Here is a 263,601-nt window from a genome sequence, read left to right as displayed (position 1 = left end):
CATAAATAACATGTGGCAAAACATAACAAGATGCAATGCAATATGAAACATATAATGTATGTATGCTGGTCTCTATTGGCAGACATGGCGTAAGTCGTAACACCATACTTCTTTGGGTAGGTCACCCACCGACGGCTCCGGTTGGTAGTGGGTATTTCATCCCTCAGGACAATCCACGGCTGGGTAAGTTTAGTCACCGCTCTCTCACATCACCATTTTGTCTAAGTACTCGCACAGTCAGGTAAAGCTTAGCCCAATGCAAGTCTCCTAGTCAGCTTACATAAACTCAAGTCCAGATACTTCCATTCCTCGCCCTGCGATCCTTTCCGGTATCCTTTCCACTAGAGTCCCAATAGTCCCGAACCTATGGACTCATCAACCCTACTGGTTATCCATATATGGTAAACAGGAAGCTCTCATGTCCTTTCCACGAGTTGGTTAACCGGTCTTAGCGCCCACGAGCCCAAGTCTAGTCATATGCAACCCTCCAATAAATGGCCCCCACAATGATGATTCCCGTCCTCTCAAGGGTTGGTTACCGGTCTTGAGCGCCGTGAATCACATCATACCACGGGTCATTCGGTCACAATACCCTTCCGATTTGGGTCCGATATAACGGGACATCCTAGCCAAACACTATTAGATAGACCTAGGTATGACAACCAATGATTCGAGAAAGCGCCGATGGGCATCTTCGGAGAACATCCCATACTATTCCCTCCGATGTCCAAGGACGTAAGCGTCAAAAAGGACACTTCCCAATCCCAAACCATACTTAATCAAACACATTGTCACATCGGTCATGACATACACAACCAACAATTCATTATATAAAAGAGAATGTAAAAGCATAAGCTAATCGTTAAGCAATATAGTAATAAACAATGCATATAAGCTTGAATAATAAAAAGAAACATAAGTGAAGTGCTACCTACTTGGCGGATAGTATATCAGAAGTATAAAGTACAAGAACAAGAAGCAAACTCATAGTTTCAAAAAGTAGAAACCAGAGAGTATACGATCTATGTTATTATGAAATAACTGTCCCTTACCTTATATAACTCGCAAAGGAATCTTAGGGAATCAAGTAAGACCTTGACTAAACTCGAGAAGAAAGTCCTAAACAAGTGTATACAACATATTAGGAAAGATACCTAGAAGGAAAGATATCAAAACAATCAAAGCAGACCAAAAATGAGGTTACTGACTCATTGGTCGATTGGATTGGTCTCCTCGCCCCGACCAACCGAGATAGTAGCCTTCAAGAATCAGAATTTTGGGAAAATAGAACCGAATTTGGTGGTTCAAAAGGGTACAAAATCAGAGGGAAACTACAATGGCAGCATGCTAGTAAATAGAGGACATCAAAACACTAATCGAATCAAGTTTTCAAGTTACAAATTAGGAACCAAAAAGTTACCCTAATTAGGTTAATCATGGATTATGATGAAAGCATAGTATGATCAAGGATAAAGAACTAGAGGCTGATAGGTTACAAATCTTGTAAAGAAAACACATTGATTGGCTATTAACATGATCAAAATATGGGTTCTTGATTGGACCCAAGAAACTAGGGTTTCAACCTTTATGGCTCTCACGAAAAGGTTGTGATCATAGGATGAAAGGGAATAAATTGTTTGGTCAAAAACAACAAGAAAATCATTCAATGATCAAGTTTAGATTAACATAAATGTTGCCCATGAGGTTTCCCTCGCATGGGAGGTTACAAAAGGTTTCCAGAAGATCATACAAGGGTTAGGGTTTCAAGATAATCTTCGGCTAGGGTTAAGATCATGACAATGATCATAGATCTCAAAGAATAGAATGTGATCATGGAATAGATGGCTGCAAGAATGCAGCATCTCCTTCCTGATCTCAATCAAGGACAAGATTAAAGAAAAGAAATTCAGAGATGGAGAAGAAAAAGAGAGCGTAGACATACCTTTGATGCAGGAGGAAGGAGATTACCTGAGTTCTTGCGAGATATCAACCAAGGATGCAAGGAAATTGATTAGAATGGAGTTCTAACTCATTCCAAAGGCTTAGGAGGCAGAGGAGGCGGAGTAATCCAGAGATTTAGACTTAAATAGAGTAGCCACGACCTAATTAGAAAAATAGAACCAATTGGTCGATTGGATTGGTCGACTGGTCCAGTCGACCAATCAAGACAGCAAGTTCAAACAGTGGTTTTGAAGGTTCAGATCAAGTCCAAACATAACGGGGTTTTGCACACACCTAAAGTGACTTACCTAGTAGGTAAAAATGCCTTTGAACCAACACAGAGAGCAATCCAAGTCCATCAACTAATCCGATCTTCAACAGGATGCAGTTTCCATAAATGGAACATTGACATCAACACTCGTGGATTTCAATCCAGCCACCAAGTCTTCTACTGAAATGGCCCAAAGCTGACTTCTTGCCTTACTTTGGGTTGTCGGACCTAGAAACAACAGGGTTTTTGGGTCAAGGTTAGGGCTAGGTTTCACATTCTCCCCCCCTTAAAGAAATTTTGTCCCTGAAATTGAAAGCATACCTGTGCTTCCAAAAAGGCGAGGAAACTTCTCCTTCATATCTTCTTCCTTCTCCCAAGAAGCTTCTTTAGGGGTATGGTTTTTCCACCGAATCTTTACCAAAGGGTGGTATGATTCCGTAGCTGCTTGTCCTTCTTATCCAAGATTTCGGCTGGTTCTTCATCATAGGTAAGATCAGCACTAAGTCCTTCAGGTGCTTGTTGTAAAATGTGTTCCGGATTCTCTATATATTTCTGGAGCATCGAAACATGAAGCACATTATGCACAGCAGCAATAGACGGAGGTAATGCTAAATGATACGCAACAGGTCCAACCTTCTCCAAAATCTCAAAAGGTCCAATGAAACGAGGGCTAAGCTTTCCTTTAACATTGAATATCATCACACCCTTCATTGGTGAGACCTTCAAGAAAACTTTCTCTCCAACTTGGAATTCTAGACCAGTCCTTCTCTTATCAGCATAAGATTTCTGTCTTGACTGGGCAGACTTAATCCTTTCTCTAATCATATCAACCATCGCACTTGTAGCTATAATCATCTTGGGTCCTAAGACTTTTCTTTCACCCGTCTCGAGGCCCAGGACAATGGTGTCCCACAAGTATTACCATACAAAGCCTTACACGGAGCCATGCCTATCGTTGCTTGATAACTGTTGTTATAGGCAAACTCAACCAAAGCTAAGTGTTCATCCCAATTTCCACCCATATCCACCACACATGATTTGAGCATGTCTTCCAAGGTTTGAATTGTTCGCTCACATTGTCCATCCGATTGTGGGTGATGAGCTGTACTCAAATTCAATTGGGTTCCCAAGGCCTTCTGCAAACTGTTCCAAAACCTTGAGGTAAACCTAGGATCACGATCGGAAACAATACTCATTGGCACTCCGTGTAGACGAACCACATTATCCACATATAGTTGAGCTAGCTATCCAAAGTATGAGTGATCTTCATAGGAATGAAATGGGCTGATTTGGTCAACCTATCCACAATCACCCACACAGTGTCATTGCCTTTACCTGTTCGAGGTAAGCTAGTCACGAAGTCCATAGAGATATCTTCCCACTTCCAACTAGGAACAGGAAGTGGCTGAAGTAATCTAGATGGAGGTTGATTAACGGCCTTCACACGCTGGTAAGTCTCACACTTGGCAACAAAATCATCAACATCGGCCTTCAAACCAATCCACCAAAAATGTTCCTTCAAGTCCTTGTACATCTTGGTGCTTCCAGGGTGTACTTGTAAAGATTGATCGGTGTGCTTCCTTCAATATTTCCTTCTTCATTTCTTCATTTGCTGGCACACACAGTCTATCTCTAAACAATAAAGCACCATCCATGGATATACCAAAGTCGGGGTCCGACTCAGGATTCGAAGAAATCTTCCCAACGTTGTCCTTAACTTCTTGATCCGAACTCTGCAGGGCAACAATCTTATCTTTGAGGTTAGGTCTTGCCGTCATGGCAAAAAGGACAACATCAGAATTCTCAGGGACAACTTCCAAATCAAAACTCTCAATAGAAGACAACAAGGGTAGACTCAAAGTATTCAAATCCAAAGTCTTCTTCTGAATCTTCCTACTAAGAGCATCAAGCAACAACGTTTGCCTTACCGGGGTGATATTGAATATCACAATCATAATCGTGAGACTAGTTCCAACCATCTTCTATGCCTCATGTTCAACTCCTTTTGGGTAAAGAAGTATTTCAAACTCTTATGATCCATGAAAATGGCAATCTTCTCATCGTAGAGGTAATGTCTCCAAATCTTCAAAGCAAAAATCACCACGACAAGCTCTAGATCGTGAGTGGGGTAACTCCGCTCATAATCTTTCAATTGCCGAGAAGCATAGGCTACGACCTTACCATGTTGCATCAGTACACAACCCAAACCAATCTTTGACGCATCAATATAGACTGTCATACCGCCGGAACTATCAGGTATAGTCAAAACCGAGACACTTGTCAATCTATCCTTCAACTCTTGGAAATTCTTCTCACAAGCGTCAGACCAAACAAACTTCTCTTCTTTCCTGGTTAACTTAGTCATAGGAGCAGCCAACCTAGAAAAGTTCCCAATAAACCTTCTGTAGTAACCCGCCAATCCAAGGAAACTTCTTATTTCCGTAACCATCTTCGGTCTTTCCCAATCAGCCACAGCTTGGACTTTTTCAGGATCAACACGAATACCTTCAGCTGAAACCACATGGCCGAGAAATACTACACTCTTGAGCCAGAAATCACACTTGCTAAACTTGGCATAAAGCTTCTATTCTCGGAGTCTTTGCAAGGTGAAATCTAGATGCCTTGCATGCTCTTCTTCACTCTTCGAATAAATCAGGATATCGTCAATGAAGATGATCACAAACTTATCGAGCACATCATGAAAGACTGAGTTCATGAGGTCCATGAACACAGCAGGAGCATTAGTCAAACCGAAAGGCATGACTTTGAACTCATAATGGTCGTACCTTGTTCGGAAAGCTGTCTTGAAGATATCACTTGGCTTCACTTTCAATTGGTGATATCCAGATCTCAAATCAATCTTTGAGAACACAGCTGCACCCTTCAACTAATCGAAAAGATCATCAATTCTGGGCAGCGGGTATCTATTCTTGATGGTCAACTTATTCAACTCATGGTAGTCGATGCACAGGCGCATGCTACCATCCTTCTTCTTGACGAACAAAACCGGAGCTCCCCAAGGTGACACACTAGGTTGTATGAAACCTCTATCAATGAGCTTATTCAACTGGTTTTGTAATTCCTTCAGCTCAATAGGAGCAATCCTATACGGAGCCTTAGATACTTGGAGCGGCACCAGGGATGAGATCAATAGAAAACTCAACATCCCTATCTAGAGGATCTCCCGATAGATCATCAGGGAAGACATCAACAAAGTCACAGACAATCTTGAATTCGTCAACTCTATTCTCCACTTTACTCTTGCCTTCAGATGAAGCATCATCTACTAGGGCATAGATTTGCATCAGTGCAGACAGTATCTTCCTACAAACCCTTCTTTTCTCACCTTGAAATTCAAAAACCGGACTTCCACAAACATGGAACTGAATCTTCCTTGAGGAACAAGAAAACACAGCTTAGTGGGCTGTCAACCAGTCAATTCCCAAAATGACATCAATGTCCTTCATATCAAGAAGTACCAGATTGGCTTCCAAGTTCTTCTCACCAATCAACACAGGACATTTAACTAACCCTTTATCTAGTTTCACAACAGGACCAGTAGGTGTACTAATCAATAAACAACTAGACAATTTCTTAGGGATTAGGTCAGTCTTCTTGATGAATGCAGATGATGATATGAACGAATGAGATGCAACCGTATCAAATAAAACAAATGCGGGAATAGAAGCGACTAACAATGTACCTGTAATCACATCATGGCTTGCATCTTGCTTAGTACTAGAGATACTGAACACTCTATCAGAGGGAGGAGCATGAGCATTCTTCACCACAGGGGCAGGCTACTGAGCAGGCTTCTTCGGACAATCACGAGCAAAATGACCAGGCTGCTTACGAGAGAAGCAACCAGGATTGCTAGGTCCTATCGAAGTAGATGCAACCGGGGGCTTCCGAACCAATGGCCTAGGATTCGCATTCACAGAGCCTAGCATTTGCATTCACTCGGTTGTCGATTCCCGCCATACTTGTCTAAACTGTCCGGCGGCTGAAAACCGGGGGCTCGACCTACACTCCTAGGCTAAAAAGCAGGAGTGGGGTAGGGTGTAGGTCTCACAAAACGCCGATCATTACGATCCACCAATCCAGAGTTCCTAGGCTGCCAGGGCCTTTGCACACGTGCATTCTCCTTCTCAGTTTCTTCCAACTTCTTCGAGTTCTACACCACTTGAGCATAGCTCACTATAGGCTAGACAGTGAGGTATGCTTTAATGGCACAACGGCATCCTTTAAAGAATTTCTTCGCTTTGGCGAGATCAAGCTTCAGAGAATGAGGAGCAAAGAAATGAAGCTCCTCGAACTTTTGTTGGTACTCCAACACAGACAAAGATCCTTGTGTGAGAACCATAAACTCAGGTTCCTTCGCATCCTTCACTGCCTCAGGGAAGTAATTCATACAGAAAGCTTCCTTGAAAAACTTCCAAGTTACAACACCCGCATGCAAACCTTCCAAAACAGGTCGAGTGGAGGTCCACGAAGCGTCAGCTTCATGTTGCAATTTCTGTTCAGCAAACAGAATCTTTGAGCTTCCGAACATTGCAGATGTCGAAAAGCCTTCTCTAACTCATGAAGCCACTTGTTAGGAAACAAGAGGTCCTTGGTAACTCCAAGTGAAAGTGGGCACTTGCATCTTCAGAAACTCTCCATCGACGAGTATAAGGAGTTCCAGCTAAACCTCCCGCATTCAGGACTACAGTATAAAGATTTCCATTAACATCTGCACGAGTCTCATTATGCAAAGTCATGAAACCCGTTAGCATCTGGTTGAACTGAGCTACTTGCTGCTGCATCATATTGCCCATGATATTGGCAATATCACGAAAGCTTCCAACATTCAGGGCATTGGGTATGTCATGGGTACCCTGATCACCAGTATTGATCTGCTGATCATGACCCTCTTCAGGTATCTCATCACGACCATGACCACTGGATTCCCCATGTCCACTTCTCGGAGTAACCATTCCGCAAAAAACCGAAAACATCAAAATACCGAATTTCGAAGTTTCAACACATTCCACATGTCCAAATGATTTGAAATTTTATATCATGCTTAAATACATCCATTTAGTCATCCAACAATAATCCATAGGACAAAAATCACATTTTCCAAAAATTCAACAGAAAATGAGGTCACTGAGTCCATTGGCCGATTGATTGGTTGACTGGCCCAGTCGACCAATGAGTCGACCAATGCTCACAGAATACGAAAATTTGCATTATAAGCCTCATTTCCTCATTCTAACTTCATTCTATCTTCTTCAAAACGTGAGAGAGCTCTGGGGAAAGACTTCTAAGGTTCTTCCAAGTGTTCTAGGAGTGATTTAGTGCTTCAACAACAACACCACATCATACATTCATCTCATACAAGGTAAATCCATCATTCCTTCTTCCATTTCCATCTTCTCATGCTTGCATTTCAACAAAATCCATGTTTTACTTGTATCCAATGTTAGAAATCATGTTTAGGAATACTTAGAAACATATTCCCTAGGTTTTAAACACAATGCCATGCATAGACAACAAGTTCTAACACATTCCAACACTTTCACAACTTTAGAAAAATTTCATTTTCTCACAGACCGCTTGGAGTTTTCGCACGAAATCAAATGCTACATGCTCAAGATGATATTTTAGATATGTCCATATAGTTTGATTGGACCAATTTCAACTTTTCAAAAATCCAATTTTGACCTAGAATGCAAAAATCCCCAAATTCTTCTTGCTGAATTTTCCACTTTAAAACAAGTTTTCGGTCGATTTTCTTTATATAAACTTCATGATCATGCAATTCCAAGTATTGTGCACATGCTAGTATCTTTAAATCAAATTTTCCCCAAATTTGAAATTTTCCAAAAATTACGAAAATACCCTTTTGGTTAAAATCTTGAAATAGCACTAACAAACAATGTCTTTTGTCTCTTCCACAAACATACACTATGCCGAGGGGAGGACGAAGATGAGGTCGAGGTCGCATTGTAGGTGCACTCGGGAGGTAGAGGTCGGGTATCTTCGTAGCCTAGACAGGAGGTTCGGAGACCGACAGATTCGACATTCCACAGGCCGAGTTCTTGTACAAGGCCTACTTCAGTTACTGCAGTATCGAGCTGGGACGTCTACTTAACCTTCGTCAGCTCAGAGTTTTCAGGATTCGGCATAGATTTGACACTATGCAATGGACACATCTCTTCACCGAGGATTTTTCGGTATATCCGGAGCTAGTGAGGTTGTTCTTTAGAAACCTTACATCTACGGAGGAGTCTAGAGGTCCAGGACATCCTCTTCAGCTAGTCCTTAGGAGCAGTGGTCTTTCGGACTCGGATCCGCCACTCCACGAGATCATTGGCTGAGATCTTGTAGGTTCCTTACTATCCACGACAGTGCGTGTGGATACCTGCGGGAGCAGGGATAGACAACTACTTGATGATGTATGAGCTGCACGAGATTTGCACTACATTGTGGGATGATCGCCGATGCCACACTCCGTAGAACAGCGAGCGGATGACAGATTCAGCACGGATTATCGGTCGCATTGTCGGCCGAAACATTATGCCGAAGGCTGGACATCACCATTGGGTCACAGTGATAGAGGCCTTAGTCATCTACCGCATCTACATGGGCTTCGAGATAGACCTTTCTTACATCATTCAACAGGTCATGCTGGATTTGGTTTTGTGGCCTAGTATGCAAAACCTTTGCTATGGGAGGCTTCTAACTTTGATCTTCAGGCACTTCGGAGTGAGTTCCGAGGATACACCAGTGGACACTGGTTCACTGGGATACACGATCAAGACTAGGACCATTCGTCAGATGAGGCTTACACAGACAGAGAGATCTCCTGGTCCAGAGGGTGAGGATGATGAGGAGACAGAGGAGGAGGAGCAGGAGTCAGAGGATGGAGGAGAGGATGTCGGTCCTGATAGTGATGATTAGGCCGGAGATGATACGAGAGATGCACGAGGCAGAGCCGGAGCATCACAAATTTCCTCCTTCATCACACTTCGAGACAGGTGGCCCGTCTCATGCGGTTTCCAGAGACTTCGGATCTTGGTGCACGAGATGAGATCGATGACTTCCATGCTAGTGAGGATGGAGGTCGACAGAGCAGATGTATGAGAGGATGGAGTCACGACAGGATAGGATAGAGAATCAGGTGACTCAGCTAGCAGAGGACTTCAGAGCTTTCAGAGATCAGAGGAGATCACCAAGATAGACTGTACTTAGGATTTCCATTTATGCATTGACTAATGTAATCGTTGTAAAAACTTTTGAAATTAATGAAGTTCACTTTGTTTCACTTTATTATTGTGTATTATGCACTTTTCTTTTATTGCATTAAGTGACAACTGTTTAAGTATAATTATGATATGTTATTCAGAAATATTCAGTTATGCTTCATTGGTTAAATTTATAATCCAAGTGTTCTATTATTCACTTCTAAGAGTAGATGAGTCACTTCTGGATCTATGACTCAAGAATGTTCCGTTATTGTTTTCTCGTGGTTAGGATTTCCTTGAACTTGGGCTCGATACCACTCTGTCACATCCCCCAGCCGGTACCCTAACCGGCATACCCGAGAGTGTGATCCACAGCCCCGAAGATCAAGTATCGAGGAAATCATCCTCCCACATATACAATAACATAATCATAAACAGGAAATAATCAAGGTTTAAATATTGTAAACAAAAATTCAAATCAAGAAATCAATAAACAATATAATCAAAGTGTAGAAAATGATACCAGATATCCGAAGATATCAAAATAGAGTAGAGAGAGAGGCAGAAACTCACTCCACAAATACAGCGGAACGCAGTATGTAAGTCTAAAAGGAATTACAACTTAAACAATAGAATTAAGAAAATAACTAAACTTAAGAGTCTTCTATCCTATAGATGACATCTTCAAAATAGTGGACTTCATCAATCCAACAGAGATGATCCAATTCCACATTGTCTCTAATCGTAGTACGAAATGTGATCGCCTGAGGGATCATCAGAGTAATCTTGATTGTCGCCAACACCTTGCGTGTAGTATGCTTCATCGGCTTGCGCTTCATTGTACTGTTCTTCATAGTAGTCAGTACCTATAGAATAGTCTAACGAAAGATTGTACAAAAACGAATGAGTTTCGGAGAAACTCAGTAAGGTAGTTAATCCATAACAACATAAATAACATGTGGCAAAACATAAGAAGATGCAATGCAATATGAAACAGATAATGTATGTATGCCTCTAAACTCTATGTATGTTGGTCTCTATTGTCAAACATGCTTTAAGTCGTAACACCATACTTCTTTGGGTAGGTCACACGTACGGCTCCGGTTGGTAGTGGGTCTTTCATCCCTCGGGACAATCCATGGCTGGGGGTTAAGTCACCGCTCTCTCACAACACCATTTGGTCTAAGTACTAGCACATGTCAGGGTAAAGCCTAGCCCAATGCAAGTCTCCTACTCAGTTACATCAACTCAGGTCCAAATACTTCCATTCCTTGCCCCGGGCGATCCTTTCCAGTATCCTTTCCACTAGAGTCCTAATAGTCCCGGACTACGGACTCATCAACCCTATTTTTTATCCATATATGGTAAACGGGAAGCTCTCATGTCCTCTCACGGGTTGGTTACCGGTCTTAAGCCCACGAGCCCAAGTCTAGCCATATGCAACCCTCCAATAAATGGCCCCCACAATATGATTCCCGTCCTCTCAAGGGTTGGTTATCGATCTTGAGCACCTATGAATCACACTGCTACCACGGGTCGTTCGGTCACAATACCCTTCCGATTTGGGTCTGATATAACGGGGACATCCTAGCCAAACACTGCTAGACAGCCCTAGGTATGACAACCAATGATTTGGTAAAGCGTCGATGGGCATCTTCGGAGAGCATCCCATACTATTCCCTCTGATATCCAAGGACAGAAGCGTCAAAAGGACACTTCCCAATCCCAAACCATACTTAATCAAACACATTGTCACATCAGTCATGACATACACAACCAACAATTCATTATATAAAAGAGAATGTAAAAGCATAAGCTAATCATTAAGCAATATAGTAATAAACAATGCATATAAGCTTGAATAATAAAAAGAAACATAAGTGAAGTGCTACTGTACTTACAGTAGTATATCAGAAGTATAAAGTACAAGAACAGTAAGCAAACTCATAGTTTCAAAAAGTAGAAACCAGAGAGTATACGATCTATGTTATTATGAAATAACTGTCCTTACCTTATATAACTCGCAAAGGAATCTTAGGGAATCAAGTAAGACCTTGACTAAACCTGAGAAGAAAGTCCTAAACAAGTGTATACAACATATTAGGAAAGATACCTAGAAGGAAAGATATCAAAACAATCAAAACAGACCAAAAATGAGGTTACTGTACTCATTGGTCGATTGGATTGGTCTACTGCCCCAGTCGACCAATGAATCGACCAACCGAGACAGTAGCCTTCAAGAATCAGAATTTTGGGAAAATAGAACCGAATTTGGTGGTTCAAAAGGGTACAAAATCAAGGGGAAACTACAATGCCAGCATACTAGTATATAGAAGACATCAAAACACTAATCGAATCAAGTTTTCAAGTTACAAATTAGGAACCAAAAAGTTACCCTAATTAGGTTAATCATGGATTATGAAGAAAGCATAGTATGATCAAGGATAAAGAACTAGAGGATGATATGTTACAAATCTTGTAAAGAAAACACATTGGTTGGCTATGAACATGATCAAAATATGGGTTCTTGATTTGACCCAAGAAACTAGGGTTTCAACCTTTATGGCTCTCATGAAAAGGTTGTGATCACATGATGAAAGGGAATAAATTGTTTGGTCAAAAACAACAAGAAAATCATTCAATGATCAAGTTTAGATTAACATAAATATTGCCCATGAGGTTTCCCTCGCATGGGAGGTTACCAAAGTTTCCAGAAGATCATACAAGGGTTAGGGTTTCAAGAAAATCTTCGGCTAGGGTTAAGATCATGACGATGATCATAGATCTCAAAGAATAGAATGAGATCATGGAATAGATGGTTGCAAGAATGCAGCATCTCCTTTCTGATCTCAATCAAGGACAAGATTAAAGAAAAGAAATTCAGAGATGGAGAAGAAAAAGAGAGCGTAGACATACCTTTGATGCAGGAGGAAGGAGATTACCTGAGTTCTTGCGAGATATCAACCAAGGATGCAAGGAAATTGATTAGAATAGAGTTCTAACTCATTCCAAAGGCTTAGGAGGCAGAGGAGGCGGAGTAATCCCGAGATTTAGACTTAAATAGAGTAGCCACTACTTGATTAGCAAAACAGAACCAATTGGTCGATTGGATTGGTCGACTGGTCCAGTCGACCAATCAAGACAGCAAGTTCAAACAGTGTATTTGAAGGTTCAGATCAAGTCCAAACATAACGGGGTTTTGCACACACCTAAAGTGACTTACCTAGTAGGTAGAAATGCCTTCGAACCAACACAGAGAGCACTCCAAGTCCATCAACTAATCCAATCTTCAACAGGATGCAGTTTCCATAAATGGAACACAGACATTAACACTCATGGATTTCAATCCAGCCACCAAGTCTTCTACTGAAATGGCCCAAAGCTGACTTCTTGCCTTACTTCGGGTTGTCGGACCTACAAACAACAGGGTTTCCGGGTCAAGGTTAGGGCTGGGTTTCACATTTAGTCATTAAACAATTATTTATAGGACAAAAATCACAATTTCTGAATTCCATCAGAAATTGGAGCTACTGGGTCCATTGGTCAATTGCTTGGTCAATTGACCCAATCGACCAATGCTCACACCACGAAAAAATAGGTTTTTAAGTGTCAAAACCTCATTCAAACTCATTCCAAACCTTGCAAACTTGAGAGGGGGCTCTGGGGAAGAAGTTCTAGAGCATTTCTAAGTGTTTCAAGAGTAGATTGGTGCTTCGACAACAACTCTACAACACTCACTCATCCTCATACGAAGTAAACTATCATTTTCTCTCTCAAATGCATCTTCTCATGTTAGCATTTCATCGAAATCCATGTTTTACTTGTGTCTATAGTTATAAATCATGCATAGGAACACTTAGAAACATGTTCCATGAGTTTTTAACACAATACTAAGCTTAGACAACAAGTTCTAACACAATCTTGCATTTTCACATTGTTAACGCAACCGAAAACGCCAATCTTTAGAAAAATCTTGATTTCTCACAAACCGTTTGGAATTTTCGCACGGAATCAAATGCTCCATGCTTAAAATGATATTGTGGATGTATACATGTAGTTTGATTCCACAAATTTCAGAATTTTCAAAAATCCAATTTTAACCTAAAATGCAAAATCCCTAAATTCTTCTTGCTGAATTTTTGACTTTAAACCAAGATTTCGATCGATTTTCTTCAAATAAACATCATAGTCATGCTATTCTAAGTATTGCGCACATGCTATATATTCAATTTGCATTTCCTCAAATTTTCAATTTTGGTGAAAATTTACGAAAATGCCCTTCTAGCTGAATTTTCGAAACAACTCTAACAAGCAAAGTATTTTGTCTTTTCCACAGACATTCATCATGAAAAGAGGTGGACGAGGTCGAGGCCGTATAGTAGGTGCTAGGCGAGGCAGAGGTCGAGTTCTAGCTCAGCCGAGAGCGGAGGTACTTCGGCTTGATCGATTCAATATGCCGCAGGCAGAGTTCCTATATGAAGCGTTCTTCGCGTACTACCATATTGAGTACGGGAGACTTCTTCACTTACGAGAGCTAAGGGTGTTCAGGATCCAATAGAGGTTTGACACCTTAGGGTGGACTCATCTCTTCACGGCGGACTTGCCCGTCTACCCAGAGCTAGTGAGGTTGTTCTTCAGTAACCTCACATCTATCGAGGAGGCTAGAGGACAGGGCTGCCCTTTCAAACTGATCCTTGAGAGCAGGGTCATGGAGACACAGATCCAATTCTCTACTAGGACACTGGCACAGATTCTCCAAGTGTCTTACTATCCACATTAGTGCTTATGGATACCCTTAGGAGTTGAGGTGGACCGTTACTTGTTGCCCTACGAGCTTCATGAGATATGTGACACTCTTTGGGATGACTTAGAGTGTTACCTTCCACGGAACAGTGGGCAGATGACGGATTCGACTCGGATTATCAGTCACATTGTGGGCCGAAACATCATGTCGAAGGCTGGACATCATCACAGGGTCATAGTGATGGAGGCCGTAGTCATCTACCGTATCTACACGAGATTTCAAATCGACTTGTCCTACATCATATAGAACGTCATGATAGTATGAGGAACCTTTGCTTTGGGAGATTACTGACATTATTCTTCCAGCACTTCAGGGTGGATCTAGAGGGCGCAGATGTAGTCACTAGAGCACTGGGGTATACGATCAGGACAAGGACCATCAGGCAGAAGCGGCTTACCCAAACTGTGAGATCTCCAAGTCACCTAGATAGATTGTACGGATTTTCCATTATGCTTTATCAGATGTAACCGTTTTAAACTTTTCTTAAAATTAATGAATTTCATTTTGTTTCTCTTTATTATTGTGTATTATGCACTTTTCTTTATTGCATTATATGTCATTTGTTAAGTATAATTATTGTGGATTATTCAAAAGATTCAGTTATGCTTCATTAAGTAAGTTTCTAATCCAAGTGTTCTATTATTCACTTCTAAGAATAGTTTGAGTCATTTCTAGATCTGTGACTCAGGAATGTTCCGTTATTGTTTTCTGTGGTTAGGATTTTGTGGTTAGGATTTCCTTGAACCTTGGGCTCTGATACCACTCTGTCACATCCCCCCAGCTGGTACCCTAACTGGCATACCCGGGTGTGTGATCCACAGTCCCAAGGAACAAGTATCGAGGTAATCATCCTCCCACAAAAGCAATAACATAATCATGAACATAAATAATCAATGTGCCAATATAAATGAGAGATCCAAATAAGGAAGGAAAAGATCATATATCATCAGAGTGCGAAAAGATAATAGAAAATGTCAAGTCAAGGAGCAAAGTGAGGCGGAAATTCACTATACCAAAACAACAGAAAAGTAGCTCAAAAAGGAAAGAAAAGAGATTACAACTAATCCCAAAAAGAAGTAACAGAAGTAACTAAATTGTTTTCAACTTTGTAAAAAACGTCCTTGTAAGTATAGATTTCTGATATAAGGCAAGGACGCTTCCACTTCACAGATGGACTAATCATGGTATGAAGCATGATCACCCGAGGGATCTTCATAGTAATCATCGTAATAGCTATCACCTTGCGGGAAATATGTCTCTTCACCTTGTGCTTCCTCGTACGTATCGTCATGGTATTCCAAACCTGTAGAGAAGTCTAACAAAAGACATGGTACTAAAGGAGTGAGTTTCGAAAGAAACCCAGTAAGTCAGGTTAAATCCATAATAACATAAATGGCAAGATTATAAAGCAAAGCATAATGCAATATGATATAAAACAGACAATGTATGTATGAATCTAACTCTATGTATGCTGGTCTCTATTGGCAGACATGCTTTAAGTTATAGAACCATACTTCTTTAGGAATGTCTCATCTCATAACGCCGGTTGGTAGTGGGTCCTCCATCCCTCGAGACAATCCATGGCTGGGGTTATAGGTCACCACTCTCTCACATCACCATTGGTCTAAGTATTGGCGCATGTCAAGGTTAAGCCTAGCCAAATGCAAGTCTTCTACTTAGTTATATCAAGTCATATCCAAATACGTCCATTCCTCCCCTCTCGGGATCCTTTCTGGTATCCTTCACACTAGAGTCCTCATAGTCCTTGACTACGGACTCATCAACCCTATTGGTTATCCGCATATGGTAAACGGGAAGCTCTCACGTCCCCTCATGGGTTGGTTACCGGTCTTGAGCGCCTATGAGCCATGTCTATCCATATGCAACCCTCCCAATAAATGGCCCCCACAATGTGATTCCTGTACTCTCACGGGTTGTTTACCGGTCTTGAGAACCCATGAATCGCCATTGCTACCACGGGTCATTCAGTTTCAATACCCTTCTGATTCAGGTCTGATATAACGGGGTATTCCTAACCAAACACTACTAGACAGTCCTAGGTATGAAAATCACTAATTCAGGAAAGTGTCAATGGGCAACCCCGGAAACATCCCATAATATTTCTATTGATGTCCAAGGACAGAAGTGTCAAAAGGACACCTCTCCATCCTGAACCATACCTAATCAGTCACAATCACCAGTCAATCATGTCATACACAATTCTAGTAACTCCTCATATAGAAAGTATACAATAACATGATCCATATCATATACAATTGACAATAAAAGACAATTATAAACTAAAGCATGCAAGTAAATAATGCTACTGTAATTGAAGTAAGTGCATCAGTAGTGTATCAATAAAAGAATCTATTTATGGTAACAAATCCGAATGATTCTAATATAGAAACTAAGATCACACAATCTATGTAATTATAGAAGTAACCATCCTTACCTTATATAACTTTGAAGAGAATCCCAAGAGTTAAGGAGAATCTTTCTAAACTTGGCAAGAAGATACTAAACAAGTATACATACCTTATTAGGAAAGAAGTCTAAAAGGCAGAAGATAAAACGAATCAGAACAGACCAAGAAAAGAGCTATTGTCTTCATTGGTCGATTGATTGGTCTACTAACCCAGTCGACCAACTAAGTCAGTAACAGACAAAAAATAGGTTTCTGATCCGAAAATAGAATTTTGCGATCCAAAACACCACCATACAAAAAGGGAATCACAATGACAGTGTACTAGTACTAAAGAACAAGTCTAATACTATCATTGATCAAAACCTAAAGATACAAATAAGGAAACAAAACTTACCATAAATGTAACAGTCAGGGTTTTTGAAGAAAACATGGTATGATCATGAAGGGAATACCAGAGATTGATAGATTACTAATCTTGTAAAGAAAACATAGAGATTGTACACTAATCTAATCAAGAAAACAGATCTAAGAATATAAGAATTCAAATCAGAAGATGAATCAAAGAAGAAAATCAAAGAGAAGATCATGGTTCCTTCAAAAGCTTGCAATGGTCATGATTAAGATCATTATATTAGCCATCAATTATTAGCCATCAATCCTTAGGAAACCATGAGAGATGAGTGGAGAGGTGTTTGCAACAGAGGATGCAGCATGTACTCTACTATCTCAGTCCACAAAGAAAAGAAAAACAGAGATGGGAAAGAAGAAGAGAGTGTAGACATACCTTTTGATGCAAGAAGAAAAGAAATGTAAGTGTTCTTGCAAGAATCCAACCTAGGATGCAAAGAAAATGATTGGGATGGAGCTCTAACTCGTTCCAAAGGCTTAGGAGTCAGAGGAGACGAATAAACTGAAGTTTGGACTTAAATATAGCAACCACGACCTAATTAGCAAAAACAGATCTCATTGGTCGATTGGTTGGTCGACTGGCCCAATCGACCAAGCAGGACAACAAGGCCAAGACAGGGAATTGAAGATCCAGATCAAATCCAAACTTAAAGAGTTTTTACACACACATCAAGTGACTTACCTAGGGTGTAGAAATGCTTTCGAACCAAGTCAAATAATACTCCAAGTCTTTCAACTAATCTCATCTTCAATCAGGTGCAGTTTCCTTTTAGTTCCGAGCAAGCTTCCATAATTGGAACACCAACATCAACATCCATGGGTTTAGGTTCAAACTTCATATCTTCCACTGAGATAGCCCATAGTTGACTTCTTCCTTTACTTCGGGTCATCGAACCTACAACCAACAGGGTTTTCGGGTCAAGGTTAGGGCTGGGTTTCACAATATGTGGATGACCAATAGGGTTAAGAGTCCATAGTCCGAGTTGGTTGGAGCTATAGGATACAATTACTCCGGGGAGGAAGGTACGGGAACGGACTGCCTAGGAATGGAATGGAGGCTATCATACCGGAATGGATTATCTAGTGCACGAAAGGGAGGTATCCAAGTTCGATTTGATGTTATAGTAGAGGACTATGCATTGGGCTAGGTATAACCCTAACACGCGCTAATACTCATACCAATGGTGGAGTGTGAGAGTGGTGACCTAAACCCTAGCCATGGAATATTTGAGATGGATGCCCTAACCCAATTACTTTGAAGAACCCAAGATACTAAGATGGTTGAGGGAAGAGTGACTGAGACTACCCAGAGAACTATGGTGTTTTATCATAATGTGTGTCTGCCACTAGAGACTAGCATATATAGAGTTAGAAGCATACTTGCATCAATGTCTCATATGATTTGCATCATGCTTGTTCTAAACTGTTTGCAATTGTTTATTGTGATTGAACTACTTGCTGAGTTCTGTTGAGCTCACCTTTCGGGGAATATGTTTTCTTTAGATTGTGTTATGAGAACAAATGACTGTGAGATCCAGGACTACGAGACCACAGCAGGTGACTCATATTGCTTGCAGGATTTTGGCTATTACGAACATAACGGTGAAGATTTCCAGTGTGACGATGGTGCGTACCAAGATTAGTCCTATTTTGGAGCTAGAGTGCCCGTATTTGGATATTGAAGTCTTCAATTGGCCAATCAACTACCCCAAGCGACCGCCAGGTATGCTTGTTGGAGTTTTACCCTAATTTGTCCCCAACTCCATATACATATAGCAAACCCCGACCTTTTACTCATTATTACTCTCGGGATTGCTGTTGTTGACGGTTAGGAGATAGAGAAAATGTGCTAGAAGGTGAGAGAAGCATGGTTTGCGAAGTAGAACCAATCCTTCGTCCATTTTGTGAATCTTGAAGAGGTAAGTGATCCCCACACTCTCCATTCTCTTTCCTCATCTTTTGGAGTGGTGTGGATATATTCCCCTTAAGTTGGTGGTGACTAAATCGTATTGGTTCTATTCCCCCATCAGTTAATTTGATTAGATTATGTCCAAGAACAGATCTTTGCATTTGAATAAAGGATAGATCTAATTGAAGGAGTTGAGTTGAATATTGAATCTTTAGAATTTTGGGTTGCTGCTTCATGCTTGTGTTGTATACTTCTTAAGGATGAAATTCGGATATAAATCTTCCCAAAATCGGATTAAAATTGGGAGATCAAATGTCAGAATTTTGGCATTGGAAATTGTCTGTAACAAGGGCAATTGCTTGACCCAACCAACCGCCCAAGTGACCGGCTGGGTCATAGTAGCTCTATGAAGTTGGTCCTTGCTCTGATTTGACTCATGTATTCTATATGTTTTTGCAACTCTATGTTTAGGTGTTCTCTGAGTTTTCTGAAACTGTTGTGAGTGAAGTTTTCTTACACTTTAGTAAGATTTTTACATAATTATAGGTAAGGACACACATTCTTATTTATATGCGATGATATGCTATATGATGAATTGTTTAATTCTTATATTATTCATTGCTCATGTAACTTGATGTAGTTGTATAAGTCATTGAATTGTAATTGAATGTATGTTGTAAATGATGTTTTTATATACTTTATCACTTTGTGATATAGATTGATTGATTGATTATGTTATAATGGTTGATGATGTGATGTAGATGTGATGAAAGGGTATCCAATTGGGTATCCATTGCTTGGGATATCAGAGGGTTGTGGTATGGGACACATGCTCACTGATGCCCCCAGCACTATCATGATTGCTAGATGACATACCTAGGGTGTCACATCCACCCAGCCGGTACCCTATCTGGTATACCCGAGTGTGTGATCCACAGCCCCGAAGAACAAGTATTGAGGAAATCATCCTCCCACATATGCAATAACATAATCATGAACATAATATAATCAATGTATAATGAAACAAACAAGAGATCCAAATAAGGAAAGAAATGACAATGAAATTAGAGTGCGGAAATGATACCAAATGTAGATATAATCAAAAAGGAGTAGAGTGATTCGGAATCTCACTCCACAGTTCAAATGAATGTAGCTCATAAATCAAAGAGAAATACAATTGTTCTCAAAGGAAAGGAAGGAAATGATAGTCAAACTAAACTAAATGTTTTCTACTTTATAAAGAACATCTTCATAAATATAGACTTCATCAACCACGCACAGACGTTCCCACTCCACAGTAGAGCTAATCATGGTATGTAACATGATCACACGAGGAATCATCAACTTGATCTTCATAGTTTCCAGCACCTTGCGTGTAGTACTTTCTTCAGCTTGCACTTCCTTATATTGGCCATCATAGTATTCAGTACTTGTAGAGTAATCTAACAAAAATATTGCACAAAAAGGAGTGGGTTCAAAACTACTCAGCAAGGCAAGTTAATCCACAACAACATAAATAACATGATTGCAGAACATAGCATGATGCAATGTGATATGAAAAAAACAATGAATGTATGAATCTAACTCTATCTATGATGCTCTCTATAGGCAGACATACTATAAGTCATACCACCATACTTCTTTAGGAAGGTCTCAATCACACAACGTCGTTTGGTAATGGGTCAGGCATCCCTCGGGACAATCCATGGCTGGGGTATAAGTCACCGCTCTCTCACATCACCATTGGTCTATGTACTGGTGCATGTCAGGGTAAAACCTAGCCCAATGCAAGTCATCTACTTAGTCATATCAACTCAGATCCAGATACCTCCATTCCTCGCCCCTGGCGATCCTTTCTTGTATCCTTCACACTGGAGTCAGCATAATACCAAACTACGGACTCATCAACCCTATTGGTCATCCACAAATAACAGACAGGAAGCTCTCATGTCCCCTCATGGATTGGTTACCGGTCTAGAGCGCCCATGAGCCCAAGTCTACTATTTGCAACCATACCAATAAATGGCCTCTCATTAGTAACAACAATGTGATTCATGTCCTCTCATGGATTGGTTACCGGTATTGAGCGCCCACGAATCCCCATTGCTACCACGGGTCGTTCGGTCTCAATACCCTTCCGAATCGGGTCTGATATAACGGGGACATACTAGCCAAACACTGGTAGACAAGCCCTAGGTATGACAATAAATAATTCGGGAAAGTGTAAAAGGGCACCATTGGAAACATCCCATACTCTTCCCACTAATATCCAAGGACAGAAATGTCGGAAGGACACTTCCCAATCCCAAATCATACCTATTCAATCACATTCTCAAATCAGTCACAACATACATAACTGATATCTCATCATATAGAAAGATACGCATAAACATGATCAATTGCATATGTAACTGATAAGAATAAGTATTTATAATCAAAAGAATACATGAACATTGACTACTTGCATCAGTAATAGAATAATAAGAAAATTCATTTATGGTAGTGAATCTAAGAGAATCCAAACATAGAAACTTAGATTCACGCAACCTATGTAATTATGGAAATAATTGCCCTTACCTTAAATAGCTTTGATGAATATCCAAAGATCAAAGAGAGAGATTCCAAACTTAGAAAATAAACCCTAAACAATCATAGATACATCATTAGGAAAGAGGCCTAAAAGATCGAAGATCAAACGAATCAAATCGAGCAAAAAACAGAGCTACTGACTTGCTTTGTCGGTTGGGTGGTAGCTTGGTCCAATCGACCAAGCAATTGACCACCTGAAACAATACGAAGCAAAAATGTGATTTTTGATCCGAAACTCAATGAAACTTGGAGGAAACCTCTAGAAAAGTAATCTAACACTAAAGTAGTATAGATTAGCCACTAATAATGATCAAAAACACTACTTACTAATTTGGAATCATGACTTTCTAATTTGGTAGAATCCCTAGTTTTCGATGAAAACATGCCATGAATCCAAAAGAAAACTAAAGATGATCAGATCTCATTCTAGTAGATGATAAGCAAGAGATCATACATGAAAACATCATGCAAAACAAATCTAATATGCTTAAGAAATCAAATCTAGAGAATGATCATAGTTTCATAAGGGTTTTACAAGGATCACGGCGAAGATCACTGTAAATGTCATAAAACCTTAATAGTCGAAGAAGATGGTTGCAAGGATGCAGCATCTTCTTCATTGTCTCAATCATAAAGAAGAAACACGGTAGGAGTAGATCAATACAACATAAGAGCGATTACTAACCTTAGATTGAAGAATCGAAGATGAGAAGCTTGAGATCTTGCAAAGTTCTTCAAAATCCCCAAGGAGAGGCTTTGAGAGAGTCTTCCAAGGTTCTCTGAGGATTTTAGAAACAGGAGGCTTTGAAACTCATACTCACATTAAATAGAGCATCAACAGACCTAACAGAAGATTCTGCTAGATTCTAACCCTGTTGGTCGATTGGCCCAATCGACCACCCAGTCGACCAAGCCAGTCAGCAAGGCCAAGATAGGGAATTGAAGGCCCAACTCAAGTCCAAACCTAATGAGCTTCTCCCAACACAACATATGACTTACCTAGTATAGAGAATTGCCTTCGAATCATGTCTAACTATACTTCAAGTCCATCAACTAGACTCATCTTCAACAAGGTGCAGTTTCCTTTCCAGTTCTGAACAAGCTTCCAAGTATGGAACACCATCATTAACTTCCATGGGTTCTGGATAAAACACCATGTCTTCCACTGAGATGGCCCATAGTTGGCTTCTTCCTTTACTTCGGGTCTTCGGACCTACAAACAACAGGGTTTCTGAGTCAAGGTTAGGGTTAGGATAGGGCTGGATTTCACATTCTCCCTCCCCCCTTAAAAGAAATTTCGTCCTCGAAATTGAGAGCATACCTGTACTTCCAAAAAGATGAGGAAACTTCTCCTCATGTCTTCTTCCTTCTCCCAAGAAGCTTCTTCCAGGGTATGGTTCTTCCACCGAATCTTCACCAAGGGAAGGTGGGATTCCGCAATTGTTTGTCCTTCTTATCTAGGATTTCGACTGGCTCTTCATCATAGGTAAGATCAGCACTAAGTCCTTCGGGTGCTTGTTGTAGTATGTGTTCCGGATTCTCTATGTACTTTCGAAGCATTGAAACATGAAACACATTGTGAACTCCAGCAAAAGATGGAGGCAAGGCCAAACGATATGCGACAGGTCCAACCTTTTCAAGAATCTCGAAAGGTTCGATGAAACGAGGGCTAAGCTTTCCCTTAACATTGAATCTCATCACACCTTTCATAGTTGAAACCTTTAAGAAAACTTTCTCCTCAACTAGAAATTCCAAATCGGTCCTTCTCTTATCAGCATAGGATTTCTGTCTTGACTGAGCAGACTTAATCCTTTCTCTAATCATATCAACCATCGCGCTTGTAGCTTCAATCATTTTCGGACCTAAGACTTTTCTTTCACCGGTCTTAGTCCAGTACAAGGGTGTTCTACAAGTGTTACCATACAACCCTTGAATGGAGCCATGCGTATTGTTGATTGATAACTATTGTTACAGGCAAACTCAACCAAAGCTAAGTGTTCATCCCAATTACCACCCATATCAACAACACAAGATCTAAGCATATCTTCCAAACTCTTAATTGTTCGCTCAGATTGTCCATCAGATTGTGGGTGATGAGCAGTACTCAAATTCAATTGGGTTCCCAAGGCTTTTTGCAAACTGTTCCAAATCCTTGAGGTGAACCTAGGATCAGATAAAAAACAATACTCACTGGCACTCCGTCCAGACGAACTACATTGTCCACATAAAGCCTAGCTAGCTTTTCCAAAGTATGAGTGATTTTCATAGGAATGAAATGGGCTGATTTGGTCAACCTATCAACAATTACCCATACAGTGTCATTGCCATTACTTGTCCGAGGAAAGCTAGTCAAGAAGTCCATAGAGATATCTTCCCACTTCCAGCTAGGAATAGGAAGGGGTTGAAGTAACCCAGATGGGGGTTGATGAATGGCTTTCACACGCTGGCAAGTCTCACACTTGGCCACAAAATCTTTTACATCAACCATCAAACCAATCCATCAAAAATGTTCTCTTAAGTCTTTGTACATCTTGGTGCTTCCAAGGTGTACTATGAAAATAGATTGGTGTGCTTCCTTCAAAATCTCCTTCTTGATTTCAGCATCCGAAGGCACACAAAGTCTTCCTTTAAACAGTAAGGCATCGTCCATAGATATACTAAAGTTAGGATCCGAATCAGGATTTGAAGAAATCTTCTCAATCTTCTCTTTCAATTCCTGATCAAGAGTTTGCAGAGCAACAATTCTATCTCTAAGGATGGATCTTGCCGACATAGCAAAATGAACTAAATCCAAACCTTCAGGGACAATTTCCAAACCAAGATTTGAAATTGAAAACAACAATGGTTGACTCAAAGCATTCAAATCAAATTCTTTTCTTTTACTTTTCCTGCTAAGAGCATTAGAAACCACGTTCGCCTTACCAGGGTGATACTGAATGTCACAGTCATAATCAGAGACCAATTCCAACCATCTTCTTTGTCTCATATTTAACTCCTTTTGGGTAAAGAAGTACTTCAAACTTTTATGATCCGTGAAAATAGAAATTTTCTCACCATAGAGGTAATGTCTCCAAATCTTCAATGCAAAGACAACTGCGGCAAGCTCCAAATCATGATTGGGGTAATTCCCCTCATAATCCTTCAATTGCCGAGAAGCATAGGCTATGACTTTACCATGTTGCATCAACACGCAACCAAAACCAATCTTTGATGCATCGGTATAGACTGTCAAACCGCCGGAGTCATCAAGTATAGTCAAAACCGGGGCACTTGTCAATCTATTTTTCAACTCTTGAAAATTCTTCTCAAAAACGTCATACCAAACAAACTTCTCTTCTTTTCTAGTTAGCTTAGTCATAGGGGCAGCCAACCTAGAAAAGTTCTCAATAAACCTTCTGTAGTATCCCGCCTATCCAAGAAAACTTCTTATTTTGTAACAGTCTTCGGTCTTTCCTAATCGGCAACTGCTTGTACCTTTTCGAGATCAACACGAATACCTTCAGCTGAAACCACATGGCTGAGAAATACTACCCTTTGGAGCCAAAAATCACACTTTCTAAACATAGCATAAAGCTTCTTTTCTCGCAGTCTTTGCAAAGTGAAATTTAGATGCCTTACATGCTCTTCTTCATTCTTCGAATAAATCAAGATATCTTCGATGAAGACTATCACAAACTTATCAAGCACATCATGAAATACTCAGTTCATGAGGTCCATGAACACAGCAGAAGCATTAGTTAAACCGAAAGGCATGACTCTAAATTCATAATGACCATACCTTGTTCTAAAAGATGTCTTGAAAATATCACTTGACTTCACTTTTAACTGGTGATATCCAAATCTCAAGTCAATCTTTGAGAACACTGCTACACCTTTCAACTGATCGAAGAGGTCATCAATCCTGGGCAGCGGATATCTATTCTTGATGGTCAACTTGTTCAACTCACGGTAATCAATGCATAGACGCATACTACCATCCTTCTTCTTAACAAACAAAACCGGAGCTCCCCAAGGTGATACACTAGGTTGTATAAAACCTCTATCTAAGAGCTCATTCAGCTGGTTTTGTAGTTCTTTCAGTTCGGTAGGAGCCATTCTATACGGAGCTTTAGATACCAGAGCAGCTCCAGGGATTAGATCAATAGAAAATTCAACATCCCTATCGGGGGCAGCCACTGACAGATCATCAGGAAAGACATCAATGAAATCACAAACAACCTTGTCTTCTTCTATCTTCTTTCCTTCCTTAACCTTGCTTTTAGATGAAGCATCTTCCACTAATGCATAGACTTGCATCAATGCAGTCAAGATCTTCTTACCAATTCTTCCTCTTTCACCTTGAAATTCAAAAACTGAACTTCCACAAATCTGAAACTGAATTTTCTTTGAAGAACAAAGAATTACACCTTTATGGGGTTTCAACCAATCAATTCCCAAAATGATATCAAAACCTTTCATATTGAGAAGTACTAAATTGGCTTCCAAGTTCTTCTCACCAACCAAAACAGGACATTTAACTAACACTTTTATCTAGTTTCACAACAGATCCAATAGGAGTACTAATCAATAGACAACTAGATAGATTCTCAGGTGTTAGGTCAGTCTTCTTAATGAATGCAGATGATATGAACGAATGTGATGCACCCGTATCAAATAAAACAAATGCAGGTATAGAAGCGACTAACAATGTACCTGTTACCACATCATGACTTGCATCTTGTTCAGTACCGGAAATACTGAAGACTCTACCGGGGAGGGGCAGGAGCACTCTTTGCTAGAGGAGCAGAATGCTGAACTGGCCTCTTCTGACAAGCATGAGCGAAGTGACCGGTCTACTTACAGAAAAAGCAAACAGAGTCATTATGTCCAACTGGGATAGCTGCAACAGGGGGATTTTCAACCAAAGGTCTAGAATTTCCATTCACAGTCCTAGCATTAGGAATATTCAGAGCTTGTCTATTCCCACCATACTGACTATGCTGGCCGGCTTGCTGAAATCCAGAACTCTGACCTACACTCCTAGGCTGGAAAGCAGGAGTAGGGTATGGTGTAGGTCTAATAAAGTGCCGCTCCGTACGGTCAACTAAACCAGGGTTCCTTGACTGCCAAGGTCTTTGAACACGAGCGTTCTCCTTCTCAGTCTCTTCCAACTTTTTTCGAATTCTGAACCACTTGAGCATAGCTCTCAATAGGTTGAACCATGAGATATGCTCGATTACAGTTGCAATCCTTTAAAGAATTTATTTGCCTTTTCACGGTCAAGCTTCAAAGAGTCAGGAGCAAAGAAGAAGAGCTCTTCGAACTTTTGTTGGTATTCCAACATAGACAGGGATCCTTGCATAAGAGCCATAAACTCGGCTTCCTTAGAATCCTTCACGGCTTCAAGGAAGTAATTCTTGCAAAAGCCTCTTTGAAAACTTCCCAAGACACAACACCCGCATGCAGCTCTTCTAAAATAGGCGAGTAGAGGTCCACCAAGCGTCAGCTTCATGCTAAAGCTTCTGCTCAGCAAACAAAATCTTCTGAGCTTCAGAACACTGCAGATGACGGAAGGCTTTTTCTAACTCTTGCAGCCACTTGTTCAAAAACAAGACATCTTTGGACACTCCGGTGAAGGTGGGCACTTGCAACTTCAAAAAACTCTCCATCAGACAAGTATGAGGAGTTCCAGCCAACCTTTCTGCATTCAGAACTGTGGCATGAGGGTTCCCATTAGCACCAGCACGAGTCTCATTATGCAGAGTCATGAAACCCGTTAGCATCTGATTAAACTGATTTGCTTGCTGCTGCATCATATTGCCCATGATGTTGGCAATATCATGGAAACTTCCGATGTTCGGGGCACCGGGTATGTCATGAGTACCTTGATCACCAGGTGTGGGTTTGTCGATCGAACCACCAAGGGGTATCTCAGAACCACCAAGAGGTATCTCACCATTCCCGTGGCTACTGGATCCACCACGACCACTTCTCAACAGAACCATTCTGCAAAACCGAAAACATCAAAAACACCAAAATTTGAAGATTCAACATAATCCATAAGTCCAAATGATTGAGAATCTTAAATCATACTCATATACATCCATTTAGTCATCAAATAAACAATCATAGGACAAAAATCAAAATTTTCCAATATACATCATAAATTGAAGCTACTGTGATTGTTGGTTGACTGCTTGGTCGATTGGCCCAGTCAACCAACCAATCGACCGTGCTCACAAAGAGCGGGAAAAACTAGGTTTTAAGTGCCAAAACCTCATTCCAAACTCGCTTCTAACCTTGCAAACTTGAGAGGGAGCTCTGGAGAAGAGGTGCTAAGGTCTTCCTAAGTGTTTTCCAAGTAGTTTGGTGCTTCAAAAACAACACTCCATCTCACTTAGATCATCATACAAGGTAAACACTCATTCTCATCTCAAATGCATCTTCTCATGCTAGCATTTCAACAAAAATCATGTTTTGCTTATGTCTAATGCTAGAAATCATGTTTAGGAGAACTTAGCAACATGTTCTATGAGTTTTTAACACAATGCCATGCTTAGACAACAAGTTCTAACACAATCTTGCACTTTTCATTGCTTTCGCAACCGAAAATGCCAAACTTTAGAAAAACTTTGATTTCTCACAAACCACTTGGAGTTTTCGCACGAAATCAAATGCTACATGCTTGAAATGATATTGTGGATGTGTATATGTAGTTTGATTCAAACAATTTAAGAAATTTCAAAAATCCAATTTTGACCTAATTTGCAAAAATCCCCAATTTTCCTTCTTGCTGAATTTTTGACTTTAGACCATAATTTCGACGGATTTTCTTCAAATAAAACATCTTAACATGTTATTCCAAGTATTATGCACATGCTAGTATGTTCAATTTGCATTTTCCCCAAATTTGGAAATTTTCAAAAAATTACGATAATGCCCTTCTAGCTGAAATTTTTTAAACAACACTGACAAGCAATGTTCTTTGTCTTTTCCACAGACATTCACACCATGCAGAGAGGAGCACGAGGTCGCCTAGTGGGTGCTCGGAGAGGTAGAGGTCGGGTTCCATCTCAACCGAGAGAAGAGGTTCTACGGTTTGACCGGTTTGATACGCCGCAGCCAGAGTTCCTGTATGAGGCGTTCTTTGAGTACTATCGCATCGAGTTGCGGCAACTACTACACTTACGACAGCTGAGGGTGTTCAAGATCTGATAGAGGTTCGAGGGGACCCATCTTTTCATGGCGGACTTGCCCATATACCCAGAGCTTCTGAGGTTGTTCTTCAGTAACCTCACATCTATTGAGGAGGCCAGAGGTCAAGGCCGTCCTTTTCGACTGATCATTGAGAGCAGGGTTATGGAGACACATATTTGGTTCTCCATGAGGACACTGGCATAGATTCTCCAGGTGCCTCATTATCCACGACAATGTGTATGGATACCCTCAGGAGCTGAGGTGGACAACTACCTGTTGCCCTATGAGCTTCACGAGATATGTTCCACTCTTTGAAACGACCGAGAGTGTTACGCTCCATGTAACAACAGATAGATGACGGATTCGGCTCGGATTATCGGTCGCATTGTGGGCCGAAACATCATACTGAAGGCCGGACATCATCATCGGGTCACAGTGACGGAGGCCCTACTCATATATCGCATCTACTTGGGATTTCAGATCGACTTGTCCTACATAATCCAGAATATCATGATAGATCTGGTGGCGCATCTGAGTACGAGGAACCTTTGTTTTGGGAGATTACTGACATTAGTATTCCGACACTTTGGGGTGAGTCTAGAGGATATAGATGTAGTCACTAGAGCACTGGGGTATGTGATCGGGAAAAGGACCATTCAACAGATGCGGCTCACCCAGACTGTGAGATCTGAGGGTGAGGTTGATGATGATTCAGAGGAGGAGCATGACGAGTCGGATGGTGGAGGAGAGGATGTCGGTCCTGATAGTGATGATCAAGTCAGAGATGATACTGAGATGCATGAGGCTGATCCGGAGCATCATGAGATCCCCACATCATCGCATTTTCAGTTGGAGATCCATCACTCACAGTTCCAGAGACTTCGGATCTGAGTGCACAAATGAGATATATGACTTCCATGCTAAAGAGGATGGAGGTTAGATAGGAGCAGATGTACAGTACTATGGAGTCATGGCAGGAGCAGATAGAGTTGAGAAAGGGACGGATAGAGTCTCAGCTTACTTAGATTGCAGAGGACTTCAGAGTATTTAGAGATCAGAGTAGCTCAACTAGATAGACTGTACTTGGGATTTTCTCTTTATGCTTTATCAGATGTAATCATTGTAAACCTTTCTTAAAATTAATGAAGTTCACTTTATTATTGTGTATTGTGCACTTTCCTTTTATTGCTTTATGTCATGTTTTTTAAATCATAATTATTGTGTATTATTCAAGTCACCAATTATGCTTCATTAATTAAGTTTCTAGTCCAAGTATTTTATTATTCAATTCTAAGAATAATTGAGTCAATTTTGGATCTATGACTTAGGAATGTTCCATTATTGTTTTCTATGGTTAGGATTTCCTTGAACTTTGGGCTCTGATACAACTCTGTCACATCCACCCAGCCGGTACCCTATCTAGCATACCCAACTGTGTGATCCACAACCCCGAAGAACAATTATCGAGGAAATCATCCTCCCACATATGCAATAACCTAATCATGAACAGAATATAATCAACGTATAATGAAATAAACAAAAAAGCCAAATAAGGAAAGAAATGACAATGAAATCAGAGTGCGGAAATGATACCAAATGTAGATATAATAAAAAAGGAGTAGAGTGATGCGGAATCTCACTCCACTGTTATAGCAGAATGTAGCTCATAAATCAAAGAGAAATACAATTGTTCTCAAAGGAAAGGAAGGAAATGATAATCAAACTAAACTAAATGTTTTCTACCTTACAAAGAATGTATTCATAAATATAGACTCCATCAACCACGCATAGACGTTCCCACTCCATAGTAGAGCTAATCATGGTACGTAACATGATCACATGAGGAATCATCAACGTGATCTTCATAGTTGCCAGCACCTTACATGTAGTACACTTCTTCAGCTTGCACTTCCTCATATTGGCCTTCATAGTATTCAGTACCTGTAGAATAATCTAACAAAAATATTGCACAAAAAGGAGTGAGTTCAAAAGAACTCAGCAAGGCAAGTTAACCCACAACAACATAAATAACATGATTGCAGAACATAGCATGATGCAATGTGATATGAAACAAACAATGAATTTATGAATCTAACTCTATGTATGCTAGTCTCTATAGGCAGACATGCTTCAAGTCATAGCACCATACTTCTGTAGGAAGGTCTCAATCACACAACATCGTTTGGTAATGGGTCCGGCATCCCTCGGGACAATCCATGGCTGGGGTATAAGTCACTTCTCTCTCACATCACCATTGATCTAAGTATTGGCGCATGTCAAGGTAAAACCTAGCCCAATGCAAATCATCTACTTAGTCATATCAACTCAGATCCAGATATGTCCATTCCTCGCCCCTGACGATCCTTTTCGGTATCCTTCACACTAGAGTCAGCATAGTCCCTGACTACGGACTCATCAACCCTATTGGCCATCCACAAATAACAGACATGAAGCTCTCATGTCCCCTGAAGGATTGGTTACCGGTCTTGAGAGCCCAAGAGCCCAAGTCTACTATTTGCAACCCTACCAATAAATGGCCTCTCACGAGTAACCACAATGTGATTCATGTCCTGTCACGAATTGGTTACCGGTCTTGAGCGCCCACGAATCCCCATTGCTACCACGGGTCGTTCGGTCTCAATACCCTTCCGAATCGGGTCTGATATAACAGGGACATCCTAGCCAAACACTGATAGACAAGCCCTAGGTATGACAATAAATAATTCGGGAAAGTGTCAAAGGGCACCATTGGAAAAATCCCATACTATTCCCACTGATGTCCAAGGACATAAATGTCAGAAGGACATTTCCCAATCCCAAATCATACCTATTCAATCACATTCTCAAATCAGTCGCAACATACATAACCGATATCTCATCATATAGAAAGATACGCATAAACATGATCAATCGCATATGTAACTGATAAGAATAAGTATTTATAATCAAAAGAATACATGAACATTGACTACTTGCATCAGTAATAGAATAATAAGAAAATTCATTTATGGCAGTGAATCTAAGAGAATCCAAAAATAGAAACTTAGATTCACGCAATCTATGTAATTATGGAAATAACTGTCATTACCTTAAATAGCTTTGATGATTATCCAAAGATCAAAGAGAGAGGTTCCAAACTTAGCAAATAAACCCTAAACAATCATAGATGCATCATTAGGAAAGAGGCCTAAAAGATCGAAGATCAAACGAATCAAATCAAGCGAAAAACAGAGCTACTGACTTGCTTGGTCAATTGGGTGGTAGCTTGGTCCAATCGACCAAGCAATCGACCACCTGAAACAAGACGAGGCAAAAATGTGTTTTTTGATCCGAAACTCAATGAAACTTGGAGGAAACCTCTAGAACAGTAATCTAACACTAAAGTAGTATAGATTAGCCACTAATAATGATCAAAAACACTACTTACTAATTTGGAATCATGACTTTCTAATTTGGTAAAATCCCTAGTTTTCGATGAAAACATGCCATGAATCCAAAAGAAAACTAAAGATGATCAGATCTCATTCTAGTAGATGAGAAGCAAGAGATCATACATGAAAAAATCATGCAAAAGAGATCTAATATGCTTAAGAAATCGAATCTAGAGAATGATCATAGTTTCATGAGGGTTTTACAAGGATCACGGCGAAGATCAATGTAAATGTCATAAACCATAATAATCGAAGAAGATGGTTGCAAGGATGCAGCATCTTCTTCATTGTCTCAATCATAAAGAAGAAACACGGTAGGAGTAGATCAATACAACATAAGAGCGATTACTAACCTTAGATTGAAGAATCAAAGATGAGACGCTTGAGATCTTGAAAAGTTCTTCAAAATCCCCAAGGAGACGCTTTGAGAGAGTCTTCCCACGTTCTCTAAGGGTTTTAGAACCAAAAAAGGCTATGAAACTCGTACTCATAATAAATAGATCATCAACAGACCTAACAGAAGATTCTGCCAGATTCTAACCCTGTTGGTCGATTGGTTGGTCGATTGGCCCTACCGACCACCCAGTCGACAAAGCCAGTCAACAAGGCCAAGATAGGGATTGAAGGCCCAACTCAAGTCCAAACCTAATGAGCTTCTCCCAACACAACATATGACTTACCTAGTATAGAGAATTTCCTTCGAATCATGTCTAACTATACTTCAAGTTCATCAACTAGACTCATCTTCAACAAGGTGCAGTTTCCTTTCCAGTTGTGAACAAGCTTCCAAGTATGGAACACCATCATTAACTTCCATGGGTTCTGGGCCAAACACCATGTCTTCCACTGAGATGGCCCATAGATTGCTTCTTCCTTTACTTCGGGTCTTCGGACCGACAAACAACAGGGTTTCCGGGTCAAGGATAGGGTTAGGATAGGGCTGGATTTCACATAGGGAGTTTAGATTGCATGGCTAGGTACCCTTACATGCTACTACCCTTTCGGTAGGGGAGTTGAAGCCCAATGACCCGTGATAATAGTGACGTGACTTTGTTTCATCCTATAGCAGTAACTAGTTCGTGTAAAGATTCAGTGGTCCATTGTTGATCATACAGTGGTAGGGTTGCATATGTTAGGGTTTGGGCTCATGGACATCCAAGGAGATGCCATGGAGTCACAAGGGGTCATGACAGCATCCGTCCCAACAATATGTGGATGATCATAGGGTTAGGGAATGGAGTCCAATAGGGTAGTTGGTCCATGAGGGTTCTCATTCCTAGTAGAGAAGGATACGGAACCGAGTTGGTTGGTGCCATAGGGGAAGTATCTGGACTTCATGTAGTATGTTACCGTATGACCTTGCATTGGATTATAAACTCCGACATGCGCCAGTACTCATGCCAATGGTCATGGTAAGAGAGAGTTGACCTAACCCCAACCATGGTTGATTGACGAGGACTGAACCCCTTTAACCGAGATCCCAACAGAGGTAACCAGTCTATGAGGGATCAGAGTGACTAGACCCACCCAGAAGAGGGCTAGTGTTATATCTTGAAGCATGTGTAAAACCCAGCCCTAACCTTGACCCGGGAACCTTGTTATTTGTAGGTCCGATGACCTGGAGTAAAGTAAGAAGTCAGCTTTGGGCCATCCCAGTAGAGGACTTGGTGTCTGGCTTTGAATCCATGAAAGTTGATGATGAAGTTCTATTTATGGAAGCTGAATCTTGATGAAGATCGGATTAGTTGATGGACTTGGAGTGCTCTCTATCTTGGTTTGAAGGCATTTCTACCTATTAGGTAAGTCACTTGACTTGTGTGCAAAACCCCTTTAGGATTGGATTTGATCTGGGCCTTCAATTCCCTGTTTTGGTCTTGCTGTCAGCATTGGTCGACTGATTGGTCGACTGGGCCAGTCGACCAATCCACTCGACCAATGAGTGCTGTCTTTGGCAATTAGGTTGTTCTTGCTCTATTTAAGTCCAATCTCGAGTCCACTTCGTATTTGCTGCCTCCAAACTCTCTGGAACGAACCAAAGACCTCTGCAAGTCATCTCCCTTGCATCCTTGGTGTTTTCTTGACGGATCTTCGTCGAAACTCTTCTTTTTGCATCAAAAGGTATGTCTACTCTCTCTTCTTCTCCTCCATCTTTGTTTTTCTTTCCTTTCTGAGTTGAGACAGTAGAAAAGATGATGCATTCTCTGTTGCAAACATCTCTGAACATGTTCTCATGATCATCCTAAGGATTTGAGGCTAGAACAATGATCTTAACCATGATCATTGCAAGCTTTTGAAGGAATCATGATCAAACCATGATCTAATCTTGTTAAACATCTGATTTGAATTCTGATCTCTTTGGATCTTCTATGATTGATCATGTTAGTAGTTAATTATTGTGTTTTCCTTCCATGATCCATAATCTATCAATTTCTAGTTGTTCTCTTCTACCATACTATGTGTTCTTCATGAAGCATGATAGTTACATATATGGTAGGTTTTATTTCCTTATTTAGATTTATGCTTCTAAGCCTTGTTCCTTGAAGATCTATGTATGCTTTCATGATACCATTACCTGAAGCAATGATCCATCCTCCTATTGTTCTTGTCTTTGATTTCTATTTCGAATTCATCAAGATCCATGGTTGATCTAATTATGGTAACTTTTTTGGATCTTGATATCTTGATTTGATTGGTGTGTTGAGGTCCCCTATATGTTAGAATACTGCTGATGTAGTTTACCCCTTGATTAGTACCCTTTTGAACCACCAAATTCGGATTTCATATCTTAAAACTCTGTTTTTTTTAGGCTATCGTCTGCATTGATCGATCGATTGGTCGATCGGGCGATCGACCAATCCACTCGACCAATGAGTACAAAGCAACTCCTGAATTGGTCCGTGTTGGATGTTTTGGTATCTTTTCTGTTAGGGATCTTTCCTAATATGTTGTATATACTTGTTTAGGACCTTCTTCTCAAGTTTGCCAAGATCTTACTTGATTTCTTAGGATTCCTTTGCGAGTTATAAAGGTAAGGATGGTTATTTCCTTAATTACATAGATAGCATGAATCTAGTTTCTATATTTGAATATCATAGATATGATTCCTAAATTAGATTCTTACAATGATATACTACTGTTGCATAACTTTGATTACGTAGCGTTACTTATTCATATTGAATTGATTCATGTATGATTTACTTACCAATGTTATACAAGTGATTGTAATTATTGATTTCTTTCCATATATGAAGTTACCATATATGTGATGATATGAATTGATGCATGTGTATGCTTAAGTATGGTTTGGAAAGGAGAGGTGTCCTTTTGACACTTCTGTCCTTGGACTACTACGGGAATATTATGGGATGTTTCCGGAGATGCCCTCTGGACACCTTCCTAAACCGTTGGATGACATATCTAGGATTGTCTAGTAGTGTTTGGCTAGGATGTCCTGTTATGTCGACCCTAATCGGAGGGGTATTGAGACCGAACGACCCGTGGTAGCAATGGGGATTCATGGGCGCTCAAGACCGGTAACCAACCCGTGAGAGGACAGGAATCACATTGTGGGGGCCATTTATTGGTAGGGTTGCATATGGTTAGACTTGGGCTCACGGGCGCTTAAGACCGGTAACCAACCCGTGAGAGGACGTGAGAGCTTCCCGTTTACCATATGTGGATGATCAATAGGGTTGATGAGTCCGTAGTCGGGGACTATGAGGACTCTAGTGTGAAGGATACCGGAAAGGATCGTCGGGGACGAGGAATGGAAGTATCTGGATCCGACTTGATGTAACTAAGTAGAAGACTTGCATTTGGCTAGGTTTTACCCCGACATGCGCCAGTACTTATACCAAATGGTTGTGAGAGAGTGTGTTGACTTAACCCCCCGCCAAGGTTTGTCCCGAGGGATGAAGGACCCATTACCAATCGGCTGCTCAAGACCGGTGAAATGACCCGTGAGAGAATCCAAGATATCTTAAATGGTTGAGGATGTGAGTGGACTTTCCTAAAGAAGTACGGTGCTATGACTTAAAGCATGTCCGCCAATAGAGACCAGCATACATAGAGTTAGATTCATTCATTCATTGCTTGTCTCATATCATATTGCATTTATGATTGTTCCGGAATCCCGCCATTTATGTTATTATGGATTTTAATCGCCTTACCGAGTTTCTTTGAAACTCATTCCTTTATTGTACAATGTTTGTTAGACTATCCTGCAAGTACCGACTACTATGACGGTCCCTATGAAGAAGCGCAAGGCGAAGAGGCATATCTCCGGGAAGGTGATTGCGGTTACCACAATTACTCGAAGATCCCGCGAGTGGTTATGCTCCGTACGATGCTTAGTCCGACCATTGAGTGGAAGCGTCCTTGTGCCATTTATGAGATTTACACTTATAAGGATGTTGTCTATAAAGTGGAGAACAATTTAGTTACCCAATGTACTTGCTATTGGGATTAGATTTTGTCTAGTTTATTCTTTAAGAGCTACTTTTCCGCTGGTTGTAAAGTGGGATTTTTGCCTCACTTTACTTATCTGTTTGACACTTTGATTATATCTATTATTCTGATTCATTTACGATTCATTCTTTCTTTATTGGATCTATGGTTTATCTTCCGCACTTTTATTATGATTGTTCATGATTATGTTATTGTTTATGTGGGAGGTTGATCACTCGATACCTGATCTTCGGGCTGTGGATCACACTCTCGGGTATGCCGGATAGGGTACCGGCTGGGAGGGCGTGATGATTGGTATCGAGCTCAAGGTTCGAGGAGATCCTAACCACAAAAGACAACAATCGAACATTCCCGAGTCATTGATCTGAAATGACTCTTCTACTCTTAGAAGTGAATGATAGAACACTGAATTAGAAACTTGACCTTTGAAGCATAACAGAACATTTCCGAATAACATACCATAATTATACTTGAACAAATGTCACTAATGCAAGGAAAAGAAAAGTGCATAACATACAATAATTAAAGGGAAACAAAATGAACTTCATTAATTTCAAAAGTTTTTACAATGATTACATCTGAAATGCATAAATGGAAATCCTAAGGTACAGTCTATCTAGGTGATCTTCTCCGATCTCTCGTATGCTCCGAACTCCTCCGCTAGCCGAGTCACCCGATGCTCTATCCTATCCCGTCGTGACTCCATCCTCTCGTACATCTGCTCTCCGTCCGACCTCCATCCTCTCTAACATGGAAGTCATCGATCTCATCCGTGCTCCAAGATCCGAAGTCTCCGGAACCGCATGTGAAGGGCCACCCGCCTCGAAGTGTGATGAAGGAAACAAGTGATGCACAGGCTCAGCCTCGTGCATATCTCGCATCATCTCCGGCCCGATCATCACTATCAGGGACCGATATCCTCTCCTCCATCCCCCCGACCCCCGATCCTCATCCTTTGATTCATCATCATCCTCACCCTCCGGACCAGGAGATCTCTCCGATCGTTGTAGTCTCATCCGACGAATGGTCCGAGTCCCAATAGAGTATCCCCGTGAACCGGTGTCCACCGGTGTATCCTCGAAACTCACCCCGAAATGCCCGAAGATCAAAGTCGGTAGCCTCCCATAGCAAAGGTTCCGCATGCTAGGCCGCAGAATTAAGTCCAAGCATGACCTGCTGAATGATGTAGGAGAGATCGATCTCGAAGCCCATGTAGATGCGGTAGATGACTAAGGCCTCCATCACCGTGACCCGATGGTGATGTCCGGCTTCGGCATAATGTTTTGGCCGACTATGCGACCGATAATCCGTGCAGAATCCGTCATCCGTCCGCTGGTCCACGGAGTGAAGCATCGACGGCTATCCCATAGCGTAGAGCATATCTCGTGTAGCTCGTACGGCATCGGATGGCTGTCCGGATCCGCTCCTGCAGGTATCCACACACACCGCTGTGGATAGTAAGGAACCCGCAAGATCTCAGCCGTTGTCCGAGTAGAGAAGCGAATCTGAGTCCGGAAGACCCCCGCTCCCGAGGACAAGTCTAAGTGGATGTCCTTGGCCTCGAGCCTCCTCTCGTGTAAGTAAGGTTGCTGAAGAACAACCTCACTAGTTCCGGGTATACCGGCAGATCCTCGGTGAAGAGATGAGTCCACTGCAATGTGTCGAACCTCTGCCGAATCCTAAAGGCTCTGAGCTGGCGTAAGTGAAGTAGACGTCCCATCTCGATATTGCAAGAATCGAAGTAGGCCTCATACAGGAACTCGGCCCGAGGTGTGTCAAACATGTCCGGTCTCCTAACCTCCCGTCTAGGCTCGAAGGAACCCGACCTCTGCCCCCTAAGAGCACCTACAATGCGACCACGACCTCTACCTCGTCCTCGCCCTCCCCTCTGCATAGTGTATCTGTGAAAGAGACAAGAGACAATTCCCGTTAGTGCTATCTTAAGATTTGAGCCAAAAGGGTATTTTCGTAATTTTCGGAAAATTTCAAATTTGGGGGAAATTTGATTTGAACATACTAGCATGTGCGCAATACTTGGAATTTCATGTCTATGAAGTTTGTTTGATGAAAATCGATCGAAAACTTGGATTAAAGCGAAAAATTCAGCAAGAAGGAAATTTGGGGATTTTGCAATTTAGGTCAAAATTGGATTTTTTTTGAAAAGTTGAAATTGGTTTAATCAAATTGTGTGGACCTATCTGTAATGTCATCTTGAGCATGTAGCATTTGATCTCGTGCGAAAATTTCAAGCGGTTTGAGAGAAAACGGAATTTTTCTAAAGATATCGATTTCGGTATAAAACTTTGCGAGATGAACACCATTATGTTAAAACTTGTTGTCTATGCATGGCATTGTGTTTAAAACCTAGGGAATATGTTTCTAAGCCTTCCTAAGCATGATTTCTAGCATTGGATACAAGTAAAGCATGGTTTTATTGAAATGCAAGCATGAGAAGATGAAAATGGAAGAAAGAATAAGAGATTTACCTTGTTTGTGAAGATTGTGTGTTGTGGTGTTGTGGTTGAAGCACTAAATCACCTCAAGAACACTTGTGAGAACTCTTGGAGACTTTCCCTAGAGCTCTCTCACCTTTGGAAGAAGTTAGAATGAGGTTGGAATGTGAAAATGAGGCTTATAATGCGAATTTTCGCATTGCTCGCATTGGTCGACTCATTGGTCGACCGGGTCAATCGACCAATCACTCGACCAATGGTCACAGACCTCAATTGCTGTTGAATTTTTGGAAAATGTGATTTTTGCCTTATGGAATATTGTTTGATGACTATATGGATATATTTGAGCATGATTTAAGTTTTCAAATCATTTGGACTTGTGGTTTATGTTGAATCTTCGAAATTCGGTATTTTGATGTTCTCGGTTTTGCAGAATGGTTACTCTGAGAAGTGGGCGTGGTGAATCCAGTGGTCATGGAGGTGGTGAAATACCTCGGGGAGGTGGTGAAGTACCTCATGGAGGTGGTGAGATACCAAATGTTGATCGTGGTACTCATGAGATACCTAGTGCCCCGAATGTTGGAAGTTTTCGAGATATTGCCAATATTATGGGCAATATGATGCAAAGCAGCAAGCAGCTCAGTTCAACCAGATGTTGGTGGGTTTCATGACTCGCATAATGAGACCCGGGCTGGTGCTAATGTGAATCCTCATGCCGCAGTCCCGAATGCGGGAGGTTTAGCTGGAACTCCTCATACTCACTTTGATGGAGAGTTTTCCTCAAGATGCAAGTACCCACTTTCACTTGAGTTACCAAGGACCCCTTGTTTCCTAACAAGTGGCTTCGTGAGTTGGAGAAGGCTTTCCGACATCCGCAATGCTCGGAAGCTCGAAGATTTTGTTTGCCGAGCGTAAGTTGCAACAAGAAGCCGATGCATGGTGGATCTCCACTCGGCCTGTTTTGGAAGGTTTGCATGCAGGAGTTGTAACTTGGGAGTTATTCAAAGAGGCTTTTTGTATGAACTACTTTCCCGAGGCGGTGAAAGATGCGAAGGAAGCCGAGTTCATGATTCCGACTCAAGGAACTCGTCTCGTGTTGGAGTACCAATAGAAGTTCGAGGAGCTTCATTACTTTGCTCCAGATTCTCCCAAGGATGACCTCGCGAAAGCAAAGAAGTTCTTCAAAGGATCTGCGCCCGCCATTAAAGCTTACCTCACAATCCAGCCTATAGTGAGCTATGCTCAAGTGGTGCGAACTCGAAGAAGTTGGAAGAAACGGAGAAGGAAAGTGCTCGTGTGCAAAAGCCCCGGCAATCAAGGAATTCTGGTTTGGTGGATCGTAATGACCATCGTTTTGTGAGACCTACACCCTACCCCACTCCTACCTTTCGTGCTAAGAGTGTAGGTCGAACACGGGTTTTCAGCAGCCCGGCCGGTTTAGGACAAGATGGCGGAAACCGACCACCAGCAAGTGCAAGTGCAAGTGCAAGTGCAAGTGCAAGGCCTTTTGTTCGAAGCCCTCTGTTGCAGCCACCCCCGTTGGATCCAAAGCAATCTCGTTTGCTTCTACCGCAAGCAAGCTGGTCATTTTGCTCATGCCTCGTCCGGCGGCCCGCCCAGCAGCCGCCGCCTCAAGGGTGAAGAGTGCTCCTCGCTCCTCCCTCCGGTAGAGTTTTCGGTATTTCCGGTGTTGAGCAGGATCCAAGCCATGAAGTGATTACAGGTACATTGTTAGTCGCTTCTATTTTTGCATTTGTCTTATTTGATACGGGTGCATCTCATTCGTTCATGTCATCTCGCATTCATCAAGAAGACTAACCTAATCCCCGAGAAGTTGTCTAGTTGTTTATTGATTAGTACACCTACTGGTCTCATTGGTGAAACTAGATAAGGGGTTATCTAAATGTCCCGTGTTGATTGGTGAGAAGAACTTGGAAGCCAATTTTGTGATTCTCGATATGAAGGACTTCGATGTTATTTTGGGAATTGATTGGTTGACAGCCCACAAAGCTGTGTTCCTTTGTTCCTCAAAGAAGATTCAGTTCCATATTTGTGGAAGTCCGGTCTTTGAATTTCAGCTGAAAAGAGAAGGGTTTGTAAGAAGGTGCTGTCTCGCACCGATGCAAGTCTATGCCCTAGTGGATGATGCTTCATCCGAAGGCAAGGGTATAGTGGAGAAAAGAGTCGATGAAGTCGAGTTGTCTGCGACTTTGTTGATGTCTTCCCCGATGATCTATCGGAGTGCCTCCGGACAGGATGTCGAATTTTCTATTGATCTCGTCCCTGGTGCCGCTCCGGTATCTAAAGCTCCGTACAGGATGGCTCCTACTGAGTTGAAAGAGTTGCAAAATCAGTTGAATGAGCTCATTGATAGAGGTTTCGTACAGCCTAGTGTGTCACCTTGGGGAGCTCCGGTCTTGTTCGTCAAGAAGAAAGACGGTAGTATGCGCTTGTGCATCGACTACCGTGAGTTGAATAAGTTGACTATCAAGAATAGATATCCGCTGCCCAGAATTGATGATCTCTTCGATCAGTTGAAGGGTGCAGTTGTGTTCTCAAAGATTGACTTAAGGTCCGGATATCACCAATTGAAAGTGAAGTCTAGTGATATCTTCAAGACAGCTTTCCGAACGCGGTATGGTCACTACGAGTTTAGAGTCATGCCCTTCGGATTGACTAATGCTCCTGCGGTGTTCATGGACCTCATGAACCGAGTATTTCATGATGTGCTTGACAAGTTTGTGATTGTTTTCATTGATGACATCTTGATCTATTCGAAGAGCGAAGAAGAGCATGCGAGTCATCTAAGTTTCACTTTGCAAAGGTTGCGAGAAAAGAAGTTGTTCGCTAAGTTTAGCAAGTGTGATTTCTAGCTTAAGAGAGTGGTATTCCTTGGTCATGTAGTTTCAGCCGAAGGTATTCGTGTCGATCCCGAAAAGGTCCAAGTCGTGGCTGATTGGGAACGACCGAAGTCAGTAACGGAAATAAGAAGTTTCCTTGGATTGGCGGGATACTACCGAAGATTTATTGAGAACTTTTCTCGGTTGGCTGCTCCTATGACTAAGTTGTCCAGGAAAGAAGAAAAGTTTGTTTGGTCTGACGCCTGTGAGAAGAATTTCCAAGAGTTGAAGGATAGATTGACAAGTGCCCCGGTTTTGACTATACCTGATAGTTCCGGTGGTATGACAGTTTATACCGATGCGTCAAAGATTGGTTTGGGTTGTGTACTGATGCAACATGGCAAGGTCGTAGCCTATGCTTCTTGGCAATTGAAGGATTATGAGCGGAATTACCCCACTCACGATCTAGAACTTGCCGCCGTTATCTTTGCTTTGAAGATTTGGAGACATTACCTTTACGGTGAGAAGATTGCCATTTTCACGGATCATAAGAGTTTGAAATACTTCTTTACCCAAAAGGAGTTGAACATGAGACAAAGGAGATGGTTGGAACTAGTCTCCGATTATGATTGTGATATTCAAGATCACCCCCGGGAAAGCAAACGTTGTTGCCGATGCTCTTAGTAGGAAGAACCGGGAAGAAGACTTTGGATTTGAATGCTTTGAGTTTACCATTGTGGTCTTCTATTGAGAGTTTTGTTTTGGAAATCGTCCCCGAGAATTCCGATTTTATTCTTTCTCGCCATGACGGCAAGATCTGGTCTTAGAGAAAAGATTGTTGCTCAGCAGAAGTTCCGATCAAGAGTTTTTGATCAAAGTTGAGAAGATTTCTTCGAATCTCGAGTCGGACCCCGACATTGGTATATCCATGGATGGTGCTTTGTTGTTTAGAGGAAGACTGTGTGTGCCTCGCAAATGAAGAAGTTAAGAAAGAAATATTGAAGGAAGCACACTAGTCACTTTTACTATACACCCGGAAGCACCAAGATGTACAAGGACTTGAAGGAACATTTTTGGTGGATTGGTCTAAAGGCGGATGTTGATGATTTTGTTGCCAAGTGTGAGACTTGCCAACATGTGAAAGCCGTTCGACAACCTCCATCTAGATTACTTCAGCCTCTTCCTATTCCTAGTTGGAAGTGGGAGGATATCTCCATGGACTTTGTGACTAGTTTGCCTCGGACAAGTAAAGGCAATGACACCGTGTGGGTGATTGTTGATAGGTTGACCAAATCAGCCCATTTCATTCCTATGAAGATCACTCATACTCGGATAAGCTAGCAAGGCTTTATGTGGATAATGTGGTTCGCCCGCATGGTGTGCCATTGAGTATTGTTTCGGATCGTGATCCCCGGTTCACCTCAAGGTTTTGGAATAGTTTGCGTAAGGCCTTGGGAACCCAATTGAACTTGAGTACAGGTCATCATCCACAGTCGATGGACAATCCGAGCGGACAATTCAGACATTGGAAGACATGCTCGGATCTTGTGTGGTGGATATGGGTGGTAATTGGGATGAACACCTAGCTTTGGTTGAGTTTGCCTATAACAACAGCTTATCAAGCAACAATAGGCATGGCTCCATTCAAGGCTTTGTATGGCAAGACTTGTAGGACACCTTTGTACTGGACTCGAGACAGTGAAAGAAAAGTCTTAGGTCCCGAAATGATTGAAGCTACGAGTGCTATGGTAGATATGATAAGAGAAAGGATTAAGTCTCGCCTACCAAGACAGAAATCTTATGCTGATAAGAGAAGGACCGATTTGGAATTTCAAGTTGGAGAGAAAGTCTTTCTCAAGGTTTCACCAATGAAGGGTGTGATGAGATTCAATGTTAAGGGAAAGCTTAGCCCTCGTTACATTGGACCTTTCGAGATTTTGGAAAAGGTTGGACCCGTTGCGTATCGATTAGCATTACCTCCGCCTCTTGCTGGTGTTCACAATGTGTTTCATATTTCGATGCTCCGAAAATACATAGAGAATCCGGAACACATTTTGCAGCAAGCACCTCAAGGACTTAGTGCTGATTTGACCTATGATGAAGAACCGGCCGAAATCTTGGATAGGAAGGACAAGCAGCATGAATCGCACCATCCCTTTGGTGAAGATTCGGTGGAAGAACCATACCCTTGATGAAGCTTCTTGGGAGAAGGAAGAAGATATGAAGGAGAAGTTTCCTTACCTCTTTGGAAGCACAGGTACGCTTTCAATTTCGAGGACGAAATTTCTTTAAGGGGGGAGAATGTAAAACCCAGCCCTAACCTTGACCCGGAAACCTTGTTATTTGTAGGTCCGATGACCCGGAGTAAAGTAAAAAGTCAGCTTTGGGCCATCCCAGTAGAGGACTTGGTGTCTGGCTTTGAATCCATGAAAGTTGATGATGAAGTTCTATTTATGGAAGCTGAATCTTGATGAAGATCGGATTAGTTGATGGACTTGGAGTGCTCTCTATCTTGGTTTGAAGGCATTTCTACCTATTAGGTAAGTCACTTGACTTGTGTGCAAAACCCCTTTAGGATTGGATTTGATCTGGGCCTTCAATTCCCTCGTTTTGGTCTTGTTGTCGACATTGGTCGACTGATTGGTCGATCGGGGCCAGTCGACCAATCCACTCGACCAATGAGGGGTGTTTTTTTGGAAATTGGTTTTTTTTTTTTTTTTTTAGGTCAATCCCGGGTCCCCTTCGTATTTGCTGCCTCCAAACTCTCTGGAACGAACCAAAGACCTCTCGCAAGTCATCTCCCTTGCATCCTTGGTGTTTTCTTGACGGATCTTCGTCGAAACTCTTCTTTTTGCATCAAAAGGTATGTCTACTCTCTCTTCTTCTCCTCCATCTTTGTTTTTCTTTCCTTTCTGAGTTGAGACAGTAGAAGAGATGCTGCATTCTCTGTTGCAAACATCTCTGAACATGTTCTCATGATCATCCTAAGGATTTGAGGCTAGAACAATGATCTTAACCATGATCATTGCAAGCTTTTGAAGGAATCATGATCAAACCATGATCTAATCTTGTTAAACATCTGATTTGAATTCCGATCTATTTGGATCTTCTATGATTGATCATGTTAGTAGTTAATTACTGTGTTTTCCTTCCATGATCCATAATCTATCAATTTCTAGTTGTTCTCTTCTACCATACTATGTGTTCTTCATGAAGCATGATAGTTACATATATGGTAGGTTTTATTTCCTTATTTAGATTTATGCTTCTAAGCCTTGTTCCTTGAAGATCTATGTATGTTTTCATGATACCATTACCCGAAGCAATGATCCATCCTCCTATTGTTCTTGTCTTTGATTTCTATTTCGAATTCATCAAGATCCATGGTTGATCTAATTATGGTAACTTTTTGTGGATCTTGATATCTTGATTTGATTGGTGTGTTGAGGTCCCCTATATGTTAGAATACTGCTGATGTAGTTTACCCCTTGATTAGTACCCTTTTGAACCACCAAATTCGGATTTCATATCTTAAAACTCGTTTTTTTTAGGCTATCGTCTCGCATTGGTCGATCGATTGGTCGACTAGGCCATCGACCAATCCACTCGACCAATGAGTACAACGAACTCCGGAATTGGTCCGTGTTGGATGTTTTGGTATCTTTTCTCGTTAGGGATCTTTCCTAATATGTTGTATATACTTGTTTAGGACCTTCTTCTCAAGTTTGCCAAGATCTTACTTGATTTCTTAGGATTCCTTTGCGAGTTATAAAGGTAAGGATGGTTATTTCCTTAATTACATAGATAGCATGAATCTAGTTTCTATATTTGAATATCATAGATATGATTCCTAAATTAGATTCTTACAATGATATACTACTGTTGCATAACTTTGATTACAGTAGCATTACTTATTCATATTGAATTGATTCATGTATGATTTACTTACCAATGTTATACAAGTGATTGTAATTATTGATTTCTTTCCATATATGAAGTTACCATATATGTGATGATATGAATTGATGCATGTGTATGCTTAAGTATGGTTTGGAAAGGAGAGGTGTCCTTTTGACACTTCGTCCTTGGACTACTACGGGAATATTATGGGATGTTTCCGGAGATGCCCTCTCGGACACCTTCCTAAACTGTTGGATGACATATCTAGGATTGTCTAGTAGTGTTTGGCTAGGATGTCCTGTTATGTCGACCCTAATCGGAGGGGTATTGAGACCGAACGACCCGTGGTAGCAATGGGGATTCATGGGCGCTCAAGACCGGTAACCAACCCGTGAGAGGACAGGAATCACATTGTGGGGGCCATTTATTGGTAGGGTTGCATATGGTTAGACTTGGGCTCACGGGGCGCTTAAGACCGGTAACCAACCCGTGAGAGGACGTGAGAGCTTCCCGTTTACCATATGTGGATGATCAATAGGGTTGATGAGTCCGTAGTCGTGGACTATGAGGACTCTAGTGTGAAGGATACCGGAAAGGATCGTCAGGGACGAGGAATGGAAGTATCCGGATCCGACTTGATGTAACTAAGTAGAAGACTTGCATTTGGCTAGGTTTTACCCCGACATGCGCCAGCACTTATACCAAATGGTTGTGAGAGAGTGTGTTGACTTAACCCCCGCCAAGGTTTGTCCCGAGGGATGAAGGACCCATTACCAATCGGCTGCTCAAGACCGGTGAAATGACCCGTGAGAGAATCCAAGATATCTTAAATGGTTGAGGATGTGAGTGGACTTTCCTAAAGAAGTACGGTGCTATGACTTAAAGCATGTCCGCCAATAGAGACCAAGCATACATAGAGTTAGATTCATTCATTCATTGCTTGTCTCATATCATATTGCATTTATGATTGTTCGGAATCCCGCCATTTATGTTATTATGGATTTTAATCGCCTTTACCGAGTTTCTTTGAAACTCATTCCTTTATTGTACAATGTTTGTTAGACTATCCCGCAGTACCGAGTACTATGACGGTCCCTATGAAGAAGCGCAAGGCGAAGAGGCATATCTCCAGGAAGGTGATTGCGGTTACCACAATTACTCCGAAGATCCCGCGAGTGGTTATGCTCCGTACGATGCTTAGTCCGACCATTGAGTGGAAGCGTCCTTGTGCCATTTATGAGATTTACACTTATAAGGATGTTGTCTATAAAGTGGAGAACAATTTAGTTACCCAATGTACTTGCTATTGGGATTAGATTTTGTCTAGTTTATTCTTTTAGAGCTACTTTTCCGCTAGTTGTAAAGTGGGATTTTTGCCTCACTTTACTTATCTGTTTGACACTCTGATTATATCTATTATTCTGATTCATTTACGATTCATTCTTTCTTTATTGGATCTATGGTTTATCTTCCGTACTTTTATTATGATTGTTCATGATTATGTTATTGTTTATGTGGGAGGTTGATCACTCGATACCTGATCTTCGGGCTGTGGATCACACTCTCGGGTATGCCAGATAGGGTACCGGCTGGGAGGGCGTGACAGCATGTCAAATGTTTAGAGACTTTCATAGTTAGATCTTAGTAGCATTCATATACTGCATACCATTCATTACATATATGCTTACTTGGACATATGTCGTCATGTATGTGAGATGTGTTATCCTTACTGAGTTCCTCAAAACTCTTTCTTTGTATACTCTTTCTTTGTATGTTACTATATATTGTACAGATGGTGTTCCGAATTAGGAGAGGTTCCATATGATTGGAACAACTCCTATGAAGAGATTGTGGTACCGTTAGTAGAAGATGGAGATGTTTGCCACGGAGCCTCTTGCGAGTGCTTGGAGTGTGCTTACAACACCCATTGATGGCGAGCGGGGACAGATCATCTGATGTTTTTTATTTTGTTTATTATTTTTGCATCCGCTGAACTCAATAACTTTTGAAACTTGTTTATTTTGATTCCTTTCTCGTGATTTATTCTTGAAGTATTTTGGACTCCTGTAATCCTTTTGATTAATTATTTGAACTTGTTCTTGCTCTTGATTTCTATTTCTTGCATTTATTATTATTGATGATAAGACCTTGGATCCTGTGATGGATCGCACCCACGGGTTATCGAGCGGAACCGATACCGGCGGGTGGGGTGTAATAATAATACTTAGAGTTTTTGTAAAATCCAGCCCTAACCTTAACCCGGGAACCCTGTTGTTTGTAGGTCCAAAGACCCGAAGTGAAGAATGAAGGTAGTTATGGGCCATCTCAATGAAAGACATGGTGTTTGACCTAGAACCCATGGGAATTGATGATGGTGTTCCATACTTGGAACTTTGTTAGAGTTGGAGAAGAAACTGCACCTTTATGAAGAAGAGCTTGGTTGATGGACTTAAAGCCTAGTTGGACATGGTTTGAAGGTACCCCTCTATGCTAGGTGAGTTGTTTGTTGAGTTAGGAGAAGCCCCTTTGAAAATATCGAGGTTTGGACCTTGAATTCCCTTACTTGGGCTTGTTGTCAGCCTGGGTCGATTGGCTGGTCGACTGGGTCAATCGACCCACTGCTGATAGGAAGATCTACTGATTACGGTTTTGATGCTCTATTTAATAGGACTTCATGGTTCTTAGCCTCTTTTGTTTCTAAAACCTCTAGAGAACGTGGAGAACCTCTCTCAATCCCCTCTCTTTGGTGCGTAGAAGATCCGTTGCAAATTCTCAAGTTTTTCATCGATTGCTCCTTATTAAGGTTAGTAAACTCTTAATCTTCTACTGGTTTACTCTTGTATTGATTTATTCTCATTGCTGTGATTATGAAGATGGTATTGCATACTTGCAAATACCTCTTCTTCAATCTATGTTGTTGTGAGTGAATCTCCATTCATGCCAATACTTTTATGATCTACATATTTGATTTTAAGAAGATATCATGTGATATCTTCATGAATGTAGGATCATTCTTATTGTTTTGATTTCTCTAGCATGTTAAATCCATTCTCATGATAGTTCTTATCTATGATCTACTGCTAATTTTCATCTAGAGTGAAACCTTATTTTCTCTAGCCTCTCTGTTGAATCCATGGACTATTTTCTATGAAAACCCTATTTTTTATTCATATAGAATTCAATTCTCATGATCATTGTTGGTGTCTAATCTATGCTAGTTAGTCTTAGATTACTATTCCTAATATTCCTTTGAATTTTTGGAGTGTTTTGAATCCCGGAAGATGAGTTTCGGATCAAAATTCTAATTTCTGTTGCGTACTGTTCATTGGGTCAACTGGACCAATCGACCTAGCCAGGCTGCCCAAGGTTACAGCAGCTGGTTTCTTCATCTGATTTGATCCGTTTGACTTTTAATCTTCTAGGGCTTATTCCTAATGACCGAATTATGTTTGTTTAGGGTTTGTTGCTAACCTTGGACCTAATCTCTTATTCCTCCGAAATATTCTTCAAAGTTATTTATGGTAAGGATGGTTGTTCCCATAATAACCTAGATTGCATGATCTTAGTTTATAATTTGGCAATTTCATGAGTTTATTGCTATTCTTACATTTCATTATGATTCTATTACTGTTGTAAGTGATGTAGGTACAGAAGGTCTTATTCATGTAATCCTTTTATTTAATTGATTATGTATATATGATTGTCTTTCTATATATTGGAACATCAGTTGTATGTTATGACTGAATTGGGAATGTGATTGTTTAGGTATGATTTGGGAATGGGGAATGTCCTTTTGACATTTCTGTCCTTGGACATCAGTGGAAGTGGTATTGGACATTTCCTATGATGCCTTTTGACTCTTTCCCAGATTATTGTTTGTCATACCTAGGGCTTGTCTAGCAATGTTTGGCTAGGATGTCTCTATTATATCAGACCTGAATCGGAAGGTATTGAGACCAAGTAACCCGTGGCAGCAATGGGGGTTTGTGGGTGCTCAAGACCGGTAACCAACCCGTGAGAGGACATGAATCACACTGTGCGGGCCATTCATTGGTAGGGTTGTAGTAATAGACTTGGGCTCATGGGCATTCAAGACCCGTAACCAACCCATGAGAGGACATGAGAGCTTCCCGTTTACTACTTGTGGATGACCAATATGGTTGATGAGTCCGTAGTCCAAGTTGGTTGTAGCCATAGGATACGCTTGTCACATCCACCCAGCCGGTACCCTATCTGGCATACCCGAGTGTGTGATCCACAGTCCACAAGATCCAGTAATTAGTGAAATCATCCTCCCACATTCACAACAATATAATCAAGAACAAGACTAAATCAATGTTAATAATATTATTCAAATGAATCATAGATATGTAACGAGATAATCACCAGAGTGCGGAAAAGATATCAATAGATATATAAATCAAAAGTAGAGTGAGGCGGAATCTCACTCCACGAGTAAAGCGGAATGTAGTTCAAAAATCAAATGGGATTACAACCAATTCTAAAGACAAGAAAGAAAGATATAATCTAACTAATCTAGAGTCTTTTCTACTTTATAAAGGATGTCCTCATAAACGTAGACTTCATCGATGATGCTCAGACGCTCCCACTCCACAGTAGGGCTAATCCTGGAAATAAGAGAGACACTCGAGGGATCCTCACAGTAATCTTCGTAATCGCCAACACTTTGCGTATGGTACGCTTCATCATCTTGCGCTTCCTCGTATTGCGCTTCATAGCCATCAAAACCTGTAGAATAGTCTAACAAAAGATATTGTACAAAAGGAGTGAGTTTCAAAAGAAACTCAGCAAGGCAAGTTATTCCATAATAGCATAAATAACATAGTATCACAACAAAGCAATAAGTGATATGATATGAGACAACAATGCATGTATGAGTCTAACTCTATGTATGCTGGTCTCTATAGGCAAACATGCTTTAAGTCATAGCACCATACTTCTTTGGGTAGGTCTCATCTCACAACGTCGGTTGCCAAAGTGTCCTTCATCCATCTTGGACAATCCATGGTTAGGGGTTAGGTCACCTCTCTCCACATCACCGTTTGGTCTAAGTATTGGCGCATGTCAAGGTAAAGCCTAGCCCAATGCAAGTCTTCTACTTAGTTACATCAACTCAGATCCAGATACGTCCATTCCTCGCCCCTGGCGATCCTTTCCAGTATCCTTCACACTAGAGTCAGCGTATCCGACTCTCTCAAATACGGACTCATCAACCCTATAGGTCATCCACATATAGTAAACAGGAAGCTCTCATGTCCTCTCACAAGTTGGTTACCGGTCTTGAACGCCCATGAGCCCAAGTCTATCCATATGCAACTCTACCCACAAATGGTCCCCACAATGTGATTCATGTCCCCTAAGGGATATAACTCACCGGTCTTGAGCACCCATGAATCCCCATTGCTACCACGGGTCGTTCGGTCTCAATACCCTTCCGATTCGGGTCTGATATAACGAGGGTATAACCTAGCCAAACACTGCTAGACAAGTCCTAGGTATGAAAACCAATAATCCGGAAAAGCGTCAAAGGGCAACATTAGAAATATCCCATACTACTCTCAATGAGGTCCAAGGACAGAAATGTCAAAAGGACATTCCCCAATCCCAAATCATACCTAAGCAATCAGAATCATAATTCAGTCATATCATCCACAACAAATATCTCATCATGTGAAAGAGTATAATAAGACAAGATTAAATAAATAAGGAAACATACATGAGAAAGTATTCATACATAATCAAGTACATAAAGCAAATAAAGAAATAAGATTCTAATGTACTTGCAGCATTCATATAATAATAGAAACTAACATAACAGTAGCAAATATAATTAGTTCCCAAATTAGAAACTAAATCTATGCAAATCTATGTTAATATGGTAACAACTTTCCTTACCTTAAATAGATCCGAGAATATTCCGGACGGACAAGAGGATGAATCTAAAGTTAGCAAATAAACCCTAGAATGGCATCACACAATCATTAGGAAGTAGTCCTAAAAGAATAAGCATGAATCGAATCAAATCGGACGAAGAAAATAGATTCTGTTGTTTCGAGTTGATTGGCTGGGTAGCATTCGCCAGTCGACCCAGGCAGTCTACCCAAGAGCAAATCCGAAAGTAAAAATAGAATCTTGATCCGAAACCTATGCTACACAAACCGGAATGCGACGAAACTTGGAGGGATTGTCTAACACAGTAGTCTAAGACTAAAAAGCGTAATTTAGACATCAAACCACCATTAAAACATTACTTCCTAATTTAGAACCATAGTTTCTATTTTGGTAAAAATCATAGTCTTCATTGGAAACATGCTATGAATGAAAGAGATGAACTAGAGATGATTAGATCTCATTCTAATACAAGAACACAATAGATCAGAGGTATGAATAATCATAGAGAAGCATCTATAATGCTAGAATGAATCAAAATAGGAAATATTATCATAGTTTAAGAAGAAATCATAAGAATCATGTCAAGAATGAAAGAGATGATCATAGTACAAGAGAATGAAAAGAGATTGTAAAGATATGACTACAAGGTTCCAGCATCTTCATCATAATCTCAGTTCAGAGATGAGAGTGATCATAGAAAGAATAAATCATTTACATAAAAGATGGATTACTAACCTTTAATTGAAGAACAAGAGAGAGTTTGCAAGATTGCAAGATTAGGTCTTCTTATTCACTCTTGGAGGCTTGGAGATGGTTTCCCTTCGTTCTCTAAGTGTTATGGAGGCTAAGGATACTAAAATCACGAAGTCATGGGGTATATATAGCAAGATTCTCAAAACAGAAGATTCTATTCGAGTTCAGCAACTCTTGGTCGATTGGCTGGGTAGCATTGGCCAGTCAACCCAAGCACTCGACCCAGTGGACAAAGAAGGCCAAAAATAGGGAATTGGGGGTCTTCCACTACTCAGAATCAAACGAAACTTTAAACACATATTCTACAACATACCTAGCATGGAAAAATGGCTTTAAAACATATCCCACCAAGCTCTAAGGTCATCAACTAATCTTCTATTCATCAAGGTGCAGTCTCTTCTCTATATCCAACACTGTCTTCAAGTATGGGGCATCATCTTCAATGTCCATAGGTTCGGAGTCGAACACTATATCTTCCACCAATATGGCCCATAGTTGACTTTCACTTCTACTTCGGGTCTTTGGACCTACAATCAAAGAGTATTCGGGTTAAGGTTAGGGCCGGGTTTCACATTCCCCCCTCCTAAAAAGAAATTTCGTCCTCGAAATTGAAAGTATACCTGAACTTCCAAAAAGATGAGGAAACTTCTCCTTCATGTCTTCTTCCTTCTCCCAAGACGCTTCTTCAGGGGTATGGCTCTTCCACTGAATCTTCACCAAAGGGATAGTTCGATTCCTTAACTGCTTGTCCTTTCTATCCAAGATTTTAACCGGTTCTTCCTTATAAGATAAATCAGCACAAAGTCCTTCAGGTTCTTGTTGTAGTATGTGATCTGGGTTCTCAACATACTTCCGAAGCATTGAAACATGAAATACATTATGAGTCTCAGCGAGTGACGGAGGCAAAGCCAAACAGTAAGCAACTAATCCAATCCTTTCAAGAATCTCATAAGGTCCAATATATCAGGACTAAGCTTTCCTTTAACATTAAACCTCATTACACCCTTCATAGGCGATACCTTTAGAAAAACGTTCTCACCAACATGAAATTCCAAATCTGATCATCTTCTATCAGCATAAGATTTTTGTCTTGACTGAGCAGTCTTAATCCTTTCTCTTATCATGTCTACCATCGTACTTTTAGCTTCAATCATTTCAGGTCCTAATACTTTCCTTTCTCTAGTTTCGGTCCAATACAGAGGTGTCCTACAAGTGTTTCCATACAAAGCTTTAAAAGGAGCCATGCCTATTGTAGACTGATAACTATTGTTATAGGCAAACTCAACCAAAGCTAAATGTTCATCCCAATTACCACTCATATCAAAAACATACAATCCAAGCATATCTTCCAAAATCTGAATTGTCCGCTCAGTCTGTCCATCAGACCGAGGGTGGTGAGCAGTACTCAAATTCAACTGGGTTCCCAAAGCTTTCTGCAAACTATTCCAAAATCTAGAAGTAAATCTAGGGTCACGATCAGACACAATACTCACAGGCACTCCATGAAGATGAACAACATTGTCCACATAAAGCCTAGCTATCACATCCTCCCAGCCGGTACCCTAACTGGCATACCCGAGAGTGTGATCCACAGCCCGAAGATCAGGTATCGAGTAATCAACCTCCCACATAAACAATAACATAATCATGAACAATTATAATCGATGTGCAACAGATAAACCAAAGATCCAAATAAGGAAAGAATGAATCATATATAAATCAGAGTACTAAATATAATCAGAGTGTCTAAATCAAATAAGTAAAGTGAGGTGAAATCCCACTCTACAACCAACGGAAATGTAGTTCCAAAAGAGAAGAAACAGAATAGAATCTAATCCCAATAGCAGGTACAATAGGTAACTAAATTGTTCTCAATCTTATAGACAATATCACTATAAGTATAAATCTCATAAATGGCACAAGGGCGCTTCCACTCTATGGTCGGACTAAGCATCGTACGGAGCATAACCACTCGTGGAATCTTCAGGGTAATTGTCGTAACCGCAATCACTTTCCTAGAGATATGCCTCTTCTCCTTGCGCTTCTTCATACGAGCAGTCATGATACTCAGAACCTGTAGAGTAGTCTAACAAACATTGTACAAAAGGAATGAGTTTCAAAGAAACTCAGTAAAGCAGTTAAATCCATAATAACATAAATGGTAGGATTACAAAACAAACATAAATGCAATATGGTATGAGACGAACAATGAATGTATGAATCTAACTCTATGTATGCTGGTCTCTAATGGCAGACATGCTTTAAGTCATAGCACCGTACTTCTTTAGGAAAGTCTCATTCACTCATCATCAGTTGGTAATGGGTCCTTCATCCCTCAGGATATTCCATGGCTGGGGTATAGGTCACCACTCTCTCACATCACCATTGGTCTAAGTACCGGCGCATGTCAGGGTTAAAGCCTAGCCAAATGAAAGTCTTCTACTCAGTTACATCAAGTCAGATCCAGATACGTCCATTCCTCGCCCCTGGCAATCCTTTCCGGTATCCTTCACACTAGAGTCCTCATAGTCCCTGACTACGGACTCACCAACCCTATTGGTTATCCACATATGGTAAACGGGAAGCTCTCACGTCCTCTCACGGGTTGGTTACCGGTCTTAAGCGCCCGTGAGCCCAAGTCTAACCATATGCAACCCTACCGATAAATGGCCCCCACAATGTGATTCTGTCCTCTCACCGGGTTGGTTACCGGTCTTGAGCGCCCATGAATCCCCATTGCTACCACGGGTTGTTCGGTCTCAATACCCCTTCGATTAGGGTCTGACATAACAGGACATCCTAGCCAAACACTACTAGACAGTCCTAAATATGACATCCAACAGTTTAGGAAGGTGTCCAAAGGGCATCTCCGGAAACATCCCATAATATTCCCCTAGTAGTCCTAGGACAGAAGTGTCAAAAGGACACCTCTCCTTTCCAAACCATACTTAAGCATACACAAGCATCAATTCATAACATCACATATATGGTAACTTCATATATGGAAAGAAATCAATAATTACAATCAACTTGTGTATAACTGGTAAGTAAATCATACATGAGTCAATTTAATATAAACAAGTAATGTTACTGATATCAAGACAAGACCACGGTAGTATAACATTGTAAGAATCTAATTAAAGAAATAAATTAACAAGATTCAAATATAGAAACTAAGATATGCAATTTATGTTGTTAAGGAAGTAACCATCCTTACCTTTTATAACTTGCAAAGGAATCTTAAGAAATCAAGTAAGATCTTGACAAACTTGAGAAGAAGGTCCTAAACAAGTGTATACAATATATTAGGAAAGATCCCTAACAAAAAAGATATCAAAACATCCAAAACAGACCAAATCTGGAGTTGCTTGTACTCATTGGTCGATTGGATTGGTCTACTGTCCCAGTCGACCAATCAGTCGACCAATGGAGACAGTGGCCTACAAAATCAGAGTTTTAAGAATAAAGAACCGAATTTGGTGGTTCAAAAGGGTACTAAACAAGGGGTAAACTACATTGGTAGTATCCTAACATATAGAGGACCTCAAAACACTAATCGAATCAAGTTTTCAAGTTACAAATTAGGAAACAAAAAGTTACCATAATTAGATCAATCATGGTTCTTGAAGAATTCAAGATACAAATCATAAACAAGAACAATAGGAAAATGAATCATTGATTTTGATAAAGATATCATGGAAGGCATACTTAGATCTTCAAGAAAATAGATCTAAGAACATAAATCTAAATAAGGAAACAAAACCTACCATAGATGTATCAGTCATGATTCTTGAAGAAAGCATGGTATGATAGAGGAGAAACAACTAGAGATTGATAGATCACACCTCATGTAAAGAAAACACAGCGATTGACTACTAATATGATCAATAAAACAGTATTTAAGAAGATCAGAATTTGAATCAAAAGATGAACAAAGACAAGATCATGATTTGATCATGATTCCTTCAAAAGCTTGCAATGATCATGGTTAAGATCATCGCATTAGCCATTAATCCTTAGGAAGATCATGAGAGATAAGTTCAGAGATGTTTGCTACGAGAGAATGCAGCATCTCCTCTCTGTCTCAACTCAAAAAGGAAAGAAAACAAGGATGAAGAAGAAGAGAGTGTAAACATACCTTTTTGTGTAAGAACACGAGTTTTGATGAAGATCCGTCAAGATAAACACCAAGGACGCAAGGGAGATGACTTGTAGAGGTCTTTGGTTCGTTCCAAAGAGTTTGGAGGTAGAAAATACGAAGTAGACTCGAGATTGGACTTAAATAGAGCAAGCAAGACCTAATTACCAAAGACAGAACCCATTGGTCGATTGGATTGGTCTACTGGTCCAGTCGACCAATCAGTTCAGCAACTTCTAAACAGGGAATTGAAGGCCCAGATCAAATTCAAACCTAAAGGGGTTTTGCACACATACCAAGTGACTTACCTAATAGGTAGAAATGCCTTCAAACCATGATAGAGAGCACTCCAAGTCCATCAACTAATCCGATCTTCATCAAGATTCAGTTTCCATAAATAGAACCTCATCATCAACACTCATGGATTCAAAGCCAGACACCAAGTCCTCCACTGGGATGGCCCAAAGCTGACTTCTTGCTTTACTTCGGGTCACTGAACCTACAAATAACAAAGTTTCCGGGTCAAGGTTAGGGCTGGGTTTCACACTAGCTAACTTATCCATAGTGTGAGTGATCTTCATAGGAATAAAATGGGCTGATTTGGTCAATCTATCCTTCAATTCTTGAAAATTCTTCTCACATGCGTCAGACCAAACAAACTTCTCTTCTTCCCTAGTTAGCTTAGTCATAGGAACAACCAACTTAGAAAAGTTCTCAATAAATCTCCTATAATAACCAGCCAAACCTAAGAAACTTCGTATTTCTGACATCGTCTTCGGTCTTTCCCACTCAGCAACTGTCTTAACCTTGTCGGGATCAACACGAATACCTTTGGCTGAAACAACATGACCAAGAAATACCACTCTTGGAAGCTAGGAATCACACTTACTAAACTTGGCATACAACTTCTTCTCTCTTAGTCTTTGCAAAGTAATACCAAGATGCTTCCGATGCTCTTCTTCACTCTTTGAGTAAATCAAAATGTCATCAATAAAGACAATAACGAACTTATCTAACACATCATGAAATACTCGATTCATCAAGTCCATAAACACAGCAGGAGACCGAAAGGCATAACTCTAAACTCAAAATGACCATATCTTGTCCTAAAAGCTGTCTTACAAATGTCACTAGCTTTCACCTTCAACTGATGATATCCAGATCTCAAATCAATCTTTGAGAACACTGCTGCACCTCTTAACTGGTTGAAAAGGGTCAATTTGTTCAACTCACGGTAGTCAATGCACATACGCATACTACCATCCTTCTTCTTAACAAACAAAACCGGGGCTCCCCAAGGCAATACACTAGGCTGTATATAACCTTAATCTGAGAGTTCATTCAGCTGGTCTTGTAGTTCTTTTAACTCGGTAGGCGCCATTCTATATGGAGCATTAGATACCGGAGCGGCTCCTGGAATTAATTCAATCGAAAATTCCAACTCTCTATCCGGAGGTAATCCTAATAAATCATCCGGAAAGACATCCTTGAAATCACAAACAACTTCAACTTCTTCAAGCTTCTTCTTCACTTCCTTAACTTCCCTTTCAGCTGTAGCACTATCCACTAGTGCACAAACTTGCATTAAAGCAGACAAAGTCTTCTTACTAATTCTTCCTTTATCACCTTGAAACTCAAAGGCTGAATTACTACTAATCTGAAATTGGATTTTCCTCGAAGAACAAACAATTACAGCCTTATGGGCTGTCAACCAATCAATTCCAAGAATCACATCAAAATCTTTCATGTCAAGAATCACTAAATCGGCTTTCAATTTCTTGTCACAAATCAAAATGGGACAATCTTCTATCACTTTATCTAGTTTCACAACTGATCTAGTAGGAGTACTAATCATTAAACAACTAGACAGATTCTTAGGTAACAAGTCAGTCTTCCTAATGAATGCAGATGAAATGAACGAATGAGATGCACCCGTATCAAACAATACAAATGCAGGAATAGAAGCGATTAACAAAGTACCTTTCACAACTTCATGACTTGCATCTTGTTCAGTACCAGATATACTAAACACTTTTCCAGGCACGGGGCAGATACACTCTTCGCTACAGGAGCATAGGGCTGATTAGGCTTCTTGGGACAAGTACGAGCAAAATGACCGGGCTTCTTACAAAAGAAACAAACCGGCGGTCCAACTGAAGGTACAACTACTGGAGACTTCGGACCCATAGGTCGAGGATTCACACTCACTGGCTTAGCACTTGGAACATTCGCAATTGGTCTGTTCCCACTGAATTGACGCTGCTGTCCAGCTGGTGCAAAACTAGAATTTTGGCTTACACTTCTAGGCTAGAAACTAGGAGTAGGATACGGTGTAGGCCTAATGAATCTTCTTTCCGAACGGTCAACCAAACCATTGTTCCTTGGCTGCCACGTCCTTTGCACACGTGCACTTTCCTTCTCAGTTTCTTCAATCTTCTTCGAAACTTGAACTACCTGAGCGTAGCTCTTAATCGAAATCACAGTCAGATAAGCCTAGATTGCAGGACACAATCCCTTGAAAAACTTTTTTGCCTTGGCACGATCAGGTCTTAAAGAATCAGGGGCAAAGTAAAATAATTCTTCAAACTTTTGTTGATATTCCAATACAGACAAAAGTCCTTGAGTAAGGGCCATGAACTCAACTTCCTTAGCGTCAGTCACTGCTTCAGGGAAATAGTTTTTACAAAATGCATCCTTGAGAATTTCCCAGGTTAATCCACCAACATGCAAGGTTCCAAAATAGGACAAGTGGAGGTCCACCAAGCATCTACTTCTTGCTGAAGCTTCTATTCGGCAAACAAGATCTTCTGTGCTTCAGAACACTGCAAGTGACGGAATGCTTTCTCTAATTCCCTCAGCCACTTGTTAGGAAAGAAAGTGTCCTTAGTAACACCAGTGAAAGAAGGCACGTGCATCTTCAGAAAACTTTCCATCAGACGAGTATGAGGAGTTCCAGCTAACCTTTCCGCATTAGGGACAGCGGTATGAGAAGTTCCATTCACACCAGTACGAGTCTCAGTATGAAGAGTCATGAAACCCGTCATCATCTGGTTGAACTGATTCAACTGCTGCTGCATGATGTTGGCAATATCACGAAAACCGTTCACTTCCGGAGCATTAGGTATACCGGTCGTATTGTCACCATTCACATTAGTGTGCTGACCAGTGCTACCATTAGGAGTATCTCCATGAAGTACTTCTTCCTCATTTCCAGTACTATTAGAACCAATATTGCGATTCCTTAGTACAACCATTCTGCAAAAATCAAAGTAAGTCAAAAACACCGAAATTCCAATATACCATCAATAACCACTTAACCTTAGTCTTAGCATATCCAAATAAGACTAAAAATCATCACTTTAATCATCGAAAAGTCACCCAAGAATTATATATCAAAATCCCAAAATTATCCAAAAATTCCAAAATTTACACCTTGGGTCGAGTGGCTGGGTCGAGTCTTTAATCCGACCCAAGCAGTCGACCCACGCAAACCGTGCGCGAAAAACACCTTAAAAATCACATTTTTCATTTCATTCTCACTTCAAAACACCAAGCTTCATGGGAGAGCTCTAGGGCAAGGTTCTCTAAGGTCTTCAAGAGTCATTCTAGTCCATCTAACTTCAAGAACAAGTCTTCAATATTCTTGCAACATCATCTAAGGTAAAATTTCTCTTTTCCTTGCTTTACAACTTCAAAACTGAAATGTATTCTTCCAAATATCATGATTTACTTGTTAGGATTGCTAGGAAACATGTCTAGGAACTTATAGGAATGTGTTCTAGGTGATCTTACTACAATGCCATGTCTTTACAACGCTTGCTATCGATTTCATGGTTTCTTGCTAACGGTTTCTCAACTAAAAACCTTCTTTTGAAAATCTTCTCTCATTTTCAAACCACAAAGAGTTTCGCCTTCAAATCAATTCCTACATACTTGCAATGATATGAAGAACTTGCGTATCTAAATCGATTAAGCCAATTCCAAACTTCAAAAATCGCATTTTGACCTAATTTGAGATTTTTCCCCCTTTCTATGCTTGCTGAATTTTTACCTTTAATACATCAAATTGATAAGTTTTTCTCCAATAAAACATGCTAACACACTATTCTAAGTATCATGCACATGCTAGTATGCTCAAACTGAAATTTTTCCAAAATCAAAATTTTTAAAAATTTACAAAAATACCCTTCATGCTAAATTTTGAAATTCTACTAATGTCAATTCTCTTCTTGTCTTCTTACAGTTATATTGACATCATGCCTCCACGTGGACGTCGGGGGTGGAAGGAGAGGCGAGCTAGAGGTCGAGGTTCCACTTTTGGAGCCGAGAGACAAAGTTAACCACAGAGACTTATTCAGTACACCCCGAGCGGAGTACTTATATGAGGCCTTCTTTGAGCGGTGCCGCATTGAGTATGGCAGATTACTCAGGCTACGACAGCTTACCACATTTTGAATCCGTCAGAGATTCGATACGATGGAGTGGACGCATCTTTTCACTGAGGATCTTCCAGTTTATCTGGATTTAGTGAGGTTGTTCTACAGCAACCTTACATCAGTCGAGGAGGGTCGGAGATGAGGTCCATTCGAGTTGATCCTAGAGAGTCGAGTTCGAGAGACACGAATTCGATTTTCTACTAGTACACTGGCAGAGATCTTCAGGGTACCACACTATCCTTATGAGTGTGTATGGATACCGACTGGTGCAGAGATAAATGCTTTCTTACTACCACATGAGCTGCATGAGGTTTGCATCACACTTTGGAGAGATGATAGGTGCTACACACCACGGACTAGTGCACAGATGACAGATTCGGGTAGAATCATCGGTCGCATTGTGGGTCACAATATCATCCCAAAGGTAGGGCATCACGGGAGAGTATCAGTGATGGATGCTCTACTGATTTACCGCATATATCAGGGTTTCGAGATTGATCTTTCCTTCATCATCAAGAACGTCATGCTAGAGGTCGTGACGTAACCGGGCGTACGAAACCTTTGCTTCGGTCGTCTACTCACACTTATCTTCATGCATTTCGGTGTGAGGCTGGAGGATACACCAATGCAGAGACGATTGCTTGACTATGCCATCGGAACCAAGACTATTCGACAGATGCAGATTACTCAGACCGAGAGGTCAGATGATGAGGATCGTCTTAAGACTGATGAGGATGATGATGGTGATCACGATGCGGGTCCAGATACAGATGAACAGGCAAGAGATGACATTGAGATGCGTGAGGCAGATCAGGGTCATCAGGATATTCCTACATCATCACACTTTGAGACCGGAGGCCCTTCACTAACGAGTTCCGAGACTGCAGAGCTTTGTGCATAGATGCGCTCTATGACTTCCATGTTAGGGAGGATAGAGGCAAGACAGGGAGAGGATGGAGTCATAGTTGACTCAGGTTCTTTTCTATACCTGAACTTCCAAAAAGATGAGGAAACTTCTCCTTCATGTCTTCTTCCTTCTCCCAAGACGCTTCTTCAGGGGTATGGTTCTTCCACTGAATCTTCACCAAAGGGATAGTTCGATTCCTTAATTGCTTGTCCTTTCTATCCAAGATTTTAACCGGTTCTTCCTTATAAGATAAATCAGCACAAAGTCCTTCAGGTTCTTGCTGTAGTATGTGATCCAGGTTCTCAACATACTTCCGAAGCATTGAAACATGAAATACATTATGAGTCTCAGCGAGTGACGAAGGCAAAGCTAAACGGTAAGCAACTGATCCAATCCTTTCAAGAATCTCATAAGGTCCAATATATCAGGACTAAGCTTTCCTTTAATATTAAACCTCATTACACCCTTCATAGGAAATACCTTTAGAAAAACGTTCTCACCAACTTGAAATTCCAAATCTGACCTTCTTCTATTAGCATAAGATTTTTGTCTTGACTGAGCAGTCTTAATCCTTCCTCTTATCATATCTACCATTGCACTTGTAGCTTCAATCATTTCTGGGCCTAACACTTTCCTTTCTCTAGTTTCAGTCCAATACAGAGGTGTCCTACTAGTGTTTCCATATAAAGATTTAAAAGGAGCCATGCCTATTGTCAACTGATAACTATTGTTATAGGCAAACTCAACCAAAGCTAAATGTTCATCCCAATTACCACTCATATCAACAACACAAGATCTAAGCATATCTTCCAAAATCTGAATTCTCCGCTCAGACTATCCATCAGACTGAGGGTGGTGAGCAGTACTCAAATTCAACTGGGTTCCCAAAGCTTTCTGCAAACTATTCCAAAATCTTGAAGTAAATCTAGTGTCACGATCAGACACAATACTCACAAGCACTCCATGCAAACTAACAACATTGTCCACATAAAGCCTAGCTAACTTATCCATAGTGTGAGTGATCTTCATAGGAATAAAATGGGCTGATTTGGTCAATCTATCAACAATTACCCACACAGTGTCATTACCTCTACTTGTTCGAGGCAAACTAGTCACAAAGTCCAAAGTAATGTTCTCCCATTTCCAACCAGGTAAGAGTAGGGGCTGCAATAATCCAGACGGAGGTTGTCAAATAGCTTTAACACGTTGACAAGTCTCACACTTAGCTACAAAATCTTCTACATCAGCCTTCAATCCAATCCACCAAAAATGTTCTTTCAAATCCTTATACATCTTTGTACCTCCTGGATGTACGGTAAAGATCGACTGGTATGCTTTGTTCAAAATTTCCTTTTTAACTTCTTCAACTGCAGGCACACAAAGTCTTCCTTTAAACAATAAGGCACCATCCATAGATATACTAAATTCAGGGTCCAAATCAGAATTTAAAGAAATCTTCTCTATCTTCTCTTTCAATTCCGGATCCGAATCTTGCAAGGCAACAATTTGATCCCTAAGGGTGGATCTTGCTGTCATGGCTGAAAGCACAACATCTGAACTTTGTGAAACAACTTCCAATTCAAAATCTGAAATTGACTTCAACAACGACTTGCTCAAAGCATTCAAATCTAGATCCTTCTTGTTACTTTTCCTACTAAGAGCGTCCGCAACAACATTTGCTTTACCAGGATGATACTGGATATCACAATCATAATCAGAGACTAATTCCAACCATCTTCTTTGTCTCATATTTAACTCCTTTTGGGTACAGAAGTACTTTAAGCTCTTATGATCTGTGAAAATCGCAATCTTCTCACCATACAAGTAATGTCTCCAAATCTTTAGGGCAAAAACAACGGCTGCAAGTTCCAAATCATGAGTGGGATAATTCCGCTCATATTCTGTCAATTGTCTTGAAGCATAAGCTATCACCTTCCCATGTTGCATTAAAACACAACCCAAACCAATCTTAGACGCATCAGTATAGACTGTCAGACCACCAGAATTATCGGGTATTGTCAAAACAGGGGCACTTGTCAATCTATCCTTCAATTCTTGAAAATTCTTCTCACATGCGTCAGACCAAACAAACTTCTCCTCTTTCCTAGTTAGCTTAGTCATAGGAGCAGCCAACTTAGAAAAGTTCTCAATAAATCTCCTATAATAACCAGCCAAACCTAAGAAACTTCTTATTTCTGACACCGTCTTCGGTCTTTCCCACTCGGCAACTGTCTTAACCTTGTCGGGATCGACACAAATACCTTCGGCTTAAACAACATGACCAAGAAATACCACTCTTGGAAGCCAGAAATCACACTCACTAAACTTGGCATACAACTTCTTCTCTCTTAGTCTTCGCAAAGTAATACCAAGATGCTTCCGATGCTCTTCTTCGCTCTTTGAGTAAATCAAAATATCATCGATAAAGACAATAACGAACTTATCTAACACATCATAAAATACTCGATTCATCAAGTCCATAAACACAGCATGAGCACTAGTCAAATCGAAAGGCATAACTCTAAACTCAAAATGACCATATCTTGTCCTAAAAGCTGTCTTACAAATGTCACTAGCTTTCACCTTCAACTGATGATATCCGGATCTCAAATCAATCTTCGAGAACACTGCTGCACCTCTTAACTGGTCAAAAAGATCATCAATCCGAGGCAGCGGATACCTATTCTTAATGGTCAATTTGTTCAACTCACGGTAATCAATGCACATATGCATACTACCATCTTTCTTCTTAACAAACAAAACCGGGGCTCCCCAAGGCGATACACTAGGATGTATATAACCTTTATCTGAGAGTTCATTCAGCTGGTCTTGTAGTTCTTTCAACTCGGTAGGCGCCATTCTATATGGAGCTTTAGATACCGGAGCGGCTCCTGGAATTAATTCAATCGAAAATTCCAACTCTCTATCCGGAGGTAATCCTGATAAATCATCCGGAAAGAAATCCTTGAAATCACAAACAACTTCAACTTCTTCAAGTTTCTTCTTCACTTCCTTGACTTCACTTTCAGCTGTAGCACTTTCCACTAATGCACAAACTTGCATCAAAGCAGGCAAAGTCTTCTTACTAACTCTTCCTTTATCACCTTGAAACTCAAAGGCTGAATTACTACTAATCTGAAATTGAATTTTCCTCGAAGAACAAACAATTACAGCCTTATGGGCTGTCAACCAATCAATTCCAAGAATCACATCAAAATCTTTCATGTCAAGAATCACTAAATCGGCTTTCAATTTCTTCTTGCAAATCAAAATGGGACAATCTTCTATCATCTTATCTAGTTTCACAACTGATCTAGTAGGAGTACTAATCATTAAACAACTAGACAAATTCTTAGGTAATAAGTCAATCTTCCTAATGAATACAAACGAAATGAACGAATGAGATGCACCCGTATCAAACAATACAAATGCAGGAATAGAAGCGATTAACAAAGTACCTGTCACAACTTCATGACTTGCATCTTGTTCAGTACCAGATATACTAAACACTTTTCTAGGTACATGGGCAGATACACTCTTCGAACATAGGGCTGATTAGGCTTCTTGGGACAAGTACGAGCAAAATTACCGGGCTACTTACAAAAGAAACGAACCGGCGGTCCAACTGAAGGCACTACTACTGGAGGCTTCGGACCCATAGGTCTAGGGTTCACACTCACTGGCTTAGCATTTGGAACATTCGCAATTGGCTTGTTCCCACTGAATTAACGTTGCTGTCCAGCTGGTGCAAAACTAGAATTTTTGCTTACACTTCTAGGCTGAAAACTAGGAGTAGGATACGGTGTAGGCCTAATGAATCTTCTTTCCGAACAGTCAACCAAACCATTGTTCCTTGGCTGCCATGTCCTTTGCACACGCGCACTTTCCTTTTCAGTTTCTTCAATCTTCTTCGAAAGTTGAACTACCTGAGCGTAGCTCTCAATCGAAATCACAGTCAGATAAGCCTTGATTGCAGGACGCTATTCCTTGAAAAACTTCTTTGCCTTGGCACGATCTAGTCTTACAGAATCAGGGGCAAAGTAAAATAATTCTTCAAACTTCTGTTGATATTCCAATACAGACAAAGGTTCTTGAGTAAGGGCCATGAATTCAGCTTCCTTAGCGTCAGTTACTACTTTAGGGAAATAGTTCTTACAAAATGCATCCTTGAAATTTCCCCAAGTTAATCCACCAACATGCAAGGTTTCCAAAATAGGACTAGTGGAGGTCCACCAAGCATTGGCTTCTTGTTGAAGCTTCTGTTCGGCAAACAAGATCTTCTGTGCTTCAGAACACTGCAAGTGATGGAATGTTTTCTCTAATTCCCTCAGCCACTTGTTAGGGAACAAAGTTTGCTTAGTAACACCAGTGAAAGAAGGCACTTGCATCTTCAGAAAACTTTCCATCAGACGAGTATGAGGAGTTCCAGCTAACCTTTCCGCATTAGGAACTACGGTATGAGCAGTTCCATTCACACCAATACGAGTCTCAGTATGAAGAGTCATGAAACCCGTCATCATCTGGTTGAACTAATTTGACTGCTGCTACATGATGTTGCCCATGATGTTGGCAATATCACGAAAACTATTCACTTCCGGAGCATTAGGTATACCGGTCATATTATCACCATTCACATGGGTTTGCTGACCAGTGCCACCATTAGGAGTATCTCCATGAAGCACTTCTTCCTCATTTCCAGTACTATTAGAACCGATATTGCGATTCCTTAGTACAACCATTTTGCAAAAATCAAAGTAAGTCAAAAACACCGAAAATTTTCAATATACCATCAATAACCACTTAACCTTAGTCTTAGCATATCCAAATAAGGCTAAAAATCATCACTTTAATCATCAAAAAGTCACCCAAGAATTATGTATCAAAATCCCAAAATCATCCCAAAACTTCAAAATTTTACTCCTTGGGTCGAGTGGCTGGGTCGAGTCATCCAGTCGACCCAAGCAATCGACCCACGCAAACAGTGTGCGAAAAACACCTTAAAAATCACATTTTTCATTTCATACTCATTCCAAAACACAAGGCTTCATGGGAGAGCTCTAGGGCAAGGTTCTCTAAGGTCTTCAAGAGTCATTGTAGTCCATCTAACTTCAAGAACAAGTCTCCAACATTCTTGCAACATCATCAAAGGTAAAATTTCTCTTTTCCTTGCTTTACAACTTCAAAACTGAATTGTACTCTTCCAAATATCATGATTTACTTGTTATAAATGCTAGGAAACATGACTAGGAACTTATAGGAATGTGTTCTAGGTAATCTTAATACAATGCCATGTCTTTACAATGCTTGCTATCGATTTCATGGTTTCTTGTTAACGATTTCTCAACCGAAAACCCTCTTTCGAAAATCTTCTCTCACTTTCAAACCACAAAGAGTTTCGCCTTCAAATCAATTCCTACATTCTTGCAATGATATGGTGAACTTGTGTATCTAAATCGATTAAGCCAATTCCAAACTTTAAAAATCACATTTTGACCTAATTTGAGAATTTTCCCCATTTCTATGCTTGCTGAATTTTGTCCTTTAAACCATCAAATTGAGATGTTTTCCTCCAATGAAACATGCTAACACACTATTCTAAGTACCATGCACATGCTAGTATGCCCAAACTGAAATTTCGCCAAAATCGAAAATTTCCGAAAAATTACGAAAATACCCTACATGCTGAATTTTTTTAATTTCTACTAACGTCAAGTCTCTTCTTGTCTTCTTACAGCTATAAAAACATCGTGCCCCCTCGTGGACGACACATGGGTGGTTGGAAAGGTAGAGGCGAGCCCAGAGGTCAGGTTCCACTTTTGGAGCCGAGAGATGTAGTTAACCGTAGAGACCTATTCAGTACACCCCGAGCAGAGTACTTATATGAGGCCTTCTTTGAGCGGTGCCGCATTGAGTATGGTAGATTACTCAGGCTACGACAGCTTACCGCATTTCGGATCCGTCAGAGATTCGATACGATGGAGTGGACGCATCTTTTCACTGAGGATCTTCCAGTTTATCTAGATTTAGTGAGGTTGTTCTACAGCAACCTTACATCAGTCGAGGAGGGTCGGAGACGAGGTCCATTCGAGTTGATCCTAGAGAGTCGAGTTCGAGAGACACGGATTCGATTTTCTACTAGTACACTGGCAGAGATCTTCAGGGTACCACACTATCCTTATGAGTGTGTATGGATACCGACTGGGGCAGAGATAAATGCTTTCTTACTACCACATGAGCTGCATGAGGTTTGCATCACACTTTGGAGAGATGATAGGTGCTACACACCACGGACTAGTGCACAGATGACAAATTCGGCTAGAATCATCGGTCGCATTGTGGGTCGCAACATCGTCCCAAAGGCGGGGGATCACGAGAGAGTATTAGTGATGGATGCTCTACTGATTTACCGCATATACCGGGGTTTCGAGATTGATCTTTCCTTCATCATTCAGAATGTCATGCTAGAGGTCGTGACGTCACCGGGCATACGGAACCTTTGCTTCAGACGTCTACTCACGCTTATCTTTCGGCATTTCGGCGTGAGGCTGGAGGATACACCGATGCAGACACAATTGCTTGGCTATGCCATCTGGACCACACTATTCGGCAGATGCAGATTACTCAGACTAAGAGGTCAGATGATGAGGATGGTCTTGAGACTGATGAGGATGGTCTTAAGACTGATGAGGATGATGATGAGTAAGATGATGGTGATCACGATGTGGGTCCAGATACAGATGACCAGGCAGGAGATGACATTGAGATGTGTGAGGCAGATCAGGGTCATCAGGATATTCCCACATCATCACACTTTTAGACCGGAGGCCCTTCACTAACAGTTCCAGAGACTGCAGAGTTGTGTGCACAGATGCGCTCTATGACTTCCATGTTAGGGAGGATAGAGGCGAGACAGGACAGGATGGAGTCACAGTTGACTCAGGTTGTAGAGGATGTTAGAGTACTTAGAGAGCAGAGATAGTAGTCTAGATAGATTTTACTAGGATTTCCTTTTATGTTTCTCAAATGTAACTTGTTGTAGAACTTTCCTAGAATTAATGAAGTTCGCTTTTGTTTCACCGTCTTATTGTACAATATGCATTTTCTTTTGTTGTGTTAAGTGATGTTTGTTAAATCATAATTATTGTGTATTATTCAGAGTATATTATTCTTCACTTTTCAGTTTCTAATTCAAATGTTCTATTATTCAATTCTAAGAATACTTGAGTCACTTTTGGATTTATGACTCAGAAATGTTCTATCATTGTTTCTATGGTTAGGATTTCACTTGGAACTGTGGGCTCTGATACCAACCACATCCACCCAGCCGGTACCATATCTGGAATACCCGAGTGTGTGATCCACAGTCCACAAGATCCAGTAGTTAGTAAAATCAACCTCCCACATTCACAACAATATAATCAACAACAAGACTAAATCAATGTTAACAATATTATTCAAATGAATCATAGTTAAGTAACGAGATAATCATCAGAGTGCGGAAATGATACCAATAGATATATAAATCTAAAGTAGAGTGAGGCTCCAACTCCACAGTAGGGCTAATCCTGGTAACAAGAGAGACCACTCGAGGGATCCTCAAGGTAATCTTCGTAGTCGCCAACACTTTGCATATGGTACGCTTCTTCATCTTGCGCTTCCCCATATTGCGCTTCATAGCCATCAAAACCTGTAGAATAATCTAACAAAAGATATTGTACAAAAGGAGTGAGTTTCAAAAGAAACTCAGCAAGGCAAGTTATTCCATAATAGCATAAATAACATAGTATCACAAACAAAGCATAAAGTGATATGATATAAGACAGACAATGCATGTATGAATCTAACTCTATATATGATGGTCTCTATAGGCAGACATGCTTTAAGTCATAGCACCATACTTCTTTGGGTAGGTCTCATCTCACAACGCCGGTTGGTAGTGGGTCCTTCATCCATCTCGGACAATCCATGGTTGGGGGTTAAGTCACCTCTCTCTCACATCACCGTTTGGTCTAAGTATTGGCGCATGTCAGGGTAAAGCCTAGCCCAATGCAAGTCTTCTACTTAGTTACATCAACTCAGATCCAGATACGTCCATTCCTCCCCTCTCGGGATTCTTTCCGGTATCCTTCACACTAGAGTCAGCGTATCCGACTCTCTCAAATACGGACTCATCAACCCTATAGGTCATCCACATATAGTAAACGGGAAGCTCTCATGTCCTCTCACGGGTTGGTTACCGGTCTTGAACGCCCATGAGCCCAAGTTTATCCATATGCAACTCTACCCATAAATGGTCCCCACAATGTGATTCATGTCCCCTCACGGATTTAACTCACCGGTCTTGAGCACCCATGAATCCCCATTGCTACCACGGGTCGTTCGGTCTCAATACCCTTCCGAATCGGGTCTGATATAACAGGGGTATAACATAGCCAAACACTGCTAGACAAGTCCTAGGTATGAAAACCAATAATCCGGGAAAGTGTCAAAGGGCAACATTGAAAATATCCCATACTACTCCCAATGAGGTCCAAGGACAGAAATGTCAAAAGGACATTCCCCAATCCCAAATCATACCTAAACAATCACAATCATAATTCATTCATATCATCCACGACAGATATCTCATCATTTGAAAGAGTATAATAAGACAGATTAAATAAATAAGAAACATACATGAGTAAGTATTCATACATAATCAAGTACATAAATAAATAAGGAAATAAGATCCTAATGTACTTGCAGCATTCATATCATAATAGAAACTAACATAACAGTAGCAAATCTAATTAGTTCCCAATTGAGAAACTAAATCTATGCAATCTATGTTAATATGGTAACAACTTTCCTTACCTTAAATAGATTCGAATGTATTCCGTACGGACAAGAGGATGAATCCAAAGTAAGCAAATAAACCCTAGAATAGCATCACACAATCATTAGGAAGTAGTCATAAAAGAATAAGCATGAATCGAATCAAATCGGACGAAGAAAACAGATTCTGTTCTTGCAGGTTGATTGGCTGGGTTGAGTGCTCCAGTCGACCCAGGCAATCTGCCCAAGAGCAAATCCGGAAATAAAAAGAGAATCTTGATCCGAAACCTATGCTACACAAACCGGAATGCGACGAAACTTGGAGGGATTGTCTAACACAGTAGTCTAAGACTAAAAAGCATAATTTAGACATCAAACCACCATTAAAACCATTACTTACTAATTTAGAATCATAGTTTCTATTTTGGTAAAAATCATAGTTTTCATTGTAAACATGCTATGAATGAAAGAGATGAACTAGAGATGATTAGATCTCATTCTAGTACAAGAACACAATAGATCGGAGGTATGAATAATCATAAAGAAGCATCTATAATGCTAGAATGAATCAAAATAGGAATATTATCATAGTTTAAGAAGAAATCATAAGAATCATGTTAAGAATGACTGAGATGATCATAGCACAAGAGAATGAAAAGAGATTGTAAAGATATGACTACAAGGTTGTAGCATCTTCATCATAATCTCAGTTCAAAGATGAGAGTGATCATAGAAAGAATGAATCAATAATACAAAAGATTGAATACTAACCTTTAATTGAAGAACAAGAGAGAGAGCTTGCAAGTTTGCAAGGTTGGATCTTCTTCTTCACTCTTGGAGGCTTGGAGATGGTTTCCCTTCGTTCTCTAAGTGTTATGGAGGCTAGGGATAATAAAATCACGAAGTCATGGGGTATATATAGCAAGAAATTCAAAACAGAAGATTCTGTTCGAGTTCAGCATCTCTTGGTCGATTGGCTGGGTAGCATGGCCCAGTCAACCCAAGCACTCGACCCAGGCTGTCAGCAAAGCCAAAGACAGAGATTTGAGGGTCTTCCACTACTCGGAATCAAACGAAACTTTAAGCACATATTCTATAACATACCTAGCATGAAAAAATGGCTTTAAATCATATCCCACCAAGCTCTAAGGTCATCAACTAATCTTCTATTCATCAAGGTGCAGTCTCTTCCCTATATCCAACATTGTCTTTAAGTATGGGGCATCATCTTCAATCTCCATAGGTTCGGAGTCGAACACTATATCTTCTACCAATATGGCCCATGGTTGACTTTCACTTCTACTTCGGGTCTTCGGACCTACAATCAAAGAGTATCCGGGTTAAGGTTAGGGTCGGGCTTCATAGTATAAGATCCTCTATTTAGGGTTTTGATGTTCTATTTAATAGGACTTCATGCTTCTTAGCCTCTTTTGTTTCTAAAACCTCTAGAGAACGTGGGAAGCCTCTCTCAAAGCCTCTCTATGTATTGTGGAAGATCTACTTGCAAATTCTCAAGTTCTTCATCCTTGGTTCCTCATTCTGGTATTGTAATCTCTTATTATACTCTTTGATCTACTCTTCATTGATTGTTCTTCATCTCTATGACTATGATTGTGAAATCCAGCCCAAACCTAACCTAGACACCCTATATATTTTGGGTGAAGAAGGGCTTGTTTCAAGTTTGACCTTGAAGTTGGACCTTAAGTACAGTGTTGTTATCCTTGGAAGGTCCTAGGAAGTCAAGTCAGACCTCTCCCTTAGTGTAGATCCTAAGACCCAAAGTGAAAGAAGAAGCCTTTATGGGCCATCTCAGTTGAAGACATGGTGTTTAACCCAAAAAACCCATGAAAATTGATGATGGTGCTCTATACTTGGAAACCTTGCTTGATTTGGAGTTGAACTGCACATTGATGAAGGAGAGCCTGGTTGTTGGACCTAAAGCCTAGTTGGACATGGTTTGAAGGCATTCCTCAATGCTAGGTAAGTTGTATGATGTATTGTGAGAAGCCCATTCAAAGTTATTAAGGTTTGGACCATCATTTCCCTAAATTGGAGTTGTTGTTATTGTTGGTCGACTGATTGGTTGACTGGCCAATCGACCAACCAATCGATCAACAGGGTCAGCAAGGTTAAAATTGCAAATCCTGGTGATTTTAGGACTTTTTATGCTATTTAAAGAGGGGAATTCCGTGTTTTTGACTCACATCAGTTCTAAGCCTCGGAGAACGTGGGAAGAACCCTAGAACCTCTTCTCCAAAGCCAAGGAAGATCCTCAAGCATCCGTTAGAGTTTTGTCGTTGATTCTTCTTCTAAAAGGTTAGTAACCGATTCTTTTCTTCTTTGATTCATTCTTTCTTCTATACTCCTAATCTTCGATATGGAGGATTCCTGAAACCGCCCTTTCTACCTGCCCCCCGATCCCGTGTTCGGTCCGGGCCCGCGGTGGAGGGTTTTGGCCTCCGGTTGTGTCTGTTTGGAGCCGGCCCTGGCTTGCATGTCCCCTGTTATGCATTGTCAGTGTTTAAGGAAGGTCTGCGCATCGGAGAAGATTAAAATGGTTGATGTACCAAATGACCTCCTATGCACAATCCGAAGGTATTCCCCGAAACTAGACTTCTTGATTGAATTGTGGAAGAAAACCTCACTCAATTTGACCTTGTATAGCCTTTCAAATCCCTACTTGAAGTTGCTGTTCTAAACCTAAGTTTTCTGCTGAAAACATTTTGGTCGATCATTTTGGTCGATACCATCGACCAAGGACCATCGACCAAAATGTCCCAGTCTTCCAAGTTAATAATTCCATGGAATATTCCTTTTCTATTTAATATGACCTCAAGCCTTGAGCCTTTTGCAATCATTTTTCTCACCTGGGAACGTGGGGAGAGCTTCCCAAAGCAACTCCTTGGTTAGTGTGAAGGGTATCTCATCAAATACACTTAGTTTATCATTGATTCTTGCCTTCATCTTCCACACTAAGGTATGACTCTTCATTCCACTCTCTACCCTACCATTTCCTACTCTTTTCTATTGTCATCTTGCTGATGGGACATTTGGAATGGTGCTGCAACCTTGCAACCACCACTCCAAGTGCCTACTCATGCTCAATCCATGATTCCCTTAGCCATTCATTGATGCTAATGCTTATATCTCATGCCTAGCATATGTATTCCATGATTTACCTATTAACATCATACCATTTGATATCAAACTGAGCTATAGAGTGTATTATGTTCATGTTTAACATTGCCATTATGATTCCAATCGAATTTCTATTAGTTCCTCTAGCTATTGCATGCTATTCCTCATCAATGCAATCAATTCCAACTCATGCCATGATGTTTATCACTTGAACTTGATAACTCAAATTGGGGCTTTTTAATTAGACCATTGGACAAGTTTCAGATTGATCCGAACACCGGAAGACTCATTTCGGACCAAAATCCCCAAAATCCACTATTCTGCCCGAGGACTATTTTGGTCGATCATTTTGGTCGATACCATCGACCAAGACCCTCGACCAAAGTTGTTGCTAACAGCAACCTTGGTCAGTTTTGACTCAAATGACATTCGATCTTCCCGACTTCTTTTCTAACTTATTATTGATGTTTGTTTAGGGCCTTAACACTTCTATTGGACTATTCTTGGTATTCTCAATTCATCATCAACTCATCCAAGGTAAGGATGGTTATATCCATAAACATATAAGTCATCAAATATTCAACTATGCTTTATTCAAAGAATGAAATCCCTAAATTTCTTTCAATCATTATGATACTGTTACATATGTGTTAGAACAGTAACATTTAAATCTTTATACATTTGTTGTGTTACTCTATCATTTTGATTTGCTTATGTTTATAATGATTCGTTTCAATATCATGATTTGATTACTATTGTGAATATGCATTGGATGCATGAGAAATGATGAGATTTGATGTGTGATTTCTTACGTATGACTTGGGATTTGGGGGTGTCCTACTAACACTTCTGTCCTTGGGCATCGGAGGGAATAGTATGGGATGTTCTCCGATGGTGCCTATCGACACTCTCCCGAGTTATTGGATGACATACATAGGATTGTCTAGTTGTGTGGCTAGGTTCATCCTTGTCGTGTCAGACCCGAATCGGAAGGGCATTGAGACCGAACAACCCGTGGTAGTGTATGGTTGGATGGGCGCTCTAGGCCGGTAGCCAATCCGGTAGGGGACATAAACCATGCTACGAATACCTGAAAGGGGCCATTTATTGGTAGAGTTGCATATGGATAGACTTGGGCTCACGGGCGCTCAAGACCGGTAACCAATCCGTGAGAGGACGTGAGAGCTTCCCGTTTACTATATGTGGATGACCAATAGGGTTTATGAGTCCGAAATCCGGGATTTCGCTGACTCTAGTGTGAAGGATACCGGAAAGGATTGCCGGGGGCGAGGAATGGACGTATCTGAATCTGACTTGACCGACTGAGTAGATGACTTGCATTGGGCTAGGCTTTACTGTGACATGTGCCAGTACTTGACCAATTGGTGATGTGAGAGAGCGGTGACCGATCCCCTTACCATGGTTTTTGATGACTTTCTCTTCCTCGGGCATTCCCAAGATATGGAAATGGGAGAGTGACTGACGACTCAGAGAAGTACGGTGCTATGACTTAAAGCATGTCTACCTTAGAGACCAGCATTCATAGAATTAGGCTCATATCTGCATCATATGTTCCATATCACATTGCATTATTATATGTTCTGAATGTGTATGATTTCTAATTATGGAATAACTTCCTTGCTGAGTTCTTCGAACTCATTCCTTTTGTGCAAATGTTTTAGATTACATTCCAGGTACCGAAGATTACGATGGCACCTCCTATGAGGCGGACTATGATTCCACATACTACCCTCCGGGTAGTGGTGTCGGTGAGGATTCGTATATTGAAGCCGAGGAGGATTATTATTCGCACCAGGGTTAGCCCCACAGTTGTGCGGGAGCGGCAGTGCTGGGTTTACTTCATCCGTACTATTGAGGAGACTACCATTAGTATAGAAGAAACCCTAGCATAGTGCCCCATTCCCCTGGTGTATTAGTGGAACCTTGGATTTTGTAATTAACTTGTCTTTGAATTATTCCGGTGATACTTGGATATGTAACTAACTTGATTTAATACTTTTCCGCTGCTCTGAGAGGGTAACTACCATACCTTCTCACCCTTTATGATTTTGATCATACCTTATTTATTATCTATATTCCGCACTCTGATTTAGTTAATCTTGTCTTATTCATGATACTTGATATTAGCTGTTTTACCATTGATTATTATTGTTCATGATTGTGTTACCGTGTATGTGGGAGGCATGGACCTCAGATCATTGATCCTTGGACTGTGGATCACATCCCGGGTATTCCAAATGGGGTACCGGCTGGGTGGATGTGACAACTGTAATGGCCTCTTTTTTGTTTATCCTAGCCATATAGTGAATCCCCCATTCACTCTATATTCTTGAACCATATGGTGATGTTTTTGTTTCTTGATTTTACCTGAATTCTTGATTACTCCCTTGTATTGTTTTTCCTACAAAGTTTATGATTGTGGGAAAGGTCTCATACCATTACCATGACCTTCCCTTGTGTCATGATTGAGGGGTTGATCCCTAATGTTCCTTGGACCATTGGAAACCAAAAGTAGGGAGATTTTGAGAGGAAACCCTTGGGTAACACTCATGAGAGGGTAACCAATTTGGTTAAAACCATTGTTTATGTTAACTTGGTGGATCCTTCCCAATGCCATTCTTGATTTTGAAATACTAATTCTATGTTTCCCTTACCTTCTCTGAACCTACCTTGGGTTATTTTGTGAGAGTTGATTTTGGTAACCCTCATGAGAGGTAACCAAATTAGGAAACCCTAATCCTTTATTAATTGTGGGTTCATCCCCAAAGTTTTTCTTGATGTGATTTCTTATTCTTTATTCCCTAGGGTGAATCTTTAGTATCCCTAGCCTTTCCATGAGAGCCAAGGACTATATATGATGAGACCCTAAATTGTTATGGCTCAATCAAGATCCTATCTTTTGACCATGATTTGATGCTTTGACCTTCTTAGATAGTCCTAATATGTTCTAGGAAGCTCCCCTTTGAATTTCAGAGCAATCGGACTTCAAACGAAGAAGTTATGACCAAATTAGGGTTTGCAGCCCCATGCTGTTCCATTGGTCAACTGGTTGGTCAACTGGGCCAGTAGACCAACCAATCAACCAATAGAGTCAGTAGCCTAAAATCAGCTCTGTTTGCTTCCGTTTGACTTCTAATCTTCTAAGTCTTATTCCTAATTATTATTATATGCTTGTTTAGGGTTTAATTGCTAGTCTTGGACCTCTTCCTCATTATTCTACGGAATTCTTTAAAGATTACTTAAGGTAAGGATGGTTGATCCCTAATAACCTAGTATGCATGTCTTTGAATTAGATTACATGATCATTACTATTGCCATATCATCTTTCTTATATTTGTATTACTGTTGTAGTTTTCAACTACAATAGTACTTGTTCTTATAATTCAATTGTTATTTCAATTAAGTATGAATGGTTACTTACTTATGTTTTATATTATCAGTTGTGCTTGTGAATGACTAATTGGGAATGCGATTGCCTAGGTTGTGATTGGGGATTGGGGACTGCCATTTTGGCATTTCTGTCTTTGGACACCAGTGGAGGTTGGTATGGGACATTTTCCTATGGTGCCCCTTGATGCTTTCACTGATTATTGGTTGACATACCTAGGGCATGCCTAAAAGTGTTTGGCTAGGATGTCCCTATTATATTAGACCCGATCGGAAGGGAATTGAGATTGAGCTACCCATGGTAGCAATGGGGATTTGTGGGCCCTCAGGATACAGGTGAGTTACATCCGTGAGAGGACATGAATCAAATTGTGGATACTCGTGAGAGGCCATTCATTGGTACGGTTGCAAAAGTGGAACAAGGGCCCCTGAAATCAAGACCGGTAACCAACCCGTGAGAGGAAACATGAACTTCCTGTTAGCTTGATGTAACTGACCAATAGGGTTGATGAGTCCGTAGTCCAAGTTGGTTGTAGCCATAGGATACACTGACTCTAGGGAGAAGGATACTGAAAAGGATCGCCCGAGGCGAGGAATGGAAGTATCTAGATCTAAGTTGATATAACTAAGTAGAAGAGTTGCATTTAGCTAGGCTTAACCCTGACAGGCGCTAGTACTCAAACCAAACGAAGGTGTGAGAGAGCGTTGACCTAAACCCCAGCCAAGGTTGTCCGAGAAGGTTTCATTACCCATTGCCAACTGGAGAACCCAAGATGCTGGGAAGGCTGAGGGAGAGTGATTTGAGACCCTACCCATGGGAGTATGGTGCTATGACTTAAAGCATGTCTGCCAACAAAGACCAGCATACATAGAGTTAGAAGCATATCTGCATTGTTTGTTTCATAACATTGTGCATTCTGTATGATTTGCTATCATGTGTTATTATGGTATTATGGATTGAACTACATTGCTGGGTTCTTTTGAACTCACTCCTTTTTGCAACATCTTTTATTAGACTAACCTGCAGGTACTACTGTTTATGATGGTCAATACTATGAAGACCAAGTTGATGATTCATATGGTACTCAAGGTACTAGTTATGGTGACTACGTCGGTGAAGACTACCAGTACTAGACTGATGCTTATTAGGAGTAGTTCGACTCTTGCACCTGTGTGACAGCGATGGGACATTGTCTCATTCTCTTTTTTTATTTTTATTAGATTCGTTGAGACCTTGTTTGTTCCCCTTTTATTTTGGGAACCGGTTGTAATCTATCTTTTTTATCTACTTTTCCGCTGCTACTGTGGAGTGAGTTTCCGCCTCACTCTACATTTTGATTTATTCTATTGGTATCGTTTTCCGCAATGTGATGTTCTTTTGTGATCCTTTCTTGGCTTTTATTATTAAATTATTTGAATACAATGATTTGTTCTTGCTTTTGATTATATTATTGTGCTAAGTGGATATGATCGTTCCTAAACTTGATCTTCGGGGCTATGGATCACTCCTCCGGGTATTGTAGATAGGGTACCGGCTGGCTGGATGTGACAATGATGATGGTATTGCATCCTTGCAAACACAATCTCTATAGTTGTGAGTGAATCCCCATTCACTCCAACACTTCTATGATCTACATGGTTGATTCTAAGAAGAGATCATATGATATCTTCATGAATGTATGATCAATCTTATTGTTTTGATTTCTCTAGCATGTTAGATCCATTCTCATGTTAGTTCTGATCTCTGATCTTCTATTGTTATTCATCTAGAGTGAATCCTTATTCTCTCTAGCCTCTCCATTGAATCTATGGACTACTTGCTATGAAAACCCTGTTTTTGATCAATTTAGAAAGTCATGTTTATGATCATTGTTGGTGTCTAATCTATGCTAGTTAGTCTTAGATTATTATTCCTAATATTCCTTTGAGTTTTCGAAGTGTTTTGAATAGTGGAAGATAAGTTTCGGATCAAAATTTTGATTTCTAATGCGTATTGTTCATTGGGTCGACTGTCTAGTCGACTAAGCCAATTGACCCAACAGGCTGCCCAAGCTGATAGTAATGGTCTTTGCTATCCATCTTGATCTGTTTGACCTCTATTCTTCTAGGGCTTGTTCCTAATGTTGTATTCAAGCTTGTTTAGGGTTTGTTTGCTAACCTTGAACTTATCCTCTTGTTTCTCCGGAATTTTTTCGAAGCTATTTAAGGTAAGGACGATTGTTTCCATAATAACCTAGATTGCATGATCTTAGTTTCTAATTTGGGAATTTCAAGAGATTATTATTGTTCTTACATTTTCTTATTATGATATCACTGTTGTAAGTACTTTAAGTACAGTAGATCTTGTTCATGTAATTCTCTTATTTAATTGATCATGTATATATGGTTATCTACTATATATTGGAATATCAGTTATGTATGTTGTGACTGAATTGGGAATGTGATTGTTTAGGTATGATTTGGGAATGGGGAATGTCCTTTTGACATTTCTGTCCTTGGACATCAGTGGAAGTTATATGGGACATTTCCTATGGTGCCCTTTGACTCTTTCCCAGATTATTGGTTGTCATACCTGGGGCTTGTCTAATAGTGTCTGGCTAGGATGTCCCTGTTATATCAGACCCAATTCGGAAGGGTAACCTGTGGCAGCAATGTGGGTTTGTGGGTGCTCAAGACCAGTAACCAACCCGTGAGAAGACACAAATCATATTGTGGGGGCCATTCATTGGTAGGGTTGTAGTAGTAGACTTGGGCTCATGGGCACTCAAGACCAGTATCCAACCCGTGAGAGGACATGAGAGCTTTCCGTTTACTACTTGTGGATGACCAATAGGGATGATGAGTCCGTAGTTTGAGTTGGTTGTAGCCATAGGATACACCGACTCTTATGGCTACAACCAACTCAAGTGAGAAGGATACCGGAAAGGACCGTGATAGTCGAGGAATGGAAGTATTTGACTCTGAATTGATATAACTAAGTAGAAGACTTGCATTGGGCTAGGCTTAACCTTGACATGCGCCAGTACTTAGACCAATGGTGATGTGAGAGAGCGGTGACCTAAACCCCAGCCAAGGAATGTCTGAGAGGGATGCATGACCCAATTATCACCAGAGAACCCAAGATACCAAGATGGTTGAGGGAGAGTGATTTGAGACCTACCTAGAGGAGTATGGTGCTATGACTTAAAGCCAGCATACATAGAGTTAGAATCATACTTGCATTGTCTATTTCATATCATCTTGCATCTGTTATGTTATGTTATCATGCTTTATTATGTTGTTGTGGAATGAACTGCCTTGCTGAGTTCTTTTGAACTCACTCCTTTTTGCAAATATCTTTGTTAGACTATCCTGTAGGTACTGATGAACATGAAAGCTAGTACTATGAAGCACAAGCGGATGCTGCATACTACACTCAAGGTGGTTGCTACGGTGATTACGACGGTGAAGAATTCTAGGGTGAAGGAGTATCGTTTCAGGATTAGTCGCACCCATGTGCTACTTACACGTTATCTAGATTCTGAGACTTTTACTTTTAGAAGTTGTATTTATAAGATTGACAATTCCTTAGTTTAGTTTTGATTACTTCTTTTCTATCCCATTTATTTGGGCATCGGTTGTAATCTTTCTTTATACATTCAAGCTACTTTTCCACTGAGTACTGTGGAGTGATTTTCCCACCTCACTCTACATTTGATTTATTATATTGGTATCATTTTCTGCACTCTAATTATATTGTTATTCTTTTGAATATTGTCTTGATCTCTCAGTTAATATAGTATAACATTGATTTAGTCTTGTTCTTGATAATATTATTGTAAATGTGAGAGGTTGGTTTCCTCGATATTGATCTTCGAGGTTGTGGATCACACACTCAGGTATGCCAGATAGGGTACCAGCTGGGTGGATGTGACAGTTATTTCTTTGATTGGTATCATTCTATACCGCACTCTGATATTTCTTGAGATTTATTTTGAGATCTTTCTTTGATTGTTTCTTAACATATTTATACAATGATTATTCTTTGCTCTTGATTATATTATTGTGCAATGTGGATATATGATTGCTTTGAACTTGTCTTTGGGACTGTGGATCACACCTTCGGCTGTCATGGTTAGGGTACTGGCTGGGGGGATGTGACGCTAATGATGATAAGTTACCTTGGTTTGCTGACTTTGTAAATTACTTAGCAACTATCCTGCCTCCAGGAACTAACTCGACAACAACGAAAGAAGTTTCTATCTGATGTCAAACATTACTATTGGGATGAGACACTCTAATACAAGCTATGGTCAGATCAGATGTTGAGGCGTTTGTATCCCAGAAGATGAAATTACTAGCATTCTTCATCACTATCATTCTTCAGCATATGGTGGTCATTTTTGAGGGAATAAAACTGCTAGAAAGGTACTTCAATCAGGTTTTTATTGGCCTACTTTATTCAAAGATCCTAAATCTTTTGTTGCAAGTTGTGATCGATGTTAGAGGACTGGAAACATCTCAAATCGCCATGAAATGCCTTTACAAAATATTTTGGAAGTTGAGCTTTTTGATGTGTGGGGCATTGACTTCATGGGACCTTTTCCTTCATCTCATAAAAATCTCTATATTTTGTTTATTGTTGATTACGTATCCAAATGGGTGGAAGCAGTTGCGCTCCCAACTAATGATGCATGGGTTGTGGTGAACATCTTAAAGAAAAATATTTTTATTCATTTTGGCACTCCTAGAGCTATACCAATGATGAAGGGAAGCATTTTTACAACAAACAACTATCTTCTTTATTAGCAAAATATGGGGTTATGCACAAAATTGTTGCTGCATACCACTCTCAAACAAATGGCCAAGCTAAAATTTCCAACAGGGAATTGAACAGGATCTTAGAGAAAATAGTGAACTTGAATAAAAAGGATTGGTCTCGGAAGCTTGATGATGCACTTTGGGCCTATCGGATAGCATTTACTCCTCAGGAAAGACTTGATTAAGAGTAAAGGAATAATAACTGGTGAATCACCTTTCTTTGTCTATGAATAGGTTGCCCAAAGAGGGTCTTCAAACTCCAATAGGTATGTCTCCCTATAAATTGGTGTTTGGAAAGACATGTCATTTACCAATGGAGTTGGAGCATAAAGCATATTGGGCAATGAAATTGCTTAATTTTGATCTTCAAGTGGCTAGAAAGAAATGCCTTTTTACAACTGAATGAACTAGATGAATTTTGTCTTGAAGCTTATGAGAATGCGAAGATCTACAAGGAGAAGACAAAATGATGGCATGACAAAAATATTTTGCAGCGGACATTTAATCCAGGTGACAATGTGTTACTTTTCAACTCAAGACTTTGACTTTTCCCAGGTAAACTTCGATCGAGGTGGTCAGGACCATTCAAAGTTGTTCAAGCCTTTCCACATGGTGTTATGGAAATTGAACAAGACAATGCGTGAAGTCAATGGACAACGGCTCAAAGTGTACCAAGATGAAGTGTTAGACTTCCCAAAGTCTAATATCACTTTGAGAAATCCCAAATGATCTACAGAGACAGTTTGGCTGAAGACTATAAAACAAGGGCTACTTGGGAGGCAACCCAAGGGTTTTTTTTATAGTGTTTTATTTTTTTTATTGCATTTTCTTCGTTAATTTGCATTGAGTTATCAAGTTTTACTGTTTTAAATTTTGATATTTACTATTTATATATATAGGCACCTCCACCTCCCTCCATTAATATGGTAAGTACAGATGGATGATGATGAAGACATAGAAGATGAGAATGAGAACTGTGCTTATTGATCTAGCTATTTTTAGGGGAGTCCCTTTCATCTTACTTCACATCTTATTACTTTTCTTTCCCATTGCATGCATTTGACATTTTAATTTTTTTTCCGTTGCATTGAGGACAATGCTCATTTTAAAGTTGAGGGTGGATGGCTAAGATTCCTGTCTAAGGGATGAGACTCACTATGCTGAAAATTTTTTCAAAACGAGAAATTTTTTGTTCAAAATAAATTTTCAAATCATTTCAAAACTTTTTATCAGTGGTTGAGCTTACTTGTCTAGTTAGTAGAGTAAAATAGAAGGAAGTTATGACATATAAATCTCTAGTCTTATTTAGTATTTCATGTTTTAGTTGCATTCCTCTATAATTCTTTGAATATGATGACTTTGCTAAACATTAGACGAGTATGTGAACCACTTTAACCTTGACTATGTGACCCACCCTTTGAGCACCAAACCTTGCTACTGAGTTATTGTATTTAGGGATTTTCAAATGAGACTGCAATTTTTTTTTTTTGTTCAGTCAACATATTAGAATTCACCTGGATTTCCTCTTGAAGCGAAATTCACAAGAGTACCACTTGTTTAGGGATATGATAGAGGCCATTCTTCTTTAATTTAAATTAAATTAAATTAAAAATATATATATATATATATATATATATATATATATATTCTCTTCTAATCTATTCCACCTCTACTATACCATGTTTCACTTCGTGGAGATGTATATGGTTTATATGTTAGTATCTCATCGATGACTCTTCCAAGTCATGTGATCTCTTGAATAGACCGAAGGTGATATGGATTGTTAAAAGCATGGTGTGAGTTAAAAGCATTGTAAGCAAATCTTCCTTCAATTACGGGCCTCCGTAGTTAATGCCACTGAGTGAACCTTTTGGATTCTCACTGGGTTAACATTGCACAATTGGGGCTTAGGGACAAAGGCCACTACAACGCTTTGATAGATAGTTATTTGAGAGCCATGTTACGTGTGTAGGATATGTCTCGGGCTACTTCTTGGGAGATGTGTTATCGCCTTGAGAATGAAAAAGAAAGAAGAAAAGAAAAAGAAAAAGATATGTATGAAATTACTATATGTTTTTGCAAAAGGAAGAAAAAAGAAGAAAAAAAAAAATTGGAGCTTCAATGTTATCATCTCCATATATGTATTTAATCTATTTTAGCCCTATTCTACATTTCTTTCACCTTCACAAATCCTCTTGACCATGGATAAGTGATTTCTCATCATTAGTGGAGAGAGGAATGACAGGCTGGATATATAAGAATTGACCTGGAAACTAGGGAGTTGTCGGTTGAATTTGGGATCTCAAACATGCATACACTTGATTGGTTAAGGTCTACACACACACGGGTCAAAGTTCTGATTTTGTGATTTATGTATTCATCTCTTATTTAGCTTATTTTATACATTCATTTGAATTATGGTTGAACTTGACTAAGATTGAATATTCAATCAAAATGAGAGTTTTTCTGATCCTGATGTTTACTCGAGGACTAGTAAATGTTAAAGTTGGATGTGATTCGATAAGTTAATTTCATGTACATTGATACGAGAAGTTTGTACCCGACTACACTCGGACCCAACTGGGGCTAAGCCAGCCTTCTAGTTGGGACATTAGCTGACCTACCTAATTAAAGGCTCCACTTACGCTGGACTTATATGGCAACATCACCTTGAATGGAAGGCCAACCACGAAGATGATTAGATGGGGTAACTGACGAGGGAGCCTGGTTAAGGCAAATTAGGCAACCACTGTCGGGGAAGCCTGCCTGCATCCAAAAAGGTAACCTACATGCTATTTAAACAAGGAACTCACCCCTCCAGTAAACAAGGAATTCATTCTGGAGTATACTCTGTGTAGCTCTTGCACGAGATCTTAACCGGATCACCTGTCGACTTAGCCATCGGAGGCAATTACCCAACATCCTAGCCGGCCCATGTCTAACCATTCTTGTAGGACTCATCGTCTCTGGAATCTGGAGTGCACTCAATTATCAGTGCGGCTTAGTTGGAATCACAATCAGAACTAAGACACATCAGTTTGACATCGTCTTAGGAACAATAAACAATCTTTAAGTCATGGCGAGACGAACGATCAACAATGGTCGAACACAGCAAGAGACTGCAGTGGGTGACCAGGATGATCGAACTTTCCAGGATAATGGGGCCGATCACTCAACTCGGGTAGAGGATGACCCTCCCAAGGAAAATCACATACCCCAAGGTCCTCATGGAGAAGGCATGGGTGGAAATGGATCGAGGCAAAATCCACTTCGAAGAAGGGTGGCCGAAGTAGAACAAAAGATGGAGGATCAAAATCCACATACGACCTTTTTTAGATGAAATCATGAACAGGCCTCTCCCCCTTAATTTCATCATGCCAACCTTCACCCCGTTTTAAGGAAAAACAAACGCGAAGGAGCATATTAGTTACTTCAAATCAGTACTGTTCTTGGTCGGGAAGACGAGCTGCTCTGCCGAACGTTCCCAGTTTCCTTGAAAGGACCGGCCATAAAATGGTTCAGTAGCCTGCGGTCAGGATCAATACATAATTTCAGAGAACTTGCCCAGAAGTTCATTGCCTGGTTCCACAGTGTGATTGGGAGCAAGAAAACTTCTGATAGCCTATTTGCTATCCAACAAGGTCGGAATGAGTAAATTCAGGATTATCTAAAAAACTTCGATGAAGTGGCCATCGAGATCAATGAATTAGACGACCAGGTGGCGTACAATGCTTTGTGGAGTGGCATCACACACCAAAGGCTTCTAGAGGTCTTACTGGTCGATAAGCCCAAAACCTACTGGAATTTACTGCGTAAATGCCAAAAGCAAGCCAGTGTGTATGAGGTAATAAATGCTTGGGTGAAAGCTGACCGAGAGCATAGGCCAAAAAATGAAAGAACTCATCCTAATGATCGGGATAGAGGATCAAAAGGCAAGTGGAAATGGGACCAAGGTCGGGAAAACTACACCCTGTTCAATGCAAAGCCATCAAATATCCTAATGCAAATACAGGACAAAAAGTCTTTAAAGTGGCCCAGGAAAATACATTCCCGCCCTGAAGACTGGGACATGAGTAAGTATTTCCACTTCCACAAAGATTATGGCCACAACGCTGACAATTGCCGTAGTCTCAAATCTGAGATAGAAAAATTGATTCAAGATGGCAAGCTTGGTCAATATGTCAGAGGTACGGAACGTCCCCAAGAAAGGTCACCTGAGTCAAAGAAGAGGGCCCGGTCAACCAGCTCGGGAGAGGACACCAAAAAGGCCAACAAAGAAAAAGAACAATGGGAGAGGGAGGAGTCTCCCGTCTATGTGATCATGGGTGGCCCGACCATGGAATCAATCAAAAAAGCAAAGCATAAGGCTCGGTTTGTGGGAGCAGTACACCTGCCCAAGAAGAGAAAAAATTCTGCTTGTCTTGAGCCTATTACATTCACAGATGATGACTTGAACGGGATAGTGGTGCCTCATGATGATGCCATCATCATCAAGGTAAAGATAGCCAATTGGGAGTTTCACCGAGTCTTGGTAGACACGGGTTCCTCGGTCAATCTACTATCATATGAAGCTTTCAAAAGGCTAAAGTTAGCCGACGACATGCTAACCCCCTGTGCGACCCCACTTTATGGCTTTGTGGGATCTTCGGCAATTGCAGAAGGAACTATCCACCTCGATCTGAAGATTAGGACATATTCTTGGGACACCCTCGTTTAGGTAAATTTTATGGTGGTAAAGGACTTATCTGCACATAATGTGATACTTGGCCGACCAACTTTGAATGCTTTAGAGGCATTTGTATCACCCAGACATATGAAACTCAAGTTCCCGAATGACGCAAGAGTAGGCGAATGCAAGTAGGACCAAACAACATCCCAACAGTGCTATGTAAACTACCCAAAGCAAAATCGGAGATCCGAAAGCTCGAGAAGCACTCTGACAATTAAGGTTCATGATGATCAAGACGAAGAGAACATGCAAAGAGCAGAACCGGTCGAGACGCTGGAAAGGATGCAATTAAACCTGGATCATCTCGAGCATGGAACTTTTATAGGATCTGAACAACCTGAGGCTTTCAAATTGGAGCTAACCGAGTTCCTGTGTGACAACGCGGATATCTTTGTGTGGCTGGCAAACGATATGCCCCGGATAGACAGGAGGGTAGCCAAACACAAACTCTGGATTCAAAAAGATGCGATCCCGGTCATCCAAAGAAGAAGAAATTTCTCAATAGAGAAACACGAAGCAATCAAAGTTGAAACAAAGAAACTCAAAAAATCATGTTCCATTGAACCAATTGAATACCCAACTTGGCTTGAAAATGTAGTAATGGTCAAGAAAGCAAACGGGAAATGGAGGATGTGCACCGACTACACAGACCTAAACAAGGCCTACCCAAAGGATTGATATCCTCTTCCAAGAATTGACCTACTCATTGATGCAACGGTCGGGCACGAAGTTCTTAGCTTCATACTCAGGGTACAACCAAATTTTTATGAGCCGAGAAGATGAAAGGCATACCTCATTCATGACGGATCGGGAAAGTTATTTCTACCGAGTAATGCCGTTTGGTTTAAAGAACCCCGGCGCCACCTACCAGAGGGCCGTCAATAAAATTTTCAAATACCAGATCGGGAGAAATATGGAACTGTACGTTGACAATATGCTCGTGAAAAGTTTGGTTTGGGCCCAACACTTGGCAAACTTGGAGGAAGCATTCAATGTATTAAGGAACTACCAGATGCGTCTGAGCCCAAAAAAGTGTGTGTTTCTTGGGTTTATGGTATCACAAAGAGGGATAGAGGCAAATCCTAGCAAGATTCCCACCCTAATTGACATGCAACCCCCAAGAACCATAAAAGATATTCAGTGCCTAACCAGGAGAGTGGCTGCACTAAATTGGTTTATCTCCCGAGCGGGGGGAAAATGTAATTCTTTTTTCAAAGCACTTAAGGCCACACCAAACTCGGGAGAACTAGCGTGGATAGAGGAATGTCAACAAGCATTTGAGGAGATCAAAAATTCACTCAGGACAACTCCCGTCTTAGAACGGCCTATTATCGGAGAGAATCTAACAGTCTATTTGGTTGTATCACCAATCGTAGTAAGTGCGGTACTAGTCAGGGAGAAACCACACAAAATCCAGTCTACTATGTGTGTCACATCCCCCCAACCGGTACCCTAACTGGCATACCCGGCAGTGTGATCCACAGCCCGAAGATAAAGTATCGAGGAAATCATCCTCCCACATATACAATAACATAATCATAAACAGGAAATAATCAAGGTTTAAATATTATAAACAAAAGGTTTAACTCAAGAATGAATAAATAATATAATCAGAGTGCGGAAAATGATACCAGATATCCGAAGATATCAAAAGAAGTAAAGTGAGGCGGAAACTCACTCCACAAACATACCGGAACGCAGTATGAAAGTCAAAAAGGAAATAACAACTGAAACAAATGTACTAAGAAATAAACTAGGAACAAGAGTCTTCTAGTCTATAAAATAACGTCTTCATAAGTGTGGACTTCATCAACCCAATGAATCCTTTCTAATTCTATGTTGTTTTCAAAAGTAGTACGCAGCTTGATCCGCCGGGGGATCATCAGAGTAATCTTGATCGTCGCCAGTACCTTGAGTGTAATACGCTTCATCTGCTTGCGCTTCACTGTACTGCTCGTCATAGTAATTTGTACCTGCAGAATAATCTAACAAGAAAATATACAAAAAGGAATGAGTTTTGAAGAAACTCAGTAAGGCAAGTTAATCCATAACATCATAGATAACATGTGACAAAACATAACATGATGCAATGCAATATGAAACAGATAAAGTATGAATGCATCTAGACTCTATGTATGATGGTCTCTATGGTAGACATGCTTTAAGTCATAGCACCGTACTTCTTTGGGTAGGTCAGTCACTCCCCCTCAGCCATACTGGCATCTTGGGTCTGCCGGGTAATTGGGTAAAGTCCTCATCAAACCATGGTAGGGGATTTAGTCAACACACTCTCTCACAACCATTTGGCATAAGTACCGGCGCATGTCAGGGAAAAGTGTCACATCCACCCAGCCGGTACCCTATCTGGCATACCCGAGTGTGTGATCCATAGTCTACAAGATCCAGTAGTTAGAGAAATCAACCTCCCACATTCACAACAATATAATCAAGAACAAGACTAAATCAATGTTAACAATATTATTCAATGAATCAAGGTAAAGTAACAAGATATTCATCAGAGTGCGGAAAAGATACCAATAGATATATAAATCAAAAGTAGAGTGAGGCGGAATCTCACTCCACGAGTACAGCGGAATGTAGTTCGAAAATCAAAAGGGATTACAATTGATTCTAAAGACAAGAAAGAAAGATATAATCTAAACTAGAGTCTTTTCTACTTTATAAAGGATGTCCTCATAGACATAGACTTCATCGATGATGCTCAAACGCTCCCACTCCACAGTAGGGCTAATCCTGGTAACAAGAGAGACCACTCAAGGGATCCTCACAGTAATCTTCGTAGTCGCCAGTACTTTGCGTATGGTACGCTTCTTCATCTTGCGCTTCCTCATATTGCGCTTCATAGCCATCAAAACCTATAGAATAGTCTAACAAAAGATTTTGTACAAAAAGGAGTGAGTTTCAAAGAAACTCAGCAAGGCAAGTTATTCCATAATAGCATAAATAACATAGTATCACAACAAAGCATAAGATGATATGATATGAGGCAACAATGTATGTATGAGTCTAACTCTATGTATGCTGGTCTCTATAGGCAGACATGCTTTAAGTCATAGCACCATACTTCTTTGGGTAGGTCTCATCACACAACGCCGGTTGGTAGTGGGTCCTTCATCCATCTTGGACAATCCATGGTTAGGGGTTAAGTCACCTCTCTCTCACATCACCGTTTGGTCTAAGTATTGGCGCATGTCAAGGTAAAGCCTAGCCCAATGCAAGTCTTCTACTTAGTCATATCAACTCAGATCCAGATACGTCCATTCCTCCCCTCTCGGGATCCTTTCCGGTATCCTTCACACTAGAGTCAGCGTATCCGACTCTCTCAAATACGGACTCATCAACCCTATAGGTCATCCACATATAGTGTCACGCCCTCCCAGCCGGTACCCTATCTGGCATACCCGAGAGTGTGATCCACAGCCCGAAGATCAGGTATCGAGTGATCAACCTCCCACATAAACAATAACATAATCATGAACAATCATAATAAAAGTGCGGAAGATAAACCATAGATCCAATAAAGAAAGAATGAATCGTAAATGAATCAGAATAATAGATATAATCAGAGTGTCAAACAGATAAGTAAAGTGAGGCAAAAATCCCACTTTACAACCAGCGGAAAAGTAGCTCTAAAAGAATAAACTAGACAAAATCTAATCCCAATAGCAAGTACATTGGGTAACTAAATTGTTCTCCACTTTATAGACAACATCCTTATAAGTGTAAATCTCATAAATGGCACAAGGACGCTTCCACTCAATGGTCGGACTAAGCATCGTACGGAGCATAACCACTCGCGGGATCTTCAGAGTAATTGTGGTAACCGCAATCACCTTCCCGGAGATATGCCTCTTCGCCTTGTGCTTCTTCATAGGGACCGTCATAGTACTCGGTACCTGCGGGATAGTCTAACAAACATTGTACAATAAAGGAATGAGTTTCAAAGAAACTCGGTAAGGCGATTAAAATCCATAATAACATAAATGGCGGGATTCCGGAACAATCATAAATGCAATATGATATGAGACAAGCAATGAATGAATGAATCTAACTCTATGTATGCTGGTCTCTATTGGCGGACATGCTTTAAGTCATAGCACCGTACTTCTTTAGGAAAGTCCACTCACATCCTCAACCATTTAAGATATCTTGGATTCTCTCACGGATCATTTCACCGGTCTTGAGCAGCCGATTGGTAATGGGTCCTTCATCCCTCGGGACAAACCTTGGCGGGGGGTTAAGTCAACACACTCTCTCACAACCATTTGGTATAAGTACTGGCGCATGTCGGGGTAAAACCTAGCCAAATGCAAGTCTTCTACTTAGTTACATCAAGTCGAGATCCGAGATACTTCCATTCCTCGTCCCCCGACGATCCTTTCCGGTATCCTTCACACTAGAGTCCTCATAGTCCCTGACTACGGACTCATCAACCCTATTGATCATCCACATATGGTAAACGGGAAGCTCTCACGTCCTCTCACGGGTTGGTTACCGGTCTTAAGCGCCCGTGAGCCCAAGTCTAACCATATGCAACCCTACCAATAAATGGCCCCCACAATGTGATTCCTGTCCTCTCACGGGTTGGTTACCGGTCTTGAGCGCCCATGAATCCCCATTGCTACCACGGGTCGTTCGGTCTCAATACCCCCTCCGATTAGGGTCTGACATAACAGGACATCCTAGCCAAACACTACTAGACAATCCTAGATATGTCATCCAACAGTTTAGGAAGGTGTCCAGAGGGCATCTCCGGAAACATCCCATAATATTCCCGTAGTAGTCCAAGGACAGAAGTGTCAAAAGGACACCTCTCCTTTCCAAACCATACTTAAGCATACACATGCATCAATTCATATCATCACATATATGGTAACTTCATATATGGAAAGAAATCAATAATTACAATCACTTGTATAACATTGGTAAGTAAATCATACATGAATCAATTCAATATGAATAAGTAACGCTACTGTAATCAAAGTTATGCAACAGTAGTATATCATTGTAAGAATCTAATTTAGGAATCATATCTATGATATTCAAATATAGAAACTAGATTCATGCTATCTATGTAATTAAGGAAATAACCATCCTTACCTTTATAACTCGCAAAGGAATCCTAAGAAATCAAGTAAGATCTTGGCAAACTTGAGAAGAAGGTCCTAAACAAGTATATACAACATATTAGGAAAGATCCCTAATAGAAAAGATACCAAAACATCCAACACAGACCAATTCTGGAGTTGCTGTACTCATTGGTCGAGTGGATTGGTCGACTGGCCCAGTCGACCAATCAGTCGACCAATGCAGACAGTAGCCTAAAAAAAACAGAGTTTTAAGATATGAAATCCGAATTTGGTGGTTCAAAAGGGTACTAATCAAGGGGTAAACTACATCAGCAGTATTCTAACATATAGGGGACCTCAACACACCAATCAAATCAAGATATCAAGATCCAAAAAAGTTACCATAATTAGATCAACCATGGATCTTGATGAATTCGAAATAGAAATCAAAGACAAGAACAATAGGAGGATGGATCATTGCTTCAGGTAATGGTATCATGAAAACATACATAGATCTTCAAGGAACAAGGCTTAGAAGCATAAATCTAAATAAGGAAATAAAACCTACCATATATGTAACTATCATGCTTCATGAAGAACACATAGTATGGTAGAAGAGAACAACTAGAAATTGATAGATTATGGATCATGGAAGGAAAACACAGTAATTAACTACTAACATGATCAATCATAGAAGATCCAAAGAGATCAGAATTCAAATCAGATGTTTAACAAGATTAGATCATGGTTTGATCATGATTCCTTCAAAAGCTTGCAATGATCATGGTTAAGATCATTGTTCTAGCCTCAAATCCTTAGGATGATCATGAGAACATGTTCAGAGATGTTTGCAACAGAGAATGCAGCATCTCTTCTACTGTCTCAACTCAGAAAGGAAAGAAAAACAAAGATGGAGGAGAAGAAGAGAGAGTAGACATACCTTTTGATGCAAAAAGAAGAGTTTCGACGAAGATCCGTCAAGAAAACACCAAGGATGCAAGGGAGATGACTTGCAGAGGTCTTTGGTTCGTTCCAGAGAGTTTGGAGGCAGCAAATACGAAGTGGACTCGAGATTGGACTTAAATAGAGCAAGAACAACCTAATTGCCAAAGACAGCACTCATTGGTCGAGTGGATTGGTCGACTGGCCCAGTCGACCAATGCTGACAGCAAGACCAAAACAGGGAATTGAAGGCCCAGATCAAATCCAATCCTAAAGGGGTTTTGCACACAAGTCAAGTGACTTACCTAATAGGTAGAAATGCCTTCAAACCAAGATAGAGAGCACTCCAAGTCCATCAACTAATCCGATCTTCATCAAGATTCAGCTTCCATAAATAGAACTTCATCATCAACTTTCATGGATTCAAAGCCAGACACCAAGTCCTCTACTGGGATGGCCCAAAGCTGACTTCTTACTTTACTCCGGGTCATCGGACCTACAAATAACAAGGTTCCCGGGTCAAGGTTAGGGCTGGGTTTTACATATAGTAAATGGGAAGCTCTCATGTCCTCTCACGGGTTGGTTACCGGTCTTGAACGCCCATGAGCCCAAGTCTATCCATATGCAACTCTACCCACAAATGGTCCCCACAATGTGATTCATGTCCCCTCACGGATATAACTCACCGGTCTTGAGCACCCATGAATCCCCATTGCTACCACGGGTCGTTCGGTTTCAATACCCTTCCGATTTGGGTCTGATATAACAAGGGTTTAACCTAGCCAAACACTGCTAGACAAGTCCTAGGTATGAAAACCAATAATCCAGGAAAGCGTCAAAGGGCAACATTGGAAATATCCCATACTACTCCCAATGAGGTCCAAGGACAGAAATGTCAAAAGGACATTCCCCAATCCCAAATCATACCTAAGCAATCACAATCATAATTCAGTCATATCATCCACGACAAATATCACATCATATGAAAGAGTATAATAAGACAAGATTAAATAAATAAGGAAACATACATGAGTAAGTATTCATACATAATCAAGTACATAAAGTAAATAAAGAAATAAGATCCTAATGTACTTGCAGCATTCATATCATAATAGAAACTAACATAACAGTAGCAAATCTAAGTAGTTCCCAAATTAGAAACTAAATCTATGCAAATCTATGTTAATATGGTAACAACTTTCCTTACCTTAAATAGATCCAAGAATATTCCGGACCAACAAGAGGATGAATCCAAAGTTAGCAAATAATCCCTAAAATAGCATCACACAATCATTAGGAAGTAGTCCTAAAAGAATAAGCATGATTCGAATCAAATCGGAAGAAGAAAACAGATTCTGCTGTTGCGGGTTCATTGGCTAGGTAGCATTGGCCAGCAACCCCAGGCAGTCTGCCCAAGAGTAAATCCGAAAGTAAAAAGGGAATCTTGATCCAAAACCTATGCTACACAAACCGGAATGCAACGAAACTTGGAGGGATTGTCGAACACAGTAGTCTAAGCCTAGAAAGCATAATTTAGACATCAAACCACCATTAAAACATTACTTCCTAATTTAGAACCATAGTTTCTATTTTGGTAAAAATCATAGTTTTCATTGGAAACATGCTATGAATGAAAGAGATGAACTAGAGATGATTAGATCTCATCCTAGTACAAGAACACAGTAGATCAGAGGTATGAATAATCATAGAGAAGCATCTATAATGCTAGAATGAATCAAAATAGGAAATATTATCATAGTTTAAGAAGAAATCATAAGAATCATGTTAAGAATGAATGAGATGATCATAGTACAAGAGAATGAAAAGAGATTGTAAAGATATGACTACAAGGTTGCAGCATCTTCATCATAATCTCAGTTCAGAGATGAGAGTGATCATAGAAAGAATAAATCATTAACATAAAAGATAGATTACTAACCTTTAATTGAAGAACAAGAGAGAGTGTTTGCAAGATTGCAAGATTAGGTCTTCTTCTTCACTCTTGGAGGCTTGGAGATGGTTTCCGTTCGTTCTCTAGGTGTTATGGAGGCTAGGGATACTAAAATCACGAAGTCATGGGGTATATATAGCAAGATTCTCAAAACAGAAGATTCTGTTCGAGTTCAGCAACTCTTGGTCGATTGGCTGGGTAGCATTGAGCACTCGACCCAGGCTGACAGCAAAGCCAAAAATAGGGATTTGAGGGTCTTCCACTACTCGGAATCAAACGAAACTTTAAACACATATTCTATAACATACCTAGCATGGAAAAATGGCTTTAAATCATATCCCACCGAGCTCTAAGGTCATCAACTAATCTTCTCTTCATCAAGGTGCAGTCTCTTCTCTATATCCAACATTGTCTTCAAGTATGGGGCATCATCTTCTATCTCCATAGGTTCGGAGTCAAACACTATATCATCTACCAATATGGCCCATAGTTGACTTTCACTTCTACTTCGGGTCTTCGGACCTACAATCAAAGAGTATCCGGGTTAAGGTTAGGGCAGGGTTTCACAAAAAGCCTAGCCCAATGCAAGTCATCTAGTCAGTTATATCATCTTAGTTTCAGATACGTCCATTCCTCATCCCTGACGATCCCTTCCGGTATCCTTCGCACTAGAGTCAACGTATCCTATGGCATCGACCAACTCGGAATACGGACTCATCAACCCTATCGGTTATCCACATATGGTAAACGGGAAGCTCTCATGTCCTCTCACGGGTTGGTTACCGGTCTTGAGCGCCCATGATTCCCGTCCTCTCACGGGTTGGTTACCAGTCTTGAGCGGCCGTGAATCACATTGCTACCGCGGGTCGTTCGGTCTCAATACCCTTCCGATTCGGGTCTGATATAACAGGGGTATATCCTAGCCAAACACTGCTAGACATCCCTAGGTATGACAACCAATGATTCGGGAAAGTGTCGATGGGCATCTTCGGAGAACATCCCATACCATTCCCTCCGATGTCCAAGGACAGAAGTGTCAAAGGACACTCCCCAATCCCAAACCAAACTTAAGCAAACACATTTTCAGATCAGTCATGACATATACAACCAACAGTTCATCATATACAAGAGAATGTAAAAGCAAAATCGGATTAGGTAATAATAAGTAATTCATATAACATGAATAATGAAAAAGATAATATAAACAAGTGCTATTGTTCTCACAGTAAGAGATCATAATTAAATTACAATAACAGTAAGTAATCTCATAGTTTCATAAGGTAGAAACTAGAGAACAAGCAATCTATGTAGTTAAGGAAATAACTGTCCTTACCTTGATTATCGAAGAAGATGATCCAAAGATCAAAGTAAGCAACTCCAAACTTAGCAAATAAACTCCTAATAACCATAGATACAACATTAGGAAAGATGCCTAAAAGATCAGAGAGAAAACGAATCAAATCGGGCGAAAAACGAAGCTACTGACTCCTTTCGTCGAGTGCTTGGTAGACTGGCCCAGTCGACCAAGCAAGTCAGTATGGAATTGTACAGACTGCTTTGGCCATAACTTCCTCGTTTGAAGTCGGATTGATCCGAAATTCGAAGGGGAACTTCCTAGGATGTATTAGAATCATATGGGAAGATAAAATCATCAAGTCATGGTAAAAATAAATGTGTTCTTGATTTAACCCAAGAAATTAGGGTTTCAACCTTTATGGCTCCCTAGGAAAGGTTATGATCACAGAATGAAAGGGAATTAATGATTTGCCAATTATAACAAGAAAATCATAGAAATTATAGTTTAGGTTACTAGAAACATTACCCATGTGGTTTCCCTCGCATGGGAGGTCACCAAAGTTTTCCAGAAATCAAGCAAGGGTTAGGGTTTCCAGAAAAATATACGGCCAGGGTTAAGATCATGATGATGATCATAGATCTCAAAGAAACGAAGGAGATCACGAAGGGATGGTTGCAAGGATGCAGCATCTACTTCCTGATCTCAATCAAGAACAAGATCGAAGAAAAGAAATTCGCAATGTTGAAGCGATTACTAACCTTGAATTGTAAGAATAGCGATGAGAGGTTTCAGATCTGTAGAGGAGTTTTCGAAATCACCAGAGAGAGTTTCAGAGAGGTGTTCTCACGTTCACAAAGTGTTTAGGAGGCAGCCGTAACAAAGAAATACGAAGTAGGGTTTAAATAAAAGTGAAAAACCCTAAAATTACAAATTCTCGGATTTCACACCCCTTTGGTCAAGTGCTTGGTCGAGTGGCCCACTCGACCAATGAGTCGACCAAGGTAGACAGTAAGGAATAATCAGGGATTTGGAGGATCAAATGGGCTTTAAACCTTATGGGCTTTTGCATACACATCAAGTGACATGTCAAGTGTAAGGAAATACCTCCAAACCAAGTCAGATAATACTCCAAGTCCTTCAACTAATCTCATCTTCAGACAACTGTAGCTTTCTTTCCAAATCTACACAGTCATCCAAGTATGGAACTCCATCAACAACATCCATGGGTTCAGAGTCAAACACCATGTCTTCTACTGAGATGGCCCATAGTTGGCTTCTTTCTTTACTCCGGGTCTTCGGACCTAAAAACAATCGGGTTACCGGGTCAAGGTCAGGGTTAGGTTAGGGCTGGGTTTCACAATGTGAGTCATGTACTCATTGATGCAGAAACAAGATATCCAAATATTGACAAACAAGTTTTGGCCCTGTTGGTAGCCTCGCAGAAGTTACAACCTTACTTCCAGGCACATCCAATTACCGTCCCGACCAATTTCCCGCTTAAGAAAATCCTACACAGACCAAACGTAGCCGGGAGGATGGTCGGATGAGCGGTCGAGCTTAGTGAATACCAAATTGAGTTTAAACCAAGAACGGCTATCAAAGCTCAGGTTTTGGCTAATTTCATTGTGGAAAATAGCGTCCCACGGGTTGGAAAACCAGATTCTACTCTACCCGACCAGAACAATGACCTATGGATATTGCATGTGGATGGCTTGCACAACAGCTCAGGTTCAAGAGCAGGACTTACTCTTAGAAGTCTGGGAGACTTCACAGTCAACTATGCACTAAGATTCAATTTCCCAGCTTCTAACAATGAGGCCGAGTACGAAACTATACTAGCCAAATTGTGAGTTGCCCAAGCATTGAGAGCACGAGACCTAGAAGTCAGGAGTGACTCCCAGCTAGTTATAGCAATGGGGAGTATAATGCAAAGGATGATCGAATGGCGAAATACCTTGCGAAGGTCGAGCAACTCCATACATTTTTCGATCGGGTAACGTTCAAACAAATACCCAGGAAAGAAATTGAAAAGGCAGATGAACTTTCCCGACTCTCCTTGGTCAACTACAAAAACTTGGATTCAGTAGTCCACATAGAGGAATTGGACTCCCCAAGCACAGAAGAGACTAAAATCATGGAGGTGGGGCAAGAGCCTGATTGGACTTCCCCACTCATGTCTTATTTAAAAGGCGATATCTCTCGATTGATCCAAAGAAGCCCAAAAGATCAGGAACAAGGTAGCACGGTCGAGAATATACTAGCTGACCATGCAACAAGACGCCCTTGAGTATGTCCCTAAGTGTAAACAATGCCAAAAGCATGCCATCGTCTCGAAGGGCCCAGCAGTGCCTCTCTCTCCGATCTTAAGCCCAACTCCTTTTGCTATGTGGAGGATGGACTTAGTTAGGAAGTTACCAAAAGCTTCAAGAATCTGGGTTGAGGCTGAACCTTTAACCTCCATCACAGAGAAGCAAATGGAAAATTTTTTTGAAGAAAAGATCATCCATAGGTTCGGAATCCCCCGAATTCTGGTGACCGATAATGGGAAGCAATTTGAGGGATCAGGATTCAAAACTTTTTGCGAAAGATATCACATTGAACACCGGTGCTCTTCAATTGCTTACCCACAAAGCAATGGGCAAGTTGAGGTCACAAATAGGACTTTGCTACATAGGATGAAGAAAAGGCTGGAAGAGAGCCGAGCACTCTGGGTCGAAGAGCTCCCGAGTGTCTTGTGGTCATACCAAACCACAATCTGGGCTCCTACAGGAGAGACACCTTTCTGCCTAGCATACGGAACTGAAGCTTTAGCCCCAGTAGAAGTTTTGGTTGGGTCCATTCACCACCAAACTTTTGATGAGAAGGAAAATGATCAAGGCCTAAGAACAAACTTAGATTTTCTATAAGAAACTCGGGAAAAGGCTCACTACAAGAACCAGTTGTACAAAAAAACGGTAGCTAAATACTACAACACCCGAGTGAAGACCCGAAGGTATAGATCGGGAGAACTGGTATTAAGGAGAATAGGGGCTTCAGACCCCAAAAACCAAGGAAAGTTATGCCCGACCTAGGAAGGCCCCTATATCATTGACAAAGATACAAAATCAGGAGCATACTGACTGAAGAAGCCAACAACAGGAAAACCGATCGACCAATCATGGAATTCCACCAATTTGAGAAGGTTCTACCAGTAGTTTTGTATCTTTTTCAAAAATAAAGATCTTCTTCCCGAGTTCATCACCAAAATACTTAACTACAAATCTTTTGCGCCTCTATTGGGGACTCAACAATTATAAAGTTCGGGAACAAACCCGGCTTTATCCATAGCACCTTTTTCAAGGACCACAAATAAGAACGGTGACTCGGGAGTCAACCCGGCCACATCATCAGCACCTTTCTTAAGGACTATGTACGAACAAGTACAGTGACACGGGAATAAACTCAGTCACACCCTTAGCACCTCTTTCAAGGACTACGAGTGATTCGCGAAATAACCCGGTCACACCCTCAGCGCCTTTCATCCCTACCACCTCATATTAATGTTTAAATTCTTAGTATGATTTTCGAAGGAGAAAGAAAAAATATATATTTTGATAATAACAAGAAGGAATTGAAATTAACTTTACATATTTCATTACATTTTCTTAACAAACATAGTTTTTCACAATTGCTTCTAATCAAAAGTAAATAACCCACTTAAATTCTTGATGCTCCATTTCTGTCTGTCTTGCTAAACATTTGATTCCTAAATCAATAAGTTCTCGAGGAAGCTTAAAAGTCAAGTGATTTCACATTTAAATACTATTATAACTTTCTCAGATCAAATCATGGATATTCTATAAAGTTTTTTTTAACCTCATTTTGTTTTATAAGTTAGATTTCTATTTTCATATTTGGCAAAGATAAAAATATTATAAGTGAACCTTCTTGATGGATTCAAACTAAATATATAGTTCAACCATGGTTTGCACTCATTAATTTATTAATTTTTTTTTACTGAAATTTTAATACACTACACAATGTATAAAAATATATATTAAATAGATTAATAAGTTTGTTTTTCAAATGTAACTAAATGTTTGAAAAATATATATTTTATTTCATATTGAGCATCACAAATCACGTGCATTTGCACGTGCCTTTTTACTAGTCAACAAAAATGCCAATTCAAACCTCAAGGGGTTAGCTTAGTTGACAAAAACCAATGCCTCCTAACATGAGATCAAGAGTTAGAATCTCTTTGAGGCCAGGGGCAAATCTCTATCTTATGTTAAAATTGTATATAAAACTATCTCCTAAGAATGTAATCGAGGTGTTGGTATATTAGCTCAGACAGATCTGAAAGTTCCAAGAAGGGGAAAAGAAAAAAAAAAGAAGAAGAAGAAGGAAAGGCAGATCCAATAGTCAGCAGCAAACTTCACTTTTGAATGTTAAAATTTGAGTTTTTTACAGGTGGGTCCCTTTAGTGGACCATAAACTAATGTAGAATCCCCTTAATGCAATATATTTCATGTGGGCCCAAGCAAACTAACACCGTTAGCCACCGTTAAATATATTCAAACTTCAAATGTGAAGGGGCCAAAGTGCCCCTCAGGTTATTCAATACATTGTGTTAATAGATGGTTTTAAAAAGAAATAATTCGTCATTAAGAGTTAATTATATGGTTAAATATATAACCAATATAATTTGAGGGATATTTTAGCCTCTCCATGTTTGAAATTTGAATATACTTAACGACAACTAACAGTGTTAGTTTGGTTAGGAACCTCACGTAATATATTGCACTAAAGGGACGCATCATTAGTTTGTGGTCCACTAAGAGGACCCACACGTAAAAAACTCTTAAAATTTTGATTTTAAATTTGAGCTCGGCTTTCAATTTATGAACAAATGGAGCTCCACTTTTTTTTTTTTTTGGGTAAATGGAGCTCGATTAATGATTACCAATTGTTAACCAATAAGAAAGATTAATGATTACCAATAAGTAAAGACAACAATTTTGATTTGAATCATTTGGACAGTTCAGATAAGTTTAGTTATTATTATAGGTTAGTTAAATTATTATTATTATTATTTAGAGTAAATTATGCCAACATAGGCCTTAAAGCATTGACACCCCAATTTATGTTTGAAAAATACAGTCATCCAACAATTGAATTTTTATTGGACACTATTAATCATAGTTGGTGGGTCCCATTACAATTTGCGTCATAGGTGTGAAATCCAGCCCAAACCTTAACCCGGAAATCCATTTGTTTGTAGGTCCAAAGACCCAAAGTGAAGGTAGAAGTCAATTGTGGACCGTCTCAGTGGAAGACATGGTGTTTGACCCAGAACCCATGGATTTGATGATGGAGTTCCCTATATGGAAGCCTTACCTGATTTGGAGAAGAAACTGCAAATTGTTGGAGAAGAGCTTGGTTGATGGACTTGAGCCCTAGATTGACACATTTTGGAAGGTCCCTCAATGTTTGGTAAGTCTCTTGATTGAGTTGGGAGAAGCCCCTTTGGAATTTTGAAATTTGGAGTTAGAAAACCAGATTTTTGGGCCTTACTGCTCAGTGTTGGTCGATCACCTGACCGACCAACACATGAGCGACCAATAGTGACAGGGACTATTTGGTAAATCTTTGAATTTTTAGGTTTTTGAAGTTCCATACATTATAACTTCGTGGTAAACTACCTCATTATGTTCCTAAGCCTCTAGAGAACGTGGGAAGCCTCTCTCAAGCACTCACGTTGGAACTTTGGAAGATCTTCAACCAATTCTCAAAGTTTTTTGACGAATCTTCTTCCTTAAGGTTTTTTAATCACTCTTACTCTCACTAGATCTACTCTTATTATTTTATTCTTATCTCTGTGATTAGGAGGATGCTCTTATGTCATTCCCATGACTGATCCTCCAATCTTTGTAGTTCTAGAATGAATCTCCATTCACTCTATTACTTTGTGAATCAACACATGATGATTTCGAAGGAAAATCAAGTGTGATCTTCATGAATGAATACTCATTCTAAGTTTTTGATTTCTAAAGCATGCTAGATTCATTCCTATGATTATTGTTATCTATGATCTACTGTTCTTTTCTTCCTAGAGTGAATTCTCATTCTCTCTAGTCTTTCTGTAGAAATCATGGATTGATTTCAGAAAAGGCCTAGTTTTGATTAAATTAGAATTCTACTCTAATGATCATTGTTGATGCCTAATATATGCTAGATAATCTTAGTTTACTATTTTAGAATTTTCCTTGAAATTTCGGAGTGTTTCGAATCTCGGAAGTTGAGTTTCGGATAAAAAAAACTAGGGGTTTTGTCTGTACAAAACTAGCTTGGTCGATCAAAGCGACCAAGCCTGACCGACCAACAGAGTCAGGGACAGCAAGGTGACTCTGTTTTGATCCATTTCACTTCCAATCTTCCAGTGTTTGTTCCTAATGCTTAACCTATGCTTGTTTAGGGTCTATTTGGTAACTTTGGACCTATCCTCATCCTTTTCTCCAGAGTTTTTCGAGATTAACTAAGGTAAGGACATTTGTTCTCAAATAACCTAAAATACATGATTGCTTATATTTGATTTGAATTGCATGATCATACTACTATTTTCATGAGTTACTTATAGTTACATTACTGCTATAATTACTATAACTACAATAGGACTTTAATCATGTGATTCACTTGTTATTTTGATTATAAATGATTGGTTATTCTCTCGTGAATGGTTTATCAGTTGTGCTTATGAATGACTGATTTGGAATGTGTTTGCCTAAGTTGCAATTGGGGAATGGGGAATGTCCTTTTGACATTTCTGTCTTTGGATACCAATGGAGGTGGTATGGGACACTTTCCTATGGTGCCCCTTGGCGCTTTCCCTGATTACTGGTTGACATACCTAGGGCTTCTCTCGCAGTGTTTGGCTAGGATTACCCTATTATATCAGACCGATTCATAAGAGAATTGTGACCGATTGACCCATGGCAGCAATGGGGATTTGTGGGTGATCAAGACCGGTAACCAACCAGTGGGAGGACATGAATCACATTGTGGGGGTCATTCATTGGTAGGGTTGCAGTAGTAGACTTGGGCTCATGGGCACTCAAGACCGGTAACCAACCCATGAGAGGACATGAGAGCTTCCCGTTTACAATTTGTGGGTGACCAATAGGGTTAATGAGTCCGTAGTCCGAGTTAGTTGTAGCCATAGGATACGATGACTCTAGTGGGAAGGATACCGGAAAGGATCGCTAGAGGCGAGGAATGGAAGTATCTAACCCTGACTTGATGTAACTAAGTAGATGACCTGCATTGGGCCAAGATTTACCCTGACATGCGCCAATACTCAAACCAATGGTAATGTGAGAGAGTGGTGACCCTAGCCATGGAATGTCTAAGAGGGATGCAGGACCCAATTACCACCGGAGAACCCAAGATACCGAGATGGTTGAGGGAGAGTGATTTGAGACCTACCCAGGGGAGTATGGTTCTATGACTTAAAGCATGTCTTCCACTAGAGACCAACATACATAGAGTTAGAAGCATACTTGCATAACTGCCTCATATCATATTGCATCTTGTATGTTTTGCTATCATGTTATATGTGTTATTGTGGAATAAATTGCCTTGTTAAGTTCTTTTGAACTCATTCCTTTTGGACAATGTTGTTAGATCTTTCTGCAGGTACTAATGACTATAAGAGCCAGTACTATGAAGTCCAAGCGGATGACTCATACTGTTCCCAAAGTTGTCACATCCACCAAGCTAGTACCCTACTAGGCATACCCAGGTATGTGATCCACAGTCTCGAAGATCAAGTATCGAGCAACCATGCCTCCCACATACGCAATAACACAATCGTGAACAATAATAATCAAGGTAAAGTGTATAATAAAAAGAAATCATGGATAAGATAAGAACAAATAATAAGAGTGCGGAAAAAAGATGATACCAATATATAAATATAATCCAAAAGAGAGAGAGAGTGAGCGGAAGTCACTCCCTCAGTGGAGCGGAAAAGTAGTCAATCAAAGTTAATTACAAAACCAACATCTAAGAGTATATCAAAAGAAAGTTAATTTACATATTCGAGTTTCCAAATAATAACAATAAAAGGGCCTAAACTAAGGTCTCCTTAGTCTTGTTCATGATGTCCTCGTAAGTGTACATGAAGGAAACAAAGCAGGGCCTCTCCCACACCAAAGTCCGGCTAATCTTGGTACGGAGGGTAATCACCCTCAGCACCTTCACAGTAACTTTCATAATGGCCAGGACCTTCAGTGTAGTATGTGGAATCCTAGTTCGCCTCAAAGTATGAGCCAACGGCTTCTTCGGTAGCTGTGGAGAAATCTACCAAACAATGCACAAAAAGGAATAAGTTCAAAAGAACTTAGCAAGGCAGTTAATCCATAATACATAAACCATATGATACAAATCATAACATGATGCAAGATGATATGAAACACATGATACAAGTATGATACTAACTCTACATATGCTAGTCTCTATGGTAGACATGCTTTAAGTCATAGCACCATATTTCTTTGGGTAAATCTCAATCACTCAATCACCAGTTGATAATGGGTCCTGCATCCCTCGGGACAAATCCATGGTTGGGGTTTAAGTCACTGCTCTCTCACATCACCATTGATCTAAGTAGTGGAGCATGTCAAGGTGAAGCCTAGCCCAATGCAAGTCATCTACTTAGTCATATCATGTCATATCCAGTATATGTCAATTCCTCCCATCCCGGGATCCTTTCCGATATCCTTCACACTAGAGTCACAGATATTACTCACCGGACTCACCAACCCTATTGGTCATCTACAAATAGTAGACGGGAAGCTCTCACGTCCTCTCACGGATCTAACCCACCGGTCTCGAGTGCCCGTGAGCCCAAGTCTAGCTATTTGCAACCCCACCAATAAATGGCCCCTTTCGGGTATCCATAGTATGATTTATGTCCTCTCACGGGGTGGTTACCGGTCTTGAGTGCCCATCAAACCATACTACTACCACGGGTCGTTCAGTCTTAATGCCCTTCCGATTCAGGTTTGATACAACGGGGATGTCCTAGCCAACACATCTAGACAAGTCCTATGTATGTCACCCAATAATTCGGGAAAGCGTCGATGGGCATCTTCGGAGAACATCCCATACTATTCCCTCCGATGTCCAAGGACAAAAATGCCAAAAGGACATTCCCCAATCCCAAATCATACTTATCTAATCACATTCTCAATTCATCATATCATACATACATGATACATCATCATATTGAAAGATACGTCATAACATCACATGATCAAGTGTATAAGAAATGACAAGAATTAATAGACATGATAAACAAAGTAATTAAACATGGTGCTACTATCATAAGGTAACTACAGTAGTCATATGATGTCTAAAACAACTAATAATATAAGCCTACTAAGTTGCCAACATCAGAGTAACAATCATATAGCCTATGTCACATGGGTATAACCGTCCTTACCTTAAGCCGCGATGATGATAATCCAATGGCCACAAAAGAATGATCCAAATATGGTATTAAGACCCTAGACAAACATAAATGAAAGATTATAAAAGAAATCGGGAAAATCGGAGGTCAAACGGATCAAATCGACGAAGTACACAATTCAGCAGTCCATTGGTTGACTGATTGGTTGACTGGCCCAATCGACCAAGCAGTTGACCAAGTGAATAGGGTCCGATGCCAAATAGTGATTTTTGGCTCAAAATCGATCTTCCGGGGCTTGGATCGATCCGAAACTTGGAGGGATTCATCGTATCAATATAAGAATACTACTAATCAAGTAATTAACACAATCTAAAGGTCTAATTAGAAACCCCCAAATTGAAACCCTATGTTCCAAATGCAATAATCATAGCATGAATTGAAATCAAGTGAATTTGCATTGGAAATGAATGAATTAGCTAGGAGAACTAATAGGAATTGGATTAGAATCATATGCTAGCAATAAACATAGACATAGCACACTATATATCTCAGTTTAGGACAAGAATGCATGAATTAAGAAGAGAATCAAAGGAATGCATATGCAAGGATTGAAATGAGAGCATAGCATCAATGGAAAAGGAATGAGATCAATGATTAGCTAAGAGTGAACACTTGGAGTGATGGTTGCAAGGTTGCAGCATCAACTCCAAGGTTGCAACAGCAAGAAAAGAAAAGAAAAGAGTAGAATAGAGAGTGAGAGTGATGAATCATACCTTGAATGTGCAAATGGAGACAATAGACAATGATTGCAATGATTGGGGGCAAGAATCCTTCACAAACACCAAGAGAGTGCCTTAGGAAGCTCCACTCTCATTCTCAGTAGCCTAAATGAGTATAATAGGGTTCAAAACACGAGAAACACTTTAATAGAGAAAGGAATATCCAAAAAGCATCTTTTTCTCGGATTTGTACAACCATTGGCAGACTGGCTTTGGTCGATTGACTCAGTCGACCAAGCATGTACAACAAGCTTGAATCAAGGAAATGAAAGGCTATACGGCTCCGAATTGAATTGGATTTTCTCCTACAAGTCAATAAACAAGTCTAGAGTAGAGAAATACCTTCGAAACAAGACCGGAAGTGCATCAAGCACTTCAACTAAGCTTACCCTCTTCTAGGTGTAGTTTCTCACTAAACACTAACAATGCATCCAAGTAAGGGGCTTCACTGCCAATATCCATGGGCTCCGAATCATACACCAAGTCTTCAACTATGAGGGCCCACAAGTCTCTTCTTCCACCACTCCAGGTCTTCGGACCTACACACATCAAGGATCCGGGTTAGGGTCAGGGTTAGGATAGGGCTGGGTTTCACATTCTCCCCCCCCCCCTTAAAAGAAATTTTGTTCCTCGAAATTGAAAGAGTACCTGTGCTTCCAAAAAGATGAGGAAACTTCTCCTTCATGTCTTCTTCTTTCTCCCATGAAGCTTCTTCAGCGGTATGGTTCTTCCACCGAATCTTCACCAAAGGGATGGTGCGATTTTACAATTGTTTGTCCTTTTTGTCTAGGATTTCGGCTGGCTCTTCATCGTAGGAAAGATCAGCACTGAGTCCTTCGAGTGCTTGTTGTAGTATGTGTTTTGGGTTCTCTATGTACTTCCGGAGCATAGAAACATGGAACACATTATGAACTCCAGCAAGAGATGGGGGCAAGGCCAAACAGTATGCAACAGGTCCAACCTTCTCCAAAATCTCAAAAGGTCTGATGAAACGATGGCTAAGCTTTCCTTTAACATTGAATCTCATCACTCCCTTCATAGGCGATACTTTGAGGAAAACTTTCTCTCCAATCTGAAATTCTAAATCGGTTCTTCTCTTGTCGGCATAAGATTTCTGTCTAGACTGGGCAGACTTGATCCTTTCTCTAATCATGTCAACCATCGCACTTGTAGCTTCAATCATTTCTAGACCCAAAACTCTTCTTTCACCGGTCTCGGTCCAATACAAAGGCATCCTACAAGTGTTACCATACAAAGCTTTAAATGGAGCCATGCCTATTGTTGCTTGATAATTGTTGTTATAGGCAAACTCAACCAAAGCTAAGTGTTCATCCCAATTGCCACCCATATCCACTACACAAGATCTAAGCATATCTTCCAAGATTTGAATTGTCCACTCAGATTGTCCATCAGGCTGTAGATGATGAGCTGTACTCAGATTCAATTGGGTTCCCAAGGCTTTCTGCAGACTATTCCAAAACCTTGAGGTGAACCTAGGATCATGATCAGAAACAATACTCACAGGCACTCCGTGTAGACGAACCACATTGTCCACATAAAGCCTAGCTAGCTTATCCAAAGTATGAATGATCTTCATAGGAATAAAATGAGCTGATTTAGTCAACATATCAACAATCACCCACACAGTGTCATTACCTTTACTTGTCTGAGGCAAGCTAGTCATGAAGTCCATAGAAATATCTTCCCACTTCCAACTAGGAATAGGAAGGGGCTGAAGTAATCCCGATGGGGGTTGACGAACGGCTTTCACACGTTGGCAAGTCTCACACTTGGCAACAAAATCTTCAATATCAGCTTTCAGACCAATCCACGAAAAATGTTCCCTTAAGTCCTTGTACATCTTGGTACCTCCAAGGTGTACTGTAAAGATTGACTGGTGTGCTTCCTTCAATATTTCCTTCTTGATTTCTTCAACAGCCGGCACACAAAGTCTACCTCTAAACAACAAAGCACCATCCATAGACATACTAAAATCAAAGTCCATTTCGGGAGTCAAGACAATCTTCTCAATCTTCTCTTTCAACTCTTGGTCGGAACCTTGCAAAGCAACAATTCTGTCTCGAAGGGTGGATCTTGCTGTCATAGCAGAGAGAACAAAATCCGAATCTTCGAAAACAACTTCCAAACCAAAACCCGCAATCGAAAACAACAAAGGTTGACTCAAAGCATTCAAGTCCAACACCTTCTTTTGACTTTTCCTGCTAAGTGCATCAGCAACAACATTAGCCTTACCAGGGTGATACTGGATGTCACAGATATAATCAAAGACCAATTCTAACCATCTTCTTTGTCTCATGTTCAATTCCTTCTGGGTAAAAAAGTACTTCAAACTCTAATGATATGTGAAGATAGCGATCTTCTCACCATACAGGTAATGTCTCCAAATCTTCAAAGCAAAGACAACGCGGCAAGCTCTAGATCATGAGTGGGGTAGTTCCGCTCATAATTCTTCAATTGCCGAGAGGCATATGCCACTACTTTACCATGTTGCATCAACACGCAACCAAAACCAATCTTAGAAGCATCAGTGTAGACTGTCAAACCACCATAACTATCAGGTATAGTCAAAACCAAAGCACTTGTCAATCTAACTTTCAGCCCTTCGAAATTCTTCTCACAAGCTTCGGTCCACACAAACTTCTCTTCCTTTCTAGTTAGCTTAGTCATAGGAGCAGCCAACCTAGAAAAGTTCTCAATAAACCTTCTGTAGTATCCTGCCAATCCAAGGAAACTTCTTATCTCAGTCATAGTCTTCGGTCTTTCCCATTCGGCAACGGCTTGCACCTTTTCAGGATCAACAAGAATACCTTTGGCTGAAACAACATGGCCGAGAAATACTACCCTTGAGAGCCAAAAGTCACACTTGCTAAACTTAGCATAGAGCTTCTTTTCTCTCAACCTTTGAAATGTGAAATTAAGGTGTTCCACATGCTCTTCTTCATTCTTCGAATAGATCAAGATGTCATCAATAAAGACGATCACAAACTTATCAAGCCTATCATAAAATACTCGATTCATGAGATCCATGAACACAGAAGGAGCATTAGTTAAACCAAAAGGCATAACTCTAAACTCATAATGTCCATATCTTGTTCTGAACGCTGTCTTAAAGATATCACTTGACTTCACTTTCAACTGATGATATCCAGACCTCAAGTCAATCTTTGAGTACACAGCTGCACCTTTCAACTAATCGAAAAGATCATCAATCCGGGGCAGCGGATATCTATTCTTGAAAGTCAACTTGTTCAACTCCCGGTAATCAATGCATAGACGCATGATATTGTCCTTCTTCTTCACAAACAAGACTGGAGCTTCCCAAGGGGATACACCAGGTTGTACAAAACCTCTCTCTAAGAGCTCATTCATTTGTGTTAGCGACTCTTCTAACTCGGTAGGTGCCATTCTATAGGGAGCTTTAGATACCGGGGCAGCTCTAGGAGTTAAGTCAATGGAAAACTCAACTTCTCTATCAGGGGGTAGTCCTGACAGATCATCTGGAAACACATCGGCAAAATCACACACAACCTTGACTTCATCAAGCTTCTTTCCTTCTTTGACCTTGCTTCCAAGTGAAGCACTTTCCACAAATGCACAGACTTGCATCAATGCGGTCAAAGTCTTCTTACTGATTCTTCCCTTTTCTCCTTGGAACTCAAAAACTGAATTCTCACTCAACTGAAACTGAATTCTCTTTGAAGAACACAAGATTACAGCATTGTGAGATGTCAGCCAGTCAATTCCCAAGATTACATCAAAGTCCTTCATATCAAGCAACACTAAGTTCACCTTCAAATTCTTTCCACAAATCAACATAGGACATTCTTCTAACACTCTATCTAGCTTTACAACAGACCCAATAGGGGTACTAATCAACAAACAACTAGATAAACACCTGGGTGTTAGGTTAGTCTTCAAAGCAAAAGTAGATGAGATGAATAAATGAAATGCACCCGTATCAAACAAAACAAATGCTGGAAATGAAGCAACTAACAATGTACCTGTAACAACATCATGACAAGGATCCTGTTCAACACCAGACATGCTGAACACTCTGCCAGAGGGAGGGGCAGGGGCAGGAACAACAACACTTCTCACAACAGGGGCCAATAGGTTGGGAGGCTTCTTCGGACAAAAATAAGCATAATGACTTGTCTACTTGCAAAAGAAACAAGTAGAGTCCTTCTGTCCAATAAGAGTCGCTACAGTGGGAGGTCTCTGAAATGCAGGTCTAGGATTAGCAATCCCAGGCCGAGAAGGATAAACAGCTCCCGTAGGTCTAACTCCAGTAGGATGACTATGCTGGCCCGCATGTACAACAACGAACTCTGTCCAACACTCCTTGGCTCAAAGGTAGGAGTGGGATATGGAGTAGGTCTCACAAATCGACGATCAATGCAGTCAACATAACCAGGGTTCCTTGGCTGCCAAGGCCTCTGGACCCGAACATTCTCTATTTCTGTCTCTTCTAGCTTCTTTGCATTCTGTACTACCTGGGCATAGCTCTCAAGAGGGAGAACGGTGAGATATGCCTTTATCGATGGCCACAGTCCTTTGAAAAACTTCTTCACTTTCGCATTGTCAGGTTTGATCGAATCAGGGGCGAAAAAGAATAGCTCTTCAAATTTCTGCTGGTAGTCCAGCACAGATAAGGAACCTTGAACCAATGCCATAAATTCTGCCTCCTTGGCATCCTTCACTGCTTCAGGAAAGTAATTCTTATAGAACGCTTCTTTAAACAATTCCCACGATACAACACCCGCATGGAGGTCTTCAAGAATAGGTCTAGTCGAAGTCCACCATGCATCAGCCTCATGCTGAAGCTTCTGCTTCTGCAAAAAGAACTTTCTGGGCATCGGAGCACTGCAAATTCCAAAAGGCCTTCTCTAGTTCCCTCAGCTATTTGTTAGGAAATAGAGCATCCTTTGTTACACCGGTGAAAGATGGCACTTGCAGTTTCAGGAAACTCTTCATTAGCCTAGTATGCGGGGTTCCAGCGAACCTCTCCACATACGGAGCTGCAACATTAGGGTTTCCTTGCCCACCAGCATGATCCCCGCCATGAAGCTTGTCATCATCTGAGTAAACTGGGTTGCCTGTTGTTGCATCATGTTATTCATAACATTAGCAATATCCCGAAAACTTCTGATCTCAAGAGCACCTGGGAGGTCAATAGTGGTGTGACTATTCTCTTGTGTCTGTTGGTCTGAAGTACCAGCACGCGTCTCACCATTACCGGTGCTACCGGAACCTACAAGTCAATTTCTCAAGACAACCATTCTGCAAAAATAAAGATGACAACACCAACATCGAAGATTCGTCAACAACTTCAAGACCAAGTGATTAGAATGCTCAAACATACTTAGAATCATCAACATAGTAAGCAAACAATCAAACATTGGTCAAAAATCCAAAAATCGAGCCGAAAATCCAAGCAAAATCCAAAACAGGGCATTTTGTCTTCCTTTGGTCGACTGGTTCATTCGACCAAGCAAATTCAGCACACGAATTTTGGGCTTTAAACCTCATTTCCCACTTCGTTTCTCATTTCAAACTCAAATTTCTCAAGGAAGAGCTCTGGAGAACCAACTTGCCAATGTTTCCAAGGAGAATCCAAGTGTTTAGAAGCTTCAACAACATCAACACAACACACATAGAAGATCCAAACAAGGTAAGCACTATTCATCATCTTCTCAAGTTGGTTTCTTTGTGTAAAATCCATGAAAATCCATGTTTAACTTGTTGTTCTAGGTTAGAAACATGTTCATGCATGCTTAGTAACGTAATCCCATAGTTTCCATACAAAAACAAGCCTTAAACATCAAGCAAACACAAAAACACCAACTTGCTTTCACTAACGCAACCGAAATTCTCAAATTTAGAAAATTTTCGAATACTCTCAAACCGCTTGGAATTTTAACATGAAATCAGTTGTCACATGCTAGAAATGATATGCTAAAGGTACTCATGCAATTTGTTTCAACCAATTTCGATGTTTTCAAAAATCCCCAATTTTGACCTAAGAAGCCAAAAATCACATTTCTAGCTTGCTGAATTTTCCGCTTTAGGCTGTGATTCGATTTGAATTTTCCCCAAAATCGAAAATATCCAAAAATTATGAAAATGCCCTTCTTGTCTAAAGTTCTTGGTAATTCTCTAACATTGACTTGTTTAATCTCTTTCTATAGGTACAGTCATCATGGAGAGACGAGGACGAGGAGGAGGCCATGGTATAGGTAGATTAGTAGGGGCCAGGAGAGGTTGAGGACAGGCTCCGCCTCAGCCACGAGAGGAGGTCATAGATAGACATAGATTTACGACACCACAGGCAGAGTTTCTACATGAGACTTACTTTGAACATTGTCGCATTGAGCATGGTCGAGCACTTCAGTTGCGAGAGTTGAGGACCTTTAGGATCAGACAACGGTTCGATACAATGAGATGAACACACCTGTTTATGGAGGATCTACCGGTGTATCCGGAGTTGGTTCGGCTGTTCATGTAACAACCCCCGTATTTCTAACCCAGGATCCGTATTGCAGGTCTGAGAACCCGAAGGTCTAGCTGGGTAAATTTGTGGAGTGTCAGGATAGAAGTCCATGATCCATACCCTGAACCCATGGATCTGGATTCTTTTGTTGAAGAGCCTGCCTTGCTTGGTAGTTGGACTTCTGGAAGGCAAGTGATGTCTGGAGATGTTCGGAATGAAGGTAAGACATCCCCCATGTCTTCTTTAGGGCTAGGTTGTCCTTGGACATCAACCCCCTGAGCAAAGCACCCTTGTATAGCAATATATTTGGGGGCAGTTGCTAGTGGCGGTTGATTAAACCAAGCGACCGCCTTGAGCGACAGACTGGTCCTGATTGCTGAATTTTGCCCTATTTTGCCCCCTGACTCCTATAAATAGTAAACCTCGTCTATTTTACCAATATTATATTTGGGATTACCATTTTTGGAGGTTAGACGGCTGTGGAGACGTGCTGGAAGCAGTTCTAAAGTGCTGTCAGAGTCCTAGAAGGTTCTACTGTCTTTCATAGTTGATCTGGTTGAGGTAAGTGATTCCCTGTTCACTCATACTTCACCACTTGCTATAATAAAAGTAGAATAGTGTTTCCCTTTGATGTTCTTGATCCTTCTATTGCACTGCCTACCTTTTTGTTGATCTTGGTGAGATCAGATCCGGAAACGAAACCCTGCTTTCATGAAAAGGGCTTATCTAATCAAGGGAAGGTCTCTGGATAACCAATTTGATGTCTTTGGTTAGGTTTAGTATCACCTGTGGTTATAGGAGTGTTAGATTTGAGATTCAGACTATGATCATTCAAAATTCGGATTGAAAATGGATGATCAGAAGCCTGATTTTCGAATTTGAAACTCTCTGTTTTTGGGGCGGTCACTAGTGGCGGTCGATCAACTTAAGCGACCGGCCCGAGCGACCGGCTGGTTTCTAGTGACCAAATGACTTTTGGTTTTGATCCGATTTGATTCATTCGACTTATACCTTATTGTAACCCTGTATATAGGTATTCTCTGTTTCAAATAAAAGTCTTATAATAGTTTCTGAATTGCAAGTTAGAGGGAATTCTGCATAATTACAGGTAAGGACATACAATCCTATTCTTATGTAATGAGTTGAACATGCTAGTCTAGTATCTGTTATTATTGTTCTTTCTTTTCATATACTGTTGTAACCTTGTTTAGCATGCTGATCTTATGATATGCTTGCTGTTTGCATTGTCTTTACTTATACTTTGTTGATCATGAATGTGATATGCTGATGTTGGTTGGTTTATGGTTCTAATGGAAGGGGTATTCCATTGGGATATCTTAGCTTGGGATATCAGAGGGCTATGGTATGGGACACATGCTCGCTGATGTCTCTAGCTCTATCATAAATATTGGATGACATACCTAGGTAGAGTCTAGAGTTGCATGGCTAGGTATCCCACATGCTACTACCCTTTCGGTAGGGGAATTGAAGCCGGATGACCCGTGATGACAGTGATGTGATGTTGGTCCACTGTTGGTCATATAAATGGTAGGGTAGCATATGTTAGGGTTGGGCTCATGGACGTCCAAGGAACGGACTGGGTGTCTTGTGAAACCCAGCCCTGACCCTAATCTGGAAACTCTATTTATTGTAGGTCCATTGACCTGAAGTAAGGCAAGAAGTCATCTTTGGGCCATTTCTGTTGAAGACTTGATGGCTGGATTGGAATCCATGAGTGTTGATGCTAGTGTCGCAATGGTGGAAACTGCACCCGGATGAAGATTGGATTAGTTGATGGTCTTGGAGTGGTCTCTGTATTGATTCAAAGGCATTTCTAACTCCTAGGTATGTCACTCTAGAGGTGTGCAAAACCCCTTGATGTTTGGACTTGATCTGAGCCTTCAATTCCCTGTTTTGGAGTTGCTGTCTTGATTGGTCGACTCATTGGTCGATTGAACCAATCGACCAATCAATCTACCAATTGATTCTGTTTTTGAAATTTGAATCCTGTCTCTTCTATTTAAGTCTAATCTCGGGAATACTCCGCCTCCTAAGCCTCTGGAACGAGTTAGAACCCTAATCTAACCCATTCCCTTGCATTCTCTGTTGATCTCTTACAAAGACTTGAAGAATTCTTCATCTTTCTACGGCAAAGGTATGATCTCACTCACTCTCTCTTCTATCTCTGATTTTCTTCCTTTTATTCTATTTTCATTGAGATCAGAAAGGTGATGAAGCATTCTTGTAATCGTCAATTCTCTGATCTCACCATATTCTTTAAGACTCATGATCATCATCATGATCTTAACCTCAGCCAGTGGAATCTTTGAAAACCCTAACCCTAATTCTTTGAAACCCTAACCTGTGTGATTGTCTGGAGAACTTTTGGTAACCTACCTTGTGAAAGGGAAATCCTTTTTGGGTGACCTTGTGTTAACCTAAAACTTAATCATCTATACTTTCCTGTTTTGATTTGTCTTTGTTCATTCAGATCTCACAATTATTTGTCCAGGGAGCCAAAAGGGTGAAACCCTAATTCTCTTGGATTAAACCCAGGAATCCCCTAGTTGATCATGTTAACCCAATTATTATGTTTTCTTTACTAGATCTGAATTCTTTCATATCCTAGTTCATTATCTTTAATCTTTCTATTTTTCCCTCCTAACCTATGTTAACCCTAATTAGGTTAACCTCATGATTTCTAGGTTGTAACTTGAGAACTTGTTTTGAGTTAAGATTTGATATCCTCTATACCCTAGAATACTACCATGATAATTCCCCTCTTAAATGTACCCTTTTGAACCATCGAATTCGGTTCTGGATTCTCAAAATTCGGATTCTTGCAGAGCCATCATGCGCATTGGTCGACTCATTGGTCGACTGGTCCAGCAGACCAATCAATCGACCAATGAGTACAGCAACCTCAATCTTGGTCTGTTTCGATTGATTTATGATCTTTTCCTTTATGCATCTTTCCTAACATGTTGTGTACACTTGTTTAGGACTGTCTTCTCAGGTTTAGTCAAGATCATACTTGATTCTTTAAGATTCCATTCAAGTTAGAAGGTAAGGACAGTTGATTCCTTAACTACATAGATTGCTTGTTCTCTGGTTTCTACTTTGTGGAACTATGAGATTACTTACTGTTATTATAATTTAATTCTGATCTCCTACTGTGGGAACAATAGCACTTGTTTATATAATTTTTTCATTATTTATGTTATATGAATTACTTATTACTGCTTAATCCAATGTTGCTTTTACATTCTCTTTTATATGATGAACTACTGGTTGTGGATGTCATGACTGATCTGAGAATGTGTTTGCTTAAGTTTGGTTTGGGATTGGGAAGTGTCCTTTTGACACTTTTGTCCTTGGACATTATCGGAAATAGTATGGGATGTTTCCGGGGTTGCCCATCGACGCTTTCCCGAATCAATGGTTGTCATACCTAGGGATGTCTAGTAGTGTTTGGCTAGGATACACCCCTGTTATATCAGACCCGATTCGGAAGGGTATTGAGACCGAACGACCCATGGTAGCAATGGGGATTCACAGGCGCTCAAGACCGGTGAGTTATATCCGTGAGAGGACGGGAATCACATTGTGGGGGCCATTTATTGGAGGGTTGCATATGGCTAGACTTGGGCTCATGGGTGCTCGAGACCGGTGAGTTATATCCGTGAGAGGACATGAGAGCTTCCCGTTTACCATATGTGGATAACCAATAGGGTTGATGAGTCCGGTGAGTAATATCCGTGACTCTAGTGTGAAGGATACCGGAAAGGATCGCCCGGGGCGAGGAATGGAAGTATCTGGACTTGAGTTGATGTAACTGAGTAGATGACTTGCATTGGGCTAGGCTTTTCCCTGACATGCGCCAGTACTTATGCCAAATGGTTGTGAGAGAGTGTGTTGACTTAACCCCCTACCATGGTTTGTCCTGAGGGATGAAGGACCCATTACCAACCGGCTGCTCAAGACCGGTGAAATGATCCGTGAGAGAATCCAAGATATCTTAAATGGTTGAGGATGTGAGCGGACCTTCCCAAAGAAGTACGGTGCTATGACTTAAAGCATGTCTGCCGTAGAGACCAGCATACATAGAGTTAGACGCATACATACATTACTTGTTTCATACTGCATTGCATCATGTTATGTTTTGCCACATGTTATCTATGATGTTATGGATTAACTATCTTACTGAGTTTCTTCAAAACTCATTCCTGTTGTATATTTCTTTTTGTTAGATTATCCTACAGGTACAGAATACTATGACGAGCAGTACAGCGAAGCACAAGCTGATGAAGCGTATTACACGCAAAGTGCTAGCAACGATCAAGATTACTTTGATGATCCCCCGGCGGATCAAGCTGCGTACTACTTTTGAGAACGACATAGAGTTAGAATGGATTCATTGGATTGATGAAGTCCATACTTATGAAGACGTTATCTATAAACTTGAAGACGCTTGATCTTAGTTTATTTCTTAGTACATTTGTTTCAGTTGTAATCCCTTTTGATTTTTATACTACGTTCCGCTATTTTGGTAAAGTGAGTTTCCGCCTCACTTCACTCCTTTTTGATATCATTGGATATCTGGTATCTTTCCGCACTCTGATTATACTGATTGTTCATTTCTTGTTTTGAACCTTGTTTATAATATTAAACCTTGATTTATTTTTGTTTATGATTATGTTATTGTATATGTGGGAGGATGATTTCCTCGATACTTGATCTTTGGGGCTGTGGATCACACTCTCGGGTATGCCAGTTAGGGTACCGGTTGGGAGGATGTTACATGTCGTGAGGAATCATGAGAGCATTCCGCCCCAACAATATATGGATTACCATAGGTTATGGAATGGAGTCCAATAGTGGTAGCTAGTCCATAAGGGTTCTCATTCCTAGGTTGCAAAGGATACTGAACCAAGTTGGTTGGTGCCATAGGGGATGTATCTGGACTTCATGTAATATGTTACTTTTATGACTTGCATTGGATTAGAAACCCCGACATGCTCCAGTACTCATGCCAATGGTCGTGGTGAGAGAGTGTTGACTTAACCCTAGCCATGGTTTGAGAGCCAGTGTGGACTTTCCATTTTACCCAGGATCCCTACAGAGGTAACCAGTCCTTGCCAGATCAGAGTGACTAGACCTACCCAGAGGAGGGCTGTTGTATATCTTAAAGCATGTCAACTGTTAGAGACTTGCATGGTTAGATCTTAGCGGTATTCATACATATCATTTATGCATTTATGATTGGTTTTGACATATGGATGGGAATCATTGTTTGTTCTTACTGAGTTCCCCAGAACTCATTCCTTTATTTGTCTATGTTTTATTAGCTTGTACAGATGGAGGAAATATGCAAGAAGATGTATTGGTTTCCTATGAAGGAACCTTCCCGTATGAAGAAGATGTGGCACCGACAATGGGAAATGGAGATAGCCTGTGCGGGAGCTCTTGCGAGTGCATGGAATGTGCTTATAGCACCCATTGATGGTCGGAGGAGACAAGTTGCCAGACAATTTGCTCATTGTATGGAGAAGAACTGGAGGACCCCATTTCTAGAAATTCATGAAAACATTTTTTAGCTTTAGAAAAGGAAACTGGAAAGAAAATCATATAACTCTTTTGATTGCTTCCGCTGAATTCATATATACTTTGATTATTTATTCTTTCCTTGATTATTTTATTGGAGTATTTGGACTCCTGTAATCCTTTTAATTAATTATTGAACTATTCTTGCTCATGATTGTCTTTACTTGCATTTATTATTATTGATAGACTAGAACCGTGGATCCTATGACGAATCACTCCCACGGGTTGTCGGGCGGGTAATCGAGACCGGCGGGTGGGGTGTGACGGTTCTACAGTTTGACATCATTTGAGGAGGGATTGGGAGTTGATATGCTTCAGCTGGTAGTAGCTAGTCAGGTCCGGGGGACACAGATTCGCTTCACTACCCGCACACTTGCAGAGATTTTTGGGGTACCTTTCTACCCGCATGCTTGCACATGGATACCAGTCGATGGTAGAGTGGACAAACATGTTCTTCCATACAAGTTGCACGAGATATGTGCCACACTATGGGATGACGATTGATGCCATAGTCCACGGATCAATGGAGAGATGACTCCAGCAGCGAGAGTGATTGGTCGGATTGTGGGCAGAAACATTATGCCCAAGGCGGGACATCACCATCGGGTCACAGTGATGGAGGCCTTGGTCATATATTCTATTTACATGGGCTTTGAGATAGATCTGGCATATATCATACAGAATGTCATGATTGATATAGTAGAGCATCCGAGTATGAGAAATCTATGTTTTGGACGACTACCAACACTCATCTTCAGGCATTTTGAGGTGGGACTCGAGGGTGAGGAGGTGGCCAGAGACACAAGATATCCGATCGGTACGAAGACCATTGGACTCATGCAGCTAGATGGTGTTGCGACTTGCGAGATCACCAGGTCCAGAGGATGAGTCAGAGTCCGAGTATGAGATTGAGGTGGCATCAGTGGTCAAGGGACATGATGGGTCAGATTCCAATAATCAGGATGGAGAGGATGCAGAGATGCCTGATGTTGGTCAGGATGATCAGGGGGTTCCTACACCACACTTTAAGGTAGGAGGTCCATCACATGCTGCTCCAGAGACACCTGACTTACATGCACAGATGCTTTCCATGACTTCCATGCTAGAGAGGATGGAGATCAGACAAGAGTAGATGTATGAGAGGATAGAGTTGAGATAGACACAGATGTATAAGATGATGGAGGCGAGGCATACATAGATGTATGAGATGATAGAGATCAGGCATGCATAGATAGAGTCCAGACAGGATCAACTACAGTCTCAGCTCACAAAGATCTCGGATGATGTCAGGGCATTTAGGGATCATAGGTGGTCTCCTAGATAGACATGTTGTACTAGGATTTCAGTTTATGCTTTCATATGTAACTTGATGTAAAACTTTCTTAAGTCGACCAAGCCAGTCAACCAAGAGCTGTTAATGCCCCTGTACTCAGCCGAATTGATCCGTTCGAACCCCGATTCGATTGTTTTCTTCTCTGACATTACTTGTATGTTATCTAGGGTATCAACACTGATTTTGGGACCATACTTGGTGATCATTAAATCTATTTACAACTTGATTAAGGTAAGGACAGTCGTTAACTCAAGTATGTTAATTATACCAACATGTTTACATTATGGGAACTTAATGGTTATGTTCATATGAGTATTCCTTTACTATACATGACTGTTATATGTTTTCTTATATGTAATAGAATGTTATATATCATTTAGAATGTCATGTTCAATTGTACTTTATGATTTTTATATATGATCAATTATGTTATGATATGTCTTGCTTATATGATGAATCGTTGATTTAGTATGATATGATGAGATTGATCTTGTGATTGACTACGTAAGACTTGGGATTGGGAAGTGTCCTTTCGACACTTCTGTCCTTGGACATCGGAGAGAGTAGTATGGGATATTCTCCGAAGGTGTCCATCGACGCTTTCCCGGGTTGTTGGATGACATGTATAGGATTGTCTAGGTGTATGGTTAGGATATTTTTCCTTGTCGTATCAGACCCGAATCGGAAGGGTATTGAGACCGAACGACCCGTGGTAGAGTATGGTTGAAGGGCGCTCAAGACCGGTATCCACTCCGTGAGAGGACTTGAACTATACTGCGGATACCCGAAAGGGGCCATTTATTGATGTAAAACCCAGCCCTAACCTTGACCTGGAAACCTTGTTATTTGTAGGTCCGATGACCCGGAGTAAAGTAAGAAGTCAGCTTTGGGCCATCCCAGTGGAGGACTTGGTGTCTGGCTTTGAATCCATGAAAGTTGATGATGAAGTTCTATTTATGGAAACTGAATCTTGATGGAGATCGGATTAGTTGATGGACTTGGAGTGCTCTCTATCTTGGTTTGAAGGCATTTCTACCTATTAGGTAAGTCACTTGACATGTGTGCAAAACCCCTTTAGGATTGGATTTGATCTGGGCCTTCAATTCCCTGTTTTGGTCTTGCTGTCAGCATTGGTCGACTGATTGGTCGACTGGGCCAGTCGACCAATCCACTTGACCAATGAGTGCTGTCTTTGGAAATTAGGTTTTTCTTGCTCTATTTAAGTCCAATCTCGAGTCCACTTCGTATTTGCTGCCTCCAAACTCTTTGGAACGAACCAAAGACCTCTGCAAGTCATCTCCCTTGCATCCTTGGTGTTTTCTTGACGGATCTTCGTCGAAACTCTTCCTTTTGCATCAAAAGGTATGTCTACTCTCTCTTCTTCTCCTCCATCTTTGTTTTTCTTTCCTTTTTGAGTTGAGACAGTAGAAGAGATGCTGCATTCTCTCTTTGCAAACATCTCCGAACATGTTCTCATGATCATCCTAAGGATTTGAGGCTAGAACAATGATCTTAACCATGATCATTGCAAGCTTTTGAAGGAATCATGATCAAACCATGATCTAATCTTGTTAAACTTCTGATTTGAATTCTGATCTCTTTGGATCTTCTATATTAATCATGTTAGTAGTTAATTACTGTGTTTTCTTTCCATGATCCATAATCTATGAATTTCTAGTTGTTCTCTTCTACCATACTATGTGTTCTTCATGAAGCATGGTAGTTACATATATGGTAGGTTTTATTTCCTTATTTAGATTTATGCTTCTAAGCCTTGTTCCTTGAAGATCTAAGTATGTTTTCATGATACCTTTACCTGAAACAATGATCCATCCTCCTATTGTTCTTGTCTTTGATTTCTATTTTGAATTCATCAAGATCCATGGTTGATCTAATTATGGTAACTTTTTGTTTCCTAATTTGGATCTTGAAGTCTTGAATTGATTGGTGTTTTGAAGTTCCCTATATGTTAGAATACTACTGATGTAGTTTACCCCTTGATTAGTACCCTTTTGAACCACCAAATTCGGATTTCATATCTTAAAACTCTGCTTTTTTTAGGCTACTGTCTGCATTGGTCGATTGATTGGTCGATCGATTGGACCGATCGACCAATCCACTCCACCAACCAATGAGTACAAAGCAACTCCGCAATTGGTCCGTGTTGGATGTTTTGGTATCTTTTCTGTTAGGGATCTTTCCTAATATGTTGTATATACTTGTTTAGGACCTCCTTCTCAAGTTTGCCAAGATCTTACTTGATTTCTTAGGATTCCTTTGCGAGTTATAAAAGGTAAGGATGGTTATTTCCTTAATTACATAGATAGCATGAATCTAGTTTCTATATTTGAATATCATTGACATGTTTCCTAAATTAGATTCTTACAATGCTATACTACTGTTGCATAACTTTGATTACAGTAGCATTACTTATTCATATTAAATTGATTCATGTATGATTTACTTACCAATTATATACAAGTGATTGTAATTATTGATTTCTTTCCATATATGAAGTTACCATATATGTGATGATATGAATTGATGCATGTGTATGCTTAAGTATGGTTTGGAAAGGAGAGGTGTCCTTTTGACATTTCTGTCCTTGGACTACTACGGGAATATTATGGGATGTTTCCGGAGATGCCCTCTGGACACCTTCCTAAACTGTTGGATGACATATCTAGGATTGTCTAGTAGTGTTTGGCTAGGATGTCCTGTTATGTCGACCCTAATCGGAGGGGTATTGAGACCGAACGACCCGTGGTAGCAATGGGGATTCATGGGCGCTCAAGACCGGTAACCAACCCGTGAGAGGACAGGAATCACATTGTGGGGGCCATTTATTGGTAGGGTTGCATATGGTTAGACTTGGGCTCACGGGCGCTAAGACCGATAACCAACTCGTGAGAGGACGTGAGAGCTTCCCGTTTACCATATGTGGATAACCAATAGGGTTGATGAGTCCGTAGTCAGGGACTATGAGGACTCTAGTGTGAAGGATACCGGAAAGGATCGTCAGGGACGAGGAATGGACGTATCTGGATCTGACTTGATGTAACTAAGTAGAAGACTTGCATTTGGCTAGGTTTTACCCTGACATGCGCCAGTACTTATACCAAATGGTTGTGAGAGAGTGTGTTGACTTAACCCCCTGCCATGGTTTGTCCTGAGGGATGAAGGACCCATTACAAATCGGCTGCTCAAGACCGGTGAAATGATCCGTGAGAGAATCCAAGATATCTTAAATGGTTGAGGATGTGAGTGGATTTTCCTAAAGAAGTACGGTGCTATGACTTAAAGCATGTCTGCCAATAGAGACCAGCATACATAGAGTTAGATTCATTCATTCATTGTTTGTCTCATATCATATTGCATTTATGTTGTTCTGGAATCCTGCCATTTATGTTATTATGGATTTTTTACTGCCTTACTGAGTTTCTTTGAAACTCATTCCTTTATTGTACAATGTTTGTTAGACTATCCTGCAGGTACTAAGTACTATGACGGTCCCTATGAAGAAGCGCAAGGCGAAGAGGCATATCTCCAGGAAGGTGATTGCGGTTACCACAATTACACTGAAGATCCCGCGAGTGGTTATGCTCCGTACGATGCTTAGTCCGACCATTGAGTGGAAGCGTCCTTGTGCCATTTATGAGATTTACACTTATAAGGATGTTGTCTATAAAGTGGAGAACAATTTAGTTACCCAATGTACTTGCTACTGGGATTAGATTTTGTCTAGTTTATTCTTTTAAAGCTACTTTTCCGTTGGTTGTAGAGTGGGATTTTTGCCTCACTTTACTTATCTGTTTGACACTCTGACTATATCTATTATTCTGATTCATTTATGATTCATTCTTTCTTTATTGGATCTATGGTTTATCTTCCGCACTTTTATTATGATTGTTCATGATTATGTTATTGTTTATGTGGGAGGTTGATCACTCGATACCTGATCTTCGGGCTGTGGATCACACTCTCAGGTATGCCAGATAGGGTACCGGCTGGGAGGACGTGACAATTGATAAGGTTGCAAATGGATAGTGTAAAACCCAGCCCTAACCTTGACCCGGAAACCTTGTTATTTGTAGGTCTAGTGACCCGAAGTAAAGTAAGAAGTCAGCTTTGGGCCATCCCAGTGGAGGACTTGGTGTCTGGCTTTGAATCCATGAGAGTTGATGATGAAGTTCTATTTATGGAAACTGAATCTTGATGAAGATCGGATTAGTTGATGGACTTGGAGTGCTCTCTATCATGGTTTGAAGGCATTTCTACCTATTAGGTAAGTCACTTGATATGTGTACAAAACCCCTTTAGGATTGGATTTGATTTGGGTCATCAATTCCCTGTTTTGGAATTGCTGTCTGCATTGGTCGACTGATTGGTCGACTGGACCAGTCGACCAATCCACTCGACCAATGAGTGCTGTCTTTGGCAATTAGGTTTTTGCTTGCTCTATTTAAGTCCAATCTCGAGTCTACTTCGTATTTGCTGCCTCCAAACTCTTTGGAACGAACCAAAGACCTCTGCAAGTCATCTCCCTTGCATCCTTGGTGATTTTCATGACGGATCTTCGTCGAAACTCTTCCTTTTGCATCAAAGGTATGTCTACACTCTCTTCTTCTCCTCCATCTCTATTTTTCTTTCCTTTTTGAGTTGAGACAGTAGAGGAGATGCTGCATTCTCTGTTGCAAACATCTCTGGACTTGTCTCTCATGATCATCCTAAGGATTAATGGCTAGAACAATGATCTTAACCATGATCATTGCAAGCTTTTGAAGGAATCATGATCAAACCATGATCTAGTCTCTGTTTAACTTCAGATTTGAATTATGATCTCCTTGGATCTTCTATATTGATCATGTTAGTAGTCAATTGCTGTGTTTTCTTTTCATGATCTATCAATCTCTAGTTGTTTCTCTTCTACCATACCATGTTTTCTTCATGAATCATGATAGTTACATATATGGTAGGTTTTGTTTCCTTATTTAGATTTATGCTTTTAAGCCTAATTCCTTGAAGATCTAAGTATGCTTTTCATGATACCTTTACTTGAAGCAATGATCCATTCTTCCATTGTTCTTGTCTTTGATTTCTATCTTGAATTCTTCAAGATCCATGGTTGATCTAATTATGGTAACTTTTTGTTTCCTAATTTGGATCTTGATGGCTTGATTGGATTAGTGTTTTGAGGTTCCCTTTATGTTAGAATACTACTGATGTAGTTTACCCCTTGATTAGTACCCTTTTGAACCACCAAATTCGGATTTTATATCTCAAAACTCTGATTTTTAGGCTACTGTCTGCATTGGTCGACTGATTGGTCGATTGATCGATTGACGATCGACCACCAATCCACTCAACCAATGAGTACAGCAACTCGAGAATTGGTCTGTGTTGGATGTTTTGGTATATTTTCTGTTAGGGATCTTTCCTAATATGTTGTATACACTTGTTTAGGACCTTCTTCTCAAGTTTGCCAAGATCTTACTTGATTTCTTAGGATTCCTTTGCGAGTTATAAAAGGTAAGGATGGTTACTTCTTTAACTACATAAATTGCATATCTTAGTTTCTATATTAGAATCTTGTTAAGTTATTTCTTTAATTAGATTCTTATGATGTTATACTACTGTAGTACTGTCTTGATATCAGTAGCATTACTTAATCATATTGAATTGACTCATGTATGATTTACTTGCCAACTATATACAAAGTGATTGTAATTATTGATTTCTTTCCATATATGAAGTTACCATATATGTGATGATATGAATTGATGCATGTGTATGCTTAAGTATGGTTTGGAAAGGAGAGGTGTCCTTTTGACACTTCTGTCCTTGGACTACTACGGGAATATTATGGGATGTTTCCGGAGATGCCCTCTGGACACCTTCCTAAACTGTTGGATGACATATCTAGGACTGTCTAGTAGTGTTTGGCTAGGATGTCCCGTTATGTCAGACCCTAATCGGAGGGGTATTGAGACCGAACGACCCGTGGTAGCAATGGGGATTCATGGGCGCTCAAGACCGGTAACCAACCCGTGAGAGGACAGGAATCACATTGTGGGGGCCATTTATTGGTAGGGTTGCATATGGTTAGACTTGGGCTCACGTGCGCTCAAGACCGGTAACCAACCCGTGAGAGGACGTGAGAGCTTCCCGTTTACCATATGTGGATGATCAATAGGGTTGATGAGTCCGTAGTCAGGGACTATGAGGACTCTAGTGTGAAGGATACCGGAAAGGATCGTCAGGGACGAGGAATGGACGTATCTGGATCTGACTTGATGTAACTAAGTAGGAGACTTGCATTTGGCTAGGTTTAACCCTGACATGCGCCGGTACTTAGACCAATGGTGATGTGGGAGAGTGGTGACCTATACCCCCAGCCATGGAATGTCCCGATGGATGCCGAACCCATTACCAACTGATGATGAGTGATTGAGACCTTCCTAAAGAAGTACGGTGCTATGACTTAAAGCATGTCTGCCAATAGAGACCAGCATATATAGAGTTAGATTCATTCATTCATTGATTGTCTCATACCATATTGCATTTATGTTTGTTCTGAAATCCTGCCATTTATGTTATTATGGATTTAACTGCCTTACTGAGTTCTTTGAAACTCATTCCTTTATTGTACAATGTTTGTTAGACTATTCTGCAGGTACTGAATATTATGACGGTCCCTATGAAGAAGCGCAAGGCGAAGAGGCATATCTCCAGGAAGGTGATTGCGGTTACAACAATTACACTGAAGATCCCGCGAGTGGTTATGCTCCGTACGATGCTTAGTCCGACCATTGAGTGGAAGCGCCCTTGTGCCGTTTATGAGATTTATACTTATAGGGATGTTGTCTATAAAGTGGAGAACAATTTAGTTACCCATTGTACTTGCTACTAGGATTAGATTTTGTCTTGCTTATTCTCTTTTAGAACTACTTTTCCGCTGGTTGTAGAGTGGGATTTTGCCTCACTTTACTTATCTGTTTTGACACTCTGATTATATCTAGTACTCTGATTTATATATGATTCATTCTTTCCTTATTGGATCTATGGTTTATCTTCCACACTTTTATTGTTATTGTTCATGATTATGTTATTGTTTATGTGGGAGGTTGATTACTCGATACCTGATCTTCGGGCTGTGGATCACACTCTCGGGTATGCCAGATAGGGTACCGGCTGGGAGGATGTGACAAATAGACCTGGGCTCACGGGCGCTCAAGACCGGTAACCAACCCGTGAGAGGACGTGAGAGCTTCCCGTTTACCATTTTTGGATGACCAATAGGGTTGATGAGTCCGTAGTCCGAGTTGGTTGGTGCCGTAGGATACGCTGACTCTAGTATGATGGATACGGAACCGAGTTGGTCGGTGCCATAGGGAAAGTATCCGGATCTGACATTATACGACTGAGTAGATGACTTGCATTGGGCTAGGCTTCGCCGCCACATGCGCCAATACTTATATCAATGGTGATTTGAGAGAGTGGTGACTAAATCCCCAACCATGGCTTGATGAGGACCTTACCCAATTACCACGGCAGACCCAAGATATCTTATGATTGAGGGGGAGTGACTGACGACCCAAAGAAGTATGGTGCTATGGCTTAAAGCATGTCTACCTTAGAGACTAGCATACTTAAGATTAGAATCATATTTCATCATTGTCTCATACCATATTGCATCATATTGTGACTTGTATCGAATGAACTGTGTATTATGAAACAGCTTGCCTTGCTGAGTTCTTTTGAACTCATTCCTTTTTGTGCAATTTGCTAGATTATACTGCAGGTACAGAAGACCTTGATGGCATGTCCTATGACCCGAGCTATGATCCCGCATACTACCCTTCGGGTGATGGCTACGCGGAGAGTCAGGATTGCTATACCGAGAAAGATTATGGTTCGTACCAGGGTTAGCCCCACCTTAGTGAGGGAGCGGCCACGATGGGTTTACTTCATCCACACTTATGAAGAAGAAATCATTAGGATAGAAGAAACCTATGTGTAGGCCCCATTTCCCTGGATGACTGTAATCGTTTGGATATTCTCTCTCTAGTTCTTATGGATTTACTCGTTACACTGTTTGTATTCGGGATGTATTAACCACTTTTCCACTATTGTGAAGGAGTGACTTCTATCACTCTTTCTCTTTGTGATTTTGTCATTTAGAAGTTGATACTTAATATTTCCGCACTCTAATTTATTATCTTTTCTTATTCAATTGATTTGTTTATTGTTTACTTTATACATTGATTATATTGTTCATGATTATGTTATCACGTATGTGGGAGGCATGGCTGCTCAATCTGGATCTTCGGGCTGTGGATCACATCCCGGGTATGCCAGATAGGATACCGGCTGGGTGGATGTGATACTTACCCTCTGTGAACCTACCTTGGGTTATTTTGAGAACCAATCTAGGGGAAACTTCATGAGATGATATTCAATTGAGAACCCTAATCCTTTATTAATTATTGGATCATCCCCAAAGCTTTTCTTGATGTGATTTCTTATTCTTTATTTCCTAAGGTGAATCTTGATTCTCCCTAGCCTTTCCATGAGAGCCATGGACTATATATGATGAAACCCTAAATTTTGATGGTTCAATCAATATCCTATCTTTTGACCATGATTTGATGCTTTGACCTTCTTATATAGTCTTAATATGTTCTAGGAAGCTCCCCTTTGAATTTCGGACCAATCGGACTTCAAACGAAGAAGTTATGATCAAATTAGGGTTTACAGACCCATATTGTTCCATTGGTCGACTGGGCCAATAGACCAACCAATCGACCAACACGGACAGTAGCCTCAAATCTGCTCTGTTTGCTTCCGTTTGACTTCTAATCTTTTAGGTCATATGGCTAATTATTATTATATGCTTGTTTAGGTTTTAATTGCTAGTCTTGGACCTCTTCCTCATTATTCTACGGAATTCTTTAAAGATTACTTAAGGTATGGATGGTTGATCCCTAATAACCTAATATGCATGTCTTTAGATTTGATTACATGATCATTACTACTGCTGTATTTAGTTTCTTATAATTATATTGATGTTGTAGTTCTTCAACTACAGTAGTACTTGTTCTTATAATGCAATTGTTATTTCAATTATGAATGATCACTTACTTATGTTTTATATTATCAGTTGTGCTTGTAAATGACTGATTGGGAATGTGATTACCTAGGTTGTGATTTGGGATTGGGGAATGCCCTTTTGGCATTTCTGTCTTTGGACACTAGTGGAGGTATGGGACATTTTCCTATGGTGCCCCTTGACGCTTTCCCTAATTATTGGTTGACATACCTAGGGCATGTCTAGAAGTGTTTGGCTAGGATGTCCCTGTTATATCAAACCCGATCGGAAGGAAATTGAGACCGAGCAACCCGTGGTGGTAATGGGGATTTGTGGGCCCTCTGGATACCGGTTAGTTACAAATCCATGAGAGGACATGAATCACATTGCGGATACTCGTGAGAGGCCATTCATTGGTATGGTTGCAGAAGTGGAACGTGGGCCCTGGAACTCAAGACCGGTAACCAACTAGTGAGATGAACATGGAACTACCTGTTAAATTGATATAACTAACCAATAGGGTTGATGAGTCCGTAGTCCGAGTTGGTTGTAGCCATAGGATACGTTGACTTTAGGGTGAAGGATACCGAAAAGGATCGTCCGGGGCGAGGAATGAAAGTATCTGAAGCTAAGTTGATATAACTAAGTAGAAGACTTGCATTTGGCTAGGCTGAACCCTGACATGCGCCAGTACTCAGACCAAACGGAGGCGTGAGAGAGTGTTGACCTAAACCCCAGCTAAGGTTGTCCGAGAATGTTTCATTACCCATTGCCAACTGGAGAACCCAAGATGTTGGGAAGGCTGAGGGAGAGTGATTTGAGACCCTACCCATGGGAGTATGGTGCTATGACTTAAAGCATGTCTGCCATAGAGACTAGCATACATAGAGTTAGAAGCATATCTGCATTGTTTGTTTCATATCATTGTGCATTTTGTATGATTTGGTATCATGTGTTATTATGTTATTATTGATTGAACTGCCTTGCTAAGTTCTTTTGAACTCACTCCTTTTTGCAACATCTTCTGTTAGATTTTACTGCAGGTATTACTACTGCTATTACTATGATGGTCAACACTATGAAGACCAAGTTGATGATTATTATGGTACTCAAGGTACTAGCTATTGTGACTACGTTGGTGAAGACTATCAGTACAAGACTGATACTTATTAGGAGTAGTTCGGCTTTTGCACTTGTGTGCCAACGATGGGATATTGTTCCATTCTCTTTTGATCTTTTATTAGATTAGTTGAGACCTTTATTGTTGTTCCCCTTTCATTTTGGGAACTGGTTGTAATCTACCTTTTGATATACTTTTCTACTGCTTCTGTGGAGTGAGTTTCCGCCTCACTCTACATTTTGATTTATTCTATTGGTATCATTTTCCACACTTTGATGTTCATTTGTTGATCCTTTTGAGATCCTTCTTGACTTTTATTATTAAATTACTAGAATACAATGATTTGTTCTTGCTTTTTGATTATATTATTGTGTTAAGATGGATCCCTACCACCAGCCATAATCGATCTTACGACCCTCACTTTAGACAGCCACGAAGAGGACACCCAATGAGCTACCTTAGCTGCCTTAGGGGGGGGGGTAATCCGCCCCCCAAGGCCCAGGGCGGAAAATAGTTGGGGATAATCCAAGTGGCATGAGAGCTATGGGAAAACTTTTCATTCTATACCCAATAGTGATGTGAGTCATTGCCTGGGTGACTTCTCATTTGACAAAGTCATGAGTACATCATATGAAGATAGTTCACATTGCTCACTTTGGGATATCGAGAGTGTGGATCTGGGTATAATTGAATTGTTTAGGGTATAATGAGATAATTTTGAGTGATGTGCTATGTTGGTTAAATGGAGACTTGATATAGCACTCCTACCCTAGATACATCTCTTAGGTCGCACATTCCATTTCCGCATTGAAAGGATTAAAGTTGATGAGAACATTTGGATAACTCCGCCACTTTGTGGCAAGTGGGAGACATTAACCGTAGTGTGTGGGGCCCACTACAATTTGTGCCATTGGTGGCAGCAAGACAATTACATAGTCCAGGATGACTGCCCCTCTATTTAGTTGAGTCTAAACAGGATTCTAATATTGATTTCTCTCACTTAGTTGAGTCTAAATAAAACTCTAATTAAGGAATTAGGGTTGAGGGAAAACATTATAAATAGAGGAATGGAATACCAAATAGAGGACTGATAATAAAATACTCTCCTTTGCTCTGCGAATTCTCCAAGCTAATATTGAACCTCCATCACTGTGGTTTGTCGATTTGGAAGCTTGAAGTAACCTATAGAGTACATAAGGCAAATCAAGGGAAATTGAACACAAAAAGACACCCCCAATGTCTAGACCCATTGCAGTCACAATCACTAAGGTAAAAGATCTAGAACTCTTCATTTGATGATTTTAATTTATAGACACATTAGTTCAATTTGTCATTGATTATAATGACAAATTAGACTAATGTGTCTAACAAAAATTTAATTTTAAAGTGTGTTTTTCAAACATAAAGTGGGTCAGTGATTCAAGGACTCAATTTTGAGGCGGCAGTTCACTCTTTTTTAGTAAAACAAAGGTGTTACCAACTAATCAAGATGGAAAAATTAGAGTAGTTTAATTTTTTTTAAAATTTTTTTATTATTATTATTTATTGTGTTCGAGGTTCATCCGGGGCCGCTTGCGCGTACCTAGATTACATCCTCAGAGGGAGTTTTGTTGTCCGCAAAAGTCGAACCCATGACCTCTCCACTAGAAGTATGGATCTTACCATAAAGTAGTTCAATTATTTTTTTTTGTAACAAAGGCGCTTTCTATATATAGGGAAATTGGGGTTGGGATAGTTACATATGCCCCTGGTAAGGATTGAACCCACAATCTCTCCACTGAGAGGTGAGTTCTCAACCACTGCACTATCCTTCCATTTGCAAGTAGTTCAGCAGAACATTACATGGATACCGTTGGATTCATCAGGCATTCTCTGATATGGATATAACTACGCACCATTTGGGAGTCCCTGTAAATTACCATTTGGTCGTTCGGCTAATGCCAGTAATGGCGGTATCTGCTCTTCCCGTTTTTCTTTCAACAACATTCCTACCTCCTCTGCCCATTCGCTTCGGTTCCTCCAAATTTCATTCAACTTCATCTATCAGGAAAGCTTCTTTTAGGAGATTAGTCCCCATTGTTCCCGCAAAAGCCATTTTACTCGATAGCAGGGAAGTGGTCGACACTGTCAACATCGCAGAAGATGTAACGCAGGTTCCATACTTGTTTCCTGTGTTAGAAATGAAGCATATGTTATTATTGCTCTTCTTTTTCCTTTCCTTAAAGCATCATTAATGGTTACTAACTCTTTCTTCCTTCTTTGCATCAAGCCCTCGTACTTTCTTTCTGATTTTATGCTTGGTTTACTGTTTCTATTCCTTCCGTTAACTGCCTCAATTATATTTCTATATCCGGGTTTTGGTTGTTTGGAATTTATGTTGTTTAAAAGGGTGTAAGGATAGAGTAAATTTTTTTGGGGGGATGGGGGTGGGTCAAGGATGTCAGAAGTTGCCCAGTCGATGGAGGCTGGAGCATTGTTGAGAGCTGCAATCAGAGCCGAATAGTCTGAGAAGATGATGCGCTTGTCAAGCTGGAGTCTAATGCCAAGTTGGAGCATCTCTAATTGATTCAGCCTTAATAACAGTTGCCGAGAAACCTGAAACATACATACCCTGGCAGCAATAAAATTTGACCATGCACCATCTGTGAAAATCTTACAATGGTTGTGGCCCTCGGGATGGCTTATACTAAGATGGGGGCTGAGGTAGTGATTGAGTAACCGATATATAAGATGTGAAAAATTCAAATTCAGCAAGTGAAAACTGAAACGCAGTCGTGATGCTTTCAAGCGAGGGGATTGAGCCAACAAAGGATAGCTTTAATCTGGATTCCATACCTGCCAAAGAAGATTAAAAAGGATGTTACTAACTTCATTACATTATCTGCATGTTTATAAATGTCTAACACAACAAATTAAGTCTTGAATTGAATGTCAATGAAACATATTAGTGCAAAGGCACAGAGGTGAAGCTTTTTTACATGAGCACTTTGAATCAAAGCATGGACAACAGATTCTACTTCTTCACAACAAGAGCGTAGAGGAGATGGACTAAGATTTTGGTGAAACAATGCTTTATTTGTAGCAAGGATGTCTTGTCCATAACGTCATAGAAATGTCTTAAATTTTGGGGGAGATGGATATTCCAAATGAGGTTCCAGTATCTGTTTAGAGAAGAAGATGATGCCAAATTGGCTAATTTACCATCGAAGGATATGTTGGTCTTCTAGGCAGACTTTACAAAAAGAAAGTACCACTGGAGCCTGGATCCTATAGGCAGCTCTCTCTGTTGTAGACATTTTGAATGGGTAATCTAAGGATAGTTTGTGTATCCTCAAGCTTAAAGAGGGATTCTAGAAGCTTAGAATTCCATCTACTCCGTCTCTAGTCAATCAATCCATGGGCTAAAAGGTGGAACTTGGCCAGGATTTAATGGCCTAGATACTCGGCCAATTGGAAGAGTACACACCCATGGGTCTTTAAGAGTACTTGTATTGAGAGTCTGAGACCATTACCAATCCTCCTTCTGACTCATTTCTTAAATCAGTCCCTCCTTGCCATTATGCTCCTATAGCTTAGGGAAACATTCCTTGGTGTTTGACTTCCAAGAAGGATGACTTGGGAAAGTACTTTGATTTTAAAAGTTGTGCCCACAAGCTGTCTGGATTGTTAGCAACCTCCAACCCTGTCTAGCAAGTAAAAATCTATTGAAATGACTTTAAGTCCTTGAAGCCAAGCCCACCAAATTTCTTTGGAATGCAAATCTTTGACCATTTCATCTAGTAGACACCTCTACCCGTTGTTGGTGCACCAAAAATTGCTGATGTGATTGTTAATTTGCTTAGATATGCTCGAGGGTGTATCTCGCCACTTCAAAATACCGAGATCTCGGTCGAGATATGCCATTTTTCTGGCATAAACTTGGTGGCCCAGCTTGGTGGGTTTTAGGGCTGCGGTTGGGTTGAAACTTGGTACTTAGCCTATTTGAGGCCTTTTGAACACACTAGTGGCCTTAGATTTGTGAGAAAATAACCCTAAGTATGTCTTTTAAGTCGACCCTATGTGTAAAACCGAAATGCTTTGAAATGCAAGGTTAGACAACCATAAGAAGTTTTAGACTTTTAGTAAGTCATAAATCATAATCCATAAGTTCACAATCATAAGAGTACAAAGAGTAACAAGATTACAATTTACAACTTACAAAGTTACAAGACTACAAGACAACAAGAGTATCACTCAGCATTCTGCATCAACTGATTCTGAATGATGGCCACATATGACACCTAAGTCAACTCATCATTGTAGTATGTCATATATCGATTTATATGGAACCAATATGTCTCCATGTCAGAATATTGGAGGAATAGCACTCTGGGGTAATGCTGTCAATCGTGGGTGGGTGAAAGAGCCATTGCGGCTCTTGCTATTCATGTTGCTGTTGAATATATGGGTAGGGGTTTCTAAACCAGTTAGTTAACAACCCTTCTTCATTCTTATATTTGTAATCTCCAAGTGCAGGGTCTTGAGGAATAGCATGATCTCCATAAGAAGAATACCCAGTGTAATCTGACCCGGTGCTGTGATCCCCGTATAGGTACCCCGATGACTGCCAACTGGCCAAACTTTGCTGTTGTGAACCACTGTGACCATGATTTAGGCTCATGCTTCCCATGTTTAATTCAAGATCATGCATGCTCGCATCATCATTTGTTTGCCCCTGGTTTGATCTGCTCTTCCTACTCCTAGTATAAGTCTGAGAGATAGGGGAACTATGGCTCGCGCGTGTCGGATGACTCGGACTTGGTGGAGGTGACTCCCTTTGTTGACATTGACTTCCACCAACAACATTATTAGCTTGACTGCCTCTATGCCTCGATGGCTGATTTGGGCCACTTGGCCCTCTGGTATCATTGGCATCATCTGAACTCTCACTATTAGACATCACTTCAGTTGTTTCAAGTTGACCAGGTGGCTCCACAAATGGTACACTTGGTCCTGTTGATGTTGCTACAACAGCTTAACCCTCATTAGAATACACGTGGTCAGCCACAACATCTGGACCCATGGCAACAACAATGGTAGGATCCAACTGCCGTCTTGACCCATCCAGCACTGGGCCACCTCGATCCTAATCCACTGATATATGACATCATCTTCTTCATCCTTTATGGGGGGCTCGTAGAATATATCAGTCAACTCAATCGGTTCCCGATTTTCATCATCTATATCATTTTGTATGTGCCCTTTGATGTTGTAAAGCACATACACTAAATCCTCGAGCCTTTACTCTCCAATCTGTTTCGTACCTTACTATGGATGAGTGTGAAGGTGCTCTAGTTCCTCTTGCAACCAGAGGATGAACAAGTTTGTGAGAGTACTTTAATTGCTATGTCCCTGAGATTTGGTGAACTAGTTCTGTATAGCACCCACCAGTCAGCTGTATAACCAAATATAAGAATGCATTAGGCAAGTAAATCTTAATACTTATATAACTTATCAGTTATCACTTACAGAGTTATAGTAATGGACTATTTAGCAGGATCATTTTTTTGCCTAGATGCAACCATAGAAGGCTTTCCGAAACTCCTAAAAACATCCTTGAACTCCGTGATCTGTACACTAATTGTTAAATTATTGTACTTTTACTACTGTACATGCACTAATGCAATAAGTTGAAGAAACAATTGAATAAGCTCACACCTCTCCATTAATTGTCCCCTGGATGATGGGATTTGGCACAAGCTTCTCCACCACATCTTGCACCGCATTCATCAACCTTACATTAAGCCCCAGATTATTCTTGTAATGGTACTTTGGGTTAAGGTAGTAAGCTTGTATTGTGGAAATAAAATTTTTTGTTAGTGATCTGGTTGTTTACTTGTTTATAAATTATAAGATATAACTTATAACAAATTAACAATGTAAATTAAAGTATACAACAAAAACTTAAAAACTTAAAAGTGACTCACTAGCCAAGTGCAAAGGATGATGCATCAAGTGCGTCTCCCATCTATCATCGATGATCCTCTCATAGGATTTGAAGGAGCCAGGGGCAGCAACTCTAACCAACTCTTTCATTTGCTGAAGGCCAACATATATGTGGGGCATTAGGGGCTTCTTCTCCAAATCCCCCATTCTTAAACCAAATACAATAGGCTCTAAAATGCTCACTGTCGTATTCAGCTGCCTCCAAAAGGAATCATCAGCAATGGTTTGTTGGACTACTACTGCATCAGGATGGTTAGATCCACGCCAATTAAACCACTCCTCACTTGCAAACATGTGCCGTAGACCCACCATTTTCTTCTGAAAGCTTTTCAAAGTTACATAGTTTGTGGTGAATCTAGTCAATCCAAGTCTGACTAGATCACCCTTATAGTGGTTCCTCATTATCTTCAGCACATAACCATGGTTATAAATAAAATTACTTACCCTTCTAGCCCTGTTAACCACAACACTGATTGACTTTCTGTTCCCAAGTCCTTTAACATAAGATCAATCGAGTGTGCTGCACATGGTGTCCGAAAGAGGTGGATCCTGTTGCTCTGCTTCTTCATCAACATTTCACTAACTTTTTTGAAGTTAGCACCGTTATCTGTGACAATTTGGACAACATTGTTTGGCCTTACCTTGAGGGCCACTTGCCTAAGAAGCTTGTAAAGGTAGTCAACATTTTTGATTTTATCTGAGGCATCTACTGACTTCAGGAAGGATGTCTTTCCATTGCAGCTCAGCATGAAATTAATAATGGACTATCTGGTAGGACTAGTCCATCCATCAGCCATCACAGTAACAGCATGTGTAGTCCATCTTTCCTTTAATAAACCAATGTATTCCTCCACCTCTTGCTTCACCTTTGGCAAATATTTATTCATACTTCTCAAGCTGTTGGGCCTTTAACCCCTACACCTGCCCTAGCAACTGCATTGATCATCCCCTGATAGTATGGTGTTTTGGCTACATTGGCTACAATGTTGTGTAGAGCATGAATTTGCTGATTGCCAACCTAGCTTCCTCCTTCCTACTGTCTTCTCTTCCTCCAGCAAACATATATAGAATGCTTCTTTGATAGGTGTCTTGATGCTTGAAGAAGGAGGGGTCTTGGTCAAATGTGGCATCATAATGTGTAGTCTTCCTCTTCCTTTCTGTCCTCTCACTTCCATGAAAACTATGTCTAGGTGGCATAGATGCCCTGGACCTCGAACCACCTGCTCCTCTTGTCTGTTCATACTGCCTCATATTCTCAAAATGTACGGATTGTCTGCTAGCTTCCATTGCAGCCTTCATCTGTCTCCACTTAGCCTGTGACTCAATACCCATAGCCCTCCTCCTCTCCTCATCATCGTTTTACTCGTCATCAACATTAACAAAAGTTCTAGCCAGCACTGTATCCTCAAATCCCATTGCTTTTGTGCCATCTCCTCCTTTTTTTGTCTCCTCCCTTTAAAGTTGCTGCAATTACTTTTTGCACTTCATAAGGAACCTTGGGACACTTGGAAACATATTTGTAGCCACCAGCCAAATGTTGCTTTAATTTGGTTCAACCACCAGAATTTAAGTTCTTGAGGCAATACTTACATCGAGATTTTTTTATTATCGGCAGTCAGTGGATCCCCATGTTGCCAAGCAATGTCCTGAGTCCCATTGCCAGTGCCGCCACTCCCACTAGTTGCCATTTAAGATTCAAGTCCAACACTGAAATACATACATGAATGTTCCCAAATAATCATTAGAATAATTTTTAGATAAATAAAAACATGTAAAAACAATTTATAAAACAACAAAACACACAATTTGTTCTAAGATAACATATATACAATGCTCAAATAGACATGTTTGTATTTTCAAAATAAACTACATAATATGAGCATCCTTTAAAAAAAAAACAGATAATTTTTTAATAAAATATTAATTTCATAATTATTTTATGTAAAAACAATTTATAAAACAACAAAACACACACTTTGTTCTAAAATAACATATATACAATGCTCAAACTGACATGTTTGTATTTTTAAAATAAACTACATAAAACAAACATCATTTAAAAAAAAAGAAGATAAATTTTTAATAAAATATTATTTTTTATAATTATTTTATTTAATTATTTAAATAAAAAAATACAGCAAGCATGATAATCAAAATATGAATACATTGGGTTGTAGCCCTCTCAGTGTAGTTTAACATAAGTGATAATCACATTCATATCATAAGTATTTTTTTATATTTTTTAATTTTAATTTTTTAGATAATATATTTTTTAAATATGAAAATTCAAAAAATAAATTAATAACAGAAAATTAAATTTGTTTCCATGAAAGTGTAGATCAAAGCTAGTAGATGTAGATCAACATATATTTATACTACACTCACACACCCATTGTAGAACATTCTATTTGAAAAAATTCAAATTTGGGGGAAAATCTTACCTTTGTTGAAGATCTAGTTGAAATAGGCTTAAATGATGATAATCTGATATTTAGATGTGTTAAGGATGTTTAGAAGTTGAATCCCCAACAAATTTCGGCAAAAAAAAAGTTCCTGGCAACTTTTGAGAGTTGCAGCGAGAGAGAGGCGAGAGAGAAGCGATAGGGGGGGTTTAAAACCCCCTAAACCAGGTGGTTGGACCACCTTTGGCAATGGCGAGATCTCGTGGTGAGATCTCCCATCTCTCCCATCTTGTCTCTCCTCTTGTCTTGCTATCCCAAGGTAGCGACATATCTCGCGAGATTCCCCACCATGGTGAGAAAGATAGACATGGCATATGTTGGTATTGCAGTTGCAATGGCTTTTATGGGAACCTCTTTCCTTGTATGAGAGAGAAAATTTCCTTCCATCCATATAATTTATCCTCCACTCTTTAACAATGTATTGGAAGACTTGTGCTTCGGATCTTCCAGAAGTGGATGGAAGCCCCAAATATATGCTATGAGATTTTACTTCCTCTACCTGTAGGATAAAGCAAATTGCTTGTCTTACTTGGGTGCTCACAGTAGGGCTGACTAAGACACCTGACTCGGAGTAAATCACTTGTTGGCTAGAATTAAAACTATACTCCATAAGGATCTGCAATAATTGCATTGCTTCATCCCACCAGCTCTTGAGAAGGCCATACAGTCATCCACAAACATGAGGTGATTGATGGTGGTCCCCCGAGAGAGATAGATCTTAAGGCTTGGTTCAGATTCTTGAGAAGGCCTCCTGGCAAAGGATGAACAAGTAGGGGCTGAGTCATGAGTGACTATTTGAAGTTCCACTTGACCTACAATGCTGCCATTTACTTTGATATGGTACTTGACTATGGAAACACACAGAATAATCCAATTTGCCCATTTTCCAGCAAAATCAAATTTCAAGAGAATATCTTTTAGAAAGCACCACTTAATTTTGTCATATGTTTTGTTAAAGATCAATTTTCAGAATCATGGACCCTACCTTTTTCAGAATCATGGACCCTACCTTACTCTTACTTTTGTGCATCGAATGAAGGATTTAGTGAGAGATGTAAATATGATCAGTAATGGATCTACTAGGAACGAACTTTTGTTTTGACTAATTAGAGAATTGATGATGGGCTTTAGTCTATCAGCCAAACATGTAGCTATAATTTTATAAAAAGTGGTGTACAAGCTAATAAATCTAAGATGGGTCGACCTCAATTTGGTTTTTCCTCTTTTTGATAAGAGTGAGAATAGTTTGATTTAGAGACTTCAGCATGAATGCATTAGTTAAAAAGTGCTGAACAACATTAATTACATCTCTGCCAGCCGAGTTGCAGTCAAGCTGAAAAAACCTTGCTGGCATTCCATCAATGCTAGGGGCCTTGTAGCCCCCAATTTGAAAGGTAGCAGGCTTAATCTCGGAATCTGAGAAGGGGGCACAAATGTGGTTATTAAGCTCCTGTGAAATGAGATTAAGAATACAAGCAATAAAATCTAAACTATCAACCAGAAATGAAGTAAAGAAGAGCACGGAGAAATACAACCTGATATGGTTGAAGTTCCTTTTCCTTTGATATCCAATTCCCTTCTTCATTTTTTAATTGAGCAATTCCGGTGAAATGCCTCCTCTTGGCTGTTGAGGCATGGAAATTTTTTTGTGTTCTGGTCCTCTTTTTGCAGCCACTGTACCCATGACCTTTGGGACCAATGGGCTTCCTTCTTGTTTGAAAAGCTCACTCAATTGGGCTCGTAAATTCTCCTTTTCCTCCTTTTCCGAAGCTGAAGTCTCCCCTCTTGATTGAAGAGATACCAATTTGCCAGATTTTATCTATTTCTTTTGGGGCATATTTGAAGGTCCTTCTACAGTTCTACTCCAAATTGATAGTCGGTGAGCATGAGATTTAAGTTTATTTTGAAGAGGAACCTTGGGAATAACTATGCCAACCCTCCTTGACTTGTTCTGCCAACTCTGGATGACCCTCTCGTTTGTCTTCAAACTGAAAAGGATTGGGCCTTCTCTTAAGCATTTTAAAAGTGAAGGCCAAGGGGGTACGATCTAAGGCAAGCATAGCTTTTCTATGGACATTTAGTTCACTAAATTCACAAAGCAATTCCATGTTAGCAAAAACTTTATCTGTATCTTCCATGATTAGATCCTTACCTTTCCTTTTGTTGACCATGAAAATCTAGCCTTGTGAACTTCAATTCTGTCAAGCTGCAAGTGTCCACAGCCTCTCTGAACTTGTGTGTCTGTGCTTGATCTTTTGTAGGCATCTAAGATCTTATTGAAGTCTTCTAAAACCATCCAAGGGCCTGGATTAAGTCTTCCCATGTTTCCTGGGTCCCCTCCAAACTTGTTCTCTTCTGTTTGCCGCTCCCCATATTAAAGTGCATGTGGAATTGGGAAAATTAGGGTCAGATGTAATAGACATATCAATGAATGTGGGAGAATAAGAATGAACATGCAATGTGATAGATGATTTCCAAAGAACACCTGATTTGCCTGCTGGATCAACACAGAAGATATCAGAGTAACCTAAATCAGCTTTAATTTTATTCATAAAGGGGTGGGATGCTTGGTTTACAAAAGAAAGACAATGCACAGCCGGATTTTCATACACATTTTTTGCAGGTATTGCTTTGTTAGGGGCCGGCCGATCCCCTAACAATTCCATCAGATTGCATTTGTTGAGTTCAAGGGGGCTTTTGGGTAGCCCCCAGGACCTGAGTAGCAGTGGGATTGTCACTTAAATAAGCTGCATCGTTGTTGTTAGAAGAACCCATGGAGCTAGAGATCGAACAACTCTTGCTTGAGATTTGAGCCACAACTGCAGCAGTCCAGGCTGTGTAACCGGAGGTAAAGGTTCCCTTTGAAATCCTGAGACACTTGAACTTTTGAAGGATCTGCTGTGATACTTGTTTTCTGCGTTTTTTTCCGCTGGGGGTGGCGGGGGGGGGGGGATGCTTAGGAGATTTTTGAGGCAGCTCCTCAATGGTAACTTCCAGATGCCTACTGAGGTTCCAAGCATTCGCCAATGAAAGCAAAATTGTTGCCGCAGAAATCTGTTCTGTAGAGAAAATTTGTCCAACCACCACCAAATCCCAATTTTGTTTTCTTGCAGGAAAATCTGGTGGTTTTAATTCCAGCTCTGGTAAGTCTAGAGTTGGGGAAAGCTCCATCTGCCAAGTTTATAGTATATTCCATTCTTGTTTTCTGTGTAAGAGGAGTCAGCCAATGACAATAAAAATTTATTTGATGCAAGGCAGTGAATCTAAATGGAGATAAAGGAGAGATAGAGTAGATGAGCCTCGCAAAGGAGGGATAAACCAAAGAGGTTGTCTCATTGAGGCAGGGAGAGCTGCACAGAGGAGTTAAAATGCCGATGACGATGGTTGGCAGAATGAATCTCAGAGGAGATAGACTGAGGAAGCCCTAAATTCAGGGAGAACTTTGTAAACCTCATTTTGAGGGAGCAACTTTATAGTAAGTTCAACTCTCCCTAGGCCTACCTATCCGTGGAAAAACAAGAGGATAGAGTTAACCAACTGATGCAGCCAAACTCTCAGTTTCCTTTAGTTGATCTATTGATTCTCGTCACTACCACACAACAAAACATTCTTATTCCAAATTATGGGCTTTTTAAGGTGGCTTCTGATTAATAGTCGTTGTTGGGAGAGCAGATGGGGACTGTTTACTACCCGGATGGAGACAAATGAAGGGATAGATTTGTTTCTTGATTACAGATTGCAGACAACATGATTTTGGACTTATTAGGCGGTTTGAACCTGAGTGACTGTTCTGCTGATACAGATTACAAGGGTTGATGGTTTGCTTTCTCTAGTTAGTATAGTCTATAAATTGTTGTGATGAACACAAGAGTGTGTTAGTATTTAGCATATTCATATTTTTCAGTGCAACCATCATTTGGTCAGAAGCAGCAAAAAGTATGAGTGAGCATTATGTGTGAACGTCCATTTTGACTAAGCATGTATTCTTGAAAAATCACAAAATTTTGGTTTGGCCCATTAGGTAGAATTTGTTTGGAAATTGTCAATTGTTGCTGCTTTCTTGTAGAGGGGGATTGCTTGAGTCAGCTTTTCAAGTGTCTCTGTAGTGTCTTCTTCCTTTAGCTTCAAAATTTGGTTTATTGGCTCTAGATTTTTCTTTTACAAATCTTAAGGTGATTGTAAGACCTAGAGAAATCAGGTTGTTGGATTATAATTGAATATCTTCATCTCCACCCATTGTGTAGATCGAGTCTTTTGATTTTTCGGTGACAAGTTGATTGTGCATTTGATCTGGTTCCGACTGCTTTCCAACTGCTGACAGCAAGTGAAATATAAGGCATGTAATGGCCAATCTTCCAATATTTGTAGGGCAAGACTTAATTCCAGGTTCACATTGACAAGTTTGATTATAGCCTTTAAGGGAGGTCTCTAAAAGGTGACCCCTCAAGTGTTGAGCGAAATACTTCTGAATCTTCTGGTTAGGGTTGTGGAATTGTAATGGGTTGATATGGTGTAGTTTTGAATTGATTTGCAAAGTATAGGGATACCTGAAGAATTATGGGTATGGGAAACTTAAGATAAGTTTTTGAGGTAGCCTATGGAGACGTACAAGTAATAGAAGGGGATGAAACTTGGATCCAGTGTAAGGTTTATTAATTAGTACGTGCTCACTGAGTTTCATCAAGTCTAGATGGTGGAACTGGGCTTATGGAAGATCTCGATTTCAGAGGAAAAATAGGAAATTAAAGATAAAAAAGGTAAATCTAGGTTTCAGCTAAATAGGAAATTAAAGATAAAAAAGGTAAATCTAGGTTTCAGCTGGGTGTTTTGGTTTTTAATTGGGATCATAAGGGTTGTGGTGGTAGCTTGGTGTCTGGAGTTTGGGGATGACTGTGAATGATGGCTGATGAGAGGTGTGGATTCTTCATATGGGATGAAAGAGCTGCTTGAACCAGGGATGGGGAACTCCAAGCAGAATTTAAAAGGGAAAGAGAGGGAGAATGGGGTAGGTTGCTAGGGTACCTGGATGGGGGGAGGGGCCTTGTAGATTCTTGGATTCAGGTGGAGATGGTGTGAAAGGCTGTCCTTTCAGCCACAGCAAAGATGGAGGCCTGGCCTCAGCTTAGAAATGTAGGAGTCTCTTCTATCTTGGATCTTCACTGATCAAATTGAACAAAACCAGTATGCAGCTGCATAACACAAGAAAGCCACTCGAATCTGAGAAGCTTTGTTAACCATATCAAAGTTGGGTGCCTTCCCATAGAGTCAAGGGGCTTATTTATGCATCGTATGCTAGAGTTCTAATTTGTTTTGCACTCCAAGCTGGGTTTTAACTCAAAAAACTAACTCAAAATTAGAAACTAACTCAAAATAGAGACTAATTTACTTAGATTATGATACATATAAAACTGAATATAGAAAATATGAAAAAGACTATTTTGCCCTGATAACTTAAGTTGGTCAGAATTCATGTAACTTGACCAAATGAAGTAATTGATTAAGCTATTTATATGGCATAGACATTTAGCTTTTAAGCCCATAGAATAGGTTCATATCACATGGACCTATGTAATAAAGGCCCATCACCTATATCTATCAACCCTAGTTTGATTCAAAGGATAATATGCCAATTTGTTGCTAGATCTGCATCATTTCTTTTTTAGCTAAGATGGGTGATGAGGTGGTAAAACTTTCTGCCGGGGGGGGGGAGATTCCACAAAGGTGGACTCAATGTTTTATTTTTTATTTTATTTTATTTTTCTTTTGGGGGTAAAGCATATTGGCTCCATCATACACAAAGAAGGTGATATTATGCCTGATGTTTCTTAGAGAGTTAAAGTACCGTGCATGAAGGGGAGACATGCAACATCCAAAATTTTAAGTGATTGGAGCATTCCTTTGAAACTTGAATTGAAAATTTTATAAGACAATCATATGATCGGCTATGATATATAGTGCAAAATGTCGGGCGGTTAAGAGCCATCATATAGATAAAACTCAGAGTAGTGGAGATGAGGATGTTGAGATGAATGAATGACAAAACTGAAAAACTAAACCAAGGAATGGACATATTAGATCTGATTTGGGAGTAGCACCTATACATGATAAGCCATAAGAAAGTCATTTGAGGTGGCACTGGCATGGCCATATCCAATGGAGACTGTTGGATTCTCTACTATAGAGGAGTGATTTGAGTCGAGTTAAAGGATCTAGAAGAGCTGGGATAGACTTACAAGTTACGATAACCTTGAGGACAAGTAGTGAGGAAAGACGTGTGTATCCTAGGTGTTGCATCAATTGCATAGTTGTTGTTAAGGTGTCGCCTAAGCGTCGCCTAGGTGTATGGGTGCCTTCGGAGCGGCTCAAATCAGCGTTGCCTTATTTTTAGGCAATAAGGCGACCGCCTTGGGGTATGAGGCATTGCCTTAAGTGCCTTGGACGCCTTATACCCCAAGGCGTTCATTTTTTCTTTCTTTTTTAAATCACATGAAAGATGCCAAATCGAAGGCATATATTGAATTACTTATTAGATTCCATTGTAAAGTATCTATTGTTTGAACCTATATGCATATTTATAATGACGCTACATGTGATCAAATGTTAAAATTAAAAAGAAAAAAGAAAAAAAACAAAAAACAAAATCAAAAGAGAATAAGTTCTTGACTCGAGTCTCACACTCTCACTCTAATCCCTAATGTCTTTCTCTCTTCCTCCCTTCTTCTCTTCCATTCCCGCGATGACACTCTGCCAAGCAGCGGCCAACGTCATATGACTTCTTCTCTTCCCTTTTTCCCACGACTTTTTATTTAGGACCTACTATGTGCGGTAGTAGTATGTTGGATGACTTGAGGTAGGCTAATATTAGTTTTTTTTTTAATTTTATTACATAAGATATGATAGATTTATAATGAATTAGCGTGAATGAGGTGTACTCTAAAAATTTCACTTAAAATGCCTCAACCACCTGGGAGGGTGCCTCGTCGACTCATTGCCTCAACTAGCCTAAACCGCCTCGCATCGCCTCATCGCCGTGACAACTATGATCAATTGTGACCTCAAATAAAGTTTCATTTGAGTCCAAGGATCCATGTTACCAATTGTATTTAGTTGGGATAAAGCTGGGTTGTTGCAGTAAAGACAAGCTAGAACCTGTAAAAAAAACTATGCTGCTGTAAATCTGAGAATTTCCATTTGGGAAACGAATTAATAACCAAAAATGGATGTCACAATAAAAAGAAAGAAGAGCAAATACACGGCACCCGCTATATTTGGGGCAAAACTCTTGACCACCCACTATTGTCTCATAAATTACATGGCACCCACATGTAAATTACAAGTTACTCACAGTTAAGTTTGCTGTTAAAATAGATTATGAAATTACCTAAATGCCCTTTATGCCATACCCAACCCCTAGGTTAGTGAAGGGATTCTCCCTTCTCCCATCTTCTTCCATGTTGGAAATTGCTCTCCATCATTGAAGCAATCTCATCTTGCATAGAGACGCATGAAGCAGAAAACTGGGCACAATATTTCGTACATTTCATGATGAAAAATGACATTATCCCATGAGTCCTACTTGCCCCTCTTTCCTGCCAAGGAACGAAGTTTCGGAAATTTCGCCCGGTTTGCTACCCAGCGAACCGGGCGAACTGGCGAAATATCGCCGATATCTCGGCGATATTTCGCCCCCCCCCCAATATAGAAATCATGAAAAAGTGGTCTGTGCACGTATACAGATGTAAAAATCATGAAAAAGTGGTATTAGCTGTTTTGAAAGGAGAGGCAAGCACGTCATCTCCATTAATTGTTTTATCTTTTAACTTTTACCACACAACCACCAACTACGTGGGTGGTTAGCAAAGCCCAACGTAGTGCCTGGTTTTTTTTTTTTTTTTTTTTTTTTTAATTTGAAAAACTAGTCATTCAAATTTCAAAGTTCAGTCATTTCTTCATTTATTTTCTTTTCTTTCTCACGGAAGCAAAGTCGCAGAAGCAAGAGTTGCACCTTGCGGACGTTTTTATTTCCGATGATGAGATAGATGAAACAAAAGACCTTTCATTTAGAGATGATGGAGTCGTATTTGGTGCCTCTACAGTTCTTTTTACACCAGAAGAGTAGAAATCTGGAATACCATAAGCAGCCCAAAGATGCTCGTTGAACGCGTCCTGCAACTCATCAGGTATGAAAGGGGTTCTACAAAGGGGGCAAGTTTTCTGATCATGATCCATCCACTGATCCAAGCAACACCGGTGGAAGATATGGCGGCAGTTGGTCTACTGTCTGATTTCTTGTCCACCTTCGAATTCATAGAGAAACAGCACGGCTCTCTGGTGTTTCGCCGTCGCCGTTGGAGATCAAGTCATTTAACTTTATTGCCGGTAGGATTTCTCGGATCAAAACTGTAGAAACAGAATGAAATTCAGGGTAATGGGTAGGTGAGTAGGTCGTTCTGTCCAAGCAATGTCAGGCAATTTCCGGCGAAAGGTTGCTGTTTCCGGCGAAAGGTTGATGTTTCGCCGGAAAATCGCCAATTTTCCGGCGAAAAGTTGTAATTTCGATATCGCTCCTCTTTTTAATTCGCTCTTCATCGAACTGGGCGAATTTCGCCGATATTTCAGCGAAATTCGCCGAAATTACGTTCCATGTTTCCTGCATCAAAGGAGAATTATTGTCGATTCTCCCTTGCTTTGATAGATCCAAGCTTGAATCTAAGGCAAGATCTGAGGAGGCATCGGATTTCTTTTGCGATGCAATGAGAAATGCATCCTCTGTTCCAAATTACATAGCTTGCTCATCCATGGGATGCACCAACTTGTTACAACAAACAATTACAGGCGTTGTTGAGCTTAGCCCTTATAGGCCTTTCAGAACCTATGTATTTTGTATAGGAGAGGGAGGAATGTTCTCTCTCAAGAACCCAGATGCCATTCTCCAATTACTGATTTACAGTCTTCAATTGCATAAAGGAGAGACACTTAAAGATGTTGCTTGTAAGAGCTTCATGGACCATCTAAACCGAATTCATAGACAATCTGTGGGAGGATGACATTGATCTAGACCATATCTTTCTGCAATTTCCTCTATCCTCAGCAGCTATTAGTGGTGGTGAGTTGGTGAAATCAATTGAAACTGCTGCCAAGGAGCTCCACTTCGTGAGTTTTCTCATCACCTCAAAACACCCCTCTTATTGGGTTGTTTGGCTTTATTATTTGTCAAAAACCATTAACATCATCTCTTCATATTTTGTAGAGCACAAAAGCCATGCTGTGCATCATTGCAGCCAAAAAGTACGAGAAACAAAAACACGAAAACCAAGAAAAAATTGATGCCAACCACAACAAGATTCAAGAACTTATGAGTGAGTTTCAAGAATACAAGATCAGAGGTGAGATGCTCAAGATTGGTTACTATAATGCCTTCAAGCTGTAGGGGACTGAATCGACAAGTACAGAAGGCTGGTCGCTGACGGGGAGGGGGTTTGGTCCTCGGCAGTGGTGGAGAGCAGTTTCCGGCATAGGAAGAAGATGAGTGACAGGAGAATCCCTTCACCCACCTAGGGGTTGGGTATGGCATAAAGGGCATTTAGGTAATTTTATAATCTATTTTAATAGCAAACTTAACTGTGGGTAACTTGTAATTTGCATGTGGGTGCCATGTAATTTATGAGGCAATAGTGGGTGGTCAAGAGTTTTGCCCAAAATATAGTGGGTGCTGTGTAATTTGCTAAAAAAAAAGGGAAATTTTCTAAATTCTCAACTAATTTTCAACCCATTTTCTTTTGTTAAGTGTCACCTGAATTTCATACCTGACTTTGAAATGAACCTGCATATTTTGGTGGGTGACTTGAATGATCGGATCTATGAGATCTCTGATGGAATAAGAGGGCTTGGGTCAATTAAGTTCTATAACTGTACCTTATCCTTATGTTCTCTAATGAAGTTGTTGTGAGATTTGGGGTTTTCACCTTAAGGTTTCGGGTGAGAATTTTGTAATGCTGTTTTGACGATTGGTTGAGAGATCTCCATTGTAATCATCTTCCTACATAGTGAAAGTTCTTCTTCTTCGCCCGTGGATGTAGCCCACAGCGATGATGTGTGAACCACATTAAATCTCTATGTTCCTTCTATTTGCTTCTGATTTTGTTCATGATATTTTGGTGTTTGTTCTGACATCCTTATTCCCTGAATCTCATGTTTTTATAGCAATAATCAAGTCCATGTTTAAGGAGCTTACATTTTTTGGTTTTAAACTGGTTGGAGTCCATGGAAATTGGTAGAGGTTGGTAATGAGAGGTGGGCATTTACCTCATTAAAGTTACCAACAAGACAGCATAAACAATTGTTATCTGGATGTGGTGAGAACAAGTCAGATTCCGTCGCTTATTCAATACGTGCACAGTGCTTTGATACATCATGAACATAAGCTTTCGCATAGTGGTATGCTCCTTCTGTTTCTTTTTGCCTTTCTTTGTTGTTCCCCTCTATTTTCACCCACACATGTAAGCCATAGCAAGAACCAGCAGCATCACATAATGAGCTTTCATAATTGCTAGACTTAAAAGCATAAAATACGATGGAGAGGGAGTACTTTTAGTCCTAAGGCTTCTAATTTCTTAGAATTGGCTTGAAAAAGGATTGTGGTGACTGGACAATTGAAACTGGTATACTGTCTTTCACTGATATTAAGATCTGACACTCTAGGCTGTCTATGACTCTTCTTTGTTGTTAAAAGTAAAAGGAAAAAAAGAAAAGAAAAAAAGAAGAAGCTATCTGTGAATTCAAATCTGTCTCTTCAATTAAGTTTGTTTCAGTTTATATAATTCATGGATCCTTCAAATTCTTATGAATCTTGTCTTTTGGCACACTGTTTCTCTGTGTTAATATTCATGGGATGTTAAGGGATTCAAGTCTTGTCTGTCAAATTATGATCTTTTGTACAAAATCATGGTGCAGTTAATTGGGAGGACACCAATGATATATCTGAATAAAGTCGTGGAGGGTTGTGTGGCAAATATTGCAGCAAAACTTGAGTCGATGGAACCTTGTCGAAGTGTGAAGGACAGGTAAATTTCTCTGGCTGAGACTGTGTGTTCTGTATTAGAGTATGCAAAAGGTTCACGTTGCCAGGGAAAATGCCTTGGTTTGAATCTTGAGCTTGGCCACTTTGTGCTAAAATGCAGGAGGTCAGTACTGACTCCAAACTTCTCTCCCACCAGCCGGCATGGTGGGACCAGCATTGCGTAATGGCCCTTTTTAGATATGTGTTCCATCTAATTATTAAGACTTCGTGAGAAATGAAATAATTTTATGAATCTTGTCCATGCCTATTAACTGCTCAACTAGTGGTACGTGTTTGGTCCAAATTCTAGAACCATCTAGCTAATTTGTTGATGGACCACAGCTGAAACTATATTCTTTTTTTTTTTTGGTACAAAGGCGCTTTTTATATATAGGGATAGGGATATTACATATGCCGCCGGTAGGAGTTGAACCCTTGACCTCTCCACTGAGAAGTCAGGTTCCTAACCATCCTACTACTCCTCCATTGGCAGAAACTATATTCTTTTGACTGTGTTTCTTCTTCTTCTTCTTCTTCTTTTTTTTTTTTTTTTTTCTGGGGCTAGTGGTTGGTGGACGTAGTCCTCGACATGTGATCTCTCTTTTGAACAAAAATCATCGACATTGTGTTCAATTAATTTGCCTGAATTGACGTAGTTTATTAGATTGGGTTTGGTTAAGTATGTGCTGGACTTTTGATTCAATATGATTTGCATCGTCATGGGCCAGTTTAATGACCTTATATGGCGCTTTTGGCATAATTTATATTTATGTTTATAACCACTTTACAAATAAGCAATTATGATAATGGGTATGGGTGATAAACAATTATATTTTGGTTACTACTTGACATAATATATTATTTAATAAGAAGTAGATTTGGTATAGTTGGAGAATAACATATTGAGTCATCAGTGTGGTTTTTGGGTGGTTTCGTTTACTCTGTAAATATATATCGGCATTATTTTGGTTTTGAATTTGGTTCATGTTAAGAAATGCCATGTAAGCATTGCCACATCAATGCTAATATTGTACTGTACTTGATTGAACAAAACAATAGCCAAATAAGATCTTTCATAGGGAATAAATTTCAGATTTGATAGACTTAGGATGAAACGGAATTCAGATGTGAAAGAAGGCTGAAACTAGAGTGGTATTACAAGGATAATAGCATAACAATGAATAGATCCTCAAAGCAGGGGCTGAACTATGAACTAGATTGGAAATTAGGATGAAGTGTAGATCACTAGAGTAGACTTGTCAATAATGAAGATATTAAAGGGGCAATATGAGGGAATTGAGAGAACAATAAGAACAACAGAGTAACACCTGGGCTTCACACTGCGAGGTGGATTGACTGGATCAAACACCAACCTACCTTGATCAAACACAAGGATTTTCTATAGAGAAGGAATGCTAACAAAGCAACTTGATTTCAAATGATGAGTGTGTCTCCCACCCTCTTACATAAGTCTTTTAATATAGCATTCTAAAGAGCATAAACATTAAATGTAACATCCAACAACTAGCTAACACCTAGCTATTAATAACTCTACCACTACCTAACTCTTAACAAAGGAAAACTCCTTTGACATTGAGTTCTTTTTATTTTTAAAGCACAACAATTTTTATTGTCTTTTCAAGAACTAAACTTGGGCTTAGGTCTAGACCTTGGAGATCAAAATATGTAGGCTGACTTTAACCCACTAAAGTAGTCTTAGCCCATGAAAGCCAAGAGTGATTTGGGTGATAACTTTAGGCCTTTGATGGGCCTGACCCAATAGGCTTCTTCTTTCTTGTATGTCTTTTAATCTGCATCAACTCTCCTCGGCTTGAAAACATTCGTCTTCGATGAATGGATGAATGCCACGTAATGATCATACAAATTAGGATTGAGTTTCTTGAAATCGTCAGCATGAATCCAAGTACTATCATGTCGTGGACGATTCTTCCATTTGATGAGGAAAGCATGGTATCCAGTGCATAACGAGTGGTTTTGTAAGTCATCCAAAACCTCCTCAATGATGTCAGTGATTGGTGGCTGGAGTTGGGGCAACCTCAACATTTGTTCGGTGTCTCCATCATTAGAGCGGTGTCTTACATAAAGATGCAAGTTAGCCACGTTGAAGAGATTGCTATGTTCATTTCTTCTGGTAGCTCGAGCACATTAGTATTTGGTCCAATGCGTTTCAACACCTTGTATGGACATATATTCTTTGGATGGAGTTTGTTGTTGACTCCATGTTGGAACCTTTCTGGATTGACACGAACCATCACCATGTTTCTCGGTTGAAACTTTACATATCGTCGATGACGATCTACTGTAGCCTTGTAGACATTATTGCTGAGAGTTAGTCTTTGACGAACATTAGCATGTATCTCTGTGAAATGGCGCAGAAACTCGTCAGCCTCAATACTCGTGTGCTTGTGGTGGTAGTGGGATGAGGTCTATAGGCCTTCGGGGTTGAACTCCTAGTAGAATCTCAAATGGAGAACGATCCCTATGAGTAACTGAGTTGTTGTAAGCAAACTCAGCTATATCGAGTACGGACGACCATGTCTTCTTAAAATCATGAACCAAGCACCTCAATAAGTTTCCTAAGCTTCGATTCACCACCTCTGTCTGCCTGTTAGTTTGTGGATGGAATGTGGTTGAAAACTATAACTTTGTGTTAGTTTTCAGCCATAGTATCTTCCAAAGGTAGCTCATGAACTTGACGTCACGATTTGAGACAATGCTACTTGGTAGCCCATGTAGTTGTACAACCTCCTTAAAAAATATCTTTGCAATGTGAGATGCATCAAAGGTCTCGCAAGTTGTAAGATGGTATAAAGTGAGCCATCTTTGAGAATTGGTCAACTACAACCATAATGCAGTCGTCCCGCTCTTTTGTTGAGGGTAGCCCAAGTACGAAATCCATACTAATATCAATCCAATATACATGAGGAACTGGTAATGGTGAGTACAGACCTATATTTTGCTTCGTTCCCTTGGCTAGCTGATAGACTCTGCATCTCTTGATTGCATGATCAACATCTTTTGCAATATGAGGCCAATAATACCGATCGGTAACTTGTATTATAGTCTTATCCCTGCCGAAATGACCTCCCAAACCTCTGCTATGCAACTCCCGTATAATGTGATTTCGTAGGGAAGAATTTGGAATGCATAACCGAGTTCCCAAAAATGAATCCCCATCGTGAAGTTACTATTTATGATGCTGCTCGCCTTGCTGTAACTCCTTGTATGGCATGCTGAAATCTTCGTCAGATGCATACTCCTTGCATATTTGATCAATGCTAACTGCATGTGCTAAGAATGTGCTAAGGGTAAGTACTTTTTGGCTTAATGTATTAGCCACTGTATTCTCCTTTCCTGCTTTGTACTTTATTGCAAACGCAAACTCTTGTAGATTTGCAACCCATTTGGCGTGCCTATTGCTAATCAACTTCTGTGAATGGAGATACTTAAAGGCCTCATGATTGGTATAGAGAATGAACTCTTTGCCAATGAGATAATGTCTCCAATGGCGACACTTGGACAACATCATGGAGCTCCAGATCATATGTCGAGTAACGTTGCTTAGCATCATTTAGCTTCTCACTATAGAAGGCGATAGGGTGTCCTCCTTGCATCAATACCCCTCCTAGACCAATATGTTAGGCCTCAGTTTCTACCTCTAATATACAATCAAAATTGGGTAGGCAAAGTATTGGAGCCTCTGTCATCTTTTGCTTGATAAGATGAAAGGCTTTGGTTGTTGCTACTGTCCCTAAATGAACTCGCCCTCGCCTTGCTTTAAACATTCAGTAATAGGTGCCATGATTGCACTGAAGTTCCGAATGAATCTCCTGTAAAACGATGTAAGTCTATGGAAACTACGAACTTCAATGATTGTCTTTGGGGTGGGCCAATCGGTGTTGCTCCTTATCTTCTCTAGATCAGCTTCAACCCCCTGTGATGAAACAATAAAACCAAGGAACACAACTTTTGGCAGCATAAAGGAGCATTTCTTGAGATTAACATATAGACTCTCATTGTGAAGCACTCTTAATACTTTCTGTAGATGATTGATGTGATTGTCTGGATGCTTGCTGTATATCAATATATGATCAAAGTATACGACCAAAATCGATAAAAGGACAAAGTACCTGTGTCACAACCCTTATGTATGTGCTAGGTGCATTCATTAGACCAAAAGGCATGACTTTCCATTCAAAACCTTTGGTCTTAAAGGCAGTCTTCTACTTGTCTCCAGGCCGAATATAAATCTGATGATAGCCACTTTTGAGGTCCAATTTAGATAAGATCTTAGCCCCATATAGCATGTCTAACATGTCATCAAACCGCGGAATAGGAAACCTATACTTGACTGTAATCTTGTTGATTGTTTTACTGTCCCCACACATATGCCATGAGCCATCCTTCTTTGGAGTGAGTAATGCTAGTACAACACATGGATTTAAGCTCTCCTCAATGAATCGTTTATGTAGCAACTCATCCACCTCTCATTTGAATTCATTGTGCTCTACTAGGCTAAGGCGATAAGTTGGTAGGTTTGGTAACACTGAACCCGATCCCAAGTCAATGGCATGTTCAATAAATCGCTCATAGGAGGTAGCTTATCATGCAACTCATCAGGAACCACATCAAAAAAATCAGAAAGTAACTCTTTGATGGGTGGAGGGAATGTCACCTCAGGTGTAGGGGTAACTTCCCTTATAACAAGGACCAATACCAACCCTGTATCATGGCTAGTGTGAATGAACTCCTTGTGAGGAACAGCTTATAGCTTCTTTTGCGGTGTGGACATCAACTTCTATGCTTCATTGGTGCCCTTTTGGCTGGTCCTTAAGGACCTCCGTTGACGCATTTCAGCTGGGACATTGACTAGATGGAGGACAATGTGAAGTCCTTTGAACTTGAATACACATTGGTTTTTCTTCCCCCCGCCCATAACATCATTATCATACATCCATGGTCGACCGAATAGAACATCAGTAAGATGCATAGGGATTATATCACACCATACCTCTTCCTCATATCTATGGAGCTTCAGTGGTATGGAACAATGTTGATTCACCTCTAGAGTATTCCCATTCAGTAAGGATACCTGATATGGTTGAGGGTGCTTCTCAACCTTAAATTTGCTTTCTTCACAAAGGTGTCTGAATAACGTTGACACAGCTCCCATTATCAACTATCACCAAAGTGGTATTATCTCCAGACTTCATACAGCCATAGAAGATACAATTGCGCCACCAGTCCTCTTCTTTGGTTTCAGCCACCAAGATGCGGCTTACTATATGAATGCCATAAGCATCACCACCATTGGCATCATCCTCATCATATGCAACTCTGGCATAGTCACCATCGTCAAAAGGGCATTGGAATAGATTAGGATCTTCTTCCTTTGCTGTCTTTTCAACTTCAGCAACAACATTAATCTTTTGACGGTGTGGGCAATGTTTGGCATAATGTCCAACCTCTTGACAATGAAAACATTGTGCTTGGTTGCCACTAGGGAGCCTTGCCCTTATCTTGTTAGATAGCAAATGTGGGTTGAGTAGGGGTTGCTGTAGTAGGTTTTGTTGCTGGAAAATTTTGCCTAACCTCCTCGGCTTGGTCTCCAAACCTTTTTTTGTTGGATGCCAATAATTCTTCCGCACGTAGGCATAGTTGTCAAGGCGTCAATGACGCCTTGGCGTCCTGGAGGGGATTGAGGGATTGAGGTGAGAAGCGCCTCAGGTGGAGTCCATAAGGTGGTCGCCTCGGGCTCTGAGTTGTCGCCGATGCGTCGCCTCGAACGCATACGACCCCTAGGCGACCGACCGCCGTTGTGGATTTTAAAAACCACCATTTTTTTATTCCAAATCAAAGGCCAAAAATGAATTAGAAATTAGATTCCAATTGGGAATCATCTAATGGTTGAGTGCTTATATAAGTTTTATATGGGATACATGGGATCATTTCTAACATTAAATCAATAACCAAAAAAAAAAAAAAAAGGAAAAACCAAGAATTTCACTCGACATCCCCAATTTCGAGCCCTAATCTCTTGTCCTCTTTGCCTCTCCCTTTGCTACTCTCTTCGACTTCCACTCAATCGATGACGACAATCAGCGACAGCCAAAAACATCACCTGCGACAGCCAGCGACGCCTGCTACTCTCTTTCAGCTTTTTACTTCTGCTATCGACGCTTGCTACTCTCTTCCAGACTTCCACTTGATTGACGATGACAACCAGTGACACCGGCGACAACCAGCGACTCCAGCGACACCACTTTACTTCTGCTATCGACGCCTGCTGCTACTCTCTTACTTCTGCTTTTTTTTTTCCTCATACAAAAGCCACTGTAATTGCAGGCTTGCAGCAGCAGCAACTTCTGGTGGCAGCATTGTACTGCAGTACTTGTCGCTCACTTTCTTCTTCTTTGTTCTTTCTTCTGCCTTCTTTTTTTTTTTTTTTCCTTTTTTTTTCCCCTAAAAAGTCTGGCAAATAGCAATTACAAATCCCTTTTGCGGTTGCAGGCTTGCAACGACCAAGTTGCAGCGGCCTCCGGTGATTTTGTTCACCATCTCAGGTGACGATATGTCGCCAACATGCTTTTTTTTTCCTGTGTTTTAACAATCTTTAATTTGCTACTCGTTGTTTAATTTCTGTTTGGAGATTATTAACTGATTATTTACTTCTCTATGACTTGTAAATTGCAATTGAAGTTTCTGTTGTGGTTCCTATGATCAAGCTTTTTGGAGGTTGCTAGTTCAGCAACTTGGTAGTTATATTGATTCCTAGTTTGAGTGTTTGACAGATCTTGACCTATCCTATATTCCTATTGTCATGAGGTACCTTCCATGACTTCAGGTCAGCCATTGGATCTAGGTGAGGTTTCAGCAGTGATTGTATTCTCATAAAATGGCATTCAACCATAATTGTTTGCTCATCTCCTTTGACCAAATTCTATTTGACTAGTTCTAGAATCTCTCTCTCCCTTAGATTGTTCTCTTATTGGGGACTTATAACTTGTTAGTATAACCGAGACCAACTAATATTAGCTTAATAGCTTCTGGCCTATTGATTATTGTTGTTTATTATCTTCAGTGTATTTTTTTCTGATTTAGAAGCTTGATTATCAATTTATCATGAAGTGAGATGATTAGATGAATGCATAGGAGTTTTATTGTGGTGTGGTATGGTGCAAAACTAAAATTATATGGTATCATTATCAATTTTATTATTGTTTTTAATTTTGGCCTGATTATATGTGTATGTTTCATGTTTTTTAATGTGATATTTACTAGTTATTTATAATGACCTTAAGGCCCTCAACTAATAATCCAGCGGCTGCTGCTAGTCAGCCTATTCCTAGTGGGGGTGAAGGTAGTTATGATCCCTCGAAAGACCCGCAGAGAAAGGCCAAGTCAAATGACCCATGGTGGAAATATGGGTATTGGCCGGATGTTGCTGATAGGAATACAGTCAAGTGTACTTTGTGCAACAAAAACTTTAAAGGAGGAATTAGAAGATTGAAGTGCTAAACCAAAAGTGCAAAACCATCTTCTTCTCTTATCAAAATAAAAACGAAGAAAAAAAAACTCATCTTCTTCTCTTACCCCTGCCAAGGGAAAAAGGAAAAGGTCTTTCTTTCTCTTCTTCTCAACGATAAAGAACAGGTTCCCTTTAGTAATTACACCTTTACACTATAGTATTGAGCTATTTTGAGGGGAAGATCCGACTTTTTGGAATCCAAAATGACAAGAATCAAGGGTAAAAATGGTATTATATATATATAATTTAAATTTTTTTTTCTTTCTTCTAAACGAAGGTAATACTGTTTTTTGGCATCTTAATTCTAAAAGGGTAAAATAGACATTGAACATCCAACCATAACGGTCTATTAACGCCGTTAGAAGTGAGGGGGGCAATAGTAATTTCATAAAGAATAGGATCCTGTTAGTAATTAAGCTATAATATAGGGGGCAACAGTAATTATCCCAATAAATAAATGAATAAACAGCTTGCTGGCTATTTCGGGCAGTCAGTGAATTCATGAATGAAGAGTGGGGTTTGCGTCTTTGCTGTTGAGAAAGTATACTGTTGTGATACTCAGGAGAGTGGGAAACTAAGCATTACAGTGAGTATGATTTAGGACTTTGGTGGGAAAGCAAAGCTCATATTCCCTCCTCCATATTCTGTTTTCCTGAAGTTTTATATTTATTTACTCTCATTGCCTCATTGGTGATTGTTCGAGTTTGTGTAAATTGATGTTCACAGAATTGACCAATTATTATTACTGTTGTGCATATGTGTAAACAAGGGGGCATCTTGCTATATGAGGCTCTAGCTAATGCAGGGTCTTGGAGGGGCAAGTATATGCAGCCTTACCCTGCTTCGTGAAGAGGTTGTTTCCATTGGGCATACATTGTTTCAGTGGGATTTCTGTCTCAACAAAGGGCCACCAACCAGAATCTGGAGGCAGCCCTGTTTTGGGCTTTATTTGGCTGATATTGACATAGGCCAGATAAGGGGATCTATCTGTTGTTTCTGCTCATATTATTGGGCATTAAAGAGCTGTCCAGGGGTGACTTCAATGGCCAAGAACTTTGTCAGATCAGAGGCTGCTCTGATGAATCTCCTGAATTCTAGTTATGAGTTTCAAATTGACACTGGTTTGAATGTTGACTCAAATCTGACCATTAAGACATTCTGGTATTCTTGGGATTTGCTTATTTTAACAGTTTATGATCCATTGACTAGATTTGAGTTCCATCTTTGAGGTTGACTTTGATCCTATTGCTGACCTGAATCCTGTTTTAGGGCTTTCTTGAGATCCTGTTAAAACAAAGTTTGTAATTTGAACCCACTATTAATCCTATGAACCCCCTCTCCACCCACTCTACTTGATGGAATTCGGGATTCTTGAGTGGTAGTCATCATTGAGTTCATTTGGATTATTCACTGACGGAGAAAAATGATAGAGGAAAACTGAATTATATATATATTTATTTGGTATTCAATTGCCAACAAGAATACTCTCTCAATGAATTGAATGTTACTTATTCCTGTTTAACATATTATAAATTTTAACAAGAGTTTCTTTTTGCAAATTGTGACAACTCTTTGTTTATCACTTCTTTACATCTCAGAGTTGGATATAGTATGATATCATATGCAGAAGAAAGTGGAGCCATTTCTCCTGGAAAGGTTAGTCATGTGTTATCAAACAAAATACTTGTAAATGATTGATAAGAAATTGAGCGAACTGCACCATATGCTTCTTCCTCACTTTCTGGGTTAACGCAGAGTATATTAGTAGAGCCCACAACTGGAAATACAGGAGTTGGGCTTGCTTTTGTTGCTGCAACTAAGGGATATAAACTCATAGTAACCATGCCCGCATCCATAAATTTGGAGAGGCGAATACTTCTTCGTGCATTTGGAGCAGAGATTGTATTGACAGATCCAACAAAAGGATTAAAAGGGGCTATTGATAAAGCTGAAGAAATTGTTCAGAGAACACCTAATGCTTACATGTTTCAACAGTTTGATAATCCAGCTAATATAAAGGTTTCTATGTTCTCATTTAAACTGTTGTTTACGATTTTCAGTTTATTAGGTTTATGTCTTATGTCTTATTTCCTCTTAAAAGTTCACTTGATGAATTACAGATCCACTTTGAAACTACAGGCCCGGAAATATGGGAGGACACCATGGGTAATGTTGACATATTTGTTGCGGGAATTGGTACTGGTGGTACTGTCACGGGCACAGGACGTTACTTGAAAATGATGAACAGTGACATAAAGGTTAGAGCCATCAGTTTCTGTCTGGAGTACCTGAAGGTTCTATATCTTCAGAATCCATTTACTCATATATTCCGTATCCACTTACTCCTATATTCTGCATTCTGTTCCAATTAATGTGGATAAAGGAAACTCTGGGATTTTAGCAACTTTCAGGGTATTGCTTTAGTATTTCATTGCCATCTAGGTTACAATACTGCTGCGTTATCACTTTAATTTGCTGACAGGTTGATTGATTTGCAAAATATTCTTTATTTCAAACATCTCCGAGTGCTGACACTTTGATGCAGCACAGCTTCAGAGTTCAGGCTGACCGAAATCTGCTTGTGAACCCAGATCAAGATGAACCTGAAGTAAATTTTGGATTTAGTAGGAAATCTAATTGTTAAACGATGGAGTTTGAATAATATTTTTGTGTTATTTGGTCAGCAAGATATTGCAGGATATTTATGGATCTTATGTTGGTCCATAGTCTTTTGGTTATTTTAGGAAAGATATACGTGGGACAGATTTGATTTTATTTGTTTCTAGATTATTAGGGAGAAGATCTGAATTGATTGTAACTTGTTCAGGAAACTTTTTTTAAACACAATATTGTCATTGATCTATATAATCTATATTGTAATATCGTGATTCTGCAAATTCTCTTCTCCTCCATTCTTCTCTCTACCTCTCATCTCACCATCTCTTCTCCCATTCTTGGCTGCTGTCTAGCATGGTATCAGAGCCGTAAGAGTCTGATCTTCTCTTGAAACTGCAGTCTGAGTTTTGAGAAATTTTTAAGTACCTTCTCTTGCCTACTGCAGCCTTTGCTGCACTTTGTTTTTAACTCTGAATCAACCACATGATGATGTGAAGAAGTGTTTCTTCAAGAAGGCCTGATTCCTTACCCTATTAATGGCTTCAAGGTCTGGATATGTACTATGCCTATGACACTGGAATCTGAAATTTACTACTGCTTCAAGACTTATACTTGCACTGAGATCTAGTACTTGATGGAAGACCTTGAAGCCTGCCTGTTTTCTGTCAACAAGTTTGCTCTTCTATGGATCATGACTCCACTGTTGAGGGTCCTGTTTCACTCTGAATTCTGCTTCTCAGGTGCTATTGTTCTGACTCAAATCTCCTTAGTGATTTGAAGCTTATTCCTCTGTTGTTGCTGCTTCTGTTCACCTAGCTACTTGGTGGTTCAAGGTCCTTGTTTGGTTTACTCATCTATCCTGCACATTTGTTTATTACTGGTCATGGCTGACCCTAAGGCATCCTAGCCGTGACATTCTCTTCCATAGTTTTCTGCTTTGATATTACTTTTGTCAGTTTGTGGTTTGCTTGCTGTCATGATTGTGGTTTAACGACAATTATGTTAACTGCCCTATTTGATTTTGGTTTCCTTTTCACTCTTCTTTTTTTTTTGTGGGTAATAGTTTCCTTTTTATTCTGTTGCCATAAATTCTCTTCCTTTATTTGGTATTCCCTCATGTCCTATGATATTCTTTCATCTGACTGGTTTTCTTCATTTAGAATTTATTAATTACTTCCAAATTTGTTTTCCCATTATTACTCAAATTATTACTCCTCCATACAGCCCCGCTTTCCATTATTAGTGCTCCACACATTACCTTTCTTTCTAGCATTAGTTCTCTTTCTTTCCTTATTTAGTATATTTCACATGACTTGGTCACTGCTTAAGTTATGCTAATCGTTTCTATTTATTTAACTTCCGTTTTTTATTTTGGCTATTCTTTAATTGAAAAAAAAAAAGTTTACAGAATTGCTATTGGCCTTACTTTGCAAGGTGGATCCTTCTTTGTCGTCAGAATCTACAGAGTTACTATTGGGCTTATTTTGCATGGTGAATCCCTCTTTGTGGTCAGATTTTACAGAATTGCCATTGGGCTTATATGTAAACCATTTTATTTGGTGGACTTCTTGTTGAGATTATTGATTATGGTAGAACGGGTTGAATTGATCAGTGTGATCTCAAGCCCTCTATTTATAATAAAGTGGAAAGAACACTATTACATAAATACCCTTGCTTGGGTAACAAAAAATAGAGAATTACATGAAGAAAAACTCTAATAAAGTTTGACTCCTAGTAGAACTCAACTAACTCCCCTTATGGTCATAGATATCAGTTATGCCCAACTTGCCTCCAATAGGAAGGAAATCTCCCTTCAAACCCTTAGTGAAAATATCTGTCACTTGGTCTTCCAGGACCTTACAAAAGGCATGTAGATGAGCCCTTGTTCTAGCTTTCCTTTGACAAAAAACCAGTCAACTTCAATAGTGGCAATACTAATGGCGGCCCTTATTGTCACAATATAACATCATAGGGTTTGGAACTTGGACTCCAATATCTTCTAGCAAACCTTTCAACCATAGTAGCTCACAAACTCCACGAACCGTAGCTCTATATTCAGCTTCGGTACTGGATAAAGCTACCACATTCTGTTTCTTACTTCTCCAAGTAACTAGATTACCTCTAACAAAGGTACAGTAACCTGAAATTGACTTCCTGTCAGGAGATCCAGCCTAGTTTACATCAATGTATGCTTCTACTATTAGTTTATTAGTGGGTGACAAAAGTATTCCTTTTCCAAGAGTTCCCTTCAGATACTGTAGTATTCTAGTAACAACCTTCATATGAGCTAAATATGGATCATGCATGAATTGGCTCACTATCCCCATGACATAAGCGATGTCTGACCTAGTGTGGAACAAGTAAATAAGCTTTCCTACCAGCCTTTGGTATCTTCCTTTGTACATTGGTTCTCCCTCTTTTTCCTTAAATTTAGGTCAGCTTCAATAGGGGTATCAACTACTTACACCCCAATGTTCCCACTTTTGATCATAAGTCTAAGAACATACTTTCTTTGGGATAGAATATACTCTTCTTTGATCGGGCCACCTCAATTCCTAAGAAGTGCCGGTAACTTCCTAGATCTTTAATCTCAAGCTCTTTGCAAAAAAAAGTCCTTCAACCTTTGAATTTCTTCACCATCCATTCCCTGTGATGACAATATCGTCCACATAAACAATGATGATATTAGTACTTGACTTCTTGACAAATAGTGTATGATCAGCATTGCTTTGCTTGTACCCAATAGAAGTCATTGCCTTCAGGAGGCATTCAAACTAGCATATAGGAGACTGTTTTAACCCATAGATTAACATCTTTAACCAACAAACTTTCCCTTCAGTATTGTTATTGGAGAATCCATGTGGGATTTCCATATAGACTTCTTCCTCTAACTCCCCATGTAAGAAGACATTCTTTACGTCTAGTTGGTGCAAGTTCCATTCTTTGTTTATAGTTACAGACAACAAAACTTTGACAGTGTTCAGTTTCACAATAGGGGCAGAAATCTCCTAATAATCAATCCCATAGGTCTAGGTAAACCCCTTTGCAACTAGTCTAGCCTTCAACCTGTTGACTGATCCATCTATATTTTTTTTAACCACAAAAACCCATTTGCATCCCACGGGTTTTTTCCCTGGAGGAAGTGTAACCAGCTCCCAAGTATCATTTTTCTTCATTGTCTGCATTTCTTCTACCATAGTTGCCTTTAATCTCTTATCAGCATAGGCTTTCTAACAACTTTTAGGAAGAGATGTAGATGATAGAGAGGATATAAAAGCATGGTAAGAGTCAGACAAAGAGTCATAAGAAACATATTTAGCTATAGGGATGCTGAGTACAAGATTTGACTCATTTTTTCACAATAATAGGAAGATCAGAAGAAGATACCTTAGGGGAAACAATAGAATTTGATTCTGGAGCAGGAGACTGAAGTGGTAACATGTCACCTTTCTCCACCTATTTTGGCCGGTTCTAATTCTTCCTATGATAAGTCTGCACCTCCTTATTCTGATAAATCTTGTTTTGAAAGTCCTCAATAGTGTGCCTCACAGGAGTGGTCTCCCCCTAATCAGGTTCTTCACATGGTTCAGAAAACGGAAGGGGAATTAGAGTCATTAGGTATACTGGCCGATGTCTCCCCCTGGTCAGGAAACACTTCTTAAACTCCTAGGTTTGTTGTGGTGGTGTGTGTGAGTCTTTATGTGTGATAGGATGGTCAAGAGTTGGAAAGAACAGTTCTCCTCTAGGACTCTCCCCTTGAAGAGATGTATAGTAAGGGCAATGCTCATTAAAACTTACATCTATGGAGACAATAGTTTTCCTGGAAGGAGGATGATAACATTTGTACCCTTTTTGAGTAGCAGAATACCCCATAAATATGCAACGTAGGCTATGAGGAGCCAACTTACTCTGGTGGGCTGTGATTCTGGCATAACACACACATCAAAACACCTTTGGGGGAATAATAAAAGAAGAGGCTCCATGGAGAAGCTCATTAGGACATTTAAAACCAAGTATCCTACTGGGCATCCTATTCATAAAGTAAGAGGCAGTGAGTATAGCATCACTCTAGTATTGGTCAAGGGCATTCATAACAATCATAAGTGAATGGGCTATCTCTAAAAGATGCTGATTTTTCCTTTCGGCAACCCCATTTTGGGCAGCTATATCAACACAACTGGTTTTGGTGTATTATGCCAGAGTCAAAGAGATATCTCTGGAATTCACCATCAATAGACTCTATGCCATTGTCACTGCAAAGGATCTTCATAGTGGCATTGAATTGAGTTCTAATTATATTATGAAAATCACGAAAACATCGAAAAAACTCATTTTTTTAATTTAAAAGATAAATCTATGTTGAACGAGAGTGACAATTAATAAAAGTAACAAGGTACCTTTGGCCAGTAATAGACATGTCAGCAGGGGCCCCACCCATCAGTATGAATTAATATAAAAGGAATATCTTTTCTATTATGAAGCGAAGGTAAATAAGTAGAACGAGTTTGCGTCGCAAAAATGTAGGCTTCACAAAAAAATTCATCATTTTTACAAGAAGAAACTAAATCAAGAAATACTTTCTTAAGAGTTCCTAAAGGGGGTGACTTGGCCTATGGTGCCACTGATGAAGGTCTAATATTACCGAATGGACCTGATTAGAAGATGCAATTAGAGCTAAAGTCGATCCTCCAATTGGCTCCAGCAGATAAAGTCCATTATTTAGTTTACCACGTCCAATCTCCTTCCCCATTACCAGATCCTGGAAGACACAGTAAGATGGGAAAAAAATCACTTTACAATTCAAGTCATGTGTAAGACTATTGATAGAGAGCAAGTTAGTAGAGAAAAAGGGAACGTGTAAAACTTTAGATAAACAAAGTGATGGAGAATGCTGAATGGTCCCTTTTCCAGTAATGGAAGAATAAGAGCCATCAACAATTCAAATTTTCTCTTTTTCTTGAAGTTGGAGTATAATGTAAGAAAAAAGGAGGATGAACCTGTTATATGATCTGTGGCTCCTGTATTAATGATCCAAGGAGCAAAAACTGAAAAAACATGGAAGCCTGTAAAAGTTTTACTTGAAGTAGCATGGTAGGAGTTAGTATAAGTAGTGGAGGAAGTAGTATTAGAGCTTGTACTGGTAGTAGAAGATTGTAGAATATGTTGCAAAGTAGCTAACTCCTCCTATGAAAAACCAACGTTTGCAGAGGGTGTTGTGGAAACCGTCTTAAAAAGATTAGCCTTCGGTTTTCCCTTTCTTTGTGCCCTTTTTTGCTTAAAATCAGCAGGTTTCCTATGGAGCTTCCAACAATTGGCCTTGGTATGATATAGTTTGTGACAGTGCTCACACCACAATCTCCTTAGCCGAATCAGATTTAGTGCTAACAAACTGTAGGGTTGATTTCTCCACAATATGAACATGGAGTATGGCTAATCGACAACTTTCCTCTCATTAAACAAGGGCATAAGACTGTTCTAGTGTAGGAAAGGCAGAATGACTCAATACTTAATACTCTGATCTGATCATACTCCACATTCAAAACCTCGAAGAAGTCATATAACCGAATATTGTCAACATGCTTCCTATAAGTAGCCACATAATCTGGATTAGTGGGATGATAATCCCCATAATGATCCAATTTCTGCTAAAGAGATCACAACTCAACATAATATTGGGCCATAGTTCCTTTTGGATAGTCTCATGAAGCTTCTTCCGTAGCTTTTAAACTTGTGCATCATTCTTCAACTGTCTATATGTTTCAGTAGTAGCCTTCTAGATTTGGGTTGCAGTATCAAGTAATGGGGATCTACGGGCAATATTTGGATTTATGGAATTCAAAAGGAATAACATAATAAGAGAGTCATTCGAGATCCATTTATCTTGTGAAACACCTGTGGTGGTAGGTTTGATAGTGGCGCCTGTAATGTGTCCAACAAGTCCTCTTCTGGCAATAGTTAAGTATGCAGATTGAGACCAGATCAAATAATTTGTTTCATCAAATCTTACCGAAAGAGGATGAAGAGTGGGGTAATGTTCGGAGCCAGTGGATGCAATAGTACCATCGGTGGTTGCCATGCCAAAAAAAATGTTTGCAGTTCTTCCGTCTTCCCTCTTTCAAAACAACTGAAATGTCGCAGAATGGAATAGTCGGACCACCCAAACATATCTCGGGAGTTTTAGGGTCCATAGTGTAAGTAATGCCATTAATTTTTTTTCTTAAAAAAGACCCTTGGATATATGAAAAATCACAAGTAGAGCCCTGTATATATACAAAATTGCAAATAGACCCTTGGAAATATGGATAATTAGAGATAGACCCCTAAAAATATGGATAATTATGGATATACCCCTGAAAATATGGATGATTATAGATAAACCCCTAGAAATATGTATAATGCATATAGGCCCCTGGAAATCTGTGAATTCTCAAAAGTGACCCCTACATATGTACGAAATTACTATTAGACCCCTGCTCTGGTTTGGTCTGCGATTTTGGTTCAATTTTTGTAAAGAGGGCTGTTCATTGGGTACGGTTCATTGGGTCAATGGGGGTCAGTTGGGTCGGTTCAATGGGGTTTTTAATAGGTGGGTTAGAAACTCAGAACACAATGGAAGAGGAAGGCGATGGGTTCTTTGAGGTGGGTTCAATCGTTCGTGAGACAGAGAAGAAGGTGATGGAAGAGGAAGGCTCAGATTGCATGGCAGCGGTAGAAATCTCAGACAATGGAGGAGATGGTTTGATGGAGGAGGCGATGGTGGTGTATTTGCAGCAAGGTTCTTCCCCCCTTTTTTCTTCTCTCTCTTATCTTTTTCTTCCCTAATCGAGCTTTGGTTGTGATACCATGTTGAGACTATAGATTATGGTAGAACGGTTTTAATTGATCAATGTGATCTCAAGCCCTCTATTTATAATAAAGTGAAAAAAATACTATTACATAAATACTCTTACTTGGATAACAAGAAATAGAAAATTACATGAACAAAAAGTCTAATAGAGTTGAACTCCTAGTAGAACTCAACCAACACTTTTATTACATCAATTTGTAAATCCAATTTTTTGAAGATTGACACTTTTGCATCCATTATTTCTATTGTGAAAGGTGCATTGGTAATTATTGGAACCTGGTCGCAATGCTATTTTTGGTTATTATTTTGTGTAGTTCGTAGTAGTGGTACATGAGAGGGGGAGGGTGGAGACTTATTTTATATCTACTCATAATTTATTAAAGAATATTATTTGGTTAGATCTTTGTCTTCCTAAGATGCTATTCAACAACACCACCTACCTATTTGATCCTTAGTAACTTATGCTACATTTTACTTACCAACTTGGTCAGTAATAACCCTTGCTGTCTTTTATCTACCTACTTGGTTTATAGTAACCCATACAACCTTTCACCTATTTATTTGGTTCAAAATAACCTATATTACCTTTTATTTACCAACTTGGTCCATAATAGATACTTTTTGTTAAAAGAATTGAATGAATCCTAACTTGTGTCCTTTTAACACAATAGGAGCTCTATATATATTCAAAACTTACCAAATACAGGACAAACTAGATCTTCCTAGTGTGGGAATCTTACAAGAGAAATAAATCCTAGCTAATCTACCCTAAACAAGAAAATCCCAAATATGGAAAGTAAACCTACTAAATCACTCTCCCTCAAGTTGGAGTATAGATATTTATCATGCCCAACTTGCACATGATACTATTGAACACCTTAGTGCTTAAGCTCTTTGTAAGTACATCCTCCCGTTGCTTGTTTGAAGTAACAAAAGTGATACGAATCAACTTAGCCTCAAATTCTCTTTGATGAAATGTTTGTCAATCTCTAAATGCTAGGTTATGAGCTATGCTGATTGCTGACTTACTATCCAAGGACAACTCTATAGGAACCTTCAACTCTAACCTAATTTTCTAAAGTAGCCCTTTCAGCTATAGTACCTAGCAAATGCCCTGAGCAATAACCCTAAACTTGGCCTTGACACTGGATTTGGCAACCACAACTTGTTTCTTGCTTCCCTAAGTCACCAGGTTATCTCCCACATACACATAATATGCAGAGGTAGACCTCTTATCTTTTGAACATCATGCCCAATCTGCATTTGTATATACCTTAATCTTCAAGTGTCCATTGGCTGAAATCAAAATCCTTTTTCCTGGAGTGGCCTTCAAGTACCTCAAGATTCGATACACTGCATCTAAGTGTGAAGAGTAGGGATTATGCATATACTAGCTAATAAGACTAACTGCAAATGTGATGTCTGGCCTAGTATAAAACAAATAGATCAACCTTTCCACCAACTTTTGATACCTTGTATTGTTAACCAGTTTTCCTTCTTCTGTCTTTAAGTGTAGATTAGGCTCAATAGCAGTCTCAACATGCTTACATCCTAGCATCTCAGTTTCCTTAAGAAGATCAAGTGTATACTTCCTCTAAGAGAGTGACACACCACTAGTGGAATATGCTAACTCCAGTCCCAAGAAATATCTGAGCTTTCCCATATCTTTGATCTCAAATTGAGTCCCCGAAAGAGTCTTCAATGCTGAAATCTCATCTTCGTTGTTGCCTATGATCACAATGTCATCCACATATACTAAAAGTATAGTAGTGTGGGAACCATCTCTTTTGATGAACAAGTGTGGTTTGCCTTTGCTTCTAGCCATTAGAGACTATGGCCTTATGGAACCTTCCAAAGCACGCTCTCAGAGATTGCTTCAGCCCATATAATGCCCTTTTCAACTTGAAACTTTATCATAAGTCTTGGTAGTAGAATACCTAGGTGGCATATCCATGTACACCTCCTCTTGAAGTTCACCATGCAGAAAAGCATTCTTCACATCTAATTGTTGTAGACTCCACTCTTTATTCATTGCACATGAAAGAGTACTCCGAACTATGTTCATCTTGGCAACAGGACCAAATGTCTCTTGATAGTGAATGCTATAAGTTTGAGTGAAGCATTTAGCCACCAATCTTGCCTTGTACCGTGCTTGATCACAAACACCCATTTGCACCCTACAGTCTGCTTTTTAGTAATCAAAGTCACAAATTCCCATGTTTTGTTTTTCTCCTAAGTTCATATTTCCACATCCATAGCTTCCTTCTAGTTTGAGTGCGATAATGCTTCTTGCCAAGTGTTAGGAATAAAAGTAGAGGACAAAGAGGAAATGAAATTTTGAAACTCTAGGGATAGGGACTGATATGAAACATAATTGGCAATAGGACGCTTGTTGTAAGTTCACGGTTGCTTTCTTAATTCAACTAGTAAGTCCAAAGCAGGATCAAAAGAAGGGTTAGAAACAAACTCACCTAGGTCACTCATTGCATTCTTTGATAGGTCTTCAGAGGTCTAGGCTCCCCTTGCACATCATCCACCAGTTGTTCTTGTGCAATCACTCCATCTTCCGAAAGAAGATCATCCGTAGGAATTATAGGAAAAATATCGAAAGGAGGAAATAAGATTGGAACCTCTTCCCTAACATTCTCCCCCTGAAGAGGTGTAGGAAAAAGAAAACAGCTTGTTCTTGTAACACAATGTCCATATAGATAATGAAATGATGAGAATCAGAATGATAACACTTATAACTCTTCTATGTAGGAGGATAACCCATGAAAATGCACCGTAACCCATAAGGATCCAACTTACCATGAATATGGTGGTTTTAGACAACAGATCCAAAAACTTTAGATGGTATTATGAAAGCTGCTGTCCCCAAAAAAACCTCAAGGGGGCAACACTGATCCAAGACTCGGGGAGGTGTTTGGTTAATCAAATAAGTTGTAGTAAGAACTGCGTCACCCCAAAATTGAGGAGGCATATGCATAGTAAACATTAGGGAACATGCTACCTCAAGTAGATATCTATTCTTACATTCGGCTACCTCATGTTGAGGTGGAGTGTTGATGCAATTGGTCTGGTGTATGATGCTATAGTTAGCTAAGTAAGAAGGGAATGCACCTCCCAATTACTTAGTCCCATTATCGGTATGAGGATTTTTACTGTGACCTCAAACTGTGTCCTAAACATATTATGAAAATTTTGGAAACATAAAAAAACATCACTCTTTTGGTGAAGTAGACCTATGTGGTCAGTGGTTCTAGTGCAATAGTTAATAAACGTGACAAGTCACCTATGGCCAGACATAGACATGGTTTGAGAAGGACCCTACACTTTGGAGTGAATTACTGAAAAAGGAACTTTACTACAATGGTTTGAAATTGGGTAAACATGCTTGGTCTATTTGGCCAAAATGCAGGGCTCATAATAGAAATAATTCAAATTACATCTTTTGATCAGATCAAGAAATAACTTGAACAAAAAACAGTAACCCATATTGCCTTTTATCTACCATCTTAGTCCACAATAACCCATACTGTCTTTTACCTTTCCATACCTAGGTTGTTAAGGCAGCAAGGCAACCAAAGCAATTGGGGCTCCGCATAGGCGATTAGGTAACAAAATGGCACCTAGGCGGCAATACGGTGACCAAAGCAGTTGGGTTAAAATTTTTTAATACAACTACTTCCTATAATAAGTTAAAGAAACATTCAATAGTCACATTCATCCAAAAAAGAAAATATTCATGAATCATAATTATGAAAAATTATCCAAAAAAGAAACACAAACATATGTTCATCTCATCAAGCATCATAACAATGACTATCTACTAACAGAGCCAATACAATAAATTAATAGATCTCATTATTTCGATTTCCAAGTCATTCTCCATTTAATGATTCATTGATTCTTGATGTTAAGTATGGCTCATGCTTCACATTCTGTTGTTGACGGCACGGGGATCCTATGTCACTTTGGGCCTCGATTCCGAAATGACTGAGCTATTAAATTTATATATGGCTTTGTAGAATAAATTTTGATTAAAAAAAAAGTTAAGAAAAAAATATTATGTACAAATGTCGAAAAAGCGGTTGTTTTAGTGTCTAGGCAGCAATAAGGCACACAAGGCGACAAAGCGGTAGCGATTAGGTGAAAAAACGGCAAAAAAAACAACGCGTCAATTAAGTGGTTCAAAACAATGCAGTTGAAAAACCGACATGCTGGCTTGGCAAACGCTTTGACAACACTGACCTATACTTTTAACTACTACTTCCTTGCTTGTGAGCTTATATACAACATTGGACCTATAAATTTGACTTACTTATGTGGACATTTGAGCTGCACATTTTCGTTGTTTGATGGTTCGTTTGACATGAAGATTGTTGTTTTTTTAAGTTGTTGATTGTTTCCTTGTGAAGTTCTCCTGGTGTTTATTGGTGTCGGCTTGTGCTCGAGAGTGATGAAGTTTTTGATATATGCTCTTGTTTTTCCAAGTTGAAGCCTTTGACTTGTATGCTCTGGCTTGAGGGGGAGTGTTACATGATGGAGTTAGAATAACATTTGTGTTATTTGATCAGCAAGATACCGCAGGATATTCATGGATCTTATGTAGGTTAATAGTCTTGTGGTTATTTTAGGGAAGGTATATGTGGGACAGATTTGATTAATTTGTTTCTAGATCGTTAGGGAGAAGGTCTAAATTGATTGTAACCTGTTTAGGAAACTTGTCCTATGTAATTGATCTATATAATCTATGCATGAAGGGGAGATCTGTGATTCTTTAGATTCTCTTCTCCTCCTCACTTCTTCTCCTCCATTCTTCTCTCCCTCTCGTCACACCATCTCTTCTATTGTTTCTTGTTTTTGGCTGCTGTCTAACACTAATTATTTAAGGTTTATTTGTTTAGTTTATCGTATTATTATATCGTAGAATCCTGTTTGGTTTTAATCATGGACTAGGGTACTTGGGTTAGAAGTCTCTTAATTTTTCTTTAAGTACTTGTGTAGTTATCATTTATAAGAAATGGAATTGAGTCTCTTAATCTTTCTTTGACTACTTGTATAGTTCTCTTTATCAGAAATGGAATTGAACTTTTGAGCTTGGCTGTGCACGTCCACTCTTCTCCCCTCTTCTAGCTCTTATGAGTTTTCTTCTCCCTCTTCCCCTGCAGTTCTCTTCAGATTTCCCCTTTGGCCCTTTCCCTTGTTGTCTTCTCTTTCATTCCTTCTCTTTATTCTGTCCCACATTCATGGTGGGAGATCTCGCTCTCGAGCGAGATCTCGCCACTCAGAAATACCGAGATCTCGACCGAGATGGCGAGATCTCGGTCGAGATATGCCAGAAAATTGGCGGTAGTCTTGGTAGCCCATCTCGGTGAGTTTTAGGGCTCTGGTTGGGCTGAAACTTGGTATTTAGCCTATTTAAGGCCTTTTGAACACATTGGTGGCCTTAGATTTGTGAGAAAATAACCCTAACTATGTCTCCTACGTCGACCCTATGTGTAAAACCGAAATTCTGTGTAATGCAAAGTTAGAGTCTTAGAGAATAGAGATTATAGATATAGAGTTAGAGTCTTAGAGAGTTAGAGACAACATGTAATGTAATTATGTAAAGATATCAAGTAATTCAAGACTTCAAGTTAATGAGTTATCATTTATCAACCATCAAGTATCAAATACAAATATATAATAACATTACACATCAAGTATTCAAGAATCAAGTCAACAAGTGATCAAAGTTCAAACTTCAAACTATCAAAGATTCAAAGTAATAAATTGTTAAACACTTAAATGTCTTCAAAATTTTACAACCATAACTCCATAAGAATTAAGAAGATTACAACTTACAACTTACAAGTTACAAGACTAAGAGTATCACTCAACATTCCGCATCAATTGATTTTGAACAGTGGCCACATATGACTCCCAAGTCAATTGATCACTGAAGTATGTCACATATCGGTTTATATGATCATTATATGTTTGCATGTCAGAATACTGGAGGAATAGCAGTCTGGGATAACCGTCAATCGTGGGTGGGTGAAAGAGCCATTGTTGTTGTTGTTGTTCATATAGTTGTTGAGTATTTGGGTACGGGTTTCTAAACCACTCATTTAACAACTCACCTTCACTCCCATATGCATACTCTCCAGGTGAAGGGTCTTGAGGAATAGTATGACCTCCATAAGAAGAATACCCTTTGTAATCTAACCCGGTGCTGTGATCCCCGTATTGGTACCCCGATGACAGGCTCTGCTGTTGTGAATCACTCTGATCTAGGTTCATGCTTCCCATGTTCAATTCAAGATCATGCATGCTCGCATCATCATTCGGTTGCCCCTGCCCTTGCTTTGATCTGCTCTTCCGACTCCTACTATAAGTCCGAGAGATAAGGGAACTGTGGCTCACATGTGTCGGATGACTCGGACCTGGTGGAGGTGAGTCAGGTGACTCCCTTTGTTGATGCTGACTTCCACCAGAAACACGACCAGCCTAACTACCTCCATGACTCGAACTCGATGTCTGATTTGGGCCACTTGGCCGTCTGGTATGAGTGGTATCATCGGCATCATCATCTGAATCCCCACTACTAGTTGTCACCTCAGTTGTTTGAAGTCGACCAGGTGGCTCCACAAATGGTACAGCTGATCCTTCTGATGCCGCTACAAAGAGCCGACCCTCATCAGAAGATAGGTGCTCAGCCACAGCATCTGGGCCCACAGCAGCAACAATGGTAGGATTAGGCTGCCCTTCTGGCCCATCCAGCATTGGGCCACCTCGATCCCTAACCCACTGATATATGACATCATCTTCCTCATCTTCTGCGGGGGGCTCGTGGAATATATCAGTCAACTCAATCGGTTCACGATTGTCGTCATCTATATTATCTTGTATGTGCCCTACTCTCAATCTCATGTTGTAATGCACATACACCAAGTTCTCGAGCCTCTTACTCCCCAATTTGTTCTGTACCTTACTATGGATGAGCGAGAAGGTGCTCCAGTTCCTCTCGCAACCAGAGGATGAGCAAGTCTGTGAGAGTACTTTAATTGCTATGTCCCTGAGATTTGGTGCACTAATTTCATATAGAAACCACCAGTCAGCTGCATAACCAAAAATAAGAATGCATTAGGCAAGCAAATCTTTATATTTATATAACTTATCAGTTATCATTTATAAAGTTATAGACTTATAGTCTATAGACTTATAGACTTAATGACTTATAGAGTAGTGAACTATTTACCAGGATCAGTTTTTTTCCTAGTTGCAACTGCAGAAGGCTTTCCAAAACTCCCAGAGGCATCCCTGAACTCCCTGATCTGTACACCAATTCTTCAATTATTGTATTATACTATTATGTATATGCTTAATGGCTAATGCACTAATGCAAGAAGTTGAAGAAACAATTGAATAAGTTCTCACCTCTCCATTAATTGTCCCTTGCATGATGGGATTTGACACAAGCTTCTCCAAAGCACCTCTTTTGCACCGCAGATCATCAACTTTACATCAAGCCCCGATCATCATTCTTGTAATGGTACTTTGGGTTGAGGTAGTAAGCTTGCATTGTGGAAATAAAAAATTTGGTTAATGGCTTAGTGATTTGGTTGTTTACTAACTTACTTGTTTATAAATTATAAGTTATAAGTTATAATAAATAAAGAATTTAAATTAAAGTATACAACAAAAACTTAAAAGACTTAAAAGTGACTCACCAGCCAAGTGCAAAGTATGCATCAAGTGCATCTCCCATCTATTATCGATGATCCTCTCGTAGGATTTGAAGGTGCTAGGGGCAGCAGCTCTAACCAACTCTTTCATTTGCTGGAGGACAGCATATATGTGGGGCATTGTGGGCTTCTTCTCCGAATCCACCATCCTTAAAACAAACACAATAGGCTCTATAATGCCCAAGTGTCCTATTCAACCGCCTCCAAAAGGAATCATCAAGCAATGGTTTGTTGGGCTAGTCTTGCATCGGGATGGCTAGATCCACGCCAACCAAACCACTCCTCACTTGCAAACATGTGCCGAAGACCCACCACTTTCTTCCGGAAGCTTTTCGTAGCTACATAGTTGGTGGCGAATCTAGTCAATCCAGGTCTGACTAGATCACCCTTACAAAGTGGTTCCTCATCATCTTCAGCACATAACCATGGTTATAAATAAAATTACTTACCCTTCTAGCCCTCTCAACCACAGTACTGATTGACTTTCTTTTCCCCAAGTCCTTCAACATAAGATCAATCGAATGAGCAGCACATGGTGTCCAAAAGAGGTGGATCCTGCTGCTCTTCTTCCTCATCAACATTTCACCAACTTTTTTGAAGTTTGCACCATTATCTCGTGACAATTTGGACAACATTCTTTGGCCCTACCTCGAGTACCACCTCCCTAAGAAGCTTGTAAAGGTAGTCGGCATCTTTGATCTTATCTGAGGCATCCACTGACTTGAGGAAGGATGTCTTTCCATTGCAGCTCACCATGAAATTAATGATGGACTGTCTAGTAGGACCAGTCCATCCATCAGCCATCACAGTAACACCATATGTACTCCATTGTTCTTTTAATGATTCAATGTATTCATCCACCTCCTGCTTTACCTTGGGTAAATATTTATTCATTACTTCCCAAGCTGTTGGGCCTTTAACCCCTACACCTGCCCTAGCAACTGCATTGATCATCCCCTGATAGTATGGTGTTTTGGCTACATTGGGTGCAATGTTGTTATAGAGCATGAATTTGCTGATTGATAACCTAGCTTCCTCCTCCCTACCGCCTTCTCTACCTCCAAAGAAACATATAGGGAATGCTTCTTTGATAGATGTCTTGTTGGTTGAAGAGGGAGGGGTCTTGGTCAAATGTGGAATCATAATGTGTAGTCTTCCTCCTCCTCCTTTCGGTCCTCTCAGTCTCAGTTCCTTGAAAACTATGTCTAGGTGGCATGGATGCCCCTGACCCCGAACCACCTGCTCCCCTTGTTTGTTCATATTGCCTCACACTATCGCATGTAAGGACTGTTTGCTAGCTTCCATTGCAGCCTTCATCTGTCTCCATTCGGCTCGTGACTCAACACCCATAACCCTCCTCCTCTCTTCATCATCGCTTGATTCCTCATCAACATCAAGAGTAGGTCTAGATAGCACTATATCCTCAAATTCCCTTTGCTTTTGTGCCATCTCTTCCTTTTTTTGTTTCCCTCCCCTTAAAGTTGCTGCAATTGTTTTTTGGACTTCATAAGGAACCCTGGGACACTTGGCAACATCTTTATAACCACCAGCCAAATGTTGCTTTAATCTGGTTGAACCACCAGAATTCAAAGTCTTGAGGCAATACTTGCATCGGGATTTCTTCTTGTCGCCATCAGTGGATCCCCATGTTGCCAAGCAATGTCCCGAGTCCCACTACCAAGTGCCGCCACTCCCACTAGTTGCCATTTAAGATTCAAATGTACAGCACTGAAAGTCTGAAATACATACATGAATCATGAATATTCCCAAATAATCATTAGGATAATTTTTAGATACATAAAAACATGTAAAAACAATTTATAAAACAACAAAACACACACTTTGTTCTAAGATAACATATATACACTGCTCAAACAAACATGTTAGTATTTTTAAAATAAACTACATAATATGAGCATCATTTAAAAAAAAAAAACAGATAAATTTTTAATAACATATTATTTTTTATGATTATTTTATGTAAAAATAATTTATAAAACAACAAAACACACACTTTGTTCTAAGATAACATATATACAATGCTCAATAAGACATGTTTGTATTTTTAAAATAAACTACATAATATAAGCATCATTTAAAAAAAAAAAGCAGATAATTTTTTAATAAAATATTATTTTTCATAAGTATTTTATTTAATTATTTAAATAAAAAAAATACAGCAAGCATGATAATCAAAATATTAATACATGAGATTGTAGCCCTCTAAATGTAGTTTAACATAAATAATAATCACATTCATATCATAAGTATTTATTTATAATCTTTAATTTTAATTTTTTAGATAATATATTTTTTAAATACGAAAATTCAAAAAAAAAAATTAATAACAGAAAATTAAAATTTTTTCCATGAAAGTGTAGATCTAAGCTTGAACATCAACATATATTTATATCACACTCATACAATCATTGTAGAACCTTGTATTTGAAAAAAATCAAATTTGGGGGAAAATCTTACATTTCTTGAAGATCCCTTGAAATATGCTTGAATCACTACAAATATGCTTCAATTTGTTGTTGTAGATGAGTTGATGATGTTGCTATGTTGAATCCCCAACAAATTCCGGCCAAATTCCGGCCAAAAATGAAGTTTTCCGACCAAATATGGGCTTCCAGCGAGATAGAGGAGAGAGAGAGGCGAGAGATGCCTCTCTCGAGCGAGACAGGGGCTTTAAAAAGCCCCTAAAGCAGCCAAAATCCTCCCGTTGGCAAGATCTCGCCGAGATATTGGCGAGATCTCGCGAGATGGGCGAGATCTCGTCTCGCCTTTCTAAAAAGGCGAGATCTCGCGAGATCTCGCCGAGATATTGGCGAGATCTCGCGAGATGGGCGAGATCTCGTCTCGCCTGTCTAAAAACGGCGAGATCTCGCGAGATCTCCCACCATGCCCACATTAATTGGTATAAGAACTGAAAGGTTGCCTTCTCGTTGCCCTACATCTCTCATCTCATTCTCCTTCCTGAATTTCCTTCATACTGCTTCTCTAAGATTAAAGGAAAAAAGGCGAGATACAACCCCCCCCCTGGGGGGGAACAAAAGCAAGAGAAATTGAGAAGCATACTTGAACTGTACGAGATGCACTTGTATCTGGTTCCTTGCTTCACGTCCAGAATCCATGTCATTTTCAAGATCCTGTGCTAGTAGTGCTGATCTCCTCCATTTTCTCTTAGCTTTCTGGCATTCCTATTGACTGTTAGTAGAAGACTCCAAGCAGGATTTTTCATAACCCTGTTTCCTTTTTCTACTAGTGTCCTCTATCTCCAATCATAAAATTTATCCCAAGTGGGGGTGAATTTGAATACTCATCAAAGTGAGCACAATTTTGGTGGATTCCTTGTAAATGAATTTATAGCACGGATATAGGACATGATGACTTTTTGAGTGGTTCAGCAAATGCCTGCATCCTCTAGTGACCAACAACATCAACAGAAACTCAGTTTTATCCCAACTAAATGGGATCTGCAACATGATTTCTTGCCCTCCAATCAGCTCTATTCAGGGTCATACTTGATATGAGGCCTATGAGCTATGTATTTCTTTCCTCAACAGTTCTTCTTTGGTTATTTTAGGTTTCCCCTGGCTTTTTGAGTTCCTCAGTTTGAATCAAATCATTCCTCTGTGCTAGAATATCCAGAAGGCCTTCATTGAACATGGTATGCCACCTTGAAACAAGTTGCAGCTTATCATATATCGGAGCTGCTCTCAAATTAGCTCCATTATGATCATTAGTTACTTTATGCCATTCATTCATTACAAATTCTCAATATCCTCATCTTTGATTCTTCTTAACTTCCCAGCATTTGGCCACATTTTATATCTGGTTATATGACTATCCTGTAAATTTTTCCGTTAAAGATATATCTGAATACCTGGATCACAAACACTTTGGGAGCCAGCCCTCTCCACCGATCTTCGTATTTTAGTTATTTCACACTTCGTATTTTAGTTATTTGTGAAATGTCACTCTCTATATTACCCTCTTTATATATATGCATGTGCAGTTGAGCTTAGATAACTATTCTATTCCACACCAAGGAACCGAATCACAATGGATCGAAGCCCTCCTTTTCCTTCCAATTAGTGAGATTCCCCGGTGTGGCCAGCCCCAACTACATTGGAACAAATCCTTCTTCCTTGGAACTACCTCAATCTAAATAACATCTACTTTCAGATCAAGAAGGGAAAAAACTGCTGTCGAGTTGGAAAAGAAGAAAGAAGTACTTCTTTGACTTCTCGCTTCTATTGAATCTCCCTCATTGATTTTCATTGGCTCTCAATATTACCTAAGTTGCACACCATATACTTTGTTTTAATTATCTTAAAAATATTTAGCTTCCAAAGTTGATATCTAAAATTCCAACCTAGTATTAATCCATGCTTTTCTCTCATCCATTACAGCCATATCATCACCAAAAAGCATAAACCAAGAAACCTTATTTAATTGTCATTGGTTAAATTGTCCATGATAAGCACAAACAAATGAGGTTTTAAAGTTGATTGTTGATGTAATCCAATTGTAATTGGTAATTGACTATGTTGAACCACCCCCCTCACCAAAAATAATGTACAAATATAATTACATGCAGCATCATACATACGGTGACTAATAACAAACCAGAGACAAAAATAATAACAGGGGAAGAAGAAGAAGATGGAGAAAGGATGGAGAGAAAATGGGAGAGACTGCGTTAGAAGGGGGATCAACAATGTCTCCCTCACGATGTCTGCGTTTTTTTCCCGATGGAATTCCTAGTTGAGAAAACACTTTTTTTTTAACTGATTGCAATAAAAGGAAGCACATCATAAGAAAAATCAAAACTTGAGTAACAAGTCTTACTCAGTTAATACAATGGACATAAAAGTAAAATGCATAAAACCTACACATGCCAAAATTTACTTTCCAGATTAACAAATGACATTCATTTATTGAGATGTAAAAATAATTCCATGTCTCCTTAGTGTCCTTATCCTTATTAGTACTTTGCCGTCTTCACCTTTAATGCATTTAAAATGGTCAAGTTTCTATTCTTCATCTATCTTATTTTAGCTTATGTCAATAACTTTTTGCTCTTCCTTTTGTGTTTATAATGTTTTTAAAAATCATTGTGTTTCTTCACCTCTGGTTTTCGCAGTCATCCTAATTTGGGTTGTAGAAAATTTATACTCGTACATCCTCTACATCCTCAGTTCTTTGTCAGATCTCAAAACTGGCTTTAGTCTTAATTCCTGCTTGAACCTCATCATTCCCCTAGACAGTTTCCGAGGGGATGAGGATTTCCTTTTGATTCGCCTAGAAGGCTAGGACATCTTTGGTGGCTTTCCTAATACAAGCAATCATTTCATTCCACTTCAGATTAGTGTGTCACTCTATTTTCTTGTTTGACTACTATCGAAAAGTGGTTTCAACTTTCAAGTATCTCTTATTGAGCTCCACCACCTTATTCTAAGGAAAATAAGCTTCTTCATTCTTATGATTCTACATTTTGAGGCACATATTAATGGCTTTCCCTTGGTATATGTATGTTCTTGCAACCATTACATAATTTTCTTTTGGGTCATCTTGTTGGGAAGAAATCTATTTGGCTACTACATTCCCTACTTCCACTCTATCAATTCTCTGCATAGGTTTCCTTGCAGGAAGAGAGTGAGCCATGGAACCCAAAGCTATGCACTATTCATCCTGCAATTCCTTCTTAAATGTTCCCTTGTAGTGCATGGAGTGCTAGACTGGATTCTTTCTATTATTTTTGCTAAATAGTAAGTCATCTCCATTTTTTGGGATCTATTTCTTCTTTCTCTTGGTACTACCTTATCATTTTTATCTTTGTGTAGGTAATTGGAGTAGAGCCTGCAGAGATTAGTATAATCTCTGGAGAAAATTCAGGTAACACAAATGGATCATTAATTTCTTTTTTCATGATTCCTTCGACACTTCAGCTTTCTTGACCATTATCTGATGTATTTGAATATCAATGACTTGTAAAATGGTCTAGGTTATATCCCAAGCATTTTGGATGTTAAATTGCTTGACGAAGTTCTGAAGGTATAGATATACTTTACTTTCCATTATTTGTAATTCTTGTATCATTTGATCCATTAGATCCACAATTTCCTAAATTCATAACCTTTATCTGTTTTGAGTCTGTGGGGGAATGCGTTGGAGGTTCTACAGATCTTTTAAGTTTTGTGATTTTATTTGTTGATAAGATATTATATTCATAATTGGTGGTGGCTTCCCCCCCCCCCCTTTAAAACCAAATTCCTATTGAGCAATGATGCTAGTATGTCAATCTTTGCTTAGTTTTACAAGCTAACAAGTGTCATTGTGTTATTCTCCAATATTGACTGCCGTTGACTAACTTTACATTTGGTGTTTATAACTAGTGAAAGATATCTTGTGAATATTATGTTGCTGGAATTTTAAGATGACACTCTAAGTCAGTCGTGTGTTCTTAACTTCTTATATGTGTCACGTTGACGTTTACCACAACAATCCTCCTGGGGGTCTCTTGTGTCCTGGGCCATAGGAGTCCTGTCAAACAAAAATCACTGGTTGCCATATTTGTATGACATGGGGCTGACTGAATGAGTGCCCTCCTAAATTTCATGTGCAAGGGATATATATGGCATCGAGTATTCAAGTTTGACCTTTTGTAAACTTTTTTGACTGTTCAAATGAATACCCCTTCCCCAAAGGAAAACAAAGAAAGAAATGGAAGGATTATGCTTTGTTGCATGATAGAGGGCATTATTATTACTATGGATATAATTGTTTTGTTATTTTTCCATAGCTTGTCTTCATTCACATCTTTAAATCTTCAAATTGGTATACATGACTTGTTGACAAGGAGAACAAGTTGGAATTCCAAGGTGCAGAAGATAGTTTCATAGCTCATCTGTTATACAAACATTGTGAATCATATGTTTAACTGAGAAAGTAGTTTGACATGTATAACAATTGTCAGATCTGATTTTGGGAGTTTTCCTATTAAAGAGCAGGGAACTTGGTTGTGCTTGGTGCTTCTCCAAAAATATTAAAAAATATGCTGAACAGCTCAATTATAGAAAAACCTATATACTAGAAATGGAATGAGAACTCGCGCTCGGCAAGATCTTGCAAGATATCCTGGTTTTTCACAAAGAAGGGACGACATGTGAAGAGAAACCTTGGATTACCCAACTCGACTGAGATCTCAGATATCTCGGTCATATTTTTTATATCTCAGTCAAGATTGGAGAATCTCTCTTTTTCTGTCTAGCAAGACGAGATAAGGTGCAAGACGAGATGTTGTGCGAGGCAAGACAATATACTTAGCACATGGGATCTCAAGTCTAGATTCTCGAGTTGTAACTTCAATGATAGAATTACCATTTGATCTATGAACATCTTTAATGTATTAGACTTGTTTGAATTTTGAGCTTTGAGCATCAACGTATGATTACATGATGTGTACAATAGGCTCAAGGTTTCACTTCAGCATTGTGGTTTTCCACTTGGGGTCCAAAGTCGAACTCATGTTTGCACTATTTTTTCATGAATCTGAGGTCATCAAAGAATTCAAAAGAGCTGAAATACACTGGACAGCAAGTTTTAGTCCCAAATGACCCTAATATCCTTTGAGTTGGACTGTTGGAGCCTAGAGTTGGGGAGAAAAATTCCACCAACTTAAGTGAGATCTTGCCACGATCTCTAGCCAACTCTCTATTTTAGTTGGCGAGATTGGCCGAACCAAGAATTTGAACCATAATCTGAGTCATATTTCGGATATCTCAATAATATCTTGGTTACCTTGGTCATACCTTGAAAATATTTCGGTTAAATCTCAGGGAGCTCTTAGTAGTATATCTTGGATATCTTGGTCAAATCTCAACAAGCTCTTGGAGTTTAATTGTAATTTTGTGTTTGTCACTCAAACCCGGCTATGACCTGAACAAAAAAATTAACCCCAACTTGTCAAGATCTCACCCTAACATGCTTCTTCGAATGAGTTGGGCATTGAAATCGAGATCTTGAACCATGGTATGGATATATGTGTTTGTTGATCTTGACCCTCAAAATGATTGGTACCCATTATTTCCTCTGTGATCATATTTCCATGTGTGCATTTGCATGTCTAAAACCAATTATGAAGTTGGTGGAATTTAATTTAGTTGAGAATAAGCACATGTCCATTTCTATTATATTTGCACTGTGTAGCTTTAAAGGATTATATTATAGTTGTAATTGATTAAGTAATGATCACACTGGAATATCGTAATTGAGATCAGCCAAATGACCGAAGCCTAGTAGTTACAGGGCATTATTCCTCTCTGAAACTGTAGGAATGTTGCTTTTGCCTGTATTGACATATTAGAATGATGTTAGCACAAGAAGAGGGTATTCAGTCTTGCGATGAGCCTACGAGTTTATAGTTCAAAATGTCTATTTCTACCTTGGTCGTAAGCAAATGTTTGGTGGAATGTTGATTTTTTTTTCTCTCAATCTTATACCTTCTGGTTGGTTCAGTCTGCCCATTTTTCATTTCAGCAGGCAAGGTTAGGGGCTGAAATATAAACTATGTCCATTGTGTATAAAGGTGCACTCAATTTTCTTTCCATAAGTATTGACATAATTGTCCTATAGTCAGGGTTTTCCCAATAATTCATCTGCTGTCTTCATTTGAACATTACACCATACTTCATCACTGTAGATTTAAGGGTACTGAAGATCTCTTAGTTATAGGGGTCGGGTGTTTTTAAATATTAACATCGAGATTTTTAACAAGAGGCCTTTGAAACAATATTTACACTGCTACAATTATTGACAATTTTAGTATTACTTGGGGTGGTGCAATACTCTTTATCTTCATTCGGGTCTAGAAGATGCAATCACATTTCAGTCTTCACCCTTTGTTTATGCCACTGGACAGAAAAAAGAGAACAAGATTGAGAAGAGAACAAGAAAGAAGTAGTGTTATAGGCTGAGAAGAGAGGGGCCTGCTATTGAGTTAAGTTGTCTCCTAATTGCAGGCCCCTTGTTATATTAAAATAATAATGTCAAAAGTCAATACTGCCACTCAATACTAGGCAGCAGTAGTACATGAAACATATAACAATAAAACAAACCTAAAGAACATGCAACACTAGGACAGAACTGCCCCTAGTGTCGCCGCTAGACTCTTTAACATATATCATGGCAATATCCTTCAGAATCCTCTTCAATTATGGGCTCGTCACTAGAACCTTCCACAGGTGGTATTGGCAGCCTCCCTTCTTACTGTGGATCTCTGTCAGCAGCATATCAAGTCTCTGCATGTTGGGACAATCTTTAGCGATGAGCTCTCTCTCTTGATGGAGGTAACTCTTGTCTCTATCTGTGCTGGTAATAGGAGCCTTCCATTTATGGTTAAATCCAGCGAGCCCCTGATTTTGTGGAGGATTGGTGTTGGTGGTGGTGAATGGCTTGTTGGTGGATAGTTTGGTGCTGTTGTATATGCTGTTCCATCTGTCTTCTGAATACTGTACCTCCTATCAGACGAGATGGTTTCTGTAACTATTCACTGTTTTTTTTTTGGGGGGGGGGGGGGGGGGGGGGGCGAAGGTGGTTCTGATTTGTGTTCTACCAAAGCCATCATTCATCAATCGAGTTGCTCTCACACAACTTAACAAAATGGTGTTGCTGAGAGAAAACATTGACATTTATTAGAGGTGGCACGTTCCCTTTTACTACACATGAATGTCCCCATACAATATTGGTGTGATTCCCTTCTCATTGCATCCACAATAATAAATAGAATGCCATTTACATTTTTAAATGATGAAATCCCTTTTAAGATTGTATATCCAGAATTGCCATTATTTTTTGTCCCACTAAAAACTTTTGGTTGTGTTTGCTATTCACGTGTCCTTCCACATCCTAAAGATAAATTTTCTACTCAAGCATCTAAGTGCATTTTTGGGATATTCTTGTTTTCAAAAAGGTTACAAAGTTTTTGATCCCATATCAAAACGGCCGCTTGTTACTGCCGACGTCACGTTCTTTGAAGATACTCATTATGCTCCAAATTTTTTTTCTGATGATGACAAGTTTGATCCTCCTCTTCTTTTGCTAATACCATTTGAGTCTGACCAGTCTGATAGAGAAAGTGTCTAGGATACTACCCTAGAACAGGTTTTGCCCTCTAGAGAAGAAACTCTGAGGTCTGAGATTCTTCTACGTCCAGATGAAATTCCAGTTCCATATCCTCATAAATTGGTCTATCATAGAAGAAAGAGACAAAAACAGTCGAATGGCACATAACTCAATGCCAGTCCTACTGCTGATCCTCCTGTTGTGTCTGATGATCTTGATAACTTACCAGTAATTCTCCCGAAAGGTAAATGTATGGGCTCTCAGCAGTCATCGTATCCTATTTCTAATTATGCTACCACTACCATGTCTTTTGTTAATATTCCATCTACCTACTATGACACTTTCTAATCCGGGTTGGAAGGCAGCTATGGAGTCTGAGGTAGAGGCCTTACATTTTAGGCATACGTGGGGACTCGTAGACTTGCATCCAGGTAAAGATTTGGTTAAGTGTCACTAGGTTTTTCTCATTAAGTATAAGTCAGATGGATTTGTGGAGAGGTTGAAAGCTAGACTAGTGGCAAAGGGCTACACCCAAACTTATGGTGTGGAAGTTTTTAAGATCTCTTCCCCTGATTCCCTTCTTAATTTTATGCGCATTTTATTATTTCTAGGGGCTAATTTAGGGTGGCATTTTCATCAGTTGGATATTAAAAATGCCTGTCTATGGTAATTTACTTGAGGAAGCATATATGGAGCCCCCCCCCCCGGCGGTCTTGTTGCTCTAGGAGGAATTCAGGTAAGGAATATAGGCTTCACAAGCCAGTTTATGGCCTAAAACCATCCCCTAGGGTGTGGTTTGAAAAATTCAGTTAAGTGCTTTTTAAAGTTCAATTTACTCAATGTTATTCAGATCACTTTGTTTTTGTGTGCAAAAAGGAGTTTGTAATTGTCATACTCATTGTTTATGTTGATGATATAATTATTTCTAGAAGTGATAGTGCAGGAATTGATGAAGTAAAAGAGTTCCTGGGCAGCCATTTCACATGTAGGACTTGGGTCCTTTACAATATTTTCTTGGCATTGAACTTCTCTTGTTAAGGAATTAACCTTGTTAGAAAATAAACTTTAATCAACCAAAACAGTGCAATAACAAGAAGAACTAAGAAGAAGAAAAGAAAAAGAAGAAGAGAAGAAGAAAGAAGAATAATTGATAGGAATCACATAAGTCTGTGATTCTAGCTTAGCACTCCTAGAATTGCAGCCTCTTATTTATAGATGTCAATAGTCTAGATTACAACTTGAGAAGCAAACCATCTTGCCCTCTAAAAAAGGAAATAAATAGTACAACTTATGGACAGAATTTTCTAGTAAAACTAACTCCTAAAATCTATCCAAAATAGAAAATACTGAAAAAGGAAAGTTCTGAAATTAGTAACTGATAGAAAATAGAAATTATGCTTTCTAGAAACTACCAAAACTTGTGTAGCAACATTCCTACATTAGAAAGAGTAGCATATCTAAAAGGGAAACAAAGAATAATGGCATAACACACAACCCAAATTTCAACACTCCCCCTCAAACTGGAGTATACACAAAGAAAACTTCAGCGGACCAAGTAGGTAGGTAAAAGATAATATAGGTTACTGTGGACCAAGTAGGTAAGGTAGTATGGGTTACTACGGACCAAGTAGGTAGGTAAAAGACAATATGGATTACCACGGACCAAGTAGGTAAGGTAAAAGACAATATGGGTGACTGCGGACCAAGTAAGTAAGGTAAAAGACATTATAGGTTACTGCAGACCAAGTAGGTAAGGTAGTATGGGTTACTACAGACCAAGTAGTTAGGTAAAGGACAATATAGGTAAATGTAGGTAATGATATTGTTGTACAATGCCATAAGTTGAGGACAAAGATCTTCACAAATAATATCCTTCAGCACACCTTGAGTAGATATATAATAAAGTACCATTCTCCCCCTAACGTGTAGCATTACACGTGGACAATTAATGGCAACGAATATCCAGTATAAAAAAGATCCCAAGCAACAATTTCCAATGAGACCTTTATGGTAGATATAATCTTCATTTTTCTAGCAAGTCTGAATCCAAGAAACAACTCTACCAAACTCTCTACATGGTAGATTAGGATAATGGCAACATTGTAATAAACCAGAATATCTCAAGGGGTTATGGTAATTACTGGCAAATATATAATAAATCAGATTTTTTTTGGCTATATGTAAATAAGGAAGCGATGGACATAAAAGGGACTAGATTTATAAATTAAAGACTTGAAAGGGAAAACACTTGACGGCAAGATTATAATATAGTATAAGAGAGATGGGTAATTAACGAAAACAAAGATGTAGAATGTGGAATTAAAGATAGGACAGGGGGAATAATGTCAATCAAGAACAGAAAAAGAGTCGAACCCAAAATTGAATAAGACTTTAATAGGCGGTAAGAAATAGAAATAAACTGACAAAGACTGAACCAATTAAACTTGAGCCAGAACTGAACCAAGATTGAACCAACTATGAGTCACACCAAACCAAATCATGATATGGCAAAATAAAATTCTGTAGTATGCAGAAATAAGCAGAAGAAAAAATCTGCATAACGCAGAATTGAAAAGTGAAAAGAAGATGTAGCTATTTCTAAATCTGATCCAAGTTCTGGAATCTAAGTACAGATAATAGATAGAAGATATCAGTTTACATAATCAAACATGATCTAAGTAGCACATTATTTGCAGTAGTAGGTGGTTGCACACCAAAACTTGAAGAAGAATAGCAAAAAATTCTGCAACACAAAATCGAATAGGTGTTTGCAGAGAAAAACAGATCTGCAAAAGGATGTAAAATTGCAGAAAATAATAGTTCAAAGTAATCAATCAAGTTATGGAATAAGTAAGAGGTAAGTAATGGAAGAAATCATTTTATATATTCATCTGATCTATTTATAAAATAAGTACAACAGTAGGTGGCTATGCACCAAAGATAGGAACACTAAAAGAGAACTTCAAAAGAGAATACTTGAGAACAACACTGTTTTGATTAAAAAAGCTCTAATGGCATGTTAGTAAATGAACTTTAATTAACCAAAACAGTGCAATAACAAGAAGAACTTAGAAGAAGAAAAAAGAAGAGGAGAAGAGAAGAAGAAAGAAGAAGAATTGAGAGTAATCACTCAATCACATAAGCCTGTGATTCTAGCTTAGCACTCCTAGAATCGTAGCCTCTTATTTATACATATCAATAGTCTAGATTACAACTTAAGAAGTAAGCCATCTTGCCCTCTAAAAAAGGAAATAAAGAGGACAACTTATAGACATAATTTTCTAGTAAAACTAACTCCTAAAATTTGTCCAAAATAGAAAGTATGGAAAAGGAAAGTTCTGAAATTAGTAACTAATAGAAAATAGAAATTCTGCTTTCTAGAAACTACCAAAATTTGTGTAGCAACATTCCTACATTAGAATGAGTAGCATATCTAAAAAGGAAACAAGGAATAATAGCATAACATTGTTCACATTACTGTTCACGTGAACATTAACAGCCCAAAATTCAACAAACCTCTCTCAGCGCAAATATGTGATTAATTTGCTGATGGAAACTAGTATGTTAGGGTGTAAACCTATTGATACACCCATAAATCCTCACTTCAAGTTGTCTAAAGATGAAGGAGAAGACTTTTCAAATCCACAAAGGTACAAAAGGTTAGTAGGGAAGCTTATTTATCTTATAGTAACTTGTTTTGGTTTATCATATGTAGTGTGATGAGTCAATTTATGTGTGCTCCTAAGAAGGCTCACTGGGATCCAATGACTCGAATACTACAGTACCAAGGCTCCTAAAAAAGGGCTGGTGTATAAGAAAAATTCACATTTGAAGTTGTGCACCTAGTCTGATGCTGATTGGGCGGGATCTCAGGATGATCGGAAATATACTTTAGGATATTGCATCTTCTTAGGAGGAAATTTGGTTACATGGAAAAGTAAAAAGCAAGTGACTGTTGTACAATCGAGTGCTGAAGCAAAGTATCAAGCCCATGGCATAGACGGTCTCAAAGATCCTCTATATCAAATCCTTTTTGAAGGAAGTAAGAACTGAGGTAGAAGAAGCATTGGAGATATAATGTGACAATCAATATTGTTAGTAATCCTATGTTTCATGAGCGCACAAAACACATTGAGTTACACTTGCACTTTGTACGTGATGCAGTCATAAACGGAGTAATAACTACGCCCTATGTGAGTTCTGCAGAACAAGTTGGAGATATATTTACTATTGCCTGGTCCTGCATTTTTGTGAGGTTGTCTCAAGCTGGGAGATGGCAGATTAATACTCTCCAGCTTGGGGGGGGGGGCGTTGTTACCAGTTTGCAGATTCTATAGACAATGCTAAGAGGGCCTTTTCGGTTTGGAGTGGTGACCAAGTCAATGGTGATAAGTACAAAGTTGGCATCCAGATTTATTTCCTTTTTTATGCATTTTGTTCCTTATTTTTATTTCTCATTAGTTGGAATGTGATTTGATTAGGATTGTGGAGCATCTCACGTACTTTGGTAAACTATACAAGGGTATTTAACTATATAAAGACTTGTGTGGCTAATAGGAGGTATGGACTCTCATTGAGCCACCTCCATTCCTCTCTCTCTCTCTCTCTCTCTCTCTCTCTCTCTTTTCTTCTTCCACTCTCTCTTGCTCCTTGTCCAGCAAGGTCCTCATGCCTTCTAACCTACAATTGTCACATTTGTCATTTTCCTTGTGCTCGTATTCTTATTAGACAACTTGGTCAGCTAGGCTAGCCCATAGGTTCCTAAGCTCTTCTATGCTTTTATTAGGATTTCATCAAGACCTTGTCCCTTGCCTATTTTCATCCTCGTTAGAGCTTCTTTTGCTTTGTAGGTCATAGTTCTCTATATATATGTTTGAAAATTGGTGCTATTGTGAATGGTATAAGATTTAAGTTATAGATACCTAAAGGATGTTCATTTAGTAAACTAGAGAAATAAACTTCCCTCTCTTCTTGATGTCCTCATCACATACTAGTATTTTACCATCTTCACTTTCAAAACATTTAACATGGTTTGATCTTAACTCTTCCTGACCCTTATTTTAGCCATTCTTATAAATAATTTTTTCCCCTTCCTTTGTGCCTAGCTCATTATATAATCTTCATACTTCTTCTCCGTTGTTTTGTTTGCAATTTTCATAGCTTCATTTCTAGCCAACTTATACCTTTGTAGATCTTCTACATCTCTAGTCATTTGCCCTGTCTTAAAACTAACTTTATTTTTTTTAATGGCTTCTTGAACCTCGCTATTCCACCACCAAGTTTCTCTTAAGAATGTCCCTTTCCTTTTGATTCACCTATGACATCTTTACCACCTTTTTAATACACGTAGCCATTTTATTCCACATCGTATTAGTGTCTCCCTCAAATTCCACCTTCATTAGTGAAAGATTTCATGCCATTTCCTTTTAAGTTCCACCACTATATTCTAAGATAGTCAACCTCACACTTTTTATGAGTTTGTGGTGTGAAGCACACGTCCAAGACCAGTAGTCTATCTTGTGCGGTTAAACTTTCCCCTTATATCACCTTGCAATCCTTGCATAAGAACCTATCTTGTGATCAACCATCTCATTGCTTATTTTTCTTAGAGAACTCTTTCAAAGCTAGGTCTACCATACTCTAATCCCAAAATGATGTAGCCTTAAGGAGTTGAGCTCCTAATAACCAAGGTCTCACTCAAAACTAGCTCTGGGGCCTAACTTTTATAGGTTAGGCCCTTGGGGTTACTTTGGTTACCGTGTATGGGATGGAAAGGGTTGATCCCAAATGGGCTTCCATCTATGGTTAGTGACAGATGGTGAAATGGATGGGTTCAAATGATGTTAGATGAGAGGTTTAGGTTTGGGTTCGCAAGAAATAGGTTGGGTTTCCTGGCTAATGAGAAGTTTCTTGCAATGCGGTAAATCTTTGAGATGGGAAAAATAGGCTTTTAAATGTGGGGTTGGGATGAAACTTGGACTGAGCGTTGGGTATGTAGCGGAAAGATGTTCTCAAGGTTGGAATGTATTTGGCGGGGTGGCTTAAAAGTTATGAAGTTCTTGATCTTTTGATCAAGATTTAGGGTTTCTAATCAAGATTTGATGGATTTAGGGTTTGACAAGTCAAGATTAAATGAGTTTTGGATCAAATTGTCGGTAGTCTGGGGCTGTAGTGTATAAAGTTTGGGGTTATTCTAATGGGGGTTTGTGAGATATAGTGGTTGAGTAATTGTGGTATTTGTTTGTCTCCTTTTTGGTTTGAAATTCTAGAATGGCAAAAGTCTTATTGGGTTGTTTAAATTAGGAAAGAGTTATTTCCTTTTAAGGAGTCTGATTTTGAATTGTTAGGAAAGGGTGATTTCCCTTTAAGAGTCTTATTTGAGTTTGTTTCAAATTAGAAAAGAGTATTTGAGTCTAAAAAGAGAAAAGAAGTGTTGCAAGTAAATATGTAGATATAGTTGAGGATATGTATGATGGTTTGGTGACTAAGTGTAAAAATAGTGGGGGGGGGGGGGGGACAAAGTAATGAATTCCCAGTTTTAGTTGGGCTACATCAAGGATCAACTTTAAGCCTATATCTATGTGCACTTGTAATGGATGAATTAACCAAAAACATTCAAGATGAGGTCCCCTGATGTATTATTTTTGCTAATAATATTGTGTTGATTGATGAGACTCGAGTGGGGATTAATACCGAATTAGAATCATAAAGAACAACTTTGAATCAAGAGGCTTTGAACTAAGTAGAACGAAGACAAAGTATCTAGTTTGTAACTTTAGTCATGATCGGGCAAACGATGAGGTGGTGATACTTGACGATAAGGAGATTCCTCAGAGTGACTATTTTAGGTACCTAGGTTCAATCATAAATAAAAGAGGTGATATAGAGGATGATGTTTCCTAAAGAATAAAAATAGGGTGGATGAAGTGGAGAGGTGCATCCGAGGTCTTCTGTGATCAGCTTATTTTATTAAAGCTTAAAGTAAACTTTATGAGACCGTTGTTCGACCAGGTATGATGTACGGTGCAGAGTGTTGGCATGTTAAAAAGAATCATATAGATAAACTCAATGTAGCAGGAATGAGGATGCTAAGATGGATGAGTGGCAAAACTAGGAAGGCTAAGATAAGGAATGATCATATTAAAGGTGGTTTAGGAGTTGCTCCCATAAGTGATAAGCTTTGGGAAAGTAGTTTGAGGTGGCACGACCATGTTCAACGAAGACCTATATAGGCCCATGTACAGAGAAGTGATATAATCCAAATTGAAAGGACTAGAAGAGCTAGAGGTAGACTTAAGAAAACCTTAAGAGAAGTGGTGAGAAAGATATGCATAGCTTAGGCCTTGTATCTAGCATGTCCTCAAACAGAACTGATTGGAAGGCAAACATTCCTGTAGCCGACCCCATTTAGATGGGACAAGGCTTATTGTTGTTGTTAGAGTTGGGAGGCTATAAATAGCATGTCTTTCACGTATTTGACAGTCTTGAATATTAAATAAACCTGAGTTTAAGAATTTGGCTTGTAAAAGTCGTGGGATCCTGAGGGGCACTCTGCGGCTGGGTGTTGTGCAATGTTTCTTCAACTTCAAGGCTTCCTTCATGGCTTCAAGCAGTCATCCATATAGTTTTCTGCAGTTTTTCAATGTCAAGTAAGTGGAATACCTCCACCCAAACCCTAACCCTCCCCATCTCTGTCCACAGCCTTCTCAGCCCTTACCCCTCAGTTTCAGATCTTGTAAACATCCCCATCCCCATCGCAAATCTTCCCTGGCCCTCCCCCTCTCCTTCCCTTGCACCCAAGACCTTCCCCTTAGTGTCTGCAAGCTTCCTCTCACTCTTCTTCTTCTCCACGCCTCTCAGTCCTAACCTGAATAGGAGCTCTCTCATCCCAGCCCTAAATACCCCACTTTCACCCTCCTTGGATTTGCAGACATCCCTAGTCTTCATTCCTAACTTAGATTTCCCAAGAGCAGCCTTATTTTCAGAGTTTGAAATTCCTGCACGTTGAGAAGTCGTAGAAATTTTGAAATTTCCGGAAAATCCTGAAACTTCCCAATTCCCATCCCTTTCTTGTTAGTTCAGTTTTGGACTACAGGAAACCAACAACAACACCTTAAAGCTACAGAATCAGCGGCCCTAGTCCTAAATTCTACCCTAGCCAAAACCCCTAAGTTTACCCTAAAACCCTACTTAGTTGCTGAAACCCTATTTGAAGGTCCTAGAAGCTAATGCTAAGCCTTGGTTTGCATCGTGGGTGTAGGCTTCAAGATTACCTTGATGGGGAAGCTTTGCAGATGCTTATGAAGGGGCTTGAATGGATTCTTCAGGGTTGTCTATTAAGTCACAGCTGGATCTGGCTTGCTTTCACCATGAACCTAGATAACTCACACCTTGGAGGTTTCTTAACCAGCATTGACACTAACCAGCTGTTGGATCAGCAAAAACTCAGCGAAATCAACAAAACTTGAAGCGAATTAAATCATTATCCCCTCTCATTGGTCAGGGGTGTATTTATAACTTATTATATTCAAATTTCTTGGAATAGGACTTAAAGACTGAAATCGGACTAGGACAGTGATCGCTAACTCCTATGAGTTATCAACAAGACCAAGGGTGGGCTGCTTTAAATGACTTAAAACTTAAAAGACAACTCAACGAAAGCAACAAAACTTGAAACAAATTAAATTTGTATCTTCTCCCATTGGTCAGGGGTGTATTTATAACTTATTATACACAAAGTTCTTTGAATAGGACTTAAAAGACTGAAATCGGACTATGACAGCGATCGCTAACTCCTATGATAACTCAGCTAAGTGTGGGCTGCTTCAAATGAATTAAAAGATTGTTCAACTAATTAAAACAAGAAAAAACTGACCAAGTATAAAGGGGCTATTCTGTTCCTGATTTAAAGTTGGGCAGATTACATGGTTACCACTGCCAAACTGAAATTATGAGACTGAAAAAAACGCAGTTTAAAATACTAATGGATTAACACTGCACTGCTGGCACCAAGTGATGGGGGACAGAATAGAGAAGAAAGAAGGATAAAGAAGATCGGGGGAAAAGGGGAAATCTCAGAATAATGAGTCTTTGAAGAAGGGGAAGAAGGAGAAGAATACTCATAGAAGAAGAAGTGAAGAGGAGAGAGAGAGAGAGACAAGGAGGGGGCTGCAAATGCCCAAAGCTCAAGCTTTACTTCATTTTTTTTACTCCATAAGTCTTCCTTTCTATTGCAATGTAAGGCCTATTTACAGCTTGGTTGAAGCTTTACAAGAAATAGAAACTTAGTATATTAAAAATAAAAACTAATATCCTAGTAACTCGTGACAATAGAATCTTATGGAAATAGAAAGTAATTAAAATTAGAAACTACTAGGCTTTATATTTCAGCCACATGCATTAATAACTAAAGTAAAAACTACCAAAATAGAAACTAAATGAAAGTCTTAGATCTCCCAAAATAAAATCTTCATAAAATCTAAAGTCCTGGGCCCCACAAATCTTCTATGAAGCTTTCCCAATATACCAAATAAAGGGTTGTGACACTAATCACTATTCACATGAACAATGTTTTGGCCTCTCTTTTTCATGTTTTGGGGTTGCCTTCAATGCTGGTTCAAATAGGTTCCTACCTAGTTGTCCTACAATTTCTCTCTCTCTTGAAATTGTCCTCAAGTTTCACAAAAAAACTTTCCTCGACATCTAAAATAAAGGATTTGACAGGTGGTTACAGCACGTTTCGGTCACAATCATTAAGAAAATAAATTAGGGAAGAGAGACAACAAAGATCTCAAGGAGGATAAGAAAAGTAGGGAAGAGAGACAAGAAAGATCTCAGGGAGGAAGAAAAAAAGTAGGAAAGAGAGACATAAAGGTTGAACAAACTGCAAGATAGAGAAGAGATTTACCCAGGTTTGGGCTTTGATACCAAATTAATTGGGGACATAATAGAGAAGAAAAAAGGATAAAGAAGACTGGGGGAAGAAGGGGAAATCCCAGAATAATTAGTTTTGCAGAAGGGGAAGAAGGAGAAGAATACTTATAAGCATAAAACAAAATTTGATTGAAACCCTTGAATTTTCGAGCAAAAATTCCCATTTCTAGGAGCTTGAAACAAAATCATGAGGGAACGAAAAAAGTCCCAAGTTTCAATCGAAACCTGGGAGATTTCAACAAAACCATGCGAAACTGGAAAATTTCCCTCAACTGGGCCGAAATCTAGTTCCACCTGGCCGGACCAGCCGGTATATGAGAAAAAATTGGAGGGAAACTCAAGTTTCGGCCTTCTGAAAAATGGGAAATTTCGTGGAAACCTGAGACTTTTTCCTGCAAGTTTCGCGGTTTCCCCAAATTTTTTATTTTTTTTTCCTTTCTTTCATGTTTTCCTAATTACCATGACCAATACCCACTCCATCAAGGCTTCCTTATCCAAATTGTGTATTCCCTCAAACTAATTATCTTAGGCATGTTGATGACTAGACTTATAGAGCTACAGTTGTTAATTACCTAGACAACCACAGGCATAGCATGTCATGGGATGTCAATGTTCGTTGGTTGGAAGAGAGGATATTATAGGCATAGTACTACTCGGCTCATGGGATGGATCCACAGAGACACTCCTCTTAGCATTGAGTTGTATTTCCCTTTTATTGTCAGTTACTTTGTATTTGATGTTTTGAACTTAGAAGTTATATATTGAGTGTTATGTACTTAAGTAGCTAAGTTACAATGTATTTGTCATAAAACAATACATTGATGTTATGTACTTTGAATGACATATTTACGTTTGACCTTTTTAGCCAAAGGCATGTGCTAGTGTGTTATTTATACTCTAATTAGCTTAAATGCAAAGTCCCACCCCAAAATACTCCCTAAAACCTGTCGAAACTTGCAGGAAAAAGTCCCAAGTTTTCACGAAATTTCCTAGGTTTTAGCCTAAGTTTCCCATTTTTACAGGGTCGAAACTTGAGTTTCCCTCGAATTTTTTTTAATGCTCATAGGAAGAAGAGAAGAGGGAGAGAGAGAGAAGGGGTGTCGCAAATGCGTAAAGCTCAAGCTTTACTTCATTCTTTTTTACTCCGTAAGTCTTCCTTTGTATTGTAATGTAAGGCCTATTTATAGCTTGGCTAAAGCTTTACAAGAAATAGGAACTTTGTATATTAAAAATAAAAACTAATATCCTAGTAACTAGTGACAATAAAATCTAATGGAAATATAAATTAATTAAAATTATTTAAATTAGAAACTACTAGGCTTTATATTTCAGCTGCATGTGTAAATAACTAAATTAGAAATTACCAAAATAGAAACTAAACTAAGGTTCTAAATCTCCCAAAATAAGGTCTTCTAAAATCTAAAATATTGGGGCCCACAAATCTTCTATGAAGCATTCCCAATATACCAAATAAAGGGATGTGACACTGTGCATGTGAACAGTGTTTTGGTCTCTCTTTTACATGTATTGAGATAGCCTTCAATTCTAGTTCTAATAGGTTCCTAGCTGGTTGTCTTGCATCACCAAACCTAGGGGCTTCACTAGGGCTTGGTCTTCCACTTGGTGTAGGTCTTGGAACCTGCATCAACAACTATCTTTGCACTGTGTATAGCTTTAGTAGACTTTGTTTACTAACATAGCAATCTTGGTGCAATGTGTGCATAGAGTCCACAGACTAGTTGTGTGTTTTCTGAACTAATGCACCAAATCTCACGAGATCGGTGAAATTTCGCCTTATTTCGGGTATCTTGACCCTAGTGAGACAAAATGAAATAGAGAAACAAAGTGTGCAATTTCTTAGTGAAATATTATAAATTACAGGGGCCTTTTTGAGAAATATGGGTATAAAAGCAAGGTTTCATTGACAAAACCGAGATTTCAACCCCAAAAGCCATCTCTCTTCATATTTTCTTTTAACCTTGCACTTCTTCAAACCTTGGGGTTTTTATTTCATTATTGCCAGCAAACGCAGTGTGGTGATGGATTGAGCTTGATTTCATTAACTTTTGTGCATTACTTAACATTGAGGTATACCATTCTTCCTTAAAACTATTTATATTTATTTTTTTTTGAAAATGATGTTAAATAGTAGTTCAACATTTGATGAAAATAATATATGTTGAACACCTTAGACCGATCTACGAACTCATGGTGTCGAAATTTTTTTCGCTACAATATTTTTTTTTCTTATTAATTATTTAAAGAATATATTTTCCTACATACAAATTGTAAAAAATATGTATGATATACAACTTGAGTGGTGATAGAATAAACATATGTTGAACTCTATGGGCCGATATGCGGAATCACAGAGTCGAAATATTTCTCCACCGTATAATTATTTATTAGGGAAAATAGGGAATAACAAATATGACTTATGACTTGAATTCTAGTTGTTATTGTATTTGTTCTCGCATTTTACTGAAAGTTTTGATGTTCTCTTGTGTATCCATATTTATATTTGTGAACATGTTCCAGTTCGTCCGCATACTACAAAGCATGTGCAAGTAAAAGGCACCACTTTGTATCAAGTTTTAAATAACATTGCCATTGTGTTTATTGGCTTCAAATTAGACTCGCCAAAAATCAAACCCATAAACCACCTAAGACCAACCGAAAGAGCCTCCCAAAACATGGTACATCATTGTACCATGTCTCGGAGAAGTTTTGGTGAGACCTTGGTATCTCTGCTGTCTTGACCTTGTCAAGATGCCAAGATGAGACGAGATTTCAGCATTGCCTTGGACTAGGTGTCTAATGTTAGGATGTTGGTGCATTAGAGACTGCTAGTGGAAGCTGAGTTCTGGTCTAGGGGCCTTGCTGATTGGAAGCTTATGAAGGATTACAGCTCATGCAGTGAGCAATTGCTTGGGCTAGTGGGCTTGACCTAATTCCTGTAAGAGACAGGGATCCTATATTTTGGGCTTGTATAAACTTTGTACAAAACTTTTATCTCTACAATGTCTCGATGAAGAATGACTCCTTGAGAGGAGCATTAAAACTCTAGACAGCAGCCATGCAATTTTATACGGGAAAGGCTTTCAAATCTCTTAAGAAAACAAAAGATGGAGTTGAGCTGATAAGGTATTGTGTTTGCCCTAAAACTCTTAAATTGTGATTCAGAAGTTCTTAGGTCATTGAAGTGAAAAATTATAGTTCTTTCCTTGTTATCAAACATTTTATGGTCATTATGCCTTCTACAGTGAAACAATTGAAGAAAGACAATTTGGAAAGTTGATGCTTGGGCTTAGAAACCATCTAGACGCCTGAAATTGGAAATGTGGAGCGTGGACTGAAATAGTTTCTTGGCTTCTAAAGCTTGGTTAAAATCGTTTCTGGATGGTGCCTCTAGAAACCCACGCTGTCAGTGTGGGAGTATCATAATGTCCGTTGTGAAAATTAAATTCGTTTAAGAGGGACCTGCTGAATTATCCATGTTTATGTATGCTATTTGTTTGGTCTGTGTCAAAATAATTCTTATTTTATTCATGTCATCATATGACAATTTTCTGGTCAAATAAAATTACTGAAGTGCATAGCTGACTAGATTAGCTAATGATGGTTTATTACAATGTTGTACTTGTAGGTTACCAATGATGAAGCAGTTGAAATGGCACGGAAGTTGGCACTGGAGGAAGGTTTGCTGGTAACTCAGTCGATATTATTTAATTATGATGTTCCAAAAAGGACTTTGTTGTGTTCTGCTCATTTCATTAGCACGACCAATTTAACTATTTTATGAATTTACAACTTTCTTTTAATTTCATTGTCAATGGGCGCTTTCACCTTTTATGTATTGTGCTGAAATGCTTATTTCCAGCTTTAGTGGTTCCATGCAATAGAGGGAAGCTTGATTTGGGGGAGTCTGAAAACAACTCCAATAGGAGGTGCAAACAGGATTTAAGGACCTATGTGGAAAACAAGCATTAAAAGGCCTTGAAATTTTTTGAAACAAGCAAGCCTTAGTAACCTGTTTAGGAGAATGGGACTGGGATCGCCTGCCAAAATGTGGTAAAGCTATTAGATAGATTATAGGACTCCTCCATGATGAAGGGTCCTCGTTTAGATTTTATTTGCAAATCTTAATGTCTGTACAATTGTTTTTTCTACCAAAGAAAAGGTTCACTTTTTTGGCTGAGTTTAATTTTTTACTTTTAATTTTGTATTTTGTAGAAAAAAAGTTTAGTAAGGGCATGTTTGTGTTTAAGGGTTAAGTCTTATGTGGTTTTTGGTGAGAAATCAAGGTAATGTCTCCATTTCTGCTACTTTGTTTTACAAGTTTGTGTTTGATGTTCCATTGATTGGCACTGCTATGCTGTGAATTCATCTCAGGTTCTGGTTCTTAGTCTTTGGATTATCATCTGGTAGACATTGTTAATCAGTAATTTTCTATTGCTTATGAATACTTAGATGTGAGTCGCGACATACCCGGCAGATGCTCTAATTTGAGATTTCCTGGCTTCTTGCACTCTTCTCGGTGCAAGATCTGAACTGGGTGACATTATGGGGTATTAAGGCTTTCCTAGACTGAACTTCGACCAGGATTTTAGACAGAGAAGATCTCTCATCTAGGGCTCCAAAAATTCTCCCAATTCTGAAAATTTTATTGTTTGATTCAAAAGATTCATCTGTTCTAAATCCAACCATGAGAACACAACAATATTTTGGTCGTGTTAGTCTATTGGTTGTTGTACTTTGGTTTTGCTTGTGATATGTCAACCTTGGGATGTTTGGGGTGGGGGTGGGGGTGGAGTCTACTAGGAGGCTCCTCGATATATAGTTTTAGAAATCAAGCTCAAAGAATCAAATTAGTCACTGAACTGAAAGAGAAAACAAGGAAGAAGAGAAAGAACCAGCAGCAGCTTATGATTCTGGATCAGCTTCCTAGAATCAGAGGCTGATTTATTATAGCCTTCAAACCTCAATTACAATCTTGAGAGACAAGTAAACTAAAAGAGAAACAAACTTACAGGTAAAGGACAAAATAAACTGACAAGAATTCTGTCCAAAATAGAAAGAACCAGAAATAGGAAGTACAAACTGAAAATAGAAACTAAGCAGAAAAGGAAACTCTGATTCTCCAAAACTTGTGCACTGCTTTCCAAAATAGAAACTTGTGCCCCATGGCTTGTGCACCAAGGCAGCAGTCACAAGACTTACGCACCAAGGTTTGCACTTGTCTCAACACATAGGAATGGAGGTATAAAGATACTGGAGTTGAAAAAATATATTCACATTGTAACCAGAATATGTAACAAGCTGACAAGCCTGCTACTCTTAGATCAGATACGAACGAACAAATAGTACACTGTTAAAGCATGCAATAAGTGGTTCCTCATGTTGTGCTTTGGGTGATCTGGTTGAAAATAAAATTTGAGAATATTTGGATGAAAGAAGGGATACTGAAACTTGTGGATTGCTACTGTTTTATTTTTTTTTTTTTTTTTGTGGATGGACTGCATTAAATTTTTTCCCTTTTTTTTTTTTTTTTTTTGTCTCTTCCCTTCTTGTGGTGGCTTGTTAAGGAAAAGAATTTGGCAAATTCTGAGATGGGAAATTAAGTATTCCAGCTGAACTTTTTGTTGTGATATTTGTGCTTGTGTATCTTTTCTGTTGTTAAACCCATGGTTCATCCTTTTAGTTGTACAGACCTACTTTGTACTAGAATGAAATTTTACTTTTTCTTGCCTGTCTAGTAACTGAGTGAAAAAGAAAGAAAGAAGAAGAAGCAGTATTTGGCTTTGTTGATTAAGGGGTAAACAATTTCATGTAATATTGCATGAACTCAATATTAGACATTGTTTTATGCTAGTTGTGGGCTTTATTGATTCGTCTTTCTATGAGAAATTAATTGCTTCCTTTTTCAACTTAGGTTGGTATCTCTTCTGGAGCTGCTGCAGCTGCTGCCATCAGGATAGCACAAAGACCTGAGAATGGTGGAAAACTTATAGCTGTGAGAAATTTTCTTGGAGATTAGTTCCGAATTCTCTATTGGCTTCTCTATTGATCTCTATACATGGATCAAACTTTTGTTCAAAATTCCAAAATTTCAAAGGATTTTCCTTTTTATTCAAGCTGGGGGTTTTTATTTATTTATTTATTATTATTTTTTAATATCTCACATGCTACAAAATTTTCGTCTACATGCTTAAATGAATGATATCTTTCTATCATTTCGGCAGAGCATTAGATATCCTTGATATCAGTTGAAAGGTCAATGAGTTCTGTTTTGCAAATCCAAGATTGCTTCTTTAGATTCTGATTTATATTGATGGCGGTTTGTTCTGATCAAACTTAATTTCGTGAATGTGAACGCTGTCAAAATTACTTTGGTTGAAACTTTCTTAGTCTTCAGAATAATGAATAATTTACTGTACTTTTATATCTGTACTTCTATACATATGAAAAAGAGATTATGATGTAGGACCGACAGGGAGACCCTAGGAAGGCCCAGGGAGGTTGCCCAGCACCCTGCAGCCCTGCCAGTAGCCCAGGAAATTTCTGCCAGCATAGGGGAATTTTGGTCATTTCGGGTACCCCTAGTCCAACCCAATTTGACCTTAATGGAACCAGAATTATTAGCATTCTAATCCTAATTTTGTTTTTCTATTTGAGTTAGTCCTTGTTAAGTAATTGAAAAGTTGTAGTCTAGTTAGGAGTCCTATTTAAAGTGAGACTCCTTTAGTCATCGTCCAAATTTTATTATGGTCCAATCCTACTCTTATTATGTAATTTAAATCATTCCAGGTTAAGAGTCCTTACTAGAGTTGGCGTCTTATCTTTAATTGGATTCCTTCTTAAATTAGAAGTCCTTTTATGTTTGCAACTTTTTTTAGTTAGGAGTGTTCTTTAAATAGAAGCCGTTGTCTGTTTTGCTTTCCAATTTGAATCCAAGTAGGAGTCCTTCAATGTGAGACTGTAAATATAGCTCACCACTTGTTAGCAAATCAGTTTTGGATATTGAGTAGACATTGCTTAAAAGTCATATTAAGTGGAGTCTTGGGTTTCCAAGCAAGGAAACCTGCGGCAGCTTTGGGCATTCTAAAATTTTGGAATTTATCAACCTTCCCCTGCCCTCATCAAGTAACGCTCCTCTCCCCCCGGCCCCCATTTGCCTCTTCTCCTCTCTCTTTGGCTCCACTCTCTCCCTACCTCCATCCTTCCCTGACATTTGATCCCCGTCTCTAGTTTCTTCTCAAATCCCTAAAATTTCTGAACTTCATCTTCTTCCCCAAAACCATAGAAACCCTAATCTCCCATCCCCTAGATCTCTCAAACTCCTCACCAAATCTAAATCCCTTTTGGATTGATAATCCCCTTCCCCTCCTAGACCTTCGACCCAAGCCCTAACCCTAATACCCCTCAGGAACTATATAATTAGAAATCCTAATATTCCTAAAGCCCAAGAAATTGCAAATAACATAATTCATAATTCAGATTTCTACAACCTTAAACCACTAAACCCCAGCTGAACCTAGTAGATCATACCTACCAGCCCTAAAAACCCTAAACAGACCCTACAAGCCCAACCACTGGGTTTAAGGAAACTCTAAATTTACCATTGAACTCAATTTGATTGGTCTTATGATTGGCCCTCAACTTCAAGGCTACATCAAATTGTATCAAAGCTACAGTTGAATCTGCAAGAACCAGAGCTATGGAAAAATCAGTGGACAACTGCAGCAAAGGAACAGAAGTTGAAAATCCCTATGAAGAAGAAAGCCTGGATTACAATCTTTCCATGAATGTTGTGTCAAAGATTCTTGTGGGTGAAACAGAAGAAGACTGGAGAAGAAGAAGCTACATTTTCTGTACCAGACTCAAATTAGGTGGAATCCCTAGCTAAGCAAATTGTGGACAGTGGCAGTAGCGTTAACGTGGTATCTGAAACTTCATTAAAGGGAAAATACCCCAATGCTATCAAGTGCCTCTTCTGAACTATGACAGACTGGAAGTTAATCTGGGATGTTTAGTACCCATCAATCTCCTATGTGACTTTCTGATATTATCCTTGGGAGGCCACAGTTCTATGACAATGATGTTGTCATCATAGGTTGGGAGAACACGTGTAAATTAATCCACAAAGGCCAGAAGATTGTACTTCTACCCATAAACCTATCTGAGGAGATCAAGAAAAGGCAAGCTGTCTAGACAATTAAGAAGTAACTCAAGTGCCCAACAGCAGCTTCTTGTTGTTCCAACCAAAGAATTTGAAGGAACCAAGGCAAACTGTGATAAAGAAAAGGAGGCAACACTTACAGCTCGGATGATAAGAATTCAACATGAAGCCAAGCCCACACGGTTCAAGGAAGAGTTGTTGCCCAAAGTTCCTATCAAGGAAATTTTGTAGGTAGAAGCCAACTTTACGAGTGCCAAAATAGGCAATGCTGAAACAGTGGAGGATAAACTACCCACAAAGCCTTAAGTAAAAGACAAGGGTCTGCCTGAAGAAGTGCCTTCCCTATCTGAAGTTCATCATGCCTTTGACCTTCCCCCTCATCCTGTTCTACCTTAAGATGAGGTAATGCTTGAAACTATAATGACAGATTATACAGGTAGAAGAAGTTTTTGAAGAGGAAGAGGCTGAAGCAATCAATGACTTAGTGCAAGATAAAGGGGAGCTTGAGAGCACTCCCCTTCCAGATGTCCTTGAAGAAATAGAGTGTGCACCACAAATTTTTGACATGAAGGACCACCAAGTTGGAGATGGTACTAAAGATGTTCACAACAACATGATGAAGATAAATGTACCAATGGAAGCTAGGAATAAAGAAGACTTTAGGAGCATGGCTGCTGATTTGGAGCATGAGCATATTGAATTTGTCATGCCACCATGGTTCTTAGAAAAGAAAGCTTCCAGAATTGAAGACTTTATTCCTAGGTGTTCCTACATTGCCTGAGTTTTGTCTAGGAGTGGTACAGTCTGCTAAACACATGTTATTTCCCCCGCATCACTAGAAAATTCAAGTACAAATTTTTTCAAGTGGAGAACTGATGTAGGACCAACAGGAAGACCCAAGGAAGGCCAGGGAGGTTGCACAGCATCCTGCGGCCCTGCTAATAGCCAGGAAATTTCAGCCAGCATACAGGCATTTTGGTCATTTTGGGTGCCCCTGGTCCAATCCTATTTAAGCTAGTGAGTAAGTGGAACCAGATTTTTATTAGGATTCTAGTCCTAATTTTATTTTTCTTTTTGAGTTAGTCCTTGTTAAGGTATTAAAGAGTCCTAGTCTAGTTAGAAGTCCTGTTTAAAGTGAGATTCCTTTAGTCATTGTCCAAATTTTACTAGGAGCCTGGTCTTACTCTTATTATCTAATTTGAAAATAATTTCTAAGTTCTACAGTGTCCTCTTCAACAATTTTTAAGGCCCACTCCAAAGTACAGAGTTCAAAAGCTAGTCTTGGAAGCACTTTGAGTTGAAGCTGCCCCCATTTGAAGGCGTCCCGCACTGCCTCAACTATCATCATTAAAGCTGAACTCCCAGAATTATACTTGCATCTCCCTCCAATGAAATGACCTCATTGGTCTAATGAACTTGCCCCTGCCACAAAGATTATTAGACCACAATCCATCAGTAAGTATCCCAAAACAGTTCTCATGGAAATTAGAATTGCGGAATTAGGAAGGCAAGACTCGGTCAAATCTTTGTCCCTATTAAGTTTTAACCAACCTTCCATAACACTTTCTTATTAGATGCCTAAATGATAGTCATGAGACAAATGTCGACACACTCAAACATGCTGCAGAGTTTCCAGATCTTCCAAGCTAGGGCACCAATTGCAGGATGGCATCCCCTTGATCAGGGAATATAGAGAACCTCCTACTTTAAGAAATTATGATTAAAAACTTTAAAGGGGTTACCTTGGAGATTTCTGAAATTTAAGTTGAAAGGGTAAGCAAGCCGACAATGAAAATCAAAATCTGAAGTGAAAAAGCATGAAAGTGACAGCTTAGGAAGCAAAGCCATTTTCCTGCGAAACAAAAAGGTAATCATGCAGCAAATAAACGATTCTTAGAATAATCTCAAATCTCCCAGTCTTCTATATTTGTTATGCTTGGCGAGTGTCCAAGATAGCACTTGTGTCTAAAAAAGAAAAAACAATTAAGTATAAGTGAGAGCTTTTCTTTTTTGGAACTAGATGATTGAGAGCTTTAGAAGAATCATGATAGAATTTTACACTCAAAATGGATTGCTGTTGAACAATATCTACAAGGCACTTTTGGATTTTGTTGTCCACCTTTCAGACTACAATGGACCATGTTGCTGGTTGTTGCATCCAGAGGGCAAGGAATATGAAGATCTAATGCCTAAGTCCTGGTTGGGGATAGTGTAGTGCACATGATTTGGCAAATGTAATATTACCTGCATAAACTATTTCAGTTCTTCACAAACTAAATGGACCTCAAGGACTGGATCCAGGACTGCACAAACATGAACTCAGAAATATTAAGAGAACCACCATAATGCATCGTTCAATAAAATAAAACCACAATTTTATTTTGATGAGTATGAGTGTTCTGTTCTCTGTAGTTTTTTCCTCCTCTTTTGTTGGTTTTTTGCTCTTGATCTTCTCTCTTCTTGTAGTGCTGCATGACTGCATTCTTCGTATCTGTTATGATGACTTTGGATATTGCAGGTTGTATTCCCAAGCTTCGGTGAAAGATACATTCCGACTGTTCTCTTCCATTCAATTCATGAGGAAGTTAAGAAAATGTCACTAGTCTAGTAAATATTCAGCTTTTTCATCATCATGGTTCATACTTGGCCAGCACTGTGATTCGCAGCAAAGGTTGAAGCACTGAGCTGTCTGTGGAAATGCATGAATATATTCTCTCCTGTGCTCACTGGTTTATTCTGTTGGTAAATCAGTTCTATTCAGAAGTGCAATTTTTATGTAGCCGCTGTCTTTTCAAAGAAATGTATGCGAGAGTGTAGAGCATAAGGACATTTAAGCCCCAACTCCCCCACCGCCAAAAGAGAACACAGGGAAGAAAAATGTGGGGGAAGATATCAAACTGGTGAAATGTTCTGTTTTCTTCATTCACTTTGCTAAGAAATTGTCCAGTGATGCATATACGTAACGGTGGCTGGTAAAAGGTTGGAGGTGGGGTGTAGGTTTTAACTGGTGTTGCTTTTTGATGCAATGCCAGAGTTAGTAGCACGCCCTGCAGAAAGACATTACTAGGGGTGTGCAGGTTAAAAGTTCTAATATCTAAAAGGTAGCAGCAATATTTTTTTCCTCTTTGAATAAATAGTGTGTGCCTTGTATGCAAGGTTATTGAGTAGGGCCACAAATCACTATCCTTGATTTCATGAAGGTCAAATTGGAGATGATGAATGGGTGAATTAGATATCCATGAATAATGTTTCATCATAATGTTATTACTCTTTCGATTACCTTTTCTTACTTCATGTCTTTTGATGCTAACCTTCTCCGGAGACATGATCAGATTCTCATTCTAGAACATCGGATCTTTGATGAGCCAGAGCATGGGGCTGATTGATGTTATGCTTTGCTCGCGTTCAAGAAACAAGATGGAAGGATTATCAAGTCAAGGCGTTAGATTACTTCAAACTTTAGTACCAGCAATATGAAAATGGGAGACATGGAATGGGAATGGTTTGTGGACAAAAGACCTTAAGAGTGAACCAATGGATGTTAAAGGATTTGGCAATAGAATTATCTCTATCAAACTTGTGTTAGGCATTCAGGTTATCGACATTGTTAGTGCGTACATGCCCCAGTGAAGAATGGAGGGGAGTAATAAAGTACAATTTCTAGAGTACATGGATGATTTAACGCAAGGCTTCGGCTAAAGAGAGAATTATTAAAAGGAGGTGACTTCAACAAACATGTGGACAGTGACAAATGAGATTTCGAGAACTTTCATGGAGAGTCCCGAGTCCGGGAGAGGATTGAAGAGGGGACCTCAATACTAGACTATGCAATAACCTTTCACTTGTGCATTGCAAGCCAATTAAACTTCATTTACTAAATATGAATGAACTCTAAGGTTATACCCAGGGAGTAGACCAGTAAATGGATAGTCGAAATTCGCCTCCAAATTTACATTTGTATTCGTTTAAGGGTATCCGTATCTGGAATTTTTCTTACCGGAAAATATCTGTATCCGTCAGCTAAGCATCCAGCTTCGGAATCGGATAATATCCGAATAAAAATTTATCCTGATAGAATAAAGTATTCAACATTTTTTTCTATGAAATTGGATGATAATCGGATTCGGATACCGACAATCAGATAATCGGTAATCGATAATCAGATAATCAGATAATCGGAAATCGGAAATCATCCGATTAAAGTAAAATATTAAACACTTTTATCTAAAAAAAGGGGTTAATAATCGGACTCGAAACTGATTCGGAAATTGGAAATCAAAGTAAAAAAAAAAAAATTTAACAATCACCAATCAAATATCAGATAAAGTTCAGATTTGAATTCAGATGCCTTCTCTAAATTTTTACCGGATTCGGATAACGGTTTTGTTAATCAGATTCGGATTTAGATATTGGTGTATCTTAGCCGAATCCGATCCGTTTACAGGTCTACCACGAGGTGCTTAATGGTGGCACAACATAGATGGCCGTCTTGGATATATTCCATAGTACAAGGAACAGTAAAAACTTGAACTAGATCAAGATGAGATGGGATGATGCAAGAAGTTCTAAAAGATTCTTTTACTTATATGATGGACAAGAAATTGGAATTTGAAGGGAAACACTAATGAGGTTTGAGCCAAGTTAATGACTCGGATAATATTAGAGGCATCAAGGGTAAGGATGGTGTTTCCTCCCATAAGTCCGTCGTCTTCAATGTGTGCCCCAATGTGTAAAAGTGCTTGGGTGTGCCAAAGTTTCAAGGACTCAAAGAAAACAGCATCTGAATTTACATGCCTCGACATATCAAGAACTTCAATTCAGCCTTTCGAGAGAAGGCTGAGAAACTTGAAAAGTTCTTTAGGAAAAGATTGAAACCGTCAGGTTGTTATGGAAAATGCTGATCCTTAAGGTCTTATGAAGAGAAAATTGAAACTCAAACTAGAATAAATAAATAAATATGCATTTGTTGCAGGGTTGCTGATAAATTTGTTGGTGATGGTCCTTCCTTTCTTCCAAATGTTCTTTAAATAAGACTTCTCCTTGATAGTTAATTCTTACCATAATTTCTCTTCAAATTTGAAATTTGGATTTAGAGGCCACCACCATAGGTTCCATTTCAAGTTATTCAAACTATCATAACCTCTATTCCAGATTTGAAATTCAAACACTACAATTATCATAATTTGTATTTCAAACTTAGAAATATGTCTAACTGTCATAACAAATCATTTTTCGAATGAATGACTGAAATTCGTTCACCAAATTCATTGATTGTTCACTACATCAGTCACTTATTTATTGTTGACCGTTTAGTGTATCAGTCACTCGTAACTCGTTTGTCACTGACTATTCACTACGTGGGTGACTTTACTACTGACTGTCAACGGCCAATTGTACTAACATTTGCAAAGATGAAAACTTAGTACAGACAGATGGTAAAGGACTAATTTACAAAAATGACATTTTAGAGAGATGGAATGACTATTTTTTAGAGGTGTCAATTTATAGCCTGAACCGGTCCGTTATAGCCCGACTGAACCTTAATGGGCTGTAATTGGGCTGAGGGTTGTGGAGCCCGCACCAACCCGAAACCGAACCGCAACCCGTTATAACCCGTTTTGTAATTTATCATTAAATAGTATTTGAATCATTATATTACCATTAGGTAGTTGGTATATACAATTAAAAAAATTAAGCCTGAATTCAAAGATCAAATAGTCATTTTACTACTTTATATCTAGGTTATTGATTTCTATCGAATGGGTGGGTTTTTTTTAATGAAAATTGACCAATAGCAACTTTACTTTCCATATAATTTTCGTTTTTGTTGTAGGATGTTCAATTGTTTCTTCTTGTTCTTTTTCTTAAACACCATAAACCGTTAGTCAACCCGAATCTAAACCGTTAGCCCAAATCGTTAGTTAGCCCGAACCCAAACCACACCAAATCGAAACTGGCCCGAAACCGTTATTTTGCCAATGGGCCGTGTTTGGGCTAGTGTTTTTCAGCCTGAAATTGTTAGGCCCAGCCCGAAACCACCCCCAAACCGCACGGTTGACACCCCTACCATTTTTACAAGTAACTAAATTGACAAACATGGAATAAGTTAAAGAGGCTTTGAAAAAAAAAATGCTTGATGACTGTAGGAGAACCTTCTTTTGGTTTTTTTTTTTTTTTAAATTGTTACCCAAAATTCCAATGATTACAGATGTTTTAAATTTATAAGTCCTACCACAAAAGCTATAGGAAAATATGTTCTCTTATATCAAAGAACCAATTATGCATGAAGCTATTTTACCTTTTAAAGGGGTGTATGCAAGTCAATGAGGCCAGAAAAAGACCTCCATATGATTTTTACTGACTTAGAAAAGGCATGTAGTAGAGTCCCATTAGAGTTTAATTGAGAAGTCTTAAGGAAGAGAAAGAGCTCATGTTATATGTGGATATATTTAAGGACATCTTTGGAGTTCTAAATGTAACAGTTCACAAACTCTAGAGGTTATATATATATATATATATATATATATATATATATATATATATATATATATATATATATATATATATATATATATATATATATATATATATATATATATATATATATATATATATATATATATATATATATCATACTATCATACTATCATACTACTATAATAAAAGCATGTACGCTTTCTTTTTCGCAAATCTTTTTCTGTCATTTGCTGTCCTTAGAATTTTTCTAAATACCAATAATATTGTACTATTTGTTATTTCGTTAGTTATTTTTACAAGGATAATTTGGACATTGTATCATGAATTATTATGAATTTATCCTTAATTTTAATTCTGATTTCTTTCGTGACCTCTTACAATCTCTCTCAAACTCTATCGCTCTATCCCTCTGCCTCTCGAACTCTCTCTGAATCTCTCTCAAAGTCTGTCGCTCTCTATATCCCTCTCCCTCTCGAACTCTCTTTGAATCTCTCTCTCAATCTCTCTCAAAGTCTGTCGCTCTCGAGATCCCTCACCCTCTCCAACTCTCTCTGAATCTCTCTCTAAATCAGCACTCTCTCTAAATTCCCAAATTCCCTTCTTTATCCCCTGAAATCCAATCCAACACCGAATCCAACTCTTAGTTCCGAGATAAACTTCTCTACTTGGAGTTCTCCCTTGTCGACGACTATCCACCAATCATTTCTTCATCTCTTGACGACATCAAATCCACAGTCGATTTCATGAGCTCAATGGGTTTCACCACTACAGAGTTTAGTTGAATTTGTGTGATGTGCCCAAAGATATTGAATTCCAAGGTTTCAGATATCATCCCTGTCTACACATTCATCCTCAGAAAAGCCAATGTGAAGTGTTCTGATCTCCGAAGAGTCACAAACCGAAGAGGCAATTTCGAGTCAAAATTTAATTACTTAATGGTTGAGATGGGAAGAGATTTGAATTAATTGAAGGATTTTCAGCACTATTTCTCGTATGGTTTGGAGAAAAGGATAAAACCTAGGCGCAGTTTGTGTGTGGAGAGAGGGGTATTCTTTCCTCTTCCACTGATGTTGAAGACCAACGAGAAGCAGTTTCTAGATAGATTAGAGGTCTGTTATAGTTCTATCTAGAACATAAAAAACTTTCAAGTTTTTCTTTTCGCTTCTCATTTTTTAGTGTGAATTTGGGTTATGTTATATGGGCAGAGTTGTTGCTAGAGTTAGTAGCTCTTGTTATTATATCATTCCCCAAGATTTTCGAGTTGATAGCTATTTTTACCTTTTCTAGAAACCCATCTTTTGTTGGGTGTCTTCATTATTTTCTTTCGTGTTATAGTAGAAAGGAACAATCTTCAAATTATGGAACTTTCTTTTGTGGTTGAGCCATTTTTATGAACAATTTATGTACTTTCTATACCTTGTATGAACTGATTAGCGTTGTTGCTTCTGTTAATATTATCTTCTTTTCTTTTCATGTCAATGACAGCTTCAATTATGTGAAATAAATTATGCAGCTGCTTGTTTGTTCTTTGCTGCCAAGTCCATGCAGGGGAACTAAAAAAGCACCTTCTTCTTTTTTCCAGGTTCCTGTAAAAAGGCCAACAATTGATCCCTGCCTTCGTGTTACAGAAAATGGGAGAGAGAAGATTAATAGGAAGGTATGTGTGTTGGCCAGGTTATTTTGCCACATTATGTTGCAGCAGTGATATTTTCCTTCTGTTATGGCTCTACAATTATAGTTTGTTGCCACTTGCAGGTGTTTTTTGCTTTTACCCTTTATAACAGTTCCAATCCAATGATTAGCTTAAGGTGTGGTTAATTTTTTCTTTATAGAATAAAATTCTTCCATCATCTATGAATAATCAATATCTAATTTCTGATTTCACTGATTCTTAGTTGGGAGCAACTAGCCCAGAAGAAGCAGCAAGATGGATTCGCTTATTGCAGGATGCTGCACTGCAGGTTGCCCTCCCCGCCCTTGGTCCACTAATAAACCTAAGGATATTTCTTTTGTTTTCTCTGTTCTCAAGATCAAGGACTCACAATTTTTTATTATACACAGGAATGTACAAGTACAAATGCAGGAGAGAATGTGTTAACCTGTCTTGGGAGAAAATGCAAGACTATTAGGTAACTTGTGTCATATAACACCAAGTCAATTTCAGAAACACACACTCAAAGAGCGTATTCATTTAGAAATACATAATTTACACTTTTATATGTTATATTGGTTTGAGATCATTACAAGTAGCATGTATTTATTTGAGAAAATTAGCTAATATGGGAAAAAAACAAATATTTTGATTTGTAAAATTCATCCTTGCTATATTGATCTTTACTTAGATAAACTGAAACACACTCAAAAGGCAGGTTTTTACTAAGTAAAAGCCTTTTTTTTGAGTTGCATGGGGTATTGAGTCTTTTTTTTTTTTTTTTTGCCAAAACAAAAAAGCAACGATTATATTAAATGAAAGAATTTAGGTCAAAAGACCTATACAAACGAGAGGAATCCACAAGAAACAAAGGTGGTATACCCCACCAAGATCTAAGCCCTCTTCTCTTGGATCATTCATACGTGGTGCTAAGGATGAAAAAAAGACCACCATGAGTTCATTGTTGGGTTATATCTGATGCGTCCAAAATCTGCTCAGCCCTTAGATCTCCTCGTGATGACCAGCAAAACGAAAGCGTCAGATGTGGCCCGACCGCTGGGGTCGGGAGTCCACCTCCGAAGGCTAAGTCAGTTGATGAACTTAATCACAAACGGCTCTGCTAGAAGCGCAGAGCTAAGGAATGAAGAACTGGGAAAGGTGATCTAGATAGCAGATCGCTGATAGTCTAGGTCTATCAGTATGTATCTGAGCTTGAGTGTCAGATAGTATTCTTTTCGATCCCCTCACCTTGTATGGTAGTGAGGTTTATATAGAGTGTACCTTCGAATCTCCTTCGTTGGATGCGCTTGAGCCTTCTTCGGGTAGTCGTTGGATCTTATCAGTTAGATCCGTTGAGCAATAGACTTCTACTAGTTTGGACTAGTAGAGGACTCCTGAGATAACCTTTAGGTTATGCGATGATTATCCCTTCGATAATGATTATCCGCAGCCGTCAATTCGAGTCGGCCATCATTAGGGTGATTACCCTAATCCATAAGTAGGATTAGGGCGCGCTTGCAGCCGAATAAGCTTTCTTCTTCAGCAAGCCATCTTCTGGATCCGGTTCGCTCGGGAGCGAGTCGGTTTTCTCCGTCTCGACCGGGGTCGAGGGTCGGACCAGGTATGAACCCGGTCTGATCATAATCTCTCCGTATCACGAGCCCCCGAGACCAAGCTTTCGGTCGATCCCGAGGGCTTGGTTTTTAACTGGGTTCGTCGTCAGGTGATAATCTCTGCGTGCTTCATTAAATGTCATATCACATTTAATGCGGTGGTCACTTTTCCTCGAGCGTTTGTGAGTGTAAGGCCACATATCTCCTTGCAGTTGATCTGTCGTGGCTCACGTCGTCCAAGCGACGGTTTTCGAACGCCTATTTCAGATTCGTGAGTTCAAACTTTCAAAACGTCTTTCAATCTTGATCGCTGATTTTGAATCAATCTCGATCGTTCAGATTCCCGAACACTCGTGCGGGAGTTTTAAAAGCGGTTCGTTGTCTTCGTAGGTTTCATTCTTCCTGTCTGGAATTTGAACCTTTGTTGTCTGCTTCGCGCCTTCTTGCTCTCAAGCTTCCGCCTCACCGAATCGCAAGTTTACTGGTCTTTTTCTTTTTGTAGTTTATCGAAACAAGTAATGGCGGACGATAGGGCTTCTCTCGGTACCCAGTGTTGGTAATAACAATGGAGGCTTTTGCTTCTCCCCGCTCCCGAACAATCGGATAGTGATAACAAAACCCTAATCGTCCTCTAGCGAGTTCGCTGAAGTTTCTCAAAAAGGTTTAGAAAGAAAAACCGAAACTTCTCCTGTCCTTCTTGAGTCTGGATCTTCCAAGATTGTCGAGTCTTCTAGGCAGCCTCCAACTTCCGGGTCCGATGGTGGACCTGGCTTTGTTCCCTCCATTTATAATGAGGAAACCCTTCTTTCAGCTGTCCAAGATTTTGATTTTCCTTCCTCTTATCAGGTTAGGGCTCCCCACCCTGATGAGAGGGTTGATTCATCCCTTTCGGGTGAATTTTCTCTCGTATATAGATGCACCGGAAAGCGGGGTTCGCTTTCCCTTTTTTAATCCTTTGTTCTCCGCAGTTCTGAATCATTGGAACATTTGTCCTTGAATGCTCCTCCCCAATAGCTGGCGTCTCATCGTTGGCTTCTTGGGTTTGTGTTTTGAACTTGGCATTACGCCATCTCTTTCTCTCTTTGTACATTTTCATGTTCTTTCTATCTCCCATCCTCCCGGATGGGTTTTTCTGTCCAAACGCAATAAGGTTGAACTCGATTGGAGGAGCAGCATCTTTGTCAAAGGAACTTGCCCTTCTAACCACAAAAGATGGCGCGAACGATACTTTTTCTGTCAAGCGCCTCCATCAGATCTTAACTTCCCAACCACCTGGAGGAGGTGTACTTCTTCTTCCGAGAATAACCGAGGCCTTCCCTTATCTAGAGAAGACGAGGCAGCCGTCAGGAAGATCAAATCCATTCCATGGTATCAAGAGATACATGGAGTTGAAGTGGAGTATAACTCCATCCTTTAGTACTGGGGCTTGGCTCATTGTGAGCTTCTAACCACCATCCTTTAATTTGACTGAAGTGATATGTCTTTAATTCTGACTCTTGTCATTCTTCTTTGCAGTGCCTCCAAGAATGAACCCTGAAAGCCTGCGGGTGAATGCCGCTAGGGCCGTTGTGACAGCCGAGCAACGATCGCCCAGAGCCTTGACCGTAGATCAAGAGGCTTCTATTCCCTCTCTCGACCCCTCTTATAGGGGTATCAGGAATATCAGGCCCGTGGCTGATGCTTTGGGTAAAGGGAAGAAACCGATGGTGGAGAGGTCTAATGTCTCTTCCTCCGCTCGAACCAAGAGGAGGCATGACACAATTGATGCTCCCTCCAATAAGAAATCCAAAGCTTCAACGGATGGTGAGGAGGTCTTCGCCCCCCCAGTGGACCCTGAAGCTGACCGACAGGGTGACTCGGGACCCTGAGAAAGCTGCAGAATGGAGCTCCCTCAGTCTTGCTCCTTTTGATCGCCAGGAATTTGAAGCCCTAGATGACACCTCCTTTGTTAGTCAATCTACAAGGTACCGGTCTTCTTGCTTACTTATTTTTTCAAAATTTCTTATGACTTCTTCTGATATTTTCCGCCTTCCCAGGAATGCTGTGTTGAGCTTTTATCAACACATGGAAGCATTGAGCCGGGTTGGTCGCACCAGCTCCTTGCTGCAAACCTGTGAAGAGAATTTGGCGAAAGCCAATTCTGAAATAGACCAGCTGACTGCAGCTGCCGTGGAGCTGCAGAAAAAGCATGAGGAAGAAGTGATCTTCCTCAAGGAGGCCCTCGAAGCGTCGAAAATTCGTGCCGCTGCTGCCGAGCGCGAGGCCAGGAAGCAAAAAGGAGCTGCCACATTGTTTGGTGACAGGCTTGAATTCAAAAGTAGGGAGCTCGAAGAACATCTGAAGTTGGCGATCCCTAGCAAGCCCGAGCATATAAAGCCAGAGCTTCGGAAGGAGTGTGTTCGGAAATACCTGAACAGCGTACCTTTCTCCGAGCTGCTAAGTATCTACAACCTTCAAGCTTATCGCTTGGGGCAGAACGACGTTTGGGAGTGAATCCTCGGATCAATCCTTGCCTTCGACACTGCTCCCTTTCGTGAGGTGTGCCACAAAGAGGTCTTCGGGAAAGTTGGTATGGATCTCCCGGACCGGGCTCAGGAAGAAGATGATCCTTTTCCAGCCGACCCTCAATATGAGGCATACCTAGGTCGACGAGCCGGCACTTCCAGAGGAGAAATCACAAGCCGAGTCTCAAGTTGCTGCTGTAGAGGACTCAGCCGATGCCATTCTTGAGGAAGGCTCTTCTCATGATCCCGAGAAAAGTCCTCCCGACCAGGGTCCCTCGGGCAACGATGAAGAAAAGGCTTAGGGAGTTATCTTTTTGTACAGATTTACCCTCTATTTAATGAATAGACATTTCTTTTTCATGTTGGCCTTTGTATTTCTCTGTCTCCTGCCGAAATCTTGCCTTGAATATCGAAGTATTAATGATAAAACTCATCACTTAACTTTACATTCCTCGTCGAATAATAATCTTGTAGAAATATTGTGAAGATGCCTTTCGGGAAGATGCATTAATCTTCTCCACTACTTCATTTATTGCAAAGTCCGCACGTTTCCCTTCTGCGAAGTTCAAACATTTTCTTGCTTTTGTATACCATTCACTGTTTCCAATGAATCGGAAATACGTCCATTATTTTAATGGCGGTGCGACGATTGGAGGTATCTCTGCATCAGGTGCTCGTTTCCACATGTTTCCATGTGGTATCCCTCTGACAGTTGATCTTGCTTTCTGCGGATTTCGAAGCGTCATTTTGATCTAGGTCGTCGGTTGTCCTTAGCCTTCAACCGTCGTCTTAATACCTGAGGCTATTTAAAGCCTTCGTGGGTACTCTCCATCTATTCTGCCTTCTGCAAGTTAGATTTGCTAAAGTGTTAAAGCGACCTTTCGTCCTTCGGCCTGCTTCCGTATTCCTCGTACTCCAACAATAGCTCTATCAACTTCTGAACAAGTGAGTTTCTTGATTACTCATCTCTTTCCCCACTTCTCCCCTGAGTAAACTGCACAGTAGTTATACTTGGGGTTTAGTTATTTGGTTTTGTCGAACGTGATAAAAAACTAGGGTTTTCCCTCTTGCTGTTGTCGTTTAATTTCTGTACTGATACGGCTTGTTTGTTTGCATAGTGGCTCCCAAGATCAACCCGAACTTTATCAAAGCAAAATCTTGCAAGAAAATCTTTCCGTCGGTGGTGGTTGGGGCCAGTGCGGTGGTTTCAGCTAGTGAATCCTTCAAGCGTAAGGCGGCTGCTGCCGGTGAATCTTCAAGTCAAATTCCCACAGTTTCTATTGATGCCGTCCCTGCGCCTCCTTTTCCTGAAGTGATCGCTCGTCTTTCCCAGGAAGATCTTGATCACTCCGCTTGCCAATGGTGCTGCCGACGCCCTCGCTGGTGAGATCATTGGTGCACCCCGAAAGAGACTCTTCGGGCATCTGAGGCAACTATGTTGGCGTCTGATGAAGGTGTGGTCCAACTCCAGTGCTTGTTTGGCATCCTCCTCCTCTCCTTCCGAGTTGGAGGATTTTGCCACCAGGAAGCGCCGTCGGGTGACAAGTGATGCAGCTCATCCTTCTCTTGGTGTAGCTCATCCTTCTCATCCTTCGCCTGAATTAGTGTCAAACGAGTTTGACAAAGCGTTGGAATGGTGTACTTCCGCTCGAATGACTTCGAGAGCGCAGCTTCTTTCCAAACTTCCAGATGAAGTCTTTACGAAGTCACCGGTGATGTAAGTCTTTCTTCATTATCCTCTCGATTCGGAAAAATTACTTTTCTCGCTCCTCGTTAACTCGGAAGTTGTTTGCAGGAGTCTTGCTGGTAACTTCCACAACCAAGTGGAAGCAGTTACTAGGCTTAGTAGGTTGAGCAATGAAGTTTCTAGGCTTCCGGAAATCTCCGAAGCTAAAGATGTTGAGATTGCTCGCCTTCAGAATCTAGCTTGGGAGGTGGCAGGAGAAAAAAATTCGATGATTGGTCGTCTTCGGTCGGACTTGGATGATGCCAGGGAGAAGATCCGGCGACTGGAGCGAACAATTGGAAAGTAAGGAGCCAAAAGATCTGAAACGTTACCTGAAAGGCAAGCTGTCGTTCCTTTGCCCGAATCCCTTCCAACTGATGTTCGCAGAGCCTGCGTCTTCAAGTATTTACGCAGTAAGCCTTTTGTTGATATGCTGAATGCTTATAACTTGCAGGCATACCGGGATGGTGAGAACGAAGTATGGGAATCAATATTAAGGAAGGATCCTCATTTTGATATGACTCCCTACAAAGGCTGTTTTGCCATCCCGAAGTATTTACCGACCCGGGTATTCCTCCTCCCGACCGGACCAAGGATAAGATTGATCCTCCACCTTCCGATCCGGATATTATGCATTATCTGGAAGATTCTCCCTGTTTATTCTCCCCGGAAGAAGTCAATTATGACGAGCTTGTCCTGAATGCGAGTTTGGTCGAGGACCATGCTTCTCCTGGACAAGCTGGACAAAGAGTATGAAATTGCGGAGGATTTTATGCATACCGAAATATTTTTTGTAATCCTCACTTCTTCTCTTCTTTTCCTTGAATCCCCACCAATGGTTGACTCATATGTTTGTTCTAGCAAAGTCGTGTCGATCTTGTATAACTTCTTAACAGTCACCTATGATGACTTTCTTTTTTGACCGAAGATTGTATCCAGCTCTTGTAATTGTTTTGATACTGGCCTCTTTGGATCTTTTGAAGAAATAAGAAATTAACTTTATCTTGAACTTTGCTAGCCACTTGAATCGCTGTTGCATTAGGTCTTAGTTGTTTGAAACAATGCCTTTACTTAAGGATTTCCGGAGAAATACAATAAGTCTGAGAAGGAACTCACTTGGGTTTTAAACCGATGCCTTTACTTAAGGATTTCCGGAGAAATACAATAAGTCTGAGAAGGAACTCACTCGGGTTTTAAACCGATGCCTTTACTTAAGGATTTTCGGAGAAATACAATAAGTTTGAGAAGGAACTCACTCGGGTTTTAAACCAATGCCTTTACTTAAGGATAATTCAAAAATTCAATAAGTCTTGAAGGAACTTACTCGGGTTTCAAACCGACGCCTTGCCAAAGGAACTCACTTGGATTTTCATCCGATGCCTCGACTTAAGAAAGTCCGAAAAATTTCCATAAGTGTTGAAGAACCCACACGAATTTTCATCCGATGCCTTATAGTTGGATCTTGTTCTTGAATGTGGTGTATGATGCCCCCCAATCAAAAGATAGTTTGTTGAAAGCCAAAAATTGCATTGATTGAGTTGAAAATGATTACATCGCGAACAAAATTGAAATCATCCTCAAGGATAAAACTTTTTGAGATGCCTAGCATTCTACGAACGATCCAACTCTTTCTGGGTGTTGATGTTCTTCAGCCTGTAAGCTCCTGAATCGACCGGTTTCACAACCATATAAGGTCCTTCCCAAGAAGGGTCCAATTTTCTTTGGTGACGCGGGTCGGAAGCTAGAGTGTTTCTCAACACCAAATCTCCGGCTAAGTACCGACGATTATTCACTTGAGTATTATAATGAGACGCTATCCTTCTTTGATAATGTTGAGTTCGTGCTATTGCCTTTGCCCGAACTTCGTCCAACAAATCAAGACTATCAAGCAGTCCTTGTTCATTTGCTTTTTCCTCGAACTCACGATCCTGTAATGTCCCCGCCATTATCTCCACTGGTGCCAATGCTTCGGATCCATATGCCAACCTAAATGGAGTTTCTCCTGTGGGTGTTCGAACCGTAGTTCTATAAGCCCACAGTACATTATGAAGTTCTTCGACCCAATAAGCTTTGTCAGCTTCGAGTCTTCTCTTTATTCCTTCCAAAGAGCGTTCGGTTAGTAACCTCTACCTGTCCATTGCTTTGGGGGTATGCCACCGAGGACATACGATGCTCGATCATATATGTTCCACAGAATTGCTCAAATTGTGGACAATCGAACCGAGTACCATGGTCGGTGACAATAATCTTTGGAATCCCAAAGCGATATATGATTGATTCAAGCACAAATTTCTCCACTTTTTTCTCGGAATTGCCGCCGGTGAATCGGCTTCTACGCATTTTGTGAAGTAATCAATTGCTACTATCGGATATTCCCGTCCGCTTTGATGCCTTGGTGAATTTGCCCATGATATCAATTCCCCACATCGCAAAGGGAATGGGATTTAGAATTGAAGTCATAGTTTCCGCCGGGCGCTTCGATACTTTAGCATGAATTTGACAGTTACCACATCGACGAACGTATTCCATAGCAGCCTCTTGGACCTTAGGCCAATATAACCCAAGTCTCAGAATTTTGTGAGCCAGGGCTCTTCCACCCATGTGAGCTCCACAAATTCCTTCATGAACCTCAGCCAAAGCTGATTTTGCTCCTTCGGGGCCTATACATCTCATAAGGGGTCCAGCATAAGATCTTTTGTATAGTCTCCCGTTCTAAATGACAAATCTAGCTGATCGAATCTTGATCAACCTTGCCTCTACTGGATCCTCGGGTAATTTGTCATCCCTTAGATACTCGATTATTGGATCCATCCAAAGAACGTTACTCCGCTTCAATATAAGAAATTTCTTTCTCATGATAACTTGGAAAAGTTATCTCTTCAATGTAGACCGAAGGGTCTAGATTCTTTTCCTTGGCATTGGCTAGTCGGGATAGCTCATCTGCCATTGAATTTTCATTCCTCGAAATCTGAGATATCTTCAAATTCGAAATTGGTTTTGAAATGCTTGCACTATCTCTTGATATTTCTGCAAGCGTGGTTTTTTAATACCATACTCCCCCTGGACTTGGTTGACTATAAGTTGAGAGTCACTATAAATAGTAACATCTGCAATAGACAATGCTTTTGACAACCGAAGTCCAAATTGTCGAGCCTCATATTCCGCTTCGTTATTACTTGCTTCAAATGCAAATCTCAAAGCATATCGAATAATAAATCCTGCTGGACTCTTTAATAGAATTCCAGCTCTTGCTCCATCTTTATTACTCGAACCATCCACATATACCTCCCAAGTGGTTGGTATAATGGGATCCTCAATGGTGGGCTCCACCGGTGCTTGTAGTTTCTACTACAAAGTCGGCTAATGCTCGAGCCTTGATTGCGTTCACCCGGGCTTAAAGCTCACTTGGAACTCGTTGAGTTCAACCGACCAGACACCATCCTTCCGGACAAATCAGGTTTGTTAAGAACTTTACTAAGAGAAAAAGTTGTAAATACCTCGATTGGATGAGCTCGAAAATATGGCCTTAGCTTCTCGGCGGCCATCATGAGAGCCAGAGCCCGCTTCTCAATCCGTGAATATCTTGTCTCCGCATCTAGCAACACGTGACTTACATAGTAAATCGGCCACCGTTTTTTATCTTTTCCCGAACAAGTACTTGCCCGACCGCCGAAAGGGACGTTGCTAGATATAGCTGTAATATTTCCCCCTTCTGGTCTCCGGACAGGATCGGTGGTTGTCCAAGTGCTTCTTTTAATTCCTCGAAAGCTTTCCGGCACTCTTCAGTCCATTTCGCTTCCCTTACGCCCTTCAGGTCTGTAAGTGCCTTGAAGAAAGGCAAACATTTTTCTCCAAACTTGGAGATGAATCGATTTAAAGCGAAAGAACTCTCCCCGTTAAACACTGCACATCCCGAACAGTTTTGGGAGCCTCCATATCAATCGAGCTTGTACTTTGGCAGGATTAGCCTCAATTCCCCTCTGTGATACCATGAAGCCCAAAAATTTGCCCGAGGAGACTCCAAAGGCACATTTTTCTGGTTTAGCTTCATTTGATGTTTCCAGAGCATCGAGAATACCTCGGTCAAATCCGTAATGTGATTTGCTTTTGTAAAGCTTTTCACCAGCATGTCGTCAACATAAGCTTCAACATTCTTTCCTATCAGCTCTTTGAAAATCTTGTTGACGGCCCTCTGATATGTTGCTCCTGCATTCTTCAGGCCAAAAGGCATGACCTTGTAATAATAGCTTTCACGATCAGTCATGAAAGCCGTATACTTCTCATCCTCCTTATTCATAAGGATCCGATTATACCCTGAGTAGGCATCCATGAAACTTAAAGTTTCATATCCTGTGATCGCATCTATCAAGAGGTCAATCCGAGGCAACGGGTAGCAATCTTTTGGGCAAGCTTTGTTAAGATCCGTGTAGTTTGTACACATCCTCCACTTCCCATTCGCCTTTTTTACCATTACCACGTTGGCCAACCAAGTTGGGCACTCAACTGGTTCTATGAAACCAGAATTCTTAAGTTTCTCAACTTCGCTTCGAACGGCTTCATACTTTTCAATGGAGAAATTTCTTCTTTTCTGTATCACCGGTTTCGCCTTAGGGTCTATCCGAGTTTGTGCTCCGCAATGGCCCGATCGATTCCGGGCATGTCCTCGGCAGACCATGCAAATACATCTTTATTCTCGTTGAAGAAATAACTTCAACTCATCTTTAAATTCTTCCAGCTGTTCAGACCCAATATAAGTAATCTTTTTCTCATCCTCGGTACACAGCTGGACTTGCTCCAGCTTCTCCACTGGTTCGGGTCTTTGCATATCTGTCTCTTCCCGATCATCTCGAACTTCTATGGGGAGGGCAGTTACCTTCCTCGGGCCCTCCTCGTCTTTTAAATAGGCAACATAACACTGCCGAGAGATCTTCCCGTCGGAGGAGACTTGACCAATTCCCATATCGGTCGGGAATTTTATCTTCAGTGCTTTGTCGAAACAATAGCACCTATCTTGGATAAAGATGGTCGCCCAAGGATCATATTATAAGTCGGCGTTCCCGAACCACCAAAAAATTGATTCGAACAGTTGTTTCCTTAGGAAAACTTCCAATGGATAAATCCAACTGGACCGATCCTTCCGCCACTACCGCATGACCCCGCAAAACCATATAGATGTGTGGATGAAGGTTTCATCAAGTCCTGATCCACCTTCAATTTTTGATACACTTCGTAGGAAATTAGGTCAGCTGCAGACCCTATATCAATCAAAACTCTATGCACTTCCCGTCGTGCAATCTCTACCTTGATTGACTATAGCATCATCATGAGGTAAACAAACATCTCTTTCGTCTTCCTCGCTAAAGGTGATAGAATCTTCACCATTCAGCTTCTTCCGCTTCTGCGTCTCTCCGGTTCCAACAAATTTGGATTTTGTTTTCAGACTCCGGAGTGATTCGGGCTCTGGTCCCCCGAAGATGGTAAGAATTGGTGACCGAGTAGCTTCAATCACCTCCTTGCCCTTCTTAGATTTCGGGGCCTCCCTTGGTCGTTCTGAACTAACCGAACGATCCCTTTTAGGAGTAGCCGCACGTGGCTCACGTGGCTCCTCCCTTCTTCTGCTAACGAAACTGGACAGATGTCCCTGAGATATCAATCTCTCAATATCTGCCTTCAGATGACGACAGTCATTAGTATAATGACCGTAGTCCTTGTGGAATCGGCAATACTTTTCTCGATCCTGTTGCTTTCCGGGTTTCAAAAGAATTTTAGGCGGCCACTTTAAAATATTTTTTCTTTTGAGGATATTTAAAATATCAGCCCGAGGAGCATTCAATGGAGTGTACTCACTTTTACTTGGGGGACCTTTGGCGCCAAGCCCGAGATTTTCCAACCCGATCACGAGACATTTTTCTTTGGCTTCGCGCTCCGCTCGGAGCCTTCATTCCTTATTGGAGACTTTATTATCTCCTTGGCGCGCATCTAGAATCTCCATGACTTTAGCCTCGCTTCGGCATCTCTGTACCAACTCAGCATAAGTCGCAGGCATATCCTGTAGTAATAACTCCAGGAGTTTCCGATTAGTGAGTCCCGTGAATAGAGCAGTTTTGGCTACTTGTTCATCCAAATTTTCTATCTCCATCATCACTTTGTTGAATCTTTTCAGAAATTCTCTCGATTGATTCGCTCTTTCCTTGTTTGACAGTAAACAAGGTTTCTTCCGTTTTCTTGACCTGTATTCCACTCTGGAATCGCCCTATGAATTGGCGCACCAATTCGTCAAAGTTTACGATCCTTCCAGAGGGGAGGTTCGAAAACCACTTTTGTGCTGCTCCAGTAAGTGATGACCAAAAACCCTGCATAAAATTTCATCAGAATTACCTGAAACTGCCATGGTCTGTTGGTAATAGCCGATGTGAGCTGTTGGATCTCCGGAGCCATCGAATGTTGAAAAAGTAGGCAAACGGAAGTTACGGGGAAACTGGTATCCCGCAATTGGCTCGGCAAAGGGAGTCTTCTGAATGATTGAGTAAATATCCTCAGTTATTCTTCCCTTAGCCAACTGCCCTAATTTCTCATTGATGTTGGCCAATTCCTGACCAATCTGGGTCGGGTGATCTTCAGCAATATGATCACGACCTCGATTAACACGATCATCTCATGCTACTCGATCATCACGAACAGCCCGTCCTTCCCGAGCATTCCGCTCGTCGCGAATTGCTCAATCATCACGAACGGTTCTTCTGACAGTGGGTGAGTGAGTTCTTACCCCTGTATCCAACCTTGTGTTTGAATTAGTTGTACTCTCTTGCGGTCTGTCGAACCGATCGTCTCGCCTCGGTTGATCATCGATACTCCTAAGTCCTCGGTCTCCTTCACGAAAATTCTGACCGATATTCCGGTCTTCAGCCAATCTCTGGTCACGTGGCAATGCACGTCTCCCTGAATCGCGCTGATCAGGCTCTTGTGGTAAAACCACTCGTCTGCGGTGAGCATGCGGAGTGCTTGGCTCACCTCCAAGAGTTGAATCTTTACCTGATCCAATTGATCTTGGATTGTATCAGGAGGAGGATTACGTCCTCCCTGGCCACCATCTACTTCGATAGGATTTTGGCTTTCCTGGGGAATATCTGGATTATTCACTCTAGGGATCTGAACACCGGAATTGCGTTGTGCAGCGGCTGCTGCGGCTGTTGATCTAGTCACCATGGCTTTTCAAGTTGTTTCCCATAGACGGCGCCAATTGATGCGTCCAGAATCTGCTCAGCCCTTAGATCTCCTCGTGATGACCTGCAAAACGAAAGCATCAGATGTGGCCTGACCGCTGGGGTCAGGAGTCCACCTCCGAAGGCTAAGTCAATTGATGAACTTAATCACAAACAGCTCTGCTAGAAGCGCAGAGCTAAGGAATGAAGAACTGGGAAAGGTGATCTAGATAGCAGATCGGCCGATAGTTTAGGTCTATCGCATGTGTCTCGAGCCTGAGTGTCAGATAGTATTCTTTTCGATCCCCTCACCTTGTATGGTAGTGAGGTTTATATAGAGTGTACCTTCGAATCTCCTTCGTTGGATGCGCTTGAGCCTTCTTCGGGTAGTCGTTGGATCTTATCAGTTAGATCCGTTGAGCAATAGACTTCTACTAGTTTGGACTAGTAGAGGACTCCTGAGATAACCTTTAGGTTATGTGATGATTATCCCTTCGATAATGATTATCCGCAGCCGTCAATTCGAGTCGGCCATCATTAGGGTGATTACCCTAATCCATAAGTGGGATTAGGGCGCGCTTGTAGCCGAATAAGCTTTCTTCTTCAGCAAGCCATCTTCTGGATCCGGTTCGCTCGGGAGCAAGTCGGTTCTCTCCTTCTCGACCGGGGTCGAGGGTCGGACCAAGTATGAACCCGGTCTGATCATATCTCTCCGTATCAATATCAAAATGCAGTTTCTTGGCTTCTTTTCTTCCTTTTTTATTATATATATATATATATATATATATATATATATATATATCTCCCTCTCAAGCTTAATAGAATGTTCTCAAAAGGCCTGGATGAAAGTGCTATTCAGTGGATCAAGAAGAAGGTATCCAATATGTGGATGCTTTAATAGCATTTTATGAATTTTTAATTTGCAAAACCTTTTCTTCTAATCATCTCTGTAATTCTTATATGGGCTTTGATCTATTATGTTACATTTGAGATCTCTAATATTTAATGTAAATCTTGGTTGTTTGCATTCTTTCCAAAAATGAAGATTATTTATTGGAAGAGAAAAAAGGGAGAACTTTATATAGTATTTTGCTTATGATTCTTGGTATTTATCATCTATCTAAGGTTCATTTCATGTAGTTTTTAAGGAGCATTATTTTTATTAATCTGAAACTTTATTGGTGCTTTGATGTAATACTTGTTGAATCTTGCAAAGATCAGATGAAGACAAGCAGCTTCAGTCTCCCCTAGCGAAGAAATTTACTTTTGGTAAAGCCCCACAATTTCCTTTTCACACAATAAGAGTTATCTCTCTTCACAAATTTTGAATTGACTGAAGTTCCATTTTGGATTGTTAACAGCTAAGACTACATTTACTCTTGGCCTGAGTGATGACGATGATGAGAGTTGGGCATCGGTTGATATGGATACCGGTTGCTCTGATGAATCTGATGACTCTCATGCATGTTCTTTGCTTCTCCATCTATTGCATTATGCGTCTAGGTTTTGTGATTTATGTTTCTGTTGGTGGATTATTCTTTGCTTTTATTCACTTTGTTAATTATTTAGAGATAGAGAAAAAACATGTCACAATATTGTTTCTACATTTTTAGCTAGGATATTGAATTTAAAAATGGTATTCCCAATATTCGATTAGAATGAAGTGTTAGAGATTATAGAAGGCACGACTCTGTCTTTTCTTTAATTATGATGTATGCCATTTTCCTTAGAAAATTATCGTTTCTTCACTTGTGGTTGCTTTTATTTTATTTTATTGCATATTAAGATATCTTACAAAATAATTTTCAATATCTCACTCTCTTAATCCTTCATACATGGTCACGTGCATTTGCACGTGTGTAAGTTTGCTAGTGTATATATATATATATATATAGTTTGCTATTTTTTTTCTTTCTTTTTTTCCCTTTTTTCTAAAGAAACATAAAATTACCCGATAGTTTTTTTGGTAGAATCGAAGTTTATCCATTTAAGTGTGACAGCATATGAATTCCGAAGTACCAAGATTCGAAATCCCACGGTGGAGATGCTTAAGATTTTGGCCTTTAAAACCTTGAGTTTCCTAGATGGGCCCAAGCATAGGTTTTCCTTGACCCACTATTGATTTAGGCATAGCACCATGTTTGTTGTATGGTTATTTTTTTTGGGTGTGGAAGGGGCTGTGGGGATAGGGATGTCAATCTTAGGCCCCACCTAGAAAAACCGATATGAATTGATCCAATAAAAACCGGACCACATCAAACCGCCTACTAAGGAGTCAGTCTGGAAACTGGATCAGTTACAAACCAATCAGTTTCGGTTTCTCTATTTAGCCCGATCAGCCCGACTGACTAACCCAAGTAAAAGACTAATCTTATAATGAAAAATTATCATTATGTTATCACTGGGATTTTAATACAAATCTCCACCGTAACATCATATAATTCTCACCACTATACTACAACAATTAGAAGTATTATTTTATGGTTGAGAAAATATCATAGTAGAGTTTTGTAGATCTTAGGTTTTTTTATTAAAATCCATATTAAGTTTCAAAATTAATTTTTGCATTTCTTTTATTTTAATTGGTTTGTTAGCGTGAGACCCATGAGGTAAGGGTCGTAATGTGGCATGCATGAATAAAAGAGGCCCTTCATTACCTTGCTTATGAGGGTCTTCATGACATTGATCATGGGTCTTAAAGGTCTTAATCATGGTGATGAGGTGGGTTTACTTATAAGGTAGAATTTATTCAAATTTTAACTATTGACCTTCAATTCTTATTTCAACTTCATGATCATTCATGACCATTACCATGAGTGGGGTTAAGGTTATTGAATGGATTAAATCCAATTCATACAAAAGAGGTGAATATGATAATTAATTCTTTATTTAGTGGGAAGGTTAGGTCAATGTGGTTTATTTTCATTAGTGGAGAAGGAAGGAACAAGCCCATTGATTCTCCATTAGTAAGAAATTGATTATCTCCTTTGTGAGGAGGTGAGTCATTATAATTCAATAACCCAATTCATTGCCTTGAGAATCTCAAGGGGTGTAAGGTGTGGTTTGGGTCTATATAAACCCAATCCCTTTCTTGCATGTGGTGTGGAATAGAGATACTCCTCACACTTGCATTATTTTTTATTATTATTTTAAAAGTTTCTTCCTTTGAGTTTGTCTAAGTATTGTGTTGTAGCTTTTGGTTCCTTGAAGAGACTAGAACTATCCCATCTTCTAGTTGGAGGTTGTTTTTATGAAATCCAGCCCTAACCCTAATCCGGAAACCTTGTTGTCTGTTGGTCCAAAGATCCGAAGTGTTGGAAGGAGACAACTAGGGGCCATCTTAATGGAAGACATGGTGTTTGACCCAGAACCCATGGAAATTGATGATGGTGTTCCATACTTAGAAATCTTGTCTGAGTCGGAGAAGAAACTGCACATTGTTGAAGGAAAGCTTGGTTGTTGGACCTAAAGCCTATTTAGACATGGTTTGAAGGCATCCCTCCATGCTAGGTAAGTTGTTTGATGAGTTGTGAGAAGCCCATCTAAAGATATTAAGGTTTGAACTATTAATTCCCTATTTGGAGTTGCTGACATGGCCAATCGACTAACAATGACAGTAAGGTCAAATTGGAAAAAACTCTGATTTTTTAAGGGTTTTTGTTCTATTTAAAGGGGAACTTTGTGTTTTTCATTCATAATCAATTCTAAACCTTTGGAGAACATGGGAAGAACCCTAGGACCTCCTATTCGAAGCCAAGGAAGATCCACAAGCATCAGTTCGAGTTTCTTCATCGATTCTTCTTCTACAAAGGTTAGTAACCGAATTGATTATTCTTTAATCTATTCTCTTTTCTATTCTTCTGATCTCTTGATCATAAGAAATGTATTACACTACTGTAATGGCCTCTTCTTTGATTCTCTTAGCCTTAGAGTGAATTCTCCAATTCACTATATGTTCTTTGTTGGTTATATAATAACATATATCTCAATTGCATAATTGAAGGGGAAAGATCCTTATCTGGATTCTCTTTCCTAAATTTAGAATTACTACAACAGAAGTAGTAATTCTAATAACATATATCTCAATTGCATAATTGAAGGGGAAAGATCCTTATCTGGATTCTCTTTCCTAAATTTAGAATTACTACAGCAGAAGTAGTAATTCTAATAACATATATCTCAATTGCATAATTGGAGGGGAAAGATCCTTATCTGGATTCTCTTTCCTAATCTGGATTCCACGTTCACGGTCCTCCACCTAATATCAACCGGTTTGATTCTACAATCACTAGGAAAGGGAATAAATTCCACAACCCAAATGCCGTGGAAGGATGGTATAGAAACTAAAGCAAAGGGAAGGAAACCCTTCATGTGTTTCTAGGACAGGGAGAGAGAGAGATGGGAGCCGCCTTTCTCTGGAAAATTTCACACACGAATAATGTGATCACCCAAGTGATACAGTGGTTACAAATATATAACCCTATATTTTGTAACCGCCCTAAAAGTGAATTTCCAACTCTGTCCTTGGGCATTAATTTATGGGTAATTTTCATCTGGACCCCCTGAGGTTTGGTCTATTTCATTTTTAGTCCAGAAAAACTGAGACTTTGCATTTGCCTCCCCTGTACTATAGAAAAAGTCAATTTAAGGACAAATTATCACTTCTATGACGAATTTGCCCTTATTATTATTATTATTTTTAATTTAATTTAATTTAATTTAATTTTTTTTTTACATTTTAAGGATTAAAGTTTATTAATTTACAAAATCAGACCCTCCTTTATTACCCCCGATTCCCAAAACCCTGGTTCTAAATCCTTATTTGCCAAATGCCTTGTTTTCTTGATCTTCCACGAGGGCATTCGATTAGCAAACGATTCTACTAAAAGAAGAATTGCAGAACGTCAGTGGGAAAGGTTGGATCATAACTACTACAACTTGTATTTAGGCATTAATGCTTGTTCAAGAATTTTAAAGACGGTAGAACTTCCTAGCCATGACCATCAAAGATGTAAAGAGTCTAAAAACTTAGCCAATTTTTGAGTTTCTAAGACTGATGTTTGAACAACAGAGTCAATAGTTGTAGACTGGTTCTTCTTCATGACTCCTCCATGATTCAGTTCTATCAGTCAGTTCAACAGACTCGTTAGGTTTTGTAGCTACAACCAACAGCAGAATCAAGCTATGATGGATATGGGGCTGCTTTATTTGGGTTTGAAATGATGGGCAAGTGAGTGGAAACCGAAAAGCCACTTCTTCTGCTCTTTGGAGTCACAATTTCTACACTATTTTATAGTTGCAGTCGTTGTTTCCACTCATTTTAGTCCATTTGGATGAATTGGTCAGTTTTTGGACCTTGTATGCCTTCGATTTCCATGACTGAAAGTAAACTTGCTGAGGCAACCGCAATAGCTTTGGTAAGAACTAGGGTTAATGAACTTAAGTAGAATCTAAATGAGGATTTAGAATTGGTAGAACCAGGGATTTGGGAATCAGGTATCGAAGGAGGGTCTAATTTTGTAAATTAATAAACTTTAACCCCTTAACATGTAAAATTAAAAAAAAAAAAGAGAAACAATAAGGGCAAATTCATCATACAAGTTATAATTTGTCCTTAAATTGACTTTTTCTATAGTACAGGGGAGGCAGATGCAAAGTCTCAATTTTTTTGGACTAAAAATGACATAGACCAAACCTCAGGGGGTCCAAATGAAAATTACCCTTAATTTATTAATAAAATAATTAATAAATCCCAACATCTCCCACTTGCACAAGAGCAAGTGTTAATCTCAGTGTTACAATGTGTCCTAAACACACATGTATATCCCAGATATACACATTCAATCTCTCTATCACAGTGTGTCCCAGACACACATGAATATCCCAGATATACATATATTCATCTCTCTGCTATGTATCCCAAGTACACAGACCACTTGTGTTCCAGACACTAACATCCACAAGTCATACTGGCAAATGGGTTGTGCGACCGGTGATATACCTGCACCGTGAGCCCCAAACTAGAAACCTTCCCAGAAGGCTAGAATGGTACATCACTCAAAGAAACACATCAAATAAGCATTAGTATACCACAATGTCCTATATTCAAACTCACCAGACTAAAGGTATTTCGATCCCTATAAGAGATGATCTTCTTGTCCTTAAAATGTTCACTATCGTAACACATACAGTTGGCGCCAGCAAGCACTTTAGGGTGCAGTTGAATCAAACCTTTCCTTTCGCCTCAGACCATCACTACACTTAGGATTAACTCTTTTCCTGGTAATGCCCCTTTTGGTTGAATCAATCATGACCATAGGTAACACCCCAAAGTAACCACATCAACCTTTCGTTTTATGATGTCGTCAAAAGTCAGTAAGAACACTAGTGGACCATAAGGTCCAGGACTCACACAATGAAAGGACCAGGGATCCATCCTTTCAATGATCGGTAAGCACACATAGTATGATGTATGTGCTATGATGGAGCATTCTATACACAATAGAATGAATGTCCCTCTTAACACCATACAGGTCTTAGTCTAGCCACAACCTCTTGCGCCTAACCTGAGTTTCTTTATTGTCGCCACCCTAGCGCCATATAAAGTACTCACACTTGGCTCCTATAGGCAACATGAATAGTGGGAACATTCATGTCGATTCTCTTCACAACAGAGAAATTCATCTTGATTCCAAATCAAGGCGACATCATGATTATGAATTGACCCACACAAAGTCATTCACAATCTGTCTCATCTCTGCTTGCCTCCAAGGCGCCAGAGGTGAATGCTCGTGTGAGTGAGCCATTCTCTTGCCTATTGACATATCTCGTTTTATGCTAGAATAACACAATCACACAGAAAGTGAAAAAATAAATGTTGGAATGGACTCATGTTACTCAATAATAAGAAAGTTTCAGTACAAAAGTAAGTCACAATCTACGCAAGCCCATTGATTTTACATGAGAAATAAAAACATCCTTGGCTATAGGTTTGGTAAGTGGGTCAGCTACCATCTAACTAGTAGATATGTGCTTAAGTACAAATTTCTTCCTTGATATAATGTCTCTAACAAAATGATATCTCAACTGTATATGTTTGGTCTTCCTATGATACTTGGGGTCTTTGATATAGCTAAGAGCTGCCGTACTATCACAATAGACAAGGGTAGCCTCTTTGGATATCATCACAAATCCAGTATGTCGAAGGAATCTCCTCAACCAAACAGCCTCTTGAACTGCAGCTGAGCATGCAAAATACAAATCACACATACTTTGCTTCCATGGTCGAGAGGGAAATACAAATCTGCTTCTTGCAACACAACGAAATGGCCTTGCCATTTAGCAAGAAAACATATCCAGAGATCGATTTGCGCTCATCAATATCTCCAGCCCAGTCAGCATCACTATAGCCAACTAACCACTAATCCGATCTTTGGTAACACAACATGTAGTTACTCGTTCCTCTGAGATATCTCAATGTCTGAATGACAAAATTACCATTGGATCTCTTGGTGTAAACACAGTGGTCTTCCTCAAGCATGGAAAACCCATTTCCCATCATAGCTTGGTGGAAGCGCACATTCCACTATCTAGATTCTTGCTTTAAGCCATATATGGACTTCTTAAGCTTGCACACTTTGCGCTCAAGTCCATTAGCTTCAAAGCCTTAAGGTGGATCCATGTAGATCTCTTCCTCAAGTTCTCCATTGAGAAAAGCGGTTTTTACATCCATCTGATAAAGCTCTAATTCCAATTGAGCAACAATGGCTAGTATGAGGCGGATGGAGGCAAACCTAACCACAGGGAAAAAGTTTCCTCATAATCAACGCCCTCTCGTTGGGTGTAGCCCTTAGCCATTAAACAAGCCTTGAATCCATCCGCCTTTCTCTTGATCTTGAAAACCAATTTGTTCCCAATTGCTTTTCGGCCCGGCGGTAAGTCAACCAAGTCCCAGACATGATTAACTTTCATTGACTCCAACTCTTCCTCTATCGCTTTCAACCATTCCTTTTAGTTTGTCCCTGCTAGAGCTTCCTGTACACTCTTTGGTTCATGCTCATCTACTAGAGCCATCTCACAGTCTATCTCTTCAGGAGTTACCATGTAGGCTTCATCCTGTATGTCGAAAGGTTGATGAGGAACTAGCCCACACCCACTACGACGCAAGTGCATGTTAGATTGCTCACCCTCTGAGGTAGCTATCACATTTGCACTCCCACTAGGATCTTCTGGATGAAGCCCAGGTTCATTATCTAGAGTCTGAATCCCTGGAGTGACAAGATCTCTATCTTGTATCTCAAAGAATTTCGATGATTATTTGTTAACTCCTAAAAGAGATGGAAAATCATTCTCCAATAATGTTGCATCCCTAGACTCAAGTTCCATTCTCCACTCACTCTCATCTAGACCAATGAAGACATGTCCCTTCGAGAGTTCAGAATATCTTACAAAGATACACTTTCTTCCTCTGGGTCCAAGCTTCCCATATTGGCGAGATGTAGAGTGAATATATGCCGCACATCCCCATGTGCACAAGTAACTCAAATATTGCTTCCTTCCAGTCCACAACTCATATGGTGTGGAAGGAACCGATTTGGTTGGAACTCTGTTGAGGATATAGGCCGCAGTCAGCAAAGCATCTCCCCAATAAGAGATGGGTAGGTTTGCCTATGCCATCATGGATCTCACCATGTGATACGGGAGAAATCATAATCGAACCGGGTCCACCCATGGTTCGACCCTCGACCTCGGTAGGGAAGAAAGGAACCGACTCATATCCGAGCGGGCCGGATTTAAAAGATAACTTGTTGAGGAAGTAAACTAACTCAGTCAACAAGCACGCCCGAATCCGTGATAATCGGAGTGGACGAATCGTCAAGTAGAAGGTTAACAGGACTTACAGGAGAAAAAGATCGTGCTTACTTGGATAACTGCCACACTATGATCGTGCTAACAAAGAAGTTATTCATTATCTCATCAACGAACGGATCTATTATCAATGGATCTATTTGTTAAGATCGGACGATCACCCGAAGAAGGCTCAAATAAATCCAATGAAGGAGATTTGAAGGTAAACACTATATAAACATGACCTAGGTACAAGAGAGGTATCTGAATCGTTTTCCCAATATTCGTATTCATACTTTTGCTCTGTGCTCAAGCAGAGCCGTTTATGATAAGTTCATCAACTGACTTAGCCTTCTGAGGTGGACTCCAGACCCCAGCGGTCGGGCCACATCTGACGATTGTTTTTGCAGATCATCCATCGGAGATCTAAGGGCTGAGCAGATTTTGGACGCATCATTTGGCGCCGTCTGTGGGAAACGCTTCAGAAAGTCATGGTTACCAGATCATCAGCAACAGCGGAAGATGGTGGTCAAGGGGGTAATGATCAATTGCATCCTCCTAATACACTCCACCAGCAGTTGGATCAACTAAAGCTCCAATTTCTGGAGATGAATCAGACGCTTCGTACGTTGGCCAAGCAAGTGGTGGCGCCGCAGGCTACTGATCAACGCAAAGCGGCAAGGCATATAAGAGAAAGGGAGGAAGTATTTACCTCTCTTCCACCAATTGACGTTCCCCACAAAGGGAAAGAAGGCTTCTAGAGGACCAGAATGTTGGTCAGAATTTCTGGGAAGATGCCCGGAGACAAGACAGAGAACTGAGAAGAACAGGAGAACTCCTTAGAAGAGACGAGCAATTTGAAAGACTGCAAGGAAGCACAACTCATTCAACAACAAGGTTGGGTGCAGGAGTGCGAACCCATTCACCAACTCCTAGGCGTGCGGTTCGGGACGATGCTCGCATTGTTGTTGACCGTTCAATGCATATTGGCCAAGAGTTAGCTAATATTAATCAAAGACTCGGACAACTGTCCAGAGGGAGAATAACCGATGAAATTTATTCGGTCATTAGAAAAACCCCGTTCGCCAAGGCAATAGTCGGATATCAATTTCCTCATAATTTCCGGTTACCAACCTTTTCTTCATTCGACGGTTCGGGAGATCCTATCGCTCACATCAGCTGTTATCAGCAACTATGTCTGTTGCTGGTAATTCAGATGATATCCTTTGCAGGGTATTCGATTCATCTTTGACCGGAGCAACACAGAAGTGGTTCTCGAATCTTCCCTCGGGAAGGATCGTGGACTTTGAGGAGCTGGCGCAAAAATTCAGAGGTCGATTCCAAAGCGGAATACAAATCAAGAAGACCGAGGAGACCTTGTTCACCATCAGACAAGGGAAAAGTGAATCGATTCGGGAATACCTGAAAAGATTTCAACAGGGTCACAATGGAGATTGGGAATCTAGATGAATAGATAGCTAAAATTGTTTTTTTTCACTGGACTCACCAATCGAAGACTCTTGGAGTTATTACTTCAAGACATGCCTACCACCTATGCTGAACTAGTGCAAAGGTGTCAGAAGCAAGCGGAGGTAATAGAGATCCTGGATGCATGTCAGGGAGACACCAAGGCCCCTGCAAAAGAGCAGAAAGCTCCTGAGAAAAAGCAAAAGCCGAAGCAAAATGTTCAGAATCGAGTTGGAAGGCCTCCTACGGCGTGGCGACAGAGGTCTCCCAATCAAAGCGAGTATACACCATTGAATACTCCTCGGGCAGACATCTTGAATATTATCAAGAAGCAGAATTGTAAAATCCGGCCTTATCCTAACCCTGATCCGGCCCGGATTTTATACTGTTGCAAGTCCAAAGACCCGAAGTGGAGGTAGAAGAGACTTGTGGGCCCTCTTAGTTGAAGATTCGATGCTTGATCCAAAGCCTATGGACATTGACAATGATGCCCCTTACTTGAGCACATTGTCAATGTTGAGTGAAAATCTACGCATCGATGAAGATTGAATTAGTTGAAGCACTTATTGGACCTCCCATGATCAATCCGAAGGTATTCCTTGAAACTAGACTTGTTGATTGACTTGTAGGAGAAAACCCAACTCAATTCGGATATGTCTGGCCTTCCAAATCCACTCCTAAAGTTGCTGTCATGGCTTGGTCGACTGCTTGGTCGACTGACAGTCGACCAGCAGTAATGAAATTTGAATTTTTACAAAATCACTTCCCATTTTACCCCTACCTTTTTGGAACTCGTGAATGAGGACCTAGGCTAATCATTTGCACTCTAGAGCATGAAGATATGATTCCTTCTATTTTTGGAACTCCCTTGGGCTTTTCTTGGTGTTTGGGAAGATCTTTGACTCCAATCATTTGTATTGCACATCAATCATCAACTCAAGGTATGATTCCTTCTATTCTTCTTCTAATCTATTCATTTCCTACCAAATTATGATCTTAAGACCATGGTTGAAGTGCTGCAACCTTGCAAACACTTAACCATGAGTCTTCCCCAATCAATCCCATGATTATCACCCCATTCTTGCTATGCTATGATTCAATTAGGATTGCTTACATTTCATTACTTTGATTTCTTCCATTCCTACCTTGTCTTGACTCAAAACTGATATGTAAGTGCAAGATAGGTCTAGATTACTATGAATTCATGATTCTAACTTGATTATTACCATTCATTTAATTGATGCCCATCATTCTTTACAATTCCAATCAATTCCAATTCGATTTGTGATATTTATCATATAAAGCATAATGCTTCGATTTGGGCATTTCTAATTGGACCGTTGGATTGTTATGAAATTTAGTGTGTAGTATCCTCATACTGTTATAAACATGCCCTCTAAATTTCGTGTCGATCGGAGCACCGGAAGATCAGTTTCAGACCAAGTTTTCATTGCTGCCCACTGGTTAACAAGTCTTGGTCAGTCGACCAAGCCAGTCAACCAAGATATGAGAACACCCCTGTACTTGGCCGAATTGATTCGTTTGACCTCCGATTCGACTGTTTTCTTCTCTGATGTTACTTGTATGTTGTGTAGGGTACCAGCACCGATTTCTAGGACTATTCTTGGTGATCATTGATTTTATCTACGACTCGATTAAGGTAAGGAAGGTCGTTAACTCAAGTATGTTAATTAAGTAGACATGCTTATACTTTGAGAACTCAATGGTTATATTCCTATGTGTATTTCTTTATCATACATGACTACTCTATGCATTCTTATCAGTGGTAGTATGTCACATATCATTTGGAATATCATGTTTAATTGTACTTTATGATTTTATATATGATTAATCATGCTATGATATGCCTTTGTTTATATGATGAATCATTGATCAAGTATGATATGATGAGATTGAACTTGTGATTGACTACATATGACTTGGGATTGGGAAGTGTCCTTCCGACACTTCTGTCCTTGGACATCAGAGGGAGTAGTATGGGATATTCTCCGAAGGTGTCCATCGACGCTTTCCCGGGTTATTGGATGACATACATAGGATTGTCTAGGTGTATGGTTAGGATATTTTCCTTGTCGTATCAGACCCGAATCGGAAGGGTATTGAGACCAAACGACCTGTGGTAGAGTATGGTTGATGGGCGCTCAAGACCGGTATCCACTCCGTGAGAGGACTTAAACCATACTGCGGATACCCGAAAGGGGCCATTTATTGGTAGGGTTGCAAATGGATAAACCTGGGCTCACGGGCGCTCAAGACCGGTAACCAACCCGTGAGAGGACGTGAGAGCTTCCCGTTTATCATTTGTGGATGACCAATAGGGTTGATGAGTTCGTAGTCCGAGTTGGTTAGTGCCATAGGATATGCTGACTCTAGTGTGAAGGATACGGAACCAAGTTGGTCGGTGCCATAGGGAAAGTATCCGGATCTTACGTGATACGATTGAGTAGATGACTTGCATTGGGCTAGGCTTCGCCGTGACATGCGCCAATACTTATACCAATGGTGATGTGAGAGAGTGGTGACTAATCCCCAACCATGGTTTGATGAGGACTTTACCCAATTACTCCGGCAGACCCAAGATATCTATATGATTGAGGGGGAGCGACAGACGACCAAAGAAGTATGGAAAATTTCACGCACGAATAATGTGATCGCCCAAGTGATACGGTGGTTACAAATATATAACCCTATATTTTGTAACCGCCTTAAAAGTGTATTTTCCAACTCTATCCTTGGGCATATAATTTACTAATAAAATAATTAATAAATCCCAACATTCTTGAAGTTCTTGAAGCCATATGGTATTGTTTCTTGAAATTGATCTTACCTGAGATCTTGATTACTCCCTCATTACTTTTCTACCTATCTTGGTGATTGTTGGAAAGGTGTCACACAAGTGTTACAATCTTTCCTTCTATCCCCAAAATTGTTGGGAGACTCTTGTTTCCCCTTTTTTACCTTGTGAATCCAAAGTGGTTGATCTTGGGAGGAAACCCTTAGGTAACCCTCATGAGAAGGTATTCAAATTGGGGAACCCTAATCCTCTTTTAATTCTTTGGATCCTCCCCAACACCTTTCTTGACCTAGGGTGAATCTTTATTCTCCCTAATCTTTCTGTGAGACCCATGGACTATATACAATGAAACCCTAATCTTGTGGATCAATTATGATTATACCTTTTGACCATGTTTTGATGCTTAGAACTTCTTAGATAGTCTTAATATGTTTTTAGAAAACTCCCTTTCGAATTTCGGAGCTATCGGACTTCAAACGAAGAAATTATGACCAAATTAGGGTTTTCTGCTCATTGGTCTACTAGTTGGTCTACGACCCAATCGACCAACCAAGCTGCCAATAGTGACAATAGCTTGTTTCTTCGTTCGATTTTATCCATTTGACTTCTAATCTTCTAGGGCTTATTCCTAATGATTGTTATATGCTTGTTTAGGGTTTATTTGCTAGTTTTGGACCTCTCCTCGTTATTCTCCGGAATTCTTCGAAGATTGTTTAAGGTAAGGACGATTGATCCCTAATAACCTAATATACATGTCTACTTGAATTGGATTGGATTACATGATCATACTACTATTGTATTAATTTTCTTATAATTGTGTTGTTGTTGTAGTTTCTTCAAATATAGTAGTACTTGTTTATGTGATTCAATTATTATTTCAGGTATGTGTGCATGATTATTTACTTATGTTTTGTATTATCAGTTGTGCTTGTAAATGACTGATTGGGAATGTAATTGCCTAGGTTGTGATTGGGGAATACCCTTTTGGTGTTTCTATCATTGGACACCAGTGGAGGTGGTATGGGATGCATTCCTATGGTGCCCCTTGGCGCTTTCCCTGATTACTGGTTGACATACCTAGGGCACGTCTAGAAATGTTTGGCTAGGATGTCCCTGTTATATTAGACCTGATTAGAAGGGAATTGAGACCGAGCAACCCGTGGCAGCAATGGGGATTTGTGGGCGCTTAAGACTAATAACCAACCCATAAGAGGACATGGATCACATTGTGGGGGCCATTCATTGGTGGAGTTGCAGTAGTGGAACGTGGGCTCATGAGCGCTCAAGACCGGTATCCAACTCGTGAGAGGACATGGGAACTACCTGTTAACTAGATATGGCTGACCAATAGGGTTGATGAGTCCGTAGTTCGAGTTGGTTGTAGCCATAGGATACGCTGACTCTTGGGAGAAGGATACCAAAAAGGATCCCGAGAGGGGAGGAATGAAAGTATCTGAATCTGAGTTGAAATAACTAAGTTGAAGACTTGCATTTAGCTAGGCTTAACCTTGACATGCGCCAGTACTCAGACCAAATGGAGGCATGAGAGAGTGTTGACCTAAACCCCATCCAAGGAATGTCTGAGAGGGATGCAGGACCCATTGCCAACCGAAGAACCCAAGATACCGAGATGGTTGAGGGAGAGTGATTTGGACCTTACCCAAAGGAATATGGTGCTATGACTTAAAGGATGTCTGCCAGTAGAGATCAGCATACATAGAGTTAGAAGCATATATACATTGTCTGTTTCATATCATATTGCATTCGGTATGATTTGCTATCATGTGTTATTATGAAATGAACTGCCTTGCTGAGTTCTTTTGAACTCACTCCTTTTTGCAACATCTTTGTTCAGACTTATCTGCAGGAATTGATGATTATGATGGTCAATACTATGAAGTTCAAGCTGATGAATCATATGGTACCCAAGGTACTAGCTACGGTGACTACGACGGTGAAGACTACTAGTACGAGACTGGAGCTTATCAAGATTAGTCTGACTCTAGCACTTGTGTACCAACAATGGGACATCGTCTCTTCTCTTTTGGATATTTTACTTTATAGATTCGATGAGACCTTAGTTTAGTTTTGATTACTTCTTTTCTTTTCCTTTCATTTTGGGAACTGATTGTAATCTTTCTTTTGATCTACTTTTCCGCTGCTACTATAGAGTATATTTCCGTTACACTCTACATTTTGATTTATTCTATTGGTATCATTTTTCGCACTCTGATTGTATTCCTGAACCTTATCTTGATCTTTTGATTAATATAGTTAACTTTGGTTTAAATCTTGTTCTCGATTGTGGTATTGTAAATGTGGGAGGATGATTTCCTCGAATATTGGATCTTCGGGACTGTGGATCACAAACTCGGGTATGTCAGATAGGGTACTGGCTGGGTGGATGTGATAGAGTGGTATCAGAGCCCACAATTCAAGGAAATCCTAACCACATGAAACAATAATGGAACATTCCTAAGTCATAGATCCAAAAATGACTCATGTATTCTTAGAAGTGAATAATAGGGAAGTTGGACTATAAATTTATTAACTGAAGTATAATATGTTTGTTGAATAATGTACAATAATTATGATTTAACAAACATCACTTAATGCAATAAAAGAAAAGATATAATACACAAATAACAAAGGGAAACAAAATGAACTTCATTAACTTCTTGGAAATTATCTACAATGCGTTACATCTGATAAAGCATAAAAGGAAATCCTAAGTACAATCTATCTAGGAGACTGTCTCTGCTCTTTAAGCACTCGAACATTCTCCGTGACTTGTGTCAGCTGAGCCTCCCTCATCTCCTATCTACTGTGTATCTGCTCCTGTCTGACCTCTATCCTCTCCAAGATGGAAGTCATAGCTAACATCTGTGCATACAAGTCCGATGTCTCTGGAGCTGTATGTGAAGAACTTCCGACCTCAAAATGTGATGGTGTCGGAATCTCAGGATGCTCTGGATCAGCCTCATGCATCTCAGTGTCATCTCCTGGTTGATCATCAGAATCTGGACCAACATTACCCTCATCCTCATCCTCATCGTCATCCTCTAGACTCAAGATCTCTCTACATGACTGAGCTGCATCTAACTAATAGTCCTCGCCCTGATGGCATAGCCCAGATCTCTTGTCACATCCACCCAGCCGGTACCCTATCTGGCATACCCGAGTGTGTGATCCATAGTCCACAAGATCCAGTAGTTAGTGAAATCATCCTCCCACATTCACAACAATATAATCAAGAACAAGATGAAATCAATGTTAACAGTATTATTCAAATGAATCAAAGTAAAGTAACGGAATAATCATCAGAGTGCAGAAAAGATACATGTCACGCCCTCCCAGCCGGTACCCTATCTGGCATACCCGAGAGTGTGATCCACAGCCCGAAGATCAGGTATCGAGTGATCAACCTCCCACATAAACAATAACATAATCATGAACAATCATAACATGAGTGCGGAAGATAAATCATAGATCCAATAAAGAAAGAATGAATCGTAAATGAATCAGAATAATAAATATAATCAGAGTATCAAACAGATAAGTAAAGCGAAGCAAAAATTCCACTTTACATCCAGCGGAAAAGTAGCTCTAAAGAATAAACTAAATAAAATCTAATCCCAGTAGCAAGTACATTGGGTAACTAAATTGTTCTCCACTTTATAGACAACATCCTTGTAAGTGTAAATCTCATAAATAGCACAAGGACGCTTCCACTCAATGGTCGGACTAAGCATCGTACGGAGCATAACCACTCGTGGGATCTTCAGAGTAATTGTGGTAACCGCAATCACCTTCCCCGGAGATATGCCTCTTCGCCTTGCGCTTCTTCATAGGGACCGTCATAGTACTCGGTACACTGCAGGATAGTCTAACAACATTGTACAATAAAGGAATGAGTTTCAAAGAAACTCGGTAAGGCGATTAAAAATCCATAATAACATAAATGGCAGGATTCCGGAACAAACATAAATGCAATATGATATGAGACAAGCAATGAATGAATGAATCTAACTCTATGTATGCTGGTCTCTATTGGCAGACATGCTTTAAGTCATAGCACCGTACTTCTTTAGGAAAGTCCACTCACATCCTCAACCATTTAAGATATCTTGGATTCTCTCACGGATCATTTCACCGGTCTTGAGCAGCCGATTGGTAATGGGTCCTTCATCCCTCAGGACAAACCATGGCAGGGGGTTAAGTCAACACACTCTCTCACAACCATTTGGTATAAGTATCTTGGCGCATGTCGGGGTAAAACCTAGCCAAATGCAAGTCTTCTACTTGGTTACATCAAGTCAGATCCAGATACTTCCATTCCTCGTCCCTGACGATCCTTTCCGGTATCCTTCACACTAAAGTCAGCGTATCCTATGGCACCGACCAACTCGGACTACGGACTCATCAACCCTATTGGTTATCCACATATGGTAAACGGGAAGCTCTCACGTCCTCTCACGGGTTGGTTACCGGTCTTAAGCGCCCATGAATCCCCATTGCTACCACGGGTCGTTCGGTCTCAATACCCCTCCGATTAGGGTCTGACATAACAGGACATCCTAGCCAAACACTACTAGACAATCCTAGATATGTCATCCAACAGTTTAGGAAGGTGTCCAGAGGGCATCTCCGGAAACATCCCATAATATTCCCGTAGTAGTCCAAGGACAGAAGTGTCAAAAGGACACCTCTCCTTTCCAAACCATACGTAAGCATACACATGCATCAATTCATATCATCACATATATGGTAACTTCATATATGGAAAGAAAATAATAATTACAATCACTTGTATATAATTGGTAAGTAAATCATACATGAATCAATTCAATATGAATAAGTAATGCTACTGTAATCAAAGTTATGCAACATTAGTATATCATTGTAAGAATCTAATTTAGGAATCATATCTATGATATTCAAATATAGAAACTAGATTCATGCTATCTATGTAATTAAGGAAATAACCATCCTTACCTTTTATAACTCGCAAAGGAATCCTAAGAAATCAAGTAAGATCTCGGCAAACTTGAGAAGAAGGTCCTAAACAAGTATATACAACATATTAGGAAAGATCCCTAACAGAAAAGATATCAAAACATCCGAAACAGACCAAATGCGGAGTTGCTTGTACTCATTGGTCGAGTGGTCCGATCGACCAATCGGTCGACCAATGCATGACGATAGCCTATAAAATCAGAGTTTTAAGATATGAAATCCGAATTTGGTGGTTCAAAAGGGTACTAATCAAGGGGTAGACTACATCAGTAGTATTCTAACAAATAGGGGACCTCAGAACACTAATCAAATCAAGATATCAAGATCCAAATTAGGGAACAAAAGTTACCATAATTAAATCAACCATGGATCTTGATGAATTTGAAATAGAAAACAAAGACAAGAACAATAGGAGGATGGATCATTGCTTTCGGTAATGGTATCATGAAAACATACATAGATCTTCATGGAATAAGGCTTAGAAGTATAAATCTAAATAAGGAAATAAAACCTACCATATATGTAACTACCATGCATCATGAAGAACACATAGTATGGTAGAAGAGAACAACTAGAAATCTATAGATTATGGATCATGGAAAGAAAACACAGTAATTAACTACTAACATGATCAATAAAGAAGATCCAAAGAGATCAGAATTCAGATTAGAAGTTTAACAGAGATTAGATCATGGTTTGATCATGATTCCTTCAAAAGCTTGCAATGATCATGGTTAAGATCATTGTTCTAGCCTCAAATCCTTAGGATGATCATGAGAACATGTTCGAGATGTTTGCAACAGAGAATGCAGCATCTCTTCTACTGTCTCAACTCAAAAAGGAAAGAAAAACAAAGATGGAGGAGAAGAAGAGAGAGTAGACATACCTTTTGATGCAAAAAGAAGAGTTTCGAGCGAAGATCCGTCAAGAAAACACCAAGGATGCAAGAGAGATGACTTGCGAGAGGTCTTTGGTTCGTTCCGAGAGGGTTTGGAGGCAGCAAATACGAAGTGGACTCGAGATTGGACTTAAATAGAGCAAGAACAACCTAATTGCCAAAGACAGCACTCATTGGTCGAGTGGATTGGTCGATTGGCCCAGGTCGACCAATCAGTCGACCAATGCTGACAGCAAGACCAAAACGAGGGAATTGAAGGTCCAGATCAAATCCAATCTTAAAGGGGTTTTGCACACAAGTCAAGTGACTTACCTAATAGGTAGAAATGCCTTCAAACCAAGATAGAGAGCACTCCAAGTCCATCAACTAATTAGATCTTTATCAGGATTCAGTTTCCATAAATAGAACCTCATCATCAACTTTCATGGATTCAAAGCCAGACACCAAGTCCTCTACTGGGATGGCCCAAAGCTGACTTCTTACTTTACTTCGGGTCATCGGACCTACAATTAACAAGGTTTTCGGGTCAAGGTTAGGGCTGGGTTTTACAATACCAATAGATATATAAATCAAAAGTAGAGTGAGGCGGAATCTCACTCCACGAGTACAGCAGAATGTAGTTCGAAAATCAAATGGGATTACAACTGATTCTAAAGACAAGAAAGAAAGATATAATCTAACTAAACTAGAGTCTTTTCTACTTTATAAAGGATGTCCTCATAAACGTAGACTTCATCGATTATGCTCAGACGCTCCCACTCCACAGTAGGGCTAATCCTGGTAACAAGAGAGACCACTCGAGGGATCCTCACAGTAATCTTCGTAATCGCCAACACTTTGCGTATGGTACGCTTCTTCATCTTGCGCTTCCTCATATTGCACTTCATAGCCATCAAAACCTGTAGAATAGTCTAACAAAAGATATTGTACAAAAAGGAATGAGTTTCAAAAGAAACTCAGCAAGGCAAGTTATTCCATAATAGCATAAATAACATAGTATCACAAACAAAGCAATAAAGTGATATGTTATGAGACAACAATGCATGTATGAGTCTAACTCTATGTATGCTGGTCTCTATAGGCAGACATGCTTTAAGTCATAACACCATACTTCTTTGGGTAGGTCTCATCACACAACGCCGGTTGGTAGTGGGTCCTTCATCCATCTTGGACAATCCATGGTTAGGGGTTAAGTCACCTCTCTCTCACATCACCGTTTGGTCTAAGTATTGGCGCATGTCAAGGTAAAGCCTAGCCCAATGCAAGTCTTCTACTTGGTCATATCAACTCAGATCCAGATACGTCCATTCCTTGCCCCTGGCGATCCTTTCCGGTATCCTTCCCACTAGAGTCAGCGTATCCTATGGCTACAACCAACTCGGACTACGGACTCATCAACCCTATAGGTCATCCACATATAGTAAACGGGAAGTTCTCATGTCCTCTCACGGGTTGGTTACCGGTCTTGAACACCCATGAGCCCAAGTCTATCCATATGCAACTCTACCCACAAATGGTCCCCACAATGTGATTCATGTCCCCTCATGGATATAACTCACCGGTCTTGAGCACCCATGAATCCCCATTGCTACCACGGGTCGTTCGGTCTCAATACCCTTCCGAATCGGGTCTGATATAACAGAGGTGTAACCTAGGCCAAACACTGCTAGACAAGTCCTATGTATGAAAACCAATAATCCGGGAAAGCGTCAAAGGGCAACATTGGAAATGTCCCATACTACTCCCAATGAGGTCCAAGGACAGAAATGTCAAAAGGACATTCCCCAATCCCAAATCATACCTAAACAATCATAATCATAATTCAGTCATATCATCCACGACAGATATCTCATCATATGAGAGAGTATAATAAGACAAGATTAAATAAATAAGAAAACATACATGAGTAAGTATTCATACATAATCAAGTACATGAAGTAAATAAGGAAATAAAATTCTAATGTACTTGCAACATTCATATCATAATAGAAACTAACATAACAGTAGAAAATCTAAGTAGTTCCCAAATTAGAAACTAAATCTATGCAAATCTATGTTAATATGGTAACAACTTTCCTTACCTTAAATAGATTCGAGAATATTCCGGATGGACAAGAGGATGAATCCAAAGTTAGCAAATAAACCCTAGAATAACATCACACAATCATTAGGAAGTAGTCCTAAAAGAATAAGCATGAATCGAATCGGACGAAGAAAACAGATTCTGTTCTTGCGGGTTGATTGGCTGGGTTGAGTGCTCCAGTCGACCTAGGCAATCTGCCCAAGAGCAAATCCGAAAATAAAAAGAGAATCTTGATCCGAAACCTATGCTACACAAACCGGAATGCGACGAAACTTGGAGGGATTGTCTAACATAGTAGTCTAAGACTAAAAAGCATAACTTAGACATCAAACCACTATTAAAACATTACTTACTAAATTAGAACCATAGTTTCTATTTTGGTAAAAAAATCATAGTTTTCATTGGAAACATGCTATGAATGAAAGAGATGAACTAGAGATGATTAGATCTCATTCTAGTACAAGAACACAGTAGATCAGAGGTATGAATAATCATAGAGAAGCATCTATAATGCTAGAATGAATCAAAATAGGAATATAATCATAGTTTAAGAAGAAATCATAAGAATCATGTCAAGAATGAATGAGATGATCATAGTACAAGAGAATGAAAAGAGATTGTAAAGATATGACTACAAGGTTGCAGCATCTTCATCATAATCTTAGTTCAAGAGATTTGAAACCCAGCCCGACCCTAATCCGAAAACTTTGTTATTTGTAGGTCCAGTGACCCGAAGTAGGGCAAGAAGTCATCTTTGGGCCATTTCTGTTGAAGACTTGATGGCTGGATTGGAATCCATGAGTGTTGATGCTAGTGTCCCAATGGTGGAAACTGCACCCGGATGAAGATTGGATTAGTTGATGGTCTTGGAGTGGTCTCTGTATTGATTCAAAGGCATTTCTAACTCCTAGGTATGTCACTCTAGGTGTGTGCAAAACCCCTTGATGTTTGGATTTGATCTGAGCCTTCAATTTCATGTTTTGAAGTTGTTGTCTTGATTGGTCGACTCATTGGTCGATTGGACCAATCGACCAATCAATCGACCAATTGATTCTGTTTTTGAAATTTGAATCCTGCCTCTTCTATTTAAGTCTAATCTCGGGAATACTCCGCCTCCTCTGCCTCCTAAGCCTCTGGAACGAGTTAGAACCCTAATCTATCCCATTCCCTTGCATTCTTTGGTGATTTCTTGCAAAGACTTGAAGAATTCTTCATCTCTCTTCGGCAAAGGTATGATTCACTCACTCTCTCTTCTATCTCTGATTTCTTTCTCTTATTCTGCTCTTCATTGAGATCAGAAAGATGATGAAGCATTCTTGTAATCATCAATTCTCTGATCTCACCATATTCTTTAAGACTCATGATCATCATCATGATCTTAAACCAAGCCTGTTGAATTCTTGAAAACCTAACCCTAATTCTTTGAAACCCTAACCTGTGTGATTGTCTAGAGAACTTTTGGTAACCTACCTTGTGAAAGGGAAATCCTTTTTGGGTGACTTTGTGTTAACCTAAAACTTAATCATCTATATTTTCCTGTTTTGATTTGTCTTTGTTCATTCAGATCTCACAATTATTTGTCCAGGGAGCCAAAAGGGTGAAACCCTAATTTTTCTTGGATTAAACCCAAGAACCCCCTTGTTGATCATGTTAACCCAATTATTATGTTTTCTTTACTAGATTTGAATTCTTTCATATCCTAGTTCATTATCTTTAATTTTTCTATTTTTCCCTCCTAACCTATGTTCAACCTAATTAGGTTAACCTCATGATTTCTAGGTTGTAACTTGAGAACTTGTTTTGATTTATGATTTGATATCCTCTATACCCTAGAATACTACCAATTCTCAAAATTCGGATTCTTGCACCACGGCCACTTCTCACATTGGTCGACTCATTGGTCGACGGTCCAGCAGAACCAATCAATCGACCAATGAGTACAGCAACCTCAATCTTGGTCTGTTTCGATTGATTTATGATCTTTTCCTTTATGCATCTTTCCTAACATGTTGTGTGCACTTGTTTAGGACTGTCTTCTCAGGTTTAGTCAAGATCATACTTGATTCTTTAAGATTCCATTCGAGTTAGAAGGTAAGGACAGTTAATTCCTTAACTGCATAGATTACTTGTTCTCTGGTTTCTACTTTATGAAACTATGAGATTACCTACTGTTATTGTATTTTAATTCTGATCTCCTACTGTGGGAATAGTAGCACTTGTTTATATCATCTTTTTCATTATTTATGTTATATGAATTACTTATTACTGCTTAATCTGATGTCGCTTTTACATTCTCATTTATATGATGAACTACTGGTTGTGTATGTCATGACTGATCTGAGAATATGTTTGATTAAGTTTGGTTTGGGATTGGGAGGTGTCCTTTTGACACTTCTGTCCTTGGACATTATCGGAAATAGTATGGGATGTTTCCGAGTTTGCCCATCGACGCTTTCTCGAATCAATGGTTGTCATACCTAGGGATGTCTAGCAGTGTTTGGCTAGGATACACCCCTGTTATATCAGACCCGATTCGGAAGGGTATTGAGACCGAACGACCCGTGGTAGCAATGGGGATTCACGGGCACTCAAGACCGGTGAGTTATATCCGTGAGAGGACGGGAATCACATTGTGGGGGCCATTTATTGGAGGGTTGCATATGGCTAGACTTGGGCTCATGGGCGCTCGAGACCGATGAGTTATATCCGTGAGGGGACATGAGAGCTTTCCGTTTACCATATGTGGATAACCAATAGGGTTGATGAGTCCGGTGAGTAATATCCATGACTCTAGTGTGAAGGATACCGGAAAGGATCCCGAGAGGGGAGGAATGGAAGTATCTGGAACTGACTTGATGTAACTAAGTAGATGACTTGCATTGGGCTAGGCTTTTCCTTGACATGCGCTAGTACTTATGCCAATTGGTTGTGAGAGAGTGTGTTGACTTAACCCCATGCCATGGTTTGTCCGAGAGGGATGCCGGACCCACTACCAACAGGAGCCGTATGCGTGACCTACCCAAAGAAGTACGGTGCTATGACTTAAAGCATGTTTGCCATAGAGACTAGCATACATAGAGTTAGATGCATTCATACTTTATCTGTTTCATACTGCATTGCATCATGTTATGTTTTGCCACATGTTATCTATGATGTTATGGATTAACTACCTTACTGAGTTTCTTTGAAACTCATTCCTTTTGTATATTTCTTTTTGTTAGATTATCCTGCAGATATAGATTATCATGACGAGCAGTACAGCGAAGCACAAGTTGATGAAGCGTATTACACGCAAAGTGCTGGCAACGATCAAGGTTACTTTGATGATTCCCCGGCGGATCAAGCTGCGCACTACTTTTGAGAACTGCATAGAGTTAGAACGGATTCATTGGATTGATGAAGTCCATACTTATGAAGACGTTATCTATAAACTTGAAGACGCTTGATCTTAGTTTATTTCTTAGTACATTTGTTTCAGTTGTAATTCCTTTTGATTTTCATACTACGTTCCGCTATTTTTGGTGAAGTGAGTTCCGCCTCACTTTACTCCTTTTTGATATCATTGGATATCTGGTATCTTTCCGCACTTTGATTATACCAATTATTCATTATTTGTTTTGAACCTTGTTTATAATATTAAAACTTGATTTATTTCCTGTTTATGATTATGTTATTGTATATGTGAGAGGATGATTTCCTCGATACTTGATATTCGGGGCTGTGGATCACACTCTCGGGTATGCCAGTTAGGGTACCGGCTGGGAGGATGTGACAAGAGATGAGAGTGATCATGGAAAGAATAAATCATTAACATAAAAGATAGATTACTAACCTTTAATTGAAGAACAAGAGAGAGAGTTTGCAAGATTGCAAGATTAGGTCTTCTTCTTCACTCTTGGAGTCTTGGAGATGGTTTCCCTTCGTTCTCTAAGTGTTATGGAGGCTAGGGATACTAAAATCACGAAGTCATGGGGTATATATAGCAAGATACTCAAAACAGAAGATTCTGTTCGAGTTCAGCAACTCTGGGTCGATTGGCTGGGTAGCATGGCCCAGTCGACCCAAGCACTTGACCCAGGGCGGACACAAAGCCAAAGATAGGGATTTTGAGGGTCTTCCACTACTCGGAATCAAACGAAACTTTAAACACATATTCTATAACATACCTTGCATGGAGAAATGGCTTTAAATCATATCCCACCAAGCTTTAAAGTCATCAACTAATCTTCTCTTCATCAAGGTGCAGCCTCTTCTCTATATCCAACACTGTCTTCAAGTATGGGGCATCATCTTCAATCTCCATAGGTTCGAAGTCGAACACTATATCTTCTACCAATATGGCCCATAGTTGACTTTCACTTCTACTTCGGGTCTTCAGACCTACAATCAAAGAGTATCCGGGTTAAGGTTAGGGCCGGGTTTCACATCTCCTATATTCTCATAAGTATCCTCTAACCTCACCTCAAAGTGCCCAAAAACGAGTGTCAAAAGACGTCCAAAGCAAAGGTTCCGCTTACATGGATGCTCTACTATATTTATCATGGTGTTCTAAATGATATAAGATAAGTCGATCTCAAACCCCATTAGATGCGGTATATCACTAAAGCCTCCATCACTGTAATCCGATGGTGATGACCAGCTTTAGGCATGATGTTCTGGCCCACGATGCGACCAATAACCCTAGTAGATGGTGTCATCCTAGCACTAGTCCATGGACTGTGACACCTCGTATCATCCCAAAGAGTAGCACAAATCTCATGAACCTCGTAAGGAAGAAGAAATGAGTCTACCTCCACACCCATGGGTATCCATCTACACTCATGTGGATAGTACGGTACCTGAAGAATGTGAGCTAGTGTCCTCATAGAGAATCTGATGTGTCTCTCGGACCTGACTCCCAATGATAAGCTAGAAGGAACCTTGACCTCTAGCCTCCCTGAATGATGATAGGTTGATGAAGAATAACCTCACTAACTCAAGGTATACTGGAAGATCCATAGTGAAAAGATTTTTCCACCGCATGACATCAAACCTCTGCCGGCTCTGAAAAGTCCTAAGCTGTCTTAGATGAAGTAGCCGGCCATACTCTATATGATAGTACTCAAATAGGCCTCGTATAGAAACTCCGCCTGAGGAGTGACGAATCGATCTCCTCGAAGGACCACAGCCCATGGTTGGAGTAGTACCCTGCCCCTACCTCTCCTACCACCTATCAGATGTCCCCGTGGTGGCATGATGAGAATGTTTGTTAAGAAGACAAAGGAAAAGATTGATGTTAGTATACTTGCAAAAAATTCAGCAAGAAAGGCATTTTCGTAATTTTTTTTTAAAAAAATTATTTTGGCGAAATTCCAATTTGAACATACTAGCATTTGCATAATACTTGGATTAACATTTTAAGAAAGTTTGTTTGAGAAAAATCCATCAAATTCATGGTCTAAAAGCCAAAATTCAGAAAGTAGAAAAGAGGGGATTTTGCATTTTAGGTCAAAAGTGGATTTTTGAAATTTTTGGAATTTGCTCAATCAAAGTACATGCACACAACCACCATATCATACCAAGCATGAAGGAATTGATATGGTGTCAAAATTCTTAATGGTTTGAAAATAATTGAAGTTTTTCAAATTAGGGATTTTCGGTTGTGGGAATAGTGAAAGTGAGCAAGATTAATTCAATAGAATTCGTTGTTAAGGCATGGAATTGAATGGAAAGTTGTTGGGGGCATGTTTCTAAACATCCCTAGGCATGATTCTAACCAAGAACAGCAAGCATTGCTTGGTTTTGAAAGAAATCTAAGTGAAAATCATGATATGAGAAAGTTGAATAGTATTTACCTTGTGTATGATGATCAAAGTTGATGGAGAGTAGTTGTTGAAGCCTCTTGCAAGCTTTGAAACACTTAGAAACCCTAGAAAACCTTTTCCCCAAAGCTCTCTCTCAAGTCTTGAATGTTTAGAATGAGTTTGGAATGAGGAATCTTGGCTTAAAACCCTGAAATTTGCGTGTTGTAACCATTGGTCGACTGAGCAGTCGACCAACCAATCGACCAACCATGGTAAAAAGCCCAATTGCTGTTGGATTTTGGAAATTTTGATTTTTGGACCTATGAATGATTGTTTGAAGGCTATATTGATGATTTTAAGCCTAATTTGAGTTTTCCAATCATTGGATTCAATTGGATGTTGACAAATCCTCGATTTTCAGTGTTTTTGATTTCTTTCAGTTTTTACAGAATGGTTAATTTGAGGGATTGCTGTGTTGGTAGTGGCAATATTGAGAATGAAGACATACCTCACGGAACCATACTTGAAGGTGGCCCTATCCAGCAGACTTCACTGACTGGTCAAACTGCTACTGAACCACCTGGTGCTCCACCGGTAGGAAGTTTCCCAGATATTGCCAACATTATGGGCAATATCATGCAGCAGCAAGCTACACAGTTTAATTAGATGATGACGAGTTTTATGACTCTACATAATAAGACCAATACTAGTGCTAATGGAAACCCTCATGTTGCTGTCCCAAATGCCAAAAGGTTAGCAGGAACTCCCCAATACCCGACTGATGGAGAGTTTTCTGAAATTGCAAGTGCCTACTTTTACTAGTGTCACTAAAGACACCCTGTTTCTGAACAAGTGGTTGCGGGAACTAGAGAAGGCTTTTCGCCACCTACAGTGTTCTGAAGCTCAAAAGATTATGTTTGCTGAACAGAAGCTCCAGCATGAAGCCAATGCTTGGTGGACCTCCACCCATCCGATTCTTGAAGATTTACATGCTGGTGTGGTTACTTGGAAACTTTTTAAGGATTCATTTTGTAAGAACTATTTCCCTAAAGTAGTTAAGGATGCTAAGGAAGCCGAGTTCATGGCTCTAGCTCAAGGACCTCTATATGTACTTGACTACCAACAGAAGTTTGAGGAACTCTTTTTCTTTGCCCCGGAATCTATGAGATCTGATTGTGCAAAAGAAAAGAAGTTTTTCAAGGGATTGCGACCTACAATTAAGGTTATCTAATTGTTCACCCTATTGAAAGCTATGCCCAGATTGTTCAAAATGCAAAGAAACAAGAAGAGACAGAAAAGGATAGTGCTCGTGTATAGAGGCCATGGCAACAAAGGAATCCTGGATTGGTTCATCGCCCGGAAAGGAGATTCATTAGACCTACACCTTATCCTACTCCTGCTTTTCAGCCTAGGAGTGTAGGCCAGAATTCAAGATATGCACAGATCAGCCAGCAAAATCAGTTCAGTGGGAACAGACAAGCAGTAAGTGTTCCAGTTAATAGGCCAGTGAATGTGAATCCTAGACCGGTGATTCAGAAGCCTTCAGTGGCAGTACCTCCAGTTGTGCCAAGACAACTGATCGTATCGCTAACCAATCAAAAATAAAATCCTATACTAATCTAGCAAGCAGAAAGTACGGGGTCGAACTATGGGGAACTAAAAGGCTAAGTCACTAAGATTGAATTCAAAAAAACTAAATTTAAACTAAATCTACTAATTAATGCAAAAACTTTAATTATGAATATGTGAAGATCTTTGGGATTTCGAATCCCCAATGCTTTTCCCTAACCGATACAACTCTACACTTCAAAGCAAATTAGGGATGGTCTTCCTAGGTATGCCCTATCTTTGCAAGACTATTGTCCTTCGCCGAAACTTGGCACGCTTAGTTTGCTGAACTATAAAACATCTTTGGCCAGACTCAAACACAATCAACTAGAAGAGATAGAATAATCAAATTAATGAAATAAGCATGGTTCATCTACATCCCAAAGAAAAGGAACTAGCTACTCATTATCACAAAGTTCAGAAGAAAAATAAAGATGAAACATAGGGAGAGAGCGAGAGAGAGAGAGAGAGAGATTTGGTTTTCTTCTTCAGCAATGAGAGAGATGAGAGCCGTGTTCGCCGTCTTCCCCCTCTATGTGGTTGGCTTCTCTTTTATGTATCTCGTACACAATGAATCCCCTCTCTTTACCCGTCGATTTTACTTTTATTTTTCAGATTTTGGAAAAACTTAAAACTATAAAGTTGTAGATATTTTCAATACTATTCCATAGCATCTTGAATCACTGCAATCCAAGCTCATACGAGAGAGATATATCCAAAATACTGAAAGTAGGTCTGTTTACCCGATTTTCATATTTATTACCAATTTTGTTCCTTAGACCTCCACCTGTTTCCAATTTGGCTAAGATCTCACTTTTCATGATTTCTTGGGCAGCAAGATTGAATGCCATGATTTAAAATCCACCAATATCTAAATTATTTGCCAACTATACTCCATATTATCTCTAATAACCAAAATCACCTTATTCCTGAAAAATACACAAAAATACTCAATTAGCTCTTTTTAATTAAATAAGTATGGGGAATTAAATCAAATAAATAATGGTAAATGCATGCTTATCAACAACCCGTTTGCTTTTTTTGTAAGCAGACTGGACATTTTGCTCATGATTGCCCTAAGAAGACGAATCATTCGACTGCACCAATAGCAAAGAGTGCTCCTGCTCCTCCATCTGGAAGAGTGTTCAGTATAACTGGTACTAAACTGGATGCAAACCATGAAGTTGTGACAGGTACATTGCTAGTCACTTCTATACCTGCTTTTGTATTATTTGATACGGGTGCATCTCATTCATTCATCTCATCTACATTTGTTGGAAAGACTGACTTGACACCCAAAAACCTATCTAGTTGTTTAATGATTAGCACACCTACAAAATTTTTCATGAAACTAGATAAAGTATTAGAAGAATGTCTTGTCTTGGTTTGTGAGAAGGATTTGAAAGCCAACTTAGTTCTCCTTGATATGAAGGACTTTGATGTTATTTTGGAAATAGATTGGCTGACAGCACATAAAGTTGTGATTCTTTGTTCTTCAAAGAAGATTCAATTTTAGATTGGTGGAAAATCTATATTTGAATTTCAAGGTGAGAAAGGAAGTGTTAGCGAGAAAACTTTGACCGCATTGATGCAAGTCTATGCATTAGTGGAAAGTGCTTCACCTGGAAGCAAGGTCGAAGAAGAAAAGAAGCTCGAGGAAGTCAAGGTAGTTTGTGATTTTGTGGATGTCTTTCCCGATGATTTGTCAGGATTGCCTCCTGATAGAGAAGTGGAGTTTTGATTGATTTAATCCTAGGAGCTGCTCCGGTATCTAAAGCCCCGTATAGAATGGCACCTACCGAATTAAAAGAACTACAGAACCAATTGAAAGAGCTCTTAGGAAGAGGTTTTATACATCCAAGTGTATCACCTTGGAGAGCTTCGGTTCTATTTGTGAAGAAGAAGGACGGTAGCATGGGTCTATGCATTGATTATCGGGAGTTGAACAAGCTGACCATAAAGAATAGATATTCGTTGCCCAGGATTGATGACCTCTTTGATCAGTTGAAAGGTGCAGTCATGTTCTCGAAGATTGACTTGAGATCTAGCTATCACCAACTTAAGGTGAAGTCTAGTGACATTTTCAAGACAGCCTTCAGAACGAGATATGGTGTCACATCCACCCAGCTGGTACCCTATCTGGAATACCCGGGTGTGTGATCCACAGTCTCGAAGATCCAGTATTTGAGGAAATCATCCTCCCACATTCACAATCATATAATCAGAACAAGATTAAATCAAAATGTTAACTTTATTAATCAAAAGATCAAAAATAAGGTTCAAGAATACAATCAGAGTGCGAAAAATGATACCAATAGAATAAATCAAAAAGTAGAATGAGGCGGAAACTCACTCCACAGATGCAACGGAAAGTAGATCAAAAAGGAAGATTACAACCGGTTTCCAAAATAAAAAGGGGAACAAACAACTAAGGTCTCAACTAATCTAATAAAAGTCAAAAAGAGGATAGGATGATATTCCATCGCTGGCACACAAGTGCTAAAGTTCAACAACTCCTAATAAGCATTAGTCTCATACTGATAGTCTTCACCAACGTAGTCACCATAGTCAGTACTGTATGGGTCATCAACCTAGCCTTCATAGTACTAACCATCATAGTCAACAGTAGTAGTATTACCTGCAGAGAAGTGTAACAGAAGATATTGCAAAAAGGACTGAGTTCAAAAACATAATAACACATGATAGCAAGTCATAAAGAATGCAATATGATATGAAACAGACAATGCAAATATGCTTCAAACTCTATGTATGCTGGTCTCTATTGGTAGACATGCTTTGAGTCATAACACCACACTTCTTTGGGTAAGTCTCAATCACTCCCCCTCAACCATCTTGGTATCTTGGGTCTGCTGGTGGTAGTTGGGTCAAGGCATCCCTTTTGGACATTCCATGGCTTGGGTTTAGGTCACCGCTCTCTCACATCACCATTGGTCTAAGTACTGGCGCATGTCACGATTAAGCCTAGCCAACTGCAAGTCTTCTACTTAGTTACATCAACTTAGATCCAGATACTTCCATTCTTCGCCTCGGGTGATCCTTTCCGGTATCCTTTACCCTAGAGTCAGCGTATCCTATGGCTACAACCAACTCGGACTACGGACTCATCAACCCTATTGGTCAGCTACATCAAGTTAACAAGAAGTTCCCATTTCCTCTCATGGGTTGTTACCGGTCTTGATTCAAGGGCCCCTGTTCTTGTGAAATCCCCCAGATTTCTACCCCTTTAACCCGTGGTTTTAAGCGAGAACCTGGGCTTGATTTGGCGACAATTGTGGACCATTCAATTCGAGCCCGAAGGATTGGAAATTAAACAAATTTTGGTAGATGACCCTTATAATGACTCAAAAACTCTCCTAGAGTTTAAGTGAAGAGAGAAGATTAGTCTCGATAGTGTAAAAAGGGTAATTTTGGAATATCTGTAGATCAGTGATGGAGAATCTGATTGATGTAGATAAGATATAAAATCAAAGATCTTCGAAAGACCTTTCCAACGAGCCAAAGATCATCAAAATCGGAGTTCGTTTGGGGGTCCAACCATGAGCCAGAAGTTTGAGCCGTTTAGGTGAACCAACCCCCACCCTATTTTCTATTTAGGGGCAAAATTGGAAATTCGGATTTTAAAACCCTATTTATGTTTTATCTCATCCGTAAACGCATTTTTGGAGGCCAGAAAGAGGCGGAGGCTTTGGAGAAAAGGAGAAACGAAAGAGAGGAGCGATTTCCATTCTTTTGAAGGTGTCTGTGATCCGAATCTTCGCAAAATCATTATGAAAGGTTAGTTTTCTTTAATGCTTCTCTTACTCACAATTTTGTGAGTATTTTCTCTCCTTTCCTTTTGAGGAATCTTGAAAGGGAAGGTTGTTCGGTATCTTGGATGCTTTCCTTTATTATATTAATGTCCCTTCCTAGTTTGTGGGAGTGATATCTTTTCTCTTCTATTGAGGGATCTGTGAAAGGGAATAATGATAGGTATCATACAAGCTATCTTTTCTTATATTAATGTTTCCCTTGAGTTTGGGAGTAATGCTTTATCCTCTTGCAAAAGATTTTAGAATTTTGATTCTCTAGGTCACCCACGGGTGATTTATGAGAGTCAAATTTGGGGCTTTTTGATTTTGGTCAAATTTAATAAAATTGAAGGTACCTGTAAGATCCTTTTGTTGTCAATTAGCTTTCCCCAAAATTTCGTTTCATTTAGACTTCGAGTTGGTGGCAAATTAGTGACCATTCACTAGTGAGGTTGAGAACTACCCCTTTTTAACCTAGTTTTCAGATTTGGGTTTTCGTGGGAAGATTTTAAGATATCCTTTGAAATCCAAATTGGCTCTAATTTGTGATAATTATTTCTTTTGCATAAATAGGTTAATATATCTTTAATCACTAATTTGTGGGAGTGGATTCTTTGATTTGGAGGAAGAACAAAGTAAAAGGTGAGGAATATACTTAACTTTGTATTACATGTGTAATGATGTCAGTTACTTTTCATTATTGATATCTTGTATTGCTTTAGTATTATCTTGTGGTTATTTTATGTCTTTTGTTAAATATGAATTGCTATGATTTATGTTTATTATTACTTCTGATGTTGCTCCTTGCTTTGAAATCTATTATTGTTGTTATGAAATGGAATGTGATTGTATGAGAGGAGAAATATTATTATTTCTTCTACCTTGTATTTTCTACTAGGGTTGTGGGTTCACCCATTGCCCTAGTGATATTATATGATTGCTTATATTGTGGTTGGGAATGGGGAATGCCTTTTTGGCATTTCTGCCATAGGATACCAAAGGAGGCGGTATGGGACGCATTCCTATGGTGCCCTTGGCTCTTTCCCGATTACTAATTTACATATTTAGGGCATGTCTAGAAGTGTTTGGTTAGGTGACCTCATGAGTACTACTACCCTTTCGGCAGGGGTATTGAAGCCGGTTAACCCGTGATGTTAGTGGCTGGGTCCTGTATGTCAAGCAGGCCCACTATCATCATAGAGAGGTAGGGTTGCATATAATAGATAAGGGCTCATGGACACTCAAGACCGGTGAAATGACCCGTGAGAGGACATGGAGATCATCCTGTCCATTATATGTGGATGACCACTGGGTTAATGAATGGGGTCCAACAGATGTCTCCATTGAGGATTTCATTCATAGGTGTGAAGGTATTGAACCAACAGAGCACTAGGCGTGAGGGGAAATATCCGGACCATATGTAGTACGAGACCATATGACTTTGCATTGGGCCTAAGATTATCCTTTACATGCGCCAGATCTTATACCAATGGTGATGTGAGAGAGTGGTGACCTAATCCCCAACCATGGCTTGACAAGACTTTACACAACAACCGCGGAGAACCACAGACTTGCTTGAGTGCCGTGAGGGAAGAGTGATGAGACCGCCCAAAGAAGACTGGTGTATGACTTAATGCGTGTCTACCATAGAGACTTCATGATAGAGTTAGGAGCATAATCATTCACATATCATATCATTGTCATTAATTACATTATTGATATTCATGTTATATGTGTGGTGTGGAATCTTGAGAATGAATGTGTGATATGATGTTGAGTTGACCTCACTGAGTTCTGTTGAACTCATTCCTTTTATATGTCTTTTTTCTATTAGATTATGCTGCAGGTTATGAGGACTTCTTCCAAATGGAGGATTCGTTGCTAGCATATCTTCTTGAAGGAGTGATCGAAGAAGAAGTGGACGCACATGGAGCTTCATGCCAGTATCAAGACTATTCTTTTGGGTGGGATTCCATTAGAGAACTAGTCTAGTTTAGTTTTCCGCTGCGTTGAAAATTACTCTCTTTTCTTTTCAAAACTCTGATATTATATTTTTATTTTGAAGTAATGGAGGATTGTAACCATTATTTTGGTTTTGATAACTTAGTATGATAAACTTGATTTATTCTTGTCCATTTAATTACGCTATATCATGTTTTGTATGGATTTGTCACTGAACCTAGATCTTGCAGTGTATCACCCCCACGGGCATTCGGGTATGACCGGATCCGGCTGGGTGGGGTTGTGACAGTCCACTTCTGCAACTGTACCAACGAATGGCCTCTCACAAGTATCCACAATGTGATTCATGTCCTTTACGTATGTAACTTTCTGGTATCCGAAGCGCCCACAAATCCCCATTGCTACCATGGGTTGCTCGGTCTCAATTCCCTTCCGATCAGGTATGATATAACAGGGACATCCTAGCCTAACACTTCTAGACATGCCCTAGGTATGTCAACCAGTAATTAGGGAAAACACCAAGGGGCATCATAGGAAAATATCCCATACCACCTCCACTGGTGTCCAAAGGCAGGAATGCCAAAAGGGCATTCCCCAATCCCCAATCACAACCTAGGCAATCACATTCCCAATCAGTCATTCACAAGCACAACTGATAATATAAAACATAAGTAAGTGATCAATCATAATTGAAATAACAATTGAATTATAAGAACAAGTACTACTGTAGTTGAAGAACTACAGCAGCAGTATAGTTATAAGAAACTAATTACAGCATTAGTAATGATCATGTAATCAAATCTAAAGACATGCATATTAGGTTATTAGGGATCAACCATCCTTACCTTAAGTAATCTTTAAGGGATTCTATAGAATAATGAGGAAGAGGTCCAAGACTAGCAATTAAAACCTACACAAGCATATAATAATGAATAAGACCTAGAAGATTAGAAGTCAAACGGAAGTAAATAGAGCAGATTTGAGGCTACTCTTTGTGTTGGTGAATTGGTTGGTCTACTGGCCCAGTCGACCAATGGAATAGCACGGGGCTATAAACCCTAATTTGATCATAACTTCTTCATTTGAAGTCGGATTGGTTTGAAATTCGAAGGGGAGCTTCTTAGAACATATTAAGACTATCTAAGAAGGTCAAAGCATCAAGTTATGGTCAAAAGATTGGTTCTTGATTGAGCCATAAAGATTTAGGGTCTTAACATATACTAACCATGGCTCTCATGGAAAGGCCAGGGAGAATAAAGATTCACCTTAGGGAAAATAAAGAATACGAAAACCACATCAAGGAAAGCTTTGGGGATGATCCAATAATTAATAAAGGATTAGGGTTCTCAATTGAATATCATCTCATGAAGGTTCCCCTAGATTGGTTCTCAAAATAACCCAAGGTAGGTTCACAGAGGGTAAGGAAAACATATGCTTAGTAATTCAAAATTGAGAATGGCATTTGGGAGGATCAGAAATAATAGGGTTCCCAATTGGATATTCTCTCATGAGGGTTACCCAATTCGGATATTCTCTCATGAGGGTTACCCAACAGTTTCATCCCAAATTCAACTATTATGGTTTCTCATTTAGGAAAGAAAAGGGATTCACCCAATAATCATGGGGACACAAGGGAAGGTCATGGTAATGGTATGAGACCCTCCCCACAATCATAAACTTTGAAAGAAAAACAATACAAAAGAGTAATCAAGAATTCAGGTAAAATCAAGAAACAAGAACATCACCATATGGTTCAAGAAGATAGACTGAATGGTCCCATTCACTCTATGGCTAGGAGAAACAAAGAAGAGGCCATTATAGTAGTATAATACCCTTCTCATAATCAGAAGATCAGAAGTATAGAAGAAAGAATGAATCAAAGAAGAAACGAATTGATTACTAACCTTTTAGAAGAAGAACTGATGAAGAAACTCGAACGGATGCTTGAGGATCTTCCTTGGCTTTGGAGGAGAGGTTCTAGGGTTCTTCCCACATTCTCTAGAGGCTTGGAACTGATTGTGAGTGAAAAAAATGGAGTCCCCCCCCCCTTTAAATAGCATAAAAGTCCCAAAATTGCAAGGATTTCCAAAATTTACCATTATAACCCTGTTGGTCGATTGGCGAATCAACCAACCAAGACAGCAACTCCAATTTAGGGAATTGATGGCCCAGATTTCATTATTTTTGCATGTGCTTCATACAACACCTCAAACAGCATACCTAGCATTGAGGGATGTCTTCAAACCATGTCCAGATAAGCTTTAGGTCCAACAACCAAGCTCTCCTTCATAAATGTGCAGCTTCTTCTCTAACTCAGACATGGTTTCTAAGTATAGAACACCATCAATATCCATGGGTTCTGGATCAAACACTAGGTCTTCTACTAAGATGGCCCATAGCTGCCTTCTACTTTCACTTTTGGTTTTAGGTCCTACAAACAACAGGGTTTTCGGGTTAGGGTTAGGGCTGGTTTCTCATATGGTCACTATGAATTTAGAGTTATGCCCTTTGGTTTGACTAATGCTCCGGCTGTGTTCATGGATCTTATGAACCGAGTTTTTCATGATGTACTGAATAAGTTTGTGATCGTCTTCATTGATGACATCTTGATTTACTCAAAAAATGAAGATGAGCATGCAAAACACCTTGGTTTCACATTGTAAAGAATAAGAGAAAAGAAACTTTATGCCAAGTTTAGCAAGTGTGACTTTTGGCTCCCAAAGGTAGTATTTCTCGGCCATATGGTTTCAGCTAAAGCTATTCATGTTGATCCTGAGAAGGTGAAAGCAGTTGCCGATTGGGCTAGACTGAAGACCGTGACAGAAATAAGAAGTTTTTTGGGATTGGCGGGATACTACAAGAGATTTATTGAGAACTTTTCTAGGTTGGCTGCTCTTATGACTAAGCTAACTAGGAAAGATGAGAAGTTTTTCTGGACCGATGCTTGTGAAAAGAACTTTCAAGAGCTAAGGGATAGATTGACGAGTGCCCCAGTTTTGACTATACCTAATGATTCCTGTCACACCCCACCCAGCCGGATCCGGTCATACCTGAATGCCCGTGGGGGTGATACACCGCAAGATCTAGGTTCAGTGACAAATCCATACAAAACATGATATAGCATAATTAAATGGACAAGAATAAATCAAGTTTATCATACTAAGTTATCAAAACCGAAATAATGGTTACAATCATCCATTACTTCAAAATAAAAATATAATATCAGAGTTTTGAAAAGAAAAGAGAGTAGTTTTATTCGCAGCGGAAAAATAAACTAAACTTGTTCTCTAATGGAATCCAATCCAAAAGAACAGTCTTGATACTGGCATGAAGCTCCATGTGCGTCCACTTCTTCTTCGATCACTCCTTCAAGAAGACATATTGGTAACGCATCCTTCATTTGGAAGAAGTCCTCATAACCTGCAGCATAATCTAACAGAAAAAGACATATAAAAGGAATGAGTTCAACAGAACTCAGTGAGATCAACTCAACATCATATCACACATTCATTCTCAAGATTCCACACCACACATATAACATGAATATCAATAATGTAATTAATGACAATGATATGATATGTGAATGATTATGCTCCTAACTCTATCATGAAGTCTCTATGGTAGACACGCATTAAGTCATACACCAGTCTTCTTTGGGCGGTCTCATCACTCTTCCCTCACGGCACTCAAGCACGTCTATTGGGTTCTCCGCGGTTGTTGTGTAAAGTCTTGTCAAACCATGGTTGGGGATTAGGTCACCACTCTCTCACATCACCATTGGTATAAGATCTGGCGCGTGTCAAGGATAATCTTAGGCCCAATGCAAAGTCATATGGTCTCGTACTACATATGGTCCGGATATTTCCCCTCACGCCTAGTGCTCTGTTGGTTCAATACCTTCCCACCTATGAATGAAATCCTCAATGGAGGCATCTGTTGGACCCCATTCATTAACCCAGTGGTCATCCACATATAATGGACATGATGATCTCCATGTCCTCTCACGGGTCATTTCACCGGTCTTGAGTGTCCATGAGCCCTTATCTATTATATGCAACCCTACCTCTCTATGATGATAGTGGGCCTGCTTGACATACAGGACCCAGCCACTAACATCACGGGTTAACCGGCTTCAATACCCCTGCCGAAAGGGTAGTAGTACTCATGAGGTCACCTAACCAAACACTTCTAGACATGCCCTAAATATGTAAATTAGTAATCGGGAAAGAGCCAAGGGCACCATAGGAATGCGTCCCATACCGCCTCCTTTGGTATCCTATGGCAGAAATGCCAAAAAGGCATTCCCCATTCCCAACCACAATATAAGCAATCATATAATATCACTAGGGCAATGGGTGAACCCACAACCCTAGTAGAAAATACAAGGTAGAAGAAATAATAATATTTCTCCTCTCATACAATCACATTCCATTTCATAACAACAATAATAGATTTCAAAGCAAGGAGCAACATCAGAAGTAATAATAAACATAAATCATAGCAATTCATATTTAACAAAAGACATAAAATAACCACAAGATAATACTAAAGCAATACAAGATTTCAATAATGAAAAGTAACTGACATCATTACACATGTAATATAAAGTTAAGTATATTCCTCACCTTTTACTTTGTTCTTCCTCCAAATCAAAGAATCCTCTCCCACAAATTAGTGATTAAAGAGATATTAACCTATTTATGCAAAAGAAATAATTATCACAAATTAGAGCCAATTTGGATTTCAAAGGATATCTTAAAATCTTCCCACGAAAACCCAAATCTGAAAACTAGGTTAAAAAGGGGTAGTTCTCAACCTCACTAGTGAATGGTCACTAATTTGCCACCAACTCGAAGTCTAAACGAAACGAAATTTTGGGGAAAGTTAATTGACAACAAAAGGATCTTACGAGTACCTTCAATTTTATTAAATTTGACCAAAATCAAAAAGCCCCAAATTTGACTCTCATAAATCACCCGTGGGTGACCTAGAGAATCAAAATTCTAAAATCTTTTGCAAGAGGATAAAGCATTACTCCCAAACTCAAGGGAAACATTAATATAAGAAAAGATAGCTTGTATGATACCTATCATTATTCCCTTTCACAGATCCCTCAATAGAAGAGAAAAGATATCACTCCCACAAACTAGGAAGGGACATTAATATAATAAAGGAAAGCATCCAAGATACCTAACAACCTTCCCTTTCAAGATTCCTCAAAAGAAAAGGAGAGAAAATACTCACAAAATTGTGAGTAAGAGAAGCATTAAAGAAAACTAACATTTCGTAATGATTTTGCGAAGATTCAGATCACAGACACCTTCAAAAGAATGGAAATCGCTCCTCTCTTTCGTTTCTTCTTTTCTCCAAAGCCTCCGCCTCTTTCTGGCCTCCAAAAATGCGTTTACGGATGAGATAAAACATAAATAGGGTTTTAAAATCCGAATTTCCAATTTTGACCCTAAATAGAAAATAGGGTGGGGGTTGGTTCACCTAAACGGCTCAAACTTCTGGCTCATGGTTGGACCCCCAAACGAACTCCGATTTTGATGATCTTTGGCTCGTTGGAAAGGTGTTTCGACGATATTCGATTTGATATCT

The 263,601-nt window shown here is 39.7% G+C and overlaps 1 protein-coding gene, 1 long non-coding RNA gene and 1 pseudogene across 2 annotated transcripts; 2 read left to right on the top strand and 1 right to left on the bottom strand.

Moving 5' to 3' along the window:
• Positions 1-28,743: 28,743 nt before the first annotated feature.
• Positions 28,744-111,086, bottom strand: LOC149024390 (uncharacterized; annotated as a pseudogene).
• Positions 111,087-131,937: 20,851 nt separating this feature from the next.
• On the top strand, positions 131,938-206,175 carry LOC149024389 (cysteine synthase-like). Its single transcript, XM_089144649.1, has 10 exons — positions 131,938-132,201; positions 149,449-149,558; positions 158,702-158,759; positions 158,859-159,122; positions 159,224-159,361; positions 180,149-180,200; positions 180,310-180,359; positions 198,007-198,066; positions 200,293-200,373; positions 205,058-206,175. Exons 1-10 carry the CDS (start codon positions 131,986-131,988, stop codon positions 205,145-205,147), a joined length of 1,119 nt encoding a protein of 372 aa, XP_089000775.1. The 5' UTR covers positions 131,938-131,985; the 3' UTR covers positions 205,148-206,175.
• A 3,552-nt stretch (positions 206,176-209,727) lies between these two features.
• Positions 209,728-211,116, top strand: LOC149024388 (uncharacterized). The gene is made up of 4 exons (XR_016171433.1): positions 209,728-210,125; positions 210,599-210,673; positions 210,912-210,977; positions 211,078-211,116. It is a non-coding gene; the product is annotated as an uncharacterized LOC149024388 (long non-coding RNA).
• The last annotated feature ends 52,485 nt before the right edge of the window (positions 211,117-263,601 follow it).

The sequence above is a fragment of the Hakea prostrata genome, chromosome 2 (assembly GCF_041222555.1).
Source record: "Hakea prostrata isolate BN-2017 chromosome 2, UWA_Hpros_2, whole genome shotgun sequence".
In the NCBI taxonomy this organism is placed as follows: Eukaryota; Viridiplantae; Streptophyta; class Magnoliopsida; order Proteales; family Proteaceae; genus Hakea; species Hakea prostrata.
The sequence above is the reverse complement of the archived record's forward strand: the minus strand, read 5'-3'. Positions and strand labels throughout refer to the sequence as shown.

What these genes read in the sequence shown, in the direction of transcription:
- LOC149024389 (XM_089144649.1), top strand. Translation starts at nt 131,986, where the DNA reads ATGCCAGTAATGGCGGTATCTGCTCTTCCCGTTTTTCTTTCAACAACA. An exon ending in AATCTCTGGAGAAAATTCAG is followed by an intron (nt 180,201 to 180,309) that starts GTAACACAAATG and finishes AAAATGGTCTAG; the next exon opens with GTTATATCCCAAGCATTTTG. An exon ending in CACTGGAGGAAGGTTTGCTG is followed by an intron (nt 198,067 to 200,292) that starts GTAACTCAGTCG and finishes TTTTCAACTTAG; the next exon opens with GTTGGTATCTCTTCTGGAGC.